Genomic DNA, 238,245 nt, shown 5'->3' on the forward strand with positions numbered 1-238,245 from the left:
ATCGGGATAATATATGTGAAATATATTATCCCGATCCTTGTAAAAGAAAGTACCTACCACTGAGCCCCTGGTGGCGCAGTGGTAAAACTGCCGCCCTGTAACCAGAAGGTTACAAGTTCAATCCTGACCAGGGGCTCAAGGTTGACTCAGCCTTCCATCCTTCCGAGGTCGGTAAAATGAGTACCCAGAATGTTGGGGGCAATATGCTAAATCATTGTAAACCGCTTAGAGAGCTCCGGCTATAGAGCGGTATATAAATGTAAGTGCTATTGCTATTGCTATCTTTAGGTAGAGCTGGGAAAGAGTCCTGCATTAATCTTTGGAGAGCCGCTGCCAGTCAGTGTAGTAGACCATACTGAGCTAGGACTAATGATCTGACTCAGTAGAAGGTGGCTTCCTCCTAGTTCCTATGACATTTCATACAGAGGTGATTCTCCTATCAGGCACAAGGGGGCATCACTTTTTTTTATGCCGTTGAGGTATTCACATCATTTGGCAGAGCAAATACATCTAAATGAAAATCGTGTGACTCTCCCTCCCACCCCAAATGGAATCGCTTTGTCGAGATCAGGATAAAATAAAGAATGGTTTTTAAGTAAAACCTTAAAAGAACTGGGTCCCACCCCCCAACACACACACGTTTTCACAGGATGGTTCAAAGTATTTGGAAATAAAAAATAGTTTAGTATGTTTTCAGTACATTCAGTATTCAGATATTATGTAAACCGTCAGCTTAGAAAGGCATATGATTTTTGTTAAGAAAAGGGGAGAACATTGCTTAATTCTAATTAGTCAAAACTACCTGAATTAGACAGAAAACTATTAGAGCAAAACTAGCCAAAAGTTAGTTTCCAGCAGATTGAGCGGGAAAATATGTGTTGCCTCTCCCCTTTCCCCGCCCCTTTCGGCCCTTCAGCTAACCTGCCTAGGCGCTTGTTGCACTGCACACGCTTAATATATGGGCATAAATCACCCGCAAACGTGCACACAAGAATATGTAGGAGCATGTCCGCCTCCCATAGTCAGTCACTTCTATATGCATATGCATAAGCCTGCACATCCAAACACAACACACATACACATGTGCAACTGCAATATCATGCACATCTTACTCCTATATACATGGGGAGGGGGACAGCACCCGCCCACCGCTGTGAAGCCACAAACACGCACGTTTTGTTTTAAAGTATACAAAAGTCCTGCACATTTGAGGGGCATGCCCACACCATCCCCGGACATGCACAGCGCGGGGTGCAATATTCAGAAGCGCGCGGGGGGGGAGCAAAACTGCACTATCTCTCCACCCCCGTCAGCAGGGGACGCTTAATCCTGTATTTTCCAAGCTGCAGCTACACCTGGAAAGGCGGCTGAAGAGGAGCGGAGGAGGCCGAGGGCGGATGCGTGGAGGAGTCGGTGGGGGAGTGAATGTTGCATTGCTTAGCCGCCCCTTCTTCCATGCATGCTCATGGGCAGATCGGACAGAGAGAGGAGGGGAGGGGTATTTTTCCTTTCGGCTGCCGCTGCAGTTTTTCTGGTCCGAGGCAGGAGCTGCCTGCCGCCCCCGGAGCCTCCCACGCGCGGCAGCAGCTCGGAGCCGGAGCCGCCGCCACTCCATTGTAAATCCGGCGGCGTGGGAGGCAATTCCGTGCCAAAGGCTCAGCGCCTAGGCGCGCAGAGAGAGAGGAGGAGGAGGAGAGGAGGAGGAGGAAGAGGGGGGACGGGCAGAGGAGCGACGACGGACGGACGAAAAGAGAGCCGCCACCCGGGTGGACCGGCGCCATTGGGGCGAGCAGGGCAGCCCAGGCAGACGCCTCGCACTCTGGCTGGCGCGCGCTCTCTGCCCACGAAGCAAGGAGGAGAAGGCGCCACTCGCAAGGCCAGGAGCCGGGCCGTCCATGCCCCAAGATCGCGCCCGCCGAAGGGATCCAGCAGCAGCGCCGTCAGATCGCAGCGGGAAGCGAGTGAGTGAAAGAGGGTGGGGTGGGGGAGGCGCCGGGGACGGTGGAAGGGAGGGGAGATCCTGGGAGCTGGTCGCCCCAGGGTGGGGTGGGGGGGGGGAGAGTAAGTAAGATGGCTTCGGAAGCGGGGCAGTCCGTCGTCCCCCTCCCTCCCTCTCTCTCTCCCCATCTCTTCAATTAACTGGCTGCTTCGCTCTGAGACTTAAGATCCGAAGGGAAACCACACCACTCCCGGGAGGCAGTAACAAATATGTTGGTCGAAAGACAGGTGCCGGGGCTCAAGCCTTCCTGGAAGCCACACCTCCTGACACTGCGGGCTGGCTTCCTGTCACCCTAGAAATGTAGGAATCGTGACGGTGGTGGTTGCTCCGAGTGGCATGCTCTGCATATGCTCAGAGGCACTCCCATGTTGTGATGATTTCTACCGAGGGAGCAGAGATGAGCTTTTGGTGCCTCCCCTTCACAAGCAGACCGGATCTGAACTTGAAGTTGAGCCCTAGTGAGTGATCGCTAGCTCAGTGGGAAGGAAGGATGTGTGGCCTTTTTGAGGGCAGAGTGCCATTACACACACACACACACACACACACACGATACGTTTACCAATACTTTATAGGTATGGCAGGATGCTAAGAGCAAAGCCACTACCCTGGTAAGGCTGACATTTTGGGGGGGGGGGGAGGAATCTGAAGTATTCGTGCTAGATGGAGCAAAACCTTCCCATAACGTTCCAGCCTTTGATGCCTTTGTCAGAAGAGGCAGCTGTTTGGGGGAAGGCATGGCATTTCCGTGGAGGGGATGAAGTTGTGAGCTGGCTGGTGCCTCCCCCTCTCCACTCCCCCAGCCGTGATCAGCAAGCTCAGTTACCTCCCCCAGCATATCCCCGGCCCCCATCACCACATTCCTCGGCTCCAGTGTTTCCCTGCAGTGCTCTAGAAAAATGAAACAATTAAAAATAAAAATAATGACCATTAGTGACCAGTGAGAAGTGCCCAAGGAGCAGCAAATCTTTCCTGGGCCACTGCTGCTTCACATCTTGTATGGCCCAGCTGCGGGGGCTGAGGGGACCAGAGTCTGTGCAAGGCAGGATAAAAGCAAAGCAGGCCATGGGTGGATGGAGACTATAGTAGTGTGAGTGTGCATGCGGGGGGGGGGGGGGCGGTGGTATGAGGCCAGACCAGAGACATGTGAGTGGTGTAGTCACAAGAGCCAGCATGGTGTAGTGGTTAGAGTGCTGGACTAGGACCGGGGAGACCCGAGTTCAAATCCCCATTCAGCCATAAAATTAGCTGGGTGACTCTGGGCCAGTCGCTTCTCTCTCAGCCTAGCCTACTTCATAGGGTTGTTGTGAAAGAGAAACTCAAGTATGTAGTACACCACTCTGGGCTCCTTGGAGGAAGAGCAGGTTATAAATGTAAAAATAAATAAAATAAAATGTGAGTATCTGATTGGATTGTAGTTGTAAGATTCAGGCTCTGTATGTGTTTGGAGGGTGGTTGGGATTTAGTGCAGGGTGTAATGTCCCATTGGGAGTCTGGGGAAGGTGCCAGTAACAGAGCCTTGGGAAGATGTTCTAATATAGAACAAGCCTGGCGCTGACACTCGGAGGGGCGGGCCAAAGGGCAGGAGGCGGAAGAGAAGTGTCAGCTGGAGTGGTTTCAGCCCATTTTGGGGCGTTTCAGGGTATGTGGAAGTGATTGCCATTATGAATATCTCTCCATACGGCCTTTCAACAGCAGCAACAAAACTTCTCCATGCAATTTAGATAGCAAAAGGGAGGATGAAATGGCCCCGTGTCTCAAAGGGGCTCACATTGATCTGAAAAGGGGAAAAAAACGAAACACAAGGGAAACACCAGCAACTGCCAGCTGGGAAGGGATGCCAGGCTGAGATGGATCGGGACCATTGCTCTCTCCCTGCTCAGTAGAAGAGAGCCACCATGTCTTTGCCCAGTTCTCAGGGGTTGCAAATCATGTAGATTTCAGGCTGGGATGGAGGCTGTGCAGAGTTGAAATAGGACAAGATCTTGATTGGGGTGGGGGGAGGCTGCATAGCTCTGTTCCCTCTAAGGCGTGCGCATGTGTGTGCGCTCACAGGTTTTTGGATGTCTGCTCAGTTCATTTTCGACCCCACTCAGGTTGAATCAGGGAGGTTCCATTCTGAATGCAGGTGCACACACACACACTGCCTTGATACTGCCACCCAGAACAAAATTCATTCCACTCAGAGATGAAAAAAATTAGAGGGACCACTGCTGCATAGATGCAGTGTATGTTGCAGTTGGAGATTGCAGTGTGGTTGCGGGAGGTGTCATGGCAAGTCACAGTGGAAGGTAAAGGTCACCCTCGAGGAGTCACACGCACCCCTCAGACAGAGAGAAAGGTTGACGTACCCGCTGATGTTTTAGAGTGCAGTCAGAATTTCAGTGTGGAAGAGAGGGAAAGGATGCAGTGCAGGGTTGGGCCTCACTTGCATTGGGAAGATTGCAATGAACTGGGTGTGAAACAAGGCAGCACCCCACTTAGGGAGCCTACACAAGGTCACACCTATTCATTACAGATACATGTATCCAAAATACATACCACACCTTGGTCTGCACTCACAGTCACAGCAATAGTAACTGCTATTACGGCTACTATTATTTATATACTGCTTTTCGATGAAAAGGTTCTCATAGAGGTTTACACAAAATAATAATAATAGTTATTATTTTTATTTTATTTTATTTTGTGTAAACCTCTATGAGAACTTTTTCTATCGAAAAGCAGTATATAAATAATAGTAGCTGTAATAGCAGTTACTATTACAGTTACTAGCAGGTACTATTACTACTACTAAATTTATTTATTTATTTATTTATTTATTTATTTATTTATTTATTTATTTAATGTGATTCTTTGTCCCCAAAGGGCTCACAATCGAAGTAGCCACAGTTCCGTAGGAGGATGGTGAGAAAGGGGGCATTTAGGGAGAAAGCCCATTCCTTAACCACTGTTTGAACCAGTTCACACAATGGTGTTTGTTCCATTTGTTATTTTCTAGGGTATATGTAACCACATGGAGAAGCTTCAGTGTGAACCACCTACTTATGTGGGGGTGCACCCTTTTTCTGGCTGCTGTGGTCACAGAAGTGACAGCAGCTGTCTCCATGTACTGTAAGCCCTGTTGAGACATTATGTTGTACATGAATACAGATTTGTATACATGTATGTGTTTTTGTGTGAATGCCTGCACATGCATTCATTTAAAAAGTAAACCTGAGTACAGGCCCCCTAAATGCAGGCGAGTGTACTGATGTATGTGCATTGAACATAATGTGTGAATAACAGTACCTGCATACTGTGAGGTAAGTAATAAGTTTATTGTTGTGACCACAGGCCATAACATAGCATAACTCGTAACATAGCATAACTACACACATACAGATCTGTATGTGTGTATATTGTGCACAGATTGTACATGCATTGAATAGGAATAGTCACTTGAGGGAAAGGATAAATATGATGGGTCTTTATATGGACCGGGTATTTAAGCATTCTGACTGTGCTTACAAAACATTATTTGGATATAGATGTGTCCTTCAAAAATGTTGAGGGGTGTGAGGAGAAACATTAAAACCCTCACACAGCAGAGTATGCTCTGGTGGAAAAGAAGTTTAGCCCAAAAGATTATCTGAAGACAGTATGTTGCGTTCAAAATACAGATTTATTAAGGAACTGAAATATCACATGCTGAGAGTCATTGAACAACATACCCAAACAGGCACTAACCTTAAACAGCAACTGAACAGTTCTGACTCTTAACTGACCAAGACCTGTTAACTGACCTATTAACTGACCTATTAACACCTTATCATGCCTCTAATGGCCAGAAGAGGTTACTGTGGTACTAAGAGCTATGCTTTAGAATTCTCACTTCTAACACTCAACAACTCCCATCATCTCTTGCAATTCTAGAAAATGATCTCTTGGCAATGGTTTTGTGAGCACATTGGCTATCATCTTCTCCGTTGGACAATATTTCAACTCCACCGGACCCTTTTCTTGTACATCACATACATAATGGTATATTGTGTTAATATGCTTTGTCTTCTGAATTATTATTATTATTATTATTATTTACATTTTATATCCCGCTCTTCCTCCAAGGAGCCCAGAGTGATGTACTACATACTTAGATTTCTCTTCACAACAACCCTGTGAAGTAAGTTAGGCTGAGAGAGAAGTAACTGGCCCAGAGTCACCCAGCAAGTATGGTGGCTGAATGGGGATTTGAACTCGGGTCTCCGTAGTCCAGCACTCTAACCACTACACCACGCTGGCTCTTTTGTCTTCTCCATTTGTGAAAGCAAAATACAACTTTGATTGTCCTCAAACAATTCAGTTTTTGGTTCATCGGCTCCAAAGTCCTGCAACAGTTTGTGTATCCATGCCATCTCCTGGCAAGCTTGAGTGCCTGCCTGACACAAGTTCTGCTTTTGTAGAGGCAAGAACAACAGTGTTTTGCTTTCGACTGCACCAAGTGCGCCACTCCATAAAAGAACAGGTACCCCCTTGTGAATTTACGATCTTTCTTCTGCCCAGTCTGCATCCACATAACTAACTAGCCTAGGATTACTACTTGCTGGCAATTTCAGTTTTAGATTAACTGCACCTTTAAGGGACCTGCCCAGTCTTTCAACTGCAGTCCAATCATTTTTGATGGGTGTACTCATTTTCCTGCTTAAAATTCCCGCAGCTCCTACGATGTCTGGTCTTGTTACTGTAGCAATATACAGAAGTTTCCCAGTTGCTTTCTTATATTGCCCATTGTCTAAAAGAAGCTCGCTGTTTGCATCTTGCTTGGGGAAAAAATGAGTGCTGACTTCCTTGGCATCTGTAATACCCAGACATTCTAAAAGGTCTTTTATCTTTTGTTTCTGAATCAGAAGATAACCTCCATCTTGTTCTCTTTCTATTTGTTTTCTGAGATAGTAGGAAATGTTCCCCAGTTGCTTTACTTCTATTTCTTTGTTTAAATGCTTTACAATTTCATCACTATCTTTTCTGGTTTGACAACAAACAAATCATCAACATATTTTAGTATATAAGTCCATCTACTGTTTCTAAACCTTGAATATAGGCAAAAGTCAGCTTTTCCCTGAATAAACGCATTGTTTAACTAGTAACTGATTTAGCTTTGTATTCCAGGTTCTTGCTGCTTGCTTTAGACCATAAATGTTCTTTTGGAGCTTACACACAAGCCCCTCCTTACCAGGTTCCTCAAACCCTGGCAGTTGCTCCATGTAAATGTTTTCTTCAATATCGCCATGTAAAAATTCAATTTTGGCATCTAAAAGGTCTATGTACATTTCCTTGCAATACAAAGGAGCATTCCTATAGAATGTTTTGCCACAGGGGTAACCATTTCATCATAATCCTCACCATGTTTCTGAGAATATCCTTTAGCTACTAGCCTTGCTTTATAGTGTTGGACATCTCCATCTGCTTCGTGCTTCAGTCTGAAAACCCATTTGCACCCTACAGTTTTTCTTTCCATAGGCAGCTCTGTAAGTATCCAAGTATTATTCTTATGTAGAGACTGGATCTCTTCTTCAGCTTTTCTCCAATTGTGGGCTTGATCATCTGGCATTTTATCAGTATCCTCCCATGTACTAGGCTCTTGCACATTTTCTTCTCTAGTAGTATATGAGAGTCTTTCTGCTGGAATATCTTTGTTGATTCTTGCTGAGCACCTTATCTCTGACTGAGCCTTAACGCTTTCATTTTGCTCTGGATAGTTGGCACAATAATTACATCAACTTCTTTCTTTGATTTTTCTTGTCAAGCTTCCTTTACATCTGAATGTCTGATTTAATATCTGGTGCTTCATCAGCAGTTGGCTTTTCCTTTTCATCTAAATACACCACGTGATGCATTTTGATGGTTTCTTTGGCAAGATCAAGTATTCTATACCCTTTACATTCTGGTGCACAGCCAACTAATATCCTTTCCTCACACCTGCAGTTGAATTTGGTTCTTTTAGGTTTGTTTCTTTATCTTTGGCACATAGCCATATACTTTTGAGCCAAGAACTATAATATGCTCCATATTAGGTTTCTTTGCATGCCACAATTCAAATGGTGTTTGTACTTATAGCTTTAGTAGGTAATTTGTTTTGTAAATAAGTAGCAGTCATAATTGCCTCTCCCCAAAATGTACTGTGTAGTCCAGTATTTAGCGGCATGCATCTGGCCATTTCTATTAAAGACCGGTACTTTCTTTCTGCAACGCCATTTTGTTCTGGACTATATGGCATTGTCATTTGATGTTCAATGCCCTCCTTTTTCAGATATTCAGCTATGTCATTTCCTGTCTGCTAGAAAAATGGGCAGCCAGCGTGGTGTAGTGGTTAGAGTGCTGGACTAGGACCGGGGAGACCCGAGTTCAAATCCCCATTCAGCCATAAAACTAGCTGGGTGACTCTGGGCCAGTCACTTCTCTCTCAGCCTAACCTACTTCACAGGGTTGTTGTGAAAGAGAAACTCAAGTATGTAGTACACGGCTCTGGGCTCCTTGGAGGAAGAGCGGGACATAAATTTAAAATCATCATCATCATCATCTTATCATTTGTGTCCAACTTAGTAAATCTTTCTCTTCCTTTAAATTGCTGGTTGCGCCTGAATCAATATAAATTCCAGCATTACATTTTGTAGAACTAGCTCTTAAATTCTTCTCTGTATTAACAACACATGTTTTATGTTTGTCAGACTTAATCTCTCCTTGCTTCCATGCATTTTTCTTTGTATGCTTAGGTGACTCACTCCTCTTGAAATGTAGTAACATCTCTTTTTTAGTTGTAGATTCTTTGTTCTGAGGACATTTAGCCTTCATATGTCTGGAACTCCCACAGTCAAAACACTTTTTGTTCTTTTGATAAGTTTTTAAAGCACTTTCTTCACTTGACTTTAGTTGCTGCTCATTGCCTCTATGCAAATTAAAATCTTCCAAGTAATTTATTACAAACTCCAAACTCAAATCATCTTTGGCTTCTGATAGATTTACAATTGGCTCAAAATGCTCAGGAAGACTGTTCAATAACAATCCAATCTGAACTGTATTGATCAAAATTATTCCCTATGCTTGCAACTGCTGTGAAGTCTCCAACATCTCATTTCCATGCTTAGACAGATCCTCTTCCTCCTTTAGTTTCTTATTACACATCTTTATGCACCTTGGAGCCAGCTGACTTTCATATAATTCTTACATGAAAGGGTCTCCCACATGGCCTTTGCATGCTGTTTATTTCTTAAATGCACCAATATAGAGTCACTCGCCGATAAACAAATTATGCCAGTTATTTATCACCTGCACTATCCCAGGCTTGTTTTGTCTTCTCCTTTTCTGACAGGACCACAGCTCAACATATGGACCTTGTAACTTCTCAATCCTCTTTAGTACTTGTCCCTTCTCCATCTTTGACAAAACTTTGTTTTCTTATTCAGGCGAATTACTTTCTTCACCAGTCTCAGAGCTCTGGGCCCATAACCCTGTTGACAGATGTGAGGAGAAACATTAAAACCCTCACACAGCGGAGTATGCTCTGGTGGAAAAGAAGTTTAGCCCAAAAGATTATCTGAAGACAGTACGTTGAGTTCAAAAAACAAATAAAGATTTATTAAGAAACTAAAACATCAACATACTGAGAGTCACTGAACAACATACTCAAACAGGCACTAGCGTTCAACAACAAGTGAACAGTTCTGACTCTTAACTGACCAAGAGAGACCTATTAACATCTCATCTTGCCTCTAGTGGCCAGAAGAGGTTACTGCGGTGCTAAGAGCAATGCTTTAGAACTCTCTCTTCTAACAAACCCCCCCCCCCCAATGCTGCACCACTTTCCCCTGATGCTAATTGTGCTGAAGGGTGCCTCCTTTGACCCAGGAGTGGGGAGGTACACTTCCATTGCCTCTGCTTCAGCCATTATCTCTGCTGTCACAGTGTCCACTCTGTCACCTCTGCAGGCTGCTGGCTATGGCCCTGTCCCTGCCACGCACACTGGGTGAACTCCAGCTTTATCGGGTCCTACAGCGAGCCAACCTCCTCTCCTACTATGAGACCTTCATCCAGCAGGGTGGTGATGATGTGCAGCAGCTCTGTGAGGCAGGCGAGGAGGAGTTCCTGGAGATCATGGCTCTGGTTGGCATGGCGACCAAGCCACTCCATGTCCGGCGCCTCCAGAAGGCCCTGCGAGAGTGGGCCACCAATCCTGGGCTCTTTAACCAGCCAGTGCCTTCTATACCTGTAAGCAGCATACCCCTCTTCAAGATCTCTGAGTCAGGGGGGCGCAAGTCACTGACCAATGGGCACACTAGCCCTGGAGAGACTCCCAGCAAAGCCAATGGTACCTCCCCTGCCAAGAGCCCCTCGGAGCCGAGAGAGAAGCTATCCCCCTTGCCTGCAATCCAGTGGGGCAATCCGGAGTCTGAAGAGGAAGGTGGGGCATCGTCACCCAGTGAGCACCCCTCGTCCACAGAGCATCTAGATCCGGAGCTGTCCCAGGCGGTGTCAGAGTGTGTGGAGCGCCTTCTGCGCAGCTGTCCTCGTGGTGGTGATACCGAGCTGAGGACCCTCATGAAGCTGAACAAGAAGTTGGCCAAAACAGTAGGGCATATCTTCCGGATGGACAACGGCGACCCTCGCAAAGAGGAAGAGATCCGGCGTCACAGCGCCATCTATGGGCGGGGTGAGGCCCGGCGATGTGAGGGCAAGCAGCTCACACTACATGAGGTGAGTTGAGGGAAGTGGGTTAGGGAGGGAAGACTGATCAGCAGTCTGATCAGCTGATCAGAGAAGAATGAAGGACTGGGGAATAGATGGTTAGAGCGTACTTCCATACCTGCCCACATGTCCCAATTTTCCCATCCACCTGAATGGGGAAATAGGGACACGTTGGCAGTATGTTCTTCTGTCCCATCCCAAATCAGAACCTCTGTTTTATACCATTTTTGGACCGTTACGAACCAAGTGTCAAAGCAGAGGGAACCTCGAACCAGTGCAAGAAGCACAATCCAGTCTCCATGTGGTATATGAGGGGGTAGGCCCTTACTGCCCAGGGATCACCTGTTGGTCATTTCTTTGCTTTTATTAACCTAGGGTTATGTATTCCAGCCCTGGAGACGGGGAGCCAGGGGTGCCCATAGAATGTTCTGGGCTCACCACACTGTATGTGGATTGCACCCCCACCAACAATCTAGCAACACAAACTGCTGCCTGGCAAAGGCTCCCTTGCTATGATTGCACTTCACTGTTCTTCTGCGCCCAGCTATTTCTCCTTCCCCTCCAGTCACACACGCACACACACACTGCATGAGAGGCATCGCGATCCTATGCATGTTTACACAAGAGTAAATCCTATTAATTTCAGCGGGATTAGTCCCCTGTATGTATGCATAGGGTTACAGCCTTTTCCTCTTGAGCTTCTCCTGCTGGCTCTGGGGCTCAGTAAAGTAGGTCTTCCTCTACTCCCCTGAAAGGAAAAGCAGGAACGGTAGCAGGAGGGTTGACTGAAAAATCACACAGTCTGCTTTGCATTGTGTTAGATGAAGACTTTCAAAATTTGTCGGGATTCAGTTTTTTTCAATAAATCTTCCTCGCACCATTCCTGCTTTTCCTTTCCATTGTTGTGGGTGTGGTGCTTCCCTTCTTGTTTAGTTTCACCTCTAGAACTCCCCTCCCAGTGGCCCTTGAAGGGCAGGCACCTAGAGTAGAACTTGTGTTTATCTTGAAGTGCCTGGCACTGACTACAGGAGAGGGAGCTGGGCCTGCGTTTGTTCTCGGTTTGTGGTTGCTCCTGCAGCAGGGAGTATTCATTTTAAAATTCTTAAAATTTTCATTTAAAAAATTAATAAACTGAACCCCCTTTGGGTGGTGTGTGCCACTCCTCGCCAGTCACGGCGCAGACACTAGTCAGTCAGATACTTGTCTAGACAGCCCTCACGAGCACAAAAGACCTTCCAGGTATGGGCGAAGGGCACATTTGCCCAGTAACAAAAGATTGTGGCTTAAGTGCTGAGGAGACAGTTTTTCTACACTAGCCAAGTTGAAACATGTTGGATTTCCCCAAGTTCACTGAGAAAATTCACTGCCTTGTTTGGAAAAGCGCTTAGTATCATAAATGTGCTTTCAGTCTTCCACAGGTTTTTTGCTCTGAGGTGCCCCTTCACCCATCTTTTCTCTGTAGTATTTAACAAGCTGCTTGTCCTGAAGAAGTATTCACCTAGTCACCTGGATTGCTACCTTTCTTTCTGCAGAGTTCCCCTTTCCTTTGCTCACTGGTTCCTCACCCTCTGCCTCAAGTGCCAGTGTGTCACTCTAAAGCCCTGGTGGGGACCAATATCCTTGCAGCAGACTACCACCTCTGGGGCTCTCTGCTTCCCAAGAAAAACACTCTGTTCTCTCTGTTCTTCCAGCTTACCATCAATGAGGCTGCCGCCCAGTTCTGCCTGCGAGACAACTCCCTGCTGCTGCGTCGTGTGGAGCTGTTTTCGCTGTCACGCCAGGTGGCCCGAGAGAGCAGCTATCTGTCCTCACTTAAAGGATCCAGGTGAGATCCCAACCTTCAAGTACTTGCCAGTGGTCGAACCCCTGGGGGTTCCTCAGAGCCAGGCTATCCTCCTTCCTCCACCCCCCGCCCCACACAGAGGCTGTTCACACAACCAAAAACTGGGTAGGACAAATGTTCTACCCAGGTGTCGGGATGCCGTGTTACCTGGTTGCCTGTGCGGCCCTGTGGTGGAGTCCAGCATGGTGCCTGGGGAGCGCGGCATCCTTCTTTTGGGGCTTCTGTCTTCCCCCAAAGGGAGCAGGGGTGAGATGACTCTAGCCCTGTTGGGTCCCAGTGAGGTTGAGCAGGCAAACCAGGGAGAGCTGCAGGAAGGCAACAGCTCAGGTGGAGTTGCCATGTTAGGAGAGGCAGGAAGTGAAACCCGGGAGGAGTAGGCGGGGCTTGGAGTAGGCTTGAAGCCCTGTCAACTCTGTACTAGGGCACTGAAAGCCAAGGCAGCCAGTGAGGAGGGCTGCTCTTGAGCATAGGAGCTGGAGTTACCTTGGAGAGGGAGTCGGCTGCACATAGCGAGCCTGGAGGAGGACTAAGGGGCTGAAGTCACCTCCTCCCCTGGCTTACTCTGAGGCTGAACTTGGCTGTTCTCACCCCAAGATTTTGGAGTCAAAAAGGGCCAGGAACACACCTCCTCCCCTCCACCCCCTTGGAACGTCACACCAGGTTTGGAGCTGTGCATGCTTCCAATTTTCGGTTGTGGGAGCAAACAACTAGGTAAGAAGAAGGAGAAATGATTGTGTGAGACACAAGAGCTGAATAGGACAGCTTTCCTCCTACCTTGGTCAAAGGCTGAGTATGAAAGTTGGGTAGGATGGTGCTGTCCTACCCAGCTCCTCTCTCCCACACAGTCACTTCTCCCTCCTCCTACCTAGTTGTTTGCTCTCATACAACTGAAAATTGGGGAGTGTGCACAGCTACCAGACCGGCGTAGGACACTTGTCCTACCCAGCTTTCAGTTGTGTGAATAGCCTCACACTCTTGTGATGCTGATAAGTAAAGATGCAGGGCAGCAGTAAAGATATTGTTTTGGCAGCTTTTGCTCAGATCAGCTGTCCCTTCCAGGCCAGTGTGGTGAGTGGAGAGTGCCAAGGCTCCAGTCTGTCTAAAAAGGCTACCTTCTGACCTAAAAACCTTGTTCCCTAATCCCCTATGAGTTGGAGACTCTCTGTAGTTACTCAGAGGCAAAAGAAATGTACTCTGCACCGGCCCAGGGACACTTTCATCTACCTTTCCTCACATCTTTCAGGCTTCAGCTCTGTCACTGAAGACAGATGCCTTGACTGTGGTTTGCTGAGCCCTGGTATGAATTAAGCTCTGCAGAGAGTGGAGTGAACCAGGGGTGACTAGCTATGCTAATGATCTCCCCACTAAGTGCTAACTTCCTGCTGCTCCAGTGATCCAGAAGAGTGGCTGACATACGGTGCAATGTTACGCATGTGGCGGCACATTATATTATTATTATATTATTACATTTTATATCCCACTCTTCCTCCAAAGAGCCCAGAGCGGTGTACTACATACTTAGGTTTCTCCTCACAACAACCCTGTGAAGTAGGCTAGGCTGAGAGAGAAGTGACTGGCCCAGAGTCACCCAGCTAGTCTCATGGCTGAATGGGGATTTGAATTTGGGTCTCCCCAGTCCTAGTCCAGCACTCTAACCACTACACCACGCTGGCTCCACGCTGGTTCGTATGGAATGCAGCATGGGTCACTTTATGTTGACTTCCCATTTAAATCAGTCCCAAGTGCCACCCTAGAGAATCCCTCTGTGCCCAGGCTAAGGATAATTTCCAGGGAGGGGATGCCTCATAGGGCGTTCTGACCCCATGGTGTCTTTTGTTCTCAGACTGCATCCAGATGAGGGTGGCGCTGGGCAACCTAAGCGGCTCAAGCAGGAGGTAAGCCATGGAGGCGGGCTCTACACAGTGCTAAGATGCATGTGATGCACTTCAAGTGCTCAAAACAAGCATGACATACCTGATCATGAGACCATCAGTAGAGCCCTGCTGGATCAGACCAGAAGTCCATCTCAAACTCGGTGGTCTCTGGGCCACCAGTGGTCCTTGAGATCTGCCTAGGGCAGCCCTCCAGTGGTTGCTGGACTACAACTCCCATCAGCCTCAGTGGCCAGTAGTCAGGAATGGTGGGAGTTGTAGTTCAACATCTGCAAGAGGGCTGAAGTCATGCAGCTCTGATCTAGGAGATCTGCAGAAAGGCTGCAGAACAGTTGAGAATATCTGTAATTCATCCTGTGATCTCTCTCTCTCTCTCTTTCTTTCTTATTTTATATTAGATGTGCTATGATCTGTAGAATTAAAAAAGGGGTGTTAAGTGGTCCATCAAGATCCCAAGCAAGTGGTTCGCGGAAAAAGTGTGAGAATGTCTTTGGTTAAGCATCCTTCTTCCCACAGTAGTCAGTCAGATCTGCCTCTGGGAACCCCACAGGGAGGGCTAAAGTGCAATAGCCCTCCCCCACTGTATGCCACAGCATCCTATACTGAGGAGTCCACCCCCTCAAAGCCTGGAGGTTCTATGTAGCCACCGTGACTAAGAGCCAGGGATCCTTCATGAATGTGTTAAATACCCCTTTTCAAGCCAACTAGCCCAATGGCTGCCACCACATCGAGGAGTGAATTCCAAAAATTCTGTGCTCTTTCGGGGTTCTCAAACTAGGGTCCCCAGATGTTGTCTGACGATAACTCCCATCATGGTCTTTGACCATTCTGGAGGGGGATGATGGGAGTTGTAGTGCGACATCTGGGGACCCAAATTTGAGAACCTCTGTGCTGTGTGAAGAAATACTTCCTTCCGTTTGTCCTGGATCTCCTGCCAGTCAAGCAGTGGATGACCCCAGGTTCCAGTGTTGGGGGCGGAGGCAAATATTCTCTTTATCCACTTTATTCACCACGCTTGATTTTATCATGCCCCTCTTAGCTGTCTTTAAAAGAAAATTTAAAAAAATAAATCCCCAAACATTGTAGCCTTTCCTCATAGGGGAGATGTTCTATGCTGAATGATGACATACATATTCACAGATGTAGAGATGGGTAGGTATATTTGGGGGAGAGACAAGTGGCAGCCCAACTGAAGCTTCCCATCTACTCCAACATGTTTCATGCTCCCAGGGACAGCTGCCTGTTGTGCATCTCAGCTGCTTTCTCCCCCATGCAAAGGACTCTGTAATTGTTCTCTGTGCCGTGGCAGAGTCCTTCCCTAGTGTACCTGAGCTGCTTGCTCCCAATAACGTGTGTCTTTGCTCACACAACAGCATAGGTAGGGAGGTCTTGATCAAAACCTTGTTTACACTCAGGCCTTGATTTGCTCCAGAGGCTGGCTGTAGCCCTCTGCTCAGCTCAGTCTTTCCCCTATGTTAAAAAAAAAAAAGAGTTGCCTGCCGGAGATTGATGTGATGTGCTCTATGCATGAATGTGGCGCTTCTGTATATGGAAAGGCACATTGCAGGTGCCCGTGTATGTGTTCTGAACCTACAAGAATGGTATGGCTGTATGTGCATTTCTGTGCCTTTAAGTGGCAAATGTGCCAAGAAGCACATGTATGCACTGACATTTGCAAACTTGTGGCTGCAATCCCAAAACAGCTGCATTTTTGCAAGTGCTTCTCTCCCCCCCCCCCCCCCACTGCAAGGCTTGTAGCTGTGCACTCGTTCCTACTAGGTTTGCCAGGTTACAACTTGTTAACAGCTGCACAAGGCTGAAGGGGCCTGCTGTCATGGCTACTCCTGTCCCCTAGCTCTTCTTGTAGTTCCTTTGCCCATCCTCCCTTCTCACTGGTGATGTGTGACAAATGGGGTCCAGTAAGAATGTTGCCGGCTCCTTCAGGCAGGGGCAGAGACGGAACAACAGGGCTGAATTGTGGGAAGAACTGGGTGAGAGCAGCTATGGCTCTTTCCTAGTTTGTGGCTACTGGCTCTTCGGAAACTGGAGAGTTCTCTGGGTTGTGAGCTGCTGACTCTAGTTTTAAGAACTGGGCAGCAAATACTCCTCTGTGTGTGTGTGTGTGTGTGTGTGTGTGTGTGTGTGTGTGTGCGCGCGCCTGCACACATGTGCAGCCCTACATGTGCGTGTCTTTGTGGTATGTAGACTGGCATGTGACACATATGTTTGCAGTATATGGCCGTATCCTGAGGGTAATGTGAGTGCAGGAGCGTGCGTGTGTGCGCATGCTGGATGCCAACTATGGCAAAATATGAGCACGTAAGAATTCTCACATGTATTGTGCAGTCAGACCTCTTTGCTTGCCTGTAGGGTGCGCACTACAAATCTATGCTTGTAACATTGTGCTTGTAACATCCGCGCAACCCATGATTGTGGGAGGAAGTGAGTATTCATAGTATACATTCTGATGTATTGTAGCTTGTGTACTTAAAGCATATATACGTCCTTGTGTGCACCACATGTGTTCTTGAATATGGGCCCATGAGTGTGCTTGTGTGTGTTTGCACATGTAGAATGAACAGTGCTGGGAAACTCCATTAAACTGGAGTTTTTGCTCATGGGTGGATGCTATAGGATTGGAGAGTGTACATGCCCCTGAGGCACCAGTCCACTTGAACGCTTCATATGTTTGGCCCATCACCCTGGCGTCCAGCCTCAGGGGAGGTCTTTGGAATTCCTATAATAACCTCTGAGAGAGAGAGAGAACAAGAACTACTACTACTACCAATATTTATATACCTCTCTTCAACAAAATTCTCAAAGCAGTTTACACAGAAAAATAAATAATACATAAATAAGATGGATCCCTGTCCCCAAAGGGCTCCCAGTCTAAAAAAGAAACATAAGGTAGACACCAGCAACAGCCACCGGAGGGATGCTGTGCTGGGGTTGGATAGGGCCAATTGCTCTCCCCCTGCTAAATATAAGAGAATCACCACTTTAAAGGGTGTCTTTGCTCATTTAGCAGAACGAACACAGCATCTCCCCCTTCACCTGGATTTCTCATAATCCCGTGGAGAGGACTGTTGCTGCATAAGCTCTGCTTATGATTTTTCTGGAGCCATTTCACTGGCCACTGTGGGAAGCAGGATGCGGGACCAGATGGACTTTTCGTGTCATCCAGTTGGGCTCTTCTTGGGAAAGCTTTAGAGTTCTATTTCCAGGTCTGCAAGGAGAGTCTTGTCTATTGGGGTCATAGCAAGGTGTCCTGGGACTCTTAAGCAATATTTTCAGCTTTGAGTTAGGGGGAGGGAGGGCTGATAGCCAGAGGGTTGTATACCCAGCTGTAATGCTCTGCCCATCAATCACCCTCCTTGCAGGTTGCAGAGCATAGCCGCCCTGAACTTCCTCTAGTCTGTGAATCCTTTCTGCCTCAGTACCGATCCAGTGTGGAGGAAGACACAGCCAGCCTGTCAGGCGAAAGCTTAGATGGACACCCACAAGGTGAGTGTGGCTGGGCTCCCAGCTTTGGTTAAGCCTTCCAGCGGCAGGGTAGTGAGGAAGCTCAGAGCAAGCCACAGATGGATTTGCATCTCACAGACGGGCAGGTGCCATCCCTGCACAAATAGCCTCCCTTTTGACTGGAATTCTGTTTCTACTGCAGCAGTTTACTTGCTCTTTGCGAACATGCTTTGACTTGCGTGTAGTTTCCGGACATATTCTACCCATCTGCACTTCATAACCCTCACTTCTAATCTTATTTGGACGTCTTTTTGAATTATCTAGAAGTATCTGTACATTTTGTTGTTTGAATTCTTCACACGCACACTTCTTTTTCGAACCATTTAATCACACCTTGAGTAGAGCAGGTACTGGCAGACGTATTTGGGACTTCCCGCTACTTGTTTTAATTCTAATTTAAAAATCTACACTTTGGGCAAGTCTTCAGTATTGAAAGTAGGGAAAGAGCAAATACTGGGCTAGATCATGATGATAACTTTTGTAAACTGCTCTGTGTGTGTGTGTGTGTGTGTGTGTGTGTGTGTGTGTGTGTGTGTGTGTGTTGGGGGCAGTGGCAATGTTGTACTAAAAATGGCAATGTTGTACTAAAAATGGTATAAATCCTTGAAATAAATAAATAGGTGGACCAGAAGTCTGACTCAGTGCAGTTTCATTATGTACAGAGCCATACAGAAGAGAAAGTGCAATCTGTCAGGCTGAACTACAGCAATCAGTTCCTCCTTTCTTTTTCCTGACGGGGCTTTCCACTTCTCAGTTTACTGCCTCTAATTTGGTGTTGCTACAGCTGAACCTGTATTTTGATGAGGGAGTGTGTTGAAGCTCTGCAGGTCTCAACATGGAGAAGTATTTCCTGACACAGTCATTTTTGAGGCGCCAAAGAGATAAGGCAACATTTATCAGATTAGGTTTGCTGGGGAAGGCATTGCAAGTTTTCACTTTACCCAGAACTGAAAGGCAGCTGAAGCCACATTTTCATAGAGGCTTCAGTAGGATCCGAACATGTACTCAACGTGGCTCTCGTCCTTGAATTCTGCATGCACAGAAGTGCTTCTCTTGTCCCCTTCCATTCCCGGTTGCTCCTCCCACAGAAGGGGACCAACCAGGTATCAGCCCCAACATAAATGATGGTTTTTCTGTTTTCAGAGTAGAGAAAAATATAGGGATTCTTGCCATAATCAATAGTCTGGTAGGCTGCTGTAATAATGGTCCAGCTTCTGTTCGTTGAAGACATGGTGGATTGAAATTGAAATTCAGATTTTCTTAATTTAAATCAAGTAGGTTAAATAATCATAATTTTCTCTTTTTAAAAAACAGCCCTGAATACAAGCATATTTAACTGATGCTCCTAATGGGTTAAAATTGAATGAGTGATCCTCTGTCAAAAACAATGGGTTGTATGAAGAGAAAGTCATGTCTTAGCATATTTACTGCCTAGGCACTGGGACCCAGCTCCTGGCTACTGTCCTGTATTTCACCAGGAGACTAAATCTACAAACCCTAATTATTATATCACTAGGAAGAGGATCATCCATTGTGCCATAAGAACAGCCCTGCTGGGTCAGGCCCAAGGCCTATCTAGTCCAGCATCCTATTTCCCATAGTGGTCCACCAGATGCCTTTGAGAAGCCCACAGGCAAGAGGTGAGGGGGCATGCCCTGCGGTTACTCCCCTGCAACTAGTATTTAGAGGCGTTGTGCCTCTGATGCTGGAGGTGGCCAGTAGCCACCAGACTAGTAGCCATTGATAGACTTCTCCTCCGTGAATTTGTCTGAACCCCTTTTGAAGCCCTCCAAGCTAGTGGCCATCACCACATCCCGTGGCAGAGAATTCCATAGATTAATTATGCGCTGTGTGGAAAAGCACTTCTTTTTTGTTGGTCCACCTGGCCAACCTTATATTTGACTCTTTTTAGGCTCTAACTACCTGAGCTCTGTGGTTATGCTGTTCTCAAATTACTGTTACTGACTCCCCATAAACAAACAAGGACAGTTCATCTGATGAAAATAAAGTGAACTGCCCAGCAGCTATTGACAAGTCCTTGCTTCTGGAAAGTTCTGGGCCTGTAGTTGTTTGTAAATAGATGCACTTGCAAAGACCCTGCCATCTGTCCAGACACTGGGCTTGTTAGCTCTCTTGTCTGGTGGAGTGCAGGACATTTTGCTGCCTGAGGCAAAAGATAATATGATGCCCTCCCACCTCTGTGGGTGGGCACTCCACGTTCTCAGGACATGCTGCTGAAGCAGTGGCACACAAGCACTCTCAGACTACCACCAAGCCAGGCCATGGTGGAAGGAGAATCCCTAGCTCGGGTTGTTGGGGGAGAAGAGGTGCTCCCCAAGGGGATGAGGAGGGGAAAGTGAACAAGGTGGCCCAGTGAAGTGAGGAAGGGCAGTGCAGTGGTGGTACCCATGGTGGCAGCAGTCTGGCTGCATCTGCAGTCACCACCTCACCCTGCCTCAGTAGACGGGCCCCCACTGTAGGAACATAGGAAGCTGCCATATACTGAGTCAGACCAACATTGGTCTATCTAGCTCAGTATTGTCTTCACAGACAGGCAGTGGCTTCTCCAAGGTTGCAGGCAGGAATCTCTCTCAGCCCTGTCTTGGAGATGCTGCCAGGGAGGGAACTGGGAACCTTCTGCTCTTCCCAGAGCTGCTCCATCCCCTGAGGGGAATAGCTTACAGTGCTCACACTTCTAGTCTCCCATTCATATGCAACCAGGATGTACCCTGCTTAGCTAGGGGGAAATGTCATGCTTGCTACCAGAAGACCAGCTCTCCTCACTGTCTTTTGTTCTTCTGAGGTAAGGGGTGAGATAGGGTTAGGGCAGGAGAGCTGGGCAGTGTGGCAGGAAGAGCAGAAAAGAAGCAGGAAGCAGAAACTCTGGAAGGAAGGGGAGGCCACAATGTTCAGAGTGCAGTTTTATAATGAGCAGTTATCCACTAAATAAGCATACTGTATAACATTACTCATCTGTTTATACATGCATAGTTTTTATATATCCGCCTGAGAAAGCATAGTGCAAATACTCTATTTCATTGTAAATTAATTTGGTTTAATGGCTAAATTCTGCTTAACACAGAATAAACATTCCTGCATGACAAAATATCATATAGACTTTTGAGCTCCTGAAAGCCTGCTTGCTACTTTGTCATGTGTTTTTTGTTAATTCTATTACCCTGCTTCTGGGTTGCTTTTCTAATGGACCAACACAGTTAAGATTTTTCTATGCATTTCTCCCCCAGTTTAGGAGAGTATCCTTAATTTTGAATTAGATTAATGGTTTTAATTTTTAATGTTGGTTTAAAATGATTTTAATGTTAATGATTCTAATTGTTGAATTGACTTAATGTTTTAAATGATTTTAATTGTAAACCGTCCAGAGATGCAAGTTTTTGGTGGTATAAAAATGTTAACTAAATAAATAAAATAAAATAAACTAGTATGCATATAATTTAGGAAATGTTTACGGTACCAATGGGAATCCATCCTGGTTGAATAGTATGTAAGGTTTTGGGGTTACACAGAAGTCTTCATCTGGTAGAAAGGAAGTGTAGCTATTTTCTCTCTGTACTCGATCCAAGAAAATGTATCTCTTGACTTGCTCTGTTTTATATCTCAGTAGCAAGATGTCTATCATTATGATGTATGGGTTATGTAAGGAGGGAGGGGTTTGTTTGTTTTTAAAGGTATAGTTTTAACCACATGCTATTACTCTCTGGGATTATCTGCTGCTGTGTTCTTATTCTTGTCTTGATCTTGGTTTATATTATTTGTATTGTTTTATTGTATTTGTTTAAACACTTTTGTTAGCCATGCTCCCTCCCTCAGTGTTTTTAAAAAACATCTTAAAACACACCTTTTTAATACCATTATTTTGTTATATCTGGTAGGTTCTTTAGCTTTTTTTAAGCTTTTTATAGTTTTCAGTTTTAATTTGAACCCAATAATTGTTTTTAATCTGACTTTTTTCTTTAAAAAAATTAATTTTATTATTGTATCTGTGTCTATGTTATTGCTGGAAGCCACCCCAAGTAGAATTGCACTGGAGGGGTGGGGTGTACATATTTTAAATAAATAATAATAAATATTACTGCAAGACTCCCCAAGGAGAGGTATAACCTTGCTCTCTGCCCTTGGTGATCCCATCCCGAGTTCTGTATCTGGACATGCCCCTGGGTCCGGCGAGGAAGCAAGGCTGGAGCCCAGAGCCTGATGAAGGAGCTGTTGAACCAGAAAAGGCTGGCTTCGGGTGGGAAGGTTAGATAGCAGCCTGGAGCCCTGAGCTGGCTTTCCCTTCCTCCCACGTAGGCCCACTGAAGAAGAGGCGGCTCTGAACAGCCAGGTGAACAGTTCGCCTCTGGTGCTAGAGTTGGGGGACCTGGCACAGTGTTGCCTCTGCTCCCGCAGGACAGCATTGCCGACCCTGAGGGGTCTCGGGACCCTCTGGAAGAGTGACTGAAGGAGGAGCAACAGGCCCTGGCGGCTCAGAATCTCTTGGCTCTAGGGGACCTGTGTCAGGACCAGGGAGGAGAGCTGGTCTTGTGGTAGCAAGCATGACTTGTCCCCATAGCTAAGCAGGGTCTGCCCTGGTTGCAAATGAATGGGAGACTAGAACTGTGAGCACTGCAAGATATTCCCCTCAGGGGATGGAGCTGCTCTGGGAAGAGCAGAAGGTTTCAAGTTCCCTCCCTGGCTTCTCCAAAATAGGGCTGAGAGAGATTCCTGCCTGCAACCTTGGAGAAGCCGCTGCCAGTCTGTGAAGACAATACTGAGCTAGATGGACCAATGGTCAGTTTCCTATGTTCCTATGTCATGGCTGGAGCACACTGCTCCTCTGGATTGGAATCTGGATGGGTCCTGTCAGTTTTTGGTCATACTAGAGTGATGGCTTGTTGGGAACTGGCTTTTTTGTATCGGCCATTTTGAGTCGCTATCATTTGGTAGTGGGGTCTGGAGGAGGTTGGGTCATTTGGAGAGCAATTCCTGTTCTGGATGTACTATGCCACTGGCTCAGTCCATCTTGCTCCAGATAAAGGCACACCCTGTTGATTCTTGTTCTCTCTCTCTTACTCCCACAGCCACAGGGTCCTGTCCTCGGCTTACACCACCCCCCAGCACTGCCCCTGATGCACTTTTGAGCCTCCCTGCTCACGGGCTCTGGAGTCGTCATATCCTGCAGCAAACTCTGATGGATGAAGGGTTACGGTTGGCCCGACTGGTATCACATGAGAGGGTGGGACGACTCAGCCCGTGCCTGCCAGGAAAGCCCCAGGGACCAGGTAAGCAGCCTCATTTCCCTGGACTTCCAGCTGGGCTTGATCTGCATCAGCAAAATAATATTATGGGGGACTCGGGGCTGGGATAGGAAGTGGCAGGTGAATTAGAATGGAGGATGACATTAACATAGTTCTGTATAGAGGATATCTACATCTCTCTCCCTCTTTTTAGTAAAGAGAAAAATACTACAAATGAACAGCAGTGAGTGGAGACAGGGTGCAGCGGTGCATGGTGAAGGGCAAGCTGGTGTGGGAGGCTTGCTCTCTATTTTGGAGCTCAGATTTCTGAACAGATTTGCAAATTTGGATGAAATATGTGGGTTGGTGCGTTTTAGCTTGCCACTCCAGAGGTTCGTGATTAATTGTTGCCCAGGAAACGGAGATCCTAGAGGAAGGCAAAAGAGGTGATCGTATATAATTCAGGAAGGGTCAGCTTTGTAAGCCTTGCAGGGATTTTATGCTTTAGTTCCATACTTCTGCAGAGCCAGGGCAATTTCTGGCCCTTTCCAAACCATGGTGGTCCTCTCTTCACTATGCCTCGCTTTCCACAGGCTTCTAGTTGGCCAGTGTCTGACTGGACTAGATGGGCCCGGACTCTGATCCAGCAAGGCAATTCTTGTGCAAGATCAGCCGAACTAGCTTCCTGTCATAAAACAGGGTTTTGCAGGCCTTATACCACATTTTCACCACACATTAATTATAATTCAGCCCAACTGTGGAAATTCCAGGGCCAAGCAGAGTTGTTGAGCCAGTGTTCCAACCCTGCACCCTCAGAGGTTTCTAAGATGTATTTTTAAAAAACAAACGCCACACACACAGCGAGAGATCAATTTGTAATTGCCTGCTGCCACACCAAATAGGTCTTAATCATTTCCTTTGGGGGGCGGGGCTCTCCAGACATTTGAGATGTCTTTGTTTTTCCTTGAAAACCAAATCATCCATTTACCAGTAGCATAATGTAGGCAGAGAATTCACAGTGGAGATAGCAGAAAGATGGTGGTTGGGGTTAAGTGTAAGGGACAAAGGAGTGCATATTTCTTCTTCCTGACTCTTGTTCTTTCATTTTAGAATTTGGGGAAACCCTTTCTGAGCGGTGCCAGCCCCCGGCAGCACAACTGGAGACCAGAAGGAATAGTGTTAAGGCAGAACCAGACACCAGCCGACACTGAGCGACAGGTAACTTTGCGCTCAGTCACCAAGCAATAATGTGCCCATCAGCGTTGCACATCAAGAGAGACGCTTGCAGGGGAGAGGGGTGCAATCCTCCGTGTCACCACAAGGAGGCATGCTTGGCTTCATTGACTGAAGAGGAGCTACTGTATCTTAGCACACCCATTTCCCAGTCCCAGTTCTCTTCACAAAATGGAGGACCTGCCTGCCCCACCCCCCCACCCAAGCATAACATGGGAAATGTACAGATGGGGAAAGTGCATCATGTAACAACTTCCAGAAGGGTTAGGGTCTTTAAGGTGCCACAAGTTACTTTTCTGTTTTTGCATCATGTACGAAGCTTGTGATCCTAATAGTGATGCGAAAGCCATGAGCTCAGGGAGACCAAATCTCTGGCTGGATTTTCCCATGAGGGGCTACTGGAAAGTTAGCCTCTACCACAGCAGTCACCCTCAGGTGGGGCCTGGGACTGTGGTGTACACAGCCATAAATACAATATGCCCGAGACAGAAAGGCATTCAGCTTCTCAGCTGCATCGCCTTCAAAACCACTGATAGCATTTCCGAATGCTCCCACGCCCACATTTATTTCAACCACGCACTGACTCATACATGCCTCCCATATGTGTACATACAACACATTCTCTCCACAGCCATTTTCTTTGACACACACACACACACTCCTAATGTTTTTCACAGCACAGTTTTCACTCTGTTGTAGCTCTTGTATTCAAGGCTGAAAGGAGCTCCTACTGGGATGAATACACACACACACACACACACAACCTGCTGACATCACCACTCTTGGTACTGACCTTATCATGGTGTGGTCACTGATCACTATTTAGTCTTGTCCAGACACCTGTGAGGTGCTTTGCGCCCATGACTGCTCTAGAGAGAAGATGCTAGAATTTTACCCCTGACTGCCAACCATATTTTATTTAATTGCTGCCATGGGTTTGTGGGCTGGTGATAACTATCCACCCAACGGCATGTCAAGCAGCAGGTTAGTTTTTGCAGTTTAGAGAAAATTTGGAGATACAGCAATTAGATTGGACTTTAAAGCCCTTTTGCCTGTCAGCCTGCCTCCACCACAACTTTGTGTGATCAGTAGATGCTCCAGAAAGGAAGAGGAAAGGTAGTCAGGTGCTCTCTTAGTTGAGACCAGAAAGAATATCATCTGCTCTCTTATGGCAGTTTCTTGCTCTGCCTTTCCTGGGGCAGTCAGCTCACGTTCTTGGGGCTTATCTATACCTTTTCCTCCCTGCCTTTTGTAATACAGCAGGAAGAGGAAAGAGCAGCTGAGAGGAATCCAGTATCATCAGAACAAAAGAGGGCGCGTGTTGGCTGAGCAGATACCAGCATTGTCTCGCCAACCGTGCACACCAAGGCGATGTGACATTTTGAATGCCCTGGCTTGCAGTGTAGATCTCCCAGTTCAGAGCACTTGCACAAAGACGAAGAAGTGGGTGCACAACCACACTGGGGGAAAGTAGCCATGCAGCCATAGTCCTGATGGGAAAGTCCAGGCTGTCCCCTGCCAGTTTGTGCGCCCACACTGACAGGTTACCCATCAGAATTGCCCTTTCTGTTCCTTTGTTCACCCTTGACCAGTGGCGGCTTGGTGTTAGCCTGGTGCTAGAAGTTCCAGCGGTATTTACTGCAGTGTCCCCTGGGAGCCTTGAATGAGAGGCAGGGCAGGCGTTTCTGGAGTCTAACACTTCCTAGGCAGAAGCAGTTGGGAAGAGTGCCCTTTGGAAAGGCCAGGGCCAGCTTGGGTGGCCCCAAGCCTAATATTAATGTTGCTGCTCTTATCCTGCAGGATGTATGCAGGGTGAGGGTGATCTTTCCCTCAAGGGCTTTCCTGATTCCATTCCTCTTTTCCTACTCAATAATTGGTGGGAAGGGAAGGGATTGAAGTTGTGTAAACTTCACAGGATGTTGACCAGCCCCTGTTGCCCCAAGGTTCTGTGACGGGAGGAAACTGTGTCGGCCTATGAGAGCTCTCCAGGGTAGCCTCCTGCCTCTTGGACTCTGATGCCCCAACAGCTGTCTGACTTTGAACTGTCAACTGGATTGGGCCAGTCGTGAGAGAGGCAGCTTCTGTTTCCCTTTACTCATTGCAAGGGAATACAGCACAAATCCCTGCTTCACAAGGAGGGTGCAAATAGGAACAGCAAGAACTTAGATCCCTAGAAACGAGGCCATAGGAGTAGTATGGAAGCAAGTTTTACTGGAGAAAAAGTTTCCTTGAAAACACAGGTGCAAACACAGAGAGTCCAGGAAAGCCTTTGACCTTCAGTGGAGCCAACCCACTTGCCATTGGTTCCAGTCCCCATCCTCTTCCTTGGTGTCTGTCTAGAGAAAATTAGCACCCTTTCATTTGTAATGTACAGTAGATTATTTATTTTGTTATTTGGGAATAAAGTCTTATTTTATGGCTTATTTTAAGATATACTTCCATTCTCTTACATGATCTGAGATGGGGTTTAAGGGACACCAGCAGATGGGGGGTGGGGGGTAGAGCCTTGGTAACAAGGAGGGGTAGGGACTGCATTAGCGGGTGGGGTAGGCAGGACTCCCACTTCTTTGCTAGGGAGGAGAGTCAGTAAAATACTCGGGATTTACACTCCAAGACTCACGTTGACATTGCTTTGGAAATGGACAGTTCTGAAATATATACATGACAGGGAATCCAGCTCCAGCTGACAAGAAGGGAATGCAGGTTTGATGGGGAGAAGGGTTACAGCTCTTGTAGAGTCTTAGTTCTGGGAGAGAGTATGGAATCTCTTCTTCAGTAGCGGACACTGAAAAGCATGACACATGAGCCAAGTGGAATAATTCTACATGCCCAGCTATCCAAAGCAGATGTGTGAGAGGACCAGCAGGCACATGTTATAGTAAGAACCTACCCATGCTCCCACCCACCCACAATATACTTATCAGGAGTAGCCTTAGCACAGGCAAACCGCAAAGCATCCAGAGTCACAGGGCCCTCCTCCCAAGGACAGCACCAAGCAATGTAGAAGACAGCAAGTGAAGGTGAGTCTCTCTTCTGCTCCACAGCAGTATGGCTGTTGCTCTGGTACAACATGCACACTGCACACCCAGCTAGGCAAAATGGGTCACCATCCTTTGGCATTCGTCTTATCCAGCACAGGAACAGCAAATATGTGGTTGGTGTGGGAACCAAACTGCTTGGATTGAAGACCATGCCTGAGGGTTCTTGCAAGGAGAAGTGGAAGGAAGGCAGGAGAGGGGCTTGCGTTTAAAGCTTTCTGTGCCCTACAAGAATGTTGGGGGCCCCAGTCACCACTGCTCTGGTGGGTCCAGTCCCGATGGCTGTGTGATCCATAAAGATCCATAGCAGTTCCTCCAGAATTCTGGATGTGAAGTTTTATGAGCATGGTGATCCCATACTATAGGAGCAGTGATGCAAATCTTGCTCGCAGTGTAGCAGTTGGACCAGCTCTTGCTCAGAGGGTGGGGAAATATTTCCAGGCACCCTGGGGAGAAAGAGAAGGCGGATGAATGCAAGGTTTCAAACCTAATAAAGCAACTCCGCAAACAGGGTTGCTCCTTCAAACCACGTTTCTCCCCTCATATACATCCTGTATGTAAAGGAAGACATTTTTGTCCAAAATATTTCAGGACACCATTTGGGTGTTTCTTGCATCCTGTCATCCTCCAGTTTGCTTGGCTCCTCCTCAGCAGTCATGTTATCCAGTTGAAACCTACTACTCAAACTCTCAAGCTTTCTTTTATATTCCTCCTCCAGATCTCCACCCTGTTTCACTGAAAATTCCCAATTGACTTGGTAAGGTTAACCACAGTGCCCTTCCCCATGAACCCACTAGCAAGCAACAATTTCCCTCTAACAGGTACCATTTGTGATTTGCAATGTCTCCAATGTCTTCATTGCAAATCTAAATTAACATCAAGGCTGCTTAACTCTTCACAGCTCCCTAAGAAGCCCTGAAAATTGTTGTTCCAAGGTAATGTAATTTCTCATCAGCACTCACTCAAAACTACAATTTCCAGGATTATTTGGGAGAAGCCTTGGTCATTAAACCACTTAACATGTGTAACATAAATGTGTCTTCAGAGAGAATAGCATTAGCACAGACCCATCAACTACCGGAGTCGGGGGTGGGTGGGGTTTTCCTTTCTCACCATCTACCCCTTCCCCCTCTGAGCCCCACTTGTCACTTACCTCATCTGGTTTGGGAGCATAGGGAACTGCAGCTGTGTTGGAAAGGTGGTGTGGTCATTGGCCAGACAGATATCCATGGACATATCCGGAGCTTGAAGCATGGGGTAGGATGACTCCATTGTATGAAGAGGTGAACCATTTCCCAAAGAGTATGCAGGGAAACTACGGGAAACAGAGAAGAACCAAATGGACAACATGCCCAACCTCAGAGACACAGAGGATTAGAACCAGGAGATCTAGGTCTAATCTTACCAGGAAGCACTAGCTTGAGCTCAAGAGCTGGTTTGCTAAGGGGGAATAAATATGGATGGTATCCTTAGCCCTCTAGGCAGTGATGGGCCTGATCTGTTTCTTATGGAAAAACCAAAGGAGCACTAGCCTAACTCACAAAACTATATCCAAGAAACCTTAGAGCTTCTTGAAATGTATACAGAACATAGGAACATATATGGAAAACATATTGCTGAATATACACAATGAGAATACCTTGAAGCTGGCAACTTGCCCAATATTACCATACAATGCTGAAGAGTATGAGTCAAAATGCATACAGTGAGAGAGTGTGTGGGGTGTGTGTGTGTGAGTATGTGTATATAGGGTGGTGGACAAATAGCTAGATAGACAGACTGATAGACACACACAAGCTTTTTATGAACAAGCTATGTTTCAAAGTTGTAACACTTGAAACAGCAGTAGACATTTTCATCATCGTCTGGCCAGAACCTTTTGTCACACATCAGTGGTTACTGCTTTTTAAACAAGTTGTTCTAGTAAGAACTAATGAGTCTACTTTCTTTTCTCTGTCTCTACAACTTGACTAAATTTGGTTCAAATCGAGTTCCACAAGTTAGATCTCCTGCACCTCAAATGTCCATGTGCCCACCATCTTGGATCGGGGTGGATGACATCATTACAAACTACACAACTGAGGTGTCCCTGTGTGTCACTCACTACAACTGTACCAAATTTGGTTCAAATCAGTTAGACAGTCCTCAAGTTAGTGCGCTTGTGCCTCAAAAGTTCACATGTTCCCCATCTTGGATCGGGGTGGATGACATCATCACAAACTACACCTGTGGGGCATCCATATGTGTCCAAACACCTGTAGCAAATTTGGTTCAAATCGGTGAGACTGTCTACAAGTTAGTGCACTTGCACCTCAAATGTTTATATTTCTGCCATCTTGAATTGGGTTGGATGACATTGTCATAATCTATGCCGTTGAGGTGTCTCTATGTTTCCCTACAGATGTAGCAAATTTGGTCCAAAGCGGTTAAGCGGTTCACAAGTTAGCCCACATGCACCTCCAAGTAGCTTAAAACCAGCATTTTAAAAATCTGGAAATACGTTGAGATAAGCTAGAATTTGCATTACAAAGCCCAAGTTGTGTGTAGAGTGGGTCCAAGAATCCCGAAGGAACTTCAGGGTAAGTTTGGCTGGTGTGTGATCATACACACACTCTTCTGAAGGAGATTCAGGGTAGAAGCCCTGTGTGTAAAGCCTCCAGGAGTTGACACCAACTCAATGGCACAGTCTTTCCTTTCCCTTTTCCACAACAATAGGAACACAGAAAGCTGCCTTATGCTGAGTTAGACCATAGGTCTACCTGGCTCACCACAGTACTGCCAACATGCAGATTTCCCTCTTAGCTCAGAAATGCCTCTCCCTTCCACTCTGCCCAGAGTGCTCTGAATGTGGACATTCCTCTCTTTTTGTGCACTCTTGCACACCACCATCAAGGTATAGTCTTAATTCCTTTTTCAAAATAGGTAACCAGCTCAAAGTAGACCAACCTTTTAAAAAGATGCATTAAGGAGGATGAACCTCTACTTTGGAGGGAAAACCTCAGTCCATGATTACCCTGAAACCAGCAGTACATCAGATAAATGTTGGCTCGTCTCATTGGATCCAAGAGCTGTCTATCCTTAGAAGAGTGGGAAAGCCCTCTCCTCCTTTATTAACTATAAATACAGAGGCCAAGAGCCTAGCCATTTTGTCACCAGTGACCAGGTCACCACTTTCCAGACACTATCCAGAAAGGAGGCACTGTAGAGATTAATGTTCTCTCAGCCAGGAACTTTAGTCACCATTTCCTTTCTTCTACTGGTGTCCCAAGGCAGACGCTGCAGAGATCGCTCAGCCAAGGACCCGCCTAACTGCTGAACCCCAGAGAAAAATCAGTGTTAGTTACTGGCTTTTGTATTTCCATTGTAATTCCTCCTGTGTATATTTCCTATTTCTCTCAATTCCATATTTCTGTGTGCAACTCTTGTTTTCTAAAAAAAATTCACATAATTAGAAGTGGCTTCAGCCTGGTTTTAAGAGGTTTTGTAGGGTTACTTGCAAAGTTCTTCCCCATGTTCCTTGCAAGGCCACGAACTACTGAATTTGTTTCTAGAATAATATACTGTAACTGTTTGTCTAGAGCCGGCTCTACAGTGCCAGCACATCCCAAGCCAGACAGTTCTAGGGTGCGTTGAAAGCCATGCCTGAGCCTGGTCAAGTGGCTCTAGATCAGTCTGCAACTGGTGGCAGCCGACCTCGAAGAAGTGGCATGCTCCTAAGTTGGGATCAGAGCAAGTTGGGATCAGAGCAAGTTGGGATCAGAGCAAGTTGGGATCAGAGCATGCTCCTAAGTTGGGATCAGAGCAAGTTGGGATCAGAGCAAGTTGGGATCAGAGCATGCTCCTAAATTGGGATCAGAGCAAGTTGGGATCAGAGCAAGTTGGGATCAGAGCATGCTCCTAAGTTGGGATCAGAGCAAGTTGGGATCAGAGCATGCTCCTAAATTGGGATCAGAGCAAGTTGGGATCAGAGCATGCTCCTAAGTTGGGATCAGAGCAAGTTGGGATCAGAGCATGCTCCTAAATTGGGATCTACTCTCAGATCACTGAGAGTAGATCCCAGGAAAGCATGCATTAACCCCACAGTCCATCACACATCAGCTCGGGACAAAACCCGAGACCTTCTGCATGCTGATTGTGCAACAGGACTTAGGAAATTCATAATATGATGAAATCTCTCTCTCTCTCTCTCTCTCTCTCTCTCTCTCTCTCTCTCTCTCTCACACACACACACACACACACACACACACACACACACACACACACCATATCTGCACAGAAGCCTGCTCAGGCAGGATTTTTACTGTGGGCTTCCAAATGTGCTGGTGGAAAGAAACATGCCATAGGTGGTGAGATCAGCAAGGGGCTGCTAGGACAAAGTAATGACATAGCAAAACAATTGTAAAAAGGAACAATAACACTATTACAAATGGGCTGGAGCAGATTTGCAACTGTTGCAAGAAGTGTTGTGGTAGGAGCTACCATAAACCAGTGAGAAAAAGCAAAGACCTAAATATTATTTGTCTATTTTTTAAAAAAAATCATTTGGTTAATATTTTAAATAAAAATAATAATTTCAATCAAATTTAAAATAAGTGTCAAACACTTCACAATGGTCTTTTCTAATGCCTTTGCACTCACTGACTAAAATGCTGGATAGTGGGGACAGGTTTGTTTTTTAGCAAAAAAACCAGAGAGAAAAATAATGCCCCTGGCTGACATGATGCACCAGGGCAATAGAGCCAGAAGACATTGGCTCTGCCCCTGCTGTGTAAGCAGTGCCGCCACAGTCTCACCTGGCCTCCGTGCAAGTGGTGCCCCTTTTAATTCTCCCATTGTGGTAAATGGGGGAAAACAATGGGGCACAAGTTGTCTTCCAACCCTGTTACTTCGTGGCATAACAACGCTGGCGGAGACCCACGTTCAAAGTTTGGGGGCCACAGCCACTGCTGCGGCAGCTACACCCCCAAGTCAGTGCTTGCCTTTCTCTCCCCCACCTCAGGCCCCACAGCCATCTCCTCACCAGTCACCTCCATGGTAGATCCCCAGCCGCCTCTCTTCCCACTGCCGCCTCAGTGGCAGCACCTAAGCCCCTGGCATAGGCACTCTTACCCCTAGACTTCTGGGCCCATGTCCAGGGCCTCCACAGCCCCTGGGGGCCCCCAAATCTTCTTTAGTCTGCCCCGGGTGGTGTGGTTGCCCAGCCGAGCATGATGATGCTTAATTTGCCGGGGGCGGGTGAGTCCCCCAAAGGCCTTTAGGTCGAGGCTTCAGAATTACCTAGGTGCACCTCTGGGGCCCCCAGGAGCCACTGTGGGGGCTCGCTAAGGTTTGGCCGGCCATTGCGCAGTATGAAGACATCATGGCCTAGTGCCTGTCACTGGGCTGTGACCTCTTTCTATACCATGCAGCAGCTGGGCAAACGTTAGCGAGTAGCTGCAGCTCCAGAGGCTTAGGAGCTGTAGTGATTCAGAGGGGAGGGGGAAGGGCAGGTGAGCAGGGGCCCACGGGAGGAGGCAGCATCTGTTCAGTGATAGTTCTGCCACTGCCATGCCCCTTGCGAATCATGTCAGACAGTGGCTTCATTTGTCTTTGGGCTTTTTTGCGAAGAAATCAACCTATTCCCATCTTCCAGCATGCTAGCATCATGAACCCTGATGAACTGAGCTCTTTGGTAGTCCAAAGCAATTGTGGGGCCCCAATCCAGACTGGAACATCTATTTCTGTTTTATTTATTTGATTAATGTATATGCTGCCTGACACCGAAGGCTCTGCGCAGTTCACAAAAATAAACACCAAGAAAAGCAAAATAAAACAAACGGTTAAAAACAGCAATTTAAAAATGTAAAACATTCAGAGATTACTAAATGCCTGGATGAAAAAAATGTGTCTTGAGGGCTCTGTTGAAGGCTGGAAAAGATGTTAAACCACGAATGTCTAAGGGATTGCATTCTACAGCTTAGGAGCAACTACAGAGAAGGCCCGCTCTCAAGTCACCACCAGACAAGCCAGTGGCATACAGAGATGGACCTCTAATGATCGTAATGTGCGGTGGGGATCATGCAGAAGGAGGCACGCTCCCAGGTAACCCAGACCTAAGCCGTTTAGGGCTTTAAAGGTAATCAGCAGCACTTTGTATTTTGCCCGGAAACCTATTGGTAGCCAATGCAATTGCTTTGACAAAGGCATAATATGGTCTCTCCAAGACATCTTGGAGACCAATGTAGCCACTGCATTTTGAACCAACTGAAGTTTCCGAACTACATACAAAGGCAGCCCCACGTAGAGCACATTGCAGACGTCAAGCCTATTGGTTACCAGAGAGTGCAACACAGTCCTGAGAACGCTGTCCTCAAGGAACGGACCCAGCTGTCGTATCAATCGAAGTTGATACAAAAAGCTCCTGGCCATAGCTTCAACCTGAGAAGCCAGAGTAAGGCCTGGGTCCAGAAGCGCTCTCAAGCTACATACCTGTTCCTTCAGAGGGAGTTCAACCCCATCCAGAATGGGAAGATCTATTGTGTCCCACAAAGTATGACCCCTCACCATGATTACCTCCCTCTTGCTTGGATTCAGCTTCAATTTATTATCCCTCATCCAGTACATTACTACCTGTAAAGCAAAGTGTGCCGTCGGGTCGGTGTTGACTCTTGGCGCCCACAGAGCCCTGTGGTTATCTTTGGAAGAATACAGGAGGGGTTTATCATTGCCTCCTCCTGTGCAGTATGAGATGATGCCTTTCAGCATTTTCCTATATCGCTGCTGCCCGATATAGGTGTTTCCCATAGTCTGGGAAACATACCAGTGGGGATTTGAACCAGCAACCTCTGGCTTGCTAGTCAAGTCATTTCCCGCTGTGCCATTAGGTGGCTATTACTACCTGTAGGCAGGCATTTAGAGGGGTTATGCCATTTCCTGATGAAGATGTAAAGGAGAAATAGATATGGGTGTCATTGGCATATTGATAACACCCTGCTCAAAATCTCCTGATGATCTCACCCAGCGGTTTCATGTAGATGTTAAAAAGCACTGGAGAGAGGATGGAGCCTTGAGGGACATCATACAATAGTTCTTATTTCAGAGAGCTACTATCTCCGAGCGACACCATCTGGAATCTACCAGAGAGATAGGAAAGGAACCACTGCAAAGCAGTGCCACCTATTCCCAAATCCCCCAGATAATGCAGAAGGATACCATGGTCAATAGTACGGAAAGCTACAGAAAGGTCCAAAAGAACCAACAGAGTCACACTCCCTCTGTCTACCCCCTGGTACAGATCATCCATCCAGCCAACCAAGGCTGTCTCCACCCCATAGCCTCCCTTAAAGCTAGTTTGAAATGGATCTAGATAATCAATATCTTCCAAATCTGCCCGGAGTTGATCAGGCACCACACTCTCAATTACCTTGCCCACCCAAGAGATGCTGGCCTATAATTATCCATCACTGAGGGCTCTAGGGTAGGCTTCTTAAGCAAAGGTCTCACAATTGCTTCCTTCAAACATGGAGGCATCCTGCTCTCCCTCAGCAAGGCATTTATGATGTCAACTAGGCCATCTCTAACAGCCTCCCTGCTAGATGTTATAAGCCATGTTGGGCACAGGTCCAAAGGACAAGTGGTAGACCGAACGTTTCCAAGGAACTTGTCCACATCCTCAGGAGTCACAAACTGAAACTGATCCATTAGAATTTAACTAGAGAATTTATTGGACAATTGACTCTGCCATAACCGTGGAGTCCAAGTTGGCTCAAATGCAAGATATTCTATCTGCAAAAAAGTTGTTAAAAGCATCACAGTGGGAGAATGAGAAATCCAGATCTAAGTTCAGAGAGGGGGGAACCTGAGTCAATCTCCTCACAACTCTGAACAATTCTGCTGGACAAGAACTTGCAGATGCAATATGTTCAGAACAGAATCACTTCTTCACTGCATGCATTGCCACATGGTACAGGGGAAGGAGACTTTAACGCTTTGCCCATGCGACCAGACATTAGAGCTCTTCTCTAAGTTACTATATTGTTGCTATCCGACTCCTCTATGACTGAAAAGAATTTATTTTTTGACAGATAATAATTGCTGGAAGTGTCAGACTCATGGGGCAGATTTCTTACATATATTTTGGAACATTAATTTTGTTAAAAACCACATCTTATAAACATGAGGATACAATAGATACATTGTGTCTAGATGGATATTTTTTGTCCAGCACTGGAATGAGAGTGTGCAAGATCCATATGAACTGTTTTCGATGCTGTGATTTGTGAACTGGATGTTTTTTTATCTTTCAAATAAAAACTTCAGCATGACAAACAAGGGCTCCTCCAGAAAACAATAAAATGCAGGATCTGTAAGCTTTCTCCAGAAGCTTCAAACACCATCTTATTCCCAGTCCACACACTTGTGCAGGCTTCTGCACTCCTTCCCAGTACCATCTGATCCTCTGGCCACATGCCAAGCAGGGACATCATGAGACTTTTGCAGCGCCACCTGCCAGCCAGCTCTTCTTTTCTGAGAAGAACCTATCCACTAATTTTGTGGCGATGGGGGAAAGGGATGGGTTACTCTTGGAAAGCAAGAAGTGGCCAGCAGGGGGAACTGCAAGAGTCACATGAGGTCTCTGCTCAGAATGTGGCTGGAGCAGAGACAGGCAATCTTGGTTCTCCAGCTGTTGAACTACAACTCCCATCAACCCCAGCCACAGGCCAGGGAAACGCAGCCCAGCCTCCAATGCACAGTGCATTGTGGGATTTCCCTGCAAGCCAGGCTGCGTAGCTGGGCATAGGCAGCCCAAGCAAATACATGACCAGGATCCCAGGTAGAAGGGCGCGCTCACACCCTTCTTCCTGGGTAACAGCCTAGGGGGAAACCTTGGGCTATCTGGCGGGGCAGTGCCGGGCTCGTGCTCGATCCCAGTGCTACACATGAGCAGCCCTACCCAGGGCCGCTTGTGTGAACAGCATCAATATGTGTTTATTTCCTTGTGGTAGTAAAAAAATACTGCAATCGATATTCACAGATATTTTACATGATGATTATACAAATCATTTGTCAGAGAAAATCATTTGTCAGTATGAGCTACCTCATACTTGTGCTGTGAGCCTTGGACTTGTGCAGCTGTAATGAATGCTCTAACAAATGACTCACATCTTTTTGGAACAGTACCTTGGAATTTGTACCCTGGTGCGTAATGGTATGTGCTCTCTTTGTGGTGTTCATATGTTAAGTCACAAACTAAAGTCAGATGGCATGATTTCAATATGTCTGCCTCCAGTGTAAACATTCCAAGAACACAACATCATCAGAAAAGAAAAGAAAAAAGAAGAAGAAAAGAAAAAGGCTCTCATATCTCAACTCATCAAAACATAGGAAGCTGCCTTATATGGAGTCAGACCATTGGTCGAGCTGGCTCACTATTGTCTACACTGACAGGCGGCAGCTCTCCAAGGTTGCAGGCAGGACAGGAGTCTCTCCCAGCCCTACCTGGAGAAGCCAGGAACTGAACCTGGGAATTTCTGCATGCAAAGCAGATGCTCTACCACTGAACTATGGTCCCATTCCTTAAGGCGGATATCTTACAGCAGACAGCACTCACATGTAGTCACCCATCCAAATGCAAACCAAGGCAGACCAAGGTAAAGGGGGTCATTCATGCCTGCTACTGCAAGACCTGCTCTCCTCCCCCTGAAACTGGTGGGGGGTGCTTGTGCTGATGCCAGTCTAATGATGATTTAGGGAACTGAATCTCATGATTCTCCTTGCACACAGTTGTCACCTGTGGGAGGCCACACACGTTACATCAACACCAACACTACACACTGCCTTCTTCCGCAGGGCACTTTCTTTACTTCATAAGGTGCAGAAGGAACAAGAAGATTTTTCTTTCTTTCATGGGTTTAGTCTGGGGCGCCCAACTTTGGATCCCCAGATGTCCCTGGACTACAACTCCCATCATGGTCTTTGGCCATTGCAGCTGGGGATGATGACAGCACCAGTATTACACTTAGGCTTGTATGTTGAAGACGGTCCCATTACACCATACACTGGCAGGATTCTGGAAGTGCATCTGAGGGAAGGGGCAGAAGCTGCATAAATGCAATTTGCAGCAATGGTTCAGAGCAGGCCTTTGAGGTTCCTGTTCCTTAATGAGTGGGCCAAGAGCTTCCCTGTCTAGATTGCCCAGGTTTCTGCTTCTTAGAGCTGAGGCTGCCCTTGTCCTGTGACTCCCTTAAAGGTAAAGGTAAAGTGTGCCATCATCAGGTTGGTGTCAACTCCTGGTACCCATAGAGCCCTGTGGTTGTCTTTGGTAGAATACAGGAGTGGTTTACCATTGCCATCTCCCACACAGTATGAGATGATGCCTCTCAGCATCTTCCTATATCGCTGCTGCTCATAGTCTGGGAAACATACCGGTGGGGTTTCGAACCAGTAACCTCTTGCTCGCTAGGCAAGTTACTTCCCCAGTGAGCCATTAAGTGGCTCGTAACTCCCTTACTTTGGTCATTTTGAAAGGAATAATGAGGAAACATTGCCAACACAATTCACCTTTCTTCATTCCTAAAGGAAAACCCTGCAAACATTTCACAGGCACTTTTCTTTGGACTGTTGCATGCAGACAGGGTCAAAAACCACAAATGATTAGCAGGTCATCACTCAAGACTCACACTTACTCAGGATAAATGGAGTCAGAATGGATTCCATGATTAAGATTCACCGTGGAGCCTCCTGGGGTATGAACCAATGAAGTAGAGGGACAAGGCCTGGAATTGAACATAGTTTGTGTTAGTCTCCATCCGTTAGGCAAAATCTATTGGCAGGTAAGTTCACACGTGCTATTTCATCACTTCATGACAACAGGAAGTGATGATTTGCATGTGTGAATGAATCATCACAGGTTAAACACAGGTTACACTGTGCAGTTAGCTTATGCAGTTCCTTACTACAAGATGTAGTGATGGTCACTAGCCTAGAGAGCTTTAAAAATAGATTGAGACAAATTCACGGAGGAGAGGTTCATCATTAGCCATGAAAATGAAACAGAATCTCTGTGTTTAGTATCTGTGTAGCTCTGAATATCAGATGCTGGGGACAAACAATGGGAGAGACTTGTGGTCCTCGTGCCTTGCTTGTGAGCTGCCCAGAGGCATCTGGCGGGCTTCTGGGGGAAACAGGATGCTGGACTAGATGCCCTTCGGCCTGATACAGTCGGCTTCTCTTCTAAATCACCAAGGGAGAATGCACTGAGTGGTGGTGCACAGCACATGAGAATCAGCCTTAATTCCTCAGACATTCTAAGGACCCTTTGCACATGTATGCCTGTGAATACGCATACATACTTGCTTCATGAACCTTTGCAGGTGCAGATGCAAAGTGCTAGATCCAATCTTTGTTTTGGCTCTATTTCTTGGCCTTGTCCAAATTGATATCTGTGTTGCATCATTGCTATTGGGGGTATGGCAAAGGGAAGAGGTGATAATAGTTAACGTCCTCCTTTCAGAAAAAAGCCCGAGAAGCCTGAACATCACCCTCTCTTGACCTACCCTGTTTCACTAGATGGGAAACATAGCCCTTAGTCTCTTGCTTTCTACGTTATTACAGCACAAGCCAGTAGGATTTCTAATTCTCCATTGGTAGGGAGGTTCTAGCTCCTTTAAGAGCCTTATGTTTAGCAGGTCAGGATCCTTTTCACTACCAAATAGTTGCCATCCATTTGCTTTCCTTCGCCAGCTCCATGAGGCATGCTGGACTCCAACAAGTGGCAGAGGAAGAGATGTCCAGCACCATCCAGTCACATGGTGAGGGAAGCTACTGTATATCTGCCGAACATTGTTAAACTTAAACGTCATAGTGGGTGTTGCTGGAATGCAATGCAGCATGGGTAACTGGTTTTTTCTCCCCCAAAATGTCTAAACCAGGGCTGCACAACTTTGGCCCTCCTGCAGATGTTGGACTACAACTCCCATCATCCCTGACTATTGGCCACTGTGACTGGTAATGATGGGAGTTGTAGTCTAAAAACAGCTGGAGGGCCAAGCCTTGCTCTTAGTTACCATCTGCCTCACCTAACCAGACACCAAACACCTGGAGCAGAGCCCCAAATACTGAATGGAATCTGCAAGCAGGTAGATGAAGGCAAAGGTAGTCCTTAAGATACCCAGATTCTATTGGAGATGAAGTTCCAGTGCATCGACCTTTTGCAGCAACTATCCTAATGACCACTAAGGGCATTGGGAGTAGAGACAGTGAGTAAGGTGTCCCTAGCTGTCCCCACTCTTTGACCTCTGATCTGACTCTTCAGCACTTCCTGTGCTGAGTCACAATCCTTCCTTTCCTCGCATCTCTCTCTCTTTACCTATTCATTATGTAGTCCTTTAGATTAGGATTAAGTCTTTCCTATCCAAGTGTACTTCACCAATAAATATTTAGTATTTAGTTCTACAAGAATCTCCGTGTATTTTCTCTTAATAGCTGCAACAACTAAACCATCCTCTGCTACCTACTCTTTAACTGGAGTGTGTGCTCTTTTCCCTAGTGCTCTGCTGTTTACCTACTGGAGGTAAAATCAACAACCCCCAACAGATCCTAAGCATTGGGGCTTTAAGGATCAAATCCAGCACTTTGTACTGGGACCAGAAACTCACAGGCAACCAATGCAGGCTCACAAAAGCCCTATTCACATCTTACTTTCAACGCACATACAAGTGTACAGGGTACACAGGTACAGCTCTGTACACAGGTACAGTTATTCACACAGCAGTACACTTCCTATATGAATCATGTATTTGCAGAACTGCACCTAGGTTCACTCTTAAAATGAACACAGAAACAGTCATGCACACCAAAACATGCATGAGTGTACAGACATCTGTACACTTGTACAACATAATGTCCGAACATGGCTGTAGAGTTGGGGTGATGTACTCCCAATGCACCATTCCAGTGCAAAGTCAGGCTGCAGCATTCTGTGCCAGTTGAAGTTTCAGAGCACTTTTCAATCACAGCCCCACGGATAACTGTGGCCAGATTGGACCACACTAGGAATGGTCACAGTTGTCACATCAAGAAGTTCCTAGCTAAACCCCCAATTGCTACTTGGGAGGTAAGTGAGGTATGCATCTCTCACAGGCATGCACAACACCACAAAGAGTATTAAGAGGAGTAGGGGAAATTCTTACTGATCTGAGCAGTACCGTTTTCTTCAGCAGAAGGAAAATTCATGTACTCACGTGTCCACAGTCATCTTCATCCTCGCTGGAACATATGGTGTATTTTCCTTCCTTGGCATCTCTGCTGTGGCAAGAAACACTCAATGTTATCCCCCTCAACATACAAAAACATTCCACTTCTTTTAGACAGAAAGACATCTCATGCAGCCCTTGCAGCAAGATGAGATCTCTGAGCAACATTTGTCTTCGTCTGTGGGGAATAGGTTGGTTTTTTAGCTTGGGCGGCAGTAAAGTCCTGAAGCTGGGATTCTGAGGGGTGTTGGGCAGAGATCCCATTTAGGAACCACCATCCAAACATTAGACAGGGAAGAGCAAGTCACATGACAAGCCCATCCTCAGAATTTCCAGGAGCGTTCCCAGATGGTGATTTTACCTTAACCACGGAAGGGCAAGTGCGCATTCATATATCGTCCAGCTTTAAGTCGAAATCCCTGAGAGCTATCAGGGAGCACAGCATACACGATTCGGCTTTTTCATTGCACATTGGAGCTTAGCCCAATTTATATCCAGGGTAAAATAATTCCACATTTTGGTGTTGCTTTTTAGGCAAACTCAAAATATCCGTAACTTGCAGTATTTCATCCCTCTTAATCCTGTAATAAAGCCTGCTGTCTGGGAAAGCTCCAGGTAAGATCTGAGCAACTAATAAATTCAGTTTGCCTGCCAATGACTGCCTTATTTTGCCCTGTCAAAACTTAGTGTGTCTCCTTGTAGGTTCTGTAACTTGTCGCCACCAAAAAGACCCTAATGTCCTCCCATCCCACTTGATTTGACTTTTCATGAATAGAACAGACTTTCAGCAGGGTCGCTCCTCTAGACCCTAGAGAGCGAGAGGTTCATAAAGGGAGAGAGGTTCTCTAACATACAGGGCTTCACAGATAAAGTATCTAGACTTCTGCTTCTTCCCTAAGTCAAGGATATAACATGAGAAATCTGGATGATGATGGCAGATCCTCTCTTCCCTACTCCAATGCATGATTTCCACCTGCTTGCACTTCCTACCTGTATTATCAAAAGACATCAGAGTCTGCTCTTGTCTTCCACCTGTTTAACTGGAAGAGGGGCCATAGTTCAGTGGCAGAGCACTTCTGCATAGAGAAGGTCCCTGGTTTAATCCCTAGTTCAGGAACATAGGAAGCTGCCTTACACCGAGTCAGACCATAGGTCCATCTAGCTCAGTGTTGTCTACACAGACTGGCAGAAGCTTCTTCAAGGTTGCAGGCAGGAGTCTCTCCCAGCCCTATCTTGGAGATGCCAGGGAGGGAACTTGGAACCTTCTGCTCTTCCCAGAGCATCCCCATCTCCTAAGGGGAATATCTTACAGTGCTCACACATGTAGTTTCCCATTCAAATGCAAACCAGAGTGGACCCTTCTTAGCAAAGGGGACAATTCATGCTTGCTACCACAAGACCAGCTCTCCAGGTAGGGCTGGGAAAGATCCGTTGTCTGGAACTCTACAGAGTTGCTGCCAGTCAGGTAGTCTGCCTCAAGATAAGGCAGTTTCATATAGTCAAAATCTAGAGAACATATACTTGGAAAAAAGGCAATCATAGGAGATATAGATGGGACTCACCTTGGCTCCCAAAAGCTTCATATTTGGGCCTGCGAGGATACAGGAGCTCAAGCTGGGACAGATCGAGAACACAGTCAGCAAGGGAACGAATACTCAGTTGCTTTGCTGTGAAGGGCTGGATGTTTTCCACCTGAGAGGAACCTAGGCCGAGTAAGTAGAAGGAAGCACAAGAAGAAAGCAGCGGGTGAGCCCTGAGTGGAAACACGTGTCTACTGTCCTGAGCGTACATTTTCATCCCTTACCATGGGGAAGACCAAATACCAATGGTCTGGGGGACCAGTTTATCTTAAGACTGTCTATACCCATATGGATCTACATTTTGGGGCAGAAGGACCTGTACAGAAGCACTCGTAAAACGATGGGTGACATGATCACAACAACGCTGACAACTGAAAGCTGGAAGAAAGCTAGAATGTTGTCAGTCCTCTGACCCATCAGACCAAGGGGCAAAGAGGCTAGTGCTTCTTCTCTACCAATCCCTGCCTGCATTGGGACTGTGAAAGGAGAAGGCTAGTTTTTTCAGCACTGCTTGAAATAGTGAAGAGATAAACAAAGGAAATGTCACCCCGGATGGGGCTAGAGGCTCTTATCCTACTGCTATTGGGAAGGGAATGGGGAACCAACCCAGCCATTCTACAAAAAGTCGTACCATCCTGGAAGCGAGTGACATAGGCAATACTGATGCCACCAATCTCAGAGTCACTGAAGCGAAGCAGGAACGTGCCGACCGGTTCGTTGATCAGGTAACTGTACACGTACTGCTTGCTGATGAAGCCCATGATAAGTCTAGGTGGGGCAGTCAAAGACAAAACAACAAAACATCAGTGGAATGCTCATGGATTGATATTTATCACTGAAAAAAAATCTGCATCCCTGGCGCTATACTATTTATATAACTGGAAGAGAAGCAGCTGAAAGCTCAGGCTCTTTGAGGGTCAGCATGGTGCCATTAACTGAGGCTCAAACTATGTGTTATGTGGCTATCTGTGATTCTTTCCTCTGTACATGTCATGGGTTTTGTTTGTGTTTTCTTTAATCCAAAGTAGACTGGATAGGCTGCAGATATCAGCCGACCGACAGTGACCCAAAAGAGGCTGCTTAACATTTTCCCCTCTGGACAATTTCCAGCTCAAAAAATCACACACACACACCCCAAATGCTTTTTCACGGGCAGAAGGGAAAATACTGAGTCCACATATCTTCCCCTGCAAGTGAAGAAGCAGCTTGGGAAGAGAGATTTTTGAGCCAAAAACAGCCAGAGGAGAAAGGGTTGAAGAGCCTCTTCCCACCCATCCTTCTTCCACTCATGCACCATCTGCCCAGACTGCTCTGGGTTAAAAAAACAAGTGGAGGAAAGGATCATGGAACTTTGCGCAATAAGTACTCTGAGCATATACATGATCAAGTTGAGATTCAAATACTTTCTCTGCATTCTTAAGAAAGATACAATTACAGTACAATCAACAATACATAGTTGTACGGGCCTCCAGTGCTTTAGATGGGATCTTGGAGGCATGCTACAGGCCCACACACAGCCTGGGGAAGATATAGTCTTTCTTTTGCCTAAAGTTGGACTCACGCACATATTTAACATACTAAAATACACAGGGTCTTTTGTATGTATGCATACACAGATATAAGTTAACTCCGTATTGTCTCCAATATTGTTTAACATCTACATGAAACTGCTGGAAGAGGTCATCAGGAGATTTGGTGCAGGGTGTTATCAGTATGCTGATAAGACCTAATTCTATTTCTCCATGTCAATATCATCGGGATAAGGCATAACCTCCCTAAATGCCTGCCTGGAGGCAGTGATGGATTGGATGAGGGATAATAAACCGAGACTGAATCCAGAGAAGATGTAGGTATTTATTGTATGGAAGCTACCTAATGGCACAGCTGGGAAATAACTTACCTAGCGAGCAAGAGGTTGCCGGTTCGCATCCCCGTTGGTATGTTTCCCAGACTATGGGAAACTATATTGGGCAGCAGCGATATAGGAAGATGCTTAAAGGCATCATCTCATACTGTGTGGGAGATGTATTCTACCAAAGAAAACCACATGGTTCTGTGGTTGCCAGGAGTTGAAACCATCTCGACAGTTCAACTTTACCTTTTTACTTTTATTTATTGTGTGGGGTCAGAAATCTGGAGATGAATTTGATCTGCCTGTTCTGGATGCAGTCATACTTCCCCAGAAGGAACATGTATGCAGTCTGGGGGTTCTTCTAGATCTAAACCTCTCCCCGGTGCCTCAGGTTGAGACGGTGACCAGAGGGGCTTTCTATCAGCTACGGCTGATATGCCAGCTGCGTCCGTTTCTTGAGATAAATGACCTCAGAAACAGTGGTGCATCTGCTAGCTTCTCAGGGACAGGCTTTCTCTGTTGCTGCCCTGAGGCTTTGGAATGTGCTCCCTGCTGAAATAAGAGCCTCCCCATCTCTGAGAACTTTTTAAAAGGCAGTTAAGACACATTTGTTCACCCAGGCTTTTAATTAAATTAGATGTACAGTTTTTAATAGTTTTTTTACATTGTGTTAAATTTTACATTATTTTAGTGTGTTGTCATTTTAATTGTGTTTTAATTTGTATTGTTTTATTGTAAACTGCCCAAAGATGCAAGTTTTGGGCAGTATACAAATGTAAATGAATAAATACCCATCATCAATAACACTTGTAGGAATGCCATGCCGGCCAGGGCACCTTGCACTGTGGACTTTTGGCATGTTACACAGGTGCAAATCCACCTTCAGGTCATAATTGCCTCCCAAATAGCAGCAACTACTTCACCAACTACAGAGGTTAAAGGAAAGGAAAGATTGTGCCATCAAGTTAGTGTCGACTCCTGGTGACCACAGAGCCATGTGGATTTCTTTGGTAGAATACAGGAGGGGTTCACCATTGCCATCTCCTGCACAGTATTCATAGGCGAAACTAGGGAGGGCAGCTAGGGCACGTGCCCTAGGCACCACTGTGGGGGGGCATCAGTGCCAATTCGCGGAATTTAAAAAAAAATTTAAAAAAAATTAACCTTTAGCCCCTTCGGGGGGCTTCCTAAAGGCCGTGAGGCGGGGTCTGCAAAGGTTCCCCCTCCCCCCGCCGGCCTCTTAGATCACTGCTGCAGCCTGTCTGGGGCTGGTTTTCAGGTCTGTTCAAGCCTACAAGGCCATTTTGGAGGTCGCTGCACATGCTCAAAAGGCCTCTGTGAGGCCTGGCAAGGCCTAAGACCTCACAGGGACAATTTAAGCATGTGTGGCGGCCATTTTTTAAATTAAAAAAAGGTTGCTGAAAACAAAAATGGCCACCACACATGCTCAAATGGCCTCTGCGAGACCCAAGTCTAGATTTTTCCGTGATCTAGGGAGTCAGAAGAATGCAAAGTTGTTGACAAGGGACCCTAGCATTTAAAAAACAGATATAAATGACACAAAAGAAAGTGGATAAAACATCTCTTAAAAAGACAATATTGGTTTACTACCTTGTAAGCTGGCAAAACTGAAGGGTGGTGGGGAGAGGCACGGAATAAAATGGAAATATTCATTTGCATGCTGTTTAATTCTCTATACACAGCTCTATCTTTATCTGCATATCTGTAAAGCAACCTGATTATAAGGTTTGTGGGATTCCAAACTTGGAAAGTACCTGCCTTTAACTTGTGTGGTGCTTAAAAAAAAATCTGTTGTAAGAATTCACATCCAGAAATGTTGCATTTGCAATGTATTGCCATCCCTGTGTTGTGCAGTCTTACCATACTGTGAAATGGCTTGTCTTTTGAAATAAGTGGTTAACATGCTGCAAATTATTCCCTTCAATTTAGCTGAGTTGTACTCGGGTTTTTATTGCCTGTGCGCATCTCAAGTAGATTTCCTCAAGTTTCCTTGGCTTCTAAAAAAAGTTATATCTTAGAATGTCTTTTTTTTAAAAATCAGTGCAACTCCCTTTTTACTTTTAACACAATTGTTTTTAAAAGACACATTGAATAGTCATGCTGTGATTCTGATTGACTAGTGCAATTGATAAACTAGACATAAAGTTTACTGTCCAGTCTGCCTGTTGCCTGCCTCTGTACTGAACAAGGGAGGTGTAACTTCTCCAAGGCACCATATTTGTGTGCCTACTTGGTTCATTCATGGGAGAGCTCACTTTTGAAAGGGTTGTAATGCTATGAAGGTGGCTGGTGTCCTCCATCCAATAGCAACAGCAATAGCACTTACATTTATATACCGCTCTATAGCTGGAGCTCTCTAAGCGGTTTACAATGATTTAGCATATTGCCCCCAACATTCTGGGTACTCATTATCACAGCCCATATGCTCTTACTACCTTAGTATCTGTCACAGTGACAAATAGGGAATGGAATTGAGTTTTTTTGTTTTGTTTTTACCTTTAGACCCAGGAACTTGAGGGGATGGGGCAGGGGCAACCTTTTACCAAACCTTTGCAGTGTGGCAGAGACAGAAAACTGGTGACAGTGGTACAGGGTAGATTATTGTTATAAATTCTTTCTGTCTCACACACAAACTTTTTTCTGATTCAAATATCACACTGTTTTGCTGTTCTGTGGCTAGTTGCAACTTCCACCTTCTTCCTGATCAGGCTGCTGGATAATTTCAGATTGTTTGGGGACCCTAGGATTTCCCATTATAACCATCTTCCTTTAAGGCAAAAGCTGTTTGGAGAGAAAAAACCCATCCCTGAATAGGGGTGTGCACGGAACCGTGGAGCTGCGGTCCGGCACTGGGGTGGGGGGTTCCAATAAGGGGGGGGCTTTATTTACCCCTCCCAACAACGGCGCCGTATTTTCTTGAGCAATCGGGTGGCAGAATACCTCCCTGCCGCCTGCTTCATTCCCCGCTTGGCTCCTTAAGTATTAAGAATCGGGCGTCAGGATACCTCCCTGCCGCCCCCTTCAAAACCCCGCTCGGCTGGCGGCTGCCCCCATCAAGACCCCTGCCGCCCCCAAGCCCCCTGCCGCCCCCTTCTCCCCAGTGCTCCATTGCAAACGGGCTGTTTTGAAGGGGGCGGCAGGGAGGTATCCTGCCACCCGATTCTTAATACTTAAGGAGCCAAGAGGGGAATGAAGCGGGTGGCAGGGAGGTATCCTGCCGCCCGATTGCTCAAGAAAATACGGCGCCATTATTGGGAGGGGTAAGTAAAGCCCCCCCCCATCCTTATTGGAACCCCCCACCCCATCTTCCCAAACCGAACCACCCCGTGTCCGGACCGGTCCAGAGGCCTTTAGAATGGCCTCCGGACCAGTCCGTGCACATCCCTATCCCTGAATTTCTTGGAGGCAGCAACCTGTAGTGAAGTGTGCTGAGGTGGCAGAGCATTTGCTAAAGAGAGCTTTCACTGCTTAGCTCTGTTGCGGCATGCCCAGCACATGGATATGCTGCCTTTCCTTGGGAAGGCGACTGGCACATATGTGCCACATGTGTGGTTGTATGTGTCAGGGGCAGAGCCACCATTGGGCCAACGGGTTCAAAGAACCCGGGCTGGTGACCAATCAGGGGCTGCAAGAGTGGCCCCGACACTCCCCCCGCGTCTGACGTCAGATGTGGGGGCGGTAGTTTAGCTCCCGAGCGGGGCCCGTGCGGCCACTTCGGGAGCTAAACAAACACCAGCCAGGAGCGGCTCTTCCCTGCAAAAGCAGGGAAGAGCCACTCCTGGTTGAGCGCTGCGAATGCAGCGCCAGCCTAAGCAGCTCCTGAAGGGGCCGCATGGCCCCTTCAGGAGCGAAAAGACTGGCGCTGACCGCAACGCAGCTCAGGAGCGGCTCTTTCCTGCAGGGAAGAGCCGCTCCTGGGCTGTGCTGCGAAAGCAGTGCCAGTCTTCATTTAACTGCCGGAGGGGCTGTGCGGCCCCTTCAGCAGTTAATGAGTAACTGAGTCTCTCTCGGCCGAACAGAGCCTCCAGGCTCCATTCGGCCAGACCACGCCCCCATGTCTGACGTCAGATGCGGGGGCGTGGCTAGCAGGGGGCGGGGCTAGCCCCTGCATCTGATGTCAGATGCAGGGGCAGGGTCAGCGGGGCCACGCGGTGGCGGCCGTACACAGGCTGCCAGCTGTCCCGCTACACTCCTGGTAGGTGTGTATGCATGTGTGTGTTGCTTACAACCTGTTTCTCCTGAAAGTGTCTGAACTTGTATTTTTGAGCTGATATTATGGCAAAGTTATCTGAAAGATGGGTGTCAGATGTTTGGACAGGGGCGCACTTTCAGTGCTTGCCCTAGGCGCTATTTTCCCTAGATACGCCTCCGGAGATGATGCCTTTCAGCACCTTCCATATCACTGCTGCCCGATATGGGTGTTCCCCATAGTCTGGGAAACATACCAGCGGGGATTTGAACTGACAGCCTCTTGCTCCCTAGGCAAGTTGTTTCCCCACTGTGCCATTAGTTGGCTCTACAGAGGTTAGGGAGCACATATTTGTATATCACATGTGCCAATCCTGTTCCTGTTAATGATACATTTCCTTCTTTCCTTCCTGTTTGACTTTACTGTGCTAATACTGTTTGTTCTAGGGACTGTTGATACCCTATTTATCTGAATGAAACCGCCTTGGGGTTATCTTTTTAATGAAAGGCGGTATATAAATGCAAAAATAAATAAATAAATAAATAAAATTAAAATGCAAGACTAGGTCCCCCCCCCCCCGCCCAAGTTATTTGATATTCGAAATTGAAGGAGCGGGGTTTGTCTTAAATTCAGAATTGTCTTCTATTTGGATCAAGACGGTATGCACACACAATGTAGGCAGAACCCACTCTGGGTCCTCAGAGCATGTACAAAGAGTGTACACATGTTTTTAAAAATGACAATGGTGAAAACTTCTTCTTAATTCTTAAAATATATTTTGATATATCAAAAAAGCTTCTTAACAGTATCATCTAGAATTATCATGGCTGGTATACAGCTATGGGAAGCTTCAGTTGTGCTTTGTACGATACCTGTACTGCAGCACATCTCTTGTGATAAAATATCCTGTTGATTCTTTACAGAAATACGTAACCTTTTACACTGGCAATATAGACAGCACTCCTTCAAAATAGACAACTGCTAAAGTTTTTGTTGTATTTCCCCCCTCCACCCCTGCAAAACGTCCCCCCACTGACATGACAAGGAAAATTACCCAGAGCAGTCCCATTGAAATTTAAAGGACAAGTTAGGCAATACCTAACTTCTTCTTTTAATTTCAATGGGACTACTTTGAATAATTTGCCCCATCATGTCAACCACTGTTTTCACATATACACACACACTCTCTTGTTTTGGGAGCATCTGTTACAACAGAATAAGAGGTACCCAGAGCCTCTTTCTGTGATCCCACTTGGATATATGAGCTATTATTCCCTTACCCATCAGACCAGTAATCTTTCAAGCATCTCTTCGTGAGGTCGAGAACTCCCTCAAACCACTGCCAGAATGTGAATCCTCTGCCAGGAAGGATCTCCTGTAAGCGCCAAGGAAAAAGAGTAAGGGTCAGGATGCCAGGTCAATCCAGCTCGCTGCCACCCCCACCCTTCTTTTAAACCCACTGAGTGACCTTATTGAACTGGGCCCATGTCACGCTGCGGTTCTCGAAGTCCTCGCGAGCAGCGCCACTGTCCCCAAAGATCTTCTGCGCCAAGAAGTAGTAGTGCTCCTCGCAGAGGCCATTAGTGGTCTGCACCTCAGCCATGAACTTCTGGTTGAGAGTTTCACACATCATCTTCCAGGAGACACGCTCAGTCACCACGAAGGGGATACGACCCTGGAACGGGCCAGAGAGATACAGCTGCATATCGCAGTAATCGCACCCATGGAATATGACAGGGGGCAGCAGGGCTGCACGTCTATGCTTTCTCCCAGCCTACCCCTGCCCCAATGGCTGCCTGACACTAAGTGGCAGCAAGGCGGCAATAGCCCAGTCTGAAAAGTCCTGCCTCACAATTCTTCCCTGCCCAGCCAATATGCTTCACACAGTTTGCACATGTGGAGATAGGGCTAGATTCTCTTGTTACAATATCAGCCTGGAAGCTGCAGCAGTACCACACCAGTGGAATAATGTGAGAAGCCCTGAACCATATGGAAGACGACCACACCATGGCACCTCTCCATGCCAAGGCGGTTCTGCCAAGAACCAGAAACGGGGAGAATTATGACGCTGGGAGCAGCCACAGTAGGGGGCCAGGGCTCCTTGCATTATTCCAGCAGCAAGGAAAGGAGTAGCACTGCGGGGGGCTCCCACATCATGGGTGTGGGACTCAGGACTTGTTTGGATCCTAGCCCTATACCAGGGCTGCTCAACTTCAGCCCTCCTGCAGATGTTGGCCTACAACTCCCATAATCCCTAACTATTGGCCACTGTGGTTGGGGATTATGGAAGCTGTTGTCCAAAAACAGCTGGAGGGCCAAAGCAGAGCAACTCTGCCCTACACCCACCAAAAACATACACACTTTCTATTGCCATGAAATCTTGGCATTCAGCAAAAACCGTGTGCTTGAGTGTCTTCTTGTTCTACAAGCCCAGTTGGACTATACGGTTTAACTTTGCTTCTAGCAACTAGCACCCCAACACCTTCTTTGCCCCAGAGACACTTCCACCCTCATAGCTACATCTCTGTTCTGCTGCCAAAGTCATTCACCCCTCTTGTCACCCTGGAGATGTGATGCAATCCTTAAATCCCAACACTGGCATCCTGCCCACTCCAGATTCTGCACAAACTCCTCAAGTTTGCCTCCAAAGCCCTTCAAGGGCTTGCTCTCCTTCCCATTCACTCTCCACTCTCATATCTCTGCCAGTGACCTTTGCTCGCCCAGTTCCACCCGCCTTAGCCATCCAAAGCTCTCCTGTTCTCTCAAACAATTCTGTCCTCTCCCCCTTATGCCTGGAATTGCCTCCAAGAAGACAATGCCTCCTTTAAATCAAAATCCACTTTTTCCATGGAGCCTTTGGCAAACCCCCCCTACTGCCCTCCTCTTCTGCAGGGCTGCACAACTTTAGCCCTCCAACTGTTGTTGGACTACAACTCCCATCACCCCCAGCCACAATGGTCAATAGTCAGGGATAATGGGAGTCCAACAACGGCTGGAGGGCTTATCGGCTGAAGTTGTGCAGCCCTGCAACTAAGCCTAAGTGTAATACTTGCATGTTCTTTCTGTCTACCGCTGCCTCCCTCCCCTTCCTTTGTTGCCTTCCCATGTTGAATTACAGATTGCAAATCTCTTAAGACAATGACGTGCCCTCTGGTGATTTGTAAAGCCTCATGCACATAAATAGCACTAAAAGAAACATGAACAAACAGTGGGGCATGGAAACAATGGAGCAGGGGCGGGGCGAGGGTCAGCCACCAAGGTCTGGGGTAGCAGCCAAAGCACCCCCTTGCCCAGTGCACTCCTCCACTCCTGACCCTCCGGCACCCAGCGGGCAAGCTCACCAGAAGTGCAAGGCACACCTCTCCTTCCCTTCTCCTTCCCATTTCATTGAGAAGCTGGCTGGCTCAGGACTTTCCCTGCTGCCTCACTCTTAGCAAGGCAGAAAGTGGGGGAAACCGAGCCAGCCAGCATTTCAATGAAACACTGGCTGAGAAGGATTCCCAGTGGTCACGCCCCCTGCATCCACATTGGACGCAGGGGGCATGCATTGCTCAGTGCCTGGATGGGGCCATTCAGCCCTGTCCCCAAGTCTCCCCACCCCAGTCACCGGTTCATTGAATCAATGAACCGCTGACTGGGGAGGGGAAACTTTGAAACAGGGCTAAATAGCCCCGTCCTGGCACAGGCCACGCCCCCTGCACCTGACATGGATGCAGGGGGCAGAGTTTGAGCCATGCCCCCGGCCAATGAAATCAATGAAGAGGGGAGCCGCCAGCGGAACCTTGTCCCACAGCCACCAGTGAGCTCCCTATGCAACGGAACAAACACATTTCAGCTTACAGGCTCAGAAAAGGCATTGTCCCATAAGATGGTGGCCTTGGCATTGTTGTCCTGGTTGCCATGGACAATCACCACAACTGGCAGCGACAGAGCCTGGAGCAGAGGTTGTAGAAAGGGAAGAACAGGAAACAGTTCGTTACTTCATTTGCCGCTAGAGTCCACTCCCAGCCCTTTCACATGTGGAGCGGGTAACAGCATCATTTTTAAAAATATAGAGCCTATTTTTTATAGGGCAGTTTGCATGATTGGCAATACGGAGCTGCTGTGCACCATGTCGGGGCTGCTGCAGATCTGGAAGGCAGCCCCGACGCTATTAAGGCACTGCACAAGCAGGGTTACTGCATTTATTCCCTTTGCTTGGAGGAAGGTTTTGAGGGACACCCACTCCTGAACCCTTTGTCGAACTTCTCTACTCCCTCTGAAACATTGACGAAATGGTTCCCATTTGTGGGGGTGGTGGGGGAGGCGGAGCCCCCAAGTTTGAGACAGAAGTTCTCTCATGAGAACGATCAGATCAGCACTCACCTGCAGGTGGAAGGTGGTTTTGTTGGGGCCAAGGTTGACATTGGTATGGAAGAGAATAGCACATTTCTCTTCAGTCACAGACTCTGTGCTCTTGCGGTCACAACGCTTGATCTTCTTTAGGAGCTGAAGGAAGAAGGGGGGGAAAACACTCATTGTGATAGGGACTGTTTCACAACCGCTGGGGACAAAGCCAGCAACTTTCACTTCTGCTTGGGAAATTCTGCTCCAAACCTCAGCTCCTTGCTATTCTTTTCTGACCACATAGCTTTCTTGCTGTCTTAGAATCACAGAGCTACTATGGTCCAGATGATCACCATCTCCAAACTCACTCCAGGAAAGAGAGACCATGAGGCGATTCTCACGATCACTGAGAGCGGGTGGGCAATGGGTGGGGAAGGCTCCAAAGAGATTATCTTCCCCACAGACGATCCATGGCTTGGTGGTGGGAGTGTGCTCCGTGTTCCCACATGAGCAGCTCTGCTCCGTGAGGCATGGAGCTGGGTGGAGGGATCCAGGGCTGGAACTTGTTGTTCCGGCCTCCAGGAATCTCATGTGTGATACATTGGGGGGTTCCTCCATCAGACAAGCTCTCTGTGTGCCCGCCTCTGTGTCTCTTTGGGCTAAAATCAGCCCGAAAGACACACGATACACAGCAGCTGTGTTAAGGATGTGAGCTCATTCTTAACCTTGTTTAACAGCCGTGTCATTTAGGAGGGTTAGGTGACCGGGAAGCGTCAGGATCTGCAGGGAGATCAGCCTCTATATCTACACATGTAGAAGTATCAGGTGGTAGAAGCTACAGGTAGAAAACCACATTTCTGAATGTTCCGCATCCTTATGTTGAAAACCAACGAGCCGGGTCTCACGATCCGTGAGACCTGGTTTCTTCGGGTGAGCGGGGAGGGAGCCCTGGGTGGCCGGATCAGCCGCCCACATGATTGCTGGCTCTGTGACGGAGCTGGCAGGGGCTGGGGAGCTCGGGCGCCGCGCGGCCCCCAGAAGCCCCAGTATGCCCTGTGCGAACACGCAGGGCATACTGGGGAGACCCCCAGAGCCAGGAGGCGGCTTTTCGCCTCCCCTCCAGGGGTCTACTCGTGAGTAGCCACGGCACAGAGCCACGCCGCGGCTGCTCATGACCAGATAGCCCGGTTTTGCGGAGCTATCGCTCTGCAAACCCAGGCTAAGGGGAGGGGTACTTAGGCAGGTTACCCACCTAGGAACCACCGGGCTCGCAGCTGAGCCCAGTGGTTAATATGATGGGGCAAAATCAGGCTAGCCCGATTTTGCCCCTTTGTGTGAATGGCCTCATTAACTCCCTGCAAGTAAAAAACTGATAAGTAGGCAAAGAGGCATCTTTTAACATTTAAGAGAATGTCTTCTTCATTATGAACCCAACCGGCCATTGTCATGGTGGCAGCAGGGGTTGCCTTGCTGTTATCCCAATAATCTGCCTCCTGAGCCAACCGTCTCACCTTGCCTTATGAAAGGACCACCCGGTCTGTTTCTGGTGTCTCCCTTGTATCTTTTATAGATTGTGAACTCCTTTGGGACAGGGAATCATCTTCTCTCCCCTTCTCTCTCTTTTGCTGTGTAAACCACTTTGATAACTTGTTTGGTTGAAAAGCAACATATTTTTTATTATTATCTTGTTTACACAGTCAGACAGGTGTTATTGACTGGTTTGTTTTATCCAGACATCGAGTCCTTCCCAAGGACCTGGGATGGCTGAATTTTATTGTCAATGTTGTTGCTGTCATAGATATCATCTCAGAATTATTATTATTATTATTATTATTATTATTATTATTATTAGTAGTAGTAGTAGTAGTAGTAGTATTAAAATTTGATTTCTATACTGCCCTTCCAAAAATGGCTCAGGGCGGTTTACATTAAAACAAAACTAAAATCAATTAACTGTTAAAATCAAAAACTGTAAAAATGACATAGAATCATTATTAAAACAATTAAAACAGTTTTAAAAACCCTGGAAAACCAGGCTAAACCTTTACAGTTTAAAAACAGTTTAAAAAGCCTGGAAGGCCAGGCCAAACAGATAGGTCTTAAGGGCTCTCCCAAAGGCCAATAATGAACTCAGATTACAGATTTCTGCCATAAACTGAATGAATATTCTGAACAACCACCACCATGGAAGCTGAGCTAGAACCTTTCTCTGTGCTGTACTAGTTTTCTTCTTGCAAGGAGTTAGGTTGTTTGTTTGTTTTAAGTGGAAGAGAATTCAGAGATGGCACCCGCCCCACTGGCAGTTTAAAGCAGTACAGTCCACTCTACCAGCTTAGGACTCCACCATCCATCTGGCTGCATGTGCAGACCAATCTAAAGTCTTAAGTGGTGCTGACTTATGTCATATCACCCAAGGTCATTGTTTGAGGGCACATGATACTGTTACACATACAAAGCTAAGCACATCTCAGCCCAGGTGGAAGCTCGCCCCAGAGATTCATGTAAACTGTTTTGAGCTTTCTGAAGGAAGATGGAATGTGTGTACAAAACAAACAAATCCCAGTGGAATAAGTGTCTCAGTCCAGCACCACCCACCAGTGTACACTGTAACAGCGATTTGCAGATGTCACTGATCACAATTCCCCTCAACCCCAGCTGCAATGGCCGTTGGCTGGGGATTATGGGAGTTGTGGTCAACAACATCTGGGAATCCCAGTCACAGGGAACACCGTCACCCACACAACTTTATTCCAGCTTACAAGCCATCCTACTTCTTCGGCTGGTTGATTCCCCTCCTACCCACCCATGAGGCTTTGGGGCTATTCCTACGACCAGCAGAAACTGGGCTAAGGGAGCCTAGCCTGGTTTTCCCTGGTTGTGTGCTGCAACAGGAGCCACACAGCTCCCAGCAGCAAACCTCCCTAAGTTCCCCTCCCCTTAAACGAGCTTGGCAGAGCACGCACTCGGCTAACCCTATTTTTTCGATCGTGAGTCACAACAGCGCAACTCTGCACTCCAGCGACCCACGAGAAGACCCCCTGCAGGAGGCTGCAACAACCCTCCTGGCACAGGGGTCTGCCCAGAATGCCCCATGCACTTGCGTGGGGCATACTGGACTTCTGGGGGCCTCTCCCTGATCGGCCCCCAATCCCCACCTCCCCTACCAGCTCCATGAAAGAGCCAGTAATTGTGTGGGCGGCTGCTCTGGCCACTCAGGGCTAGCCGTCCGATCGTCTGTGGGGAGAGTGGGCCAAACCCGCTCTCCCCACAGAACTCTTGTAGGCTCTCCACACTGCTTGTGTGGAGAGCCTCTGAGCTGGGTCTCACGATCAGTGAGACCCGGTTCTTGAGAGTGTGCGGGGAGAGCGGGCTAAGCCGAGCAGGGAGGGAGCCCTGGGTGGCCGGATCGGCCGCCCACATGATTGCCGGCTCTGTGATGGAGCTGGCAGGGGCTGGGGAGCTCGGGGGCCGCGCGGCCCCTGGAAGCTCCAGTATGCCCTGCACGAGCGCGTAGGGCATACTGGGGAGCCCCCTGGAGCCGGGGGGCGGCTTTTCGCCTCCCCTCCAGGGGTCTCCTCGTGAGTAGCCACGGCGCGGAGCTGCAGTGCGGCTACTCACGATCAGAAAGCCCGGGTTTATGGAGCACTTGCTCGGCAAAACTGGGCTTTGGGGAGGGCTAATAAAGCGGACTAGCTGCTTGTAAGCCACTGGGCTCGCCTGCGAGCTTGGTGGTTTACACGATCAGCCAAAATTGGGCTAGGCTCTCCTAGCCCAATTTTGGCTGATCGTGAGAATAGCCCCAGTGTCTTTTTCTCTTCAATCTAAGGGAGCAGGTTTGTCTTGCTGCACCTACCATATTCTTGAAGACAGCACAGCAGGTGTTGTTTGAGGCATTTGTCTCTAGAGGAGCTTTGTTGGTCACGATTTCTCCTGTGCTTTCACTGAAACCAAGAGAGAAAGATGACAAAATGAAAAGTTGGGTTCAGGGTCATGTTGTAAAGCAAAACCATGGTTTGTGCAAGCCCTAGCTAAGACCCACACCATTTTTTGAGCTTCCAGACGTACAACAGGCAAATCATGGTTTAGAGCTGCTTATCTACTTTTGTTTCCCATCTGCTCAGGATCTGGCTTCACTCCTGGCCCATGGCACAGCAGCCCTCTTGAGAGGGAACAATGGCCCTAATTGCATTTTTAAAGTGATCTGCAAATTCAGACACAACAGCACACCACAGTTAGTTCAAACTGTGGTTTGCAAACCAGCTTCACACCGTAGTTTCAGATCCCACTTTGTTGCCCCCAAACAAACCACAGTGGACCGGGTCTCACAATCAGTGAGACCCGGTTTGGGGCAATGAGCGAGGAGAGCGGGCTAAGCCCACTCTCCCCGCTCACGAGCGGGCAGGGAGCCCTTGCCGGCCGCATCGGCCGCCCACACGATGGCCAGCTCCGTGACGGAGCCGGCAGGGGGTGGGGTGAGCGGGGGCCACGCAGCCCCCGCAAGCCCCAGTATGCTCTGCGTGAGCACACAGGGCATACTGGGGAGACCCCCGGAGCTGGGAGGTGGCTTTTCACCTCCCAGCTGGGGGTCTACTCGTAAGTGAGCATGGCGCAAAGGCGCAGCGCGGCTACTCACGATCCTAAAAAGCAAGTTTGCTGGAGCGCTCGCTCCGCAAACCTGCTTTTTAGCAGGGGTTCTCAAGCAGGTTACCCGCTCAAGAACCACCGGGCTCTTACGGTCAACAAAAATTGGGCTAGCCTCTACTAGCCCAATTTTTGTTGATTGTGAGAATTGCCCCAGTATGTGAGCAGGCTTGAGTTTAGACATTAATACAAGCCAAAGGGGCTATTCTTACGATCACAAAAATCGGGCTAGGAAAATCCTAGCCCGATTTTTGTGATCATTAGAACTACCGGGCTCGCAGCCGAGCCCGGTGGTTCCGGAGCGGCTAACTCGCTCTTGTAGCCCACCTCTTAGCCCACGTTTGCGGAGCAACCGCTCCGCAAACCCAGGCTAACTGCTCGTGAGTAGCCGCGGCGCAGTTCTGCGGCACGGCTATTTATGAGTAGACCCCCAGCCGGGAGGCTTAAAAGTAGCTTACTGGCTCGGGGGTCTCCCCAGTATGCCCTGCACGCTCGCGCAGGGCATACTGGGGCTTCCAGGGGCCGTGCGCCCCCGAGCTCCCCAGCCCCCGCCGGCTCCGTCTCAGGGCCGGCCATCGTGTGGGCGGCCGATCCGGCCACCCAGGGCTCCCTCCCCGCTCGTGAGTGGGGAGAGTGGGCCTAGCCCGCTTTTCCCACTCACCAAATGGAACTGGGTCTCACGGATCGTGAGACCCGGCTCAAAGTCAAGCTAAACCAACCATGGAGCCGGATCTCACGATCTGTGAGACCAGGTTCGGTGGGGTGAGCGGGGAGAGCGGGCTAAGCGCAGACGATCGCAGAGGGAGCACTGGGCGGCCGGATCGGCCGCCTACACGATTGCCGGCTCCATGACAGAGTTGGTGGGGGCTGGGGGGAGCACAGCATGGGCCGCGCAGCCCCCGGAAGTTCCAGTATGCCCTGCGTGACCCCCAGAGCTGGGAGGTGGCTTTTTGCCTCCCCTCCGGGGGTCTCCTTGTGAGTAGCCGCGGCAAAGAGCCGCACTGCGGCTATTCACAATCTGGAAGCCCGGGTTTGCTGAGCACTTGCTCCGCAAACCTGGGCTTTGGGGAGGGCTTCAAAAGCGGGCTAGCCGCTTGCAAGCCACCGGGCTCGCCTCCGAGCCTGGTGGTTTACACGATCAGCAAAAATCGGGCTAGGCTCTCCTAACCCAATTTTTGCTGATTGTAAGAAGAGCCCCATGGTCTTGCATTATGGCTAACCTAGTAAGTGAGGCGATTCTCATGATTGCCCAAAAGCGGGCTAAGGGAGCCTAGCCCGCTTTGGGGCGATCGTACAGATAGGTGCCCTAAATAACCCTCCCCTTAGCCGAGGTTAACAGAGAGAGTGTTCCGTTAACCTCATCTTTTTGGTTGTGTGTTGCTGTGTGTTGCCGTTGCGGCTGTGTCGCCATGGTGGTTGTGTGGGCAGCTGATCCGGCCACCCAGGGCTGCCTTCTGATCATCTGCGGGTCTGCAGGGATCATCTGCGGGGCTAATCCCGCTCTCCCCGCAACCCCCCTTAGGGCTCCTCTCCCTGATCGTGAGATTTGCCTCAGTATGTATTCAATATCAGGAAGTGGTTAATAATTACAGTTGGTTTGAGAAAATACATTTTTTCCCAGAATGGCTTCAGCTAAACCACTTTGGTTGCAACTCCAATCTGACCACAAAAGCCCTACACCCAGACAAACATAATAAAGGCAATCAGAAGCCTTGTTTGTGTGAGATGAGAGATGCAACCAAGCTAATAAAGCCTGTTTTCTCCCTTAAAATATTTTAAATAAAGAGGACATGGAGGCTCTTCACAAGAGCAGTGTGAAGACCCTAAAGGGGGTTTGCAGAAAGAGCAGGTTTGACCTGCTCTCCCCGCAGATGATCGCTCAGTTGTCCCTGGGCAGCTGGATCGGCCGCCCAAACAATCACTGGCTCTTTCACGGAGCTGATGCAAGTGGCAGAGTTTGGGGGCTAACCACCCCGGCTAACTTGGCAAAGAGGCACCTTTTAATGTGGTGATTCTCTTTACTTAGCAGGGGGAGAGTAACTGGCCCTATCCACCCCCAGCACTGCATCCCTCCAGTGACAGTTGCTGGTGTCTATCCGATGTTTCTTTTTAGATTGTGAGCCCTTTGGGGACAGGGATCCATCTTATATATTTATTATTTCTCAGTGTAAACCGCCCTGAGCCATTTTTGGAAGGGCAGTATAGAAATCAAATCGAATCGAATCAAATCAAATCAATCAATCAATCAATCACCAACCAGCCCCTGGAAGTCTCTGGAAGGACGGTGTGAGTGTGAGGTGCCTTCTTGGGATCCTCCCAACGCCGGGAGGCTTGTTGTAGCCACCCCATCAGGGGGCTACTCATGAGTCAGTGCGGTGCGATACTGCACTACACCAACACACAATCACTTAACCTGCTTTTTGGTCACCCTTGCACCTGAAACCCAGGTTAAGAGGTGGGCTACCCAGGAGGGTTTGCCATTGAGCCACTAGTGGGAGTTGCATGGCTCCTGTTGGTTCTCATGCACGGCTAAAATTGGGCTGGACTTCCCTAGACCGATTTTAGCCACGTGTGAGAATAGCCTCATTAGTTCTAGTTCTAGAGAGGCAAAATGAACTTTGCTCACTGAATAATGCTTAAAATAAATGATTGTATCTGCTCTGTAGGCAAGTAGGTGGTCTTGCACATTAAAAAGTTTATAAAGGCACATATGCATTTATATACATGTGATTTCCTTCTCTCTTTTACTAAACAAAAGTATGAAAACATTTAATATCAATTGCAAAATATCTGTGAGCCTCAAGAGGGTAAGATAAATATATAGCATTTGGCTACTGTGATGCACAGCTGCTACCCAATAAGTCCTGGTAAAAAAGTCAGAACTCTTGAATCACCATTTGTCACCATTCTGAGAGAAGCAGCCAGCTTTCCCCTGGTTCAGTCTGAACTGAACAAAGAAAAAGCAGAAGTTTGGTTGGAGTCTATTGATAAACAGAAAATGCATACACATACTGTAGTGATCAGCCACCCCTCCCCCTAAAGAGTTAACCGGAAGTGAACCCTGTCTTGACTGACAGATGGTGAACTCCAGGGCTCAGCCAATCAGCACACCAGGTGGGTGGTGCCTAGAGAGCTGTTGGGAGGAAGAAGGCAGTTCTTTGTTAGAGGAGGACATGTGGCCCGGAAGGATGGCTGCAGAAAAATGACTCTGCAGGTCCTGGAAAGCCAGGAGGGCAGGAAGCTTGAATCCAATCAATCAATCAGTCTTATTATAGTCATAGACCAGCATAAAGTACAAGTGTGATTACATGTTAAAAGTGAGAGTAGATAAAAAGTTATTACATATGGAATGGTACTTAAGGTACATATTCATACTAAAATACTAAAAAATACTAAAAATAGTAGAAAGTACATCAGAAGCACGAGGGCATAGATGCCTGAAAAGTAATACAAATGCATAAAAAGGGGGGCATAAAAATGGATGTAAAAAGATTAAAAGACATGAGAAGAAAGAAATACAAAAAAGCCTAAGTAATAAAGCTGGGTAACAGCCAGACTACAAGGAGCAGTCAAATAATAATAATTTAAAAAAATGAAGGAGTGTAAGTCTTTCTATTGAATCAGTACTGAGTGAACAATTGTAGAGTCCGTCCTGCGTCACCAAGGGTCAGATTGAGGCTGATAGGACTCACTACCTACCATCCGCCAACGAATGCTGATCGCAGCCGCACAGTACTTGGCAACGCTATACTTCATGGCAGGCTTAGAGTCAGAGAACAGCAAGGAACTGTAGAATTGGCTCAAACATCCTGGATACTTGCATAGTAATGGGAGGATGAGGGAGGAGCAAATGTCCCTATAGAAGAAACAGTAGAGACCATGCTCGGTAGTTTTGAACTGCCCTAAGCCACAAAGGCATAGTCGCTCTGCAAATGGAGTCCTTCTACAATGACCTTCTAGCACTGCTGAAAGGAGGCCATGACAGCGAGCCAGTGCGAACACTCTTCTGTGTTTTGGAACCTCCAGTTGGGTGAGGTATGCTGCTGGGGAGGCAGAATATCTAAGCCCATCACTGATATGAAAGTTGGGGACCCTGCTGAGATCGGTTTGATGCTCAATGTCTATAATGCATGGCTTGATGGTGGCTTTCACCTGGTCGTAAACCATACTAAACAAGGTGAAGGGGAAAAGACCCAGGGTAGCTATTTTTGTCTCAGTTGTCTGAATCCATCTAGATTGGTGATAATTGAGTAGGGTTAGGGGGGCAAGACCAACTGGGCAAAAGGATAGTCTGAGCCAGTAGCAGAGGATGGCCATCCACACCCTAGCCTCCAGCTTGATCAGGCTAGTCTGGAAGCTTGAATTCTCAACCAGAGTTTGGTGAGTTCAAGCAAAGGAAGCCTGGGCTTTGACTTCAGGAAGTTTAGTCTAGGGAAATGTTTGTTTAGTCAGACTTTGCATTAGAATTTCTGTTTCTTTGGTGTCTGTTTTGTATATTCGTGATACTGTTCTATTATTGTTTATCTGTAATGTAATTAAACTAAGAAACACTGCCCAACGCTCAATACTCCTAGGGCATTGCAAAAGACTCTAAATGTGCATTAAGACAACCTATTTTTGTAATCCTACTAATTATTCTCAACTGTACTTAGAAGCTGAGAAAGCCTCAGATAGATGCAATCTATCTACTTGATAGATCTACTTGAATAAAACTTCTTCTTCTTCTTTCTTTTCTTTTACAAACTTCTCTGAGTTGGTTTTTATTTATTTATTTATTGTGGTAGTTAAATTTATACCCCACCTTTCATTAAGAAAATCCCAAGGCGGCTCACAATAAAAATTTTAAAACAAGTTTATGAAAAAGACACATTAAAACATTGAGCTAAAAAATATAAAAACAAATATGATTAAAAATAATAATAACTTAAAAAAAACCCAAAAACTTTTAAACTCCAGAAGATGGGGGGCGCTAAAGGTGGATTTCTTTGGTGCAAACACTTCTCCTCAGGTGTTCAGCAGCTATCAGTTTTTTCACCACGTGTAGGCTTGCACGTGGAAGATTTTTGTACTTATCTAATAGAAAAATAAAGAGAGTTTTTGCCTGGGATTCTCCCTCAAGCCCAGGGAGGTTCAAGCTCTGTCAAAAAGAGGGGTGGTGGTGGCAGTCATTATTGAACCTACCAAAAATACAGAAGAGTTTTAGGAGAAGCCAAGCCAGGCAGCTCTGAAGGGATGAGTCAGCATTTCCTTCCTCGTGAAGTAGCTCTGAGACAAAGGCTTTAATCTGCTACATCTACTATGGGCAGTGATGAGACTTCAAATTGCCCCCATCTACTCTTGAAACGTTACATCTTTCTTCAGCCCATGTGGTCAACAGGCTGGTTTGCACTAGACCCAACAAATACAGCTCTCAATTTCTAACTGAAGCATAATCGTAACATAAAAAGAAAGTTGTTCTAGAACTTATCAGGTGGGATACTGTAATATCCACCTGCACTGCTGGGAAAGTAACTCCAGGGCGCTTTCCAGATTACATGCTGTTCAGAAGTAAAATGCTTCGGCTTGGCTGGATCGTTTTAAAAACACAAATAGCTTGTGCAGCCCTCCTACAATGGGAAAATATAGCTATTTTTTTGCAACACACATGCAGCGTTGTAGGACTAAACCATGAGGATGAAATCCAAAAGAAGGCATCGGAAATGTGAATGGCCCCTTGCTGACAGCACAGGGACTGCGATGTCAAAATACAGGCAGTACAGAAGCACACTTAATGGACAGATAGCGACACTGTTGTAGCGTATAATCTGGAAGACGCCCAGGAGGCCTTATTGCGGGCTTAGTATGGGTTTTTATGTATTTATGCATTTATTTTCCCCAAGAAAGTAACTTTCCATCTCAAAAAAGCATCCAAGGTAGCATACATTATTTTAAGAAGGTTGGGCCCACTGGACATATAACAGACATGCTAACTGGGCAAAGAGGCACCTTTTAATGTGGTGATTCTCTTTATTTAGCAGGGGGAGAGTAACTGGCCCTATCCACCTCCAGCACAGTACTCCCAGTGACTGTTGCTGGTATCTCTCTTTTGTTTCTTTTTAGATTGTGAGCCCTTTGGGGACAGAGATCCATTTTGTTTATCTTATTTATTTGTTATTTCTCTATGCAAACCTGAGCCATTTTTGGAAGGGTGGTATAAAAATAGAATAAATACATACATACATACAACTAACCGTTATAAACAAAGGAACACTTACACACATGTCTGCAGAGTGCAAGGAAGGTGCCTACGCCTAGCAAGGGATTCACCTACCTTACTATCAGACTTCTAACTCAGGAACTAATCCTATCATTCAAAGCTGAGACAACAGGGATGAAGATTTATTCACAACACACGATAAGATGTCCGCGCTCATGTTCTTCCTCAATGCACTCATCCTAGATATACTCTAAAAGCACATTTTGCCAGAGCCACAGAGATCATATTTTCTTAATTAAGCTGGCGGTTTTCAAATTTTTGAATGTGATTCTTGAACAATTAGAGTTTTTAGTCCCACATATCCAGGCACTTAACATGAATGATCTAATGGGCAAAGATTTTCCAAAGTGTTTGATTGTTTCCCTTGATATTACTAGATATTACTGCAAGAGAACAAGCATCTCCCTCTCCTGGACCTAAATTTGGAGAGGAGCTTGAAGAGGGAGGGGAGAGGAGTGTTTGAGCTAGATAGACCAATGGTCTGACTCAGTATATGGCAGCTTCCTCCTATGATTCTATGTTCCTATGAAAACAAACAGTAAACATGTGGGTATTTGCAATGTCACTATAAAGATGAGGAAAACTAAAAACAGCCTGGGTTTCTAGCCCTTCGTGCTACACCAAAGAGCACAGAAAAGCAATTGAAGTTTTTGTATTAAAAAGCTAGTAAAAACAAGCAACTGGAATAAATTGCTTAGAAATTGCTTGCAAAACCTTTACCCCATTTTGTCGGACTCCAGAGGCTAGGAGGATGTAATTCTGAGATTACTCATCAATGAGGAGGGGCTGTAGCAGAGTGGTAGAGCATTTGCTTTACATGCAGAAGGTCTCAGGTGGAATCCATGGCATTCCCAGGTAGAACAGGGAAAGATCCCCATTTAAAACTTGGGAGAGTTGATGCAAGTCACTGTTGACAATACTCTTCAATACTCAGTGGATGGAGCAGTCCTGTGAAAAATGAGGCATCCCCTAGACCTTTGCTCCACAAATCTCTAGGAGTATCCATAGCTCAGTGCATGCAGAAAGTCACAGTTCAGTCCCTGGCCTCCCCAGGTAGGACTCGGGAAGATGCTTATCTGAGACTCTGGAGAACCACTGCCCATCAGTGTAGACAAAATGGACACAGATGACCCAAAGGTCTGACTCAGCAGAAGGCAACTGCAGATGTTCACCTTATGATGAAGGGCTGCAAAGGTTCTCTAGCATGGAGAGAAATCCTCATACAGAAACAGCATGTGGGGACACAAAATTCTCCCAATCTTCCCCAAAGGACTGTCACTAACATTTGTCCATTTATAAATCGGGATATTGAATATCCCACTCTTCAATGTAAAGATTGCCAGATCAGCTTACAATACTAACTCCAATACCGATACCAATAAATATCTATTTATTACATTTATATGCCTCTCTTCCTCCAAGGAGCCAAGAGTGGTATACATGGTTATTTCTATCCTCACAACAACCCTGTGAGGTAGGTTAGGTTGAGAAATATGCGACTGGCCCAGAGTCACCCAGTGAGTTTCGTGGCTGAATGGGCATTTGAACTCAGGTTTCCCCGGTCCTGGCTCAACGCTCTAACCACTGTACTACACTGGCTCACTGAGCTGGCTCTCTCATTGGATCTCTCAATAACAAAATTAATAACAAAAAATCTAAATGCCCAGCAGCAGCATAACTGGAAATGGGGCTATAGTGCAGAAGCAAAGCATCTGCTTTGCCTGCAGAAGGTCCCAGGTTCAGTCCCTGGGATCTCCAGGTAGGACTGAGGGGGAAAACACCTCCTGCCTGAAACTTTGGAGAGTCACCATCAGTCAGTGTAAACAATACTGATACCAACTGTCCGGTACTGATGGACAATACTGGTACCGATGGACCAACAGTCTGACTTGGTATAAGGCAGCTTTCTATGTTCTTATGAATACAGAAAACAGGCATCAAAGTATAATAAGCTTGGGCTCCAGGCTAACCCTTTGGGAGAGGGGGGATGTTCCAAAGTTGGGATGCTATCACAGAGAAGGATCTCTCTAGACCGGGTCTCACGATCAGTGAGCCCCGGTTTTTACCGGTGAGCAGGAAGAGTGGGCTAAGCCCGCAAGGAGCTAAGAGCAGGGAGCCCTGGGTGGCCAGCTCCATGACGGAGCCGGCGGGGGGTGGGGGGAGTGGAGGACGCGCGGCCCCCGCAAGCCTCAGTATGTCCTGCGTGAGCACGAAGGGCATACTGGGAAGACCCGCGAGCCGGGAGGCAGCTTTTCGCCTCCCGGTCGGGGGTCTACTCGTGAGTAGGCATGGCGCGAAGCCGCACCGCGGCTACTCACAAGCCTAAAAAGCAGGTTTGCTGGAGCGCTCGCTCTGCAAACCTGCTTTTTAGCAGGGGTTCTCGAGCGCGTTACCCGCTCAAGAACCACCGGGCTCGGCTGCGAGCCTGGTGGTTCTTACGACCAACAAAAATTGGGCTAGGCTCTCCTAGCCCGATTTTTGTTGGTCGTGAGAATCTCCCCTCTCTGTGTTTACCATTGTCCTCACTTCCATTGATGGCAGGACCTAGAAAAGGGCATCTGAGGCAGATCTTAATACACAGGAAAACTTAAGAAGGGACTAGGAGATAATGGCCTCCTGCCCAGGCCACTAGGATTTTCTTAGCCGCAAAGGCCAGGCCAGCCACAAGTAGACTGAGTTGATTGAGAACTTCAAGAAGCATCAGAGGGACAACCTGTTCCCTCCAGTCATCCTGCCCAGTCCCTACACTCTGTTTGGGAGTGGTTATCATTGCCTAACTCTCTTTACATATGGCAAATTATTGCAGGTTCTCACTTGTGATATATAATCTTCCCATGATTGGCAGCCTTGTATCATTCTCATATATATATATATATATATATATATACACACACATATATATATATATACACACACTGACTTTGACTTTGTTATTCATTACTCTTTTGGAGCTGACTAGATAGATAGATAGATAGATAGATAGATAGATAGATAGATAGATAGATAGACTATATATATATATGACTATCTCTCTCTCTCTCTCTCTCTGACTATATAGATAGATAGATAGATAGATAGATAGATAGATAGATAGATAGATAGATAGTCAGCTCCAAAAGAGTAATGAAAAACAAAGTCAGGGACATAGCTATCAAACTTTATTAATGTTTTTCTGATACTTTGTTCAGGCACAACTTAAACTGATTAAAAAATAAAAGACAGTGATTTGGTTTTGACACACAACCTAGTCTGGGCCTCAGAGCTTTTCCTTCTTTTGATTCTTATCCAGTGTTAACAGGGATCTGGCCTACCAGTTGGACAGAGGGCTGAAACGTTGCAGCTTTTTATCACATACTCAGAGCAGGTTTGGCAACAAAAGACAAAGGAAATTGGATCCTAAATCAAACTCCATTTATATCCTATTGAAATTGTTTGTCTGATTGCAGCTGCTGCCCATGCCAACAGCTTAATCTAGCTTCCCAGCCAAAACGACAGATGTCGAATAGATGTTTACAAGTGGAATCCACAACAAAAACGTCACGTCAGATCTGAAACTGTATGTGTTATATCAGTGAGGAAGGGACAGAACAGGCCACTGATGAGGGATATGCACAACATGGATTTTGCATTTGTTTCAAGCTCGAAACAAAACATAGGTGGCCAAAACGTTTTGCCCAAACCACAGTCAACCTTGTTGTTTTGATGGAACAAACCTCAAAACCTTTAGAGTGTTTTGGCCATAGGGGACAATGGGGACACTCAAAACACCCCATTGTTCCCCATGGGTAGATTCTAGGTACACCAAAGTGGGATGAGTGGTAGGGCATGATGGGTGCTACCTACCACCCAACCATTGTGCCCTCTAACAGGGATTCCCAGATGTTGTTGACTACAACTCCCAGACTCCCCAGCCAAAGGGGATACTGGGAGCTGTAGTGAACAACATCTGGGAATCCCTGTTAGAGGGAACAGTGTACCCAACCCACAAAAGAAATGGGCAAGCAGGTGATTTTTAACAAATTTTTAACCTTTCTCCCAAGCCCCCACAGGATCCTAGGAGCTACCCATGGGGAACAATCAGGGATTTCGAGTTTCCCCATTGTTCCTTATGGACGGAAAAAGCTGCACTCACAGAGGGCTCTCAAGTTTTGCACTGCAATTTGGAATGCATTTTGCAGCTGTGCCTTGAAAAACACTGCAGAAGCACACAGTAAATGTGACAACAGGGGCACAGTTGCCCATGATAACACTTGATTTGTATGATAACAAGCCAACCAAGAAGGAGATCACAAGCCAATTGGAAGCCAGTGGCAGAAAACCAACCAGAAAAGGAAAAACAGGCCTCCAAAATGGAGCTTGAAACGTCAAAAAGTTTCAAATTGAAACAGAGTTTTGTTCCAAGCTTGTGACACTCAGCCCATTTCGAGGCGAAATGTTTTGACGTCAAAATGTTTTGCACATCCCTAGCATTGGTCAGTAGCAGGAAGGTAAAATGTAGAGAAGGGAGGATCTTCTTGGAACAGTTTACTCTGTTTTCTTGTTTGGTATAGTATATTTGCTGCTTTCACTCCCCACCCCTTCTTTGTGTTAATGCTTGCTTCTTTTTGTTTTTTGGAGGACATCCCTTTGTTTTTGTGTTTGGCATTTTCTTCCCCTTTTTTGACAGTTAACACCAACTGTCCCCACTATCAATGGTCTTTCTCCCTCACTGCCTTCTCCTAATTTTTCTCTCATCCTTCTCCCTTCAAACTTCCAAAGTTATTGGCTGTGCCCTGCTGACTGACAGGAGAAGGAGAACCTCTTTTCAGAATTTCGTTTCAGCATTCCATGGCTGCAAAGCATGTGTGTTCTGCTTCTCCAGCCGTGACTTTTTTTTCCCAGGGCGGGGAGGTCCAGGCTCCCCCTAAACACTAATATTGTGGGGTATGCCTTATAGTCCCTCCCAAAAAAACCCAATGCCCCTCTACCCATACTGGGGACTTGCAGAGGCTCTGTGCCTATCCACAGGCTCCATTTGCAAAGAGCAATATATTAACAGCTATCCAGCTGTGAGTTTTTTCCAATGGCCTATTAACTTTTCAGCAGCATCCAGGCATGTGAAAAAAGAGGTCTGTTGGTCCAATAATCATGCATTCTTCTATTCATGGAGTCTTTCTGTTACCAAATAATGGATGGACAACCGTGTGTGTGTGTGTGTGTGTGTGTGTGTGTGTGTGTGTGTGTGGCCTAGAGTGGGGTGGGGGGCGGTGGAGAGAGAAGAAACTATGGATATAAAAGATCTGGAAGTCCAAAGAAGATAATCTCATGAAAGGATCAGCGAAAGACACGCCAAGGCTAGACAAGCAAGTGGAGGCTGCCCATTTTTTGGCACCTTTTCCTGCAACAGCAGAACAGAGGGACACCTTCCCAATGCCATCTTGGTGCAGTTGCTTCCGCTTTTCATAAACAGCAGCATCTAGGATCCTGTCCACACAACTCTCAGCTCAGTACTATCACACAAAGCCAAAAGACAAGAAAACGTACAGGAAAGCAAAAAATTTCTCCAGCTTTGAGAACTGGGAGCCATTTCTACAGACATCACAACACAATATCCGGACATTTGGCTGATCTTCCTCTGAGGTGCGCTTGAAACAGAACTGGGACCAAGACCCATACCAGAGCCTTCCCTTGTGTGCACTGCAAAAGCCTTTGCAACCTCTTCGCAATCCTCCCCCCAACTGTGCCTCAATGACAAGCAAGTTGCACAAGCAAAAAGCATGTTTAGGAAATGTCCTTGGGCGGAAGTGCCTTTGAGGTCTGGGGAGGATGGGGGCCTGGCAATGCAGTTGCAGTGACTTGGGCTCACCTGAAGATGGTCTCAGAGTGTCCAGTTGCCAGTTCCCGTGCCTGTTTCTCCGACACAATGTCAGCGGTGACCGTGAAGCTGGTATGTGGAGGCTTCAGCAGCTGAGGCCCCAGCAGGAAGCGGACAGTGGCTTGAAATTTGGTTTGTGTCTTCAGTACTTGTATGGGCTGTTTGTCCACCAGGAATGAGCTGAATAGACACACAGCTGAGGTCAGAAAGCTGGTGAGCCAGAAGGATCAGTTCTCAGTTCTGCTGCAACTGGCCACACATCCTGAGATTGACAGAGAATGTCCCTCTAGAGCAGGCTGCACAACTTTGGTCCTCCTATTGGTCTTGGACTACTACTCCTATCATCCCTGGCTATTGGCCACTGAGACTGGGGGTGATGGGAGCTGTAGTCCAACTGCAGCTGAAGGGCTGAAGTTGTGCATCCCTGATCTAGAATAAAAATTAGCAGCCAGAGGCCCCAGAGGCTGGTCAGCACAACTCCACTCCCCCCACCACTCACAATGGATATAGATGAGGTTATTCACATTTGGCTTCAGGGTAAATGTTGAGCAGAGCCACATTGAATCACACTCGGCTGCATTGAGGGAAGCAGGCTCTCCCCTCTGCTCTCAGCTTTCATTTTTGCAAGTACACATGGCAGGCATCAGTGTTTTCCTCCCTAGCCAATGGGAGGGGGGAGGAGGAGAGAGTTCCCTGCAGAGATAGATCTGCATTTGTAAAGAGAGTACCCCTCTTAGCATGCTAATAATTCTACGTTAGTGCCTCTCCCTGTTTTCTCTGGCGTTTTCAGAAAAAGTAGCTTAAAACCAGCATTTAAAAAATCTGGGAACACCTCGAGATAAGCTAGAATTCGCATCACAGAGCCTGACTTGTGTGTGGAGTGGGTCCAAGGAGTTTGGAGTAAGTTTGGCTGGTGTCTGAACGCACACACTCTCTTCCGAAGGAGGTATAGGGTGTGTAAAGCCTCCATGTGGAGGCAAATGGAAACAGGGCTTCAGAGTGGCCTGAAAATAAAGGCTGGAGCCAGGGGACATCAGGAATCAGCATTGTTGAGTAGCTGCTGAGGCCCCAGGCCCCACAGAAGGGCCCACTGCTAATCACTGAGGCCAGCTCTGTGTCCACAGCTTTTGCGTGATTGAGGTGGTAGAGCAACTCTTTCAGGGCCCACCCAGGAAGTGCAGGGGACAAGCCAGGAGGGCTGGCGTAGAGCCCCCTTCAGTGTGGAGCCTGCCCTGCTTGCAACGTCTAAGGCCTTCACAGGGAAGTGGGATGAAGCACCGACTAGGTTAAAACAAAGACGATGGGATGCAGAGGTCTGGTTCAATTGCAGATTCTCACCACTGGGGTAAGCCCTGTGCCACAGGATCCAGGGGAGACCTGACGCCTGTCCTTCCTCGTAATGGGTTTCTTGAGGTTCACTCCCTTTGACTTCTGCAGGATATGCTCTGCGCCCTGAGATGGGACGTCTTCCTCACTACAGTTTTTGGCTTCTGACATGATGAGTTCTAGACTGCATTGTTCAGTCTATGGGAAACGGATAAGGGGAGGTCCGTGCTTTGAGTGGCAGGGGAGGAGAGCTTGCTCAGTGGTTTTTTGGTTCCCTTCTGATCTAGGGGACTCTCCTTACTTTTTGACGAGGCCACTGAATACATTATCCAGGCGCTCCTGAAGACGAGACTGGAGCTCAGCATTCAGCTCTGTTCCAGAGGCTACCAGCTGCAGGCGGAGCTGGAACCAAACATCCACGAGGCTTTCACACCTGTCAGGAGACATTCCAGATAGGAGATTTCCCCCCATCCCAAATACCACAATCAAGCCAAGAGTATAAGACTAGGGAGAGGAGAGTTGGTCTTGCAGTAGTGAGCATGGGTCACCCCTTTGCTAAGCAGGGTCTGCCCTGGTTTGCATTTGGATGGGTGACTACATGTGAGCACTCTCTGGTGTAATTTGCTTAGGCAATGGTGCTGTAGCTCAGTGGGAGAGCATCTGCTTTGCATGCAGAATGTCCCAGTTTCACTCACCTGGCATCTCCAGGTAGGACTAGGAGACCCTCCTGCCAGAAATATTGGAGAGCCTCTGCCAGTCAGTGTAGACAGTACTGAGCTAGATGGACTAATGGTCTGATTCAGTATAAAGCCGATTCTGATGTACATATCAGTAACCTCTAAGAGCCAAGTAAGCTGGTCAAGAGGCACAGCAGTCACATTTACATTGAACTTTAAGGGTGTTCTGTATTTGCTAGTTAAAGGTAAAGTGTGCCCTCGAGTCGGTGTCGACTCCTGGCGCCCACAGAGCCCCGTGGTTTTCGTTGGTAGAATACAGGAGAGGTTTACCATTGCCATCTCCCGCGTAGTATGAGATGATGCCTTTCAGCACCTTCCTGTATCTCTGCTGCCCGATATAGGTGTTTCCCGTAGAAACATACCAGCGGGAATTTGAACCGGCAATTTCTGGCTTGGTAGTCAAGTCATTTCCCCACCATGCCACTAGGTGACTATTTAGAAAAAGGAATATCCTAGCTGATCAGCAAGTGATCTAAGCACTGGATCCCAATTAATGAAAGTTTTCCAAAGCTATGTTATGATTGCACTGTACCATGCACATACACTGGGATTGCAATTGCATACAAGTGCAGAAGGTGGTGTTGGCTACAGAATTCGGCTTCCTGAGTATATCAGCCTTTCAAAACTTCCAGAGCAGCAACATTTCAGTTGAGGTGACACAGCAAGCCAAGCTCTCACTTGAGATACTTACCTCTTCTGCAGGTGACCCAAATCCTCATCGAAGGGTGTTCCATTCCCAGCCAGCTGTTGTTGTCTCTTCCAGATCTGAAATCTCATCAGCACCATTTTCTTTGTGTCTTCTAGTTCCTTGGCTGTTCCAAGGAACAGAGTGTGAAAGGACTATGAGAGGAGACAAGCTGTTTGATACTGAAGAAAATGATGGGTATGGTCCAGCACAAATCAGTTACACAGAGGGGAACTTCATGAGGTGAGCACTACACACAGAAGGGGCATTCAGACAACACTGCCACACACACACACACACACACACACACACACACACACGGAAGGGGCAGGTGGATGGTTACTGCGAACCGTCCAGAGAAATAGATTTAAGGCATTGCACAACTATCACACATACATACATACATAGCTATTCTTGAAGGTCGCTACAGTGGGACTCCTTATGCGGAGTGTCTGTGCCCTTGTGGTGATGGGGAACTTGAATCAATTGAACATGTTCTGCTTCATTGCTCCTTTTATAGGGACTTACATCTAGAATTAATATTTCCATTGCGGGCTCGTTCCCCAGGAAATTCGCCTAGACTTCATGTGGCCTTCCTGCTTGAAGACAGTATTCCTGCCATTACTCGGAAAGTGGCGGGCTTCTGTGCGGCAGCTGGAAGACTGCGTCGGCTTCTAATTAACAAATCCAGTGCTGCCCTATAGCTTTTTAGTTATAGTATAGTTGGTGGGTTTTGAGACTGTTGACCAGTTATCTTTTTAATTCTTATTTATGTTTTTATTTCAATTGTATATTCACTCTGTCTTATTTATAAATTTTTGAGTTTTAGTAATTAACTCCCTCCTTAAGATTGGGAGGCTTTCGGTGGTTTCAGTAATATACCCTAGTGTATTGTGATATAAGTGGTACTATGCTTTTATCTTAAACTGTGTTATATGTTCTGTTCTATTTCCTTGTTGTGCTGGTCATAGACTGTAATAAACCTTGAACTGAACTGAACTGAACATACATACATACAGCTGTGCAACCTTAACCCTGAGCTATTCTGTAAGGGCGGTCTAGAAATTGAACAAATAAATAAATAAATAAACTCCCCAGCTAGCATGCAGTGGCTTGATCTTCTTTGCATATCTCCCTGCAATGTGTATGGATTGAGGAAGACGTTTCCTTTTTTTTTTAATTTATTAAGAAAATAAAAAACAACATGATTGCATTAACATATCTTGAGCTTCCAACACGTACATTTGAGATATTACAAATGACAATCCAAGATTCCACTTCCACCCTTTACTCTCCTTCGCCTTCACAGCAGATAATACAAAAAAGTATAAGATATAAGTAATACAGTAGTCAACCTGCGGTATTAGAAAAAACCAAATCTTGGGTGTGGATGTTGACTATGTACTATATTGTAATTTATGAAAGGTTCCCATGTTAACACAAATGTTTCATCCGAATTATTCCACAAATAAGCAGCGACCTTAGCCATTGAAGCATATTCCCATAGCTTTAGTAGCCATTCATCCAAAGTCAGGATTGCTTGTGACTTGGTGGCATAAAGAATCCTAGCGGCAATAATCATATATAAGGACAACTCTGTGTATTTAGTAGGTATACGGGGTTTAGTCATAATTAGCAAAAAAAGCTCTGGTGAATACAGAACATTTATATTTAAAATTTGTTGCATCTTAAGATGAATTTTTTCCCAAAATTGTTGTGCTTTGCCACAAGTCCACCACAAGTGATTAAAATGTCCCTGAATGATTCTTGCATTTCCAACAATCTCCTGGGTAATTGCTGTTCCTCTTTCTAAAGGTCACAGGAGAAATGTACCAATGAAAGCACATTTTGTACCAATTCTCGCTTACGGTACTGTTTGCTGTAAATTTAATGTTCTCCTTCCATTGATACTCCCACTGTTGAATATCAATTGTCCTGTTTAAGTTTTGCATCCATTTATTCGTAGTCTTTAATCTGTTCTGTTTCTGAGTCATATTTCAACAGCAACTTGTATATCAATCCCAATAAATGATTAGGGATGTGCAAACAGGTTCGACCTCGAAGCTGTCCGAGGTTGAACCAGTTCCATTCAACTGTTCGGGGTCAACCCGAACCCCCAGGGGGTTCATTGACCTTTAAATTATTTTTTTAAAATACATTTTTTACCTTTTACTCCCCTCGGTGGAGTTCCTGGAGGTGGCCGGGGGATGGGGTCCATAGAGGTTCCCCCTCCCCCTGCCAGGCTTCAAAATTGTGCAATGTCCTTGCACTGGCGAAATATGTTTACTTAAGCACAGCATTTGTCTGCATGCCAGCCAGTGCCTGTGGAATAAATGAATGGCCATGTTAATTGGGTGACTCATACTCACTTGCAGGCTCTCTTGAGTTGGAAACTGTGGGTCCAGTATGTTTCGCTGCCGAGAAGCTAAGGAAGACAAATTCACAATTAACACCTGTAGAGGTTAACATTGTGCAAACTCTAGTTCAGGATTTTTTGTGAGGCTTACAGGAGAGACAACAGTGTTCTACAGACTTCTCCAGCTACAGATTTTAGAGGAAAGAGAAGCACTTGACCTTTGCGCTCAGTGAGTTCCCTCACTGAAACCTTGATACTGACTGACTCACTGCCACACAATTTGCTAGCTCTTTATGAGTGAAGAGGCAAGAGAACAACAGAAGTCCTGTCCTTTCCCTGTGGGGGAAAGTATCTCGTCAAAAACTATCTTTCATGGCACTAGTGTCGAACTCAGATAGGTTGGAGGCCAAATTCCCCCACCCAACAGAAACCCTAAGAGTCATACCCATAACTTTGCACCCAAAGTTTCAACAAAACATTCCCCAGTTGCTACTTCCATGTCAAAGATTCTGTTCAACACCATCTCCTGCCAGAACCCATTGCCCACCAAATAATTTTCTCCCATGTGTCCTAGGCTTACCCCTATGCTATTCAAGGAGTCTAATGCTGGGGTATGCAATAGTGGCCACTGGAAAGCCAGCCCCTCTGCCCCATTAAGGGCATCGGCTTCTTATTCCTGAAGATGGCTCCATAATCTTTATGGAGCATGGGGCAGGTGCTGGTACCATGGGCTGAATGTCCACTGTTCCCAAACAAGAAAATGGCTCCAGTTGAGAAAAGGTCAAGAATTTTTTAAAAAATAAGATTGCCAATTTCCTGGGTTCTGATGGCCAAATTGGGATCATCCAAAGAAATCCCACTCAATACTTCATGGGAGGGTCACCAATTGTTCACAGTTCTGAAAGACTTCATATTTTGGGGAATTTGTTCAAAACTTGCTGTGGTCAGTAAAAGCAGAAGTGTGTGTGTGTGTGTGTGTGTGTGTGTGAGAGAGAGAGAGAGAGAGAGAGAGAGAGAGAGAGAGAGAGAGAGAGAGAAAGAGAGGGGGGGCATGGAGCGAGAGGGAGAGGACACAAATGAACTACAGTGCCATCATAGTAATGTTCATGGCACTTTAGAAAGAACCAGAAAATAGGCCCCTGTCCCAAGGGGTTCACAATTTAAAGTCAACACAAGGGAAACATCAGTGGAAGGTGAGGGAACTAGAGGCGGGATCAGCTGGAACATAGGAACATAGGAAACTGCCATATACTGAGTCAGACCTTTGGTCTATCTAGCTGAGTATTGTCTTCACAGACTGGCAGCGGCTACTCCAAGGTTGCAGGCAGGAATCTCTCTCAGCCCTATCTTGGAGAAACCAGGGAGGGAACTTGGAACCTTCTGCTCTTCCCAGAGCGGCTCCACCTCCTGAGGGAAATATCTTGCAGTGCTCATACATCAAGTCTCCCATTCATATGCAACCAGGGCAGACCCTGCTTAGCTATGGGGACAAGTCATGCTTGCTACCACAAGACCAGCTCTCCTCTCCTAGACCAGCTCTCCTCTCCTGAGAAGAGGAGAATGGGAAGAATATTGACAGTTTCAAACAGTATTATCTTCCTTACTACAACAACAACAACAACAACAACAACAACAACAACAACAACAACAACAACAACAACAAGGCTCTTGTAGGTCACCGAAGAGAAACATCAAATATGTTTTGCAGAAATATAATGGACATTGAGCAACAACATTCCAGACTATGTTTAGCTATGCCGAAATCCCATTGAAATTAATGGGACTCAGGTTAGTCATGACTAACTTGTTTCATTGATTTCTATGGTGCTTAGTCCTAAATAGTCTGGCTGTTGAACAATGTATTTTGTTTGCTAGCCCTACTCTGAAAATTGAAATCTGTTAATAAAGAGCTATGATAACCACTAGGCAAGTGAAGCATTGTTTCTAACTGCGTATTTTATCATTAAACTGAGATGTAAGCTGCGGAAGGCACTGACCCTTTGCACCAGCAACTCTGTTAACCACTAGGGGCATTAGGGAAGAGAGACAGTGAGGCTGTTCTCACGACCAGCCTAAACCTGCCTGGGCTGCCCCAAAGCAGGGTTAGGCTGGCTGCACGCAGCCTAAGGAGTCACAGAGATGGGCGCATAGAGAGCATGCCACGAGTTGCTCTGAGGGATGCCTGGAGGCCGGAACTTGTTGCCCAGACCCCTCCACCATGCTCCACAGAGCAGGGCTGTCCACGTGGGCACGCAGGAGCCGTGCTGATGACGGATGGTTTGGATGTCTGGGGGAAAGATAGCTTAAGTTCAGCTTCCCGCCACCCCCCCCCGTGCCCTCCCAGCCTGCCCAGGACAATCATGTGACTCGCCCCAGTGAGTAACGGAAACCTCTCTGTCTACTCTCTGCCTGACCCGAATCCCCTCTGTTGGACTGAGTCTCAGGTTTCTTCTCTCACCTGAGAGACAGACTTGTGTCTTCCTCCTTACCCTTGCACCTCTTGTAGCTAGCAGCTAGGCATGTAGGCTCTCTCTCTATCCAGCATGTATCTCCTAAATAAACCTTTACCTTAAATCTTAATTACAGGATTCCAGACACTCTTAATTAGCAGTGCTCTTCCCACCTGTGCGTTATCTGCTGCAGTTGGGGCAGAGAAGGAATCCAGCCCCTCCAAACTCCAACAAACACAACTAGAGAACGGTGATTAGACTTGGCCGCATGAAGCGCTTTGATATCACCAGGGGTGGCTTGTCAGTGAGGCAACAGCCTAAGGTGGTGACTGTGCCCCGGGGGCAGCAAGCATGGGCATCCTGCCCCACCACCATCCCCTACGGGCATCACCTCACCGGCCTGCAGCTGCTGGATCTGCTGCCCCTCCCCAGCTCAATATCCATAGCTGATTTGGGCCCATCAATATAACAGATGATCAGGCTGTCCATAATTCGACAGATTCAAAGACGACAGCCATGCCATGAAGATTCTCTGGCTGCCTTTGGTGTCAAGCCAGCCCAACGGAAAGGGGAGCCACTCTCTGAAACCCCATCATCATCATCATCATCATCATCATCATCATCATCATCATCATCATCCAGTTCCTTCAACACTTAATCCTTTCAGAGCTTTCAACGGCTCATTTCCACATCCTCACCTCTTGTGCTGTCATTCAGCGGCTTCAAGGTCTCCCGGAGTCCCTGGATCTCCTGCACTCTGTACTGAAGCCTCTGCAGACAGAATGCAAACTTCAGCTCTTCCCTTTGGCTTTGGATGCAGACGGGCAGGTGCTGGAACTGCGGAGCGGGGGGAGAAATTGGAACGTTCAGGGCTTCCAATGCAGTTTTGACATCTCACTTTAGCACTCCCATGCCGGTCATGATCCAGCATACAATATATGTTTGTAGATAACCTTAATTTCCTAATCAAGCCTTTTTAATCAGGGTGTGTATAGTTATGGATAATATTATTCAACCTATCGGCAATAACAGAAGTCCATATTTTTAAATTCATGTTAATGAGACGTGTTGGTCTATAACACCCATATTGGACAGGTTTAGGTAAAGTAAAAGTAAAGTTGTGCCATTGAGTCGGTGTTGACTCCTGGTGACCACAGAGCCATGTACTTTTCTTTGGTAGAATACAGGAGGGCTTTACCATTGCCGTCTCCCACGCAGTATGAGATTATGCCGATCTTCCTATATTGCTGTTGCCTGATATTGGGAAACATACCAGTGGGGATTCGAACCAGCAACATCTTGCTCCCTAGGCAAGTTATCTCCCTGCTGCCATTAGGTAGCTGCAGGTTTAGGTACAAGCACAATTTTAGCTCCTTTCCAAGAATTAGGGAATATGTATGTGTATGACACTTCATTAATAGTAATAGTAGTTATTGTTTTTTTAAAAAAGTATGTATGTACCGCTTTTCAATGAGTGGTCAAAGCAGTTTATATAACAAAAGGGTATGAGAAAATCTTAATGTAAAAATCTTAAATTAAGTGGACAAATTAGTTTAAATTAAGTAGATTATAAAATCCAGAAGCTGAAGTGAACTGCCTTGTTAAAAACTTAAAAACTTGTTTTTAAAAATGCTGCATATTTTGCTGCTAGACGCAATCTAGGGGTGCTTCTGGATCCGAGCCTCTCCCTGGTGTCCTAGGTTGAGGCGGTGGCCAGAAGTGCCTTCTATCAGCTTCAGCTGATACGCCAGCTGCGTCTGTATCTTGAGATAGATGACCTCAAAACAGTGGTACATCTGCTGGGAACCTCCAGACTGGATTACTGCAATGTGCTCTATGTGGGGCTGCCCTTGTATGTGGTCCGGAAACTACAGTTGATCCAGAATGCGGCAGCCAGGTTGGTCTCTGGGTCATCTTGGAGAGACCATATAACTCCTGTATTGAAGGAGCTACACTGGCTGCCAATATGTTTCCGGGCAAAATACAAGGTGCTGGTTATAACCTATAAAGCCCTAAACAGTTTGGGCCCTGGGTATTTAATCGAACACCTTCTTCTGCATGAACCCCACCGCCCACTGAGATCATCAGGAGAGGTCCGTCTGCATTTGCCACCTGCTCGTCTGGTGGCCACCCAGGGAGGGGCCTTCGCTGCTGCCTCAAGACTTTGGAATGTGCTCCCTAGTGAAATAAGAGCCTCTCCATCTCTGACAGCTTTTAAAAAGTCTTTAAAGAGCCCCTGGTGGCGCAGTGGTAAAACTGCCGCCCTGTAACCAGAAGGTTACAAGTTCGATCCTGACCAGGGGCTCAAGGTTGACTCAGCCTTCCATCCTTCCGAGGTCGGTCAAATGAGTACCCAGAATGTTGGGGGCAATATGCTAAATCATTGTAAACCGCTTAGAGAGCTCCGGCTATAGAGCAGTATATAAATGTAAGTGCTATTGCTAAGTGCTATTGCTAATTAATATTCTTTTAATGGTTTTAATGCTGTTTTAAAATATTCTTTAAAAAAAATTAAATTGTTGGAATGTTTTAAACTTTTCGTTTTTGTTTTAACTAACGTTTTACTTTCTGTTGTAATGTTTTATTGTTGGAATGTTTTAAACTTTTCGTTTTTGTTTTAACTAATGTTTTACTTTCTGTTTTGTTGTAAACTGCCCAGAGATGTACGTTTTGGACAGTATAAAAATATGTTAATAAAATAAAATACATAAATACATATGTGTTAAAATGCGACTTATCCTTCACCTTCCAAAATTTAAACCCAGTTTTGAACAGTTGCAAAATTGCTCTGAGAATGGGAATGGGAGCCAGGGTGTGGGGCTGGATGGAGGTGTGTGAACGATGTCACATGCAGTAGTCAATAGCTGCCCATGACATTCAGCTTTCCCCCACTTCTAACTGAAGTATGCTGAAGACCTTTAAAATCTTTTCCCCACCATTTTGGATCTTCCTCCAGGATAAAGGCATTTATGTTTGTTTGGAGGACAATGACAGCCCTATCAAACAATCTCTACCTCTTTTAAAATGTTCCATCTGTCTTCCCCCTAGGATAAATATTTAGAGTCCTGTGAGGGGTTACAGGCTTAGAACTTCAGCACAGCCACATCTCACTTGCTTAACCCCTCCAAAATGAAATGTCCAGTATCCATGTGGAACCAAAAAAAAAAGGCACTCCAGTCCAGATTTGGAGGCTTTGAAAGGGAAGTGAGAGGGTGGCAAAAGGCAGCATTAATGGAGCAATCCTTTACCACTATTGCAGATCAGAAAGGATTTGTCAGTCTGTGCCTTTTACGCAAGCCTCCAAAACAGCAGATTAACTCAACCATTGCAGTAAAGAACGATAAAATACTTTCAATAGGGTGATACTGATGACAACAGCAACAACAAATAAGTATCACTGCAATGTGACATTGCATGAAAAAGGTCTGGATGTAGCATGGTTCTAGGACAGGGGTGGGCAATCTTGGCCATCCAGCTGTTGCTGAACTACGACTCCACCAAATTGTGTCTGGGGATGATGGGATTTGTAGTTCAACAACCGGTGGAGGGCCAAGATTGCCCACCCCTGTTCTAGGAGCACAGTACAACTGTGTATAGACATCAATGAATTTGTGGGACATTCTGGATTCCAGAGTGATGTAAGAGACGGCATGGGCAGAACTGGATTTGGCAAGGAGCCCCATAAAAGATACAGAGGATACACACACTGGCTGCCCTGGAGGCATCATGAGGTTGATGGTGGCTGGGTTGCATTTGTCCAGGTACTCTATAGCTGGGGGGTATTAAATGTTTTTAGATCTAGAGAACAACTGTTGAAAAATCCCATACCTTTTTGCGAATAACTGCTTGCTCCCCTTCTAGGATCCGTTTTATAACACTCACCAACAGCAAAGAGTCTCTCTGATACATAGTCTAGAAACAGCAGGAAAAGCACAACAATTATCTATGTTTGTCCCTCAGATCACTTGTGAGGCCATCCCATTGTTTCTCCCCATCAGCAGCTTAGTTGAAATTGTTGTATAGGTGAGTGCCCTTTAAAGACTCTGGGAAGTGGAGCCAGTGAAGGGGGGGCGGGCTCTGAGGCAACTGGCTGGGATAAGCCATGCACCTGCAGTGCATATCATGAGCTACAAATAGACTAGGCCACCCAGAAATGCCCACTTTTGGCTAATGCAGATATGGTCCAGTACGACTGTTATGTGGCTCTCTTTGGTCTGGAAACCAGCACATAAAGAAGAAAGTTGCAGAGCAGCCCTTTTCTTGCTCTTCTGCTTTTCTACCTGCACGGAACATTTTAGCCTGGAGAATATTTAAAAACTGGTATCATCCACCTGCAGTCTAGGGTAGAACAAACAGAACGGATTCCTGAAAACCTTCAAGATTCTACTGCCTCATTCTACTGCATGTGCAGATCTGTTCTACGTACTCATCTCTTTGAGCTGCGGCGGTCTGGGTAGAGGCCATTCCTGGCAGCTCTGCAAACTATCTGTACCTGGGGAACTTACGTTTCCCAAAACAGCCCTCCCGCAGATCACTGATGGAAGAGCAGGTTGAGGCTTACTCTGCCTATAAATAATCAGCTTGGATCTGGACACATCTTTATAATCATCAGACCCACCCTGGGTTGGGGGAAGTTCCAGTCCTTAAACCTAATGATCAAAGAGTATGGCTGAAGGTAATTTTAAATATACTGTATATTTTTACCCCATTTTTGCTTTAAAAAAAGATCCAAAGTGACTTACCAACTCAAAATGTTAGAAATATGTAAAATAAACACATCAGACAAATGTGATGTGATATGATACAAATGTGATATGATACAGCACACACAAAAATGGCAAATGGAGCAGCAACTAAATCAAGAGCCAGCATGGTGTAGTGATGAGTGCTGGACTAGGACCGGGGAGACCTGAGTTCAGATCCCCATTCAGCCATGATACTTGCTGGGTGACTCTGGGCCAGTTACTTCTCTCTCAGCCTAACCTACTTCACAGAGTTGTTGTGAGGAGAAACCTAAGTATGTAGTACACTGCTCTGGGCTCCTTGGAGGAAGAGCGGGATATAAAATATAAAATAATAATAATAATAATAACCTAGAAATCACTGCATCAAGAGCAATTTGCTGCTTCAGTCGGGCAATTTTCAATGGGAAAATGGGTGCAGGGGAATAGTTAACTTCCCCATGTGCCCTGGTCCTAACCAAGTTGGGACCCCCACCACAGCTTTTTTTACAAAAAAGAAAAAGAAAAAGTTGTTCTAGTAAGAACTAATCAGCCTACTTTCCTTTCACTGTCTCTACAACTGGACTAAATTTGGTTCAAAGCGAGGTCCACAAGTTAGATCTCTTTCACCTCAAATGTTCATGTGTCTGCCATCTTGAATCGGTGTGGACAAACTATGCCATTGAGATGTCTGTGTGTGTCACTCACTGCAACTGTACCCAGTTTGGTGCAAATGGGTTAGACAGTCCACAAATTAGCCAGCTTGCACCTCAGAAATTCACGCGACCACCACCTTGGACTGGGGTGGATAACATCATCACAAGCTACACCACTGAGGTGTCCCTATGTGTCCCTACAGCTGTAGCAAATTTGGTTCAGATCAGTTAGGCAATTCACAAGTTAGCCCACTTGCATGTCAAAAGTTTACACATCCGCCATCTTGGATCAGGATGGATGACAAAATCACAAACTATGCCATTGAGGTGTCCCTATGTGTCCCTATAACTGTACCTCATTTGGTTCATATTGGTCCGGGTGTTGCAAAGTTAATGGGGGGGGCACACGGACGGACACACACACACAGAATGCTGGGTGATCATATGCTTACTAGAAAGTAGGCTAAAAACAGGAACTTGCATCGTGTGCATTTGTAGTTTGGCCCTAAGTGGTGGTGGTGGTGGGGGAACAGGAATCTGTGCTCAGTGGCGGAGGTGAAGGCACTGCTGATACCTGCTCCCTGTTTCATTCACTTCAGTCCCCTGCATACCTTAACACCAGCAATAAGCTGAAGAATTGGGCCTGGCTGGGAGTTTTGGTCAGCCAAGTCTTGTAGTTTCTTCACCATGGCAGTAAGCAGACTGTCAGCCATCATGGTGCAGAAATGGTCAGAGCAGCTGATGAATTCCCTGAGGAGACCAAAGTGAGGAGGGAAAAATCAGAGGAAAACCAAGTACAGCCCACCACACTTACATCCACACCCATACCCTTCTTCCCTCGCAAAACCACAATTTCCATAACCTGGTCAGCCTTGTCGAAGCTAGCATATCAAGGACACCGCAACCACTAAAACATGAGGAGTAAAATATAGCTTCTGACAAGAGACGTAACAAAGAACTATGGGGAAAATCTCACAGCTAGGGCTACATACCATCAGTGTTCTCTCTAGCTTTTTTCATCTCTGTGTGGAATGAGTTTTGTTCTGGGTGGCATATCAAGGCAGTGTGTGCACACCTGCATTCGGAGTGGGGCCTTCCTGATTCTACCTAAGTGGGATCTAAAATTAACTGAGTGGACATCAAAAAACTTGTGAGTGCACGCACGTGCACACGCCTTAGAGGGAACACTGCATACCATGTGGGCAAAGTGGCCTCACTCTCATTGAAAGTCCATTCTTCCAACAGCTGCCATTTTGCACTGAACTGAAAACTGCTGGGAGAGAGACAACTGGCAATGCTGAGGGTAGAAGCCAGAGTGATTCTTCTGGAGATGTTCAGGATGCATTTGTGGGGGGAATTGAATGGCTATGTTAAGAATCCATATATCCTAAAAACAAACTGATTATAAACTGGTTGTATTGTCACAGCTTTCTCCAAAGAATCCTGGGAATTAAATTCTGTGTCAGAGATTCCTAGCCCTCTTGGTAGAACAACAACTGTGAGAGATTTTTTGTGTGGGCAGCCACGACAGACAGATTTAGATTTGTAGTATATTCCCACCCTCAGAGTTCTAATCACCTTGGTGGATCAAGCCAAGGTCAATTTATATTCTAGACCAATACAGCTGTGACAGATGTTCATTGTGTGACCCATAGAGACAAGTTAGTGTGAGCTTCTGGTCACAAACATGAACAACTCTGTAATAAACCATGTACAGTTATTGGAATGGCCATTCTACTGTCTCCCAGCTTTCTCCAGAACACTTCCAAATTGTGGCATGTGGGCGTCCAGGGGCAAAAGCTTGCCTGGTCAAGCCTCCTAAATATGGAAATCAGGTCCATGATGGACAGGATGCCAAAAGAAGAGGAAAGGCTATGTGTGGAGAGGAGCTACATGGGAAGCAGCAATCCACTCCCCCAGCTGCTCAGTTCTCTCGTGACAGACATAAGCAATAGCCTGCTTGGGAGCTAGGGCCTACACATGAGCAAGGTAAAAGAGCCTGGAAGTGGAGGTGGCTAGAAAGCTGCATGTAAAAAGCAGAGAGAGCAGGAAGCCCCCATAGTGGCTGATGACAAAGGGGGTCCAAGGCATGAGTCAACTCTCTTCCTCACTCATCTCAGCTGCATGGGATTTTCTTTGCAGATCATATTTGCTCAAACAGCAAAAACATTTTTGCTGCAGTCCATGCACCGGAAGGACTTAATCCCTGTTGGGCTGGAGAAGCGAGAGTAGCATCATTCTGTCTTGCAGCTGTGGATCCATTAAAGAGACAGATGATCCAACCTTAAATGAGATGAGGCTGCAGGATGGTCACCGCATCACAGCTTATTTTCTAGAGAGGCTTCTTGAGTTTTTAGTATGGCAACAAAGTGCCAAGCTGAAACAGGAGGACATGCCTTCACTACAGTGTGGACAAGAAATGGCTATGCTGAGTGGAATGAATGATCAGGTATGGAGGGCATGAACAGTAGGGTTGGGAATTAGTTTAAGAAAAGAGAGAGCTGCCAGTTTTTAATGTTCCTTTCTGCCAGCGAATACACTGCTCTCTCTGCAGACTTACCAAGGGTGGTTCTCCAACCAGTCCCCCAGCAGGCATCTCAGGGTCCGAGGAAACTCTTCGATGAGGCTGCCAGACTGCTCAGGAGGCATGTTGGAGACAAGGCTCCACTGGGTCATCTTGGAGTTGGTCATTCAGAGTGGTAAATGTAGAAGTTGGCTGTTGCAATACAATACAGAGGAAGTTACAGCATATTGACCAATTCTGGGAGTGTCCCATTTACTGCCCACAAGGGGCCTCCTTCACCAACATCATCCCAGCAAAGGGAGACTCTATGGCAGTATTTACACAGTCTCAATTGATCTGAGAGAGATCAGGAGTTCATCTGCTCAGATTTCTGGCTCTCCACCCACACAGAGGCCAACTACCCAACTGAGGCCCCAGGTGCTTTATAGAAAGGTATTTAGAAATTAAGTAGTTCCTGGAAACTTGAGCCACATGCATCAGGAGAAGAAGAAAAAATGATAAGAGTATCGAGCTTTCAACTGCTTGAGCCCAGCATATCTTCAGAAATCCTTTGCCCATACAGATCCCTCAACTGAGATATTACAGGCATCTGCTGTCATTCATAGTGGGGCCCACAAGATGGCTGATAACATCTATATATATAATTCTCCTGGGTGTGCCTTGGAATGTGCGTCCCAGCGCCCAGCTGACTGGCTGGGTGGCGGACAGGCCTGATTGGCTGAGGCGCACGCAGGAGGATTGGTTGCTGTGACAGCGGCGGGCCTGGCCGCAGAGGCCAGAGGCAGCGGTGGGCCCAGCCCAGCCGCGGAGGCAAGGCCCAGGAGGGGGGGGAGAAAGGGGGGCAGAAGTGGCGGTGGGGAGGAGAGGTGGCTGGGCCTGGAAGTGAAGACTAGGGCAGAAGTGGGGGGGAGAGGTAACCGCCAGCCTCAAAGAGCAAAAAGATGCTCTGTGCGGGGTCAGCTAGTCATAAAGTATTGTTTGAAGAGAGAAAACTAAAAAGTACCCATAGGAAATATTACTATTTAAAAAACCAGACACAGCTGTAAAACCTAAGAATCAGCAGTAAACATGAGAAAGAGCAATAAGGCAATTTTATAAACTTCATGCCATTTGCATGCCGATGCCATGCAAGGGCTGCTGGGAGCAGCATTCCATCAGTGTGGCATGGAAGTTTAAAGAGGACAGCAGTATAGCTGCTGCTTTCATGTCAGATTTAAAGAACGACAGCACCACAATGGTGTCGGCTCAACAGAAGCATCTGGTTGGCCACTGTGAGAAACAGGTTCCTGGACCAGATTAATATTGGACCTGATTCAGGAAGGCTCTTCTTATGTTCTTAACTTTTTCTCATGGTATCCATCCTGTGGAATTCCTTCCCCAGAGAGGCATGATTGAGCCTTTCATCATAACATTTTAGGTACCAAGTGAAGATCTGCCATCTTGCATTAGCATCTGGACTAGAAAATAGTTGCTATCATTCTGCTCCATTGTAACAATATTGTTTTTAGAAATTTGAGTTGTTTTAATTCATTCCTGTTGTACTGGATTATCACTATATATAAATATCTTAGACGTACCCATTGCTAATTCCATGCGTGGCAGCTCTTGTGAGAGTCTAGTAGACAACTGAGTAGACATCCAAAAGTTTGTGAGCATGCGCACTGCGCACTCCTTAGAGGGAACATGGGTGGGCAGGCGGCGGTGGGGAGAAAGTGGCGGCAGTGGCCGGGGGGGAGAAAGAGAAAGCGGCAGTGGTTGGGGGGGAAAGAACGTGGCAGCAGCGGGGGGAGGAGAGAAAGCGGTGGCAGGGGGGAGAAAGCGGCGGGTGGGCAGAAAAAGAGGCTGGCCTGGTGGGCAGAGAGAAAAAATATTGGAGGGAGGGAGGGAAGAGGAGGGGGAGGGCCGAGAATGAGGGACCGAGAACGGGGGAGAACTAGAGGTTCAGATGCTCTGTGCCCGGGCCAGCTAGTTAAATTTTATTTACTGTTTTAAATGCCGTGAGCAAAAGTTTCTCTAGACAAGTGAGAACTGTATTAGACTGCAACCAACATATTTTTTTTAAGGAAATGATTCTTATCAAAGGACCAGAGGCACCTGGCAGAAGCATCCAGTTCAATTGCAGTGAGTCATCATTTTGCATCCTCAGCTGCTGCTTGCCCCAAGCAACCAACCAACAAGAAGGTTACTGTATCACCTCTTTCATTACATCTTGGCAAGACCCTAGGATTAGAAGACCAACCCTGGGGAGTTTATTTCAGCCAATAAGGTAGCCTTAACAAGGATATCTACAAAAGTTACTCACCTAGAAAAAGGTTTACTAACCCACCGGTTCCAGAGAGTGTTTACAAACATTCTCTTGTCTCATCACCTGGGGGCAGGTGGGATTCTTGCTTACCACAGGTGATAACTTATAAAACATTCAATAAAATACCTACCTAAAAGCCAAGGACACAGGGAGTAAGGGATGTGCAAAACGATTCGGGTACAAAATGATTTGTACCCAAATCTGGCCAATTTGGGTGATTTGGAGACAAAACAAATCATCCCTGTCCTCAATTGCCCAGATTTGGGTACAAATCACCCCTGATTCGGATCTGAAAAATTAGGAGATTTGGACCTCCATTTTGTGGCCAAGGTGGGTTGGGTGGTAGTGCTCAATCAGTGGAAGCTACCACCCAGATTTCTAAGAAATTGGGCAAGGGGGTGATTTTAAAATAATTTTTGAAGTTTATGCATCTTTAAGCTTTTCCCCCATAGTGAATAATGGGGATTAATGGTGGGTGGTAGTGTCAAATGGGAGCAAGGAAGCTACCACCCTGATTTCAACCCTCTCTGGGCCACCCTGATGCCTCCCCCGCTCAGGGAGTTATAACTAAAGCTGCTGAAATCCCCATTATTACCTATGGGGAAAAGATTAAAGATGCATTAACTTCAAAAAGCATTTAAAAATCACCCCTTTGCCCAATTTCTTTGAAATCTGGGTGGTAGCTTCCACCTATTGGGCACTACCACCCAACCCACTCTTTTGGCCCCGAGACCCTTTTTAAAAAATCCAAATCAATTCAGATTCAGAAAATTCGGGTACAAATGGAATCTGGGGTGATTCGGGGGGGTGTCAGATTCAGACACAAAACAAATCGGGGGTGTTTTGATTCGGGTACAAATTGAAATGAAAAGAATTGATTCGTGCACACCCCAATAGGAAGTTTTGTGTTTTTAATTGCACGTGGGCCCAAGCCATACCCCCTGCATCTGAGAAAAGCATTCTGTCAAGCACTGTTTCTTCCTGGACTTCCCAAACAAAGGTCAAACCAGACTGGGTGTGGGAGAAGGAAAGGAGGTGCCCTGCGTGAGGGCATGAGGGCAAGGAGGTGACTTGGCAGCCCCCGCACAGACCCTGGTGGCCGAGAGACGGTTGTTACCCTTTGCTCTATTGTCCCCACACTAGAGTTGCCGATATTTCATTGCCAGAATAAGAGACACAAGTTGGGGGGGGAGGGACTGAGGGGCTTGCGGGGGGCTGCCTGGGGTGGGGCGGGAGGTGTATGCAGTGGTAATCAAGAGCTTGAGTATCATTGACATATATATGCTACTGAATAATGCCAGCATTGTTTTTATTTAGAACATATTCAAGTTATACCACTTTTCAACCAAAAACTTCTCAAAATAAGAAGCTGCTCTCCCCTCCATCAAAATGAGGGACAAATGCTGTCCCTATAGGGACCAACATTTCATCCCTGAAATGAGGGATGTCTTGCGTAATGAGGGTCAGTTGGCAACCTTACCCCACACCCCTGCTAAAGGCTAAAAAAGGGATGAGGAAGGGTTTCAGCTGATTTCAGCCTCCCTTGGCCACAGTCATTGAGTAGACATCACATGGATCCTGCATGGCCATTCCAGAGTTTTCCTGAGAGTTCCCCAGACCAGGTCACCAAGGCATGTTTATTTTTCAAGACACTTTCCTTTGCACTCCTCACACTGATGTTAAAGCCTGCAATCTTCCTTATCAGTCTTCTTCCCTCAGGATCTCCCTGAGCACAAAAGCAAACGGGATACTTTTCTGACTCCAATTCTGAATATCAAGATTAATCCATCTTTTTGTGGAGTTCTTCAAAAACCAGTTTTGGCCACTCAGATAAGATTATCTTTTTGTCTCACTTTTTTTGGAGACCAGTTAGACACCTGAGTAAGGCTATTGTCCCTCTCTGGCTGTATTATTATTATTATTGTTGTTGTTGTTGTTGTTTACACAGTCAGACAGATGTTATTGACTGGTTTGTTTTATCCAGACACATGATGATTATGATTATTATTCCACATTCTTTTTTTTTAACCCTATTGTTCCCATTGCCCTACATGGGAAGCACTTTCACATAATCAGTAATCAGTAGGCTTTTTCAGTGCTCCTGGAATGTTCCATCTTTATCCTATAAAACATGCCCACTGGCACCTCCTAAAATGCACAGTCTTTGGAATTCATTCCCGAGATTGCTGCTGTTCTGGAGTTTTTCATCGTACTCCAGTCAGTGTTCTTCCCCTGGAACCCCAATTTATTTGCACTTCACCTCAGACAGGTAATTTAGGAGGCCCATTGCCCCTTCCTTCCATGCCTCTGGGAGCTTATTATTTTTCTTCCACCAGACCCCCTTCCCATTGTGTGTGTGTGTGTGTGTGTGTGTGTGTTTGTGGGTGTGTGAGAGAGAGAGATTTTCAACATATCTTTAGTAATCATTTAGGTAACCAGATAGTAGGGATTTGCGAAACATTTCAGATACAGAATGATCTGTACCTGAATCTGCCTGTTTCAGGCGATTTGTGCACAAAACAAATTGCCCCTTTGCAAGTCCCGAAAGATCTGGCTCCAAAACAAATCGCCCGAACTTTGGAGCTAAATGTTTTATTGTTTTGGACCTCCATTTTGTGGCAATCTCCATGTAGTCTCCATTCTGTGTTTGACGTCTATTTGAATTTCCCGCCCTTCCAAGCTTCAGATCAGTGAATGAAAGCATGGGCTGATTTGCTGACGATTCCCTCCTGGTTCCAGATTGGCTCTTTTGGCTCTTGCCACTCCTGACTGACCCCACATTGGCCAGGGGAAGGGTCAAAGAAGGGGCAAGTGTGGGGGGAGTTCAAGGAGGGATTTTCAATTAGATTTGAAGAGGCAGCAGCCACCATTCTGCCTTTCTACCTTGTGAGAGGAGAGAGAGAGCTTTGCTTTGCTTTGCTTTGCTTTGCCTTGCCATGCCGTGCCTATTGCCTTCTGCCTTGCCAGCCTGAGCCCTGCCTGCCTTGCCACCCAGCCTGCCTGCCCCTGCTGCTGCATGCCAGCCTGGGAATGGATTATATCTGCTGCATTCCTTGTTTTTTGTTCCTGAGAAGAAAAGAATTTTTTTCACCCCCTTCCTGCTGCTAAGAAAATCACTGCCTGCCTGTGCCTACTGTATCTGTGCCAGCCAGCAACCACAACCCCTGTGGCCACTGGCCAGCCACCTCCTTTCCCCGCAGATTTTCCAGCCTTTTGCCACAGCCCCCCAGCCCCAAATCTGAAGACTGAAGAAGATTGAAGAAGAAAGAGTAGACTCCGAGACCAGAACACACACACACACACACACACACACACACACACACACACACACATCTTTGGAACTGTATATTCTTGGGGCTTTTTTCCTGTTTGGACGGAGGTTTTGGGTTGCAATAGAATTTTAAAAGTTGTATTGTTTAGTTTAGAAGAAGTTTGAAAAGAGGTTCTGTGTGGGAGGGATCCCCATTAGCTAGTACTAGTAGGTGGTTAGAAGGGTAGCATAACCTAGTGGTTTTAAAAAACGATTCTGACTTTTTTCCCATTCCAAAGATTTGGGGGGGGGCATTTTAAAAAAAACAGAAGCCTGTCCTCCAGCCCTCTGTGCCCATAATATATCAGTATTAATATTCTCTGCCCACCAGCCTACAGGCTCTTAGTAGGCAGGAAGGCACAGACTCTAGCCTCCTCCCTGTGCTCATTTACTCCCACCCCCAACTGCAGCATTCTGAGGCCATGACAAAAATTAACCCTAAACCCACTAACCCTTTTGCAGAGCACACACACACAAGTATAATATGCTCCCCCACTACATAATCTCAAGTCTAGCAGTATGTGTGTGTGTCTATGTGTGTGTAGATATAGATATATATATAAAATTCAAATGCCTTGGATGGTTTGTTGTTCTGCCTGTATTTTGGGGGCCTCATGGATGGGCACAGGACAGGTTCTGTGTGTGTGTGTGTGTGTGTGTGTGTGTGTGTGTGTGTGTGTGTATACTTCTTTGCAATGAAGATTGGGTCATATTGTGACTTCTAGCATCATCATCATTTTTATTCAAACTAGATTGCTTGCATCTACAATAGGTTGTGCTGCTGGTGCCACAGGCTCCAATCTGTTGCAGAAATGTTTAAAAGAAAAAGAAAAAAGAAAAGAACCAAATAATTGTGTGTCACTGTTGTCATTATCACCACTCTTTTACTTGTGTGGGCGGGGGGTGGGGCAGCAAACCTCACTGTTCCAGTGGCTGAATGTTGTTTTGCACCCTTCCATACTTAACCCGCTTTTATGGCCAGGTGCCACAGATGTAGCTGTGTCTGTTGCTTGTGGATGAAAAATGCTTGGGGGAGGGAGGGCAGGGCACGTTTGATGCTGTTGTTGGCCCTTGCTTGCTTGTTGCTGGCTGCTGCTGTTACCCTGCATTGGGAGCGGGCACGTGGGGCAGTGCATTTCATTGTTGTTTCACACTGTTGTGTGTAGATCAATTGCATTTCGGCGGGGGATGTTGGGACATAGTGGATGTGATGAGTGACACAGTGGATGTGCATGACCTTTGGAAACCTTGTCCTTTGCAAAGCTCTGCTGTTGTTGATGTGTGCTGCATCCACCCTATGGACAATGGGGATAGACAGTGCCCATTTCTGGCTGTGGGTGCCTCCTAGAAGTGCCACCGTGGGTTGGGTGGTAGTGCTCCAATGGGTGCCTGCTACCATCCAGGTTTCAGAGTGATTGGGCAAAGGGTTGATTTTTAAATAATTTCTGAAGTTTGCACATCTTTGGGGCAGATTCAGGGCATAAAGGGGGCTTCGGGGCCAGAAGAGTGGGTTGAGTGGTAGTGCCCCAATGGGTGCCTGCTACCACCCAGATTCTGAAGGAATAGGGCAAAGGGTTGATTTTTAAATAATTTCTGAAGTTTGCACATCTTTGGAGCAGATTCAGAGCAGAAAAGGGGCTTCGGGGGCAGAAGAGTGGGTCGGGTGTTAGTGCCTCAATGGGTGCCTGCTACCATCCAGATTTTAAAGGAATTTGTGAAAGGGGTGATTTTTAAAGAATTGTTTGTCATTGAAAATGAATCCACTCTCATTTGCTACCAGAGAATCTACTCTCAGAACACCTCAGAAACAAGAAAACCCAGTACTCCATGGGCTTGCGGGTATGGGGGTGGTTAGCACCCTATGTGCACTACACCATCACTCGCTCAGGGCCACCCCAGTGCGCTGAAATCGAATTATTTCCGGGGGGGGAGCTTAAAGACGCGCAAACTTCACAAATTCTTTAAGAATCACACCTTTCGCCAAATCTTTTGAAATCTGGATGGGAGCAGGCACCCATTGGGGCACTACCACCTGACCCACTCTTCTGCCCCCCAAACCCCCTTTCTGCCCCAAATCTCCCCCAAAGTAATGCCAGCTTCAAAACTCCTCTAAAAAACAGCCCTTTGCCCAATTCCTTTGAAATCTGGGTGGTAGCTTCCTTGCACCCATTAGGCACTACCACCCACCACACCCCACTATGGGCCATCCCAATGCCCCCCACGTGGAGCTATAAGGTTGTTGAAATCCCCATTATTCCCTATGGGAAAAATCTTAAAGACACATACACTTCAAAAATTCTTTAAAAATCACCCCTTTGCCTAATTTCTTTGACATTTGGGTGGTAACTTCCACCCATTGGGCACTACGCCCCCATTCTTTTGACCCGGGACTCTTTTTTTTAATCCGAATCTATTTGGATTTGGAAGATTCGGGTACAAATCGAATCTGGGGTGATTCGGGGATGTTTCGATTAGGGTACAAATCGAAATGAAAAAATCAATTTGTGCACATCCCTATCAGGTAGCAATAAATAAAGGTTAAGCAATAGCACCTAGACATGTTTGACAACGTCTCCTGGCAGTTTATGTAGAAGCTACTGGATGGAATGGGAGTTGGTAATAATTTTATTAGGGCCATTAAGACAATATATTCAGAGCAATATGCCAAAATTATTATAAATGGGGAACTATCAAATAATTGTAAAATACAAAAAGGAATCAGACAAGGTTGTCCACTTTCCCCATTACATTTTATATTAGTTCTGGAAGTGCTTCGTAGAAACATCGGATAAGATGACCAAATACAAGGCCCGAAAGGAGGGAAACAGGAGTATAAACTCAGAGCCTTTGCGGATGATGTGTTGTTTTTTCTAGAAAATCCATTAGGGAAGATCAGAAGGCTCTTGGAAAAAATAGAACAATTTGGCCAATTGGCCGGGTTTTATATTAATAAGAATAAAACGAAGATGTTGACAAAAAATATGGACCAGAAATCCAATGACAGACTTTATGAAATAAGCGAATTGAAAGTGGAAAAGAAAATCAAATATTTGGGCGTCTGGCTGACAAACAAAAACTCTTTGTTGTTTTAAAATAATTATATCAAAATATGGAATACAGTAAAAATTGATTTGCAAAGATGGACTAGAATGAACTTATCTTTAATGGGAAGAATTTCAGTTGTCAAGATGAATGTTTTACCTAAAATGTTGTTTCTTTTTCAGACTATTCCTATAATTAATACGTTAAACTGTTTCAAGCAATGGCAAAAGGACATAACTAAATTTGTTTGGCAAGAGAAAAGACCAAGAATTAAATTTTAAAATTTAACAGATGCTAAAGAAAGAGGTGGTCTTTCTTGCCTGATTTAAGGTTGTATTTCGATGCTGTTCGCTTGACATAGTTAAAGGAATGGATAACATTAAGAAATCCTAGAATACTTGATCTGGAAGGATTTGATAGAAGGTTTGGATGGCATTCATATCTGTGGTATGATAAAAGCAAAGTGCATAAAGACTTTCTTAATCACTATGTAAGAAGGAGTCTAATGGGAATGTGGGTAAAATATAAAAAATGGCTGGAATGTAAAACTCCATTATGGGTATCCCTGATTGACGCTTAGGCACGTAAAGAGACAAATATGCAATCTGAATGGGGTACCTCTAGGGATTTGTTATGTTTTCAAGAGAAGGGCTGCAAATTAAAAAGCCTAAACGAAGTACAAAATCTGGTTAGTAACTGGTTTCAGTACCATCAGCTAAATGAAATTTATAAGAAGGATCTTAAAGTTGGATTTGAGGATCATATGTCAGGATTCGAGAAGGCGTTGTGTGAGAATGATGAAAGATTAGTCTCTAAGATGTATAAGTTGTTGCTTTTGGAGGAGACAAGAGATGAAGTGGTTAAAACGACTATGATAAAATGGGCTCAAGATGTGGGTCATAATATAGATATGGCTGCTTGGGAAAAATTATGGAAAACTGATTTAAAGTTTATTGCATGTTATACTTTAAAAGAAAATTATTATAAGATTATGTATAGGTGGTATCTGACACCGAAAAAAATTAGCATTAATGTATAAAAATGTTTCAAACAAATGTTGGAAATGTGGACAATGTGAAGGAACTTTTTTTCATATGTGGTGGTCATGCGGGAAGGCAAAGGCCTTTTGGGATATGATATATAATGAGCTGAAGAAAATTTTTAAAATGACATTTCCTAAGAGGCCAGATTTCTTCCTGCTGGGAATAACTCAAGGAGAGCTCTCCAGAAGAAATTCAACATTTTTTTATGTATGCAACCACAGCAGCTAGAACATTATATGTGCAGAAATGGAAAGACAATAAAATGCCCTCAAAAGAAGACTGGTTGATAAAAATTTTGGAATATGCTGAGATGGCAAAACTTACAGCACTTATAAGGGATGAAAATCTGGAATGTTTTAAAGAAGATTGGGAACCATTTTTACTTTACTTAAAGAACTATTTTTCTAATATGGACCCTTTCAGCAGGATTTGAAATATAGTAATAACAGCAGGTTAGGTTGGGTAAAATTGAGTAGTAATGTGGAGTATGTATGTTTTGAATTATTATAACAATGGTTTATATGTATAGTTAACGTGAACTGTGCAGACAGGTAAGCGGGAAGTCAATATTTACTTAATCAAATAAATGAATGTAGTTGGATGGTAAAGCTCTTGTAAAAGCCAATAAAATTTTAAAATGCAAATAGCACCTAGACACATGTCTCATCATATGTGTTCAAGTGTCATGTGGGAATGCCCACATGGCCAAATCATTAATGCCTCACTCTGTATCAGTGTTCCCTCGAAGGCGTGTGCATGTGTGTGCTCACACAGTTTTTAATGTCCACTCAGTTAATTGCAGATCCCACTCAGATTCAGTCAAGAAGGTCTCACTCTGAATGCATGTGCACACAGACTGCCTCGATACTGCTGCCCAGAACAAAACTCATTCCACACACAGATGAAAAAAATTAAAGAGAACACTGCTCTGTATTCAATAAAATATGATCTTATTCAGATCCCTGTGGGCATCAATCCTTATGGAAGGCCTGCTTGTTTTATAATCACGATTTGGGTCCCAAAAGAGGGGTATACGACACTCCCTCATAATAGTCTGAACTAGCCAGTCTTGGTTTATTCTAGTCTACTTACTTGAAACAAACCAGGTTCTGTAACCAAGGTTTGAAGTGAGTTACACACTGCAGTTTATTTCAGATCTTGGTTAGCATAAACCAAGATCAGTCAGTTCAGACAACACAGCCAATCTTTGGTTTGCTTTAGCCTAAATCAGAAGTAGATGCTAATATATGCATGGGAGCAGGGAGTGCACGTTCTCAGGACACGGGGACATTTCAAGGAGCCAAGCTTTACCAGAGTTTCTGCATGACATTTGAACCAGCCAGCCAACAACACATGGGGGCAATTCACACAATTGTCCTGGGCAAAGCTAGGAGGGCGTGGGGGGAAGGCTGCACTTAGCTTACCTTCACCCTAGATGACCAAACTTTTCTTTCTTAGCACACAAACACACCCTGTGTGCCCACACAAACAGTATGCAGCTCCATGAACCACAGAGCACGGTGGAGAAATCTGGGGCTGGAACTTGTTGTTCCGGCCTCTGGGAATCCCCCAATGCGACATGCAGGGATTCCCCCATCAAACAGGTGCTCTATGCACCTGTCTCTGTGACTCCTCGGATACCTGGTAGCCTCAACTAAGAGCTGGGTTTGTTTGGCGGGCAGGGAGTGGAGGAATCCGCAAGGATCCCACCGCTTCTCACAACCAGCCTAACTCCGCTTGGGGCAGCCCAGGCAGGGTTAGGCTAGTCGTGAAAACAGCTTCATGGTTTATTTTGGGCAGTCAAACCACAATCTGAACCAAGGTTTGAAGTTGGTTTATTTGCCTAATCATGTTCTCACATGATGTCTGAACCTGCAGTTGTGGTTTGATCTTGGTTTGTTTCAGTAGCTTCACCCTTGAGGGGTTTTCACACAGAGAAAGGAAAGCCTAGATCATCATTGGAGGTAAGGAGAAGGGACAAGAACCAAATAAAGCAGGGGCATGGGGACAATGCCTCTTGGTGAGGCAGTGGGGCAGGGAACCAAGCCACCCAGTATGCTGGCTGGGAATGATCCCAAGTGGCCACTCCCCCTGCATCCACGCTGGATGCAGGGGGTTTGGTCAGTGCCTGGATGGGGCCATTCAGCCACATTGCCCCAGGGAGGCAATCAATGAACCAATGAACTGCTGACTGGGTTGGGAAAACTTTGAAATGGGTCTGAATAGCCCCGTCTTGGCATAGACCACGCCCCCTTAATCCAACGTGGATGCAGAGGGCATGGCTTGGGCCACGCCCCTGCCAATAAAATCAATGAAGATAGCCACTGGCGGGACTTTTCCCCACAGCCACTGGCAAACTCCCTATGCAACTGAAACAAACTACAACATGGCAAAACAAACCAACATTTGGAGATTATGGTGCCAATTCAGGTTTGTTTAATACATTTTAGTTAAAATAAACCATGGTTCCATTTGATGTCTGAATCCACCCACCGCCTTCTTAGGGAAGAAACAGACATACTACAAGTCACAACACAAGGCAGTAAATTTAACATTACTCTGCACCAATGCTGCTATTAGGTACTATGCAGCAAGAAAAGGTTGACGTGAAGGAAAGACTTATTTTATTTACTATTATTTACGTGAAGCATTAGTATCCCACCTTTCCACCCACTCATGTGGGTCTTTCATCTAGGGAGACCCAGAGAGGGCTAAATAATGTTCGTGTTTTAATAAGTTGTTGTGTCAGCTCACAACAGATTATTAAAACAATAACATTATTTGGTCCTCTCTGTCACTGAAGACTCTTCCATCTCATTTATTTATTTATTATTCCTCTGTGTAAACCACCCTGAGCCATTTTTGGAAGGGCGGTATAGAAATCAATCAATCAATCTTCCGAATACGACTACCCACAACAACCCCTGCTTTGAACTGGCTACCAGCAAAACATACTGTAGCAGTTGATGGTGACAGTTGCAGAGGGAGAGCGGCTTCTCTTCCAGGGGACCACAGATCTAAAAGTGGCTCCTGGCTCCTGTGTCCTTCTCTGCAGCAGTTCAAATTGGCAGGAACAATTCTGATGGCAGCAGTCTCCACTTCAGGCCAGGTGTTCCGGAGGCTGTAGCGGCTGAATATTAAAGCAGCAGAGCTGATGCAAATGCCCCTGCCCTGTTGAAAATGGCGCCAGATGGTAGTTAAAGGGGGCAGGGCTGCTTCACCAATAGGTCACAGATCTAAAAGTGACCCTTGACTCATGCCTCTTCCTTTCCACAGCAGCTCCAGACGGCAGGAAGGGACACGCTGTCTTCCTTCCTCTCCTCAGAGTTTTCCTCTGAAACGCCCCCTTCATAAATTGCTTCTGCCTCTACCAGGGTTCTACGTTTACTGCTCTTAGGCAAAATGTCTCAGCAGCAACTGTGCTGGCGGAGGGAAGGTTAGATACTCCATTCTCTCCTTCCCCTTTTCCATTCTGCAAAAGAGAACGGGGCCGTTGGTCTACAAATTAAGGCTCCAGCTGAACTTTTAGGGCCATTTTGCACACAATTTTTCCTGAACAGACTGTGGAAGAAAGGTGGGGAAACATGCACACCCATCACCAGTGTTTATTTTGTGGCAAAACCGCATGTGGAGTGAGTGTTTGTTTTGAAGTGAGTAGATGCATTGGGTAGCTGATGCAGTGCCTATTAAAGAGGCGGTGTTTGCATGAGAAGCAACAGTGCAAAGTGCAGACTGGGTAGGGCCTCAACTGAAAGAGTACTCTAAAGCTTTGTCAGGAAGGGAAAACAGATAAGAATTTTGAGCCTGTTCCTTAAGAACAGGCTTTAAATATGCATGGCTGTGGAAGAGCTGGTAGTTCCTCAAAGGCCTCTTGCAAAACATTCGCTGACATGATGAGGACAATTACTCAAAGTAGTCCCACTGGAATAAATTTTCATTTAAATTTAATTTCAGTGGACTAATTGTCCTCATCATTTCAGCCAATATACTCTAGGACTTCACTTTGTGTAGCCTAGAATTTCTTACAGCCGAGGTTCTCAAGAAAAAGAAAAAGAAACCTGAAAGCACACTTCACTACAAGGGGTGTATGTAAGCAAAAAGCTAACCCTCTGCATAATCTTGCTAAATGGCGAGGAGCTCTCTCACTACAGTTATGTGATTGATTGATTGATTGATTGAGTGCTGTCAAGTCGGTGTCGACTCTTAGCGACCACATGGATAGATTAACCACATAGATAGATTGGACAGTTCTGTACCTGCCTAGAAATTTAGGGAGGTAGGGGAGTGATGGAGTTCTCCTTTCCTCTTTGCATAATAATATAGGGGTCAAAGGAGACCTGTGAACAGTCTTGAGCATAGCTACTGGAAAACTTTAAGACACTCCCGTCTCTTTCCTCACCCCCCCCCACCACCACCACTCTTGCCATTACTCTGCTCAACCTGGCAGCCTCCTGTAGATGTGTTTCATTTAAAAATAAAACCACCCAGAGATTATTCTTGCATATATTGAGGAACATCTGGCTTGGCCCACAGACACCCAGTTACCAAGTGATTACACACACACCATGAGAAATTACCACTCAAGTCAATGGTCATCTGTATTTTTTTCACCCACTCATTAGTCCAGATTAAGACCTGCATTTCATTCATAAGCATGCATGGAAAGGGTAGGAAGAATCCAGTCTCGATCACCAGACTGCAGCCCTCAACTGAGAGTATATTACTGTGCTACAGGTCTTCTACATTAAAATTATCATGCATACGTGCCATAACACCCATTCCCCAATTAGAACATCCCATGAGATTCAAGCAGAATTTCTTCAAACTAAGGGAAATAAATCCAAATAGACTTGGCAATTTTTCCTTGTTTCCCAGCTATTTTTAGCAAAACATTATTTTTTTGCTATTCTTTCCCAAAACATTTAGACTAAGTCTACTCAAACCCATCCATTAACTGCTGCAGTGAATCCATGCTTCAAAAGTGTAGTTCTATACTGTATCCATGACACAAAAACACAATGTGAGTGCATTAAAAAGGGTCTGGGTGGGGGGGAAGTACATGTATGTATACTGAGAACACTTTTATTACATCAGAGTGATGTAGTGGCTAGAGTGTTGGACTTGAACTGTGAAGGCATGCACTCAAATCTCTGCTCAGCTATAAAGCCCACTGATTGACCTGGGCCAACAGACAAGGTGGGGGAGCCCACCTCAGTCAGCAGATTTAGAAGCAGGCTTGGCAGGTCCACAGATGTTGAAAAAAGTTGATATCCATCACCAAAAAAGTAGAACTAGAGGATGCTTTTCACCCAAAGAAAGTCTCCAAAAAGTCTCCACTCTGCATAAAATCTGCGTATGTTTACTGGTATTTGTAGTGACCAGCCCCCTCCTCTCCCCTAAAGAGTAAACCAGAAGTGAACCCTGTCCTGACTGACAGGCTGGTGAACTCCAGAGCTCAGCTAATCAGTACACCAGGTGGGTGGGACCTAGAGAGCCAAGAGGAGGAAGAGAAGGTTCCTTTGTGAGAAGAAGCTAGGCTGGCCGTGAGACAAGCACGCATGGAAAGGAGCGATGTAGTTTTGCTCCCTCATGGTCAAAAGCTAGCTTGGAGATTTCTCTCATGGAAGGAGCTCTGCAGATCCTTGAGAGTTCTTTTGTGTGCTTTGTAAATCCCTGATACTCTTCTAGGATGGTCTATCTGTAAGCTTTTAAAGGTGCTTTAATATTTTCCTACATACATGTTATTTGCAACTGGGTAACCATGATTTTTAAAGTGTGCCACCCCAATATCATCTGGGGTGCTTTGGGAAGTATTCTTGTAACTACTGAGTATTTTTTTACCTGTAACTAGAAGCTGAGAAAGCCTTAGATGGAAGCCATCTCTAGTATTTGGGGGGAGGATACTTTTTGTTCTTTATATTTTACAAGCCTCTGAGTGGATTTTTGGCTCAGGAAAGGGGGGGGGCTGGAAGGGGGTCAAACTCTGGTGCAAAACACGTCCCCAGATGTTCAACAACTACCGGTTTTCTCATGTGTAAGCTTGCACATGGAAGGTTTTTGCATACTTTTCCTATAGCAAAAGAAGGGGGAAGTTTCCCTGGGATTTACACCCCAAGCCCAGGGAGGGTAAAACTCTGAGATAAAGAGGGGTGGTGGCAGCCATTTTTTTTTAAAAATAAACTACCAGAGATACAGGAATGTTTTAGGAGAAGCCTTTGTTTGGAAAGCATAAAGGGGGTGCTTCAGCATTTTTTGTCCCCTCACAGGGTCTTGCTCTGAGACAAAGGCTTGTAATTCGCTACAGTATTATATATATATATCCATACTTTGATACAAATTGAATAATTTGAGAATAAATACAGCTCACCACTGTGAAGCTGATAACCAGGTGAGGTCTGTTCAGTCTGTTGTCTAGGTACAAAGTTCTCAAGGCCCCTGCTTCTTAACTGTAAATTCATCTCCTAGTTAGGTTCACCACACACACAGTCCTCTGTCGTCCTCCTCCACACGGGTCACCCAGCCTGCTCAGCAACTGCACCTTTTGGCTCGAGGCAGGATAGATAGCTAGTTACCAAGCCAGCCTATTTGGATGCTGGTATAGCGAGGCATGCACAATCTCCCTCTCACTTGCTGTTCTCTACGACAACAAACATTTATAGACTGCTTTTCGACAGAAGGTTTCAGCCTAACACCTCAGAGGACTGCACCAAGGACCAGCATATGAAAATGAAGGTTTCAAAGAAAAATAAATAAGATTTTTAATAATAATAATAATAATAATAAATTTTAATAAATAAATAAATAAATAAAATAAAATAAAATAAGATGCTCCCCTGTCCCCAAAGGGCTTATAGTCTAAAGAGAAATGCAAGGTAACACTAGCACCAGCCATTGAAGGAATGCTGTGCTGGGGCTGGATAGGGCCAGTTGCTCTCCCCATGATAAATAGAAGAGATCCACCATTTTAAAAAGGTGCCCTTTTACTCAGTTAGCAGGGGTACGTATGCTGAAGTCAGGTGTCAATTACCCAACTGCAGATACGCGAAACCACAGATGTCATATCCACGGATAGCAAGGTTTCCTTGTTCCTGCATTCAGACACATAGATCTTTTCTGTGAATGACTGTGCCTGCATTCATTTAAAAAGTGAACCTGGATACAGATGCTTCAAATGTATAATAGAGATAAAAAGTGTGCTGCTCTATCTGCATTCAACATAACATATGAATGATACCTGCGTACAGATCTGTACCTGTGTACACTGCACATAGTCTGTATAGGTGTTGAAAATAATGTGAGAGTAGAGCTATAGTGATTATCCCAAGGTCATCCAGTCAACTTCGCTCTATGGGGATTTGAACCCAGATCTCCCTGGTTCTAGTCCAACACTCTAACCTCTACATCACACCAGCTCACAATTAGATCAGCCTTCCATCCTTCCGAGGTCGGTAAAATGAGTACCCAGAATGTTGGGGGGCAATATGCTAAATCATTGTAAACCCCTTAGAGAGCTTCCAGCTATAGAGCGGTATATAAATGTAAGTGCTATTGCTATTGCTATTGTTAACACTGATCACTGGTGTTGTAAATAACCACTGTTTTTAATCTTATATACATTTAAGCTTTACACAGAATGCTCATAGACTGTAGTCCTATTGAGACATTATGCTGGACGTTATAGAGGTACCTGTACATAAAGTAAAAGTGTGCCGTCGAGTCAGTGTCAACTCCTGGCGACCACAGAGCCCTGTGGTTGTCTTTGGTAGAATAAAGGAGGGATTTACCATTGCCATCTCCCATGCAATATGAGATGATGCCTTTCAGCATCTTCCTATATCACTGCTGCCTGATATAAGTGTTTCCCATAGTCTGGGATACATACCAGTGGGGATTCGAACCAGCAGCCTCTGGCTTGGTCATCAAGCCATTTCCCCGCTGTGACATTATGTACATGTTTTTGTGTGAATGACTGTACATGCATTCATTAAAAGTGAACCTGGGTACAGATAGGAGGTGTACTGCTAGATGTGTGTTGAATATAATATGTGAATAACTACATGTGTACACATCTGTATGTGTGTGTACATGAGGTGAACATAACGCGTTAATAGGGTGTGTAAGTCTTGCATTTCATTGCCATTTGACCCCACCCTTTGCCCATGAATGTTTATTTGTATCAGACAACTGATAATGACTTTATGCATCTGCTGAAGAGAGCTCTAATCCACAATATGCCACAATCTATATATTTATTTCTCCTAGGTGTACCCGTCGCTAATCCCATGCGTGGCAGCTCTCGTGAGAGCAGCTGCCTGGGGGATAGCGACAGGGACAGGGTGACAATGGCGGCGGCAGTGGCAGGCCAGGCTGGCTGGCCAGCCAATGGGAACAGGAGGCTGCAGCGGGCTGGGCCGGGCACAGGGAGGAAGTGTGTGGTCAAGCTAGCAATGAAGTAGTGTCAACACTCAACTAAGGTGCTAACACAATTACCCTTCCAATCATCATGTTTGTATGTGATTTCAATATTTTAAACATTGGCTGATCTTGGACCATAACAATAAAGATTGATTGACTGATGCTTTAAACATATTTTTGAAAGTAGAGGGAAGGGAAAGATACACTGAAGAAGGGGAACTAAAAGCAGGTCTCTAAGAGCACCTGGAAAGCACAAAATGATTTCAGGTGCCTGAAAGGAAGAATAATGAATACCTGGTGGGAGCAACATTCCCACACTATGAGGTCTGATACAATAAAAGGCAAGATCACTGGCTGATGTTAAGGTACTTATTAGCAAGCAATCCTTACTGTGTGTGAAATCTTTGGCCTGAGAACTCTCTAACTCTTCTTCATTTCCTGCTTCCTACTTAGAATGAGAATAAATCTGAACTGGAAGAATCAGTGCAGTGTCAGAGGTCTTCCAGGGCATTTGCAATTCCAGCTTATTTATAGGTCTGAGACAGTGTCAGCATCCCAGCAGTGGAAGCAGGCTGTTCCTGTTACTTACTCATCCTAATAATTTTCTGACATCATGCGGAAATCTCCTCTCTGTTCCGAGAAAAGATTCCAAGGAGCTAGGCACTTTCCTAGAAGCCACAGCACACCTCCTCGCCCTTTCATTAGGAAAATAAAGTGTGGCTAGCTCCAGCCTGCGCTCTCAGAATCACAATGGCAAAAAAGCTGGCCTCACCAGGACTGGTTCAGACATATCAGCCCTGCTTGCATGTAATGAGGGACACGAGTGTGCACATCCCCTCCCCCTCCCAGCATGTGGTCCTTCAGCCTCAAAGTTATGAGGCGCAGCTCACCTGACCCTCATACATGCTTTAAATGTTGCCTCAGTCATGAGTGAAGGGCAGTTTGGATGAACCACCTCCACTGTATCATTATGGGGTCGCACACAACATGCATGCTCATGTCCATTACATGTGGGCAGGACCAGTCTGAACTGTTGTACAGACTCTGCTCCATAGTTTCCTCAGATGTGTGCCAGTGGCTAGTGTGAACCTGAACAGAGAGATCTGAGTTCAAATCACTGCTCAGCTATGAAGCTCACGGGCTGACTTTTGGCCAGTCTCTATCAGCGATTTACCTTACAGGTTTGTTCTGAGGACTAAAGGGAGGCACTGTGTTTGCTGCTCTGTCTTCCTTGGTGGAAGCACTGGATAAAAATATAATAAATAAAGCTGCCTAGTTCATTGGGCATTGCTCTGGTGGCAAAAGCACGTTGTGATCTCCAGGCTTGAATATCTGGAGGATTTGTGAGAACTCCATCAGTCATCAGATATCCGACACAGTCATTCATGGCAGATGGCACCGATGGATTGAGCATGTATTTAAGGTGCTCATTTCAATTTGGGCATCAGTGTACCTAAGACAGGGGACCAAATGTTGCCCCCACTCACACACTAGTGCATATGTGCGCACATATTTTTTTCTGCCACTTCTTCCTTTGCGACGGCAATAGCTGCTTCCATACAGCTCCCATGCCCTCCTTCACCTCCTCCCTCCCATGGCTATGGAGTGGTTATAAAAAGGGGGAGGAAGTGAAAGCAGAAAAGGAAATTAGTAAAGGGCCATAGAGTACTGGAGACTCTCTGTACCATGTCTCCAGTACACTGCTGCCCTTTCCTCATTTCCCCTCCATTTCCCTTTCCATAACCAGCTTAAAAGGAAGGGAGGGCACACACTGAGGCAGGTGGTGGCAGATGCTGCTGTGAAGAAAGTAAAAGAGGAGGAGAGGACCGTCCTGGAGCAGTTATTTGCTGAGCTGTGGTTGTGGTTGGCTTCAGCAAAGAGCTGCTCTGATGGCAAAGGTGGCAAAGGGAGACAGGTGAGTTGGCATCTTGCTGCCCCACCGGTGCCCCAATAACCCATCATTCGAAGCAGCCACCTCACTTAGCCTCATGGAAGGACTGCCCCTATGGGGCATTCTGCAATGCAGTTGATTATTTTTAGTACCTAATGAGGCTGTTCTCACGACTAGCCTAACCCTGAGTAGGCTGCCTCCAGGCAGCCAGTCGTGAGGCTGGTCGTGAGAAGTGCCGGAATCCTCGTGGATTCCTCCACTCTCCTCCTGCCTAACCCCCTTAATAAACCCTGCATTTTAGCAAACAGCACTATCCTGATCTTCATGAAGACCCTGGGTGCTGAGGAGAGGCCGAAGGGCATTGCCTGATACTGATAGTGCCATCTGCTGAAGGAAAACCTAAGGAAATGTCGGTGGCCTGGGTGTATTGGGATGTGCAGATAGGCTTCTGACAGGTCCACCGACGCTAGCCACTCCTGTCTCCTTAACGACTCCTTGATCGTCCTGAGGGATTCCATCCTGAACGAGTGCTTCCTGATGTAGCAGTTCAGAGGTCTGAGGTTTAGTACCGCCCGCCAGGTTCCATCCTTCTTCAGTACCAAAACCAGCAGTGAGTACACGCCATGCCCAGCCTCGGTCACGGGCACTCTCTCTATTGCATTGATCTGCAGGAGGTGTTGTATAGCCTGCGTCATCTGTTTTCGTTTTTCCGATGACCTGGGTACAGGTATGGCGAGGAAGTTGTCCGGGGGTGAGGGATGAGAACTCCAGAGACAGCTCCCCTGAGACTGTCTGCAGTGCCCTTTGGTCAGAGGTGGCCGCTGACCAGGCTTCCCTGAAGAACAGAAGCCGGCTTCCAACTAGGGCAGTGTCACTGCTTTCTTTGCTGGAAGAAGGAGGACTAGAACTGCTTGTTGAAAGCGTGGCGGTCTGTGCCCCGAGGTCATTGCTGCCAGTTTGCGCGTCTATCTGGCCTTTGGCTAGAAAACCTGTAGTCATGAAAGGAACCGCTAGACGAGTAGCTAGAATGTCTTAATGAAGGGTGAAAACTTCTGGGGGGAACCCCATTTCTAAATGCTCTGGGGTTCTCTGATCTGGCGGTTGGCATTGCCTTTTTCTTGTCCCTGGTTTCCACAAGAACTGGTTCCAGGGACTCCCCGAACAGCTTGGAGCTCTTAAAGGGAGCTGAGGCTAGGTTTAGTCTGGACTTGGAGTCCGCCTTCCAGTGTTTCAGCCAGAGGCCGTGCCTGACCGCCACTGCCGAGGCTATGGTTCTCAAGACCTGCTGGATGCAGTCCAGGCTGGAATCTGCCTTGGATGCCGCCGCCTTGGCCATCTTGTGGATTCCTCGGTGTCGCTTGGGATTCTCGGGTGGGACCAGCTGTGCCAGTTCCTTCGCCCAGAGTACTGTTGCCCTGGCGAAGATCGAGTTTGTGGCCGCTGCTCTGACATTTGCCAAGGCTTCGTGTGTCTTTTTTAGGAGGGACTCACATTTCTTATCCTCGGGGAGCTTTAGGTGCTCCTCCCCTTCCTTGCTGACTATAGCCCCTGACACCAGTTGTGCGATCGGGGTGTCTACCATTGGCGGGGGGGGGGCTAGAATGCTTGTTATTTCCTTAGGCAGAGTGTACAATTTATTGTGCAGATGGATGACCGACTTATGTGAGAAGGGTGTGTTCCATTCCCCCAACATAATGGAGAGAAAAAGTTGGTGAAACAGAACTGCAGGGTTGGCATTGGATGTGGAGAGGAAAACCTCCTGGTCCTGGCCCTGGTTGGTGGCTGGGGTTTCTAGGGGAGTTACCGCGTTAATAGTGCGACACGCCTTAGCCAATATGACCTCCATATCCGAGGAGAGGAGCAGGCGAGTGGAGCTAGCCATCTGTTGGTGTAACTCCTCCTCCTCTGATATTTCCCCTTCCTCGGTGTCCGAGGAGGTAGTACCAGACCTCTCCAGGTCCTTGTGCACCTGAATTGGAACCCTTTCCCCTCTGTTACCAGTAGGGGGCACCATATCTCGCTTCTCCACATCCCTGGGTGCTGGAGCTGGGGCAGCGTCCCTTCCAGACCCCGTGGTTGGGGTTGTGTTGTGGGTAATTGGAACCTGCCTGGGTGACACTTTTTTGGCTGTGCCATCCGGACATGAGGAGGAAGGGTAGGAGGGTGAGCAGCGGCGCCTCCTCTTCCTAGACACAGGGATGTGGGAAGGAAGCAGCCCCTTTCTCCCTCAGGGATAGCCTGTCTGATGGTGGCTGAATCAGCAGAGGATGAACGCTGCACGGCCGTGAGCTGCGGGGTTCTAGGATTGCATTGCCCTCTGCCACCGGGGTAGGGAGCAGCACCTTGAACTCTCTGGCAAGGAAGTCCCTCAGCTATTCTGCCCCCTTCCCCGAAATTGGCTGGTCTGCCCTGCCCTGTCCTGCCCTGCCCGTGTGTGGCACTACACGCGGTTACGCCGTCCTCATTTTGTGGCTGGATGGTGGTAGCAGTTGTAGTGGGTAAGTGGGGGACCAGATTGCCTGTTCCCCATGAGCGCAGCATCCTCCTGAGTTGCGGGCGAAAAAATGGCGCCCATCACCCCATTGGCTGTTTTGCCGTCCTCTGCGCCCCTCGCCACCTCGCTGATGTCTCCCTGGTAGTCTAGAAGCCTTGGAGACGGTATCTGGTGGGACTGCCGTTGTTGGCAGACCACCTTGAGAAGCAAGCATTTGATGAGTCTTGCGACCGGCGTCAAAGGCTTGCGGCGGTTCCCGGAAGCGCAGGTCCGCTCAGAAGAGAGCGTGGCACGCTTTTCTTTTCTCTTAGATTTTAAAGCCTTTTTTGCCTCCCCCCCTTGTTGCAGCTCTCTCCCCGTCAGTGGGGTTGCTGGCCATCCTTTTGGGCACGTGTTCCTCCACCCATGGCTCGCCCTCCGATAGGGAAGCCATGCGGGCTTCAGCCACATGGGCACGCTCCATGTGCGACCGGCTGTGCTGGGAGCCAGGGAGGCAGAGAAGCGAGGGGAGAAAACAAAGAAAGCAAGTCTCGGCTGAGCAACAGGAAGAAGAAGTACAAAGGGGTAGCCCAAGGGCTTAAGAAAAGACTTAGATTTTGAAAAGTACAGAAAAGAGGCTAGATCCAGAAAGGTTGGGAAGTTCTCTCCTTGGCTGCCGATCCTGAGGCGACAGGAAAGGGAACTGGGGATTTGGGAGCTACATACTCATTCAGGAAATCTCTGCTGTTTCAACTTCCTGTGATGGAAATACCCGAACTACTGGATGGGCTCCAATTACAGTGGAAAACAAGTTGTTGTTGTTGTTGTTGTTATTTTTACATTTATATCCCGCTCTTCCTCCAAGGAGCCCAGAGCGGTGTACTACATACTGGAGTTTCTCCTCACAACAACCCTGTGAAGTAGGTTAGGCTGAGAGAGAAGTGACTGGCCCAGAGTCACCCAGCAAGTCTCATGGCTGAATGGGGATTTGAACTCGGGTCTCCCCGGTCCTAGTCCAGCACTCTAACCACTACACCACACTTGCTCCATTAACCTCATTTAGGGGTAGGATTTTTTAGGCAGGCTATCCACCAGAGAACCACTGGGCTCACCCACAAGCCCGGTGGTTCTCATGATTGCTCAAAACCAGGCTGGGCCCCCCTAGCCCGGTTTTGAGCAATCGTATGAATTGTTTCTGTGTCTCATACATTAAATAATGGCAATAACATTCTAAGTAAGTAACATTCTAAGTACCTGCTAAACGCTTGTCAAATATCCCAGAGGTTTTTATACTCACTGTGAGTCAAGAACAGGGTTTATACTTGTTAAGAGCAACTGAGGAAAATGCTACCATGTGTTTCCTGGCATCACATACAGGCAGCATTTCCCATAGTTGCTCTTCACAAGTAAAAACCCTGCTCTTGGTTCACAGTGTTCTGAGGATATCTGCAGGGTCAGTTTGAGGGGTGAGCTTGGCAAACTGTCCTCCAAGGGTCCCCTCCTATCGGAGTAGGCCTTGAAGCAGCCACTCTGCCACCACCATCACACACAGTCAGTGGGCACAGAGGTGGTTGCAGAAATCAGCAGTGGCCCCTTCCAAGGATCTTAGGACTCAACAGTGCAAACCCCAGGCCCTGGCCTTCCCTGGGAGCACAAGGACTAGAGTCTGGTTTTCATTTTTGCTTTTTTAAAAGCGGGAAATCCAGGAAGGGAGGCTGGAATGTCTCAGAAAGGCCTGACTCACTCACAGTCTCCCCATCCCAGCGCTGCAGCCTGGCTGCCAGAGAACTGTCTGCTAGCATCTGGGCCCAGACAGCCAGCTAGATAGCTGCCTGCTTCCCCAACTGGTCAGCTGACTGCAAAAGGAAAAAGTTCCTACAGCATCTGAATAATTCCCCAGCATCAAAGAGTAATTCCCCCAGAGCTGATTTGGCGCCCCTGCTCTGAAAATGCAAACTAAATACACAAATGTATAAGAGAGACAAATCTAACCAAATCACAATAAAAATGTAAAACAGTGGCCAACACCCTAGCACAGAGCAAGTCAAAGCACAACTGACATGTTGGGCAGTGAGAATTCTCAGTCTGGGTTGGGTAGAGAGGGGCTTTGCAGTTGCATATAGGCACAATCTGTAACAACTTTGGGATAGTATATTTTAGATGGCACCGGAGATTGCAGTGGCAGCCAGGAACATACCTGTGCTTGCAGAATATAAATTATACTTGCTATTATTATTATTTTATTACATAAATCAGAAGCCTATTAGAAAAGAAATATAAAAAGTACCAAACACTAGGTAGTCCCTGACACACACCTTTTTAATGGTTCATGTAATCCAGGGCATGATAATCTTGTTAGAAAGATCCTATGGATTAACTCCTTATTAACTAACTTCATCCAGCATTTTCTCCAAAAAGCCCATGGGCAAATGCAAATCAGAGAGTCCCTTTGAAGTTCAAATAATACGTTATCTTCAAAGAACAGAAAAACCACCAAGTCCTGGCTCTGACAAATGCTCACTTCTAAGCTTCCTGTTAATTAGTATGCATCAGTGCAGAATATACAATTTTCATCTTACATTGATTAAAGCAGTGTTTCATACTCCTCCCCACTTTCCCAAGTGGCAGGAAGTTCCAAAATAGCCTATACTTAGATCAGTTTCCTCACTGAAAGAGAGTGCTGGAAATCTATGGTGCCTGGAAACTAGACCTGGATGCTTCCAATTTACTCAACCTGTATATTTTCAAATAAGAGTTTATTATAAAACTGATTAATAATATACAGGTCGAGCAGATAGAAAACATCCAGGACTAGATCCCAAGCAACATAGATTCAGCTTCTCAAAACCTAAAAGCTAGTGCTGCTTTGGTAAGCCAAGAACCTCTGAGCAACCTTTTTCAATGGGCTCTCTCACAGAGATTCCCCCCCACCCCACTTTTCTGTTCACAATAAAATTGAAAAAAATTACTTCTCTCATCCCAAATCCAGGCAGATGAGCACAAATTTCAGGATCCAAGTCATCAAAAAATAATTAATCAAGACTTTCAGGAGCGTAACTATAATTGGGCGGATGTGTTCTAACAACACCCACTGCCTCCCCAAAAAGGGAGACCGTCAAGGGCCCCTCCCTGTGCTCACCCCTCCCCACTCCCATCACTAGTCCCCTTCCCATCGCTCCTTGCCATCTCCTGCTGCTCAGTAGCTAGCAAGCACAGCAGGAAGGAGCTCCACGGCTTCTCTTCTCACTCAAGCAAGGCAGGAAGTCATGAAACCCATTACTACTGCATGATAAATGAAGGGTGTGCACGCACCCTGTGTGTTAGGCATCAGGGCACATGCACGCCCCCCATTGCGGGTGCCCTCACTGGCAGGAAGCTGAATGGCACTTTTCCTTGCTCGTGTGAGGAAAAGCATCCAATCGGCTCCTTATCACTGGGCAAAACCAGCTCCCAAGCAGTGGCGGCAGCAAGAGGGGGGCAGAAGTGCCACGAGCAGCGTGGTAAGCGGCACACAGGTAGAGGAAGTGGAACATAGAAACACAGGAAGCTAGGAGGGAACTTGGAACCTTCTGCTCTTCCCAGAGCGGCTCCATCCCCTGAAGGGAATATCTTACAGTGCTCACACTTCTAGTCTCCCATTCAAATGCAACCGGGGTGGACCCTGCTTAGCTAAGGGGACAAATCATGCTTGCTACCACAAGTCCAGCTCTCTTCTCCAAAGAGGAGAGGAGGAGGAGTAGAGCAAAGGTGGGGGAGCAGCAGCAACTGCCAGGTGCTGCTTTAGGGAGGGTGCTTGAAGCAGAACAAAATGAGTGGAGGTCACATTCAATTATTGAACACAGGCCCCTCTAACCTCACTATGCCACTGAAGACTTACAGTTTACCACCAAATGCCAGACTATTAATACCAGCTCTGGCCCATTTTGCTAAGCAAGGGACATATTTATAAAAATAGCAACAAAACATTAATATGTCAATTGTAATAACCCCTGCTAACTTGGCAAAGAGGCACCTTTTAACTTGGTGATTCTCTTTACTTAGCAGGGGGAGAGTAACTGGCCCTATCCACCCCCGGCTATCCACCCCTATCCACCTCCAGTGACTGTTGCTGGTGTGTGTCTTATGTTTCTTTTTAGATTGTGAGCCCTTTGGGGACAGGGAGCCATTTTATTTATCTTATTTGTTTGTTATTTCTCTGTGTAAACCGCCCTGAGCCATTTTTGGAAGGGCAGTATAGAAATCGAATAAAAAAATAAGTAAATAAATAAATAAATATTTTCATTCCACCACAACAGGTCTTTTCATTGCACTGACACAACATAATAAGTCTGTTAGGAGTCTTAATACTATCAGCTGCCACCAATTGCTGTAAAATCTTTTATCTATTATCCATCATACTTCATCCTCCCATAATCACTCAGCTGGCAATTCTCTTTTGGAGGTAGACAACACTCATCTATTCATCTATAGCCATTTTTTAAACCTTACTTACTTGCCTGTAATTTGCTGCCTTTCTGATAAAACTCATCTCAATTATTGAGGTTTCCTATATAATCATATTGGCTACTAAAAGACTACAAAATGTGGCTTGGGCTTGTCTTGTTGCTATGGATACCTTTCAGCATGGGCAGCCTGTGGGGACGTGGGCAGGATTCTTGGAGGCATGAAGTCAACCACCTCAGTTCTCAACCCTTGCCTATTCTGGCTGATTAAAGCCATCAGAGGTGGGCTGATCTGGGGTGCAGGGATGATAAATGCTTCCTTGCAGGAGGGCAAGATGCAACAGTTTCAAAAGGAGCAGTGGTAGAAGTGTTACTGATGAAGCCCTCTTTATGCCCCACCATTATGGATAACTACTAGCCTGTTCCCAACGTTCCCCTGTTGGGCAAGGCAGAGCCCCAAGTCCCAGTATGATACAAATTATTTGTAATCTTTTTTTGTTTGGCCTCCAAGCTGAGTGCTTTGAATTATGGTGTGGGGCAGGGAGCAAAGGGAGTCCCCTTGCTTTTCTGCCAGCCCCCTTAGCTCTTATTTTTAGAAAACTACAGGGGTGCATTATTTGGCTAGAACTTGTGCATTATTTGGTAGGACTTGCGAAATTTCAACAATTTTTCTCCTATAATCCAAGCACTGATCACTAGAAGTAGCTGCAAAAGGTGCAGAATCCAACCTCAAGCAGGATTGATATAGCCAAGCACCCCTGGAACCCACACCCCTTACACTTAGACCCCTGAAGACATTTCTGGGAGCCTGACTTTCCTGAGGGGCTGAGCTCCCTACACAAAAACAGGGAGCACTTCAGGCAGAAACTAGCTATCAGAGAGGCAACAAAAAGCTGAGCTCCAGCCTAGCCTCAGGGGCTGCCTGTTTAAAAATCTTCACTTTGCAGCATGGGAATGGGGCCTGGGAGCTGTAATGCGGGCTGAGAGAGAGAGAGAGAGAGCGAGAGAGAGAGAGCGCTGGATTCAGTTGCTCATTTGGAGCTTCCTGGTTTAACATTGCCTTGCTGCTGGCCTGACTGTGCCCTTACTGATGCTGCCTTGTGGGTTCCCACTTGCAGTCAGGATAAGACAGTGAGGCTGTTCTCATGCGTAGCCTAACCCAGGCTAGGGATGCTCAGCCTGGGTTAAACTGCATGTGAGAACTTCCAGGATCAGACCCAATCCCAGCAAGGGCAGCACTGCCTAGCCTTGCTTCTTAGTCTGGCTGTTAGCCAAGGTTAAGGGAGCGAGTGCTCCCTTAACCCAGGCCACGATCTTGTGTGGGAGCCAGGCGATTACTAGCCTGGCCACAGACAGAGATGGGCGCCTAGAGCACCCGTCTCTTGGGGGAATCCCACAATGCACTGCACGTGTCGCACAGTGCATTGTGGGATTCACGGTGGCCAGGACGAGTCCCTGCCTCTATTTACCAGCGCTGCTGGGAGCAGTGTGGAAATTCACCTGTGCTGCTCTCGTCAGCAGTGGTCATGTGAGCACATGACTTGTGCATCACACAGGCTGTGAGTGGTCGTTTGGAGGAAGGTAGGCTGAACCCTGCCTCCCCCGCCTGACTGCGCACGTGCAGTCATGTGAACAGCCCCAGTGTTTCACTTCCATCTGAAGCACAACTGGTGGGTATGTGGGATAGGGCCTTTTTTGGTTGTGGTATTCAAACTCTGGAATCACTCTCTTAGAAGGCCTGCTTAGCCCCTTCCCTTCATGATTAACATTTAAGACGCTAGTAAAGACTTAATGGACATTTTAGATCTGTGGACTTTCTCTCTGATGTGCTGGTTTTAGTCAGGTCCTGCAAGTGCAAATTTCTATCTGTACTGTTGTACTGCTCGGTCTTCACCTATGTTAACTGTAAGGATGTGCAAAATGTTTTGACACTGAAAGATTTCGACTTGAAATGGGCCATTTCGAGTGCCTCGAGCTCAAAACAAAAAGCCCTTTAAATAAATAAATAAATAAAGGGCCTGTTTTGAGCTTGGAACAAAACAACCCCATTTTGATTTGAAATATTTTGACGTTTTGCATGCCATTTTGGAGGCTTATTTTTCCCTTGCTGATTATTTTTCTGGCACCGGCTTCTGATTGGCTTGCAATCCTATGGGGGCTTTGGGAAAAGGTTAAAAATTTGTTTAAAACCACCTGCTTGCCCATTACTTTTGTGGGTTGGGTGGTAGGTAGCACTCATCATGCCCTACCACACAACCCACTTTGGTGTCCCTAGGAGCTACCTATGGGAAATAATGGGGTGTTTTGAATTTCCCCATTGCTCCCTATGGCTGGAACACTTGAAACGTTTTGAGGTTTGTTCCGTTGAAACAACTAGGCCAACCACTGTTTCAACGATATGGTTTGGCTTTCTGTGTTTTGTTTCAAGCTCATTTCATGCACATTCCTCATTAATTGTTTTTGTTATATTTTAGTAAGGCTGTAAGCTGCTGTGAGGGCCCTGTGGGTTGAACAGCAGCCTAACGCAAACATCTGGGAAATGTTTTGCTCCTCTTCTAAACAACCAGCAAGACAGACCCTAAGCATAATAAATTATAGGACCCTAAGCATAATAAATTATAGGAGAATGTCCCCTCTGAACCTAATGAGATTTACAGCCAAGAAATGTGATTAGGATGGTGGTGCCAAATGAGCTTCACACATGTTAGACAGCCGTTTCAGTTCAGTTAAGATTAAAACTAAGAACGGCAAAAAATATTTTCTGTAGATGGTTGCAAAAAAGAATCTCCATTTTGATTTTTAATATGACTGGGAGAAAGGTCAAACGAAATTTAACTTGCAGCATTGGGGCTAGTGTGCTTGTTTTCCCCTCAGTAAATAGCAACTGGGTCTCCCTGTAGCGAGAGAGTTTAACTATCGCTACATAGTGGTATAACCTGCATTTTACAGGGGGTTGTCATAAATTCAGAGTTGCTTTCTCTTCAGGTAGATATGGATATTTACTTATTTGCTCACCTGGTGTGGAGGAGTGGTCTGTGAGCCAGTTGGTAACATGGCTGGCTAAGGCCCACTTTTCTATATTGCTTGCCCTGCCGTTCTGGTTGCACTATCACCATCACCTGTCCTGCACCCATGGAGCCATGGCCAGCCCTCTCATGAGGCAACACAAGATGGTTGCCTCAGGAAGAAGATTACTGGGGTTCCAGCAGGGCAGTAAGATGCCCACCGCCACTGTCATCGAAGCAGCTCTTCAGAACCAATTTGACCCTTGCAATGCTTTGCAAAGAGCACTTCTTCTCACACTCCTTGCAAGAAGAAGCACAAGGATAGAAGAGGAGGCGGCTGCTAACCCTCCCTCCTCTCCTTCCCCCACCCCAGGGTTGTGGGGGCAAGGCAGCATTTGGCACCACAATACCTTGGGTCATACCTGCAGAGCCCTTAAAAAAAATCCCCAGATCAGTTATTGGTAGAGCAAATGGGGGACAAAATTCAACCCCTCTCATCTTCCCCTTCCCTACCAAACAGCTGAGCAGAAGGATTTGGGCTTGCCTTGGTGGCTTTCATCTCTGATATTGCAACACAGCCCATTCATTTTCAACATTCCTTTTCAGCATTACTTCCAGCAGCTAATACATTATTATGTAATTTTTAAAAAATTATCATTTTACTTTGTGTGCAACTGCATTAAATTAAAAAAATAAAATAAAAACCCTAGGTGCTTGCACCTCTGCTATATTTCCCGCAACGTGGGTCCTTCCCTCCATTTGAATAGCTATCATTTTACTTCATTTTACTGTCATTTTACAATTTTGTTGTTGAGCTAAGCCATAAGCTCACTAATAAAATAACAAATGAGCAAATGTTCAAACTTTGTGGGGGTTTTGCATGGAATTACTACGAAGGGATTGTAATGAGGACATAATGCTAAGATGCTGAACAGAACCACCATGACTCTAGCTGATTGCCTCAGCAGTGCTACACAGGCCCAAGTGTGGAAGGAGGTAGTCCTATTTATCAGTTGAGCTTTAAGCTAAGCATAAATACACATCAGTAAGCTGTATTTCTTAGAAGATTATGTTGCACCAGGGCTTTGCAAAACAACTAGAACACCATGCAACATCATCCATGGAACTCACTGGGTGGTTCTGGGCCAGTCACATATCTCTCAGCCTAACCAACTTCACAGGGTTTTTGTGAGGATAAGCATAACCAGGTATACTGCTCTGGGCTCCTTGGAGGAAGAGTGGGATATAAGCGTATAAATAAATAAATAAATAAATAAATAAGCAAGCCAGATTTGCCAAATAAGGCAACTTCAGGCCTGGCAAGGTCAGCACGTCTTTCAACTCAGGGCCAGACAATTAATGAGGCATAGTAAGGCAGTCACCTCAAGCAAAGGTAGAAGTTTGGTTCCTCCATTTATCTTCCTCATGCTGTCCTGTTAGTAAGTGAGTGACCGCTCCTATCCTTCAACAGCAGGAATACTCCTGTTGCCGCTGTCACCACTACCACATTGCTCTTCTTCCTCTCATCCTGCTCACCCACTGCATGAAAGGCAAGGAACAGAGCAGAAGGAAGCAGAAGGTCCTCTCCACATACTTCCTTTCACTCCATGTTCTGCCCCCTGACTTTTTGAATGAAGAGGAGGAGGAGAGGTCTATCAACGGCTACTAGTCAGAGGGCTATAGGCCACCTCCAGCCTCAAAGGCAGGATGCTTCTGAGTACCAGTTGCAGGGGAGTAACATCAGGAGAGAGGGCATGTCCTCAACTCCTGCCTGTAGGCTTCCAGCGGCATCTGGTGGGCCACTGTGTGAAACAGGATGCTGGACTAGATTGGCCTTGGGCTTCATCCAGCAAGGCTGTTCTTATGAGGAGGAGGAAGGGCAGCAGCAGCCGCCTCCAAATTAGCCCAATTCAGACATCATGCTGTACAAGTGTACAAATGTCTGTACATCCGTAGACATGCTTGTGTGAATGACTGTGTTCATTTTAAAAGTAAACCTGGAAACAGGCCCTTCAAACGCATGGTACAGATAGGAAGTGTACTTCTGTACTTACGTTCAGCATAACATGTGAACAACAACAACTATTTATATTCTGCTTTTCAAAAAAAGTTTCCAAAGTGGTTTACATAGAAAAATAATAAAAACGATGGCTCCCTGTCCCCAAAAGGCTCACAATCTAAAAAGAAACATAAGATAGACACCAGCAACAGTCACTGGAGGGGTGCTGTGCTGGGGGTGAATGACTGTACCTACGTACAGATCTGTACCTATGCACACTGTTCATTCATTCTACACGTGTTGAACATAGCATGAGAATGGGCCTAATATGTAAGATGAGAGGAGGGCGGTAGGGGAGGGGGGGAATTGGCACACTGGGAAGGCTTAGACTGTTGGACCAGGACCCAGGAGACCTGAGTTCAAATCCCCATTCAGCCATGAAATTCACTGGATGACTCTGGGCCAGTCATGTATCTCTCAGCCTAACCTACCTCACAGGGTTGTTGTGAGGATACGCATAACCAGGTACACTGTTCTGGGCTCCTTGGAGGAAGTGCAGGATATAAATGTAAAAAATAAAAAATAAAATAAAATACAGCCTGCAGAATTTGGATCAGGAGCTCCTCTGCTGGCAGTTGCCTCTCATCACCACAAGCTCCCTTTAAAACCCTCAGGGGACAGGTCAAGGCACCTCACTTCAGGCACTCAAAGACTTGGGGTCACTTTATTTACACTGTTTGTAAAGATATTGAACTGGCATTCTCTCTTTTACTACTTCATGCACCTCCGTCAGTACATTTCATTTGTCATTTATTTAACAGAGAATGGGAATTTCCTGTGCAGAATTTCCCTTGGTATCTTAACCTTAACCTAAGTAAAAAATTTGACTCAGGTCTAAATGAGCAGTCACTTAATTGATGTGAAGAATTACTCTAACATAGCTGCCACTGGCTTTGAAATTTGTTTACAGCCCCCTACTTGGGCTGTGTGTACTGAGATATTGAATCAGTGAGGCCCATTTCATTCCATTTTCATTCATCACAAATTTCATTTGATGCACTGAATGAGTACAGATGGCCTTCACAATGAGTGGCAGAACCCTTTCATTATTACACATTTGGAAGTGGGGAGTATTTACCTTCTCCAGCAACAGTGGAGGTCTTCTGGCTGCCATTTTATCTTCTCACAATGTCTCAACTGGAGGGGAGGTTTCCTTATGGGGCAGGGGAGGCGCTGCCTACCTGTCAGGCCCTGCCCTACCACTTTCTCCCCGCCGGCGCTCTCACAAAAAGCGGGCATGCGGGGCTGCAGTGTGCCTCCCTAAAGTCCCGGTCAGCATCATGATGCAAATGGCCGACATGCGTGCTCAAAGCACACTGCAGCCTCACATGCTCGCAATTTGCAAAAGCGCCAGGGCGGGGGCTGGCAGGTAGGCAGGGCCTCTCCGCCCCTTAAAGAAATTTCCCCACCCTCCCGGGAGTGCACGGAGCCCCGTGCACATCCCCAGTCCGGAGGTGCACAGAGAGAGCTTCTTCCTCCTTTCAACGGCTCTCCAAAGTGCTTTGGCCGCCTCCCCTCCTCCGGCCCCCGATCCCGCCGCCAAAGCATTGTGACCACTCCTTCTCCTCCTGCGCGGCTTCCCCTGACAGGAGATCTCTCGCTGAACTCCGTGTGAGTGCCGAGAGATCTTCTGTCGGGAGAAGGCGCGCAGGAGGAGAAGGAGTGGTCAAAGCTCTCTCTGTGCGCCCACACACAAACCCACCCTACGCGCACACACCGCGCGCTGCTTCTTCTGCTTGCCCCACAAAAGCCTGCTCTGCTGCTCCTAGGTAGCTCTGCAAAAGTCTGCGCCCCCCACCATCTTCCCTGCAGCCAAGCAGGGAAAGGGGCAGCAGGGAGGTATCCTGCCGCCCGATTTCTACAGTAAATACGGCGCCGGAGTTGGGAAAGTGCGGGAGGGGTAAGTAAACTCTCCCCTGCCCTTAATGGAACCCCCACCCCAATCCTTCCGAACCGAACCGCCCCGTGTCCGGACCGGTCCGGAGGCCTGTAGAATGGCCTCCGGATCGGTCCGGGCACATCACTAGAGATCACCAAGCATTCCATGTGTGTTTCCCCATCCCTCCCACCCACTATCAACTTCACAATGTATGGACCAATATGAACCAAATTGGGTAGAGTTGTAGGGACATATAGGGACACCTCAATGGCATAGTTTGTGACCATGTCATCTACCCCAATGAAAGGTGGCAGATGCATAAACCTTTGAGGTGCAAGTGGGCTAATTTGTGGACCGCCGGACCAATTTGAACCAAATTTGCTACAGCTGTAGGGACACATAGGGATGCTTCAATGTCATAGTTTGTGATGATGTCATCCACCTTGATTCAAGATGGCAGACATGTCAACATTTGAGGTGTAAATGGGCTAACTTGTGAACTGTCTAACTAATTTGAACCAAATTTGGTACAGTTGCAGGGACACATAGGGATGGCTCAAGGGCATCATTTGTAATGATATCATCCACCATAGTGATGTCATTCATCATTATTCAAGATGGCGGACACATGAACATTGGAGGTGCAAGTAGGAACCGATCTGGATCAAATTTGGTACAGTTCTAGTGACACTTAGGGACATCTCAAATGCATAGTTTGTGATGATGTCATTCACCCCAATTCAAGGTGGCGAATACATGAATGTTTGAGGAGCAAGTGGGCTAACTGGTTAATTGCCTAACCAATTTGGTCTAAATTTAGTCCACTAGTAGGGATAGTGGAAAGAAAATAAGCAGATTAGTTCTTACTAGAACAATTTGTTTATGTTCACTTGGATGTGGCCACAAGAGATCAGGCTTGTTTACTTTGCCTTAACACATGACTTGGATATCAGAATACATGGAAGGCTCCTGGATTGCAAATACTGACTTGAAAATGAACTTTTGAGCACTGCAGTTTGGTTATATAAGCAAATTTTCTGCTCTGTACTCTCTTCACCATAGGACTGTGGTGTTAAAAGGAAAGTAGAATTCCTGCCGGTTCATTGCTGCTCTGACAAAGAAATTACTAGACATGTTTTCTTTTTATTTCCTAAAGTCGCAAGGAACATCTAATCTTATTTTTCAACCTTGAGACTACTCTTGTTTGCCTAACCCACATTTGATGTTTATGTTAGTAAAGTAAAAGTGCCAAAGATATAAAAACAGAAACCCAAGAATACCAAAAGTTAAATGACATACAAACCTGATACAGTTTGTGAACCTTTTTCACATAAGTTTATGGAATGTTTCCTGCCATCCTTTCTAGTAAATTAATGGAGAAGTAGGAGCCAGTGTCAGCAGCCACCTAATGGCACAGCTGGGAAATGGCTTGACTACCAAGCCAGAGGTTGCCAGTTCGAATTCCCGCTGGTATGTATCCCAGACTATGGGAAACACCTATATCAGGCAGCAGCAATATAGGAAGATGCTGAAAGGCATCATCTCATACTGCGCAGGAAGAAGCAATGGTAAACCTCTCCTATATTCTACCAAGGAGGACAACCACAGGGCTCTGTGGTTGCCAGGAGTCGTCACTGACTCGAGGCACACTTTACATTAGGAGCCAATGTTGATGTGGGTAGTTAGAATAGAATACAAGGTAAATCTAATGTTGACATCTGACATGATAGCACTGCTATAGTGAGTCAAACAAAAGTGGATTAAGATGCCCTAGCACCAATAGTTCGTCACAAGGCGTTTTAATGTCAGAATCAAAACCACTGTCTATGGAATTCCAACGTCCTTCAGCCACATCCTTTTGCTACTTTGTCAGCAAATCACTGGAGGAGAAGGGAGTGGCTTCAGATCTTAGAGGAAGTATTGCAAAGAAGCTGCAGGAGAAATGATACATGTACTCTCTTTCCATGCTTCTGATGCAAGATCCAAAATAGTGATGTGTGCATCTCCCAACTTCTAGATAAGTGTCTTGCTCATGTATCTCCCCACAGTGGAGGTATGCATCTCTCCAGCTTGGATGTCCCATCAGAACTGTAAAAAGAGCATGACTGAATCACTTGCATTTCCTCTTTTTGGCACTTTATGTAAAACCCCAAAACCACCCTGTGTGCCTCTAAAGAGCTACAGGTTTCACTCATTTTTGTATATCAGAGGCGACCCAGCATTCTCTGTGAGACACTAGGCCTATTCATGTTATGTTCAACGCTCGTACAATGAGTGTCCAGTGTACACAGGTACAGATCTGTACACAGGTACAGTCACTCACATGTAATGCTGAACGCAGGCACAGAAGTACACTTCCTATCTGTACCATGCATTTGAAGGGCCTGTATCCAGGCTCACTTTTAAAATGAACACAGGTTCTGTGCAGTCCAGGAGTGTAGCTGCAATTGAGTGGATGGTTTAAAAGAACCCAGGGGCCCCAGCTCCACCCCTCCCCATTTTCTTCATTATCGCCTGGATCATGATCAGTATACAAGGGAAAATATAATTAGCTCTTTCAATATAATAGATGAGATTATCGTTCAGAGCATGCTGCTGATTCACTTACCACTACTACTACCACTACTAATTCCAAGTTCTCCCTCTGTGCCTTTAAAGGAGCCTGCTGCTGTATACATTTCAACTCCTTTCCCTTCTCCCCCACATCAGAGTATTCTGTGGTTCTGGTGGGCTATAGCTAAGTTTACCAACAGTCCTGTATTGGGGATATTAACATTAACGGCCATCTATGACTGGCTAACTTACCATTCTCCAGGTATCAGAATCATGAAAACCATGCAAGTGATAATACTAGATAGTGCTCATGTGTGAAACTTATTACTGGCTTCTCGTTGTAGAAAACAAAATTAAATCACACCCAGTCTAATCAATAATCCTCTGCTTATTGATATAATGGTTATATCAATAAGCAGAGGAGAAGCACTCTTAAGTTGTTACTAGTTTAACTTGAAAGTGGTTAAAACACATACTGAACTGCTGTTGACAACCCTACATACAGTTTATCTATCTCTCTATATATTTCTCTAAGGCGTACCTGTTGTTAATCCCATGTGTGGCAGCTCTCACGAGAGTTCGCAAGCAAGCTGCCTGCAGGGGGAGAGGAAAGCGCCGGTGCCAGTGGACAGGCATGCGTGCGAGAGGGGGAAAGAAAATGGCGGGGAGCAGGGGTAGAAGATGGTGGTGGTGGCTGGGTGGGGAAAGAAAATGGTGGCAGCGGGCAGTTGGGGGGAGGAAATGGTGTGGGGGTGGCTGAGAACAGGGAAAACCGAGGGAAGGGGGAAAGAAGGGGGAGAACTAGAGTCGCAGATGTTCTGCACCTTGCCCAGCTAGTATGTATGTATGTATTTATTTAACCTATTTGTATACCGCCCAAAACACAAGTCTCTGGGCAGTTTACAACAGAACAATAAAAACAAATAAAAAGTTAAAACATCACAACAATTTAAAATTTAAAACATTAAAACTATAAAAAAAATATCAAACTATGAAAACAGTAGCTAATTAAAAGCCTGGGTGAACAAATGTGTCTTGACTGCCTTCTTAAAAGTTGTAAGCAATGAGGCGGCTCTTATTTCAGCAGGGAGTGTGTTCCAAATCCCAGACAAGTTCCCAGACAATCTTTAGTCCAAGCAGCTTACAAAACTAGACCAACTTAGTTGCAGCAGTAATGTCCCTTCAGATCTTTCTCTGGGCCCTCTCAGGTGGGCCCAAGCCATTTTACACTGTATTACTTAACTCTCGTGTGCCAACATAATAAAATGGCTGATGCAGGGGGAGCAGGCAATTCTGCTGTTGTGCAATTTGCAGATTCAGAACCTGCAGATAAAACAAACAGCCTTGCTTTGGTCACAAAAGTGACAGGTACACAACCAAGCCCTTTCAGTTTACAGAAGCTTTCCTACCTGAAGTAAAATGTTTACTGGTTGCAGAAAACCAAGTGACAGGATATTTAGAAAACCTGTTTCTAATAACTTGAGTCAATATTAATCACACACAGGGGCGTAACGATAGGGGGGGCAGGCAGGGCACGTGCCCTGGGCGCCACTCTGGTGGGTCACGGGGGGGCGCCAAAAAGTGGCATGCCCCCCAACCCCCCCTGGATCGTGCGGTGGTGGCGGGCGGCGGCAGATCGCCGAGTGCGGCGGCGGAGGATCGCCAAGTGCAGCAGAACAACGCCGAGGCCTGCCGTCTGGCCCGGCGTTGCTTTCCAACTGCACAGGCGCGCCTGCACAGTTCAGGGGCAGGGGCAGAGCCCCTGGGCAGCCAGATCGGCCACCCACACGACTACCAGCTCAGCCAAGTTTTTTCATTAAAAACCTTTCTATCATTCATCAACCTCTCAGAGGCGTATTTACATGTGCCAGTCCACCCTGTTTCTCGACAATACCTGAGGGTCACTTACAACCAGAGACAGTTCCAATTCAGGGCTCTTCCGTTCAGGCTGTCCTCAGCACCTTGGGTTGTCACAAAGCTGATGGTGGCGGTAATCACACACACATTTGACGGCGGGGGAGTCACACTTACTCGTATTTCAATGATCTGCTGATGTGCTCTCCTTCTTACCATCAGGTGACAAAAGATGTACACCAGACAGTCCGGATACTCGGGGAACACGGTTTTGTCATCAACCATATGAAAAGCCACCTGCAGCCATTGTGTCTACTCCAGCATCTAGGTGTCCCATTCAATATGAGGGCGGCCACTATCTCTCTGCCGCCGGAGCATCAACAGAAGATTGACAACTCCATCAGGCCATGTATGTCCAGAAAATGAGGCTCTCTCATGTCTCTGAAGCAACTCATCGGGTTGATGATCGCCTGCCTGGAATGCACACTTTGGGTCAGGTGGCATTCCAGACCTCTGCAATGGTTTTTACTTCCTTAGCAACTAGCCTCATGGAGAAAAGTCAAATGAATGTCCGCCTGCTGCACAAGGTCAGGATCTCTTTCCATTGGTGACTGTCTCCGGCTTTAGGGAAAGGGCTCCCTCTGGACATGCCTCAGAAGACTGTGGTGACTACGGATGCAAGTCTCTTCGGCTGGGGGCCCCACTGTCTCACACAAAGGGGCTGTGGAACCAGGAGGACCTAGAAAACAACATCAATTGGCTCGAGCTGAAGGCCATTTGCCTGATTCTTCTTCATTTCCAAGATCTGCTGATGGGGGAGGCATGTTCTGATAAGGACCGACAACGTGACTGACCGCCAAGGCTCATGTAAACCATCAAGGGAGCATGAGATCATGGGCACAAATGAAGGAGTTGAACTTCCTTTTTTCCTGGGCAGAATGCCACCTGAACCTGTCAGCAGACTATCTGAGTGGTGTGGCAAACTTACAGGTGGACTGGCTGAGTCGCCAGTGGATAGACCTGGCGGAATGATCTCTACATCTGGCAGTTTTTGAACAGATAGTGCAGAGGTGGCGTCTCCCGGAGTTGGACCTGTTTGCATCTCAGCTCAATACCAAGCTGTCAAGGTTCTTCACCAGATATCTGAGTCACCAGGTGGAACAGGTGACTGCCCTCATATCTCCTTGGCCAACCGGGTTGCTCTACGCCTTTCCCCCAGTCTCAATTCGCAGGTCCGTACTGAGAAAGCTCTTGTCAGAAAAAGCAGATGTCATCTTGATAGCACCCTATTGGCCTCGCAGACCTTGGTTTTCAGGCCTGCTGTTTCTGTCACTTCAACTTCCATGGCCTCTTCCTCTAAGAAGGGATTTGTTATTGCAAGGGCCCCTGTTTCACTCGGACCCGGCCTGGTTACAACTTCACACATGGAAGTTGAGCGCAAGACAGTAGAGGCCAGGGGATATTAATGACAGGTACAGGACACGATCCTGGCTTCAAGAAGGTCATCTACCTCACACACCTATCAGCTTACCTGGTCAGCTTTTTGTACCTGGGGGCAAAAGCACAGCATTCTGCCGGCCTCAGCGGGAGTTCCAGAGGTCCTGGGGTTCCTTCAGTTGGGTATCAAGATGGGCCTTTGCCCAAGCACGTTGAGACAACAGACATCAACCTTGTCTTCTGTGCTGGACATAGCTGTTCCAGGTTCATCTGCCTTAAACCGTCATATTTGTCAATTCCTGAGGGGAGCGAACAATCTGGCTCCATCCCTCATTCATAGGTTTCCCTCCTGAGACTTAAAGTTTTGAACATCCTCACTAAGGCTCCCTTTGAGCCCCTTCGTTCAGTCCCCTTGAGAATTTTGTCTTTCAAGGTCCTGTTTTTGGTAGCCATCACGTCGGCAAGGAGGGTGTCTGAGTTGGCTACCCTGTTGGTTTGCGATGAGTTGTGTATTTTTCAAAAGGACTCTGTTGTATTAAAGTTGGACCCCACTTTTTTGCCTAAGGTTATTTCGGTTTTCCATAGGGGCCAAGAACTTGTATTGCCTTCCTTCTGTCCTAGGCCTACTCATCCTAATGAGCAGGCTTGGCACATCTTAGATATGCGCAGAGCACTCAGAGTGTACATTAATCATTCTAAGCCTTTTCATAAGACCGATTCTCTCTTCATTTCTTTTCAGCCCTCCTCTTTGGGAGCTAAAGTATCCAAGGTATCCCTGGGTCGATGGATTAGGGCGACCATAGTTTTACATTATGAGTCCCTCCAGTTGACCATTCCCCGGGGTATCACAGCCCTTCTATGTGAAGTGCTTGCACTTTGGTGGCTTTTTCAGCTTGTGCGCCTTTGGAGATCTGTAAGGCAGTGACATGGATGTTAGTGTCCCCCTTTGTTAGACACTACAAGATTCCGTCCTTTCATGTGGTTCAAGCGGCCGTGGGACAGACAGTCTTGCAGCATCAGCCTAACCGTCGGCTTCCCACTCTTCTTAGATTGCTTGGGTACGTCCCGTCACATGTAGGATGCCCTCCCCGTACCATGAAAAAAGAAACATGGGTAGACTTAGATGTGAAGGGTTCTTTTTCAGGGTATGGGGAGGGCATCCAGCCAACCCACGGATGTATGAAGGGGGGTCTTAGGGAGGCGGGGCAACTCCCAGGGTTGCAGTTTTTGCCATCACTTGTCTTTTACTTACTTCTGCTGTATTAATTGTCATTCTCTTTTTCTGGCCAAGATCTTCTCTCCTTTTCTTTGTGTTTTACTATGCTCTACAGTCCCAGAACTGGGGTTGGAATGACAGCTGCATGGATAAGCGACCTGAAATCTGACTGGCCCTGTCTCGGAGCCTGCAGAGGCGGATAACCCATCACGTGTAGGATGCCCTCCCCATACCCTGAAAAAGAACCCTTCACAGCAAGTCTACCAATGTTTCTTTCTCATTAAACCATTAATATTCCTGATTCCGCTTCACTGCCTTGTCCTTGAATACCACAACTCTCTCTCCTCTGGATTCTACACAGACCAATGCTCTACAGCACATGGGACAAGTAAGGCACTGGTAGGAGGTATATTCAGTATTCATGTAAAGGTCATGCAGTGCAGCTGACTCACATCTAGAGTCCTGGAATCTACATTCAATATATGTTCTATAATACATGGAAAGTAGTAAGAGTTGAGATCGCCTCTGCAACCACCCACTGAAAGGTGGTACAACCTCCTGCTAAGGTTTCCTACCTTAAAAAACAACAACAAAAAAACACCTACAACATTTTGCTTCTACAGTATCAGCAAAAATATGTTTTTTCTGTCCTTTTTCTTCTTTGAATAAAAAAGTGGTTCTGTGAAATTCTTCTGTAGTCCTAATGTCATTCTGCAATCCCCGATGCAGATGCCTCCATTTTTCAAATGGAGGCTCCGGTCATCACTGCTCCTGTGGTGAACCATAGGAGTCATTTACTGCTTTTGAGTAATGGCTGAAGACCTTTTTATTCTCTCATGCATTTAACAGAATGTAATTTTATTGCTGCTGCTGCTGCTGCTGCCGCCGACTGCATCTGTTTTATTACTTACGGTTTTGATACTCAAGTTCTATTTTTAAATGTTTATTATTTTATGGCATTTGTTGCTTTAAAATTTTGTCAGGTGCCTCAGCAGTCCTTAGCCTTCCCTACACAGTTTATCCTTGCACAGTGCTTCTATCAAGCTTTATTTCTAACCCGGTAACCATTATTTCTCACAGAAGTTGAACAGTGAACAGTTTATTTACCTAGGGCTGGTTCACACGATTCAAAGCATCTCTAGTAACCATTAAATCCTAGATTCCTACGGCCTGTGCATTCCTGATTTCTGGTCATGTGAATCCAAGAAAAAACACAACCAAGTCCGCATGACGCCAGCCTGATAGCTACCCAGGATCAATAGCCAGAGTGCGGATCTAAGATTCATGATTTCAGGTAGATGTCGGGCTGGCACAGTTCCAACTTGAGATTGTCAACTTCTCCTGGATTCACACGACCAGAATTTGGGATTATGTGCTCCACAGGAATCTAGGTACAGTTACTGGATATTCTTTTAATCGTGTGAAACAACCCTTCATATCTTTATAGACCACCTTTCAGCCACAATGGCATCCGAAACTAGCTTCCTTTAAAAAAAAAAAAAAAGGTGCTTGTGTGTGTGTGTGTGTGTGTGTGTGTGTGTGTATACAGGAACCACCTCTATTGCACCCTAACTCACTTCCTTGTTCTAACTCTTCAAAGTGCTGGATGTCTGCCTCACCGCTTCTGTTCTTCATAGCCCAGGCATCTTTTGGTTCAGGGCTCAGAGGCTGCCATTTTGCACCGACTTTACTCATGTCTACAAACTGATTTTGTTGCTTACAGCTTTGTTTCTGAGCAGCTGGCAGGCGTGTGGACACCAGTGCATGCTTCACTGCCATAGGCAGGCACAAAGAGTTACATATTAACCATATCTTCAGAAAAGAGCTAAACAATCTTACTTATCTCTGAAACAAGAACCCTATGAGGAAAGGCATTTTCTTATTCCTATATTCATAGATGGGGGAGGAAAACTAGTATTCAACTTGTCTACTTCTAAGCTATACTGCATTAGCTGTCTTGGGACTAAACCCCAAGCAGAGGATTCTTCAGCCCAAAGATCTCGCTACTCTTATTTGGGGAGCTGAGGAAATCTAGAACAAGAAATTCTAGGTTTCATCGGGGTTTTGTCCCCACTTTCCATTTGCCATATAGAGAACAAACGTATTTAATCCCCTTGTTCATGTTTGCTTTTTTGGACTGAGTCAACACTGATGATAGAATTGTGAAGTTTTTCAAGAACAGAAATATCAATCCGCAGATGGTTTTGTCTGCATAAATGGCATTTCCTTTCATGGTGGGGGCTCGGGGCTTGTGCAGCCATTAGAAACAGAAGCGGAAGTGGGGCTGAGAAGCAGGATGCATGTCTGCCACAAACATAAATCCATTACCAGCCTCTTTCATGATTGTGGCTCCCAACTAAAAACGGTGCGGATGTTATCGTTCTTTGAAGGAGTTCAAGATCTCTACTAAACTATGTTTAATACTCTCACATTTTCGTGGTTCTTTGGCAAGAAACCAGGCACAAAGAGACTTTGTCCTGGTTAAACTTCACAGCACAGGGATGTGAAGCAACCAACAAACCCCACTGGATAGTTTTTGTAAAGTTTGAGGGCCAAACTATACATGACATTACACGCAACATGAACAGATTCTAAAAAAATAAATGAGGAAGTGGACTGAAAGTCATTGTTTTATGTCAATAGCCACGGGACCCCAATCTGGCTCAGTACTGTGTCATGTGGCATGTGTGTGTGTGTGTGTGTGTGTGTGTGCAAACTAACACTTCCCCCTGCATTGTTTTTGTGCCCCAAATCCCCCAAAGCATCTAGATAGCTATTTTGCTGTTCTGGGGACAATATTCAGCCAAAAAGGGCACAGGGTTAACTGCCACATGCCACAATTCTGATCAGAGCCCCCCCATGGCTGCATTTTGACACAAATGAACCCTTTCCTCATTTAAGTCTGTCTGTTAATAGCATGTTTGATTTCACATGTAGTTTGGCCCTAAGCACCCACTAAAAGGTATGAGGCATGTGCAGTCTGATCCTATAAATGTTTCTTCATGGTAATGGGATTTACTCCCAGGATGGCAACCATAGATCATATTTTTGGGAAGCAGAAATGATGGATGTTGACATAATGAACACCAATATTTGTACCTGGTCTCTAAGTTTAAAAGGCTCTAAGATTGCAAGAAGTTGCAGGTCAGCTCACTCACTTTGTTCCACACGCAATCAGATTACATTTCTGAAGAAGCTGATTTGTATTTGTACTATTTTAAAAAAACAAAAAAAATCCAAACACATATGCTTTTGCTAGTTGCTTCATTTTTCTTTCATTCCCCTCAGCTTCATCCCTTGAAACAAGGTTTATGGTTAACTCAAGACATAATCTAGTTAAGCTGAAGAGATGAGATGTTTTCTTCAAAGCTGGGTTGAAAAAGGAAATCTCTGTGCACGTTCATCTCACTTTCGCTTTGGGTACACAGATTTTGCAAGTTTCTGTATTGTTTCAAACGCCCACAAAAGCGGTTCAATCGTTTCCCGAGGGCAGAGGCAGCCATGGCGGCAGCCACAGCAGCAGCGACCTTGGAGGTGGGGGGGGTCCTCCAACCCCCTCCCCCAGCTTCCCAAATGACAGGCCGGGCTGGCTGAGACCTAGTTTGGGTCTCTGTATACAGATAGAGGCCTGAACTGGCCTGTCATTTGGGAGGCCAGCGGAGGGGGTTGGAGCAGCCCCTGCCACCGCCTCCAATGTTGCCACTGGCATGAAACAAAATGTAAATAATCCCCTTTCACCGTGCCCCCTTCTTTCACCGTTCTTCTTTCGCCATTCCCCCTTCTAGAGAACCCCCTTTACAATCATATCTCGTGAGCAGGCCCACGAGCTGGCTCAGCAAGCTCAATGGCCAAACTGGACCCAGTTTGACTGAGCCCGATCCTGGACCGGGCAGAGTCAGTTCAAATCCGGTCCAGATTTGAACCGAGCCAGCCAAGCAGCCGGCTTGCACCCCCCTGCTACTGAGCATCCATCCAATCCAATCCATCAGTGGCAGGCTGCAGAGCCACGTGATGCAGGAGCACGGATGGGTGGGCCCAGCAGGTGCAGCTGGCTTCCTTAATATGGCGGCCATGGTCGCGGCAGTGAGAAGTTACTCAGTTAGCAGTTGCTAACTGTTAGCAGTTAGCAGTTAATTCAGTTAAACTGCTTACTCAGTTTACTCAGTTAGCAGTTGCTCCTGCTATATGAGTAAAAAGGCGTCTTTTAAAGCGGTTAATTTTGTCTGTTTATCATGAGGAGAGCAACTGGTCCTATCCAGCCCCAGCACAACATCCCTTTAGTGGCTGATGCTGAACACCGATCCCTTCAATGGCGGTGTTACCTTGCATTTCTTTTTAGATTGTGTGCCCTTTGGGGACAGGGGAGCAACTTCTTATTTATTTTTCTTTGAAAACCACTGTGAAACCTTCTGTTGAAAAGTGGTATATAAATGTTTGTACTCGTAGAGAACAGCAAGCAAGTGGGAGACGGTACATGCACCCCTGCACCAGCCTGCAAAGAGGCCGGCTCAGCTAGCTGCACGAGGTGCAGTTGCTGGCCTGGCTGGGGAGAGCAGGCTGGGTGACCTATGGGGGAAGAGGATTGTGTGGTTAAGAAGCAGGGGCCTTAAGAACTCTGCACCTAGATTGCAGACTGAGCAGACATACATACAGCTCACCTGTTCATCAGCTTCACAGTGGTGAGCTATATTTATTCTCAAATCACCCAATTTTTTTATCAAAATATGCATATATAATACCGATAAACATATGCAAAGTTTATGCAAAGTGGAGATTTGGGGGGCGAAAAGCATCCTCTATTTCCACTGGTGATGGATATCGATTTTTTTCCACCATCTGGACCTGGCAATCCTTCTCTGCCTTAGTACATTCCCAGTATATACTGCTACTCTGTGAATAGTTGCAGTGCTCTTTCTGAGCAAGCAGCCTACATCTGAAGGGACCTCTATTAAAGGGCCATAAAGCCTGCCCTCCAATTAGATCATCCTCCTGTTGCTATTATATCAGAAGCTACTTCCTGTTGTCACAGCCTCCAGTAAGATGTTTTGATCTTGTGTTTGCTATGGGAGAAAATATCTCTTTGACTATAATTGCTAATCAATTAGCAATTGCTAATGTTAATAAATTAGCAATTTTAGCCTGGACACATTTAAGCTGGCTTCTATGTATGTGACTTAAGGAAGGAAGTAGCCATTAAACAAGCGAGGCATATCCAGGCTAATTATTGATTTGACAAACACAAATTATTAATACAGCATAACCTCAGCACATTCAACCTTCACAGTAATCCAAGCATTCTTTCCACAACAGTTTTGAAAAACTAATTCCTTTCTGTATTGTGCTCAGTAAATGATAACCACCATTTATCTTAACAGTTCTGTCTGAATTTTAGTGTCTTTCCTTTTTTTTAGTCTTTACTAAAACCTGTTATCTTTTTCCATGACAGCAACATCCCAACATTTTAATGACCAACATCTAACATCTGGTGGCCTGGGATCCTTCCAAGGTTTGGCAAGGCTAATTTTGAAGGAGCTTCAAAGCCAAGAGCAAATTCAAAAGTTTTTTTTTACATGATCCAGTCACTTCACACAAAGATAATACCTGATAATTTGATCCATATGTGTGTGGAAGGGGAGCTCTATTTTCTTAAAATCATCCCATGCCACATTAAAATATCTAGACTTCTCTGAGTGGTAAGGCATAGCATGGGGCAGAATTTGGAGGTGTATGGGGTGTTTCAAACATGTCATCCTCCCTCAAAAATCTGAGTTGCACAAGGAGGCTCTCCCACATTAAAAAAAATGCACTGTTGAGAATCAATCCTAAATAGATATCTAAACAGCAGCTTCTCCCTTCCATGCCCAATCATCTGACTACACTAATTTACTACCACACATTGATGCTAAACCCACGATTATGAATATATAGATTATAATCTGTGTTTCACGCATGAGCATTTCGATGAAGCTGTTTTGTCAGGCATTTACTCTTATAAATTGTTTTTAAGTGGGTGATTGGATGATACATGGCCTTCTTCTAATCTCCTTTTGAAGTATCTGTTGTGGAAAGGCTGTGTTATTGTAGAGGAGAAAACCCCACAGAATATGGCACAGAATGAAGAATTCTGCTTCCTGAATATCACTTTTCTTTTTAAAACAAGCATGTTTTCTTTTTAAAACAACTGCCCTGAGCCATTTCAGAAGGGCAGTATATAAATCTATAAATAAATGTTTAGCCGTTATGGATGCAGATCTAGACTCAAAGAATGTGGGAAATGCCTCAGAAGCCAGGAGTGAACTTAGATTTCAAATTATCAGGGGCACAGCTTCAGAGCCTCACCTCTTTACTTGTCAGACACATACTGTATGTAGAAGGAGAATAAATTGTGCAAAATGAAAAGGGGTAGGGGAAGTAAATTTGCTTAATGTTCGTATTTCAGACTGCAGAATCCAGCTGGTCTTTGGGGTCAACACAATGGAAGAAACAACCAATCTTTTTCTACAGCATTGACTATGTTTACAAAAGGGTGGCTAAAAAAATATTTGAACTGTATTATTTGCCCATACAGCTGATATAAAAATGAAAGTAATATGTTTCCCATTCCCAACTCCCACTTTCTGGTCCACTAGAATCTTCTTTCCTTTCTCAAAGCAAAATGGAAGTCCACTCCTGGTCTCACCTCAATCTACCACCAGTTGACAACATTGGTCTTAAATTGGGGGGCTGTGATCTACAAAAGTCAGCTGCCTTGTCAGAAGCACCACCACAATTTCCTCCCAATAAGTTCTTTCATTAAGAGACAGCAAAGGAGAGAGCAGGAAGAAGAACAAAATAAGAAGAATGACAAACACTTACTACCAAGTTTCATATTGCAAGTGTTGACGACCAAGGCACTACAGGCCTGGGCATTAACAATATTACAGGTGGCAAGGAGGGAATGATCTCAGGCTGCTTGCTAAGGCTGAGTTTATTTATTTTTTTATTATTATTTTTAACAAGTCTACACAATTAAAGTTAATAAGCCTTCACAAAATAACTTTTAGGTTGAATTGAGGAGAGGGGAAGCTTCCCACCCCTTAAAAGAGCAGTTTCAAAGAAGCATTTTTCAGGCTTTTGCAGATTTCCTACAATTTTGGAGAGCACTATTCTCTCCCTCACAAAACATAAAAATGGTCTTTCTTCCTCTATAAATTGTTAACCCATGGATACGGTTACTGGTCAAAATACGGTAAGAACTGCAACAGTCCTGCTTGTGCAATTCTTACCCAGGTTGCCAAATGTCTTATTTCAGGCTGCTCTTTATCCCTTACATCATAGTGCTCATATAGCACAACAAGATCCCTTGTTGCTGAAGACTCCATAGGATTTATAATGATAATAATACTTAGCATTTATATAGGTTCTCGTACATTATCTTGCTGTCATTCTTACAACACCCTCAAAGATAGGTCTGTATAATCACCATGTTGCAGATGTGCTGCGGATGGGGGCGCTGAGACTGAGAGAAAGGGGATTACTTAAAAGCGAGGCTAGATTGAGCAGGCAGAGATCCATCAGATCTCTTGTCCCTTAAATTTTCTCAAAAAGCAATTGAGGGGGAGAACTCAGATTGAGACTGGCACTGTAGCTCTTGCCTCTTTTCCAATGAAAATCATGCAACCCCTCCCTCTACCAGGCGCTATTTGCTCTCTGAGGGTAGGTTTGCCATGTCCCCCGGAATTTGAGGTAGCCCCTGGATTTTGACTCCTCCACCTGGCTGCTAAATTCCACCCAGATTTACACAGATTTCAAGGGGAGACAGTTGTCTGGGGGCCCACTGCCTTGGGGGGGCCCCCCAGAGGCAAGTCACATGACTTACGCCCCCAGCTGCGCACCCGCCCGTGCTTCCTTCACTTGTATCCATCCTCCGAAATTGATGTGAGTGTTATGACCTGGAGCTACCAGAAGAGCATCTTTCTCTAGTACCATTAAATTGACTTGCATCGTCCACAATTTACAAAATCTTTTTTAAAATAATTTAGGATGATGTTCTATTGTGGCACATGGAAGATACACACACGGGGGGGGCATTTTAAAATCTTGTCTCTGGGCCCACTCCAACCTTGCTACGCCCCTGGATGCACCTCTGACACAAACAAACAGGGACATATATGCTTTCCTTACGGGGGAAATAACTTTTGAGGGGGTGGTTTTCATAAAGAAAACTGCACAGAGGAAAGCATTACCAAAAAACCAAACAAAGTCCGCTCAGTGTGTTGGCCCTGATGGGTCCCCATGGGAGCTTTTTACAAACATTCAAAGAGAGATGGGAAATCGAATCATCATGGATGTCCTTCATCTAGTCTAATTTGCCCCTAAGACTCCCTAGTGAGTTTGTGGGATTCAAACAAACGTCTCAAAGAGCAGCTCAGTTTCTTATTTTATAGCAGTTGTTGGCTTTATAAATTCCAGCTCAGCTATAAATATGCTGTAAAAGTGTAAAATATGCCGTGATGAGTCCAGTCCAAGGTCCATCTTGTCCAGCATTATGTTTCCAAAAACAGATAAACAAGTGCCTCCAGGAACTCACAAGCAAGTCACAAAAGTGAAGGCCATGTTGCTTGTCCCCAGCATCTAGGACTCACAAATACACTACCTGGGCCTTGCTAACTGGGCAAAGAGGCACCTTCTAAAGCAGTGGCTCTCTTACACTTAGCAGGAGCATTTCCAGACTGGCTTTTAGTTCGTGTCTCTTCCGGAATGGAGGGAGTGCGTTCACATATCAGCCAGATTTACTCTGAAGTCCCTGTGAGCTATCCAGGAGCATTCCAGACACAATTTGGGGTTTTTTCTTTGCATGTGTAGTCTGATTTATGTCCAGGGTAAAAAAAAATCCAATTTTTTGGTCATTTTTGGGGGGCAAATTCAAACTATCAGTAAAGCCCCGCAGTAAACCCACAATACAGCCTGCTTCACCCCTGGAAATGCTCCAGAGGGAGTGAACAGGGAATTGCTCTTATTATTATTATTATTATTATTATTATTATTACATTTATATCCCGCTGTTCCTCCAAGAAGCCCAGAGTGGTGTACTACATACTTAAGTTTCTCTTTCACAACAACCCTGTGAAGTAGGTTAGGCTGAGAGAGAAGTGACTGGCCCAGAGTCAGCCATCAAGTATCATGGTTGAATGGGGATTTGAACTCAGGTCTCCCCAGTCCTAGTCCAGCACTCTAACCACTACACCACGCTGGTTATTCAACCCAACACACTAGCTGTTGTTGGTGTCTTCCCTTGTGTGTTTTTAAGATGATGATTTTTTTAAAAAATTGTGAACCCTTTTGGGACAAGGAGCCATCTTATTCCATTTGCTATCTAAACTTATTTTTGGTTGGAAAACATAATAATAATAAATTAATATCTTCACCCACAGGAAAGCATACTCCTGACCCTTGCATTACGTGATCTTGAGTAATACAAACTTATTCAGGACCACGTAATGCAGATTAGCTACCCCTCAACACACCTTGAGCCACTTTTTTTTTAATGCTCTGAACTTCTACTTTGGGTGTTTGTTCACTATTGATTTTGCTGTGCCCATTTGTCACCAGTAGCTGCCAGTCAGGAGTGGGCCACATCACAATAATTGAATCTTATATCCATTTGGTTGTATTCTGTATTCATGTGTGCTCTGCATAGAACCTTGACAAACCTACAACTATTTCTTGCACTCTTTAACCTCTTAACTCTTTATTAAAAAGAGACACACTCGCACCTATACCTATCTACTTAGGCAATTCTCGTCCTCATGCATGTTGGTGAGCTCAGGTCCACAAAAGTTTATGTCACAATACATCCGTTAAGTCTTGAAGTTACAAGACTGTTCATTGCTTCTGCACTGCAGCAACAGATTAACTGGGAATTCCCTTTGGAAATTCCCTAGCTCACACACTCACATGCGTTCAATGCATGTTCATGGGTTAGGACTAATCCGTGGGATTCAATGCATTTCTTAAAGGAGATGACACTTATCTCCCCTGAACTGATTTGGAAGAAAACATTGCAATCTTGTATGCAAACCTCAAAGAGTCCTGTGGCAGCTTAAAGTCTTCTGCCACAATAAATATGCTAGTCCTAAGGGGCTACAATAAGATCCTTTTTGCAACAGGCTCTAACTATTCTTTCTGAAAGTTCCTCTCCCCCTCTTTTCAGTTGCACTACAGGAAGCCTCCTTCAATGCCTCTTCTGTTTTCTCCTCGTACCGTTTTCCTCTCACTCCATCACCCAGCCTGAGGCTCTCCTGAACTGCTCCATATCCAGCCCATCGAATCCTACCCTACACCTTCGTTAAGACTGTCCAACCCATTCCGTACCTTCAAGCCAGAGATCTCAGTTTGCTGTCTTCCTCGTGTGCCTCCAAAGCCTTGGCTTTTGAAATCCTTCCTTTTAAATCCACACAGAAAAGTCCCAAGCTCTGATCTTAAGCACCAGAAAGACACCAGCGGCTTTCGGTTTATTTCCACCCCTGAAGCCTGCGATTGGGGGCGGAAAGGGGAAACGAGCTGTGAGGGAGAGAAGCTGGCGTCACAGCGGCACTGAATCATAAGTGAAAGTTAATTAGCACACACGCATAGGCGAGAGATCCAGGAAGAGGGAAGGGCCCAGGACAGGCCAGGGGGTGTTAGGGAGAGCCTATGACGTAGACTGCTGCTGCCTTCTGCCTCGATGCCCTACTTCCACTTTTCCAACAAACTTCAGAAAGGCCCGAAGAGGCGGCTGCTGCCGCCTCTCCCTCTTCCGTAAGGAAACTAAAGCCCTGTTCAGACATTATGTTCCCGTGTTTGTACTCATATATGTGGTTTTTGTGTGAATGTGTTCATTTAAAAGTGTTCTTTAAAAAGTGAGCTGGGATACAGGCCCCCTCAAAATGCAGGATAGGATACAGACTGGAAGTGTGATACTGCGCATTGTTGAACATAATGTCTGAATTACAGCAAATGCACACAGATCTGTATGGGCACACACTGTATTTGCATTGAACATAACATATGAATAGGGCCTAATTTGGCAAGTAATCAATGAGGCTATTATTCATACAGGCAGCCCAGCCTGGGCTTGACTGACCACCAGGATCGAGCCCAATCCTGGCGCTGCCACGGCCCCAACCCAGGGAACTTACCCTGGGGTTGTGAGTGAGCGCGGTCTGCAAAGCTAGGCTGCAGAGCACCTACCTGAGGGAAGATTCCTCAATGCATCGCACTCCTAGCGTGATGCGTTGAGGGATGCCAGAGGACCTCCTGCTCTGGCTCCCTGCTCATGTGCCACAGCAAGGCCAGAGATTGTGTACAGGGAGGCAGGAAGGAGCCTGCCTCCACGCCTGCCCTCAACCCCACCAGTGAAAATGGTTGTGTGCATGCCCTTAATGTCTGGCATAACCTTTAATAGGTTTGCTATTCTAGGCTGTTTCTATGCACAAGGATGAGTTAACTGACGTGGTAAACCACCTGTGTTTATTTCAGACTAGAGGAGGGTTCTCCATACAAAAAAAAAATGTTCCTCTATAATAATAATAACAACAAAAACTCCCCCACAGAGAAACCTAGTGGGTGGGGGGAGAGATTCTGTTCTAGCCTCCTCCTTGACATGCCAGTTTTCTTTGGGCAGGAACTTTGTTTGTATAGCATTGCATCATGTGAGCCCATACCAGGAGTATGAAGTGGTACAGCCCCAACACATGTTAACTGCTGCAATGAGGATCAAGCCAGATAAGATCCATGAGATCTGCAAACAGAAACTTTTGCCTTTAAAAAAAAGTGCTTAATGGCAACTGTTTATCCCTTTCTTCTGTGATGAAACATAACCATGTCCACTGCTCTGGGCTCCTTGGAGGGAGAGCAGGGTATAAATGTAAAATGAAAAATGAAAAATAAGATATTTCCCTAATTGAAATTGCCCCCCTCCCACAGGGGAAGTGATTAACAGAGCTAAATAGTGACAGATGCAAATTGGTGGCTTGGGACAGCACAGCCAATTATCTCATGAGTCATCCACTGGGATGAGCTGCATATACAAGTACAAATCTCAGTTACTACAACTGAGGGATTTAAACAGCCTAATTTAGGGAGGAAGAGCCTTTTGATGTTGTTGCTAAACAACTGGTAGTCAGAAACTTGCTGATCTACTACAAAACATCATCCATAGATCCTAATCTACTTTCAGCTGTATTACATACACTTAAAATTCCCCATACTACCCACTTAAATACAGACAGGGGCGTAGCAAGGCTGGAGTGGGCCTAGAGACACGATTTTAAAATGGGCCCCCCATCACTGAAGCTCAGCTCATGAAGTAAAGAAATCTTAAATGAGGCTGAATAGTGGTAACAAAAAGCAGAGTAAAATATAACCTATGTGCCACAATAGAACATCATCCTAAATTATTTTTTAAAATGTTTTGTAAATTGTGGATGATACAAGTCATTTAATGGTACTAGAGAAAGACTTGCTGTTCTGGTAGCTCCAGGTCTTAACACTCACATCAATTTCAGAGGATGAATACAACTGAAGGAAGCCCGGGTGGGTGCGTATCTGGGGGAGTCAGTCATGTGACTTGCCTCTGGGGGGCCCCCCAGGGAAGTGGGCCCCCAGACAACTGTCTCCCCTTGCCCTATTATAGTTACGCCCCTGAATACAGACCAGGGAACTGGAAAGAGTCCTAGACCACCTCTGAGAGGCAAAGTGATGGACCTGGGGCTTTTACGCACAGCAGGTTTTACCGCAAGTTTACGGGGAGGCTTTACTGCAAACTCGAAGTTGTCTCAAAAAACTGACACAAATAGTGGATTTTTCCCCCCTAGTTATAAATCAGGCGACACTCTAATGCACAGTGAAAAACCTGAATTGTGTTTGAACTGTTCCCGATAACTCACAGGGACTTCAGAGTAAATCTAACTATGTGACTGCACCCCCTCCATTCTGGAGGAGATGCGAGTTAAAGAGCTTGAAAAGCCCCATGTGGAAAACTTCTAGGCCAGGGTGTGACTGATGGGAAATGAGTTTTGTTCCATGCCCATCATCATGTCCAAATGCAGAGAGCCCCCTCCATTTGGTGTTTTAAATAAGCAAACAGAAATAAATCCCATTGGTTCAATACCAAATTAATGTTGCACCGCAAATGTCAAGAGCCAAGCCAAGGACAAAAGTTACAACACATAACACAAACCAAAGCTACAGCACTATTTCCCTTTAAGTTTTCCTCGGCAGTGTGTTTTTCACATTTCACAACTTCTAATCTGTTTTAAACCTCACAGCATTTACTGACTTCCTCATTTGCTATCTGGGCACAAATGATGTGTTGAAAAGGCCTACGGGTATGCAGGGACTGGGGTTGGCTGGAAGGAAGGAAGGAAGGAAGGAAGGAGAATCAATGCAGAGCAGCCAGAACCTAAAATACAGTTAGTCTAATATGTTTAGAGGTATTTAATGGCATTACATATCAATAAAATGAAATGTAATCTTTTTAAAGTGTCAGTTGTGTCAGTGTTTGTGCACTCACTCAAAAAACAGGAAAGTGGGAACAGCTTTGCTTCATACTGAGCTACAGTAGAACACAGTCTGCACACTTTTCCTTATACCTCCAAACATAAAAAGGCTACACTGCCTCTTTTCTTTTGTAATTTATGAAAGCTGGGAATTAAGGGAAGGAGCCTGGAATAACCTTGAAGCAGTCAGGCCTTCCTGTGGTTATGGCCCTGCGACTCTTCATTCTGGGTGTCCAAAAGCAAGTAAGAGAATTACATTTTAACATTACTTGCTAGTGAACATTGTTAGTGAACCTTAAGGACTAACACAATGTCCTTAATGGAGATCAGTTAGGCGTTATGGTAAGTGTGGACACTCTACCCAGACACAGCATCAATGAGACCATGCAGGCAAGCTGCCCATCCCCATGCTGATGTGCTCCATAGCCCTACCCTTACATTGTCCATTAGCACAGCGTTTGAAACAATTTTCTCAAATGCAGGAGGAATCTCTTCTCAGGTACAGAGGTCATTCACACAGTCAAAAACTGTGTTCTACTCAGGTTTGGGAGCTGTGTATGCTCCCAATTTTAGGTTGTGTGGAAGCAAGGTAGGAGGAAAACCTGGGTAGAAGTGATTGTGTGGAAACAAGGTAAGAGAAGAACCTGGGTAGCATTTCCTCCTACCTCACTTCCACACAATCACTTCTCCCCAGGTTTTCCTCATACCTTGCTTCCACACAACCAAAAATTGGGAGCACACATACAGCTGCCAAACCTGGGTAGAACATAGTTTCTGATTACATCCATGCTTACCTTTTTTGTTAAAAGATCAAGAGTTATGGAATCAAATAGAGAAGACGCTGGTTTTTTAAAAATTGGCGTAACATAACACTGAATAGAAAATGGACAACAATATGGGGATGCAGTCAATGAAGCTATTAGAGGGGTAATTATAAATAACAATTCAGAACTGGGGGGAAAAGGCCTTAATGTAAAAGTCACCAGTAACAACAACAGATAATTTGGAAATTGTTTAATTCTGTACACCGCCTAGAGATTTTTATACTAGGTGGTATATAAATTAAATAAATAAATAAATAATAAAAGAACAAATAGGTACAGGTGATGCAACAATTTTGGCAAGGATATCAATAGCAAGAGAACAGTTAGACATTATAAGATAATGCTTTAAAGAACTTGTTAAACTTTATTAAGCAATGTTTATTTGAACTGGTAATATATATCTGGGAAATTGTTAGCTACATTCATAGCCTCTGAGCATTAGAGATGGGTGATATCATCTGTTGTTTATCAGCAATATTTTCTGGAGAAGCGGCTAAACCGTTGGAGTAATAAAAGGAACTATACTCCTCTGAAAAACCTTTCTTAGAAATTATTGACTCTTACAACTAAAGCTAGTTTGCCATTGTTTACGGCAGAGGATATATAATTTATTGAGGCCCTAGAGTAATAATAAGGCACCTGGTCTGATACCTCTAGGGTACATTACTGGAGCTGTCACATTATATAATCAGTGTTTGTATGGAACAAGGGATATTTCCAAAGTCATGGGAAGAAGTTAAGATGGCTTTGATAACAAAGTTGGGTAAAAACCCAAATATTCCTGATTTAAAGAGATTAATCACATTACTGAATCAAGACTTAAAAATCTGGTTATCCATCTTGGCTAAAAGGTTAGGAAATATGACTGGGAACTAAGTTGAAAGCAACCAGATAGGCTTCCTCCCAGGAAGAAGGCTATGAACTAATCTTAAATATTCAGTCACAGCGGCCAACATCCAGACCAGCACTGTGCAGGTCAGGAGCAACTCTAGAACAACTTGGGAAGAGAAGAGGTGGCAAAGAACAATATTAGGGGAGTGAGGATTTTACTATACACTAATTAGTTATAGCAGCAAGGTAGTTAATTCCAGTTTATTTACTTTATTAATGATGCTTGCTTGACCTTTTCAAACTTATTTAGAAAATGGGTCAGATTCCTTTTAGAAAATACTGAGGCTGTGCACACAAGCAGCCCTACCCAGGTTAGGGCAGTGCTACCTGGTTGGGCTGCTTGTGTGTAGTGCCGGAATCAAGGCCAATCTTGCTCTCTCCCCTGGTAGTCCGAGTTTTTGACCTGGGCTTTTACCTGGGTTAACAGGCATAAGTACACCCCCTATACCCCAGCTCCGGGGTAATGTGTATGCTTTGGCCCAAGCATACACTAAGCCGGGTGCCTTGAGTGCCTGGTTAGATGGGCAATCCCTCAGTGCACTGTGCTACTCGCCTCTTGAGATTCCTGGAGGCTGGGACTTGTTTTTCTGGCCTCCAGCAATCTGCCTTGCCAGGAGCAGTGCAGATCGTGTGGGTGCACAATGGCACGCTGAAGAGGAGCTGAAAGATCGTCTGGGGAAAAGGTAGGTTCAACCCTGCCTTCTCCCTCCCCTGCTTGCCCTTCTTACCCCTGTAATAGTTGTATGAATGACCTTACAGTCTTTTCTGGATTAAGCCAACCCTCACAGTCTAAGTTCCAGGCTAGTTATCTACTCATGTCCAAGACTATGTATGTCGTAAATCTGTCAGGCTAGCCAGATGAAGCGCAACAGAGGCAGAAGCAGAACAGCAAAATCCAACAGGAATAAATTCTCCAAACCATGTCCAGTCCAAGTAAGTCCAATAAATCCAACAGAGTGCAAAGCAAAATCCACATGCAAGGTCAACACAGTCCAGGGTCCAAACATGGTCAAGGCAATACAGGTACACAGCCAATTAGCTTGCAGGAAACTGTTGTTGCTATCAGCAGGGTAGCTATGTTACAGGTGTCTTAAATAGGCTGAGCCCCTGGTGCTGTTAATTAAGAGTTGCTGAGTCAGCAGCTTTGCCTGTTGTTCTATGCATGCGGCTTCTTAGCTCTTGCTGTCTCGTGGATCGGCGCCTTTCCACAGCTGATACTGGTTGCGCCTCCTCCTCAAGAGCTGTCTCACCCAGCTCTAACTCTTCTTCAACTCCCTGTGTGTCAGACCCACTCTCCCTTTGCAACCTCTGGTCCTTGCCCACCCTCAGAGGCGTAGCTGGGGAAAACGGCGCCCAGGGCAAGCTCTGCCCCTGAAATTGCGCCCCCACCCCCCCATACCTGCGCCCTGGCCGGAGTGAGCGCAGCGGTGGCGGGCGGCAGCAGATTGCGCGGCGGTGGCGAGCGGCGGTGGATTGTCATCGTGTGCCCCTGGGATCATGGCTTGTGGTGGCGTGGGAGTGAGCGCGGCGGTGGTGGGCGGCGGCAGATCGCATGGCGGCGGATCGTCATCGTGTGCCCCTGGGAATGGATCATGGCTTGTGGCAGTGAGTGCGGCGGTGGCGGGCGGCGACGGATCGCGCGGCGGCTGTGGGTGGCGGCGGCGGGCAGCGGCGGGAGTGAGCGTGGCGGTGGCGGGCAGCTGCTGGAGTGAGCGCGGCGGTGGCGGGCGGTGGTGGATCGCCAAGTGCAGCAGAGTGACGCCGAGGCCTGCCGTCTGGCCCGGCGTCGCTTCCCAACTGCGAGGCGCGCCTGCGCAGTTCATTCTATGAACTGTGCAGGTGCGCCTGTGAAATTGGGAAGCGACGCCGGGCCAGACGGCAGGCCTCGGCGTCGCTCTGCTGCACTCGGCTATCCACTGCCGCCCGCCACCGCCACGCGATCCGCCGCCACCCACCACCGCTGCGCTCACTGCCACAAGCCATGATCCATTCCCAGGGGCACATGATGATGATCCGCCACCGCCCGCCGCCACAGTGCAATCTAGGGGGGATCGGGGGGTTCATGGCACTTTTTGGCGCCCCCCCGTGACCCACCAAAGTGGCGCCCAGGGCATGTGCCCTGCCTGCCCCCCCTGTCATTACGCCCCTGCCCACCCTCTTCTGCGGTCAGCTCTGTCTCTAACTCCAACTCCTCCTCAGAGTCTTCCAGCATGCCCATGACAATGTGGCAAGGAATACTGGGGTGAAGAGAGAGGTCAATATTAGGCCAGCTGAAATCTGCAGGGGAGATGGCCCTTCATGGCCCCCACCCCTGCACACATGGTCTCATACCCAGCCCAGTTCCTGGCCAGGGGTTGGCCTGGCTCCCAAGAAGCTGGAGGAGTCTCCTACCTTCCTGGTTGCACTTCTGTTGCTTGTTCTGGGGCATAGAAGTGAGTGAATGAGACTTCTTTAAACTACAGAGGTTTTTAAAAAGATGATCCAAGCTATAGGACCATCATGTACTATAACTGCATTGTCTGACACTTTGCTGTAAAATTCCAGTCTGGTGGATGGGGCAGCAAAAGGAGGAATGGGAAAAATTGGGGGGGAAGCATCTTCTGCCCATTGGTTCCCATTGGAGTCATCCCTGGAGCAGGTGCAGCAGTGCTGAGTTCCTGATTACAGCGGTACTATCGTGCAAGTGGGGGAAGGGGCAATTATCACTAATCTCTGCTTCCCTCTCTGAAACCCTCTGTGTATCATGGACATATATCTCTGAAGGTCACACATGTTCTTTCTCTCACACACACTCACTCAAAAGCTTAGTGGCAACAGAGAGACCAGGCGGCAATGGCTGCAAAGACACACTTAATTCTGCCTCCTGTGGGATGCACCACACAAAAAAGCCAGCAGCCGTAGCATGCCCCAGCCACTGAAGCTGCCATGAAGAGGAAAAGAGTGACACCTGGACATGTGAGGGGATGGGAAGGATAATATAGACACTGGCTTTCCCCTGAGGTTGGGACCACCAGCAACAGGGGCAGGGTAGCTCAGAGCTGTTTACCTAAAAAAGTGCTGGAGGAGGCAGTGGGGGGATATTCTGCTCCCACCCAAAGGTGCCACCAGAGACAACTGCCTCATTTTGCCTAATGGAAGAGCTGCCCCTGAGATCTTTTTGGGATCCAATTGGGCAAGCAAGAAATTAAATTTTCATTATACACAGATGATATAACTGTTACATTATCTCAAGCAGAAACCTCTTTCTCTGCATTATTTAAGGTGCTGAAGTTCTTCACTAATGTGTCAGGTTACAAAATTAATTATGCCAAATTGGAGTAGTCTGGTCTTAATATCAGTCAAGATCTGGTGGACAGAATTTAAAGTAAATATACAATCCAAAGCAAAACTCAGATACTTAGGCATACAAATACAGACTAAGTTGAATGTAAAGAATAATCATGAATGTAATGAATAAGGGAGATTTTGAAAGGACTGGAACAGTGGAATCACTCATATTTCATTATTAGGAAAAGTGGCCTTGAAAGAGGTGTCTATTTTGCCTAAAATCATACATTTTATATGGATAGTCCTCTTCATTGTGAACTGTCCATTCTTAAGAAATGGAGAGAAGAAGAAGAAAAGGCAATCCTATCAGAATTCATGTGGTAGAAGAAACCCCCCAGAGTAGCAAATACATCCCTATATAAACATAAATGGGATGGAAGATTGGGACTTTCCAATACAAAATTATATTATAAAGCATAAAAATAAACACTTACTGTATATCACACTGATAATAATAAGCCAGACAAATTAACTCAGGCAGTAAAAGGGACACTGAATTCCCTGTTTATTATTATATTGCAATAAAATCTGGGAACTAACTGTTTGGTAGGAGACTCTCTGAGAGTTTGGTATCAGCTTAAAGATTAATTGAGCTCAGGCTTATCTCTATTTACATCTGTATTTTGGAGCAAAGAAAAAGCTTATTCATACATTGGCCGCATTCAGATGTAACGGATAACTGCAGTTAATTGTGGCTGAAGTTGTAACTCAGTTACACCCAAATGCATGAAACTGCGGTTATGGGCCAAAAGCAGCGTCCAGTTTGCCTCACCAAGCTCCCAATTTGAACCTTCGGTTATCTCTAAGGTTTGCTGCTGAGACCTGATGTTTTGCCATCAAAATGTTACTCCTGACTTGTGCCGCAGCTGTAATTGCGGTTTTGTGCCGATTTTCAAACCACAATTATAGTGGTGGCAGTGCAGACCCACCAGAGAATGTGGCTGCTCCATGCTTTTGGCGCTTCTCACTGGCAGCCTTTCAGAAAATAGTATTTTACATTGGACCTGGAAATCAACTAATCAATTAAATGATTGCTAAGTTGGTGCTATACATTCCAGCCAAAATGATGGGCAGCCCTCTGTTGACAGTAGAGACCCACTGGGGCTGCCATGCAACTTAAAGGCAGCCCTGACAGTGTAGTATCTCATACACGATGTTATTTTCAGTCAATCTTTTTGTGTGCCCAACTATAATGAATTATTCATGGGAGACATTATTTTTGATCTCCTGTTTCAGACAACCACAAGTGACTTAAAGTCATTCTGCAGCACACTCATCACTGCAGCCTTTTAAGTTGTGCAGCAGCCCCATCAGGTCCCTACCATCGACAGAGGGCTACCTATCATATTGGCTGCAATGTATACCACTAATTTTGCAATAACTTAATTAACTCCCAGTTGGTTTCCAGGTCCAGTGTAAAATATGTTTTTTACCATTTGCGGGTCAAGGACTGAAATAAAAATTGATTGGTTGACTGATGGATGGATTGATTTTTACCTATAACTCCCTAGATGGTAGGGTCACTTAAGTTGTACAGCAGCCCTAGTGGGTTCCTACCTGTAAGGGATTAAAGCCTTTGTCTCAGAGCTAGCTCACATGAGGGAAAGGAAATGCCGAGTCATCCCTGGTGAGCTGCCTGGCTGGGGTTCTCATAAAACTATTCTATATTCCCGATAGATTTAAAGTGCTGCTGCCACCACTCCTCTTATCAGTAGAGCCTGAACCTCCCTGGGCTTGGAATGGAATATCCCAGAGAAAACACTCTTAATTTTGCTTTTGGATAAATATAAAAAATCCTGGCACACGTATGCCTACACATTGTGAGAAAAACTGATAACTGATAGCTGCTGAGCTCTTGAGGATGCTTTTGAACCAGAAAAATCCCCCTTCTGCCCCCCGTTTTCCTGAAAGCAACTCTGAGAGGCTTGTAAAAAGAATTATAGAAACAGTTTTATTCAATTACTACAGACTGCTTCTGTCTGAGGCTTTTAGCTTTAGATACACTCAAAAATATTTAGTAAGTTACAAAAATAGGTTGTCTTAGGCTTCAGTTTTAGATCGTATTTAGGCATGCTGAGATGTTTACAGAGTCTTTTGTAATGCCCTAGGTGGGTTGAGCGTAGGCTAGTGTTTCTTATTTTAATTACATTGCAGGTAAACAATAATAGAATGGTATCAGGGATATACAAAGCATACACAGAAAGAAATGTAAGTTCCTAATGCACAGTCTGACTAAACAAACTGTTCCCTATGCTGGATTCCTTTTTCTTTGAAAACTCACCAAAACTCCTGATGAGAATCAAGCTTCCTGCAATCCTGTCTTTCAAGGATCTGCAGAGTTATTCCATGAGAGAAACCACAATGCTGGCTTCTGCCATGAGGGAGCAAATCTCCATGCCCCTCACTAAGCCTTTCCATACGTGCTTCTCCTGCACAGACCACCTGTAATGATCTGCGTTGGCTGACTGCCCAGCAGCTGCGAAACCACTCTTTTCAGAGGGGAAGGGAGAGCTGACAGACAGGGACAGAGACAAAGCGTAGTCACAAAATGTTGCAAGCAGTCAGTACTGGAGGTACCACAGTTGTCAGGATCAGGGGTGAACACTAATTGGGGTCAGTTACAATAAACAGGTCCAGATTTCCAGGTCAAGGTTGCTCACGGTAAGGGCTGGTCACCACGGACATTGTTTCCAGCACAGATCCAGCCTCAGGCTGCTCTAAATAGGTAGTGTGCTGAGAGTCCCGCCCATCACTGCAGCTGAGCCTTGTCAGGGAGATGCAGCCGGGTCAGAGCTGGAACACCTGTACCTTCTGGCCAGCCTCTCTGACCTACAGCATTCCTCCCTCTGAGCATGTACTCCAGCCAAATGTCGTGGTTGGGGATTTGGGGCAGGCACCTTGACTTCAGTGGCCTCAGAGGTTTCATCAGGAGGAGGGAGGAAATGAGGCAGAGGGGCCTGCAGGCCTGTCAGCTCTGGCTCTGCTGAGTCAACTGGAGTTTTAGCCTACTCTCCCTGCTCTGAGACCTTATCTGAGGAATCCTCCTCCATGACCCCCTTGGGAGTCATCACATCACTCCCCTCCCCAAGGTGGTCCTCCCCCACCTGGGCCAGGGCCAGCTGCTCCAAGCAGAGTTGGTGGAACTGTGCGACCAGATGAGGGACGTGGATGTGGCGTGCATCCTCCCAGGACTGATCTTTGGGAGGGTAGCTGCGCCAGTCCACCAAATATTGCAGCTTGCCCCTATGAACTTGGGAGTCCAGGATTTCCTGCACCTCGTATTCTTCCTGATCCTCCACCAGTACCGGCGGAGGGGCTTGAGGAGGAGCTAGATGTGGTGGTTGATCTAGGACCAACAGAGATCTGTGGAAGACTGGGTGGATGCAGTATCATGGGGGAAGACAGCTGGTATGTTACAGGGTTGATTTGATCCACTACTGGGAAAGGACCAATATAGTGGGCTGCCAATTTGCGGGTCTGCCCCTGGAGGAGTAGATGTATAGCAGACAGCCACGCCTGGTCACCCACTTTCAAGGGTGGGCCTCTTTGGCCATCTTCAGTCTGTGTAGTGCTTCTACCACTCCTTAGCCTGAAGCAGCTGCTCCCAAAGGACAGACTGCACTGAGAGTAATTCGTGTAGCAGGTTATCTATGGCAGGGACCGCAGTCGGGGCTTCCGGTCCAGGGAAATGTCAGGGGTGGAATCCATAAGAGGTGTAAAATGGTGTCTGTTGTGTGGTGGCATGTTGCGAGTTGTTGTAAGCAAACTCTGCCAATGGTAGACACTCTGCCCAGTTGGTCTGTTGGTAGTTCGTGTAGCACCTCAAATACTGTTCCAACAGGACGTTAAGTCATTTGGTTTGCCCGTTGGATTGGGGGTGATAGGCGGAGGTGAAGTGCAGGTCCACCTGTGGGAACCGAAACAGAGATTTCCAGAAGTGCACCATGAACTGCCGTCCACAATCAGAGACTAGATAATCCGGTAGCCCATGTAGTCGGAAGATGTGAGTCAGGAACAACCAGGAGGTGTATTTGGCTAAGGGTAATGCAGGGCAGGGAATGAAGTGGCACATCTTTATGAACATATTTACCACCACTAATATCACCATGTTTCCTTTGGAAGGTGGCAGATAATAATAATAATAATACTAATACTACTACTACTACTACTACTACTACTAATAATAATAATAATAATAATACGATTTCTATACCGCCCTTCCAAAAATGGCTCAGGGCGGTTTACAAAGAGAAATAACAAATAAGATGGCTCCCTGTCCCCAAAGGGCTCACATTCTAAAAAGAAACATAAGACAGACACCAGCAACAGTCACTGGAAGTACTGTGCTGGGGATGGATAGGGCCAGTTACTCTCCCCCTGCTAAATAAAGAGAATCACCATGGTAAAAGGTGCCTCTTTGCCCAGTTAGATCAGTGAGGAAGTCCAAGGATACGGCTTTCCAGGGGCTGGCAAGGACAGGGAGTGGCATGAGAAGTCCTACAGGCTTCCCTGGAATGTCCTTGGCTCGGCGGCATGTAGGGCATGTGGTCATGTGCAGGTGCACCTCTGCCTTGATCCGGGGCTACCAGAATTCCTGCATTATCTGGTGCAGGGTCTTATATACCCTGAAGTGGCCCACTGCGGGGGCATCGTGGCATCTACATAGGATCTTGGTTCTCAAAGGCTCCGGGGGTATGTAGATCCCCATGGTATAGTAGCCCATTAAGTATGGTGTATGAAGTCTGGATGGTTGGCAGCAAATCGGTTTCTCGTATCTGGGCCTGTGTGAAAGAGTCATTCTTTTGTTGTGCCAGGATCTGATCGGTCAACAATGTTGGGCCCATCACAACTGTGAAGTTTTTGGGCCACAGTACTGTGGCCAGAGGGGTGACCCCCTCTGCCCCTTTGTAATTGGGTAGGTGGGACAGAGCATCCACTCGCTTATTCTGGGTGTGTGGGATGTACGTGACCATGAAGTAGAACAGCATAAAAAAGAATGGCCAGCAGATCTGGTGCTGATTCAATTTTTGGGCTGTTTGAAGGTGTTCCAGGTTGCGGTGGTCAGTGTGCACTTCCACCAGATGTCAGGCCCCCTCCAGATGGTGTTGCCATGTTTCGAAGGTGTCTTTTGATGGTAAGGAGTTCTTTGTCCCAAATGGTGTAGTTTCTCTCAGCATCATTTAGTTTCCGGGAATGGAAAGTGCAGGGAAGCAGGGCCCCATCTGGACCTGTAGGTTGCAGAAGCATGGCCTCCACCGCCACACTAGAGGCATCTGTCTTCATGACAAATGGTTTCTCTGGGTCTGGATATCTTAGGATGGGGTCAAAGGCGAACAGGGTTTTTAGATCCTCAAAGGCTCGCTGGGCACCTGTGGTCCACTGGAAGGGGTTTTTCTTATGTAGTAAGTCAGTATGGGGCGCTGCAAGGGAGGCGGAGGCGGGGATGAATTTCCTGTAATAGTTTGCAAATCCCAAGAACTGTTGCACATCCTTTTTACTTTTTGGAGGCTCCCAGGACAGGAGGGCCTGAACCTTAACGATCTTCATGGCGAGGCCTGCTGCGGATAACCGATGCCCCAGGAACCCGACCTTCACACTGCCCTTCTTCCTCCCAGAATTCCCAGCAACAGCTTTTTAGACCCCACCTGGTGTACCGATTGGCTGCCTTGGAGTTCACCAGCCTGCCAGTCAAGACAAGAGTTCACTCGCTATTAACTCTTTAGAAGGAGGGGAGGCTGCTCACTACACTACCATATACAGAGAGCTGACTCCCCGTCACGGGGACCACCATATCTTTTTATTAGGTTGCAGTTTGTTTACCCATGTCCAGTCCATTACCAAATTCAAACACCAGTTCATGACTTCCACTGCCTCCCTAGAATTTGAAGGAAGGGAGCAAAAGAGTTGCATGCCGTTTCAGCATATTGGTAACCCTACACTCCAAATCTCTGGACAACCTCCCCCACTGGTTTCATGTAATTGTTAAATAGCATGGGAATGAGATGCAAACCTATGGCACTCTGGAGCCCAAAGGCCACAGGGAAGACCAGCAGTCTTCCAGCACCTTCTTCTGACTGGAAGCACTGCAAGACAGTCCCATTCTGGCAAGACAGGCTAAAATACCACAGTAGTATCGAACCTCACTGCAAGATCCAGGAGATCCGAAAGGGACACATATCCTGCCCATCTCCCATAGAGAAGGCTGTCCACTAGGGTATCTAAGGCAGCCCCTTTGGATGGCCTGAAAGGATTCTGCAGCAGCTTTGTTGCAGCATCTTCAGGGCCGCCTTTTAAGTTGTGAAGCAAACAGAAAAGTCAGTATCAAAGATCAAAACGTCAATATCAAATATCAAAGTATGCATTAAAAGTAATCTCCACAAAACCAACATCACTTTCAACACTGTATTCAAATAACAAGAGACATATATCTCAGTTTCCTGTTATTCTCCATGTACTGTTTGGTTGTGTAATCTCTACATTCCATAAACCCACAGCATTGTGTAAGAAATTGAGTAATTGGTTTTATGTTATCATCTTCAATCTCGTGCAATATGTTATTTTCCCTCCTTTTGTGTGCCAAGCTATAATTAAGTCTTCATGGACAAATTTATCTTTGATTTACAGTTTCAGACAACCAAAATTTTGCTGAAACTCATAAATATTTATTTCAAATTGCTTATCTGTTATAAATCCTTACATTTTAATTTTTTAAACTCTCAGGAAAATCACCTAATTTTACAACCAATCTTCTTTAAAACACAGTGGCTAACATCCAGATTAACCCTCTGTTTTCCATTGCACAAGAGAGGGGCATGATTTTTAGTGCTTGGTTCAGTTAAGAGGAGAATAGGTACTGTAACAACTATTTGTTGAGGGAACAAAAGATTGGATATTATCTGCTTACAGTTGTATACTGTGATCTACAGTTCTAGAGAAAATTGTTTGAAATATATTTCTTGTGCATCGTCTGTAACTAAAGGTGTACCTATTATTTTGTCATAATTGAAACACAAAGCAGAGATATCAGAAAAGTATGCCTCCTTATACCTTTTATGCCTTACACATATGTGCCTTTTATACTAACTATTTATTTATTTGACTGATTGATTGATTGATTGATTGATTGATTTCTAGACCACCCTTACAAAATAGCTCAGGGCGGTTCACAAATACTGCAAAACAGTTAAAATCAATCAATGATCGAAAACAAAAAAATTAGAATACAATAAAACAGCTAAAACCTGATACATTAAAAACCCCTTAAAACAATATAAAAACCCTGGAGGCCAGGCCGAACAGGTAGGTTTTTAGGGCTCTCCTAAATGCCGATAAACAATCCAAATTATGGATTTCTACAGGGAGCGCATTCTACAGTCTAGGAATACAGAGAAGGCCTGCCTCCGATTCGCCACCAGACGAGCCAGTGGCAACTGGAAGCAGACCTCTTCAGATGATCTTAGCATGCGGTGGGGATGAGACCAAAGAAGGCACTCTCTAAGGTTCATGTCTTATATACCTTGTACACCAATTTATGCCTTGTACTTATGCTGGTCTAAGACCATCTGTAATAAAGATGATTTGATTTGATTTGATTTGATTTGATTTGATTTGATAAGAATCGAAGATTAGATAAGATCTCAGATAAGGATGGGTTGTGTCCAAATAAAATTAATCATGACTAAGCATGATTGAAATCAATGAGACATCTTAGTCATCATTAACTTAAGTACCATTTATTTATTTATTTATTTATACATTTTATATCCCGCTCTTCCTCCAAGGAGCCCAGAGCAGTGTACTACATACTTAGGTTACTCATCACAACAACCCTGTGAAGTAGGCTAGGCTGAGAGAAGTGACTGGCCCAGAGTCACCCAGCAAGTATCATGGCTGAATGGGGATTTGAACTCGGATCTCCCCGGTCCTAATCCAGCACTCTAACCACTACACCACACTGGCTCTCACTTAATTTAAGTGGAAGTTAGTCATGGTTAACTTTCTTCAGATACAACTGGAATTATTCTTTTCTTATCATTGCCAATAAGAACATAAGAACAGCCCTGCTGGATCCAGCACAAGGCCTATCTAGTTGAGCATCCTGTTTCACACAGTGGTCCACCAGATGCCTCTGGGGAGCCCACAGGTAAGAAGTATGTGCATGCCCTATCTCCTGCTATTGCTCTCCTGAAACAGGTATTGAGAGGCATAATCTCACCCGCTATCTACCCCCAGCACAGTACCTCCAGTGACTGTTGCTGGTGTCTGTCTTATGTTTATTTTTAGATTGTGAGCCCTTTGGGGACAGGGTTCCATCTCATTTAATTATTATTTCTCTGTGTAAACCACCCTGAGCCATTTTTGGAAGGGCAGTATAGAAATCAATCAAAGAAAGAAAGAAAGAAAGAAAGAAAGAAAGAAAGAAAGAAAGAAAGAAAGAAAGAAAGAAAGAAAGAAAGCCTCTCAGGCTGGAGGTGGCCCACAGTCACCAGACTAGTAGCCATTGATAGATCTGTCCTCCATGTATTTGTCTAAGCCCCTTTTAAAGCCATCCAAGCTGGTGGTCATCACCATATCCCATGGCAAAGAATTCCATAGATTAATTACGCGCTGTGTGAAAAAGTACTTCCTCTTGTCGGCCCTAAATTTCCCAACCTTGAGTTTCATGGGTGATCTCTGGTTCTAGATTTGTTGGAGAGGGAGAAAATTTTCTCTCTGCCCATCCTCTACATTCCATGCATAACTTTATACACCTTGATCATCTCTCACCTTAGTCGCCTCTTTTCAAAGGTAAAGAGCCCCAGATGCTGTAGCTTAGCTTCATAAGGAAGGTATTCCAGGACCCTGATCATCTTAGTTGCCCTCTTCTGCACTTTTTCCAGTTCTATAATATCCTTCTTAAGATAACGATGACCAAAGTTGTACGCAGTACTCCAGATGTGGCCGCACCATAGATTTGTATAAAAGCATTATAATATTAGCATTTTTATTTTCAACCCCCTTCCTAATTATTCTTAGCATGGAATTTGCCTTTTTCACAGCTGCCGTGCCCTGAGTCTATACTTTCAGTGAGCTATCCACCACAACCCCAAGATCTCTCTCCTAGTCAGTCACCGACAGTACAGACCCCATCAGTGTATATATGAAGCTGGGATTTTTTGCCCCAATGTGCATCACTTTACACCTGCTTACATTGAACCGCATTTGCCATTTTGTTGCCCACTCCCCCAGTTTGGAGAGATCTTTTTGGAGTTCCTCACAATCTGTTGTGGATTTCACTTCCCTAAATAGTTTAGTGTCATCTGCAAATTTGGCCATCTTGCTGCTTACCCCAACTTCTAGATCATTTATGAACAAGTTCAAGAGCACTGGTCCCAGTACTGATCCCACTATCTACCTCCATTGTGAAAACTGTCAATTTATCCTACCCTCTGTTTCCTCTCCTTCAGCCAGTTACCGATCCACACATGAACCTGCCCCCTTATCCCATGACTAAGTTTACACTAGAGCCTTTGGTGGGGATCTTAGTCAAGTATACTATGACAACTGAATCACCTTTATCCACATGCCTGTTGACACTCTCAAAGAACTCCAAAAGGTTAGTGAGGCAAGACTTGCCCTCGCGGAAGCCATGCTGGTCCTCCTTCAGCAGTGCCTGTTCTTCTAACATGTTTAACAATTTTGTCCTTAAGTATACTTTCCATCAATTTACCTGGCACCGAAGTTAAGCCAATTGGCTTATAATTTCCCAGATCTCCCCTGGATCCCTTTTTAAAAATTGGAGTTACATTGGCCAGATCCCTGGTGGATCCCTTTTTGAACATTGGCTACTTCCCAGTCCTCTGGGACAGAGCCTGATCGTAGGGGAAAGTTACATATGTTTACTAGGAGATCAGCAATTTCACATTTTAGTTCCTTCAGAACCTTTGGGTGGATGCCATCTGGCCCAGGCGATTTGTTAATGTTTAGTTTTTCAAGACAGTTTAGAGCCAGCGTGATGTAGTGGTTAGAGTGCTGGACTAGGAACGGGGAGACCCGAGTTCAAATCCCCATTCAGCCATGATACTAGCTGGGTGACTCTGGGCCAGTCACTTCTCTCAGCCTAGCCTACTTCACAGGGTTGTTGTGAAAGAGAAACTTAAGTATGAAGTACACTGCTCTGGACTCCTTGGAGGAAGAGCGGGATATAAAAGTCATCGTCGTCGTCATCATCATCATCATCATCATCTTCCCTTGTCACCTCAAATTGGCCCAGTTCTTCAACCGCTAAACCTGAAAAGCTCAATTCCGAAGAGGGTGTATATGGTCAGTATCCTCCACCGTGAAGACAGATGCACATAACTCATTCAGCTTCTCTTCAATCTCCTTATGCTCCGTAATAATCCCTTTCATGCCATCATCATCTAAGTGGTCAACCACCTCCCTGGCATGTTTTCTATTTTTGATATATTTAAATAAGTTTTTGTTATTTCCCTCGACACTTCTGGCTATATGCTCCTCAAACTCTCTTTTTGCATCCCTTATTGGCTCCTTGCATTTCTTTTGCAAGAGTTTATGTTCCTTTCTGTTCTCTTCATTTGGGCAGGACTTCCTTTTTCTGAAGGAAGTCTTCTTTCCTTTTATAGCTTCCCTGACTCTACTTGTTAGCCACCCTGAACTGGGTGATACCTTTCCTCCTTTTTGGTATACATTCCAACTGAGCTTCTAGTATTCTGGTTTTAAATTAGTTCCATGCTTTCTGGAGTGATTTGACCCTCCTGACTTACCCTTTCAACTTCCTTTTTACTTGTCCCCTCATTTTTGAGAAGTTTCCTCTTCTGACATACAACGTATCTGTGTTGGACTTCATTGACAATTCTCCACTTGCAAACATGCTGAATTGGATCACACTATGGTCATTGCTACTAGGGATATGCACAAACCTGTTCGGAGGCCCTTTTCCTCTTTTACTTTTATTCAGAGGCCCTTTTACCTTTTTAAGGACCTCCGAACAGGTTTGAGAACTGGGCGATTTGAAGTTCAAAGGTGTGTGTGTGGGGGTGTCTCACTTTAAGGGTGGGGGAGAGTGCACTTACCCCTCCCTCCACTTTTCCCCCACCAGCACCCAGTATTTCTCAAGTCCTACAGGGCAGCAGCATACTTCCCTGCCGCCCCATCCGCTCTTCGGCCAGAAGTGGCTGGAAGTGGCTGGCGCACGTGAGCCCTGTGGGCATGAGCGCATGCACGTCGCAAGCGCCCGTGCACACATCGGGCGTGTGTGCAGGCACTCACAATGTGTGCACCTTCGTGCCCACCGGGTGCACACACACACACCAGCTACTTCTTGCCACTTCCAGCCGAAGAGCGGGCAGGGCAGCAGGGAAGTACACTGACACCCCGTAGGACTTGAGAAATACCGGGCACCAGTCGGGGGAAAGCAGAGGGAGGGATAAGTGCACCCTCCCCACCCTAAGTGTGACACCCTGCCGCCATCGATCCACCCGGTGTGGTTCTGTGCACATCCCTAACTGCTACCCAATGGTTCTGCAACTCTGATAACTCGCACCAGGTCCTGGGCACCACTCAGGATTAAGTCCAAGGTAACAATTTCTCTGGTTGGTTCCATGACTAACTGTTCTAAGGCACTGTCATTTAGCATGCCTAGAAATCTGACCTCTCTTTCATTATCTGAATGTGAATTTACCCAGTCTATGTGTGGGTAGTTGAAGTCACCTATTATTACTGCCTTGTCTCTCTTTGACGCCTCTCTTATTTGCTTCTCCAACTCCAGGTCACTCTCAGTGTTTTGATCTGGAGGGTGATAGCACGTCCCTAGTAACACATTTCCTTTCAGTCCTCGTAATGTTACCCACCCAGAATGATTCTGTGGAGGACTCCAGTCCACCTAGGTTTTCTAGCTTATGGGGATCTATCCTTTCTTTGATGTACTGTGCTACTACTCCCCCAGTCCTCCCCTCCCTGTTCCTTCTGTAGAGTTTATATCCAGGAATAACCGTGTCCCACTGATTCTCCCTGTTCTACCAGGCTTCTGTTATATCTTTGTTTTCATTAGTAACCAAGCGCTCCAGCTTACCCATCTTCACTTGGAGGCTTCTGGCACTGGTATATAGACACTATTTTATACTCCAAATAAAGCATTGGCTTCTTTCTTCCAAGAACTGACAAAATGAATATAATAATTTAGGGGAGCATCATGTATGTTACTTGTGTATGTTAATGTGATTATAAATCCTATTCTGTTAATAGAAAGGGAAGACTGGATGACTATGGAAGTTTCAGAGTTAGTAGATAAAGTTGGAAAAAGCCATTAAACACATTTAATGCCTTTGGACATAATGGAGAACCTGAGGCAAACTCACCTCAGGTTCACCCGCTGTGTTGTCCAAATGATTGGAACCATGGTTCATGGACCCAACCACGGTTCCAATTTCACCGCCAAAAACCCTCATTCTGTAGTATGTTTCACTCACCCAACTGAGGGTCCATTCCCTCCTCCATGTGTATATTGTATAATATACATTATATTGTATAATAGGCAATTATTGTACAATATACAATAATATACAAGTAGTACACTTTTCTGGTTTTGCTTTTGTAGCATTATCAAGGAATCCAATTAAGCCATGCTGCTGTTACTAGCATTTGAGATGTGTTATATTATATTATCATTATTTATTTATTTAGTCATTCATTCAATTTCTATACTGCCCTTCCAAAAATGGCTCAGGGCGGTTTACTGAGAAATAATAAATAAATAAGATGGATCCCTGTCCCCAAAGGGCTCACAATCTAAACAGAAACATAAGATAAACACCAGCAACAGGCACTGGAGGTACCTGCTCATCTGGGTGGGTGATCCACCTGCCCAGGGACTCTGATCCGATCATCTGCAGGGAAGGTAAACTTACCCTCCTTCCCCACAGACAGCCTGCGAGCTCTTTTCACTGATTGTGAGAAAAGCTCTAATGTAACCCCTGCTAACTTGGCAAAGAGGCACCTTTAACGTGGTGATTCTTTTTTATTTAGCAGGGGGAGAGTAACTGGCCCTATCCACCCCCAGCACAGCATCCCTCCAGTGGCTGTTGCTGGTGTATGTCTGATGTTTCTTTTTAGATTGTGAGCCCTTTGGGGACAGGGATCCATCTTATTTATTTGTTATTTCTCTGTGTAAACCGCCCTGAGCCATTTTTGGAAGGGTGGTATACAAATCAATCAATCAATCAATCAATCAATCAATCAATCAAATAAATAAGCAAGCAAGCTCTTATGTGACATATTAAAATCAATTACCTAGCAAGTGTGAAAAATAATTCATTATTTAAGAGCTCAGTTCTCTGCTGAAGTAGAATACTTCAGGATCTAGGACCCAGAATACTTCTGGACTCAGGCCTCACTCTGGTCACTAACCACCACCCCACCCACCATGTGTGCGGCCGGGCTGTGAGAGGGGTGAACCGAGCAGGCCTCCCCCACCCCTGTGGTGGTGGAGGTGGCAGGGGGCGGAGTGGGAGCAGCCACTGGGCCTGACCGTTCAGCCCAGCAGCCCTTGAGAACTGTGAGGCACTCCAACGCACCTGCGCAGTTGGAATAGAGTGTCAAAAGCCCCAACGACGGGAGGGGGGAGAGAGAAAGAGAGAGAATGCACTATGATCAAGTTGGTTTGTAATCCAGAAGGTCTGAGTGACAACTGCGAAGCAAGGGGCATGTGTTATTATTTTATTTCCACCCGCCAAGCTGCTTGGGCATGTCCAAAAACCTCACTCACTCATACTATTTACACAGCACAGTCAGTATGATTCTGTAATCATATGAAATGTTAAGGATTCCCTGCACATGCTGATTCACCCCCAGCCCTGCACCCACATAGGGACAGCCCTGGGAATATGTACTGTATACAGAGTCTATAGGTTAATTAGTGATGCTGGAGAATCACAGTTTAATATAAAAAATTTTTAGTACCTTACATATATACATGACAGGATTAAATAATTCACTGAGTTGACTCCTTTAGAACATAAGAACATAAGAACAGCCCTGCTGGATCAGGCCCAAGGCCCATCTAGTCCAGCATCCTGTTTTGCACAGTGGCCCACCAGATGCCATTGGGAGCCTACAGTCAGGAGTTGAGGGCATGCCCTCTCACCTGCCATTACTCCCCTGCAACTGGTACTCAGAGGCACCCTGCCCTTGAGGCAGGAGGTGGCCTACAGCCCTCTGACTAGTAGCCATTGAGAGACCTCTCCTCCATGAAGTCATCCAAACCCCTCTTAAAGCCATCCAGGTTGTTGGCTGTCACCACATCCTGAGGCAGAGCGTTCCACAAGTGGATCACGCGTTGTGTGAAAAAGTACTTCCGTTTGTTGGTCCTAGACCTTCTGGCAATCAATTTCATGGAGTGACCCCTGGTTCTAGTGTTGTGTGAGAGGGAAAAGAATCTCTCTCTCTCCACTTTCTCCACACCATGCATGATTTTATAGACCTCTATCATGTCTCCCCGCAGTCGTCTTTTTTCTAAACTAAAAAGCCCCAGGTGTTGTAGTCTTGCCTCATAGGAAAGGTGCTCTAGTCCCCTGATCATCTTGGTTGCCCTTTTCTGTACCTTCTCCAGTTCAACAATGTCCTTTTTAAGATGTGGTGACCAGAACTGTACGCAGTACTCCAAGTGTGGTCGCACCATAGTTTTGTATAAGGGCATTATAATGTTAGCTGTTTTATTTTCAATCCCCTTCCTAATGATCCCTAGCATGGAATTTGCCTTTTTCACAGCTGCCGCACATTGAGTCGACACTTTCAACGAGCTGTCAACCACAACCCCAAGATCCCTCTCCTGGTCCATCACCGACAGCTTGGATCCCATCAGCATATACTTGAAGTTGGGGTTTTTCGTCCCAATGTGCATCACTTTACACTTGCTAACATTGAACTGCATTTGCCATTTTGTCGCCCACTCCCCCAGGTTGCAGAGATCCTTTTGGAGCTGCTCACAATCCGTTTGAGATTTCACTACCCGGAACAGTTTGGTATCATCTGCAAATCTGGCCACGTCGCTGCTTACCCCTGCTTCTAGATCATTTATGAATAAATTAAAAAGCACCGGTCCCAGTACAGATCCCTGGGGGACCCCACTTCTTACTTCCCTCCATTGTGAAAACTCTCCATTTATACCTACCCTCTGTTTCCTGTCTTTCAACCAGTTAGCAATCCACACATGTACTTGTCCCTTTATCCCATGACAGCTAAGTTTCCTCAGGAGCCTTTGATGAGGAACTTTGTCAAAAGCTTTTTGGAAGTCCAGGTAGACTATGTCCACTGGATCACCTTGATCCACACACTTGTTGACACTCTCAAAGAAGTCCAAAAGGTTGGTGAGGCAAGATTTACCTTTGCGGAAGCCATGCTGGCTCACTCCGAGCAGGGCCTGTTCTTCTAGGTGCTTTACAATTTTATCCTTGAGGATGCTTTCCATCAATTTGCCTGGAATGGATGTTAGGCTAACTGGCCTGTAATTTCCCGGATCTCCCCTGGATCCCTTTTTGAAAATCGGTGTTACATTTGCCACTCTCCAGTCCTCTGGTACAGAGCCCGATTTCAGGGATAAGTTAAATATTTTAGCAAGAAGGTCGGCAATTTCACAGTTGAGTTCTTTGAGGACTCTTGGATGGATGCCATCCAGCCCTGGTGATTTGTTAGCTCTCAGTTTTTCCAGACAGTTTAGAACATCATCCCTTGTCACTTTTATCTGACTCAGCTCTCTAGCCTCCATCCCTAAAAAGCCTGGTTCAGGAACAGGTATATGCTCAGTATCCTCTGCCGTGAAGACAGATGCAAAGAACTCATTCAGTTTCTCTGCAACCTCCATATCCTCCTTAATAATCCCTTTCACTCCCTCATTGTCTAATGGCCCAACCGCCTCCCTGGCAGGTTTCCTGCTTCTGATGTACTCAAAGAAGTTTTTGTTATTCCCCTTGATACTTTTGGCTAAATGTTCCTCAAACTCTCTTTTTGCCTCCCTTATTGTCACCTTGCATTTCTTTTGCCAGAGTTTGTGTTCCTTTTTGTTCTCTTCGTTTGGACAGGCCTTCCAATTCCGGAAGGAAGTCTTCTTCCCTTTTATGGCTTCCTTGACGGTACCCGTTAGCCATGCTGGCATCCTCCTGGACTTAGTGGTACCTTTCCTCCTTTTGGGTATACAATCTAACTGGGCTTCTAGTATTGTGGTTTTGAGTAAACTCCATGCACTCTGGAGCGAAGTGACTCTCCTGATTTCCCCCCTCAGCTTTTTTTTCACCATACTCCTCATTTTGGAGAAGTTTCCTCTTCTGAAATTCAAAATGTCCGTGTTGGACATCCTTGGTGATTCTCTCCCCGCATGTATGCTGAATTTGATGGCACTGTGGTCACTGTTCCCTAAAGGGTCGATGACACTGACATCACGCACCAGGTCCTGGGTGTCACTCAGAATTAGATCTAAGGTCGCCTTCTCTCTGGTTGGTTCCATGACCAACTGTTCTAGGGCACAGTCATTTAGCGTATCTAGAAATTTGACCTCTTTGTCCTGACTTGAATGTGAATTTACCCAGTCTATGTGTGGGTAGTTGAAATCACCCATTATTACAGCCCTGCCTCTCCTTGACACCTCCCTGATTTCCTCCTGCAACTCCCAGTCACTGTCATCATTTTGATCCGGAGGGCGATAGCACGTCCCCAGTAGCACGTTTCCTTTCCGACCTTGTATAGTCACCCACAGGGTTTCTGTGGAGGACTCCAGTCCACTTAGGTTTTCTAGCTTATTAGATTCTATCCCTTCTTTAACATACAGTGCTACCCCTCCTCCAAGGCACCCCTCCCTGTCCTTTCTGTAGAGTTTATACCCAGGGATAACAGTGTCCCACTGGCTCTCACTGTTCCACCATGTTTCTGTTATGCCCACTATGTCTATTTCTGCGTTAGCAACCAAGCACTCCAGCTCACCCATCTTGGTTCGGCGGCTTCTGGCATTGGCATACAAGCCCCTATACGCTGAATCTCTCCCCTGATGTATGCTACTCTTTTGACTCTTTGACCCGCTGGCACAGGCTCCCATCTGCTCTTTATGCGGTTTTGCTCCATCCCCTTCTGTTTTATTTGCATTCTTTGCAGCCTCACACTTTAAAGGATGGCTTTTGCCAAACGGGATACTGCCCAGCTCCCATCGGCTGTTCCCCAAGTGTCATTTTAAAAGCTGCTCTGCAACCTTTTTGATTTTAAGCGCCAGCAGTCTGGTTCCATCTTGGTTCAAGTGCAGCCCGTCCCTTTTGTACAGGCCTTGCTTGCCCCAAAATGTGTCCCAGTGCCTAACAAATTAAACCCCTCCTCCCGGCACCACCGTCTCATCCATGCATTGAAACCCCTCAGCTCTGCCTGTCTCACTGTACTTGCGCGTGGAACAGGTAGCATTTCTGAGAATGCTACCTTGTGGGTCCTGGACTTCAAAATGCTACCTATCAGCCTAAATTTGGCTTTGAGGACCTCCCAACTGCATTTCCCCACATCGTTGGTGCTGATGTGCACCACGACAGCTGTCTCCTCCCCAGCACTGCCTAGGAGCCTGTCTAGACGCTGCGTAATGTCCGCAACCTTCGCACCAGGCAGGCAAGTCACCGTACGGTCAACATGCGGGTCACAAACCCATCTCTCTATCCCCCTAATGATCAAATCACCAACTACAAGGAGGCCCCCACCCCCCAGAGGAATATCCCCTGTGCGAGAGGATATGGGCTCATCATCCACGGAAGGGGTCCCTTCTAAAGGAGCATCTCCCTCTTCCTCAGACTGATATCCTCCTTGCCCAAGACCTTCATTCTCCCTGACAGCAGAGGAGCTACCGGCCCTGGAGTGGGATGCCTCTATCACATCCCTGAAGGTCTCATCCACATGCCTCTCTGTCTCTCTGAGCTTCTCCAGATCCGCCACCTTGGTCTCGAGGGAACGGATTTGTTCCCTGAGAGCCAGGAGCTCCTTGCACCGAGCACACACCCACGACTTCTGCCCATGGGGCAAATAGTCGTACATGTGGCACTCTGTGCAATACACTGGGAAGTGCCCCTTCCCCTGCTGACCTTCTATCTTCATACTGTTTTAGTTAGCTCTTTACAGTATTTAGGGAGCTTATTGTCAGTTTATTAGATATTTTGTTAGGATAGGTCTCAGCTGTAGTGGTCAGCTATTTAACTGTCCAAACAGCCTTTCCCAAGAATATGAGGGATATGAGGGAGGGATATGTACTTACGTTCTCTTCTCCACCAGGCTCCTTGTGATCGCGATTGCGATCGCGATTTCAGGGGCTCGTTCCAGGCTCCCCCGCACACTTCCCGCTAAACTCCTGCAAAACTCCTACGTCCTGTTTGCTATCCCTGTTCGCTATGCTCTCGGGCCTTCACCTCATATGTCTTCACCTCATATGCCTTTCTATATTTATGCACATAAGTATTTAATTTTCTTTTTCTTTGTATATTATTTACATTAAATATATTGGGGGTTGGGGAGAGAAAACTCCTACTGGACCAATCTTTAAAGAAGGGTTTTCATCTTAGCATTCCAACAACATTTCAGGAAACTATCAGAAATGTTTGAAACTTTGGCAGTTGGAGAATCTTATCTTTGTTTATCAGGCACATCTCTTACTCAAGACTGGATGATGTCTTTGCTTCTCAATTACTGCTGGCATAGGCTCAGTATATTGATGTTCCAAAAACAACCATACATTCTGTTCATGCTCCAATTATATGGTGAGGGAAACCGATTGTCATAACATGGGAATTAGGTCCTGGAGACTAGGCTTGTTGCCAAAGCACTCACACATTTCACACCATGGATTTTAGCTCCCATGTTGGGTAAGCAAAGCAAGATTGTCACGTAGACTGGAGTTTGTGAGAGTTGAGGAAGACGCTGAGCCTTCATTTTGGGCAAGCAAGATGGTCATGTAGACCAGAGGTTGCACTTCAAGCTGGGAGAGGTGGGAATCCACAGTTCTTGAATTTTTGATGAAACTAAATTGCCAACCAGGCAAGTCTGGGACAATGAAAATGTCTGAACAGACCAACTTGACCTCACCTTAATGCAAACAGAGCAACTCCAGACTACTGATTGAAGTTGTCCAGACTCCATTCATTTTAGGTCAATTTTTAGCAAATAAAAATGGCTAAATATTTATTTAGCAATTTTATATAAATATATAATGTGTTTTAAATGTTTGATATTGAAAAGCCCCAATTGTCACAAGCTCACTCAACGGAAAACACAGGCCAGAAATATATGACACAATAGCCAGTAGCTCAAGTTTCAGTTTTACTGGTAAATAGTCAGGTTAAACAGTCTCACCAAGAATACAGAAGTGAGGAGTGAGAAGCCCAAATTCCAAAGTCACAATCTCTCCGACAAAGCTCAAAAGCTGATTTGACATGTTGTTTCCAGCAGTTTGTTCAAGGCACAGGCTGCCCGATTTATAGTCAGCAGCCACGTGTACTTAATCAACACTCCACCCTTGCCAGCTGCCATAGATTCAATCCGGCTCCTGCTGTCTTCTCGCCAGCCAACTACTCCTCCGTAATTCCCTCACCTGCTACTGATGTTTCCCCCATCTGCATTCTCAAGGAGATAGTGGCCGTTCAAACTCTGGCTCAGATCCTGACCCTTCTCTCCAAAGATCACCCAGCCCTGCTGGCCCCTCCTGCACCAATCACTCACCCTGGCCTGTCTCAATTACCTCCCCATTCACATCACCAGCCCGCTCCTCCTCAGGTGCCTCTCCACTTTCTAGTAAGTCGCCTGCCCCCCCACTCCTCTCCAATGTCCTCAAGTGGGGGCATGACACCAATAGCCACAAAGCTGTTCCATGAGGATATTTTATCATTTGTGCCTACAATATATTTTAAAAATGTCAATTCTTATTTTTCTTTTTGTCCTTTGATTAATAATCTACACTTCAGCGTGGTGTAGTGGTTAGAGTGCTGGACTAGGACCAGGGAGACCCGAGTTCAAATCCCCATTCAGCCATGATACTTGCTGGGTGACTCCGGGCCAGTCACTTCTCTCTCAGCCTAACCTACTTCACAGGGTTGTTGTGACGAGTAACCTAAGTATGTAGTACACCGCTCTGGGCTCCTTGGAGGAAGAGCGGGATATAAAATGTAAAAATAAATAAAATAATAAGATATCACACTTGCTTAGATCTGTGTCTCTTACCACATGTCTGCACCTAATGTGTGTGTTCAGGCAGGAAAACCAACTTACTTCCCGGAGGAATTACTCATGCAACTGAAATGCGGGAAAGCACCTGGAAACGATTGTATCCCGCCGGAACTTCTGAAGCTCTACAAAGATTGGTGGGCTCCTGTGCTGGCTGCTCTCTTCACACATATTGATCAAACAGCACAATTCCCCCAGGATTGGGGAACGGCGATTGTGGTTCCCATCCATAAGAAAGGCAGAAGGGATGATCCCTTTAATTATAGACCAATAAGCCTTTTAAACATCATAAGTAAACTCTATGCCAAGCACTTATGTGTCAAACTATGTGCTTGGATGGAGCAGGAGTGCATTATTGAGGATGAGCAGGCAGGATTTAGAGCTAACAGATCTGGATTAGACCACTGTCTAATATTACAACATCTTGTGGACAAACAGGTAAAAAGGAATAAGTGACCCCTGTTTGCCGCTTTTATAGACCTTAAGATGGCTTTTGATACAGTTTCTAGAGGCCGTCTTTGGTCTAAATTGGCGGCTACTTCTATGGACCGAAGGCTTCTACTCTTGCTCATCAAAATGCACAAAAATTCCTTTTTAAGAGTGCGTTTAGACCATGCTGGTAACCTTACAAACTTAGTACCCATTAGGAAAGGGGTGCGACAAGGGTGTGTACTAGCCCCTTACCTATTCAACCTTTGCATTAACGATTTGATAAAGTGTTTGCAGACATCTGACACACACACACCAAAACTAGCCAACAAGAAAATCCCAATCCTGATGTATGCCGACGATGCAGTAATTCTATCTCAAACCAGGGTTGGGCTCAAAAGAGCGTTAGATGCCTTAGCACTTTACTGCAGAGATGAGCATCTACAGATTAATTACGACAAATCTAAAATCATGTGTTTCACTAATAAAGTTAAAAAATTTGTATGGATGCTAGATGGACACCGACTAGAACAGGTAAATCAAATAAAATACCTGGGGTAATTTTTCAACATAATGCTGGGAAATCCGCACATATTAGTATGGTCACAGACTCGGCAAAACGCAGCACAGCAGCAATCTTAAGATTTTTCAGAACTCAGGGTGCAGGCTACATACCAGCTGCCTTAAAGCTTTATACTGCAAAGGTCATTCCGCAATTATTGTATGGCATACAACTAGGTCCATACTCAAGGTTTGACACTTTGGAAAGAACCCAATGAGGGTTCTTGAGGAATTTATTTGGTACACCAAAATGTACAGCAAATGTGACTTTAAGGACAGAGGCTGGCTTCATAAAAATTGAATCTCAGGCCTGGCTTTTGATTATTTATTTCTGGTTGAAAATACATCTGCGACCAGTTGGTTTAATTCCTGAGTTTCTTTCAGTTAGTCCCCAGTCATTATGGTGTACTACAGTAAGTACGAAACTCACCTCTCTAGGCTTAGACCCAGCCCAACTGCTGGAACTGGGTCTAGTGAACGCGAAACGAGTAGTGAAACAACGCTTTGTTGATATTGAGATCCAAGAAAACTGGGCTGAGCTTCCAGAGTTTGATAGAGCTATAAGAACTAATATGGATCTTTTCCCCGCAAAATATCTGTCGACAATTACTTTCTCTAAGTTTCGAAGGATATTCACAAGAGTAAGGGTTAATTCCTTTCCATCCGCACTTCTAGCTGGGAGGTTTCAAGGTGTGCCTTTAGAAGAACGACACTGCCGTTGTGGGTCAGGAGATACAGAAACTGTCACACATATCCTTCTCCACTGTAATCTTCATTTGTATCCCAGGGAACGCCGTACTGCTCCTCTAATATGTAAACTGGCAGATCAATCCGATGCTAACCTTGTAAAACATCTGCTTTCAGACAAAGATGCTTTAATTTCTATTCCTGTAGCTAAGTAGTTATATTGCTTTTAAAAGGTATAATGGGATATCACCCCAATCTTAAACTGTATATATGTATATACATATTTTAATGTTTACTGGTTTTTACTCTCTGTTTGGTCAATGACTGTAAATAAAATTACATTACATTACATTCTGCACTGGGGGTCAAGGGAATTAATTAGTCAAGGCAGAACTACCTGCTACGGACACAAAGCAGATGTGGTTCTAGGTGTGCCACTTTAGTCCAGTCATTTCAGGTCAAATTTTAGGGGAGGGAAATCCCAAAGTTTTAAAAATTGGTACAGATATCAAGGACACTGTTGTTAGTAACATACTAAAAAACTTGTTTCTTATGAGTTGAGCTTTAGCCTCCATCTTGGAAAAATGGCCACCAAAAATAGTTTCTCACATATATCACACAAATTGTTGCTCTGACTGAAAAATGTTAAAAACAAAAATTGTAGAGCATCAAATTCTCTATAAAAATGTGGTATTCAGTGCAGAGTCCAACCAATGGTTTTGCCACAAAGCGATGGTTTCCATGGAATGCTGCTTCATGGTGACTGCACCATCCCTGTTCCACCACCCATAAGATTACAAAAATGCATATAACTTAATCAAGGATAACAATTATATATGTGAGTATAACTGAAAAAGGAAAAAGGAAAGAAAAAAAATCCCTTAAGCCTAACTTTAACATAATATAAAACATAACGGCTTGGGCCCTGGGTATTTAAGAGAACATATTCTTCATTATGAGCCCCACAGCTGATTAAAGTCATCTGCAGAGGTCCGTTTCCAATTCCTGCCAGCTCGGCTGGTGGCCACATGGGGATGGGCCTTCTCAGTTGCTGCCCTGAGATTGTGGAATGCGCTCCCTATTGAAATACGATCCTCCCTATCTCTGACGATTTTTTAAAAAGCATTTGAAAACCCACCTCTTCACCCAAGCTTTTTCAGCTTTTAAAATTTTTAGGTGTTAATCTGTTTTGACTTTTAAATTGTTTAAATTGTTTTCATTTTTGTCTGTTTTAACTTGTTTTATGTTATTGTTAACTATCCAGAGATGAAAGTTTGGGGTGGTGTACAAATTTGATACATACATACATACATACTACCTGGCGGGGGGTGGGGGAGGAGAAGGAGGAGGAAAACCTTCTTCTAAAGATCTATTTATTTTGTTTTCAAAGCATAAACTATTCATTAAAATTTGATCAAATAGCTGAAATTTCCTCTTCTTTACCTTCCCTTTGGGGGAAAACCGGTTCAAATGCATCAAGGAACACATGTCAGTTATTCACAGTTGCAGTTCAGGAATAAATTTGTCCTTCCAGTGCTGTATTATAATCCTTTTGGTGACCACCCCCCACACAAGTACAAAGAATCAAGGAAACAATTGGTAATACCATGAATGTCGGTTGTAATATATATTGTTATATTCTAAACTGTGTTCTGTAAGAAAGTACTGGATTTAAAACATGATTGCTAGAGGTCACTACTTATCTATTGTGTTGTTATTATTATTATTCCCTAAATTTGGTCAATGATTATAATAAAGATTCCATTCCACAAAGAATCCATAATTATTGACGTAATGCTAGATTCCATATGCTGGGGATGTACCCCAACAAAACATTTTTTCCCTGCTTAAAGAAATAAAACAACTAGAAGATAAACCTACATAAATTGAATCAATTTGATGATACAACTATAGGAACATAGGAAGCTGCTATATACTGAGTCAGACCATTGGTCCATCTCGTTCAGTATTGTCTACACAGACTGGCAGCGGCTTCTCCAAGGTTGCAGGCAGGAATCTCTCTCAGCCCTATCTTGGAGATGCCAGGGAGGGAACTTGGAGCCTAGATGCTCTTCCCAGAGCGGCTCCATCTCCTAAGGGGAATATCTTACAGTGCTCACACTTCTAGTCTCCCTTTCATATGAAACCAGGGTGGATCCTGCTTAGCTTAAGGGGACAAGTCATGCTTGCTACCACAAGACCAGCTCTCTTCCCATTAAAGTATTATCATCATAGGAACACAGAAAGCTGCCGTATACTGAGTCAGACCATTGGTCTATCTAGCTCAGTATTGTCTTCACAGACTGGCAGTGGCTTCTCCAAGGTTGCAGGCAGGAATCTGCATCAACTTTCCAGAGTAAGGGAGACTGACACTGAGGCACATGCAAACAAGCAATCCTGCCACGCGCATCTGTTCATAGGTTTGGCCCAGGAGGGAGAGGGGGGTGCTTTAAACTAGCTTAACACGGACACCGAGCGCTTGCCGTGGCAGACTGGATGCATCAAGACAGCGTGATGTGCTTCCAGACAGGGTGGATTTGATCCAAATCAAACTGATCCAAATCACGACCCAAACCATGATTCAAATCACCAGCAGGGTGGACAAAAATAAAAAAAATCCGATTCAAATCAAAAAAATCCAATCCAAATAAAAAAATCGGATTTTTTAAATTTAAATCGGACCTCCCCAATTCAAATCGGATTTCCCCGATCCCCATCCACCCTGCTAGTGATTCAAACCGTGATCCAAATCGTGACCCAAATCAGCCCGATTCAAATCAAATCCACCCTGCTTCCAGACACAGCAAAATCGGTCGAGAAGACTCCCCCAGAATTGGCAAGAAACCTACCCACCTGGACCACGATTGCAAGGCTAAAGGTGCCCTAAAGAGCCGCGACAGGCAGGTGCCTTTGCCCAGGATACTCACCCTCTGGGCTTCGTAGGCATCATTCAGGGTGATGCAGAGGCGTATCTAGGGAAAATAGCGCCTAGGGCAAACACTGAAATTGCGCCCCCCATCCAAACATCTCACACCCATCTTTCAGATAACTTTACCATAATATCAGCTGAAAAATACAAGTCAAGCTCGTTAATCTTTTAATATTTCAAAAACTATTTAGCAGTGGACTTAGACAGACCAAAAAATGCTGGAAAACTACAAATTTCAGTATGTGGGGGCTCATGAAATACCCAAATACGATGTGGAGATGTACTTGGAAAACTAAACAGAAGTGCCTATCTAATTCTCTACTATGCATTGTAGCATCACCATTACATAAGTTTTAAAAATCAATGGAGAATTTGACTTTTCCCAGATACTCTGTAAATAATTAAAGGATATGCAGAGTAAACTGTGTCACTGCTTGGAATATATTCTAGTCTTTCAGAAAGACAGTTAAAATGAGAGAAAGCGAGCAAGAAACTCCCAGTGGGCCTTAATATTAAGGGTTTCACACTGATTCAAAGACAAAATCACCATTAATAGCCATATTATTAAGACATCACATTTAACTCACTTATCACAAGAAGCAAAGTAAGAGCAAATGAATACAATCCTAGCTCTTAAGCATCAGCTCAGTATTCACAAGCCCTGATTCTCTGTACATAGTGCCAATCTGAATATGTGTACAGTGTCTTATATTATATTTTTATTATTATTATTTTTACCCGTAGCCCCTTTTGGGGGCTTCCTAAAGGCTGGGGGGGGGTTGCAAAGATTCCCCCTCACCCCACTGGCCTCTAGGGCCTTGCAGGGACCATTTGAGCATGTGCAGTGGCCATTTAAAAAAAAAAATTTTTTTTTTAAAGGCCACTGAAAACAAAATGGCCACCGCGCATGCTCAAATGGCCTCTGTGAGGCTCTAGGTCATGCCAGGCTTTGCAGAGGCCATTTGAGCATGCACGTTGGCCATTTTGTTTTTGGCAGCCATTTTTTTAAAAAATAATAATTTTACAAAATGGTGCCCCCCTTCAAGTGGTGCCCGGGGCACGTGCCCTGCCTGCCCTACCCCTAGATACGCCCCTGGGGTGATGATGTCATGCTTCTGGTGAGCGCCAGTGACGGCACACAACACACAGATGATGGCCTCATGCTCTTTACAGTACAAGCTGAGGTCTTCCCCGTGCTCGTCACACTTCTTCCGCTCCAGTTTTCGAGCCCCCTCCTCTTCTTCTTTGGGGACTTTGACCGGCACCTCCTGGCTCCCTGCCTGCCCAGGGCCTCCGGGAAGAGCGAAGTCGGTCATCCGGTGGGTCCTGTACTTTTGGCTGTGCTCCTCGGAATGGAGCTGGCAAAAGGCAAAGCCACAGTCCTCACAGACCTGCACGGCACTCTGCGCTTCGTCAGGCTCGCAAGCATTGCAGGTGCCATCTTGGGGAACCTCGTCCCCATTCTCCCTCTCCGCAGAAGCCATTTCCAGCCTGGTCCAGAGAAGGCGCTGCTGTTTCCCTCCCGCTCCCTTCTGTGCTGCTTAGCATGGCAGCTCCCTACTCTTGAAGAACTGGTCTATATAGATATATGAGTTTAATACACAACAAGGGGTTTCTTACTCATAAAGAAACAAATGAAAGGATACTGGATACTTCTATGGTATCAGTACTTTCAGTTAATACATTTTGTGCAGATGATGACCAGTATCTATTTTAGTGTCTGCCCATTAAACAACTGGGAAAGTTGCCTTCTAAAACAATATATTGGGAATGGAGTGGGCGGATCTCTTTCATATATAGAGAGAGAGAGAGGCAGGGAGGGAGAGAGACCAGTCTGATAAAATATTTCTGTCAAATTGTTTGAGAATTCACCATTCAGATGGACTCTGGTTTAATAATTATAATAAACTTAGAACTCCTCGGTATGTTATAATTTACAGAAGAATCAGTATAAGCTTGTTCTTTGATGACATATTATTTCAGCAAGGTTTAATAGAGTTTACAACACAGATCGATTTAAATGCTGGATGTCTGCAGCTGAGCAAGCTGATTCTATTCATTTGTGGCAGAATTGTAATCAAGTCCAAGGTTCTTGAACATAGATTTTAAAGATTGTTATCCAGATTATAGGTATTAGGATTCAAATAGATCCCACCATGGTTTTGCTGAATAATTCAGAAAGTAGACTTTCATCCCTGTAAACGCACTATTATAAAATCTGTTGAATGTAGCTAGGTTGTTCTGGCTAGGTATTAGAAGGAAAACAATAATACCCTGCATATGAGTATGGTTGATTAGGTCATTGGGAATTGTCAAAAATTATAAATGTGTTTGTAATATTCAAACAAGAAATGGACTCTATTATAGCTGCTTCCCTCACAAACACAAAGTAATCTTACGTAGATTTAAATAAGAGTTTATTCAGGAAAAAAACCTGAGTTTTCTCCTTCTTTCCCTCCCTTTCCCTTTCTCACTCCACCCCCACACTCTCTACAGGATCCCCACTGGGAAAACTTCTAAACAACAAAACATAAAAGATTCCTGGATAGAATACAACACTCTTTACATCTGGCTTTTTGATGAAAGAGGCCTGTACTTGTGATGTTTGTGGTTAATCCATTCATTGATCCAGGCCAGCTTTTGAATAGCAATAGCAATAGCACTTACATTTATATACCGCTCTATAGCTGGAAGCTCTCTAAGCAGTTTACAGTGATTTAGCATATTGCCCCCACCGTTCTGGGTACTCATTTTACCAACCTCGGAAGGATGGAAGGCTGAGTCAACCTTGAGCCCCTGGTGAGGATCGAACTTGTAACCTTCTGGTTACAGGGCGGCAGTTTTACCACTGCGCCACCAGGGGCTTTAGTTACTTTTATTGCAGTACTGGAGTAGAGGCAAGGGTAACAAACAGCCAGCAGCAAGAAGACTGAGGGCACACTGCACTTGCCTCTCTGCAGAAAGCATCTATCTCATTAAACCGTTAATAATCCTGATTTAAGTCCACTGTCTTGTCCTTGCACACCACAACTCTCTCCAGTGCTGTCCATTGCTTTCACTAGTGCATGTTGGGTTTTATGACCAAGAAGCTGGGGGAGGGTGGCTTTCTGCACAAAGCATACCTGCCCTATGTCCTCTATGAAAGACTCTGCTACTGCTGTTGGTGGGGAAGGATTGGTTAGTCAGTATACAATTGTTTACAATTTGAGGGATAGAGAACCTTTGCAGAAGTCATCCTCTGAGGCACGGAATTCCCCTTCCTTGCTTACCTGTGTGAGGTGCCTCATCTGTGCATTCTTAGTTGCTGCAGTGAAATTGGAGGCTCCTGTCCTACTCAGCAGCTGAATGAAGTAGGAGGAAAAGCCCTCCCACCCATGAGGAGGCTGATTATCTCTATTGGCATCTCCTACCATGTTTTTTACTCACACACAAGCAGAAAATGGGAGCACGTAAAGCTCCTGTCCTACCCAGTTAATCATTGTGTGAATGAGCCCAATATCTATTTTATTTATTTATTTATTTATTTATGTAAAACATTTATACCCCACTACTGCTTGGGGTGGCTACTAACAATAAAATAGATACAAGGTAAAATAAAACTAATAGAATTAACCAAATTAAGTAAACAAGTTAAAGGAATAGAATTAACCAAATTAAGTAAACAAGTTAAAGGTCAGGCTAAAACCACAATCAAAATTAAGTTTCAAACTAAATGTTATTTTAAAAGCTTAAAATTTAGAATTATAACAACTAAAAACTAAAGAACCTACCAGATATAACCAAAGATGGAGCATTAAAAAGCCTCTTTAAGAAGATGTTTTAAGTTGTTTTTAAAAACACTGAGGGAGGGAGCATGGTGAAGCTCTTCAAGGAGGATGTTCCAAAGCTGAGGGGCCACAACCGAAAAGGCCCTGTCTCTAATCCTCGCCAACTGGATCTCTGTTAATGGCAAGGCCATGAGCAGGGCCTGAGATGATGAGCAGAGGGCCCTAGCAGGATCAGATGGGCAAATGCAGTCCGACAGGTTGCAGGTACCCCAGCCTCAAGCCATGTAGAGCTTTAAAGGTCAAGACCAGCACCTTGAAACTAACCTGGAAGTGGACTGGTAACCAATGAAGCTGCCGCAGGATGGGTGTGACACTCATGAACCAACTTGTGCCCACAAGCATCCTTGCAGCAGCATTCTGGACTAGCTGAAGCTTCCAAACCTTCTTCAAGGGCAGCCCTACGTAGAACACATTGCAGTAATCTATTATCTAAAGCTGCTGCTGCTAATACTAATACTTTCATACAGCAATAAAATTTGGGATATCCAAAGGTTTCCCACGAAAACCTTTGAGTATCCCTATTATCCAGAGCTGCTACTGCTAATGCTTCCACACATTAATAAAATGCCCCCTACCTGCTCTGCTTTACTTTTTCATTACCAGTTTTGTGGTGACTACTGGGGGAAAGGGTGGGTTCTTCTCAGAATGCAAGAACTGGCCAGCTTGTGGTGGTGCAAAAATTGTGCAGGTTCACTGTCTGGTGTGTGCACAGAGGGTAAGATCCATGCAAGGATGTAGTTCCAACTTCCCCTGCAACTTATTCAGGCACGTCCGGAATAAGGAACTCAGAATCCTTAGGGCTATGGAGGTAGAGCAGGAGTGGGAACACTTGTGTTGCTCTAAATTGATTCCAAAGAAAGAAAGAAAGTGTTTTAATAGCACCTCTTTTGCTATCATCACACACTGTTGCCAAGGGTAGGATCAGTTGTCTGTGAGGATAGGATTTGGGAAAAGTTTGTTCTTCCCCATCGTTACTTACCCAATGATGCCCATTTTGGGGTCCTTCTGCTGGCAATTAATATGGTTACAGCGGAGGAATGTTATGCTGATATATTCAAGGTACAAGAGCAGCACAGATTCTTAATACTGTTAGGGAGATTTGGAGGGGAGATCATTTATCTACCCCACCTGCAACAAGTAAGGAGGTCACTTCTAATTAATATTGTCTGGAGACATGGAGTCAAAGTTCCAAGTAAAGCAGTTTATTTAGACAATACACCAGAGAGATAGGAAAGGCCTACATGCCTGGCTGCTTGCGGCATCAGGAAGGGAAGGAGGAAGAGGAAGTCTGGCTCTCTCTCAGGCGGGTGCGTGAAACCTGAGACTATCAATCTAACAAAGGGAAGTAGAAAAAGCGTAGTCAGAGAGAGGATTCCATTGCTCACTATCTCTGCCCTTAGTGCCCCTAGTGGTCAATAGGGTTGCTGATGCTAAGAGTTGCTGCCATCAGGAGCTTCATCTCCAACAAATACCTGCATATTTTCAGGATCTGCTGCAAGCAGATTTGAATTCTGTTCTCATCCAGCACTGGGCATAGGTGTGTTTTCTGCCTCTGTAAATCGTTTAAAATGAATTATCTTCTGCTTTCAGTTTTGCTTTCAAGTAACAGGTTCCTGTCTAAAAGGCATTAAAATGTTGCTCATGACATTTCACTACTGTCTGAACGGGTTGTAACTTGTCAGAAATCCAAATATTTGTTTGTTTATTATTTTTCAAATTTGTAGACAGCTCCAAACGTCCGTCTCTGGGCAGTTTACAATAACATAATACTTACCAATGATGTCTCAGCATGGCCTCAAAATTTCCAGGAATTCACATCTACAGCTAGTTTTGAATTTTTTTTAATACGTCTCTCAGGCATTACTTAACCACCAATTTTGCCTATGTACATTGGAATTTGCAGAGGGGCTAGGGGAGGTATGAAAAGCTTGTGACAAGAACCCCATGTACTGAAAGCTGTACTCTCATTACAGTGATAGTTGGCACTGAATTTGAGCAGGGCAAATTAGGAAAAGGAAAACCAAAAACACTTGCCTTGCCTGTCCTGTTGCACTATGCCTACACTCATTCCTGAAAATTATCAAGGGCTGATAATGAGAGTTTGATGCACAGTCTGCATCTGCCTCAAGTCCGCAATGACCACCACCCCACTCCATGAAACGATTCACTCCCACACTCGCAAAAGCTGCTTATTCACTGAAATGAGGGTGTGTGTTTGTGTGCATGTGCAAAGTGAAATGACTGACTGAAACCATTGGGGCAGCTTGTACTAGCATGAGCTTTCTGCATGTGCATCATAGCGCATGTGGGCCCTTTGGTGACACATCCATAAAGTTCAGCCAAAAAAGGCAACTCCAGGAGCACGTCCACCTGGGAGTGTAGTGCTGAGTTGATGTCCCGCTGCAGAACTTGGCAGCCCAGATATCTCCCAAATGAGTAGTTACAGTGTGAAGTGAACCAGGCATCACTTGGCCTCAAGCGCCATAGTCGGTGAATCGGCTGTTGTTTCCATATGCCATATAGCTATGGTAATGGCTGAGCTCTGGGCGTGTGTGGCTTTTAGGGAGACAGGCGCAGCATATGAGTTAATTAAATCCTCTCATGTGGGCTATCGGAAGAAGCCTGTTTGAGAGGTAGCAACAGATACTCAGGGAAACAGCGGGGCAGAAGCCAAAGCTAGGTCCAAATCAAATGTATGTGGACATCTTGATGTTGCATAAAATTCTGGGGCACGTGATGTCAGCCCTTGAGGCTGCAGCCGGATAGATTTCAGATGGCTTGTGCAACACCGCCAAGCTCTGGCCCAAAGAAAACATGAGACTGCAGGGAGACAAGTCACACCAGCCCAGGGAGTCTCCCTCCTGCAGTAGGCCAGAGCGGGTCAGGTGACCTGACTCCTAGAACAGCTTCCAAGACTCAGGCTTGCTTGCTGGTCTGTGCAACCTGGAGACCTGCTGGCGAGAGGCTGCCCTCACGATCACTGACATATCAAGGCTCTCCTCACGAGCGGCCAAGCCCGGGCTTAAGCAGCCAAGCCTGGGCTTGGCTGCCCGTGAGAACAGCCATGATCTGTGTGGACCCTGGTGGTGCTGCGGCACTCAGTCCAAAGCTGAAGCCTGGCCCTTCGCTGAGGTTAAGGGTGCAAACGTGCCTTAACCCGGCTCCCTGGATCATGTATCAGCAGCAGAGGGGCACCCAGGTAATTTCGGAGCCTGGGCCTAAAGGCTTTTGGAGGGGCCCCTCCCTCCCCTGCAAATTAAGCATCATCCTGCTCCACCGGCTGACTGCCATCATGCTCCACCCAGCTGAAGAGGATTCGGGGGCCCCCCAGGGCTGTGGAGGCCCTGGACTCCGACCCCGGAGCACATCTGATCAGCAGGAGTTGCTTGCAGCTCGCACTGCCACAGAGACGGGCGCCTAAAGTGCCCATCTCCCGGGGGAATCCCTCAGTGCACTGCGCTCAGCACGCGGTGCACTGTGGGATTCTCAGAGTCCCAGTCTCTGTTTGCCCACGCTCCCTAGATCAGCATGGCTAGTCATCCGGCTGCTCAGGTTGTGCTCGGCTACAAGCTGTCATCTGGGGGAAGACAAGTTGAACCCTGCCTTTCTCCCTGACCGCCCAACCAGGCACATGGTCCCATGAATAGCCCCATTCTGGCATTTGGTCATGCCAGACAGCAGCACAAAACCTGACACTTGCATGCTGTTTCAGGCAAAGCAGGTGTTCTCCGAATTGTTCTGTCCTTGTGAGCTTGCCTGCCTGCATACGGTTTGCCAGCTCCTGCTTTCAAAGATCAGGTTCTGAAAGAAGCCAAGAACAAGCTTGCGGCAGAAGCTTGGTGGAGTCTAGAGAGAGCAGAGCTAAGAGCTGAAGCATTGTGTTTGGTCCTGCGGCTGGCACTTGTGAACGCAGGCTGAGCCTCTGTTTGGATTCTAGAGCAGAGCAAAAGGGTTGTGTAGAGCATTCAGCCATTGTGACTGGGGATGATGGGAATTGTAGTCCAAAAGCATCTGGGGACCCAAGTTTGAGAATGCTTGCCTTAGTGCAAAGGTATATAGGCTATGTAGTTCAAGTGTACACTAAATCTTGCATTTTTAAAAAAATCCAGGTTTGCTCAAAATAGTCTAACTACCACCAACAAATAATGGCTGTTGCACGCAAAAATTCTGGCAACTGACTCAGAGGCTACAAAACAAACAATTTAAAGTGTTGTCGTCGTCCCCCCGCCCCGCACTAGTCAGTTGGCAATCTTACTGAGCTGGCCCTAGGTCAGGGAAGAACAGAATGCAGGAATCCAAAAGCAGAAGAAGATATAAGGGCTAGGGACAGAAGCTAAAAAATATCAACCAGAGACACTGGGCAGCACCATGGTATGGCATGCTGTACAAGCAAAGGCAGACTGAAGGTCTTTTATATTTATAGAGAAGCCATTCAGAGTTCGGTTTCTTGCTGACCAATGAGAGCATTTCATATTTGCAGTTCCCTGGATCAGAGCAGTGAAGATGGTTCCATTGAGCAACTGCCCTGAGTGCTCAGAAGTAGCCTCACAAGTGATGTGCGCCAGCCTACACAGAGGATCCAACTTCAGTACTCACATTACAATTTAGAAACTCCCCCCCACAAAAAAAAAACAATCTGCAGACCACCACTGCTCCCACTGTTGACCAAATCGAGTGTATGACCTGCCACATGTGAGAACAAGCATATTTGCACAGAAGGATATAGCAATTGCAAGAATCTTTGCAAGGGAGGAAATATTGTAAGTGTTGATTTTGTGGTTATTGTAAAAATAGTTTCCTATTTTCTTGTGGTGCAGTTTTAACATAGCTACTGTCTCCCATGGTTACTGTTACTGAAGAAAAAACGTTAAGTTGACTAGGCAAGGGTGCTAAACTGTTAACTGAAGTGAGCAAATTACTGATAAGACTTTACAGCAAACATGCCATAACTAAAAGGAATGGGAAATCAGGTGATCCAAGTGAAAGCAGGGAAGAGCTGTTAACTGTTTGTTAAATTCTTCTGCAGAGACGTTTTGGGAATGCTTCAGACAGGATTTGTCAGACACATGAAGGATTAGTGGAGCCCACCGAACCTAGTGAGTCCATTTCAACTCTCTCCTATAGTTCCCAGTTCTCCTATTCTGCAGAGATATCTATGCTCCAAAGCAAGAGAAAGGGCATGGGCACAGAAAACAAACTCCCCGGACATGAGTAATCACTCGTTGCTGGCTGGCCGGATTGGCCGCCCAGACAAGTGGCTGCTCCAGATGGGCACTCCCATACCAGCCGCAGCTCCGGTGGGAGCTCTGGGGGTCAGGGGAAGGCAAGCAGCACAGTCACACAGGGGCATTCCTTCTTCCCACTCCATCTCTCGCTCCCCACACCTGGCAAGCAGCAGGGAAAGCGGACAGAATGACTGGATAGGCACAAAGTGCTTTGCTCCTCGAGAAGGAAGTGACAATGATGTATGTTCACAAGCACATATATTCCAGGTAGCTACATAAACAGGGCACCCCATCACAGCACCAGAAGCAGAACAAATGGCTGGGCAGGGGGAGTGCCCGGGATCGAGTTTAAAAAGCAGCCTCAACCAGAGATTATTGAGCAGCCAAGTTCTTTCTTTTTTTTCCACAGAAAGGTTGAGGAAGGGGGTAATTGTGGCTTCCTCATGAAAAGAGCCAGGCAGCAGGGCAGCATTGCCAACACTGAGAGCGGAGATTCCGGCTGTGTGATAATGATGGATGCTGATCGCAAGCTAACTGGGCAAAGAGGCACCTTTTTAACGTGGTGATTCTCTTTGTTTAGCGGGGGAGAATAACTGGCCCTATCCATCCCCAGCACTGCATCCCTCCAGGGGCTGTTGCTGGTGTCAATCTTATGTTTCTTTTTAGATTGTGAGCCCTTTGGGGACAGGGAGCCATCTTATATATTTCTTGTTTCTCTATGTAAACCACTTTGAAAACTTTTTTTGAAAAGCGGTATATAAATATTTGTTGTTAAATTATCATGAACTCTCAAACGTGTTTGGGCTTAGTTTGTAACCCATCTCTGACAACTTTTTAAAAGCCTTTAAATACACATTTTTTTTCATCCAAGCTTTTTAACTAGTCCTGTGGTTTCAAGTTGTTTCAATCTGTTTATAAATAAATAAATAAATAAATCACTATGCCACATTGGTTCTCTCATGTAGTGCTGAATTTGTCCTCCTACAGATGATTTGGGATGTGTCATTATGTTTGCAAACTTATTTGTCATCTTTTTTTTTTTAAACTGCCTTTGGGCAACCTGTGAAGATCTTCCTGTTCGAGAAAACAATTGGGCTGGGATTGTTAGAATTAACCTTAATCTTTTTGTTGCTATTAATTGATTGTTTGTTTGATCTTATAGTTGGTGCTATATTTGGGGTTCTGCTGCCGTTTTACTTATTAAACTTGTGTTTATTGAATTTTTGCTGAACTTAATTGCTGGATTTCATATGCATTTTACTCATATTATTGTTAGTTAACTGGGCAAAACAGTCCTTTTAAACTGAGGACTGTCTTATATTTGGCAGGGGGAGAGCAACTGTCCCTATTCAGCCTAGTACAGCATTTTTCCAGTGACTGTTGCCGATGTCAACCATGTATTCATTTTAGATTGTAAGCCCTTTGGGGACAGGAAACCACTGCATTCTTTTTTCCTATGTAAACCTCTTTGAGAACTCTTTTTAAAAAGCAGTATATAATAATACTGACACCTAATGGCGCAGCAGGAAAATGACTTGACAAACAAGCCAGAGGTTGCCGGTTCAAATCCCCATGGGTATGTTTCCCATGATGATGTTGTTGTTTGTTAATAGAGTATGTTAAACTCTATTAACAAACAACAACAACAACAGAGAAAGAGGAAGGAAATGGAGTCAGGGATAAGCAGGGGAATAATAATATTCATTCATTCATTCATTCATTCATTCATGGAAACGGTAGGTTTAGAAAGGAATTGAATGAAGTAAGAGAGGAAGTACCTGGCTATGTAATGGGAGTCAGTTCCAGGAATGTAATAAACTCAAGATCTGAACATGGAGTATTCCAAAGAGAACTTGAATAGAACACTGAGCCTAGTGCAGGCTTTACATTTGTGTTAGGTACAGATTTAAAATGGATCAACTCAACCTCTTGTGTCAAAACACCATAGAAAGACATTTGAAATTTTGCCTGGATTTCTGGCCTGTGAGTGGGCAGCTCCATTTCACATGCTATGCAGAGGATTGCCCAAAGTGGCCATTGCATACATTCAACAGGGTGATACAGCTAATCACAGCTGCACCAACGTGTACCTTACTGCATTCACAGAACCACCTTTTCATTCCTTTTGCTATGTACACTACTGTATGAACTTGTGGTTGAAAGGCGGTATATAAATATCTTATATATTTATATACCGCTTTTCAACCGCCTTATATATAATAAAAGCATAACAAGAAGAGCTAGGGTATGGATTTTATTTTTATTTTTTTATTTAGTTTAACACATTTATATATCACCCAAAACCTATGTCACTGGGGCAGCCTACAATAAAACAATAGAAATCAAAACAAAAGTAAAACATTAAAACAAATAAGTGACAATTTAACACAATGTTAAAACTGTTAATGTTTCAAACACAATGTTAAAACATTTTATAGCAGAGACTTTCAAAAGGGATTTAAAAATGCAAAATAGATTCTGAGTCATGCAATAGTATGCTAGAAATCTGAAATATTCTCTCTAGGCAAGACTTAGTTTTATTGATTCAAGGGGCAGTTAATTATTATACTAGAGTGGGATTTACTACCAGGCCAGCAGTAAAACTGGAGGAACACACAGATTCTAATCTAATGTATCAGTGACCCTTGGGTTGACAAAATAAGGAGAGGAATACAAGGGACATCTTACTGTTCCATATGTATGGGGCTGAGCAGAGTTTGGAACCCAGTTCTTCCACTTTGAAAACAATAAAATTTTATTTCCCTCTGTTGGTAATGTTCTTAACTCCATTGTACTGTAGCGCATTTGTGTATGCTCCTTTTCCTCTCACTTTCTTTGTAATTAAATTAAGAAGGAGGAGAGGAACTGCAACCATCTGTTTGACGGGCAGGTGGCAACCAAGGCAACAGGGCACTTTGGATGCCCGGCCTGTCCTTCTCAACCCCCTACATTTACACCTTCCAAAACCAAATACAACAGGCAGCATTTAATTCCCCCAAGCCCCTCCTCTCAGGCAGCTGGGATGTGTTCTTCAGATACATCCACCTAATTGTGACTCCATCACTGGTCGGTTCCAAGCATAAAGGACATCAAGAGGAAAAGGCTGGAATTATACTTAAGAGAGTAGATGAGCTTCAAGTGATTGAGGGTGGTAGAGCTGGAGGAAGAAAGGTCATACACAGGAGTGCAATGGGCTTTGAGAGCTGAGAGACAGGGAAGAAGAGCAAGGCCATGGAAGTTTTTCACACAGGGCTTTTAGCTTGCATCTCCTCTGGAATGGAGGGGGTGCATTCACATATCGGGCAGATTTACCCCGAAGTCCCTGCAAGCTATCGGGAAGCACGTCACACACAATTCTGGTTTTTCACTGCACATTAGAGTGCAGCCCAATTTATATCCAGGGTTTAAAAAATCCACTTTTTGCATCAGGTTTTTGGGATATATTTGAATTCCCAGTAAAGCCTCACAGAAAACTCACAGTAAATCCTGCTGTGTGAAGAACTCCAGGGAGGCCTCTGAAGTTAAGGATTAAGGAACTTGTGCTTATTTGGGAGCAGACAGAAAGCCAAGGAAGGGATTTAAAGAGGTGATAATGTGGTTGGAGAAACAAACAAGATGAATTATTTTAGCAGCAGAATGCTGGATTGTGGTGAAGGTACTGAGATGAACAAGGCATTTGTTTTGCCCTCTTGAGGTGAGCTCTTTGGCACTGCTTTTTGTCCATTCCCAAAGCAGGCAGAAAGCATGGGGTGAAAATTGAATCTGAGACTCTATATCCAATGGGGTCTAGATGAAAAGCTGGGAGATGATGAGGTTAGTGGGAGGGGCAATCAAAATCACTAATTGTTGTGGTATCCTGTTATCTGCTGTTGATCCTAGCCCTGAATTTCCTTGGACATAAATGTTTTGAGTTAGGTCAATTTTGTGGGGGGAGGTTTCTACTACCATGCACAAAACACAATTATCAGGGTCTGCCCATCCATATGGGTGACCTAGGCTGTCACCTAGGGCACAAGGTTTTGAGGGGTGCCGCTGCATCAAACTGAATAACTCTTCGGTCCACTCGCTTGCCAGAAGGGCTCTGTTCTGGCCCACTCACCGACATAGTTCCTGCCTGCCAGACTACATTGCAGTCTCTGCTCTGGTTGCCCAGCAAGCCTCGCTTTCACCCACACAGTGCAGCTCCCACCCTCCACCTCACACCCTGTGCTCTGCACTGGCCAGGCAGCGCCAGCAGGCTTTGCTTTTGCCCACACTGCGTGGCTCCTGCCCTCCTGACCACTGGGTTGCCTTGTCTCCAAGGGGTGCCTGAAACAGCTGGAGAGATGAGCCTGCCCCATCCTGCTTTCCTGGGCCAGACGAAAGAAGAAGAAGCTGCTGGAGTGCTCCAGATGGGGCTCCCAAGTTGTGCTTCCGCAGGCAATTGGAGTTTGGGAGGTTGTGCCTCTCGCTGAGGGTGGATCAGAGGGGAGGACTCAGGGTAGCTAAATCTCTCTATTTAATCACTCCTTTCCCCCTGGAGGCTGGATACAAGAGAAAAGACACTCACACCTGCCATGTCTGGACCTTCTGCCACCTCCTCTCAGTTGTTACTTTTTAATGTTTGTTTTGAAGAAACATAAAACAGAGATAGCTAAAGCCTGGCTATCTGCTAGGTCCTGCCCGCCTCTACAGCAGTGTCAGATGTGGGGGGTAACTGGGATTTATTATTATTATTTAAAATATTTCTGTACTGTCCAAAACATCCCTCTCTGGGCGGTTTACAATTAAAATAATTTAAAACATCAAATCAATTAACAATTAAAATCATTGAAAACATTTAAAACATGTAAAACCCTATAATAAAAATATTAAAACTATAAATCTAATTAAAAGCCCGGATGAATAAATGTGTCTTCAGCGCCTTTTTAAAAGTTGCCAGAGATGGGGAGGCTCTTATTTCAACAGGGAACGCATTCCAAAGCCCAGGGGTAGCAACGGAGAAGGCCCGTTCCCGAGTAGCTGCCAAACGAGTTGGCGGCAACTGCAGACGAACCTCACCATTTAAAGAACCATTTAAAGGAGAGAGGAGAGAAACAGATGCTTGGGTAATTGGGGTAGAGAAGGGATGAGAGTCTTTAAACCACATACGTATTCTACCAATGTAGATCTACCAATGCAAGCATAAATTGACCTGTTGGCTAAGCAGGACCTGGCCTGGTTTGCATTTTAATGGGAGACTACATGTGAGCACTGCAAGATATTCCCCTTGGGGATGGGGCCTTTCTGGGAAGAGCAGAAGGTTCCAAGTTCCCTCCCTGGCATCTCCAGATAAGGTTGCGAGAGACTCCTGTCAGAATCCTTGGAGATCCGCTTCCTGTCCGTGAGCTAGATGGGCCAAGGGTCTGACTCAGTATAAGACAGATTCCTATGTTCTATGTTCCAATCTTACATCTGTGTCAGAGATGCAAGAAGTGTTCAAAGTGCATTTGCAGCCCAGTCCTGTCTACATTCACTTAGGGGTGTCTGTGTGCATGTTGTGCAACACATCCACTCTATATGGAATGTGGCGTGGTGGGTGGGGTGCCAAAGTCATACTTCGCTTTGGGTGTCAAATACCCCAGGGCCAGCCCTGACAATTCTGTTTGTAAACCATAAATTCACCAGCTATGTTTGTATAGCTTTACTATGACAACCTTTTTAATATATTAAAAGGAGGGAGGAGTTGTAATGAAGAGGTATTGTAATTAAGTATGCTAATCTTTATCATCTCCTTATCTGGAAACCTCTCCAGCATCTTTAGAACCAAAGTCAGCATATTTAGAGCCCCCGGCAGAGCATAATGCTTACCAAGTTGCCCAAGTGAACTGTGTAGTGTGGTGTTTTTGGTTAATCCATTCCTTGATCCAGGCCAGCTTTTGAATGGGGCTTTAGTCACTTGTATTCCAGTCCTGGAGTAGAGGCGGGGCTAACAAACAGCCAGCAGCAAGATTCTTGACAAGCAGTGTGCACTTACCTCTCTGTACATAATATCTATTTCATTAAACTATTAATATTCCTGATTCCACTCCACTGCCTTGTCCTTGCATACCAGAACTCTTTCACTTGTATTCTATGTATATAAGCTACATCCAGTGTAGCTTTATCTCAGGTATGACTTTCATGTTTATGTTAAGCTGTCATACTGAATCAGAGCATTGGTCCATCCAGCTCAGTATTGTCTTCATAAACTGACTGGCAGCTGCTCTGCAGAGTTTCAGACAGCATTCTGTCCTAGAGCTACCTGGAGTTTATTCACACATGGCTTTATGCCTCGGGGTATCTGAAGAGTGAATCTGCTTTGCAGCAGATTCACAAGATGTTTAATTCAGGGCATTAAACAGGCAGTTCACATAGTGTCGGCTCCTCTCTTGCAATCCCTGACAGATCTTTTTTCCTGTGAGTTCCCACCACATTTTGCAGTTGGTGCTTGCATTTAACTCAGGAATTTCTCCCTCCCTCTCCCCTGGACTCCTTCCACAGAACTTCACCAATCTGCTAAAAACCCTTTCCCCCCACCCCAGTGCTTGCAATTGCAAATACTCAGAGCAGACCATACTCAACAGTTTCACTGAGTTTTGAAAAACACAGAGTTTTGAAAAACGGCACTCCACACGTCAAGGGAAAGCGGCAGGGCCTTACAGGCTTTTTTCAAAAACCGCTGGAAATAGAGGATTATTTTAAGTCAGACATAAATCGGGCTAATCCAGAATGTGCAGCCTTGATTTGGGGAAAACCAGAGTTCTGTCTGTACTGGTTCCTGATAGCACAAAGGGACTTCGAAGTAAAGGCAGTTGATATGTGGACTCACACTCTCCATCCTGAAGGAGATTCAAACCAAAAGCCATGTGTGTACAGCCTCCTGGAGATGCCAAAGAATGAACCTGGGGAAGATGCTGGAGAGGTTCCAGATAAGGAGATTATAAAGATTTTCACACAATTATAATACCTCTTCTTTGCCACTCCTCCCTCCTTTTTATATATTAAAAAGGTTACCAAAGAAAAGCTATGCAAACACAGCCGATGAATTTATGGTTTACAAATATAATGACAGATGGCATCCACCCGAGAGTCCTTAAAGAACTCAAATGCAAAACTGTCAACCTCCTTGCAAACTTTTCCCTACAATCAGGCTCTGTACCAGAGGACTGGAAAGTAGCCATTGTTCAAAAAGGGATCCATCGGGGATCTGGCAAATTACAGGCTGGTTAGCTTAACTGTGTCGGGCAAATTGATGGGAAGCATTTTCAAAGATAAAATTGTCAAGCATATAGAAGGGAGAACCAGCATGGGTTCTGCAAAGGTAAATTTTGCCTCACCAGCCTTTTGGAGTTCTTTGAGAGGGTCAGCAGGCACGTGAATAAATGTGATCCAGTTGACATAGTATACTTGAACTTTCAAAAAGCTTTTGACAAAGTTCCTCAGCAAAGCCACTTGAGAAAACATAGCAGTCATGGGATAAGGGGAAAGGTTCAACTGTGGTAACTGGTTGAAGGACAGGAAACAGTGGGTAGAGATAAATGGACAGTTCTCTAAATGCAAGTAAGTAAGAAGTGGGGTCCCTGCGGGGTCTGTACTAAGATCAGTGCTTTTTAATTTGTTCATAAGTGATCTAGAAGTTGGGGTAAGTAGCAACGGGGCCAAATTTGCAGATGACACCAAACTATTTAGGGTAGTGAAATCCAACAGAGATTGCAAGGAGCTCCGAAAGGATATGTCTAAACTGGGGGAGCAAGCAACAAGATGGCAAATGTGGTTCAATGTTAGCAAGTGTAAAGTGATGCATATTGGAGCAACCCCCCCCCCCCAACTCACATATATGCTTATGGGGTCTGAGCTGTTGGTGACTGACCAAGAGAGAGAGATCCTGGGATCATGGTGGACAGCTTATTGAAAATGTCAACACAATGTGCAGCAGCTGTGAAAAAGGCCAATTCCATGCTTGAAATCATTAGGAAGAGGGTTGAAAATAAAACTGCTAATATCACAGTGCCCTTATACAAATCTGTGGTGCAGGCACATTTGGAATTCTTACTCCCTATGTTAAAAAGCTGAGCAGGGGGTCAAAAGTTCACAGCTGCTGTTCTATAGTTTGGTTTCAGAGGGAGAAGCATTTTGCTGGTTTGATTTTGGAGGGAAGAGAGGTTTAATTTGCTTGATGGAACTTGAGTTGTTTTGATTGGTTTGTTTGAAAAGAATTGGAGGGGGCAAGTAGAATATAAGGAGGCTGCCTTCAGCAGAGTTTATGTGCAAGTTGGAGAGTTGAAGAGAGTCCAAGGGAAGGAGTACAAGGAGTGCAAGTTGCTGTCAGTATCAGAGCTGGTGGTGGAAGGAGAGCTGAGAAATCACTGGGAGAGTTGTGACTCTCTGGAGGGCCAAATCACTCCAAAAGCAGCTGAAGAAACAGTCTGGTACTGAACCCCCAGAACAGAGAAGGAAGGAAGAGCATGACCTGAAGCTGAACAAGGGACAAGCCAGGCCTGAGGACTCATGGTAAGGACTCTGTGAGGGGCCAGTATTAGGGCTGGATAGATTGGGTGTGTTTTGCTCATATTTTATTTGTTCCTTGTGCTCAAATGGTGCTGTTTTGTACTAAATTTTCCAAAAGAACTATTGTTTTGAACTGAATTATTTTAAAGTAAAGTTGTAGCATTTTGAAGTTAAAAAAAATGTAGCTTCTGTCTGTTTCCCCACTCCATGCTTAGAAGCCTTTCCACCCTACCTAATCATGAATGAGAGAGAGGTTTGGAAAGCTATTGTAGTAGAAACAGCCAGAAAAAATACAAAAGTCTACTTGGTGGCAGTGGTGAAGCTTAAGATCATGGGGCTGGTTGAGACTGGTCCATGACACATGGTGTTAGCATGGTGGGATCCATGACAAGGGCATTTTGTTTTGAGCTCGAGACGCTCCAAATGGTCCATTTTCACTTGAAACATTTTATTGTCAAAATGTTTTGCAAATCCCTAGGGGGCATGCCCTCAACTCCTGCCTGTAGGCTTTCAGTGGCATCTGGTAGGCCACTGTGTGAGACAGGATGCTGGACTAGGTGGGCCTTGGGCCTGATCCAGCAGGGCTGTTCTTATGTTCTGGGGCTGTGTTGTGTTTGTGCTTTTTATTAATTAAGTGGGGGGAGGAACTGGATGAATTCTACTTTTTTTAAGACTAGAAATGTGTTTGTATTGGGTGGCAAGGTGGGGCGGCACCCCCTCGGTATGGTGGCAGGGATCCTATACCTAAAAAATCAAACTGGGTGGGGTAGCAGGGATCCTATACCTAAAGAATCAAAAATACTGGGAAGATTAGCACTGGCAAGAACAAAAGACTGCTGAGGTAAAGGCAGAGTGGCAAAAGCTCCCCAACCCAGCAGCATTAGGGCCAGTAAAGCTTTTCCTGGGTTTTATCATTTCAGACTGGAGCATTATTAATATTATAATAATAGGGTGTCTTCACACATAATGGTGGCAACTAATTATGAGAGAGCCGCTGGTTGCTGCTGGACATGAGTTACTGCCGCTGTGAAATCTGAAGTCTCCACTGTTGATGGTTGCTTCAAATGTTGGTTTTGTATGTTGGGCTGAGGTCAGTAACTAACATTCTCCACATGACAGTCTTGGCTTCAGGTCTCACAAAAACAGCAGCAGTAGCGGGAGCGCACTCTTGGCAGCAACAAGCAACTCTCCCATACTTTGTGGCTGAGTGATGTGTGAAGGCAACCATGATAGACTGCTTTTCAGTGAAAAAGATCACAAACTGCTGGTTTACATAGAAAAAGGAATAAGGGTTACATGTAGGGTAAGGTTACATGCTTGAATACCTCCCCCTGCAAACAAAATGATACCTTCCCTCTTGAACATAAAAATATAGTGTGTTGGGAAGAATCCTGACTGGACTTGTCTCCCTGGCAGGCTACTTTTCTGTGTTTAGGAAAGGATCTGGAGAAACTGTCTGAGAAAGTTATTTTATCTTTTTCCTTGATGTGTGCCATCGCGTCGATGTCGATTCCTGGTGATCACAGAGCCCTGTGGTTGCCTTTGGTGGGAACCCTAAAATTCCTCTTTCAAATTTGACTTTGGAGAAATTTCAGTTCAAATTCTCACAGGAATATTTGGAGAAGGGGGAGCCTTTAAATAGTTTAAAGAAGGGGGAGCGTTTAAATCTGATTCTCTTAGCTTACAGTGAGACAGATTAACTGCTACTCTATGCTCCATTCTAAAGCCCCTCCCTGGAGGGCAGTTCCATGGGCTTTAAAAGGTGATTGAGAGGACTAGAGCTGCCACTAACCATCACAGGCTTATAAGCCACAATGCCCTGCCTGACCTGCAGTGCCCAAGCATAATTCCTCTGGGCCAATAGGCAGGAATCCTCCTGACACTGGTCAAAGAGGTTACATCTGGGCTGGTTCAATGAGATCTATTTGGGGTTTCATGCAAAGGTGTGTAGATGTAGAGATTTCATCCCAGTGATCAACACCATCTCCAGTTGTATTTAAAAAAAACTCTTTACAGAAATGGTTTGTTCATATAAGGAGCGTAACATGGAAGCAGTGCAATTGTACAGAAAAATTACCCCTTCTCCTGAATTGAAAAAGCAGAAGTTGTGCTTTGTTCATTTCATGGAAAAGCTATGATCTCATGTGAGATCACAACTCCTACTGCTTATATAACTAGGCCACTTGGGTAGCAGCTTTTTTCACACAGCTGGAGTTGGCTATGGTTGACAGAAGTGAAGGAAAAGTCCTTTCTTGATTATAATAGTAATAGTTGCTGGACTTTGCAAGTTCATTATAAAACCAAGCTGCCTCATAAATGCAGCTAAATAGAAGCAGCATTATAAAACCTAGAAAATATGTATTTCAGAGGAATTACCAAATGCTATTTAGGAAATCACTTAAAATACTAGTCAGTGAGGCTATTCTCATGATGGAGGAAAGCTGGGCTAAGGGAGCCCAACCCGGTTTCTCCCCCCACCCATTGTGACAACCACCGGGCTCACGAGTGAGCCTTGATGGTTCAACAGCAGCTAGCCCACCAAAGTAGCCCTCCCCTTAAACAAGGTTAGTGGAGTGAGTGCTCTGCTAACCCCATTCCCCTGATCATGAATTGCTGTGGTGCTGCTCCACGCTGCAGCAACTTGCAATGAGACATCCAACTGAGAGGCTACAACAACCTCGGGGGTCTCCACAGAATGGCCCGTGCACTTGCATGGGGTATTATGGGATTTCGGGGGGCTGGGCGGTCCCCTATCCCCGCAGCCCCAAGTGGCTCCGTGACGGAGCCTACAGACTGCTTCCGCCTGTGGTTTTCTCAGCTTTTAGTTACAGGTAAAAATAGTAAGTTACAAGAATACTTCAAAATGCACCCCAGATGAAGATGGGGCAGCATGCTTTAAAAATCGTGGTTACCCTGTTGCAAGGAACAGGCATACAGGGAAATACAAAGGCACAATTAAAACTTACAGAGTTTTTTGCAATGCCGTGGCTGGATAGGTGTAGGTTAGTGTTTCTTAGCTTAATTACATTGCAGATAAAAAACAATAGACCAATATCAGGGATATATAAAGCACACACAAAAGAAACAGAAAGTATAACACAAAATCTGACAAAACAAACTTTCCCTAGACTAAACTTCCTGAAGCCAAAGCCATGGCTTCCCCTATCTTGGACTCACCAAAACCCTGGTTGAGAATCAAGCCCCTGCAGTCCTATCTTCCAAGATCTGCAGCCATCCCTCTGCAGCCAAACTCCATGGCCACACGTCCTGCTCTCACCCCCAGTCTGCTTCTTCTCTAACAAACAGCCTCTCCTTCCTCCCAACGGCTCTCTAGGTCCCACCCACCTGGCATGCTGATTGGCTGACCCCTGGAGTTCACTAGTCTGTCAGTCAGAAGGACAAGGATCACTTCCAGTTCACTCTTTAGGGGAGGGGTGGCTGATCACTACACAGTGTAAACAAACATCTCTATCTCTTAAGATAATCCATCCCTTTATTAAAGTGATATTATTTATAGGCTAACTTTCTGCTAAGACTCTGCTTTTATAAAGAATTGGAGTTGGGATTTTCTTTTTTTCTTTCTTTTTTAGCATATTAAGGGAAGGCTAGTTTTCAATTAATTACTTTGAGGTAGAGATAGGTAAACCCCTCTTGGCTTGCTTTGAATTGGCTTCAAAATTATCAGTTTCCTTAATGAGGGTTTAGAAAACAAATTGGTTTCCCAAGAGCTTACACCCAGATTGGAATGTTGGCACATGCGACCTGATGGTGCCATGTGCATATGCCTTGTTGCATTGCTTCAGGGAATTGTAGTTCCCAGTGCCAACTAAGGAAGTTCCCAGTGCCATTTGGAAATTCAGCTGCCACCATGTGCACTCCTGGGAACAAGGCAGGATTTCAGATGTGGGTGGGGGACAACAATTACATTTGTTGTAACAAGTTTGTAACACAAACCTTTACAAGACTAGTCAAGCAAAATGACTCAAGTAGAGAGATTAGCAGACAAAAGGGTGCTTGGTTAGGTGTTCAGGTCATGTAGTTCACAACAATCAATGAGAGTTTCATCAAGAGTAAGGTGTGGACATTTTTTAAAAGTTGATATGTGAACCTACAAAGCAATTAGCTTTGGGCATCTGGTCTGCTGAACATGTGCAGAACCTCATTGTACATTCCAAACTGGAACAGAATTTTTGAGGAACATGGAGCCCAATTCATAATTCTGCTGAGAATGATGAACTGGACAACTTAGTATTTCAGACCAGGTAATTATTCCCTTACTTTCAGGACACCTAACCATGGGAGCCTCATGAACATGGGAAGGGTCTAAAATTAGCATCTTGAATTCGTTCAACCCCTGGAAGCTGGTTGGGTCAGCATTTCAGTGAGTAATCCCCCTTCTCTAGTATTCCTTTGTGGGAGGAAAGGAGCCTATGAAAAGAGATCATTTAAATACTGTCCATCTTTCTGCTGATGGGATGTGTCTTTTAACTTAGGGGTTTTCCAGATGGGGAGCTTTATTGCAGGAGGAATAGTGAAAAGTCATGAACAATAACAGGAGAACAATGGGACATCAACTCCTGCAGTTTATCTTGCCACATTTCTTCCCTTTTGTTCCATCCACACAGGAGGTGTGGGTTTTTTTGGTGTTTTTTGCAAGGAAATACTCTGGGTTGCACCCTTCGACATTTTCTTTTCCCTGCCCATCACTACCTACCTCTTTTCAGATTTCCCACTGATTGTCCCACCTGCTGCCAGCACAGTGCTCCTGCATTTCCGCCCTACTGTCGCACACTGGGATGGTATATGCACCCTGTTAGTACTTCACAGCATGCCATATGAGCACATATTAATACATATTTTTATTTTTTAAAAATTAACTCCATAGTGCTCCTGCGCACATCTAGCACTGCTTCTGGATACTTCATTGCATCTGCAGCTTTTTCAGCTGTGGACCAATATCTGAGAATCAATTTCAGGGTGCAACAGACAGGGAGGCTGTTCTTACATGCAGCCAAGACTGGGCTAAGGCAGACTGGTTTGGGCTGTGCGTGAGAACCTCCAGCATCTGTGTGGCTCTCAGCGGCGGCGCAGCAGCAAACCCACTTAGGGAGCCTGCCTTATAACCAGGATTAGCCCTTAACTCAGGCGAAGTGTTGGTATGTCAGCACCATGCAGCACTGACACAGGAGCAGTCTCCCAGCCAGTGCCAGAGGGATCCCCACAATGCACCACACACTCACGTGGTGCATTATGGGATTTCCGGGGGCCAGGATGATGTGTCCCTGCTCCCAACCCTCCACGTTGCCTGCACCAGCAGAGGGGTGTGTGGGTAATGTGCCCAGCAACGGAGGAGTGGTTGTCTCAGTGGGGAAGGTAAGTTTAAGCAGCCTTCCCTGCCATTCTCCCCTCAGGGATCCTCAACGTTGGGCCCCCAGATGTTATTGGACTTCAACTCCCATAATCCCCAACCAAAGGCCACTGGAGCTTGGGATTATGGGAGTTGAAATCCACTAACATCTGGGGGCCCAACATTGAGGATCCCTGCACTAGAGAACCCACCACATTGAATCCTTGATCATTCTCAGCTGAGAAGCATGGCTCAAACCATTTAATTTTTAAATGGCCCATGAGCCAACTCTTAGCTGAAAGCAGCTTGCTGGCCATTTCACTGGCAAGCTACGCCCACCTGCACCCTAAGAAAACAACCCTGAGATGTTACAGTTGTAAAAGTTAAGCAACTGAAGTGGGTTTACTGGCTTGTGCAAAAATGAATAAGCACAAATACCATGTAAAAAGATTTAAAGAAAAAAATAAAGGGGAAAACCAGGCATGTGGGCTTGGGGGAAAACCCAGAGCTAAAGAACCCCTCCCCCAATCTACCCCCCACCAAAAAAAACCAAAAAAAAAAAAAAAAACCCAGCCAGACATATTATGGCTAGTGGATTTGCAGGGTTGTACAAACATAAATAAGCACATATATGGCATGGAATTATTATTTTTTAAAATATGAAAGAGTGAAGATAAGGCGAGTGTGAGGGAAAACACTGGCAAGCTAGCTAGGTGACTGAAAGTGGACTGCACACCACAGGGAAGAAGGCTGAGGAGGTGCGCCCAACTGGAATTGAGGGGCATGCCAGATGGAGTCGACACTCCCCAAATCAACCCCAGGTAGCCACACCTCTTGCACTTGATCTGTTCACACATCAGATCTCCTGGTGGAGTATTTGTCAGCAAAAATGTAGTTTCTAAAAACACAGCTTGCCTCCCCCACCAACATGTCCATCTCTTTCTGTGAGTAAAAAAAAATACTTTCCTGTATTCATTCAGATGTTCCAGACTGGTGTGACCTTGCAGTCTCAAAAAAAAAATTTCCTTGTTGTTTGCAACATTAATTTATTTGAGAGAACTAGGTATAAGGGAGGGAAGATCCATGAGCAAAGAGAATAGGGTGAGTCAGGGGTGTAGCTAGGTAATTTTGGAGCCTGTATCTAATGAGTTACTGGGGCCCTCTTGCAAAATAAGCATCCTCTCCCCCACACCATGGTTTCATAGAGCTTCCCATTGGCAAAGGCAGGCACAGACTGAGGCAGCAGTGCACAGAATGCTCTGCCTCAGCCAGCTCCTCCCACCCACCAAACAGCTGGAGAATCCACACACCTTCTTGATCATTTATCACAAGCCCACAAGTGTGGGCTAGTGCGTATATTGCGGGGGGGGGGACATTACACAATCCCCCCCACACCCAATTCCACTCTTTCTTGTTCATTCACCACAAATCCACAAGTCTAGGCCACAATGCATTTGTAAAAAAAAAGACAATACAATCTCCAATGGATTCTTGACCATTCATAACCCAACTGGGACACAACCTGTGTCCTTTGCTCCACAGTTCAAACACACACCTGGATCACAAACCAGCTTGGACATATAGTGCATTTGTAAGGGGGAAAGTTAAAACCGCAACTGCATTTGTCATGCAGTGCCTTGAGGGATATGCAGAGGCCAGGAAAACAAGTCCTATACTCTATTGCTCCATGCTGCCAGGAACAGCATGGATAGTCATCCGGCAGCACAGGTCATGTGGGCTTAAAGCTTGTGCGCCAGAAGGATGAAGAGGGATTGTATAGGGGAAGGTAATTTGAACCCTGCCTTCCCGCCCTGCCTGCCCACCCGGTCGTGCGAATGGGCTCATCACCCTGCTTGCCCCACCCTAAGGACAGCCCTGACTAGGTGTGAAGTACTCTATGGATAGAGAGAATTCTTTCTGACAGAAAAAAATATTTTAAAAAAATAGATTGACAAATCTGCTTCAAAATTAAATACTCAGAGCTCTCCTGCCCTACATCTATCAAACAATATCAAAATTCTGTGTCAAGCCATTCCAGGAGATGTAAAGGGTGGGGCAAAAATGAGGACACTTTACCCATTTTTGTGAAGGCAAATGGCAGATTCCTCCACATGAGGGTAGAATGATGGTCCAAGGTTGGGGGTAGCACTTCAGTTCCAGATTTTTTTGTAATTTTCTGCCATGGAACAAGCCACTTATGATACTTTTTTGATGGTTTTTTTTAAATTCAAAAAACATTTACAATAAATACATTTACCAATCCTCTTCAAATTAAATATACAGAGCCCTCCTACTCTGCCCTACATCTGTGCCCAGTATCAAAGCCCTATGGCAACCCATTCCATAAATATACAAAGGTGGGGGGGGGATAACCACAAAAGGAAAATCCCATACCTTCCATTGCTGGCTCTGAGGAGGAGGCCGGCACAGGCTCAGCACACCAGTAGATGGAAGCAGAGTGGGGCAGGGCAGAAGGTATGCTCAATGCTCTGGTGGGCAGCCAGCACTGGGCTCCTTTCTTCTCTGCAGCCTGCAGGCAGCCTACCATTCTGTACTGGAGAGCTTCAGGGAGGCTGGCAGATAGACTCTTGGAAGCCCCACCCACCCAACAAACAGCAGATAGTTGGTAGGGGGGGCTGTAGCATGTAGCCTGCCCCAGCCCACGGGAGCTTCCCAAGGGCCAGGTGATCCTCCTGATGTTGGCCAGCCCCATGCTGCCTGTGCACTGGGCATGGAGGAGGTATTGCAGAGCCTGCTCCAGCTGCAGGAAGGGGAGGCAGGCATGCTGGGGCCCTCCAGGAAAGAGAGGCCACCAACCTACTCCCCAAGGTATTGTAATGGTGCCTCTGGCTACAACTATATATACATATGGATAAAGGGACTGGAGAGTATTTATATTGTTCCCTAATCTAGACCAAATATTATTAATCTGTGAATGTATACATAAAGGTGGAATATGTGCATTAATCAATAACAGACTAACATTAAATTTAAATATGGCTGTGTGATGAGCTACACCCTACTCACCAGTCTGGGAAACAGCTAGTGAGGGGGGTCTGTACCCAAAACTGTACCCAAAATGGGGACACTGCTAGTGACAGGGGTCTGTACTTTGTACCCCAAACCTTATACTTATGTGGACCACTATTACTGAGAAATATGTATTCGTTTCAACTTCTCTTTATCTAGTCTTTGCTGCCACCACCAAACTCTTTCTGAGTTTTTATCCTGACAACCCCTAGTAGTGTAGCTGAGGGCTGCATGAGGAGAAAGTATAACACACTGGACACAGGATGTACTTTTAAATAAAACAAAATCAAGTTTATTTATGTACAAGCAACTTAAAGGTTTATCTCTGCCAAAGCAGAGTTCCACACTTCTAATGGTTTCTATAACAATAACAAGGCTTGGCTACGGTGTATATATTGTATGATGTAAGATATGTGACATACAGATTTCACCCACTGGCAGATGTTCTACACAGTGTACCTGGACAGGTAGATAACAATTTGACTGAGGTAGACACCGTTGGATCGCCTATCACCTGTAGACACTGATCCTGTCCTGCCCAGTCCCTCCCTGGGACCCCACCAGTCCCAGAACAGACGCTATCTCTCTAGAGATCCTCTCCCTAGCCCTGCCCATCCCTATCTAACACTCTGAGCTTACAGAGAGTCCGTTTAACTGCCACTCTCTGCTCCATTCTAAAGCACCTCCCTTAGGAATCCCACCTGGAGGGTGGTTCCTTGGGCTTTAAGAGGTGATTGACAGGGCTGGAGCTGCTGCCAACCCTCACAGGCTGCCATGGCATATAATTCTAAAAGTGACAGGTGGGTAATTGAGGCCTGAAGCACAGCGGAAATAAGCAAACTTTAGCCTGCCACACCCGTAACAGCACTAAGCGAAAGTGATGTAAAGCCATCCAGGAATCAGTCATCAGCAAGCCATGTTTCGTTAAAAAACAAAATGTCAAATTTAGAGGTGTATTTCATAAAAGCACTCTCTCTGACTCTGGATTTCCAACCAGCAATATTCCATGTTATAAGCGCTAAAGGACACAGAGTGGTTGAATGTCAATCCAGATGAAGAAACACAGCAGAATGGGGCCTCTATCAGAAATGCCTCCAATAGACAGGCCTGGGAAGCTGCGGAGAGTTGACCATCAGGTACTGGCTGCAAGCCTATGTCTCCTTGGGCCTGAGGAAAAGGCGTGGGATCTTGAAGACTGGGCTGTAACTGAGGTTCAGTTATAGTGTATGGTACTCAGGAGAGCAGATCAGAGGTGACAGACAGTGCAAAAGGGCGCAGTGGAGCCAAAAGTGATGTAAGAGCATCAAAATGGGGATCATTTGAGAAGATCATTCCAGGACCCAGAGTACTCTGCTCTGCCTCCTTAGATAAAAGTTATTTGTTTTCAAAGTCACACATCCATTCTCTTTATTCTTATTCCAGTGTGTCAACAGCATGGTCACAATCCTGCAGGACTTAGAGTATTTCATTGCTGTTCATGGGTCTGCACCCATTTGACAGCAACTCCCACCACTTTAAGCAAAGCATAGACACAGACTGTGGCAGTACACACTTGTCCATCAGACCCTGGTAACAGTGCCTGTGAATTATGGATGGAGAGGTAAAACCTTCTGTAGCTTCTTAAAGCTTTCTATTTGCACCACTTGTGCTAGAAGAGGCATTTTTACTCTCACATTTTTTAATCAAATCCATGAGGAAATTGCTAGGTTATGAGCAGTAAACATTGAAAAGCAGACATGAAACCTCAAGACCACAGTTGGGTCTTCCCCCACCCTGTCTTTATAATGGGAAGCCCAAACCAACTCAGTTTCTCCAGGAAAGGTCTCTGTCACGACACTGGTCTCTCCACGGCCGTTCTCTTGTTTTACTTCTCCCTCTCACCTCTCCTAGGGTTTTTGAGGGGAGGGGGTTTGGTTCACCCAAGTCCTCCAGGCTCCATGGGGTCACTGTGGCAGTCTCTCTCTGGAGGTCTCCACCACTCACCCTCCAACTGCCCCTCATCACTGGCTGAGCCTGCCTTAAATCCCTCCTGACAACTGATGCATCCCATGCCCCCACTAATTGGACCTCCACCCTGCCATATCAGGCTGCTCTCACCCTTATCCCCCTCAGCTGTGCCTCTGTCTGCTGCTGCCGCCTCCCTTTCCCTGACCCCTCTAGCCCGGCTCCTTGGTCTTGCAGCATCTCGGCTGGCCGCTCATTGGACTGCTCGGCCTGGCCAGCCGCCCCACCCAGGGCCTCTCTGGCCTTGGCTGCCGAGAGAATGTCGGAGCTAGTAAAGCCAGCAGGGGGCCCTGCTGGACAGTCTCTTTTAATAGTAGTGGTAGCTGATGACTCCTGGGACTGGGTGGGCGCCAGGCAGGGCAGGTGGAGGGCAGAGCCACAGTGGGTGGTGCAGAGGTGGAGCTGCAAGTGGGGCATTGCTAAAATCCTTCCTCTCTAAAAAAGAAAAGCACACACTGCCTTGATAGTGCTGCCCAGAACAGAACTCATTCTTCGCACAGATTTTTAAAATAAAAATAAAATAGAGGGAACATAAGAACAGCCTTTCTGGATCAAGCCCAAGGCCTATTTAGTCCAGCATCCTGTTTTACACAGTGGCCCACCAGATGCTTTTGGGAAATGCACAGGCAAGAGGTGAGGGCATGCGCTCTTTCCTGCTGTTGCTCCCCTGCAACTGGGATTCAGAGGCATCTTGTGTGTGTTATGTAAAAGGCTGGTTTTTAAAAGCTGCAGCAAGTCTACTTATAACTAAAAGAGCGTAATCCTCTATAATAAAAGGCTTGAGTGTGCGCCCGTGTCTCTGCACCCGTGTCTTTCTCGGCTGTTCTGGGCATGCGCGGGCATGTGCGGAGCGCATGCCCAGAACGTCCGAGAAAGATACGGCCGCAGAGACACGGCGGCCATGTTGGAGAAGGAGAAGCGGCGGCTGAGGAGAAGCGGCCGCCACCGCCGAAGCCAGGCGGGAGGAGGCGGCGATGGGGGAAGCTGGCCAAGGTGCGGCCGAGGGGGCGGCGGAGCCATGGCCGAGGCCTGGCCGCACCTCCGAAGCCGGGGGGGAGAGGCGGCGGAGGAAGCTGGCCGAGGTGGCGGCAGAGCCGCGGCCGAGGCCTGGCCGCGCCGCCAAAGCCAGGCGGGGGGAAGAGGAACCCCCCCCCCCAAAACCACCGCGGGAAGAGCCACCGGCAGCCTGCCGAGTGCCGGCAGGCAGAAGCAGGGACCGGCGGCTCGCGGAGGAGAAGAGCTCCGCCCGCCCCTGGCAGCAGCAGCAGCAGCTGCCGCTACAGCTCCTCCTCACGCCCAGCCTGGGGAGGGAGGCTCAGGCAGCAGCTCAGCAGGGCGAGCCGTGAATGCTGCTGCTGCTCTGGGCGCCTGGCCATCGCCAGCGTCCCCGGGGAAGTGGCCCTGCGCGCGTCTGCCCCGCTCCTCCTCCTCCTCACTCCTCCTCCTCCGGGGGCAGCCCTCAAGGGGCTTCTTTGTGGCGGCCGCTGCCTCCCTCCGGCGGGCCTCTGCTGCGTCTGCTGCTGCTGCTGCTGTTGCACTTTCTAATGGCGGCGGGTCCGGGCCGGCCGCAGAGAGGGGAAAAACATAACCCAACTAGCGCCCGTTATTTTAACAGGCTTAAAAATACTAGTACATACATAATACTATACTATATACTATATATATATATTACATAATACATAATACCACCAATACAAATCTAATGCTTACAATTGTTTTTGTGCCTATCCCATGTTTCAGTTTAAAGCATACATTTGACAGGCATTATTTGTATCTGACATAGCAGAAATTGATGTGTGTGTTGGATATCCCATTGATATGAAACACCATATTTTCTGCTGGCCATGAGAAGCATACACTTAGTTGTAATTCAGGCATGTTTCCCCATAATTTGGCTGATGCAGTCAATTCTAAGAGCTCAAATAATTTTAAATAGAGCTTGAATTATTAATGGAAATGATCTGGAACAGAGAGCTCAGTAGATTTTTCTGTCTCTTGACCATTTCTAGATTTCTCTTCACTCCTGATTTCTGAAACTACTAGAATTTATTTTGTGTGCATTCAAACTTTGTTTAACTTTTGCTTCTCTCACCTGGTGTTCAGTTTATTTATGTTCACTGACCAGAAAAAATATACATAGAACTATAGCAATCATTGTCCCTATATTTAAAAAAGGCAAGAAGGATGACCCCACCAATTATAGACCCGTCAGTTTGCTCAATACCATTAGCAAACTATCCGGGAAACGTAGGGATTGGCTGGAACAGGAAAATCTTCTTGCTGAGGAACAAGCAGGCCTCAGGGAAGGGCACTCCACTATTGATCAGTGCCTAGTTCTACAGCACCTTATTAAGAAATACTCCACCTGCAGGGTGACCTCTCTTTATGCCACCTTCATTGATCTCAAGACAGCATTCAAGTCCATCTCACGTGTCAAATTATGGGAGAAGTTGGAAGCCTTCTCCATTGACCAGCGCCTGCTATACCTTCTTCGTACCCTGCACGTAGACCATCACTCAAGGTGAGATGTAGCCCCAAGGCCACCTCATAAGAGCTGTTACAACTCGGGAATCAAACAAGGATGCATTTTGGCCCCACTCCTCTTCAATTTCTACATTAACTCTATGGTGGGCCAGCTCAGCAATCCAGATTTCCACACTCCAAAGCTCTCTGGGAGACACATTGCCATCCTGTTATATGAGGATGATGCAGACATCCTCTCAAGGACCCCCACTGGCCTTAGAAGAGCACTGAAGGCCCTGATGCTGCACTGCAGGGAGGACTGCCTAGAAATCAACTATCACAAAATTAAAATTATGGCCTTCGCCAGGAGGCCCAAAATCCACTCTTGGTGGACTGAGGGGCATAAGATTGAGCAAGCTGCACATTTCAAATACTTGGGAGTAGTTTTTCATTCTGGCGGCTCTAGGAAAGGTCATGGAGAACAAGTGGCTTTAAATGCCCAGAGAAGCTCCCCTGCCATTCTCAAATTCCTACGGACAAGAGGAAGCCATTATGTACCCGTGGCTCTTGAACTGTTCACAGCCAAGTCGCTAGCTCAGCTCCTCTATGGTGCTCAATTGGGCCCCTTCCCCAACATTTCGACTCTGGAACTTGTACAATCTAAATTCCTGCAGGCAGCGCTCCAAGTAGCGAGATGTGTCTCCAATGCCACTCTGTGCCTGGAGACAGGCCTGATCAAGCTGGAGGCTAGGGTGTGGGTGGCCATTCTCTGTTATTGGCTCAGACTATCCTTTTGCCCAATTGGTCTTGCCCCCCAACCCTAAATGATGATTACCAATCTAGCTGGATTCGGACAATTAAGACAAAAATAGCTATTCTGGGCCTTTCCCCCTTGACCTTGCTCAGCATGGGCTATGATCAGGCAAAAGCAACCATCAAGCAGCACATTATAGACATTGAGAGCCAAACTGATCTCAGCAGGGTCCCAAAATTTCATATCAGTGACAGGCTTAGATATTCTGCTTCTCCAGCAGCATACCTCACTCAACTGGAGGTTCCAAAGCACAGAAGGGCGTTCACTTTGGCTCACTGTCATGGCCTCCCTTCAGCAGTGCTAAAAGGCTGTTATAGAAGGACCCCATTTGCAGAGCAACTATGTCCCTGTGGCCTTAGGGCAGATCGAAACTACTGAGCATGTTCTCCTCTACTGCTTGTTCTATAGAGACATTCACACCTCCCTCATCCTTCCATTGCTAAGCAAGTATCCAAGTCATCCGAGCCAATTCTACAGCTCCTTGCTACTCTCTCGACTCTAAGCCTGCCATCACATATAGCATCGCCAGGTACTGTGCAGCTGCAATCAGCATTCGTTGGCAGATGACAGGCAGTGATCCCTATCAGCCTTAATCTGACTCTCAGTGGCTCTGGGCAGGCCCTGGAGTTGTTCACGTGCCTCCCTTTTTACTGTTCCTTATAACCTTTAATCTGGCTTTTTTCTAGTTTTGTCACTCAGGCTTTTATATATTTCTGTCTTCTCATGTCTTTTAACTTTATTACATTTGTATGCCTCCCCCCTTTTTTATGCCTTTCATGCATTTTTATGAATTTTACTATTTCTCGGGCTTTTAGGCCCTCATGCTTCTGGTGTATTATCTACTATTTTTAGTATTTTTAGTCCCTTTAGCATTAATATGTACCATTTTATATATAATCACTTTTTATCTACTCTCACTTTTAACATGTGATCATCTGTATACTTTATGCTGGTCTATGACTGTAATAAAGATTGATTGATATACATACAACTCAGACAGTAAGTATAAACTAATCCAGATATTCATTAACCTTATGAAGTCTAACTATACAGACAGATGTATGCATTTCCTTCATTACTTTTGAAATGGGGTTTACTTTTGGTGAATGGATCTAAAAATGCACATTCCTTAAAAATACATTTATTCCCCCAGCCAGAACCAAGCCCACTCTCAGATACCACTTAACAATAGTTATTCTGAGATCGTCTGTTCTCCACTCAAACTGGGGTCCGAGTTCTCAAAGCAGCCCATTCAGAAGGGACAAAATCTACAACCACAAGGGATCAAGAACAGCTTCAGAAAAGCTCCAAAATGAAAGACAGTTGCAGACTGATAGTGTTCTAAACACATTTTAGAAGTTTTTTGTTTCCTTTGAAAATTTGTGATCTTGTAAAAGCTCAAATCCCCCCCAAGTCCTGCTATGCTGCCTCATCATGGCGGCGGGGTGTGTGTGTGTGTTCGTTCCTGGGAGGGATGAATGACTGGGAGGTATACTCCCAGTAGGGTCACCAAAAGTGCAAAGGTCATCTCAGATGCCCAGGTAAAGCAAGCAGGCACCTATATTGGGAGGCAGCAATACAGGAAGGTGCTGGAGGCAGGCAATCACTTCAATGACAATGACAAAGGCATCATTTCACACTGTGCAGGAGGAGGCAATGGCAAACCACTCCTGCATTTTACCAAGAAAGCCACATGGATAGACAGAATGACTGTCGATGTAGTGCTGGATGATGGGCCCCTCAGGTCAGATGACACTCAACATGCTACTGAGGAAGAACTGAGGATCTCTCAGAGTACTGATGGTGTTTATGACAGTTAGATTAAAGCCTTTTGGAGAGCTAGTGGCTGATGTTGCCATGCAGGAAAAGAAAATCTGAAGCTGCAAAGACAGAATTACAGTGGGAACGTGGAATGTAAAAAGCATGAATATGGGAAAGCTCGACACAGTGAAAGATGAATCAACTACAGATTGACATCTTGGGCATCAGTGAGAAAATCATACTGTTTACTATTCAGGACACGAGAAACAAAGAAGGAAGAGTGTTGCTTTCATAGTCAGGAAGGATATAGCAATGACAGTACTTGGGTACAATATGGTCAGTGACCAACTAATATCGATTTCATGGACAACCCTTTAACATGACAGTTCTTCAAGTCTATGCCCCAACAACTGATGCAGAAGAAGCGGAAGTTGATGAGTTTTTTGCTCAATTTCAGTCTGAAATTGACAGAACACGCAAGCAAGATGTGATGCTGGTGGCTGGAGACTGGAATTCTAAAGTTGGAAATAGTAAGGAGGAAAACACAGTCAGACTGTATGGCCTAGGAAACAGAAATGAAGCAGGAGAACAACATTAGTTTCTGCCAAGCCAATGATCTCTTCATTGCTAACACATTCTTCATACAACCAAAGTGGCACCTACCATGTTTCCCCGAAAATAAGACAGTGTCTTATATTAATTTTAGCCCCCAAAAATGCACTAGGGCAATTAGCGGTACATCAGAAATTACTGCTAGGTCTTACTTTTGGGGAAACAGGGTATACACATGGACTTCATCAGATGGAGTACACAGAAATAAAACTGATTCCATTATTGGTGCAAGGAGGTGGAAGAGCTCAGTTATAACAGCAAAAACGTGGCTGGGGGCCGACTGTGGGATCACGAACTGCTCATGTGCACATTCCAAGTCAAGCTAAAGCAGAAAAACAAAGCTATCCAGCTTCCACAATATGATCTCGAGTATGTACCCACCATTTTCAAGGAGAACATCAGGAACCGCTTTGAAGTTCTGAACCTCATTGATAGGGAACCAGAGGAACTGTGGAGTTGTTAAGGACAAATGTGAAAAGAGAGTGCCAAAGACCAAGAAACAGAAGAAAGTTAAATGGATGTTAGAACAGACAGTGGAAATTGCAAAGAAGAGGAGAGAAGCCAAAGTCAAGAGAGATAAAGACCTCAGGAAGGAACTTAATAGGGAATTTCAGAAAGCTGTTAGAAGAGACGAGCAGTATTACAGTGACATCTGTAAAGACCTTGAGGATAGAAATAGAAACGGAAAAACAAGAAAAGTTTTCTAAAAGATCTCTGAACACAGAAGGAAGTTTCAACCACAAATTGGTATGTTAAGGGATGCCAAAGGACAGATAGTAACTGATTCAGAGAAGATCAAACAGAGATGGAAGGAGCATACTGAAGATCTGTACAGCAGGGACGTCAAAATCCAAGATACTCTAGAAGATATTCCCTATTTGCAAGACCCTCTAGTACGGGAAGATAAAGTTAGATCAGCACTCTGGTTATTACCAAGTCAGAAGGCTACAGGAATTGATGGAATAGCTACAGAAATATGGCAAGCAACAGAAGAAGAATCAATCAAGGCTCTAAGCAAACTGTGCCAGCAAACATCCCCACACCTGCTCCTCAACCAAGTACCCTGGAGGAAGAAGCTGGGACCAGACATAGCCACCAGCCTCCCCCAACCAAGTCTCTGTAATGCATACCATGTCTGCCCCTTCATCCAGAATCAAATCATGGATGCTTTCTGACTTTTTCTGGACAGACCTGGCATTACAGAGGAGCAGGGCGAGGATCTTTGGAGGTTGGCACTGCTCCCTAAGGTCAAAGAGCTGGCAGGACAGCCAGAAGGGGAAACAGCTAATAGGTTTCCCTAACCCTCTGTAATGACTTGCTGACCTGCCAACTTTACTTCTTCTATTCCCCACCACCACCACCGGAATAGCCACCCCACAGTCAGTGGACACACCCCCATATCCCCATTCCCAGACAAACCAAGACACATCTGAAACACCCAGGACCTAACACACAATAGAAGCAAAAAAACAAAAACAAAAAACCACAAAAAACCATCTTGCCCGCGCTGCCCCCTGAAATGGCTCCCCCAAAGGAGCAACCCCATCAGTGGCAGGCCCACTAACACAAAGCAGCAGCCATTTTATGAGCCCAGAAAGATGGCTAATCTGGGCAGCTGGTCCTCAAGAACTGCTGACCCTCTGGCCCCAATCCCACACAGACTCACCCACATGGCAGTAGCCACAACCCCACACATTAGGGGGCTGGCAGAATGACAACAGCAGACTGCAGCAACACAGGCTCTCACCACTGGGCAGCAGCTGTCTCTGGGAAGCAGCTGTTAAAACATCCTCCTCCCTGCAAGGCTCCTGAGAACTGAGGCACAGAGCAGTCATCCTTTTATAAGTCCAGAAAGATGGCTAATCTGGGCAGCTGGTCCTCAAGAACTGCTGACTCATTCCCTCTGGCCCCGATCCCACACAGACTCACACAGAGGGCAGCAGCCACAGTCCCACACATTAGGGGGCACACAAGTTGGCAGGTATCTTCCAGATTTTAAAAAAACAGATATGTGTTTTTTTAATTGGTAATTGGCAACAGCTGGTGTTAGTTCAGGAGGTTAACTTGAGTATTTTATGTTTAAGCCATATATGATGTAATATAATTGCAATTGTGTCTATTGTCTATGCTTGTCACTTATACTGAAGTTCTTTCTTCATCTATTTTGTAGCTTATGTGAAAATTTATCAATAAAAAGATAATTTTAAAAAAGAAAGAAAAGGAACACTGGAGCTGCAGAGTCAGGAGTGCTACTGTTTGCTGCTGATGTTTTGACAGAGTGTAACTGCACATTTTTAATTCTTCCAGGAAGTTAAAGAGAATTTAGGAGTGATGTCAGTGCTACACTGCCATCTAATGGTAATGTCAAGAATCTGTGTCTGCCCTTACCTTCTTTCTCATGGTTAATGAATTATTTATTTCTTACATGTAGATTTCTTTATTTTTATGGCTGTCTCTACCAAACAGCTTTTTAGGCCTCCATTTCAGACTTAAACTAGGAAAAGTGGTGAGGCAATTAAGCGTGGGATGGAAATAAGGACTGAGAGAAGTGTTGAATCAAAACAGTGAAAATTTTATTAAATTTTTAAAATTCCAATTTAAACAGCAGGTATATATAAAATCTTAGATATAAAACACAGCAACCCTATGAGTAATAGGAACAAATAAGGAACAAATAAAAGTAGCAAGAAACACATCCAGCTACCCTGCACTATGCTATACCCTATGCATCCAAGTCCTGACCTCACCCCAAAACATTTTGCAGTCAATTGTCTCTTCCTCTACTTTTCCAGCAATAGGTATCTGGTTCAAGCCTTCCAGTAGGCCTCTCTTTCATGTGTAGCAGGCCTTGCTTCTCTTTTGCCCAGCCCTGGAAGGTTCAATTCTCAAAGTTTTAGTGTCTAAATAAATAAATACTGTATTCTATCTAGCAGTCTTTTATGTTTTGTTGATCAGAAGTTTGTCCCAGTGGAGATCCTGTAGAAAGTGTTGGGTGAGGGGCAGAGTCAGAAAGAAAAGGGACGGAAAGGATAAGGAAAACATTGAGTTGTTTCTGGAACAAAGTCTTAGTTAAATAGGGAAGTGCACAAAACTGGAAAACCCACTTTGGTGCGAATCGAACCAGAGTCTAGCTAAACCGGGTCCATTCTGGTTTTGTAGACACTCGAACCAGGCCCAGTTTGGGTAGGCTCAACGCTCTTTTGGTAAAGGGGAATCCAGTAAGGATTCCCCTTTACCAGTGAAGGGGAAGGGTGGACTAGGGATGTGCACAAGCTGTTCATGCACTCCCTTGCGAGGCAGGAAGGGGTGCCTTTCAAAAACAGGAAAGGAGCTCCTTACCTGCTCACCCCCTCCCCAACACTTTCTCCCCGTCGGCGCTTGTTTTAGAAACAGCCGTGCAGGGCTGCAGCGTTCCTTCCTGCAGCCCCGACTGGCATCAGCATGCACCGGCTAGGGTGCAGGTGTGCCAGTCGTTTGCATGGTCAGCAACACAATGCTGACCATGCAAATGGCCGGCATGTCTGTGCCCCAGCCATGTGCATGCCAACGCCAATCAGGACTGCAGGAAGGAACACTGCAGCCCCGCACGGCTGTTTCTAAAACAAGTGCCAGCGCGGGGGAGCAGTGGGGAGAGGAGACAAGCATGAAAGGAGCTCCTTACCTGTTTTTGAAAGGCATCACCCAGCGAGCCAGCTCAACTGCTGGCATTCAAACAGGTTCAGCACTCCAGAAAGGGAATGCCAAGCGTTTTCGTGCACATCCCTAGGGTAGACCAGGGGGCTTAGCTAAAGCAAGTTGTGGCAGGAAGGAAGTGACTTTTTACCTTAAAGGTGCCACCACTGGCTGTGGTAGCTGCGGCAGCCTCAAGGGTGGAGCAGGCAGGGCCAGTTGGGGTGTATTTTGGGCCTGGTATGGGCCTCTGCACGTGCTCAGAGATCAATAAAATGGCCTCCATGCATGCACAGAGGCCATTTGCATGAACACGCAATTGCTATAGGGGTGTGCGAGCCGGCTCGACCTCAAGCCACTTGGCTCAAAGGGGTTCAGGTTGAGCTGAACCGGGCCTGGATCGGATTGAGGCGGCTCAAAACTTACTGGTAAAGGGGAATAGGTTAAGGCTTCCCCTTTATCAGTACAAGGGTGGACCAGGGGGCTTAGCTAAAGTGAGTTGCACTGGGAGGAAAGCGATTTTTTTTACCTTAAAGGTGAAAAAATCATGCAAAGAGGCCCAAAACAGGTCCGAACCAACCCTGCTGCTGCAGCGGGGGTGGGGGGAGTGGCCGCCACAACTTTAACATTTACTTTTAAAGTTAAAAAAAAACCACCCCCCTCCCACTGCAACTCACTTTAGCTAATCCCCCTGGCTCCTCCCCACACCGTACTGGAATCCTTACCCGATTCCCCTTTACCAGTAAGTTTCAAGCTGGCCCAAGCCAAACTGGGCACAGATAGGCTCGGCCTGAACCTCTTAGAGCTGAGTGGCTTGAAATCGAGTTGGCTCGCACACCACTACAGTTAAACAACCATAAGATTGCTTTGTATTTATGAGGGAAACAGTTATAAAAGATTTGAGAATGAGATTTTGAACCCGCTATGCGTGTGAGCCTGCAAAGCTTGTGAATGTCCCTGCCACCTAAGCTCCTTGCATTACTGGGCCTATGTTCCTGAACTGCTGAATTCTACTGTTGCTGCTGCCAGTTGTTTCTCCAGCTTCCTGATCTGCACAACCCCTGAAGATATTTTTTCCTTATCAATCCTGGACCCTGTTGTTCACTGGATTCCCGCTGTAGCATGATTCATATCCCAGCACTATCTTTTTTCTTGTCCGCCCTAGGAGAAACTGCTCTTGCCTGGAAACAATCAAGATGACAAGATCCTAGTTCTGCAACTTGCCTCCTCACTATACAGACCCCTGATTCTACTCTAGCAAAGCAGGCAGCGATATTGCTTCATTGCCTGGGCCCTGAAAGCCAAAGAATATATTCTCATTTGCCATTGCTTACCATTTTGGAAAGGGATGCCAACCCTTCTGAAGCTGCTCTTCAAGCTTTAGATGATCATTTCAACCCTGCTTTGAATGTGATTGCTGAACGTTACAAGTTATATTCTAGATCCCAACTGCCTGGTGAATCTATTGATCAATATGTCACAGCATTGTGTGCCTTAAGTGTGACCAGGGGTGTATCTAGGGTAGGGCAGGCAGGGCACGTGCCCTGGGCACCACTTGAAGGGGGGCGCCATTTTTTTAAATTAAAATTTTTTTTAAAGGCAGCCAAAAACAAAATGGCCACTGCACATGCTCAAATGGCCTCTGTGAGGCCCTAGGTCATGCCAGGTCTTGCAGAGGCCATTTGAGCATGCGTGGTGGCATTTTGTTTTCAGCGGCCACTTTTTAAAATATATATATTTTAAAAAATGGCCACTGCACATGCTCAAATGGTCCCTGCGAGGCCCTAGAGGCCAGCAGGGGGAGGGGGAATCTTTGAAGACCCCCACACATGGCCTTGAGGAAGCCCCCCGAAGGGGCTACAGGTTAAAAAAAAAGAGTAAAAAATTAATATAAGTCACTGTACACATATTTAGTTTGGCACTATGTACAGAGAATCAGGGCTTGTGAATACTGAGCTGAAGCTTATGAGAGAGGATTGTATTCATTTGCTCTTACTTTGCTTCTTGTGATAAGTGAGTTAAATGTGATGTCTTAATAATATGGCTATTAATGGTGCGTCTTTGAATCAGTATGAATCCTTAGTATTAAGGCCCACTGGGAGTTTCTTGCTCTCTTTCTCTCATTTTAACTGTCTTTCTGAAATACTTGGATGTATTCCAAGCAGTGACACAGTTTACTCTGCCTATCCTTTAATTATTTTCAGAGTATCTGGGAAAAGTCCAATTCTCCATTGATTTTTAAAAATTATGTAATAGTGATGCTACAATGCATAGTAGAGAATTAGACAAGCACTTCTGCTTTGTTTCCCAAGTATACCTCCACATAGTATTTGGGTATTTCATGAGCCCCAACATACTGAAATTTGTAGTTTTCCAGCATTTTTTGGTCTGGCTACACGTCCACTGCTAAATAGTTTTTGAAATATTAGAAGATTAACGAGCTTGACTTGTATTTTTGAGCTGATATTATGGTAAAGTTATCTGACAGATGGGTGTCAGATGTTTGAACAGGGGGTGCAATTTCAGTGCTTGCCCTAGGCGCTCTTTTCCCTAGATACTCCTCTGTGAGTTTGCCAACTTTACTGCTGAAATGATCACGGATCCGATTGTTATGAAAACAAACTGCTACTGAAAAAACTGCTACTGGCATGGAAACTTAACTTGGATAAATTTATAGAGATGAATAGGAGGGTGGAAACTGAAAATGCTCTCCACTGTGCCAAACCACTCTCTTTGGTATTCCCAAACTAACTTCCTGTAATCTAGGTTGTTCAGTCTAAAGCCTTCCAGTCTGAATAGCACTGAGAGAGAGTGGCAGCACAAGAAAGAGAGTGGCAGCACAAGAAAGGAAAAGATACTGCTGCTACCTATGTGGAGATTCTGCCCACAAAGCCAATTTTGCTCACTGTCCTGCACAGAATGTCACTTGCAACAGGTGCAAGAAAAGAAGGCACATTGTTAAGGTTTGTAAGTCTGCTGTCCACTCCATTACTGATTTACTGTATGATAAGGATGAGGCAGATTAACCACTTCCTGACAGCATTTTGTAACAGACTCAGAACCTGCTTCTCCACATTGTCAAGTAAAACTTAATGGCCATGAAGGCAGATACTGGCTGATTCTGGTTCTCCATACACTATCATTTCTCTTTCGCTTTACAAGAAAACTCCTTACTACATCAGATCTGCACCTGCAGCCTTTAGACATCCACTCATGGGAATACGGACATTCCCCTATTGCCATAAATGGATACGTCACTGCTATCCTGGAATACAAAGAACATACTGCAGAAGGGAAAGTACGTGTCATAAAAAGGAGTCTTAACATTGGGCTGGAAATGGGACCTTCCTGATTTGACCTGAACGGGATTTAAAATACGTTGGAGATGGAATTCCAGTGCACTGACCTTTTGCACCAACTATCCTAGTAACCACTAGAGGCATTGGGAGTAGAGGTAATTAGTGAGGGTCTCCTTACCTGTCCATGCTTACCTCTACCCTATGACCCCTGCTTTGACTCCTCAGGTACTTCCTGTAGTGAGTCAGTCTGTAGGGATGCCACGTTACTTGGTTGCTTGGGTGGCACTATGGAGTCTGGAGAAGGGTGTGGCATCCCTCCTGTGGGGCTTCTGTTCCCTTCAGGAGATAGTAGGGATGAGAAGGGTCCAGGCTGGTCAGATCCCAGTGGGGTTGAGAGGACAAGGAGAGCTACAGGAAACAGCTCCAGAAAGACAGCTAGGTTGGGTGTGGCAGGAAACAAAGGTCAGGAAAGGGACAGGGGGCGGGGCTGGAAGTAGGCTTTAAGCCCCGTCAGCTCTGCACTGGGGTATTCCTTATTCCTTTCCTTCTAGAGAGAAGATGGAAACATCTCTGTCTCTCTCCCTACCTATTCATTATGTAGCTGATAGATAGGATAGGTCTCCTATCTCAAATGTACTTCATCAATAAATCAATTTAGCTTAGACTCTACAATGATCTCCATGTGTGTTCATTAAATAGCTGCAACAATTAAACTTTGTACTCTCTAACTGGCGTGGTAGCTTCCTTAGAATTTGCTAAATAATCACATTAGCTAAGCAGCCATCAAACAATGTGTGAGTGCATGCACACTCACTGTTCTCCACCCATTGTTCCTTCACGTCCTTGCTTTTCTGTTCACTGCCTATGCTGACCTGCTTGCTTCAGTCATCTTGATAGGCCCAAACAGCTTCTCAGCCCTTGCTAGGACTGCTCCTGCCCAGTGCCTAATTTCTTACAGAAAAGGATGTGTCAAAGCTCAAATCTGTCAAAAAGTAACATGCTTTGATCCGCAGACCCTGCTCCTAATCCTTTATGTGTGGGGACTCTCTTTAGTTGCTCAGTAGCGAAGGAAATGTACTGCTTCTGCTCAAGGGGAACCTTAGTCTGTTCCTGCTTTAAATCTAGGAACTTTTAAGCCCTGCCATTGAAAAGAGGGCTGGTACAAATAAAGTCCTGTTCTAAGTCCTATCCGTATGTTACGTTGTACATATGTCTGTACACAAGTACGTATTTTGTGTGTGAATGATATACATCTGTTCATTTTAAAAGCAAACCTGGGTACGGGTCCTCTCAAATGCAGGGTATAGACAGGGAGTGCATTATTGTACATGTGTTGGACATAATGTGTGAGTAGGGCTAGAGCAGTGGCAGTCTTACCCCTGGACTTCAGGGCCAATGTCCAGGACCTCCACACCCCCTGGGGCCCCCCCAATTTTATTTATTTTTATTTAGAATATTTCTATACCGCCCAAAACTTGCGTCTCTGGGCGGTTTACAATTAAAATCATTTAAAACATTAAATCAATTAACAATTAAAATCATTTAAAAGATTAGAAAACATTTAAAACCCAGCATTAAAATTATTTAAAACTATAAATCTAACTAAAAGCCTGGGTGAATAAATGTGTCTTCAGTGCCTCTTTAGTCTGTCCTGGAAGGTGTGTTGGCTGCTGGCCCGCACTGCACCGGGCAGCAGAGTGTGATTATGACCTGTGCCGAGTGCTTTAGAGACAGAGCGGGGAGTGGGGAAAGAACTATGTGGGATAAAAATAGGAGGAGGATGCTTAACTTGCAGCGTGGGGGGGGGTCCAGCAGGGGGGTGGCCTCCAAAGGCCTTTAGGTCCAGGCTCCAAAATTACCTAGGTGCACCTCTAGGCTGGAATCCCTCACTTTCTCCACACCTTTTTGCCAATAGCATCTCTGGACCCTGGCTACGGTTCTCCCCAGCACCCCTTTATTGTTGATTTCTTCTTTCCTCAATGCTATGTCTCCTCTGCCCTTTCTGCCAGACTCTACCTCATCCACGTACATTTCATTCAAGTTCCATGGGTGTATTTTAGCCCTGTTCCACTTTAAGTTATATTATTTAAGTGTGGATCAAACATTAATCTCATAAGAACTGGCCATATGCTGGCATTGAAACCCAGAACGTACTATTTCGCCAACACTGGATTGCCTCGACTTAGGTCACACAGTATTCAACCTATATCTTCATTTACCCGCTGAGATTAGCTCTGGTATAAGGGAACCAGTAACACCCTAAACATAAAGGGGAAGTGGGTGGTCCTGTGTGCATATCCCCATGTGGGATCATGGCGGTTCCGTTGCCAGGCTTGCTCCTTTGGCCATTTTGTGTGCACCCCCATGCCAGAAGCTTAGCCATTTTCTTAGAGTATTTGAAAGTGAAGTTTCAACCTGTTGCATTCCTCCCCCCACCCCCCAGGTCATTAACACAACTGTAATGGGACTGGGATATGCCCTTCCAATTGCTTCTGAGCACATGCAGAGAGTCAGGACAGACCAGACCAGCATACAAAAGAGACAAAAGGTAACTGAATGCAGGATTCCTTCCACCCCTTCACAAGCCTCTGCAGATAACACAATCAAAAGACACATGTTCCCTCTAGGGCAGTGTTTCTCAACCACCGGTCCCTGGACCGCTGCCGGTCCCCGAAGGGTTGAGTGCCGGTCCCTGACTGGGAGTCAACCCCGCCCCAACTGAAATCAAGGCACTCACTTCCTCAATTTTGCACATGGCACGGAAGAGGAAGAGTATCACGGAGGCGTGGGACCCTTCTTGTGCCTTGCCTCCACGTGCTGCTGAGATCTTCCTACAGCTATCTTATTCCCTATCTTTACAGCTTCAAACTGTATGCGATGCGGGGGCATGGAGGAAAAAGTATGGCAGTGGGCGCCACTTGAAGGGCTGCTGGTTCTTGCATGCTCATTGTTTGCAGCCAAAGGTTGGTTGATTGAAACCCAGCTGCCTGTTGTGGTCGAGGCGCCTTGAGAGGGAACGCTGTTGCAAGCATCAGTGGGGCTTGCTTGTATGTTGTTTTCATTGGCCCCATGTAGCTTTTGAATTTTTCTAATGGCCCAACATCCCCTCTCCATTGAGTAATCACAAGCACCTCCACTCCAGACATACTGGAGACAAATTTGTTCACCCAGGCTTTTAGATTCAGGGGTTCTCAACCTTGGGTACCCAGATGTTGGTGGACTTCTACTCCCATAATCCCCAGCTATAATGGCCAAATGCCATTGTTGTTGGGGGTTATGGGAGTTTAACTGAGGGACCCAAGGTTAAGAACCCCTAATATTCCATGTTTGCAAAAGATTCCAAATTTAATTATTTTAATGCTTATATTATTTTCATTCTAAACTGCCCAGAGATGCAAGTTTGGGGCAGTATAGAAGTCTGATAGATAGACAGACTTGAAACCCCTTTACTAACTGCTGGTCCGGGAAACTGCGCATGAAGAATGTAGCGGTCCTTGAAACTCTGCACAAAGAATTTAGCGGTCCTTGACTCCAAAAAGTTTGAGAAACACTGCTCTAGGGATGTGCGAAATGTTTCGGATACAAAACGTTTTGTACCCAAAACAGCCTGTTGCGGGTGTTTTGTAGACAAAACAAAACACCCATTTTCCAGATCCAAAAGTTTTGTATGCAAAACAAAACGTCCCTGTTTCGGCTACAAAATGTTTTGTTGTTTCGGACCTCCATTTTGTAGTGATCTCTGAATCAGTCTCCATTTTGTGTTTGACATCTCTTTGAATTTCCCACCCTTCCAGCCTTCTGATCGGTGACCTAAATCATGGGCTGACCTGCTGACAATTCCCTCCTTGTTCCCCATTGGCCTGACCCCACATTGGCCAGGGGAAGGGTTGCTAACCCATGGGGTGCTGGGTGCTGTTGTTTCTGTGGTTTTCTGAGTGTAGATTCTCTGGTAGCATATGAGAGTGGATTCTTGTTTTTCACTGAAAATCTCATATACTACCAGAGAATCTACAATGAACACCTCAGAGACACAAAACCCAGTACCCCAAGGGCTTGTGCGTATGGAGGTGGTTGGCACCCTACGTGCAATACACAACCCCTCGCTCTGGGAAACCCCAGTGCCCCCTAAGTGGAATTATGGGGCTGCTGAAACCTCCATTATTCCCTATGGGAGAAATCTTAAAAGACACGTAAACTTCAACAATTCACAAAAGATCAGCCCTTTGCCCAATGGAGAGGAGAACTGGTCTTGTGGTTGAGCATGACCTGTCTCCATAGCTAAGCAGGATCTGCCCTGGTTGCATATGAATGGGAGACTTGATGTGTGAGCACTGCAAGATATTCCCCTCAGGGGATGAAGCTGCTCTGGGAAGAGCAGAAGGTTTCAAGTTCCCTCCCTGGCTTCTCCAAGATAGGGCTGAGAGAGATTCCTGCCTGCAACCTTGGAGAAGCCGCTGCCAGTCTGTGAAGACAATACTGAGCTAGATAGACCAATGGTCTGACTCAGTATATGGCAGTTTCCTATGTTTCTAATTCTTTTGAGATAATTCTGGAAGTTTCCTTGCCCCCATTGGGCACTACCACCCACCACACTCCACTCTGGGTCATCCCTTTCCCCTTGATTTGAAGCGATACATTTGCTGGAATCCCCATTATTCCCTATGGGAAAATTCTTAAAGATGTGTAAACTTTAAAAATTCACAAAAAAACAGCCCTTTGCCTAATTCCTTTGAAATTTGGGTGGTAGCTTCCACCCATTGGACACTACCACCACCACCCACTCTTTTTGCCCTGGGACCCTTTTTAAAAATCCAAATCGATTCGGATTCAGAAAATTCGGCTACAAAACAAAACAGGGCTGATTCAGATTCAAAAAATTTGGGTACAAAACAAAATGGCGGGGTGTCGATTCGGATACAAATCGAAACAAGAAAAGTCCAAAATGCACACCCCTAGTTCCCTCCTTTCCACTTAACAGTTTGGTGAGTAATGCCAGAAAGAGATCTCCCCCTCCCATTTTTATACAGATTACTACTCCTAGCACAGCACCTGTGAAGCAACTCTTTTGTTTAAGAGAAGCACCAGAGATACTGTAACACCCATGTATGTATGACTAATTCAGAATCACACTTTATATGGAAAAAGCACTCAAAATATTTTGTTCTCCCCAGCAAGTGACCAAATCATGCCCTTAAGCAATGTTTTTGAATAGAAAAAAGTTATCCCACAAGGGCTTGCATCTTGCCTTGTGCTGAAGCCTCCCTCTCGTCACTCCCCAACATCTTGCCTTTGCACCCCTGGAGAGAAGGACCCCACCTAGACCACAGGTAGCTATGAAAAATGTCTTTGTTCCCTCTCTCTTTCTCTGAAACCCCCAAACCTCTGCCCCCCTTCCTTGTGTGTATTGGGGAAACCTAAGCCATTACCAGAGTCTGCAAACCCCTTATGGGAAGACTGTCATTAGCAAGCTTGCTAGGTGCTAATCTTTGCCAATTACCCTCTTTTTGAATTCTGTACCCTTATTATCCCTCAGTAAAGCAACTCTTTGAGCCTAGCCCACTTGTGCCCCATTGTCCGCTGCCATGGGAGCCATGTGGCTCCTAGCAGCAAACCCTCCTAATTCCCCCTCCCCTTAGATGGAGGTTAGCAGAGCAAGCGCTCCGCTAACCCCGTCTATTTAATCATGTATTGCTATGCCGCAGCTCCACGCCGCAGCAACACACGAGGAGACCCCCGTTGGGAGGCTGAAGCAAGCCTCCCAGTCCCGGGGGTCTCTCCGGGATGCCCCATGCACCCGTGCGGGGCATCCTGGAACTTCCGGGGGCCGTGTGGCCTTCAATCTCTGCAGCCCCCGCCAGCTCTGTGACGGAGCCGGCAGTCATGTGGGTGGCTCATCCGGCTGCCCAGTGCTGCAAGAATGATAGTCTGCGGGGAGAGCGGGCTAAGCCCGTTCTCCCCGCAAACCCCATTTTGGTGAGTCTCAACAATCGTGAGGCTCGCCTCTTTGTTTTACAAGCATGTGTCTGTATTCCTTTGTTTCAAGCTACCCTAAGTTCCAGTGTACCCATAACACGATCAACGTTCCCTGGTAATTTTCGGTTAAACATAGCTGTATACCAGTTTGCAGCAACTGGAGTTAATTTCCCCCATTTTGAGCAAAGCATAGTCATGAAGGGTGGTTACTACCACACTTCAGAGCAAACCTAGTAACAGTTCGCCAGCACTCAATTCAAACCTGGGCTCAGTTTTTGGGAGGAAACCCCAAATCAGTGGTAGAGCATATGCTTTGCATGCAGAAGGGCCCAGACTCAGTTCCTGCCATTTCCCCCATTAAAGGATTTCAAGTAGAAGGGCCGGGGGAAGCTCCTGAGCCTGAGACCTTGGAGTGCTGCTGCCAGTCAGAGCAGACTGTGCTAGGCTGGACAGACCAATAGTCTGACTCGCTATGAGGCAGCCTTGTATGTCCCAGAACCAATTTTCACCTAGAAAATTGAAATTTGTGACACACAACCTATGCAGAAATAGGAATTAGAGCTGCCACTTTTTTTTTAACTGACCCTTTACCTTTAACAGCACTCCATGACACAGAAATCCAGCAAGTGAAGCTCTTCTCAACCAATCAATCAATATTTATTTCAGCCCAATGACCATAAAAGCTTTTCTCATCACTTTATCTCCATGCCAGAAAAAGCACCACCGGCTTAATTTCTATGTGTCAGGCAGAGGAGCAGCACCAGTTGGTTTTTGTTTTTGTTTTTTTAAGTGACAACCTTAATAGCAATTGATGTACTATCTGGAGGAAGAAGAATCTCATTTTCCCAGGTACAAAATACAGCTCATTTTGTGGTGCTGTGAAAATGCAATAGTCTGGCAACAGAACCAGCCTTGAGGGAAGTAATCTGGACTGTGTTCAGCAAATGGGCAACAGCTGCACCTTTAATGCACTAATAGCGATCACCATTGGTGTGGGAAATTGGCTAGAATCCAATTAATGGGCGTACTAGACTGTGAAACCTGCCTCCTTGCTACAGTGCTGCAATCTATGCAATGGCCATCAGAAGGTGCTCGTGCTACACTCTTTCCAGCCATTGTTTTTCTTTGACTGCAATTATTGCTCATTTTTTCAATAACATCTTATTAAAACAACCTTAGTATACCCACTGTGTAGAAGTGTAGCAGAAACACTGGTTTCCTTAGAACTGGTGCATGCTGGGGAAATGGAATATGTTGTTATTGGGAGTTCATCTTTATTTCAATACAGCTGTCATGTAGAAGACACATCTCAGGTGCTTAGGGAAGTGCACATGTGGTTATCCCATCTCCCCTGTGAAACAGGTTAGGCTAAGAGACAGTGAGGCTGTTCTCACGACCGCTAGAAAGCAGGCTAAGGGAGCCCAGCCTGCTTTCCAGCGGTCGTGTGCTACAACGGGAGCTGTGCGGCTCCTGGCAGCAAACCTTGCTAAATACTCCCCCTTAAATGAGGTTAGCAGAGCGAGCACTCTGCTAACCCCATTTCCCTGATCATGAGTCGCCATGGCGTAGCTCCGCACTGCGGCGACTCATGAGGAAACCCCTGACCGGGAGGCTCCAACAAGCCTCCCGGCACGGGGGTCTCCCCAGAATGCCCCGTGCACTTGGGCGGGGGGCATTCATGGGAATTCCGGGGGCCAGGAGACCCTCGATCCTCACTACCCCAACCTGCTCCATGATGGAACCAGTTATTGTGTGAGCAGCCAATTCGGCTGCCCAGGGCGAGCAAGCTGCTCATGTGAGGGGAGAGCGGGCTTGACCCGCTCTCCCCGCTGAATCCCATCCGGCTCTCTACACTGCTTGTGTGGTGAGCCTCAGTGAGCCCTTTCTCATGATCAGTGAGAAATGGCTTGAGAGAAAGTGGGCTTGAGAGAAAGTCTACCTCCCCGCAGACAGTCCCTCTTCTCCTCCTGGGCAGGCGGATTGACCGCCCACACAATTGCTGGTAGCTGCCAGCAGCTCAGAAGGTCAGGGCATGGGAAGAAGCACCCCACTACCCAAAATTTACTACCCAAACACTACCAAAACACTACGCCAGTGTGTGGTGCATTGTGGGGATTTCTCCAATGCTGGCCAGAGACCCTGCAGTCTCCTGGCCAGGGACCCAGGTTTGTCACTGTGGCAGCGGCAGCCACTTGCCTCCCGCTGCTTCTTATGAGCAGCCAAGAGCAGGCTTGACTACCTTAGCCTGCTCTTGGCTGCTTGTAAGAATAAGAAGTCTGTTCTCATGACCACAGATTCCTGGATTAACCAGAAATAGAGGGTCACCTGGGGAATCAGGAGGTCTCCTGATGCAGCAGCTCCATCTGGGTAGGCCAGATCCGCTAACCAGGTCAAAAGTGAGGTAGGAGACAAAAAGAGCTGTCCTGCCCTTTCCTTTTGCTCTGCAGCACCAGTGTGAACTGTTCCCAGGCTGCCGATGGCCATGTTTACCATAGAGTTCTGCAGAAAGCAGGGCCAGGCAGAGTGGAGATGTTGCGGTACTGAGGGCTGCCTTTCTGCAATGGTGAACACCCCTGAAGTCCAAAGGCGTATCTAGGGAAAATAGCGCCTAGGGCAAGCAATGAAATTGCACCCCTTGTCCAAATATCTGACACCCATCTTTCAGATAACTTTACCATAATATCAGCTGAAAAATACAAGTCAGGCTCGTTAATCTTTTAATCTTTCAAAAACCATTTAGCAGTGGACATAGCCAGACCAAAAAATGCTGGAAAACTACAAATTTCAGTATGCTGGGGCTCATGAAATACCCAAATACTATTTGGAGGTGTACTTGGAAAACTAAACAGAAGTGCCTGTCTAATTCTCTACTATGCATTGTAGCATCACCATTACATAAGTTTTAAAAATCAATGGAGAATTGGACTTTTCCCAGATACTCTGAAAATAATTAAAGGATATGCAGAGTAAACTGTGTCACTGCTTGGAATATATTATAGTATTTCAGAAAGACAGTTAAAATGAGAGAAAGAGAGCAAGAAACTCCCAGTGGGCTAAGGATTTCACACTGATTCAAGGATTTCACACTGATTCAAAGACAAACTCACCATTAATAGCCATATTATTAAGACATCACATTTAACTCACTTATCACAAGAAGCAAAGTAAGAGCAAATGAATACAATCCTAGCTCATAAACTTCAGCTCAGTATTCACAAGCCCTGATTCTCTGTACATAGTGCCAATCTGAATATGTGTACAGTGACTTATATTCTATTAATTTTTTTTTATTTTTTTTAACCTGTAGCCCCTTTGGTGGGCTTCCTAAAGGTGCAGGGGGGGGGTCCTGCAAAGGTTCCACCTCCCCCCACTGGTCTCTAGGGCTTCTCAGGGACCATTTGAGCATGTGCGGTGGCCATTTTTAAATTTTCTTTTTTTAAATGGTCACTGAAAACAAAATGGCTGCTGTGCATGCTCAAATGGCCTCTGTGAGGCCTGGCCTGGCCTAGGGCCTCACAGAGGCCATTTGAGCATGTTCGGTGACCATTTCGTTTTCGGCAGCCATTTTAAAAAAATTAATTTTAAAAAATGGTACCCCCCCTTCAAGTGGTGTCCAGGGCATGTGCCCTTCCTGCCGCACCCTAGATACGCCCCTGCTGAAGTGTTTGTGTGGGGGCGCAAGCTGCAGAGCCCAAAGAAGGCTCTGATCATTTGGGAGTCAGCAGGTAGGATCCTGCCTTCCCTCCTCCCCATTTGGTTATGAGAACAACCTCAGTGGCTACTCAAGCCATTAAACCACACTGACACTTTATGTCAGTCGTTCCAAACAACATCAGTGTGTTAAAGACACTCAGCCCATAGATTACTGTGATGGCATGGAAAGTCTCTAGACTAGCTCTGCACATTCCTGGGTGTTTTTCCAGATTACGTGCTGCAACAGTCTCGTATCATGTTCACTAAGTGCCCCTCCATTTGTCCATGTTACGACATCGGTTTCGCTGAGTTGTCAGCAGGGTACCATTTATATTTCCCACATCCTGTTTCAGATTTTATTTTTTTGTTATGGCCCTATAAAGTGGCAAAAGTGTTGCAGGAAAGGAGCTGTATTTTCCCATTGCAGGGAGGCTTACCACGTAGTTTATACATTGCAGCGTGTTGTGGTGTGAATGGTTATTTTCATTCCCAATAAAAGGCAGGCAAAGGTGGCGGGCGGGGGGGAGGACTTCCTAAGAGTAAGTTCATGGCCAGCAAGCCGGAGAGGGACAGAAAGCAAGCAGGCGAGCGGGGGCCGCTTGGCCACAGGACCCGGCTGCGGTGCCTGCAGGGGTGAGGGTGAGGTGGGCACGTGTGCAGTGGTGGGGGAGGCTGCATGGCTGGCTCAGCGCTTCAGAGTGCCCTCTCACAGTCTGCTGCCCAGTGCTCCCTCCTCCTTCCTCTGCTCGCTCACTCCAGGCCAGCTGCCCCGCCAACCGCAGGAACAGCAGCAGGGAGAATGACACACTGTCTGCATTCTTTAACTTGCCTGGTTTGGGATGAATTAATAGGGATGAAGCCCTTTTCAGAAAGGAATTGTGCAAGTGGCAAACAAAAAAACAAGTTAGGCAAACCAGCCCACATGAACCCTGCACTGGGAGCCTGGGGTTGGCCTTGCCCCCCCCCCTCTAACAGAAAAGAAAGACGGTCTTTTCCAGCCTGCTTGCGTGAGAGCCGAAGTGCATGGGTGGTAAGGGCTGGCAGGATGAGTCCAGGCCCCGGCAGTGCACTGCATCCCTTTTGTTGCACTTCACACATTTAACAGTGAGCGTTAATCACTGCACTCTCTTGCTTTATGGGAAGCAGACGTCGTGTTCCTACACAACTCAGAAAGGGGAGGCAGCATCTGGGCATCTTGCCCTGGTTTCTATCTTTTTCGATGCAGAAGGCAAATCTTTGGGGTGGATTTTGCCCCATCTATCTGACTTCCCTCCCAGCCACAGCATCACTGAAGTGGCCCAAGTTCTGGACTTGATTCAAAGTTTCACAGGACACCAGTGTTCCCTCTAAGGTGTGCACACATGCCTGCGCTCACAAGTTTTTTTATGTCCACTCAGTTAATTTTCAATCCCGCTCAGGTTGAACCTAGAAGGCCCCATTCTGAATGCATGTGGGCACACAGCCTTGATGCTCCCACCCAGAACAAAACACATTCCACATACAGATGAAAAACATTAGAGAGAACATGGCAGGAAACTAGTGTATGTGCTCAGAACTCTGTACAGGCAGGACATCTTAGCTCTTCTACGGGTCAAGATGTGTGCTGAGCACTGCTTATGGAGAATGTGCATTGTGTGTGCAGAGCTTCCCTCCTTACACAGAGCAGCTTATGCACACTGGATTGTGTTGACTACATGCAGTGTGTCATAAGTTAAACCACCAAAGTATTTCAGCCCAAACAATGTCAGTATTACTGAATACAGCAATCTCCTGGCAGCAGAAGCTAGCATAAGACCTTGGTGGTTTCACTAAAGGCTTCCAACTGATTAGAATAAAACTGCCCTAGTCCGACTCCTGTGTCTTGAACAGCTGACCGGTTTGCAAAAAGCAGCAGGCAAAACGTTTAATGGGTAAGCAAGCATTACATCCTACTCAAGCCAGCAGAGTTGCTCTTAAAGGTAAAGCAGTGGGTTAAAAGGTTGGAAAAGCCAGGTGAGCCCCCAGGACACTCAGTAGTAAAGGCCTTGAGGACTCTTTCTAGGTCTGTAACAGTAGGGGCAACCACAACATCAACCATTCTGACAGGCCTTCTGTAAGATGAAGGTAGAACTAGACGTGAGGGCAGGAGCTAAATTTGTTATTCACACGTCTGTCCTGTCCTGTTCTCATATAAAGGTGAGGCCTTATTTTAACATTAAAAGGAGCACAGTGGTAAGGGTAAATGAACCCTCCCCTCACTAGGGGTATGCACAGACCAAGCTGTGGTCCGAATTTGGACCAGTCCGCGGCCTGGTGAACTGGTCTGGCCTGGTTCGCCCAAACCACGGACCAGTCCGGCAGTTCAAGACCCCAGGCAGCTTCCTGCTGTGGCGGTGCTCCCCGCAGCGGCCTGCGTGGTGGTGGCCGTGCGGCTCCGTCACTCACTTGGCCTCTGCACACGCGTGGAGGCCATTTGTGTGGCCAGCATGGTGTTGACTGGTTTGCCAGACCACAGACCAGTCCAAATTCGGACGACAGCTCAGACTGCATGCCTGCCAACAGGTCCCTATTTTCCTGAATGGGAAAATAGGGACATGTTGGCAGGAATGGGACCGCAGTCCATGCACACCCCTGCCTTATTTTTGCCTCAAACGTTTTTCTCTCAGCCCAGCCCTGGCACTGCAAGGCTGGAAGAAAAGTGTCTGAGGTGACCGACTGCAAGGCAGCTCTCCTCATGATGTGTACCTTTCGATATTAAAGAATTACACTCCTCCCCATACTTCATACATCAATGGGGTACACATGGTTAAACATGGCTGCCATTCTAGCTGGAGGATTGGTGGCCATGTGGTAAATGCTGATTGAATAACAAAACATTACGGCTTTTCCTGGCCTGGTGCTCTTGCCATTTCTCAAAGACTTCAGTCATAATATTCATGATTGACTTTGGGGGGCCCTTAATACCTTCCAGGGGGTGATGTTTGGCAGGAAAAAAGTACAGAACGCAAAGGGTTAAGCAAGCCCTACTTCCATGCCATAGACCCAACACTAGGCTCTGTGGGAAGAGGTTATACGTACTGAATTCTTACTAGGCAGTCAATCTCTTCAACTTTACATTTAACACCTAGATGGTTCAGATATTTTTTCTTGAACCTCAGCAGATTGTCCTCATATATTCCTGAGGGAGTTTTTTTGGTGAAATCTGTTCTAAAAATTATAATTTGATTCCAGCTTTAATAAAAAAACCTATTAATCTTAGGAACACTCTCATGACTCTTTATATCTTATGACATGAGATTACCTTAACAGTGCACAGGAGTTACTCCAAATTCATTCCAGCCAATCTCCTATCCGGGAATACTCCTCTGCTATCTTTCATTTCTTCGGGATTTCAAAGCTAACGTCATGATCAAATTTCCTATCAGTTCTCATTGATGTACTGGGATCAGGTTATCTAGGTAATCCCAGAAGGGTGTGTGTGTGTGGGTAAAATAGACTGTGACTTTGCCCCAAGCTTCAGGGATGAAATGGGTTAAAACTCAAAAGCAGAAATAGATAACTAAATGATTACACACTGGAAAAACAAGGTTGCCCAAGACTTTGCTTTCAGGAGAAAGCGTATGCTGAAATCGGCTTCTTTTCTGGTAAAATACTAGGCTCCTGATGGAATATTGGCCATAGAAATCTTGTTGATAATTAACATAAAATAGATGAAATGGATGCCCTAGGGGATATTGACCCACATGTGGGCTTCCTGACATTGTGAAAGGGAATCATTGTACCAACTAGTGGATGGTTCTCTATGAAAACATCCTCATACCTGTAGTCGAATCAACCTCTTCTATGGTTTTTCTTTTGCCTTCTTGTTGTTGCTCTGTCTTTCATGCACAATTTGTCTATGTCACACACGGAGAGGTGGGGTCACATTATTCTTGGATCGTGGTGAGCCATTAGGTTCTTTGGATCTGGAGAGGCTGATAGGCTTTCTGACCCCTTGATCACTCTGGTATCGTCTGTGTCTTCCTCCAGTATGTTTTTAATGCTCCAGGAAATGTGGGAGACAGTCTAAGTGGAATAAGCATACACACAATACAATTACAAATTCAAATTACCTACTAGTAGCAAAAGAGAAAGACCAAACAAATTAAAAACATTTACCAGAAAGGGCATCTAAAATGACTAATTAGTTCAAGGGATCAGAGGAAATGTAGCAGACACATAAAACTGGAAGAAAAGATAAACACTGGATTTGGGAGGGCAGATTATAAGAAATGGTCTTTGTTTGTTTGTTTGTTTACCACTTTATAGGCAAATACTTATGGTGGCCTTTGAGATAAATTTATTTCTTTTTCATTTTTGTATTTCTCTCTTCTCAAGACTCAGGAGAACATGCCTGAAGTTTTTTCATTTTAACTTCACAACCCTGTGAAGTGGATTAAAACTTCTGCTAATTGAGCAAAGAGGCACCTTTTCTAAAGCGATTGTTCTATTTTATTTAGGGAGACAGCAAATGTCCCTGTCCAACCCCAGCACAGCATCCTTCCAGTGGCTGCTGTTGGTGTCTACCTTATGTTTCTTTTTAGACTGTGAACCCTTTGAGGCAGGGAACCATCTTATTTATTTTTCTATGTAAACCACTCTGAGGAATTTGGCTGAAAAGCATTATATAAATATTTGTAGTAGTAATTTGAGAACATTGGATTTGTAAGGCTACCCAATATCCTTTATTATTGAGCAGAGACACTTGGGGGGCGGGTATGTAGCCTGATTCTAGTAGATTGCCTCAGAAGAATGGAATTTGTGGAACCTGCTCACAAGTAATTGTGTACAGAATTGCAGCTTAAAGTCTTTATTAAGCCTTAGTAAACATGTTTTGTGAAGATCAGCAATTTCTTGTTCTGTTAGATGCATCGGATGATATATAGGTCATTTTGCGTTGCCTTTTCTTCTGGTGGAGTTCCAGTTCTCTTGACACTGTCTGCATGGCAAACACTAAATTGAACAGGTGATGATTTCCATGGGAAGCCAAGGCAGAAGCACGGAGCGGGAGCAGATCTAGCCTGGACAGCAAGCCCATTATGTGAAGTAGGGAAAGGAGGCTAAATTGTAGATCATGCTTGAGGGTTTTATGCACTTATTTCCCTGTATCTATTACAGGTATTCCAGTCTTGTAAGAGTGGATAGATTTGTTAAGAAACAAAGAAGAATATATGTGAGGTGTTCTCTCAAGTACTACAAGTCCCAGAGTTCCTTAGTTTCCTGTGCACAGAGGGGAGGAGCCAACAGGAAGAGGCATTCAAGTGGCTGCAGGAGGGAGGGACAGGCAGCAACCTAGTAATTAGGGACATTTTGATTTCAGCCACGGCAAGAGCCAGATTGATAGGATTTTCAGGCTCCAGACAAAATAGGCTAGGCCTCTGGTTTTCATAGTTATAGAAGAACTGGCACTAGATCCCAGGGATAAGGAACAGTATCTAAAGGGCATTTGTCATTTGTGCATAATTCACATACATATGTGCAAAATTAGGTAAAGGACACTAGTCAATCATTTCTCCAGTTTTTCAAAACGAACAACATCTTATTGAGTGGTGGAGAGGAAGAAGAGGGCTCAGGTTAGAAATTTGTACCAAAGCCAGAGAAATGACCCTTGGGCACTGTGGGAAGTTGCAGCTTCATGCAGCCGGACAACATGGTGTACTAGTGACTAAAGCACTGGATTTGGACTGGGGAGTTCCAGGTTCCAATCTCTGCTGAACTATGAAGCAAACAGGATGGCAAACATCAAGTCAATCTGGACCAGTTTGGACAGTAATTGTCCCTGGCCACACAATTAGGAAGAGGATGCACTGAGAATGCACCTATCAGGATATCCTCCACAGACAGTCTGTGAGAAAAGTGGCCAGATCATGTAGCAGCAGACCGGAACTTTGTCAATAAATGGGCAAATCATCTAAGGCAAGGGTTCCCAATGGAATACTTGAAGGGCTCCCAGGGGGTCCTCTGAGCCCTCCTGCTTCCCCTGGCTGCAACCATACTATTTGTTTCCCATCTGAGGATTGCTGACTTGAAGCTGACACATCCTCAGCAATATGTCCGCTGCAGAAGAGGAGAGAGGGAGGTAGAGACCCTCCTCTGCTCCTGATTGGCTGGCTATGTGCTGAAGCTCAGTGTATCCCCTCTGCTCAGCCTGACTGACAGGCTTCAAAATGAAGCACTGAATACTCACTCCTAATGAAGTGAATAGGACAAGTAAACTTGTCTCATTAATTTTAATGAGTACTTGTGAGTAATTTAGTGTGTATGTAGCCAGGCACTGTCTCCCTAACTGTTAAATGTTACAGTTATAAGATGGACTACTCCAGTCAATGGCTTACATCATGATTAAATTCTCCATAAGTCATTTCATTGCAATTAACAGGGCAAGATTACTTGTCATTAATTTAAATGGGAGTACTCATGAGTAGCTTAGTCTGGATGCAAGCCAGTAACTGGACTAGCCTGTCTCATAACTTAACATTTAAATATGTGTGCACACACCCTGAGCGTCTACCTCATAGGCACTCAGGTACTTGAACTGAAGGTTTGCGACAGAAGGGGTACACTTGTAGGTGTTTCTTGTGGTAGCTGGTCTTGTGGTAGCAAGCATGACTTGTCCCCTTAGCTCAACAGGGTCTGCCTTGGTCTTGTAGTCCACCCAGGGTCCGCCCTGGTCTTGTCTGCCCTGATCTTGTGGTAGCAAGCATGAATTGTCCCCTTAGCTAAGCAGGGTCCGCCCTGGTTGCATATGAGTGGGAGACTAGAAGTGTGAGCACTCTAAGATATTCCCCTTAGGGGATGGAGCCCCTCTGGGAAGAGCAGAAGGTTCCAAGTTCCCTCTCTGGTATCTCCAAGATAGGACTGAAAGAGATTCCTGCCTGCAACCTTGGAGAAGCTGCTGCCAGTCTGTGAAGACAATACTGAGCTAGATAGACCAATGGACTGACTCAGTATATGGCAGCTTCCTTGTTCCTTTGTTGTTTTAAAAAGTTGGAAACCCCTGGTCTAAGAAAAGGTCTCAGAAGGGGGAAAGCCCAATAAGAGACCTAAAGACTTTTTGCTAAACCTGAAGATGCAAGCCTTGTTGTTGGATGTCTTAAGCAGAAGGGCAAGATGGTGGATACATGGAAAGAAGGAGTGTCTAGACCTGCAACAAAGGGTGACTCATTATGCAGAAGGGTGCACTATGCTTCAAGAGATAGGAGCTTACTCCACTAAGGTGTTTTAAACAGAATGAAGGGGAAGGAAGGAAAGAAAAGAGAAAACCGAGCACTCCAAACTAAGTAACACATCCCTAAAACACAATGGCTGACAGGATGAGGAAAACTACTTAAGCAGTTCTATTGAAATTAAAAGGACAAGTTAGGCATTTTAATTTCAAATAATTAAAATGCCTAATTCACCCTATTCATATGTTACATTCAGCACATGTACAATCTGTGTACAGTGTTTGCACATACAGATCTGTACGCACACACAGGTATCACACATTATGTTGCATGTATGCACAGAAGTACACTTCCTGTCTGTACCCAGCATTTGAAGGGGTCTGTACCCAGGTTCACTTTTAAATTAGGGGTGTGCACGGAACCGCCAACTGCGGTCCGGCACTGGGGTGGGGGGGTACCTTTAAGAGCGGTGGGAGGGTTTACTTACCCCTCCCTCCGCTTTCCCGCTCTGGTGCCGTAATCCTAAGAGTAATTGGGGCGGCAGGATACCTCCCTGCCGCCCCTTCCCCGACATTGCTGGGAAAACTCCCAGCAGTCCTTTGCGTGCGCAAAATAAGAGCCTCCCTATCTCTTACAACTTTTAACAGGGCAGTCAAGACACATTTGTTCACCTAGACTTTTAATTAGATACTGTTTTAATTGTGTTTTAATAGTTTTAACTTCTAAAATTTTAATTGTTGAAATATGTTAATGTTTTTATTGGTTGTTTTTATTGTCTTGTAAACCACCCAGAGAAGTTGCGTTTTGGGTGGTATAGACATGTATAAAATAAAATAAAATAGCTTCTCCGATTTTAGTGCCCACTCTTATCTGCATAGCTCCATCCTGCGAAAGGGTCAGCGAAAGATCACAGTATATGTGATTCACATCTCCCTTATTTTGAAGGAATTATTATTATTATTATTATTATTATTATTATTATTATTACATTTATATCTATTTATAACATTACATTTCTATTATATATAATATATTTTTATATTAATAATTTATATTATTATATCAATAATTTATTATTATTACATTTTATATCCAAATGTCCTCAGCTGGGGCTTGCAGGTGGACAAGTTAAACTGCCACAGTTAAGATGGTTTGGGAAGTGAGGGGTGGAGAACAACATTTCACTGGGAGTTTTATTTTTAGTTTTAGTTTTTCATGGAAAATTCAGTTTTATTTTCTAAGCTGGCATTTCTAATCAAGGCTTAAGACCTGGTGATACTATAGCTATAGCAGAAGGGATTAAAGTTGTCACTGACTGAACGGTAATGGTGTGGGAAGCCTGATTAAAAGGGCAAGGAGACTCAAAGTATTGTTGGAAGAGAGGCCTGATATAGTAACATTGCAAGAACCAAAAAGCATCGTCCCAGCAGTTTGTAGCTACTGGATCTTCTAAAGGAAGAGTTGTAGCAATATTGCTGCCTAGGTGCGTCCCCTTTGTAGTCTCAGCTTCTGACTCCAAAAGCCAATACGTATTCACTTAAAGGAAGTTGGATGGGCAAAATGGTCATCACATGCTCCATGTGTGCTCCAGATATGCAACAGCGGTAATTATTTTTACTGTCCTAGATAAGTTCTAGAACTTTGGAGAAGATGACTGGATTGTGGGGGAAGGCTTATTTTAGTGATGGACACTATCAGAGATAAATCTCTCAGAGTTATCACACCTGTTTCTAGCCATGTATCCCATCTGGTTGACTTATGCTTGCGCTGAAACCTAATAGTCAGTTGCAGAACAAGCCATCCAAGAGATTGCGTATATTACTCCCCTAGGCATAAGACATTTTCAAGATTAGATATTTTAATTTCCTCCTCACGAACAAGCTAATCAACAGATCATGAAGTTATACTGTGGACAGATCATGCCTGGGTATTTTGCAACTTTTTTCAATTAACCAGCGATGACAAAGGAGTGGAGATTCAACAATTTGTTATTGAATGACACAGGTGTAGTAGCAGAGCTAGAATCCAGTCTCAGACTACTTTTTAAAGAAGTTTTATTTATTTGTTTGGGAGTTGATTAGGAAGTAGGAATGCTTTTAAAGCTGCTATCAGAGTAATAAGTATTCGTTTGGCTTTCTTCTTGAAAAATTAAAGTGGGGAAAAACCCTATTTTAGCTAATACTTTATAGAAAAAAATTGTATGATTAACAACAGGAACTTACCAAAATAATGCACAAAACTTGAAATAGTAGAGAGAGCAAATGGAAACCATACCTCTATCTGCAACAAATCTTATCAATGAGGAGCAAGAACCAATAACCTTTTAGTTAGAGGTTTTGCTTCAAAATTAAGTTCCAGTGTTGCAAATCAGCTCAAGCCAGACAATGATTCTCTGCTGGTCAAGATCAAACATATTTTGGACAATTCTGGCAAATACTACACTGATCTGTATTCTTCAGAGTCACCTGCATAGATACCGAGGCTATTCTCACAATGGGGTGAAACCAGGCTGTGCTCCCTTAGCCCGGTTTCCCCCCATTGGGAGAACCATTGGGCTCATGGGCGAGTCTGGTGGTTCAATGGCAGCTAGCCAGCCTAAACTTCCCTCCCCTTATACCAGGTTAGCGGAGCAAGCACCACCTCTACCACCATTTCTGCCTCAGTCTCCCCTCTCTGCCACCAGTGCCACACCCCATCAGCCTCATCCACGCCACTGTCTCCACCACCATGCCCATTTCAGTCTCCCCTCTCAGCCACCCAAACTGCTGGTGTGCCACGCCACGCCGGCCGCATCCCCACTGCCACCATCTCGCCCACTATTGCCACTTCCTATCTGTGTCTCCTCCTCCAGGCACAGACCACGTTTTCATTGGTCATGGCCACGGTGGGGGCAGGGCTTGCCGGTAGGGGAGGGACTTGCCACATATGACCTAAGTGTTTTATACAGAAAGATACCTACCATGGCGGTGGGGATCTACTTTCAAGTTCAGATGGACTCAAAATCTTGATCACTACTTTGTAATGTTTAGTTGGTCCTAATAAAGGTATTTATTACTGCTAATTGAGCAAAGAGACACCTTTTTAAAGTGGTGATTCTCTTTATTTTGCAGAGGGAGAGCAACTAGCTCTATCCATCCCCAGCACAGCATCCCTCCAGTGGCTGTTGCTGGTGTTTATCTTATGTTTCTTTGTTAGATTGTGAGCCCTTTAGAGACGGGACCATTTTATTTAATTTATATGTATTTATTTATATCTATGTAAACCACTTTGGGAACTTTTGCTGAAAAGCGGTGTATAAATATTTGTCATATTTACCTGTTCATATTCTTATTATGCTACAAACCTACACAGCTACCTGTGATTTTTTTTCAGATCTATTGAGAGATTAAACATTCTGTTAAATGTTCTTGTTTTGTCAGTCTCTAGAGAGATGGAAAAACTGCTTATGCATTTCGCCAATAGCTAATGGTAAAGCTGTTCTCATGACCAGAGATTCCTGGGTAGGAGAGGGTTAAGCCAGGAATCCCTGAACATTTGAAGCATCGGGAGTCCCCCCAAACCAGCTGCTCCGAGCCTGAGCAGCCCAGATCCGCTACCCAGGCGGATGAGTGAGGTGGGAGGAAAACTGAGTGCCATAAAGTGTTCAGGCTTTAGGCTTACAAGACCAGAGAGAGAAGCACTGTTGTTCTACTGAGGGCTGCCTCTCCACTGCTCGGATGGTACGTTGTGGGCAGGGGCGTAGGCCATTTGCCTGTGGCTGGAGGATGAAGTCCTGCTGTCGGCAACCCCGTCAGTGACCTCTGATGGGGGAAACTCTGCAGGGGCTGACTGGCACCGTCCTGGTATTGGCCACGCCCCCTGCATCTGACACAAGACGCAGGGGGCATGGCTACTGTCTGGGAAAGGGTCTGTTCAGACCCTCCCCATCCTCCCCAGTCAGTGTTTGATTGGAACCCTGACTGGCTGGGCTCCCCCCCACTCCAGCCCAGCCAGTGTTTCAATGAAGTCTCATGCTCCCAGTCAACAATTGGGTGCAGGAGAGGGCAAGGAGGTGCCTTGACTGAGGGCGAGGAGGTGCTTTGGTGTCCCCCCCAGACCCTGGTGGCTGAGGGACAGTCATCCCCCCCATCATCTATTGTACCCACACCCCTGATTGTGGGATACTGAAGGACCCAGCTTGGTTTCCCCATGGCCCGATCTCAGCTATGAAGATTGCTCACGCCGTTCATGTGGACGCATGCGTGGCAGAGCCATGAATAGGCTCTGGTAATCTAGGAGCAGGGAGGTAGGATCCTGCCTTCCCTCCAGCTCCCCACCCCCGCCCATATGGTTGTGTGAACAAGTCCAGTCTGTAGCATTTGTGTAACACTTCCAAGTGTTCAGTTTATCACAAGACAATACATACGAAGAACTTTGAACTCTTGAAAAATAATCTTCATAACAACCTTGTAAGGGAAGTATTATTATCCCCATATTCCAGATGTCAGTGAGGTGGAGTGGGGTGGGGTTGGGTGTGGCAATGAGGCTGAGTGGCTTATCTAAGATCACCAAATGCAGGGTTGGCTAGCCTGAAGCTCTTCAGCTGCTGCTGGACAACCGCTCCAACAACAAATAGTCCCCCACCAAATTATGTAATAACTATAACATGAAAAGTAAGCCATAGTTTGATCGAGGGTAGTATTGTAATTCATATATTTACAGTCTAAGATAAGACAAAAAATAAATGATTGGAAAACATGTCAATGAAACTAAATATGTAACAATGGAGGGTTAGTAAAGTCAGAGGTGCACCTAGGTAATTTTGAAGCCTGGACCTAAAGTCCTTTGGAGCCCCCCAACCCCCACTGCAAGTTAAACATCATCCCCCAATACACACACACACACACACACACACACACACACACACACACACACACAATGACACATGCAGTTAACACATCGGTTCTTGAGGGAACAAACAGCAATTGCACTCACAAGAATGTAAGAATATAAAACAGGCATATTTATTTATTTAGTTATTGCATTTATATCCCGCTCTTCTTCCAAGGAGCTCACAGCAGTGTACATGCTTATTTTTATCCTCACAACAACCCTGTGAGGTAGGTTAGGCTGAAAGATACATGACTGGCCCAGAGTCAGCCAGTGAGTTTCATGGTTGAATGGGGATTCGAACTTGGGTCTTCCCAGTCCTAGTCCAACACGTTAAGCACTACGCTATGCTGGCTATCTAATGCAAATATGTATTAGCAGAAACATTTCAGCACACAACTTAACATATTCCCATCCCACATATTTCTTTCTCTAAAGCAGAGGTCATGCCTCGCACAGGTCGCAGTCTTGCTTGGCCGCCCAGTACATCATAGGCTAGCAGCATGGCACCCAGGACAGACTAAAGAGGATTTGGGGGCCCCCAGGGGGTGTGGAGGCCCGGACTTTGGCCCGGAAGTCCGGGGAAGAGCGCCTCTGGGTAAAGTCCATAGTGTGGAGAGTGATGTGATGAAAAACAAATAAGTCCATACCACAACAGTGACCTCCATTTCGCTGTTGGTCTTTTTAATGCGGAGAAGGTCTTCACAAAATACTATTCCACATGCTCTGGAGTCCAATCTTTATGTTAGCAACCATCTCTTCTGGAGAATTCATTCAGAAAAGCTAGCTTTGTACCTTACAGGGATCTCTTTTTCTGAGTGAATTCTCCAGAAGTAGTGGAAGTGGTAGTAGAAGTGGTTGTTTGCTAACATAAAGATTGGACTTTTGAATTACACTACTACACTGGATCAAGTTGTGGCTTACTTTTCATTATATGCTTATTGTAGAATTTGGCAGGGTTCTTATTGCTTCTTATTGGTTTGCTCTTGGAGATCCCAGGATGCATTAATTATCTCCTTGTTGTTGGACTACAGCTCCCATCATCCCCAGCTGCAGTTTATGGCAGTTGAAGAGCCTCAGGCCAACCAGCCCTGACCTAGCAAGTTTTAGGCCACTATGTTACATCAGCCCTAGACAGATAGATAGCAGATGAACAGGTAGCATCTGCTAAGGGACACACCTTGCTTCAGATGTCCTGTACACTGTCTGTACACCGTCTATTTACTCTGCAATAGTGGGCAGCAGGAAAAGATGTTCAGCAGTGGGTAAACATTGGTGTGGGGGTGCTTAGGCTATGATAGGCTGCTATAAGAGTTAAAAATACAGCAAAGCATCTCTCTGTTCTTCTGTCATAGGTTGGAGGGCATGCATTAGTCCCTCTGAATTTATGTTCAAAAGTGAAACTAAGTTCACTTGTAGAGGATCAGGCTGTTTTGACCAGTGTGGTGTAGCAATCAGAGTGGATCTGGAAGAAATGAGTTCAATCTCTTAACATCACGTACCTCACAAAGTGGTTGTTTCGGAGTCTGAAACAGCTCTGAGATCCTTGGAGGAAGCGTGAGAGACGAGGTGCTTCTGGCATGTTTAGTATTCCCATTTGAAGCCTAACGTTAATAGACAGTGGCTGGTGTTTGGAAGAGGTACAGTGCAGGTGCCAGAGTCCTGAATAGTCATGTTGGGAAATATGCTCACCTTCAGGTGACATACTGTTCTTGACCCTAATCATTTTTTGTGCTAGTTTAATTTGAGTTCTGCAGGCTGTTTGGTTTTTGTCCTCCTCGTTACCATGGGGACATGTGGTGCATTATGTGGTGCATAAGGCATCCTGCTGTGACTGGTATGTGTAGATCCCTTGCATTCTGAATTGCTTATGATTTGGCTGTTGCTTTTTTACATTAAGTTAACTAAAATATAACTCCCAGTGACCTGACCATGTGGAATGCAATCTGGGCATCTGTGCTTTTAATATCCTTAAATAGCAGAGAAATACATTCAACGTTTTTATATTTCTCCATCCAAATTAGACATTATTTCCAAGCAATATCCCAAATGCTGTTAGAAAAGATGTGTGTGAGGGAGGTTGGTCCTTATGTTCACTTATGGTGGTCCTGCCTCCTGTATTTGACAATTCTGGGTGTGAATCGTGAACAATGTCACTCTGATAACTGGATATATAAACTTCCACTTGCTCCTTTAATAATGGAGGAAGTTTCTGTCAGAGGTGGAGCTCCAGTGCATTGACCTTTTGCACTGACTATCCTAATGACCACAAGGAGCACTGGGAGTAGAGGTAGTTAGTGAGGGTCTCCTTACCTGTCCCTGCTTGCCTCTATTCTATGACCTCTGCCTTGACTCCTCAGATACTTCCTGTAGTGAGTCAGTCCTCTTCCTTTCCTCTCAGAGAGCAGGTGGAAACATCTCTCTCTTTCTGCCTATTCATCATGTTGCTGATAGATAGGACTAGGTCTTTCCTATCTCAAATGTACTTCACCAATAAATCTATTTAGTTTAGATTGCACAACAATCTCCATGTGTGTTCTTTAAATAACTGCAACAACTAAACTCTGCACTGTAACTGGAGTGGGGAGCTTCTTTTGGTGCTTTGCTAAATAATCACAAATCCCAACAGTTTCTCTGCTTTGGAAGGAATAAAGTCACTACTCTCCACAGCTGATATGGTTGAAATGGCCACAAGGTGGAGGACAAGAAGCCCTTCCTGTCAAAGAATGATATAGCAAGGGTTCAAATCCAGCCTGACAGGAATCCCAGATACTGGGAGAAAGGCACTCAGCTTTGTTCCTCACTGTTTCCATTACAAGCGCACAGAGTGGAGAGGAGGTAGAGTCAGTGATGGAGGAAGTAGAGACAGGGTGGATGTTTTCAATTCTAGTGCAGAATATGTCTAGTAAAACAAAGCAAAGGGAGAGTGGGGGGCAGAAGGTCAGGCAAGTGGTTTGGGGTACTTGGTCAAGTATTTGGGGCACATGCCCTTTGTGCTTTTTAAAAATTATTTCTATTAGTATTATTTTATTTAAAATATTTCTATACTACCCTAAACTTGCATCTCTGGGCGGTTTACAATTACAATAATTTAAAACATCAAATCAAATAACAATTCAAATCATTTAAAACATTACAAACATTTAAAATTCAATATTAAAAATATTAAAACCATAAATCTAATTAAAAGCCTGGGTGAATAAATGTGTCATCAGTGCCTTTCTAAAAGTTGCCAGAGATGGGGAGGCTCTTATTTCAACAGGGAACGCATTCCAAAGTCCAGGGGCAGCAATGGAGAAGGCCCATTCCTGAGTAGCCGCCAGACGGGTTGGTGGCAACCGCAGACTGAACTCTCCAGATGATCTTAACAGGTGGTGGGACTCATTATGAAGAAGACGTTCTCTTAAATACCCAGGGCTTAAGCTGTTTAGGGCTTTATAGGTAATAGCCAGCACCTTGTATTGTGCCCAGAAACACAGAAGATGGTCTCTCCAAGATGACCCAGAGACCAACCTGGCTGCTGCATTCTTGACCAACTGTAGTTTCTGGACTACATACAAAGGCAGTTCCACATAGAGTGCATTACAGTAATCCAGCCTAGAGGTCACAAGCCTATGTACCACTGTTTTGAGGTCGTTCATCTCAAGGAACGGACGCAGCTGGCATATCAGCCAAAGCTGATAAAAAGCACTTCTCACCACTGCCTCAACCTGTGTAGGAAATTAAACCCAGCCTTTGTCTCAAAGCAAGCTCATGTGAGAGGAAGAAAAATGCTGAATCATCCTCTCTCTTGCTTTCACCCACAAAAGCTGTTGCTTTAAACTTAAACTGTTTCCTCAGTAGCTTAATTGCTGGCACCACGCCCACTTTTTAATAGAGGTTAATCCCCCCTTGGTGTGGGCAAAATTCCAGGGAACTCTCCTTCTCTTTACCAATGGAAAAGTACAATAAAACTGCCACGTTCAGCCTACACGTGATGAGACAACTTTCATAGAGTTACTGAGCAACCCAAATTGAGATGTGTGTTGCACCAGAGTAAAACCCCTTTTCCTGAGTTAAAAATCCACTCAGAGGCAGGTAAAATACAAAGAACAAAAAGAGAAAAACTTTATTCAAAATTCTACAGACTGCTTCCATCTGAGGCTTTCTCAGCTTTTAGTTACAGGTAAAGAAACATTCAGTAGTTGTAAGAATATTTCAAAAGGCACCCCAGTTGCAAGGGGCAAGGATATAGGAACCTTTAAAGGCACCTTTACAGGTTACAGAGACTATTGTAGCGCCCTGGATGGCTAGCTGGGTGCAGGCTAGTTTTTCTTAGTTTGTTACATTACAGATAAAACACAATAAAACAGATGCAAGGTCATGGAAGGCACACCAAAGGAAAATAAGAAGTCTAACATGAGCTAACTAACAAACTGTTCCCTGGGTTAAATCTTTCCCCAAAGCCCAAGCCCAGGCTTCCTTCCTGAACTCACCAAATCCATAGTAGAGGCTTCAGGCCCCTGCAGTCCTAACTTCCCAGGATTGCAGTCCTCCTTGTTGCAGCCATTTGCCTGGCCAACAACCTATTGCAAGCACAGCCTGGCTCCAACTGAGAACAAAGAAACCCTTCTCTTCCTGCCTCAAGGTGCTCAAGGTCCCACCCACTGTGTGCTGAGTGGCTGATCCCTAGAGGTCACCACCTGTCAGTCAGGATAGGGTTCGCTTCCAGTTCACTCTTTACAGGAAAGGAAAGGCTGTTACTGCCTGATTGTTACAACCTGGGACACCAGGGAGAGGTTCGGATCCAGAAGCACCCCCAGACTGTGTACCTGTTCCTTCTGGGAGAGCATGACCCCATCCAGAACTAGCAGATCAAAATTGTCTCCCGAGTTCTGACCCTGCACAATAAGTACCTCCGTCTTATCTGGATTCAGCTTCAGTTTGTTATCTCTCATCCAGTCCATTACTGCCTCCAGGCAGGCATTTAGGGGGGTTATGCCTTCTCCTGATGATGTTGACATGGAGAAATAGATTTGGGTGTCATCAGCATACTGATAACACCCTGCACCAAATCTTGTGATGATCTCTCCCAGCGGTTTCATGTAGAAGTTAAACAGCATCTGAGGCAATATGTTCCCAGTGTCAGGGAATCCCCGAGGCACAGCCGATCACCGCCGGGAAGTGTGGTGAGCTCCAGGGAAGGGCTTCCCCCACCCAAGTCTTGCAGGGATTTCCTGATTGGATAGGGGAGGAAATAGACACCAAAACACCCACATGGAGGTACTGTCACTGGCCCAAGGCCCAAGCAGGAGGTCTGGTCTGGTCTCACTGTCAAAGGACGATTAAGCCTTGCGGGATCAGGAACGGCTCTCATGAGATCTTGTGATAGGATCTTGTGAGACTTGGCCCAGTGGATAGGAACATAGGAAGCTGCCATATACTAAGTCAGACCATTAGTCCATCTAGCTCAGTATTGTCTTCACAGACTGGCAGCGGCTTCTCCAAGGTTGCAGGCAGGAATCTCTCTCAGCCCTATCTTGGAGATGCCAGGGAGGGAACTTGGAACCTTCTGCTCTTCCCAGAGCGGCTCCATTCCCTAAGGGGAATATCTTACAGTGCTCACATGTAGACTCCCATTCATATGCAACCAGGGTGGACCCTGCTTAGCTAAGGGGACAAGTCATGCTCACTACCACAAGACCAGCTCTCCTCTCCTGATGGCTCAACACAGAAGTTTTATACTGCGATTGCATGGATATTTATGAGCATGTCACTTTATAATGACAATCTGATGGTGATATTCTACCCAGTGACCTGAGTAACCTGCTGCTTTATTTCATGTCAGAAATCTCCATGCCTTTTGCCCCTTGTTTTGTATATATATTTATAGATTGTATAGATTGTATTAATGTTAAATTTGTATAATGTTGACAACAATTTAAAATGTTTTCAAAGTTATTTAAAAATACTTGCACTTCCTTTTGTAAGTAGGTAAATATAACAGTTGCCTGATAAAGAGCTCTGTTTCCAGTGGGGTAGCCATATTAGCTTGTACCAGCAAAAATAAAAGAGTCTTGTGGCACCTTAAAGATTATCAAATGTATTATACTTTAAGGTGCTGCAAAACAGAGTTCTGTGTAACTGCAAACATTTGCACACATGTTCACCTCCAGTGAAAGGTATCCCCTTACTAATTTTTATCATCATTGTTATGATGGTGGTGTGCTTATTCAGTCCGCAGACCTTTCCACATCCAGAATAAAATACAAAAAAACTTATGAAGATTGAAGGAAAACAGTATTAATATTTATAAATATTTCCTGTTCCTTTTTCTCTTTTGCACCTCTCTTTTAAAGAAACAACTACCCTCAACTGTACAACAACTTAGCTTCCAATGTAGGGTGTTTTTTTTGGGTGGGGGGGTTGCACTGCACAAAATGTGTTCATTCAGACAGGGGCATAGGGTGCTTGCCAGGGGTTGGGGGGACAAAGTCCAACCCGCAGCTCCCCCACCCCCTGGTGTTCTTCTGTGCGTGTGCCCCAAGCCACACCCCTTGCCTCTGATGTCAGACACAAGGGGTGGGGCAGTGCTGAGAATGGGGCTGTCACAGCCCCAGCATAGCTTCATTTCCCCTGCCAGGGGTTAGTTTCCCTGGAGCTCCCTTTCAGTGATTCCACCAACTGCTGACAGGGGAAATGAAACTCTGCTGTGCTGGGGCTGTGACAGCCCCATTCTTGGCACTGGCCCCTCCTTTTGCATCTAATGTCAGATGCAGGGGAGG

At 45.7% G+C, this 238,245-nt stretch overlaps 2 protein-coding genes and 1 long non-coding RNA gene across 9 annotated transcripts; 1 reads left to right on the forward strand and 2 right to left on the reverse strand.

Annotated features, from left to right (window-relative positions):
- Positions 1-1,636: 1,636 nt before the first annotated feature.
- NAB2 (NGFI-A binding protein 2) lies at positions 1,637-26,867 on the forward strand. Of its 2 annotated transcripts, XM_053294034.1 has the most exons (8): positions 1,833-1,961; positions 9,961-10,726; positions 12,409-12,542; positions 14,404-14,455; positions 17,833-17,956; positions 23,056-23,256; positions 24,322-24,429; positions 25,705-26,867. In XM_053294034.1, the coding sequence occupies exons 2-7, from the start codon at positions 9,971-9,973 to the stop codon at positions 24,420-24,422; spliced, it is 1,368 nt and encodes a 455-aa protein (XP_053150009.1). In that variant the 5' UTR covers positions 1,833-1,961; positions 9,961-9,970; the 3' UTR covers positions 24,423-24,429; positions 25,705-26,867. The 2 variants fall into 2 exon arrangements, with proteins under 2 accessions (XP_053150010.1, XP_053150009.1); XM_053294035.1 differs by having other exon boundaries at positions 1,637-1,961; positions 24,322-26,867.
- Positions 26,636-204,584, reverse strand: STAT6 (signal transducer and activator of transcription 6). Of its 4 annotated transcripts, none has more exons than XM_053294032.1 (20): positions 204,542-204,584; positions 84,925-85,080; positions 82,976-83,114; positions 80,816-80,899; positions 77,686-77,824; positions 74,551-74,606; positions 72,188-72,336; positions 71,061-71,192; positions 69,425-69,613; positions 56,536-56,623; positions 52,722-52,844; positions 52,197-52,289; positions 49,825-50,031; positions 49,637-49,731; positions 42,926-43,062; positions 42,277-42,417; positions 40,703-40,766; positions 38,147-38,236; positions 28,636-28,797; positions 26,636-27,928 (listed from the first exon to the last, which is right to left on the reverse strand). In XM_053294032.1, the coding sequence occupies exons 2-20, from the start codon at positions 85,053-85,055 to the stop codon at positions 27,820-27,822; spliced, it is 2,328 nt and encodes a 775-aa protein (XP_053150007.1). In that variant the 5' UTR covers positions 85,056-85,080; positions 204,542-204,584; the 3' UTR covers positions 26,636-27,819. The 4 variants fall into 4 exon arrangements, with proteins under 4 accessions (XP_053150007.1, XP_053150005.1, XP_053150008.1 ...); XM_053294030.1 differs by having other exon boundaries at positions 204,461-204,584; XM_053294033.1 differs by lacking the exon at positions 204,542-204,584 and adding an exon at positions 136,166-136,408 and having other exon boundaries at positions 40,703-40,763.
- A 761-nt stretch (positions 204,585-205,345) lies between these two features.
- Positions 205,346-236,063, reverse strand: LOC128344262 (uncharacterized). 3 transcript variants are annotated; one of them, XR_008315758.1, is made up of 3 exons: positions 235,957-236,063; positions 223,228-223,472; positions 205,346-205,770 (listed from the first exon to the last, which is right to left on the reverse strand). It is a non-coding gene; the product is annotated as an uncharacterized LOC128344262 (long non-coding RNA). The 3 variants fall into 3 exon arrangements; XR_008315759.1 differs by lacking the exon at positions 235,957-236,063 and adding an exon at positions 232,984-233,068; XR_008315757.1 differs by lacking the exon at positions 235,957-236,063 and adding an exon at positions 224,223-224,663.
- Positions 236,064-238,245: the final 2,182 nt, after the last annotated feature.

This window comes from Hemicordylus capensis, chromosome 2, assembly GCF_027244095.1.
Source record: "Hemicordylus capensis ecotype Gifberg chromosome 2, rHemCap1.1.pri, whole genome shotgun sequence".
Taxonomy (NCBI): domain Eukaryota; kingdom Metazoa; phylum Chordata; class Lepidosauria; order Squamata; family Cordylidae; genus Hemicordylus; species Hemicordylus capensis.

What these genes read in the sequence shown, in the direction of transcription:
- NAB2 (XM_053294035.1), top strand. Translation starts at nt 9,971, where the DNA reads ATGGCCCTGTCCCTGCCACGCACACTGGGTGAACTCCAGCTTTATCGG. An exon ending in AGCAGCTCACACTACATGAG is followed by an intron (nt 10,727 to 12,408) that starts GTGAGTTGAGGG and finishes CTGTTCTTCCAG; the next exon opens with CTTACCATCAATGAGGCTGC. An exon ending in CTTAGATGGACACCCACAAG is followed by an intron (nt 17,957 to 23,055) that starts GTGAGTGTGGCT and finishes TTACTCCCACAG; the next exon opens with CCACAGGGTCCTGTCCTCGG.
- STAT6 (XM_053294032.1), bottom strand. Translation starts at nt 85,055, where the DNA reads ATGACCAACTCCAAGATGACCCAGTGGAGCCTTGTCTCCAACATGCCT. An exon ending in TGTCACTCGCTTCCAGGATG is followed by an intron (nt 42,418 to 42,925) that starts GTACGACTTTTT and finishes TACTCGGCCTAG; the next exon opens with GTTCCTCTCAGGTGGAAAAC. An exon ending in TCTGACTCCATTTATCCTGA is followed by an intron (nt 28,798 to 38,146) that starts GTAAGTGTGAGT and finishes TGTTTCCCGTAG; the next exon opens with TTTCCCTGCATACTCTTTGG.